At 41.3% G+C, this 288358-nt stretch overlaps 2 protein-coding genes across 15 annotated transcripts; both read left to right on the top strand.

The window, feature by feature from the left end:
* Positions 1-65725: 65725 nt before the first annotated feature.
* Positions 65726-233842, top strand: EPB41L3 (erythrocyte membrane protein band 4.1 like 3). 13 transcript variants are annotated; one of them, XM_069957740.1, is made up of 26 exons: positions 65726-65750; positions 111715-111895; positions 123274-123468; positions 167216-167320; positions 170968-171010; positions 173880-173955; positions 177011-177229; positions 180941-181028; positions 184629-184781; positions 187508-187605; positions 189662-189837; positions 192931-193151; positions 202559-202612; positions 205914-205949; positions 206102-206167; positions 206727-206915; positions 208806-208871; positions 209601-209702; positions 210255-210974; positions 214537-214659; positions 215547-215900; positions 218996-219124; positions 225651-225749; positions 227721-227801; positions 228218-228334; positions 232573-233842. In XM_069957740.1, exons 2-25 carry the CDS (start codon positions 111728-111730, stop codon positions 228326-228328), a joined length of 3672 nt encoding a protein of 1223 aa, XP_069813841.1. In that variant the 5' UTR covers positions 65726-65750; positions 111715-111727; the 3' UTR covers positions 228329-228334; positions 232573-233842. The 13 variants fall into 13 exon arrangements, with proteins under 13 accessions (XP_069813841.1, XP_069813848.1, XP_069813842.1 ...); XM_069957747.1 differs by lacking the exon at positions 65726-65750 and adding an exon at positions 65847-65959 and having other exon boundaries at positions 215547-215624; XM_069957741.1 differs by lacking the exon at positions 65726-65750 and adding an exon at positions 65848-65959 and having other exon boundaries at positions 210255-210971.
* A 15623-nt stretch (positions 233843-249465) lies between these two features.
* Positions 249466-262788, top strand: ZBTB14 (zinc finger and BTB domain containing 14). 2 transcript variants are annotated; one of them, XM_069960091.1, is made up of 3 exons: positions 249466-249533; positions 256993-257044; positions 260185-262788. In XM_069960091.1, exons 2-3 carry the CDS (start codon positions 257042-257044, stop codon positions 261541-261543), a joined length of 1362 nt encoding a protein of 453 aa, XP_069816192.1. In that variant the 5' UTR covers positions 249466-249533; positions 256993-257041; the 3' UTR covers positions 261544-262788. The 2 variants fall into 2 exon arrangements, with proteins under 2 accessions (XP_069816192.1, XP_069816190.1); XM_069960089.1 differs by lacking the exon at positions 249466-249533 and adding an exon at positions 249617-249942.
* The last annotated feature ends 25570 nt before the right edge of the window (positions 262789-288358 follow it).

Here is a 288358-nt window from a genome sequence, read left to right as displayed (position 1 = left end):
TGCTTCCGGCTGCTGCAGCCGGAAGCAACTGAATGCCGAGCCGGGATCAGCGCCATTACGGCGCAGACCCGGCCGAGTGATGACACAGGGATCGTTCTTCCAGGACAACAACCCAGGGGGGGCGATCTCTGCCACTAGACACCAAGGAATAGCTGCATCAGGTAATCGGATGCAACTGTCATCTTTGACAGCTGCATCTGATTATCTAATTAGCGGGCACGGCGATCGGACCGCGCCCGCTAATAACTGCAGTCCTGGGCCACATGCGGCACCCGGGACAGCGGCGGCTCTGAACACCTGTGGGTGGCCCTGGCCTAAGGGTTAATAGAAATAATTTACAAATCTGTATAACTTTCTGATACCAGCTGATTTAAAAACATTTTCTCAGAATGCCATGTTTACACATCTTTTTACGTGTTCTTATTCTTAATAAGCTCATCCAACACATCAAGTGAATCTATTAGCAGGTTAGATGGATTTAGCCTGCTGTTATATTTTAAGAGGGCAGAAGAGAGGGAATATGGCAATACCTTTATTTAGAAGGCCTGCTGCCCGGTTTGGTGCGCTGGGGTAGTCCTTGTAGCCCTCTGCCTGCCACCATCTGAAGCACCCCTCATAAATATTCAAAATAGCTCTCAATAGTGATGCCACTCTTCACTGTTGACTCTCTATTCACTTGCCATTTTTCTTCTCTATCTGAAATTTACATTTCTATGCCAAAACAATAACCCTATAAACCTATATTGGATAGTATAAGTAGGCTGCTATTGTTCAGACAAATGCTAAGTAATCCTTTTGGCATATTTAGTAACAGTATGGCGCTATGCACGTGTAGAACACAAAACCACAAGAAAAAATATAAATATTTATTTTTGTCAATGGGAGTCAATGGGATGTATAGATGAGACATTACATGTCAACTATGTGGCCCAACAACCACTTTTTTTTTTTAAATAACAGACACCTAAGTGATAAGGGTAGGTGGTCTTTCCTTTGCCAAAACTTAGAATATGGTTCAGTAGTTTATAGTTTAGAAGCAGAAATGCTGTTAACTTGCCAATAGCTATAAACAGTTGAGACTATAATTGGAAAAGCGATTATGTCAATTTCATAGAAGGAGCAGAAAATTAGTAGATGCACTAAAATGGATTTAATTTGTCTAACATAACACCTCTACATTGCCACAGTGTGGGAAGTGGAATATGAATTCCATTTCCCCACAGACAAACCTGGCAGTTTATAGTCATGTCTCATCATTCATCATATACCTTATTATTCAGACTGATAGAGAAATAATAAAACTGTCCAGACAAATTTGACTTGGGTTGAGAGACACTAAGCAAATGAAAAGGTACATCTCTGGTGATTTCTACAGTCCATGCGATTACAGCCCAAAAGCTGAATCCATAGGCAATTTTACATCAGGGAGCATAACAACATGACCCTTTAATATATCAGATTCTGACCTGTAGACATTCTCCATTAAAGAGCCATCATTGAGAGTATTCATTTGGTATGTCAATCGTAAAGGGATTGTCCAGGGTTTTGAAAAACATTGCTGCCTTCTTCCGCTCTTCTCCTCAGTTTGTGTCTGGTATCAGAGCTCAGTTCCATTAAAGTGAATGGAGCTGAGTTGTAATATCAGGACAGATGCCTTTCAATTTTTGAAAAAAGCAGCCATGTTTTTGTAATTCTAGATAATCCCTTTAAAGGAGTCCGGCAAAACTGAAACTCTTCCAGCAGGCAGGTAAAGGGGGGAAAATAATAAACAAGCACTAGTTACCTCTCTCTGTGCCTCTGAAGAGATGCGTCACAGGCTCCCAGATCCCTGCCGGAACTCATTTTCCCCTCAATTCCGATGTAGTCATGACTCACAAAAATACCTGACCCGGCTGATAGATTGCCCGCTCAGCCAATCTGTGACTGGCTTTGACATGCTGAGTTGGCAATCCATAAGCCAAGTTGTGACGTAGGAGATCCAGAAGCCTGGAAGGTGTCCTGGAGCAGTAAAGGCCATATTACACCAAGGGATTATTGGCCGTATTCAGCCGATACCGACCATTATGGCCGTTAATCGCTTTGTCGGCTTTGTTGTCTTTCGACAGGTTGAAAAATCAACACTCACGATAGCAGCAATCTGCTGCCATCGCTCTGTGAAATAGGAGCGGAGGCAGCAGACCGCCACTATCTTCTATGGGCTGCCCAAAGGATCAATCGATCACCTGGGCAGCCCCTTCCCCCCGACCCACCCGCTCGCTGCCAACGTGTGTAATAGCGCCGGCAGCAAGCAGGGAACATGGAGCAAGTGAGTGCTTACCTGACAGGTCGGCGCTCACTTGCTCCCTCTCGTCGCTTCGTGTAATAGGGCTTTAGTCAGCGCTGTGGGGGCACGGGGAGGGGTAAGTAGCACTTGTTTATTATGTTCCTCCCTGTCTGCTGGAAACATTTCCATTTCACCGGACTTCTTTAAATGTTCCTTAGTAAAGACAGGCCATGTACTTGGCTACATATATTGTCAGGTGTATTCTTGTAGAATACTCATGCATTATCCTGCCTCTCTATACAAGTTAGAAATCTTCCTAGGTTTTCCAAATGGCAGCCAAAGGACACTTGCTAAAGGTGGCCTAAAAACATTTCACTATACTTTTTCACTATAAGTAACTGATATAGGATCCCTCAGAGAAAGATATCCCTCCTTACAATTTCTCGGCTACTAAATATTTTAGCTGTTTTTCTGTAGTAATCTAATGTGGCTGAGTAACGTCATGATATAACTCACACTCTCTGACCTTGATGGTTGGCAATGAAAGGATATTGGAGTCGACAGGGAGACATAAGTTGAAGTGATTTCCAGTATAGAAAAATGTTATTTAGAGCAGGAGGAGGCGATTTGAGCACCATTAAAGCTGTCCGCTCTTTTTATAGTGTAAATAATAACCGTAGTACTTGGGGGCTGTAATAATTATGCACTGTTGATGTAGAGTGGTGTATGTAAAATGAAGTAATATATAAATCAGGAGCCTTGGGGCCAACGCCAACATGTAAAGATAAAATTTAGCATTGTTTACTTGTCATTTTTAGCTATGTGCATACTTAAGTTCAATAATCCATTATTCATTTTAATGTATTTGCAAGTAAGGGGATACATTATGTGTATCTGCCAACACAATTTTCTGTGATTACTACTAATGCAGTAATTCCTGGCATACATAGTAAGGTTACTTCAAGGTCAGCATTATGTTACCTACACAGTGCAATGAAATTATATGCTACAACTAGGAGATAGCCCGTCCCAGGACGGTGACTGTGATAGAAAATTCATCCACTTAAAGGCAGAATTCTTGTCTCTGGACAATGATCTTGTTCACAACCTGGGCGCTTTACTGTACAGTCCTAGTGCTAATCTGCTGTGTGCAAACAAAACAGTTGACAGCCCTTCCTCCACATTGCAATACAGTACTTGTAGGCCTGTTTGCTACTGCTTTGGACAGTTCCTGTCACAGACAGAGATGGCAGCAGAGAGCACCATTTAAGACTGAAAAGAATAAACCACTTCCTGCAGTTCCTGCAGGACATACAGCAGCTGATTAGTTTAGCATGGAGGAAGAAAGATGGAAGATGCCTGATTACAGGAAAAGGAAGGCATATACTTGGTCTATTGATCTATGCAAAGTTTATTGAAACAACAGGGCCTATTTGAGAACCAGCTCATTGGACCCCCAATGGACCCCCATTTACCCAACTAAGGCTAAAGTCTACTGCTTCCCAGCAAAATCAGCACATCAGTAGTTAGTATGCATTTTGATTAACATGCATAAAGCCACAAACCACTCTTGATTCATGTGGATCCCTAACCTTAATGGGGGTGCACCGGGCAGGGTGGACCATCTCCACCACACCAGCGACCATAGAGGGAGCGATCCAGTGGTCCAGCAAAACCACTGCTGCCAGACCAAGCCCCCTGCTTCTAAACCACAGCACCCTACAGACACAGTGTGGCAGCAACAATGGTCACCACACATCACCACACCAGTGTGAACTGATGGATAAGCCTACCATGTGCTCACAGCTGGCAGATTGTTGCAAGCAAGGTACCGACCTCAAGCAGTCTCCTGCTGTATAATGATAGACACAGCACAAGTGAAAGCAGTGTACATATAAATAAGATTTGAAATTGAAAGAAACAGTGATGTCATTCACGTCTAACTACTGTGCAAAAAACTTTAAGGATTAAAAAAGGAAGGAGTTACAAAGGGCAGTGATAAGATTTAGTTCGGTCATCTGTCTAGACAGGGGGATGCATAGCCTGGTTTGACTTGCAGATTATCCCATATAAATACAGAAGCCTAGAGAGAATACAAATAATATTATGTTTATGGATAATATAATGCATGCTTTCCATACTAACCACTAACATATTCTTAAAGAGTATCTGTCGTTATAACTTTCAAAATCTAAATCAACAGTAGATGTGATATAAAGCAAGTTTGCAATATACATTCATAATTTTTTTGTTATCAAAGCTGAACTTACAAGAAATCCAGGTCCAGTCTCCTGAAGGCAGATTTTCTGACTTTCCTGGTTGAAAAAAAACAGACTAAACAGAGGAATTCCGGCCAGTACAGAGAGTCACAGCTCAATATATCCATCAATCACATGACTGCCTTCTCTCTGTGAGCACTCAGATGGCCTGGGATACACAGGACTTCCTGTTTGCAGACTGTTTCCTGTTTTTTGAGTCAGAAAACAGGAAGTGCCGTGTTCTCCATGATAACTAAAAAAAAAATAATGGATGTAAATTACAAACTTGCTTTATATCACATCTACTGTTGATTTAGAAAGTTATAATGACAGTGACACTTTAGGTGCTAGTTAGAAATTATATTACAATTGTAGAATAGTAGCTTTGTGTGTTCACAAGTATTAATAATTTATTAACCCTATGATTGGATAGGAAAATGTCCTGCTGAAATCCATATTTTGCAGAGGTTTACTAATATATAACATCACACCCATCAGTCCTTGTCTTTTATGGGTCTCATACTTTCCTTATCTTAAGTTAAATGGCAACTGATTGTTGTTTGTTTTTTGGAGGAAACGGGTTTTACTGGGATTTTTTCTTCCATCCCCTGCTGCAGGTTTGCTCTGTTATTGTTGTCACTTTAACAAGATAACTTTATCACAGGGGAACAGTTGTCTAAGCAATGTTGGCTCTTTCAAATGTTTATCTAATCTTGCAAAAGACTTTGTATAAATCAATAGTGCATGCAAATATTAGGTACTTTCTATATTTAGAGAAAAATACCTTTTTCTCAACTTATCATGCTCTGTTCCTCCCTTTCAGCCCTAAACTCATTATTCATTCTAAATAACTCCTAAAAATCCATACGTTCACAAAGGGATCAGGGTACTGTCACAGACAGGAAAAAAGTATTCCTACAGTATGTTTTCTTTTTGCTTTTTTTTTTTTACATGGGACAACTAGGTGGCATCCATCATAAGCTAAGTTTACATCTACAGTAAAGGCTCCATTCAGGTTCTCTGTCACATGTTACATTCAGTGTGCTAGTAAGCACTGTTTTTTGTCTGGTTAAATCCAGTAAGTTGATGGAACCCAATAAACTCAGTAGGATCCATCTGGTTCTGTTGGTGTTTGTCCTGCAGAGGATCTACAAGGCTCCATTTATTTTTTGTTGACTTTCAGACATAGAAAGTTGTTGGCAGAAAAAGACCACTGGGTCCATCTAGTCTGCCCTTTTAGTATTTCCCTTAATATTATCTTAGGATAGATATATGTTTATCACCAACCACATCTGCTGGAAGTTTGTTCCAAGCATCTACTACTCTTTCAATAAAGTAAAATTTTCATGATCTTATGATCTTTTCCCCAACTAACCTCTCACTGTATCTTCTTGTTCTAAAGTTCAGTTTTTCTTCTAAAAACACTTTCCTCCTTAACCTTATTTAGTCCTTTTACATATTTAAAGGTTTCAATCATTTACCCTTTTCCTTCTTTTCTCCACATGATACAGATTCAAATCCTTGAGTCATTCCTGGTATGTTTTATGCTTCGCACTATCCACCATTATTGTAGCCCATCTTTGGACCCGTTCTATTTTATCAATCTCCTTGTTTAGGTGAGGTGTCCAGAACTGTACACAGTATTCCAGATGTGGTCTCACTAGAGCTCTATATAGCAGGATCACAATCTCCCTCTTCCTACTGGTTATACCATTAGCTATACAGCCCAGCATACGATTTGCTTTTGCTACTGTCTGGTTGCACTGGTAACTCATTTTAAGGATCAGAATTCACTAACCCTAAATCCTTCTGTCCTGAAGTCTTCGCCAACACAGAACTGCTGATAGAGGTTTGGACCACTTATCTAGAAAAGCTAAATCATTTTCCATATTATTGACACCTCCAGGTATATCAACCCTATTGTACACTTTTGTGTCTGAGTGGGAGAGAGGCAGAGAGACACCCATGACTGTGGTTCAGGCAGCATAAAAGTAATGACATTGTGAAAGTGATCATTTAGCCTGCACAGATCATCCATTCTTAGTCTAAATCTTGATAATAATTGTAAATTATTATTAGTAATTTTTTTCTTTAGTTCTTGACCACAGTAATATGGCAATTTAATCATCCCAGGATTTTTATAAGCCTGTAACTCTATAGGTTGTGTGAGCTTAATGAGCACTGTGACCTTCAATAGAGAATGGAGCAGGTGTACTCTGAAAGTCACATGGCATGTTTTCTAGTCACATGGCATGTTTTCTATCATGAACAGTTGATCCATGCATATGTATGTAAAAATAATGTGTATTTATGAATGGTTGTTTATGCATGTATGTAGGCTTTTTATGTATGTATGTATGGTTTGTAAACTCAGTGTATGTATTTTGTCAAGATTAAGAAAGCATTTGGATGCGAGTGGCTCTTAAGGGGTGGGGGTAAAAATTAAAAGTTTATCCTAGTGGGGATAGCATTAAAACAGCCAAAATCATAGTAGCTACAATACTAGGACCATTACAGAAGGGCAAATTTATTAAAGCATGTTGTTGTAAAAGTGTCAGAAATCGGAAAAACACAATTAAAAAAAAAGTCAATCATCGAGTCAATCATTCAATTAACGGAATATCCGGCCTAATATATATACTGCCCCCTCTGGTGCCATGACTACTGTGGAAGATCTTGCTACCCGGGTGGAGGGGGTGTCAGGCCTGGTGGTCCAACTGGCAAACCAAATAACACAGTTATTGGATTTAAACCTGGTGGCTAAGATGGAGGCGTTGTCCTGCCTGGTTGGTGACCTTGCTAAACAGGTTCAAGTTTTGTCTGACAACCAGAATAATGATGTGGTAGTACCCCCAGTGGTGGAACATCCTAGAAAACCGGTCATGTTGCTTCCTGATAGATTTTCTGGTGATATCGAGAAGTTTGAGTCCTTTAGGGGTGCTTGCATGTTGTTTTTTCGGATCAATCACTTCCCTTCTGAGCAGGAAAAGGTCGGTATTGTAGTCTCACTACTTCAGGGAGATCCTCAGGCTTGGGCTCTCAAAATCCCTCCTGAGGCAGAGGAATGGAGTAGCTTGGAGAAATTCTTTTTGTCCCTGGGTACTATATATGCTCAACCAGATCACATGGCATTGGCAGAGAATAAGCTACTCTCTCTCCGTCAGGGTAAGCGACCAGCAGAGGAATATTGTTCTGAATTTAGAAAATTTTGTGTGGTGACTGCTTGGTGTGAACCAGCTTTAAAGGCTTTATTTAAGCAAGGATTGGAAGAGGGCATTAAGGATGCCTGGGTAGGTCACCCCGATCCACCAACCCTTAAAGAGACCATGGCCTTGGCCATTAGTATTGACCGCAGACTTCGTGACAGAAAGAGGGCAAAAGCTAACTCTGACCTCTTCAAACCTTCCGCTTCTTTTCCTGCTGAAAAACCTTTATCCTCCCCTGACGTCTCAGAGGAGGAACCTATGCAGCTGGGAGTATTGAATGTCAGAACCAGACAAGAATTCCGGAGACACAATAGCCTGTGCTTTTACTGCGGGAACATTGGTCACTACATCAGCCATTGCCCCATCCGTCCCCAGCGATCAGAACATAATCAGCATCCAGATGACTACCAGGAAGGTCATCTGGGCGCACAGGTAACCTTTGGTGAAATGGGCATACATTGTTCCTCTGATAAACCTGCCATACCTGTGCCTGATGTGAATGAAAATCGTGGTGATGATAACTCTGTCTGTAACTCATCTGTCTCTATCTCAGAGTCCTCCGCTGACGAGTGGGAGACGGATAGCGATATTGCTAGTGACATTCAAACCTGTGTGGTGAGAGGTAATTTTCCGCCTACACCTGATTTACCAAGTGAGGGTCCGGACGCCCCTCATAAAAAGGGGGGTACTGTCATGAATGTGCCTGTGCCGAACTCCGTGCGCCCCTTGGCTCGTGCTGCGCGCCTGAGATGGCGCTGATATTCAGTGTTTTTGTATGTTTGTGCAGTGTCCTGGGCCTTGTCTGATCACTGGCCTATTTCCTTCTGTGTTTGTTCAGCCACACCCACTTTGCCTGAGATACTCCTGGCCACTCCGGAGTTAATTCTGATGCTGGTTAGCTTGTCTGGTCAGGTTGCTCTTGCCCCAGGTGTTCTGAGGAGATTAGGGGTCTGGTCCAATCAGCTCCTGCACTGGACCTCTGGTCTCCTATATAGTGTGTGCCAGCCTGCCTCTCACGGCCTGATATTGAGCTTGTCTTTGCCTGGTTCTGTTTCTCTTGCTCTGTTTATTCTGACTCTTCTGCTTTGTATTTCTGACCATCCCTGCTAGCTGCCTGCCCTGACCATATTGCCTGTTTATTGACCTTGCTTCTTGGATTGTGATTTTGTACTTTTCTGCCCGATTGTTGTGACCCGGACTGTCGACTATTCTTTATTGTGTTTTGTCTGTCTGTCTTGTCTTTTTGTCCCACCAAGCCAGTACAGGGACCGCCGGCCAGTTGCTGCCCTAGGGTTTAGCCTAGGGGGGCAAGTAGGTAGAGTCAGTGGGCGGGGCTGAGCTTAGGCTGCACTGTCTTTGTCCGCCATTTTGTCTCTCTTAGTGACTAGTCCTGACAGCTATCCTGCTCTCTCCTCCACGCACAGCCGATTGGCCCCCTCCGGTAACGAACCGCAATATATAGAGGGTGATGTTGAAGTGCTGACATTACAGAGGGGCCTGCAGCTGATTGGATGGGCGGTAGGGATAATGGTTAATCCCTTTCTCCTGCCCAGTGACGCTCTAGGCAGCATGTGCAGAATTTACTTTTGGGGCTCGTTACGAGTACAGCAGTGGGGGGGCGCTGATCTTGGCCCAGTAGGCCGAGGCATGGATGGGTAAGTAGATTAACTGGTGGCCCGATTAAGTCTGGTGGCCCGTGTCCTGTGCGACCAGTTGCACATAGATAAGGCCAGCCCTGGGTGAAATCCAGGACAAAATCTACAGGAACACATGCAGTTTTTTTCACAGGAATCATTAGCAGAAATTAATTGCCACGTCTAGACCCAGCCTAAAGTAGGAAAGTATAACAGGTCCAAAAAAAAAAAAAGAAAGGTAAAAAACTTAGTCTACGAGTATGTGTAACAAGCTGTGTTCATCTATACATACCTCGTTTCATATAAATGTCACGCTCAAGGTGCCAGGCTGATACAATGGCCATGTTGTGATTATATTTTCATATATTTTATTCATTTACTTTTTCAATTTATTTAATTAATTCATCAATTAGTAATTAGGTTTTGAGCCTTGGCTTGTACAGCCAAATCACAGACATAATGTCCTGTCCAAACCTTGAGATAATTATTTAACATCTATTCCCTCTCTGGCTGCTCCCCCCTACGCAGTGTGCAGATTTTGACAGGTGGCGTATAGTATTTCTCTACTTATTAAAGAAATATCTTGGGACAGTCTACATTATTAATATAATGGCTAATACAATTTTCTGCTGCCATAGATTAATTCTGCCGTGCCATACTTTTAATCATTGGAGTCGACTGGAAATGATTACTGAGATGTCGTACTTAATGTCATTTGTTATTAAAGTTCTAAAGTGTTCTCACAATAATTGTTTAAACAATAAATGTGTTGATTCTGCTCTCTTCCAATTATCTTCTGCTTTATGTTGGCCCTGTAATTAGCAATTGTTTGATCGTCTTCACGGCTTCAATCTTATAATGGGTTCAGTCTATAGAAACAAATAGCATAAAATGGCTAAAAACAGAAACGAGGAGGAAAGATGTAAATATGTTCAAACATTGTGGAGTTTAGTATTTAATTAGTGGCAATGACAGATGGTAGAGAATACTACTGATCAAGCTAGGGAGACTGTTTAGAGAGTTACATTTTGGTTTTGCTGCCCAAAGTAGCATTATGTCTTAAAGGGTTGTCTGCCCACTGAAAAAAAAACAAAAAAACATTTTTTTTTATGAAGAAACTCTGTATAAAGCTCCAATTCTTTTCTTACTTTGGCTATGTTCACACAATGTTTGTTTTGTGCCAATCTTTTTGGACAGCTGTTGTTTGATAATTATGTCCGCAAATAATGACGGCCATTTTTTGATGTCAAAATCTTCTGATGTTCCCATTTCATTAAAATATCGGGGAAGGTGGCTGTCTTGTAACATAAATGACCGCTAATAAGGATTATTATTAGCAGCAGTCTATTTAACAAGACTTAGCCTTATGGTCCTTTCTTGCTCGTCTCTTGATCGTTCGCTGTGTTTACACGAGACGATTATCGCTGAAATGCGATCGTTATGTCAATCGTTCACCGATAATTGCTTAGCCTAAAAGCACCATTAGGGTGAGTCAGTGGCAATTTTTCAAAAGTGCAGCGCATGTTTTTTTCCGTATCTTACCGATCCCACATTATTTCCTTTCTAAAACTTTCTGGGTCGCCAATGGTCTATACTTCCTGGTCCCTCTCTCCACTGACCACTAATCGCTGGTTATAATGGGTCACTGTTGCAACTATTGATTGCCTGGAGCAGTCATATATCTGTGTTGAGGAGGAACAGAAAGTACAGAGACCAAAGGGGAACTGAAGTCAAAACAAGTTGCAGGGGATCAGTAGAGTATTCATTATTTTGACACCATTCTGAACATTTTTAGTGGTTGGACAACCCCTTTAAAGGGGAACTCCAGGTAGAGGTTAAAAAAAATTAAACATTACTTACCTATCTATTCCAGTTTTGAAACTACCAAAAATCCATTTTTTTGGGGGGGTTTGTTCTGTTTTGTGTTTCTGCACTTCCTGGTTTATCAGTTATACACAGTACTACAGGTTCCAGAATGCAATGCTTTCCTTCAGCTGTTCATCACAGTCCTCCATCTGCCTATTCCCTGCCCAAAGCTGTTGCAGAACATCTAGGCTGTGTTCATACTTTGCAGTCTCATTGTGTTACTGAATTATTTGCAGTAATTTATGATTTAATTGTGGTCCCACCCACACAACACGATGTATTCTCTACCTGTAACACCACACAGCACACTGTATTCTCTACCTGTAACACCACACAGCACGCTGTATTCTCTACCTGTAACACCACACAGCACGCTGTATTCTCTACCTGTAACACCACACAGCACGCTGTATTCTCTACCTGTAACACCACACAGCACACTGTATTCTCTACCTGTAACACTGATATTGGAATAAAGTAAAGAACTTTTTGAATTTTTATTTTTCTTTTCATTTCCACGCACATATTATGATCAACCATCTGTTATCTTTAAAGTTGAGCCCCACAATAAGGCTCTGATCCTCTCTGCCGTTTAGCATAATTTACTTGTGTTACTGCATCATTTATGTAAATACGCTGCAGTACTGAAATGACACTCCAATATGTGTGAACACAGCCCTAATTTCACTGCACACTTCTGCACAATTAGAGAAATTAGTGCAACACCTGCTTCTGGCCATTCAGAGATGGTGGATCACTCAGGGGATTGGGGGATCCAGCCAAGCCTCCTGGAACATCATGCCCTGCCCCCTGTCTGCATCATCAGCCTGTGCTCAGCAAACACACACAATGTGAGACAGGGGCATGGAAGATTTGTCTCCTATGGGGGGATAGCAGTGGGAGCAGGAGACAATGTGAATTTGCACAGGGGCCATTTTTTTCCACTTCCTGGATTTCTATCAGCTACCAGTGTAGCAGAACCGTACAGGTACGGTAATACATTGTATAGACACATATATTTAACCTTTAATGTATTTTTAATAGAAAACAAGTGTTTTTTATCCGGAGTTCCCTTTTAAGGGTGGGTTCACACATTAGCATTTTTCCATAAAAAGAACAGAATCTGTGGACAGATTTTAACTGGAAGTCAAAAAGAGAATAAAAAATATTATACCTACAGTGTTTTTTTTGTCACTGTCAGTTTAAAAAAAAATGCAGCATATAGCACTGTTTTTTGTGGCATTCTTCTCCCACAAACTTCCATGTTTTTTCAATTTCTTGTGGGTATTTTTCACATTCTTCAGAAGAAATCCTTGAATCACAAAAAGAACCACGTGATTAGTAATAGGAAAAAATGCAACAGAAAAAACACTGCTTACAAAATGTATAAATACTAGTATGTAAATTTACTACAAAAAAAATGCCTGAAGCACAATGTGAAATGCTGCAGTTTTTCCAATAAATAAAATAATTTGTTTACAAGATAGGTATGAATGGGTTACTAAAACCAACGTCAATTCTGTGTACTTTAATCAATTAGCGAGTCAGTAAATGGTAGAGGGAGGTCCACTTAAAGGTGCACTCTGGGATAAATGGACTTCGCATCTGGTAAAACACCTGCTTACACCATCTGCTAGCCCTAGCTAATGTAACAAAATGGGACGTGGAAATCAAATGTTATAATGGAATAGCAAGCGTGAGCTTTGTTATTCTCGTTTTTGTTTTTTTTAATCTCTTTTGTAGGAGGAGACTGAGTATCTAGGCTGTGAGGCTAAATAGTTACGACGATTACACCTACTACATTGAATGTTTTGACTTGATTTTATCAAAATTGTTTATTGTATTTATGAGCTAATCATGTCTAGAGATGATGTTACTGTACATTAGTGGATGGCTAAAATTCGCTCTGTTTTCACGTCTAGCAATCAGCGTTACATAGAGCCTTTCCCATGTCAGCCAGTTTCGGCCTTTATTATGGCAATATTTTTTGTCCTATCTTCTTAGAGTCATATCTTATTTATTTTTTCATTGATGGAGCCATATGAGGACTTGTTTTTTTGGGACGAGTTGCATTGTTTTGTTTGATTTTTTATATGGAGTGACAGTTTTAAATGTTAGGTCACAAGGGCTATTTGAGTGTTTTTTGTTTTGTTTAGTTTTTTTTTCCATTTTTGTAACATTTTATAAATTCTAAGTTTCTAATTTTCTGCTTATATTTTAAAATTCGGAAATCTTGCAGTTTTCATTCTGACCACTAAATTTAAAACTAAGCTGAGACTTGGTCTGTCTGTGATGATAAGTGATTTAAATTATGGTAAAAGGTGACACCTGATTATAAAACTATAGGAGCTCAGCCCCCTCTCCCCTATAGAATAAAGATGTTCATTTTGTCTTTGTCCATGGGGCTTGCTGTAAAGCATATTGCTTTATGCTGTTAAAAGTTCAGGCAATTTGACTGCCCCCATAATAATATACTAAAAATAAAATTAAAACGATTACAATAAAAAAAAATAAAAAAAATAGAAAATGTACGATAACCACGATAACCCACTGGAATCCCATAATTGTATGGGGGAGGGAAGTTTCCAATGGACTGAGAGAGAAAACCCCTTCCCTCTGTCCGGCCACTAAAAGGCCTTTTACATGGGCCAATTAAGTGGCCAATGCTTGACTATGCTTAAAGTTCGCTCATCTCTATTCAGCACACATCTCTCTGGGATGTTTAATATTGACTGGAAGCACATGATTGAGTAGAACTCATTCATAGGATATATATCAAAATTGATGTCTAAAATGCCATTCTTAAACTGCAGTTTGATTGAAATGTGACAAATTTATTAAGCGATGCACATCTCTTCATCTTCACATTCATCTGCATCAGGGATTAGCATAAGGATGGAATTAATAGAGAGAAATCTGTTTGAAACTTGTTGACTCCATCCTCACTTAGTCGACCCAAGTCTTATCTACTTCATAGTCATATTTACCTAATAGTGTGCTACAATTTACCACTTTTTTCCCTGAATTTGGGGCTTTTATGTCAAATTACTGGTGCAAAACTATTGATAATTCTCTCTTTGACTTCTATGGGCATGATCTGTGACATTTTCAGATGTCACTGAGCTTATTTTGAGTATCAGTAGCCAATGTAAAACAAAATTGTAAGATTTTTTAAATATACAAATCAACATGGAAAGTAAGAAAACCTACCAAAAATATGTTTAGCAGTTACCTGAGTCTTGGAAGTTAACTTGTTATGGTGCTGACCATACCACATACTAAAGGCGGACATGATCCCATTGGTCAATAAATGAGGTATACCAGCATGCACTGAGGTGCATTGTTCATTGGATATGTCGACTTTTACAGTTTTTTTTGTTTAGCATAGCTCATACCTCCGGCCCTATCAGTGAACTATTGACCAAACGCACGCCGGGCATCTGAGATTGACTACTCAGGAACAGACCCCTACTAGGATCTGAGCCCATCATGGGAACAATGGTAATCACCTGTTCTAATGATACACAAAGGCAATTGCCAACTTACTAATAGCGCACTTACCTGTTAGTTATACTGTTATACATATGTATATGAAAAAAATTGTAAAAGTTTTTCTTATGTTGCTTTATATCTCTGAAATTTCTATTAATAAAATACAGGATTGAAAAAAAAAAATGTTACCTGAGTCTTTTGACATGTCCCTGACCCTTTTGACATATTTTGATCGGTTGGAGCCTAGTTGTTCAGCCCACAACCAATTGCCAGAACTAGTTGGACAAAGCTCATGACTGAGTGCTGTTTCTCCATGCTCTCTATGTACCCAACCCAAGACCCATAGACTAACATTATGAGGTCATCTTGGTCACATAGCATAAAGCCAGGAAAGAACATACTTATCACTGACTTCTCCCAGATCATTCTCAAATTCTCCTATGGAACAAAACTTCATAGGACATGTCAAAAGTTTTTTGAAAACTCAGTGATTCTTCTACTTCTGCAAATCAGTTTTATGCATCTGAGTGGGATAGTCCTGCAGCATGTACATAGATTCCTCCAAGCCACAGTGACATGAATAGCGCAGTGATAGGAATTCCTGCAACAAATAGACCACTTAAATCCTGTACGTTTAATTTATTTCATTCTTTATCTCAATTCTTTATGAATTACAAAGGAGTTTATCTTAATAATTTTAGACTATTGTCCCAAACGATAATATTAAAATGCCTGAAAAGCTAAATATAATGTGAAACATCTTCAAGCGTTTGTTTTACATTGTTTTAGATATTTAGTGATAATGTTGTGTACTGTTACTAAACATATATCCTAATGTGCAATATCCCAATGGGTTTATCCACATAGCTCTGGTGAGGTCTAATACTGTATTTCTGAACATTAAGGCTATGTTCACACACAGTATTTTTGCTCAGTATTTTGGTCAGCATTTTAAACCAGGAGTGGATTGATAACCTAGACAGGCTATGTTTACACATTTAACAGCAAATAACGACCGTTATTTCAAAACAACAACCATTGTTTTAAAATAACAGCAATTGTTTGCCATTAAATAGTGGCAATCCACTAAATTTCAACAGTGTCTGAACATAGTCTTTCTGGGTTTTTAATCCACTCCTGGTTTTGGTTGAAAAATACTGAGCAAAAATACTGTGACAACATAGCCTTAGGCTAGATTCACACATAACAGATCTGCAGCAGATTTCACGCTGCAAATTTGCAGCGAAATCCGCTGCAAGTCCCTTAAGTATCCCTTAAGTATCCCGGTGTATACATCACCTGGTCTGCGCTCCTACCTCCACCTGTGGCTCCCTGCATCCTGACGTCCCACTTACCCAATCATCAGCTGTGGCCAGGCAGCGCATTGGGGGCCGGTGTTTACATACTCGCAGCTGTGAGTATGTAATCCTTTCTAGAATGAAACTTTAGGGGTTCACAGCGGAACTCGCCTAAGGGTGCGTTCACACATACAGGATCCACAGCAGATCTGTAGCAGATTTGATGGCCCAGATTTGATTTAATTTGCTTTGAATCTGTGACTTCAAATCTGCGCCATCAAATCTGCTGCAGATCTGCTACGGATCCTGTACGTTTGAATGCACCGTAAGGCCATGTTCACACAACATATGTGTTGTATAAATCATGACATAGTTTTTCCTGCTCCCGGCCGGAGCGTATACTGACACGTCATTTTTCTGCGGCCACTATTCATTGAATAGCAACCGCAGAGAACCTGTCAGTTCACACAATGGAGCGTGCGGTCCCAGCCACACGCTCCATTGTGTGCAGAGGGGAAGTCATCAGAAATGAAGATCATCCAGTACCGGCCGGGATGATCTTCTCTGACATCGGCAATTCTGTGACCTGGTCGGGTCACAGTACGGCCGGTGTCTTACGCCATGTGAACATAGCCTGCGGGGGTATTTACTAACTAACACCGTCTGATTCTTACATAGGTCAATACTACAAATTTATCACAGTGGCTCAGGTTGTTTGATAAATCTGGTGCATCTGTAGACTGTCCAATCCAAGTTTGGACCCTTAACTTAGTGCATTTTAAGCCACTCCCTCTTGCATCCATAGCTCCCCCTTTGATAAGTCACACCTGCTTGCTGGACTTTGCACAATTTACTCGTTTTTTTTGGCCATTTTGCATAATAACTGCCACATTTGATGTATGCCACCATTTTGAAGCCAATATTCTGGTGCAAGAGCCATAATAAATCTGAGCATATATGTCTTGATATGTAGTATGATAGTGCCTTCATTTCAGTATATGCTCTTCCTCATGTTATATGCAGAGAAATATCCCCCCCCCCCTATTTTCTCAATCTGTGTCTGTTTTTTATCTCAGACAGCAACCAATCGCAGCTCAGCTTTTGTTCTTGCAAATGAGCGGTGATTGGTTGATATTTGTCGGAGACAAAAAGTAATAGATTTCTGTGGTTTGCCTAATCTTCCATAACTTTACTAGTTGCCAAATTCATGAGCAGTGTAGTGACAGAGGATACCTAGAAAATGTATGAAAAAAATAGTGCAATGGAGCCCAAAGATATACACTCATTTAATAAATCAACATCTGTAAATTTAAGAAAATTGTCAACCTAGAGGCCGGCAGCTCCTATCCTTATATCAGCAGGATGGGACTTGCCAATGTCATCTTAAATTAACAGTTTTTGACGTATTGCAAACCTGATATTTTAACATTGTGGAGATCTGCTCAAATTGCTGTCAGTTTAGAAGCCAATCATCTCATTTTTTACAGTACATCTATAGGCTATGTTCACACATTTTTTCAGCTCCGTTTAAAATGGCGTCCGTTATTTTGAGTCTAAAATACCGGACGTCATTTAGCAGCCTTGCAATTACGGCTGTTGGTACATTATTCTAGTTTGGGGTTACTAATTGGCCTTCAGGTGTGGCTTAATTAAAAAGTCCATTGAATTTAATAGCCGCGGCAAAAACGTCGGTTATTAAATACACTGTGTGCACTGGACGTCTGTCTTCCCATTGACTTCAATGTATTGCCATTGCAGTCAGTTAAATCTTGGCAAAAATGGAAGTTTTTTTTAAATATGAAAATCGGCCGCCTTTTCAATATTTTTGACGTTGTGTGAACATAACCATAGACAACTGTTAGGAATAGCTCTGATGTGTCCACAAACAGATCTGCCAAAATGAGCAACCTAGGATGTACAACATTATTACTGTCTCTTTTATGTATACTGTAATTCTGCAAATTCTCTCATAATCTGTGTTACTATGTACATATATCATCATTTACTGTGGTAATACTGTGGAGATACTGTACTTTATGCTTACCCTTGTCAAAATGCCGAAAATTTCAATAAAAATGTTTGCGGGGAAAAAACATTATTACTGTACACTAGATGTAGAAAACCCCCACAAGAAAAGTCCACACGGTAAAATATTTATTTGAAATGTTTGTTGTGAAAATCGAAGCACAGTTTATACAAACCAAGGCACTTAGACAGGATTGATAAGGTTGTCTGTATTCTAGACCAGGTGGTGCTCAGCAGCACATGGAAAATAGGTGACAACCAGTAGGTGGTGGTAGAGAGTTTTCATCCATAGATATTTGAGATATTTTGCATCTTTTTCCCAGGAAGCAATAGTGATGTCTCCCATACTGGCTGGATCTCCACAAGGAGAGGCAGTATCTTCTGACTGGTAGATACACTAATGTACTGCAATACAGGCTATCAACCTCACAAATGATTCAGCTAAAAATATACTTGTGGAATAGCAGGATGCAGACTTGGCACATCTCAGAAAGCACGTACTACTGGCAAATGCTTCTGATTTACTGTAATAGCTTGTATGGCAGAATGATTGTTTATTCTGCGAGTAGCATGACCCAGTGGCTGCTTTCCGAACATAAGCTACTTTTGGTTTATCTAGTACATCCGTTAACTTGTCAAGAGCAGCGGCTCTGTTTAACGCAATGTTTTCTTGCTTCAAACAACCGCTTTTCATGTTGGTTTAGCCCTGATTAGTACATATGACATTTCATTTTGACATAAATGTTATCTAAAGCTTCAGATATTCCTGGTTAAAGCTTCAGCTATTGCTTTGATATTTTTGTGTTATGCCAGGTGTTTGCATAAAAAAAAACATGCAATAATACAAGATACAAGGCTTAGCATTGGGCCAATTTTCTTTCGAGTTCACTCCACCACTCAGACTGGGATTTGGGTTCTTTCTCCATTAGACTTTTTTATTTTGCTGTATTTGTGCTGTTTGAACCAAAAATCTTATGTCGTATACAGAAAACATATCCGTAGACTCCAATCACCAAACATGTAATTTTATTGTCCTTGGTTTCTGTCAGGGTTTGCGTTTTTCTGCTGGAAGAAATAGCACAGACACTTGCACTGTTCCATAGAATAAAAACAGAATACAATATACATATAGTACACAGTATAAATTGTTTTATTAGCATGGGAAACTATGTATGACGGATGCCTCAAAGTGGCTATTTTCATAGTTAATTGTTGGGGAGTCCCCTGATCAACATCCCCACCAAACCACAAATGCTGTGTGAAAATGTGTATGCCGAATGGTTAACATGGCTGAAGATGGAAGAGCATGTGACCATGCCCCTCCCTCTGTGTCCTCCACTGAGCCTGTAAATGCCTATGGAGGACACAAAGGGAAGGGCATGGTCACATGATCCTTTTTACTCAGCCATCTTACAGACATGATCTACGTTCAGCTTACGTAGATCTTGGGAAGAGGCGTCATCCGGGAGGAGTAGATCCAGAGCACGCTTCTGTGGTGCGTTCACTGGGCCGGAGTGCGTTTCTGGTGGTCCGGGGCGGTGCTCCAGTCTCAGACAACACAGGAGCGTGACCAGGAAAGAACAATGCAATGCGGCAAATATTGTTACCGGTCACAAGTATAGGACAGTTATGAAGACTAATGCATGAGATGTGAATATTTTTTGCGCAGAAAGAACCGAGCAAAGGGTTAGGGAGCATTTTTATTGCCTGAAGTTAACACAAATTAAACATCAAATAAGTAAAAAAAAAAAAAAAAGGAGGTTGTCTGAAAAAAACTCCTAAATAAAATCTTTTGTTCATTTCATCACATTAAAACCAGCGGAATAACAAAGTGCGTTTAAAAAAACAGCAGGCAAATGTTGGGTTCTGCCTGAGCCTTGCTTCAATGGTCAGTAAACAAGTGTCAGGCCGACCCGAAACACGTCTGAGGTTTTTCCTTATATTTTAAGTAAGGTATGTTTTTACCTTGTACGACATACTTAAAATTGAGTCAACATTTTATGTACCAGAATACCTCCTTTTTAGATAAAAGCCAGCCCTTTGTCCAGTGTCTGGAATTACATTTCCCCTGCAGTGGCTGATGTCTGGAAAATGTAATATTGTGTTCTGGCCATTCAAATGGTCAATGATGTGATACATGCATAGGTTATGTCTGAGTGGGAGCTGCTTTCTGCTCTGGCTCATATAGGGGAGCCCCAAGTGTCCATGACTATGACATCCATATACCTTAACAGAGAAAACATATGGAAAATCTGTTGTCCTCATGAGACTAGCCCTTTAAATACAGTTAGCCTAAGTTAACTACAGAACCAGTGGCGTAGCTACAGGGGTCGCAACGGTCGCAGTTGCGACCCGGCCCGCCAGCCAGGGGGGCCCGGCTGGGCCCCCCATGCCACCTTGCTGTGTCCCCGAAGCTGCTTGCAGTGGCGTGAGGCCCCCCCTTGCCACTGCACTGCTCCCCTCCCACTCCCTCTTGTGACCGCAAGCAATGTTTTGCCTGCGATCACAAGAGGCAGGCTGGGACGGGGCCGGCTGACGTGCGGGGCTGGGAGCATCAGGTAGGCAAAAAGACAGGTCCCGCGAAGCTCCGCCCCCTCCGCGGGAAGCCCCGCCCCCGCCGCGAGAAGCCCGCCAGCGCGCGTGACTAGAAGACTAGAGGAACCATTCAGGTGAGTAAAGATTTTTTTGTTTTAAAGGACATGATGGGGGTGTAGTAGTATGATGGTGGAACAAGAGGATGATGGGGGGTATAATGGTATGATGAAGGAACAAGAGGATGATGGGGGGTGTAGTGGTATGGTGGTGGAACAAGAGGATGATGGGGGTGTAGTGGTATGATGATGGAACAAGAGGATGATGGGGGTGTAGTGGTATGATGATGGAACAAGAGGATGATGGGGGTGTAGTGGTATGGTGGTGGAACAAGAGGATGATGGGGGTGTAGTGGTATGATGATGGAACAAGAGGATGATGAGGGGTGTAGTGGTATGGTGGTGGAACAAGAGGATGATGGGGGTGTAGTGGTATGATGATGGAACAAGAGGATGATGGGGGTGTAGTGGTATGATGAAGGAACAAGAGGATGATGGGGGTGTAGTGGTATGATGGTGGAACAAGAGAATGATGGGGGTGTAGTGGTATGGTGGTGGAACAAGAGGATGATGGGGGTGTAGTGGTATGATGAAGGAACAAGAGGATGATGGGGGTGTAGTGGTATGATGAAGGAACAAGAGGATGATGGGGGTGTAGTGGTATGATGAGGATGGAAAAGGAGGATGATGGGGGTGTAGTGGTATGATGAAGGAACAAAAGGATGATGGGGGGTGTAGTGGTATGATGATGAAACAAGAAGATGATGGGGGTGTAGTTGTATGATCATGGAACAAGAGGATGATGAGGGGTGTAGTGGTATGATGATGGGGGTGTAGTGGTATGATCATGGAACAAGAGGATGATGAGGGGTGTAGTGGTATGATGATGGGGGTGTAGTGGTATGATCATGGAACAAGAGGATGATGAGGGGTATAGTGGTATGATGATGGGGGTGTAGTGGTATGATCATAGAACAAGAGGATGATGAGGGGTGTAGTGGTATGATGATGAAACAAGAGGATGATGAGGGGTGTAGTGGTATGATGATGAAACAAGAGGATGATGGGGGTGTAGTGGTATGATGATGATGGAACAAGAGGATGATGGGGGGTGTAGTGGTATGATGATGATGATGAAACAAGAGGATGATGGGGGGTGTAGTGGTATGATGATGAAACAAGAGGATGATGGGGGTGTAGTGGTATGATGATGAAACAAGAGGATGATGGGGGTGTAGTGGTATGATGATGAAACAAGAGGATGATGGGGGTGTAGTGGTGTGATGATGATGGAACAAGAGGATGATGGGGGGTGTAGTGGTATGATGATGATGGAACAAGAGGATGATGGGGGTGTAGTGGTATGATGATGAAACAAAAGATGATGGGGGTGTAGTGGTATGATTATGATGGAACAAGAAGATGATGAGGGGTGTAGTGGTATGATGATGATGGAACAAGAGGATGATGGGGGGTGTAGTGGTATGATGATGAAGGAACAAGAGGATGATGAAGGGTGTAGTGGTATGATGATGGAGGGCAGGAGGATGAAAGGGGTAGTAGTATGGTGATGAAGGGGCAGGAGGAGGGGACAACATGGGGGGCATCTGTAAGGGGGATAAAATGGGGGGCCATCTATATGGGGGATAACATGGGGGGCATCTATATGGGGGATAACATGGGGGGGCATCTATAAGGGGGAAACATTGGGGGGCCATCTATAAGGTGGACTACATGGGGGGTGTATACAATAGGGCATGCACAGAGGGGGATATGTACTATAAGGGGATCACATAGTGTCAGGGCTAGCTACTAAATGAGGGTGTAAAGGGGCCAATACAGATGTGCAGTGTGTTTAGAGATGAGGATGGTGTCAGTGTGAGGAGACTAATATGTCTGTCTGGCAGATTCTGTGGATTCGTGGCTCAGACGTTCTCATAATGGCCCAGGGCAGATGGAGAAGAAGATGAAAAGGGAAGAACTCCGATCAGAGAAGACGTCCCCTGTGAGTCACTTGATATAACTGCACTGTAATGTATATGGTGTATAGAGCCTGTGTGGAGCTGCATCCACCTCTATATGACTGGATGAGGTGATATTGGTCTATGTACAGAAGATTATATTCAGTAGCAGTGGTGGTGTTAGTCAGTATGTGGTGGTATTAGTCAGTAGCAGCAGTGGTGTTAGTCAGTATGTGGTGGTATTAGTCAGTAGCAGCAGTGGTGTTAGTCAGTATGTGGTGGTATTATTTGTTGTTATCTGGTACTGTGTTTTATTGGATTTAGTATACTGGGTTTGGTCAGTAACAATATGGTGGTGATGGTTGTGGTGTGGCAGTAATATTTCCCCTTGTGTACTGGTAATATGGGTCTCAGTAAACAGGATTTGTTTAGTAACAGTATGGCGGTAATATGTACGGTGATAATATTTCCTGTATACTGGTATTATTGGTAATATCAGTCTTGAGATATATATCTACCAATAGCATTGAGAAAGGGGGGGGGGGGGCCCAAGTTGACCTCTTGCACCAGGGCCCAAGAGACATTAGCTACGCCCCTGTACAGAACCTATGTATGGATTTATCTGTAAAAACAGAAACTTGAAATTATTTGCAGGGGAATAAACAACTTAGCAAATGGCTTGAGCAGATACAATCATTCTCTTCCAGAGGAGATTGAAGGCTTTCTTGCAGCAAAATGACATAAATACTTATGTAAATACATAAAAATACTCATCTCCAGGCAAAGTCAGGAAAACAAGCTTATGTTGCTGATAAGGTTGTTTGCCTTTCTATAGATCCTGTCTTTCCCCTTTCTTCCACTCAATCTCCCTCCTCTTCTTGAACTGCACATATGTTTTCTTCCTGCATCATGTGACCATGTGCTGTGCAACCTGTCCATCATCATAGAATGAGAAAAACATAATTTAGCATGGATGACAGCACAAGCTTTACAGAAAATTGCAATTAGGAAACCAGGGCAAAGTAACAGTAACAGGAAAGCACATTATTGGTAAATATTACCATTTCTTGTGCATATAAACATACAGATTTACATATACAGTAAATATAAAGATACCATGGATTAGGATGCTTAATCCTTAGGCCGCCCTGGATGTACCCGTACGTCCAGGGCTGCCTCCATGCGTCCAGAGCGGGGCCGTGCGGCGGCTGCGCTCTGAACCGCCGCAGTCCCGGGTGCTACTCGTAGCCGGGGACCGCGGCTATTAGTGGGCACGGCTCCGATCGCCGTGCCCGCTAATAAAATAATCGGATGCATCTGTCAAAGTTGACAGCTGCATCCGATTACTTGATGCAGCTGTTCCCTGGTGTCTAGTGTGGTGGATCGCTCCTCCGGGACGTTGTCCCGGATAAGCGATCCATACATGCTTCTCTGCCAGGGCTCAGCGCCGTAATGGCGCTGATCCCGGCTTGGCACTCGATTGCTTCCGGCTACAGCAGCCGGAAGCAATCAATGTGCCTATCTTATCGATCTATGCTGCATATCTCTGCAGCATAGATCTCAATGAGAGATCAGAGTACTTATACTAGAAGTCCCCCAGGAGGGCTTCTAGTATAAGTGTAAAAAAAAAAGAAAGTGTTATTATCAATAAAAAGACCCCTCCCCTAATAAAAGTCAGAATCACCCCCCTTTTCCCATGTTTTAAATAAAAATAAATAAATAAACATATTTGGTATCGTCGCGTGCGTAATCGCCCGAACTATTAATCACATTCCTGATCTCGCACGGTAAATGGGGTAAGTGCAAAAAAATCCCAAAGTGCAAAATTGCGCATTTTTGGTCGCATCAAATGCAGAAAAATTGTTATAAAAAGCGATCAAAAAATCGCATATGTGCAATCAAGGTTCTGATAGAAAGAACACATCATGGTGCAAAAAAATGACACCTGACACAGCCCCATAGACCAAAGGATAAAAGCGCTATAAGCCTGGGAATGGAGCGATTTTAAGGAACATATATTTGTTAAAAATGGTTTGATTTTTTTAAAAGCCATCAGATACAATAAAAGTTTTACATGTTATATATCGTTGTAATTATAACAACTTGAGGAACATATATAACAAGTCAGTTTTACCCCAGGGCAAATGGCGTAAAAAGAAAAACCCCCAAATAAAAGAAATGTGTTGTTTTTTTTTCGAATTCACCACACATTGAATTTTTTTCTGGTTTCGCAGTGTACTTTATGAAAAAATTCAGCCTGTCATTGCAAAGTACAATTAGTGGTGCAAAAAATAAGAGCTCATGTGGGTCTCTACGTGAAAAAATGCAAGTGCTATGGCTTTTTAAGCACAAGGAGGAAAAAACGAAAACGCAAAAATTGTCAAGTGTCAAGGAGGATAAAAGAAATAACATGCTCTCACCTCCCTGGCTGAATACCGCGGATACCATCCCGGGCAGCTTTATGGTCTGAGTGGTGATTCAGGTTGTAATATAGGAAAAGAAAATGGAGGGCGGGCACCACAATGGATCAAGAAAGATTATAACGACGGGTGCTACTGTGTACCCTATAACTTAGAACATATGATAAGAAAGTAGTGACAGAGAAATATAGGGTATAAACACACAGTGCACACAAATATAAAGTTAAAATAGCTTTATTAAACTGGCTACACAAAAAACATTAAAAACATTTAAAAATCTATATTCGGCATCAGCCTATAATGCAGGCTGTGCTCACACTGCTAACCCTCCTGCTGAATGCAGGGCTTATCCCGGGGGGGACTACTAAGCAGAGAATTGTATGCAGTTATATGGCAATGATAACTGTATCCCAATTCATCATGAAAAAACTGAAAAATAAGCATAAATAATGAAAACATATGCTACAAAACAAGTACCACCTGCCAATCCTGGTCCACAGATAGCAGTGGAGAGGAAACTCCACGCGTATCGCCACTGCATCGTGGCTTCCTCAGGGATGATCTTTGCAGAGACCGGTCGTTCTGTGACCCAGCCGGGTCACGGAACGGCCGTTCTCTTACGTAGTGTGAACATAGCCTAACACTGTATATCCAATGCATATATCAATATTGATGGAAAAGTTGCTGCAATGCCGAATTCTCCTTCCATTCCTTTGTCTTTTTAATAAACAAAGCCTGGGACAGACAGATGTCTAGGCATTATCTGGATCGGCTTTTTATATTCTAGTACAAGACGGCCGTGCTTGCTGTCAATCTCTCTACGGATTTTGGCATCAATAAGATTTCAGCATTTTGTGCATAAACTATTTACAAATTTTTCAGTTTGGTGCCGTCGCCTACGACTACATTAACTTCACTCTAATCAAAAATCTACATAATCATCTAGAAGTAAGGCAAACTATTTTATTGCCATGATGTCTATGAAAAAAAGAGCCCGGGCAATCCCAGCCAGGATTCTACTAACAGCATAGTAGTGGTGAACATGAAATGAAGCCCTTCATCCTATCTTTTCTATTGGTTTACAAGCCTCCATCTGCTTTTTCTAATATTCCTGTGAATAAATATGTAATTACTATAAATACTATTACACATAATATGAATATGCTTACAGTGACTGCCCCCTGCTGCACGGTCTGAATATTATCACATAAAGGAGACTTGAAAGTGGCTGCAGGCGTTTCATATAATTTCCAATTTTTTTTTTTTTTTTAATTAAGCTTATATTTAAGCCATTCTAATACCAGTAATGCACATAGTAAAAATAAAAGATACGTTTTCTTTGTCAGGTTCTGTAACAGATTTCTTCTAGTGCTTATATATGGGTGCAATGTGCTTGCATCACTAAAGCTTTTTTACTGTGAACCTAAATCAATAGCACTTTTACACACTAATTAAAGCAAATTTATAGTACCGTCTAAGTGTAATATTAATCGCTATGTGAGCAGTAAGTGATATATTTGTGATGACTCTGGTCATTAGAGGCTTTGTTGGCGATGTCTGCTTGATGTAGCTTCTGCACAGAGATGATGTATAATCGTGTGTTACATAGTAATGAATCTATTGATTTAGACATCACACAGGCACACTATTGTATAAGGCAGCACGATTTAGGGTCTACCCTATGGGATTTGTCACTTAAAGGTTTTTTTTTTACATAAATATATGCTAAATAAGCACATCACATTCAGTGCACTGCTTTTGTATTGTGTCACCTGTCTAATACTAGATATCTTGGGCACATTTAGAAGGATATGTTTTTGTAAAGGATGTAGGCACAAAATGTTGTGTGTGAAAGCAATTAAAGGGGTACTCAGGGCAAGGATCTTTTTTTAATATATGCCCAGGGATCGGTCATTTAAAAATAATAAAGTACACTTACCTTCCTGGCTTTCACGGTGCCGCCATTATCTTACTGATCTGTCCTGCTGATCAGCCACTTATGTGACCTGGCGTCGTAATGTTGAAGGCGGTATACAACCTCTATCGCAGATTGGCTGGGTGGGTGTGCAACGTCATGGCCACCGGCCAAACAATGGGAGAGATTGGTATTGGCCGCAGGAGCCAGGGAGGTAAGTGTACCCTTCCCTGGGTATATATTAAAAAAGGCTCCCCTTTTAGGTATCCCTTTAAATGTAATAGGTAATAATATCCAAGATCTTTTCGACGGGATTGCTCTGACATATGTGGTATATTATATAACTAGTGTACAGTATGGTGCTTTACTAATTTATGGTTAGTTCAGTTAACCTATAGATCTACTATAAGGCCACGTTCACACAACCTAAGTTTGCATTCAGGTTTGCAACAACAGCCGTTATTTACCTACAGCGGTCGATTGCATTGAATTCTTTGGAATCCTGGACGGAGTATATACACACTATATACACTCTGGCTGGGATTCCAAGCATAGTGTGAACCCGGCCTAATGATGTTGTGCAGTGCAGTTTAAGGTTATGTTTCTAATAACAATTGGTGATGAGTATTTAATCCCAGGTATGTTAAGGTCAGCATTCATTTCATGCATCAACAATAGAGGAATAATTTCAGTACATCTGCCTGTTCTTGCAGTCTGAAAACTGCAAATAATTAAAATTACTAGGTTTAAAGGCTAACCCCTGTCTATGCTGAGTATGACCTAACACATAATAACCATTATTGGCTAGCATGAATTACCAACTTGTTGCACCCTGTAATCTCAATCACAGTTCAATCATAGAAACCACACATTAAAATGTTCCGGATATAAACCATTGAGAAAAATACAATATTCATGATTAATCTTGTTTGGTAAAATGTGAATTATTACATGGTCCTTGCAGACACTTTAATAGTTCACCAACATACATATGCATATATCCCGTGGGAGCTTATTTTTCAACAAAATACATAGTGAAGCTCCTGCTGTATTTTTTAAAGGAGTATACTCATGTGGGTCACTTAAAGGGGTTATCCCTTTAAGTGACCCACAAACAATATTCTAAATGATCCCCCTTCTCAATACCACCCTTTGTCTAATGTATAACCTATCTTGCACTCTTTTCCTGTTTTTTTCTCATACTTACCCACTCTGGATGTCTAATATCATCTTCTCTGTGCCCACTCTGACAACATGCTGCTCCCTCTTCCCCCCTCCGTTTGTAGATGCAGGACATGTGATCTCGGCTCTAGGGGCTGGGTTAGTTGTCTATTGACTGCTAGTGAAAGGGCTGCTTCCATAGACTTACATGTACCTAGGTTTCTGTACTATGAAAAGTTTTAGTTCTATCTCTGCTTGCTGTCAGTGATTGCACACACATGTACCCATCTTTATGTCACAGCTCTGTATATTGTAAGTGTTATGGATGTTCTTAGAGTTTGGATGGAACTAGAAGATTTTCATTCACAGTCAGCAAGCAGAGATCTAAACCTGCACTATATCCCCCATCCCCAGTAAACAGATGCCCATTATGCAGCACAAAGCTACACCATGCGCGTCAGCTGTACTCCATCATCAGCTTGTATGGAATGCATACTGGGGTGACGTGATGCAAAATCAGTGATAAAAACAGTCCTGTGTTTACTGTGCAATAGTAATGACAGCTGTGGGCAGGAATGAAAGCTAAGGGAGCGAGTACACAAACGCATCAATCAGGGAGATGCATGATGGGAAATGTAGTTTCCTGGCCGGCACCATCTTTGTAACTTGTAACTGGAATAGCAGCAGCTAGAAAGACAGCTCAAAATACTCAGGGGAACTTGGTGAGTAAGACCCTTTAAGATGTAGCTACAGAATATGCCATAAGCGTCCTCTAGGTGCAGGTCATCTATTTTATAGATTGAGGGCTCTTCGGCTCCATCTAGCCTGTTTGCAAATGTCAGGTGTAGTCAGAAAGCCAAAAACAGGTGAAGCTGGCGAGTTATGCACTTTGATACCACAATTCCACCTGGACACATATAACAATGTTGAGGTTAAGGTAACCAATTACATCCAGGGACCCTTATCCTACATCTCAGCCTTGACAATGAAGTTATACAACAAAAAATAAGTCTAGTTACCATTAAAAATCTTACTTTATTGATTAAAAAGACATAAAACAATACAACACCAATCTATAGGATAGATAATCCAGACTACAATGAACACAACAGGCGGCAGGGTACAATTAAAATATTAACAAAATATCAGTCATATATCTTTGGCAGTGTGCATTAACCCTCTATTACTCCTATGCTTCCATCATATACATATATAGGGCTGAGCTTACAATTAAGCTAAAGTCACAGCAATAATACAATAGAAAGCATACTATTCACAATGTAACACACACTCACCCATATTGCAGCACTGTTGTTCCACCGCAAGTCCCCCTCAAAGCAAGTTTTGCATTGCCATCGCTTCATCAGGAGGGCGAGTTACACACTTGCTTGACCTTAATCGAAAGTTGTGCATATTGTGTAGCCACCTTGCACACTGCCCTGTTTATGTTACTCCAAAAATCTGAAAATAAGTGCCAGTCCCAGGGAATTGTATATAAAATTAAAAAAATGTCTAAATACATATAAATACATAAAAATTTGTGTTACCATTTAGAAAAATCAGGTTGTAATATTGTACAATGGCAATGAAATACATAAAAACAATTCACCTATAAGATGTTCTTTTTCTAATGACTTACTTAAAAGGTGCTCAACTTGGTGTATACTTGATTTGCCTATATGGCTAAATTATGGACAAAACATATACAAAAATAAATATATGTTTGTCTATATTGCACAACATAGATCTTCAAGGGTCTGTGGGGATTATGTGCCTCCATGCTGAGGCTACCAAGCTGGCATAGGGAATCTTATGATATGTTTACACGGGCATTAATCACATGGTTTTTATTTGGGAACAGCATTAATTGAAAGACATATATAAATTATACTATAAAGTTGCTAGAAAAAAAGTCTTCTCTTAAAGTGATGCCCTAATAATTAATGTATGAAGCCTTTGTGTTACAGTCACACAATGCATTTTGCAGAGGTGATGTAGAAGCAGTGCTATGTGCAATCACCCATGTCAGCAGCGCCATTAATGTAGTATGTATTTGCTGTCAGAGGAGGGCAATAAAAAAATAGAGGTCTGCTTGTTTGTGTTTTTCTGAGCTTTGTGCACAATTGTTTAATACTGATCAATCAGTAGTCAGTGATTTCCCACAGAGCGGTAGACGCTGTCCTGGAGGGAAAATACAGGACTGTTTGGATATCGTTTCTAAAATTGATTTAGCAATTTTGCCTTTCAGCATCTCCAACTTTGTTATTTGAGATTTTAGGAAGATGCCATTTCTGTTGAAGTTATGTGTTTGGTTTTTTTACTTAGTAGTCCAGGATGTGGTTTGTGAGTCAGTCCACTGACATGGTGCCTATAAATTTTATAAATATCCTGTAAATGTCTTTCCTGTTAGTACCTTGTAAAGACTAATAGGTCAGACTAGATGGACCAGGCGATCTTTTTCGGTTGACAATTTTCTATGTTTCTATTTTAGGGTAAAAATTGTTATCAAGGCCTGTGCCATTTCATGTCTTTAAGTTTTGAGCTCCATTATTAAGCTAGTTAAAATTGCAAAGTTATTTTTTTTGCCCAATCTATTGACTTTTTTTTATCCCTATATATATCTATTTTCTATGGAAGTAATATTGGTGTGTATTTCTTATTACTATTATCCATTTAAGTGTTACTGTCACTTAATTTAACTGTAGATATGTAGCAGTGACATTTTAAAAGTTAACCCTTAGGCGACCCTAGACGTACCCGTACGTCCAGGGCCGCCTCACCGCGTTCAGAGCGGGGCCGCGCTCTGAACCGCCGTGGTCCCAGGTGCTGCTTGTAGCCCGGGACCGCAGGTATTAGCGGGCACGGTCCGATTGCCAGAAGCGGTAATACAGTAATCGGATGCAGCTGTCAAAGCCCCCAGGGGGGCTTCTAGTATAAGTTTAAAAGTTAAAATAAAAGTGTTATTATAAGTAAAAATCCCCCTCCCCTAATAAAAGTCAGAATCACCCCCCTTTTCCCATGTTATAAATAAAAATAAACAAATAAATAAATAAACATGTTTGCTATCGCTGCTTGCGTAATCGCCCGAACTTTTAATTAATCACATTCCTGATCTCGCACGGTAAATGGCGTAAGCGCCAAAAAATCCCAAAGTGCAAAATTGCGCATTTTTGGTCGCATCAAATCCCAAAAAATTGTAATAAAAAGCGATCAAAAAGTCGCATATGCGCAATCAAGGTACCGATAGAAAGAACACATCATGGCACAAAAAAATGACACCTCACACAGCCCCATAGACCAAAGGATAAATGCGCTATAATTAGGCTGGGTTCACACTACGTACATTTCAGGCAGTATTTGGTCCGCAAGTCAGGTCCTCATAGCAACCAAAACCAGGAGTGGATTGAAAACACAGAAAGGCTCTGTTCACACAATGTTGAAATTGAGTGGATGGCCGTCATATAACGGTAAATAACTGCCATTATTTCAATATAACAGCCGTTGTTTTAAAATAACAGCAAATATTTGCCATTAAATGACGTCCATCCACTCAATTACAACATTATGTGAACAGAGCCTTTCTGTGTTTTCAATCCACTCCTGGTTTTGGTTGCTATACAGCCTCAAAAATACAGCCTCAAATATACGTAGTGTGAACCCAGTAAGCCTGGGAATGGAGCGATTTTAGGAACATATATATGTTAACAATGGTTTTACAGGCCATCAGATAATATAAAAGTTATATATGTTATATATCATTGTAATTGTATCGACTTGAGGAACATATATAACAAGTCAGTTTTACCCCAGGGCGAACGGCGTAAAAACGAATACCCCCCAAATAAAAGAAATGTGTTTTTTTTTTCAGTTTCACCACACTTTAAATTTTTTTCTGGTTTCGCAGTGTACTTTATAAAAAAATTCAGCCTGTCATTGCAAAGTACAATTAGTGACGCAAAAAATAAGGGCTCATGTGGGTTTCTAGGTGAAAAAATACAAGTGCTATGGCCTTTTAAGCACAAGGAGGGAAAAACAAAAACGCAAAAATTGAAATTGGCCGGTCCTCTAAGGGTTAAAGGGGTTGGCCACTATAGTAAAATTGCTCAGTGTACAGTATTAGTAACTGTACTCACTGCACTTACTGACAGCAGCTCCCCGTGTACCTCATAGAGCTAATATCAGCCCCCCCTCCTCCAGGCTGTGCTGCCCTGCTTTGTGTTAAGTTTTTCCATAAGATTGCCGACGTGGAGAAGCATGTAACCATGCCCCGCCCCCAGTGTCCACCACTGAGTCCGTATATGCCTATGGGGGACACTGGGGGTAGAGCATGGTCACATGCTCCTCCATGTCTGCTATCTTACGGACAGAATCACAACAGAGCAGGGCAGTACAGAAGAGAGAAGTCTGAATTTAGCTCTATGAAGTACACAGGGAGGTGCTATCAATAAGTGCTGTGAGTACTCCTACTAATACTGTACACAGAGCAATTTTGCTATAAAGTGGCCAACCCCTTTAAGATCAGTCAGGGTCTCAGTGCTGAGACTCCCTCTAATCACTAGCTATAGTCTATAGAGCCCACCTCCTGTAATCTGTCAGATTGTTTGCTGATTTAGGGAGTGAAGTGCTCTGCATGCTTCACCTGGCTATAAGTAACGATCAAAAGGGTTCTCAGTACTGAATCCCTGAGCAATCCATTTATAAAAATTTATTACAAATGTGACCCATTGAATTAATCATTGAATTACATAATCTATGGGTCACATGAATTCCACTGGGAAAAATGCCACAGGTAAAAAAAAAAAAAAATGTAATAATGAGAGATGAGCGAACCTCGAACATGCTCGAGTTTATCCAAACCCGATTTTTCGGCATTTGATTAGCGGTGGCTGCTCAACTTTGATAAAGCCCTAAGGCTATGTGGAAAACATGGATATCGTCATTTGCTGTATCCATGTTTTCAGACAACCTTAGAACTTTATCCAACTTCAGCAGCCACTGCTAATCAAATGCTGAATGTTCGGGTTCGGATGGACTCGAGCATGCTCGAGGTTCGCTCTTCTCTAGTAATAATAAACTGGCTTTGTAAAAATGCATAAAAAATAAAAAAAAAATAAAAATAAATAAATACTGGTTACATAAATGTCCTAAAAACATCTCCTTTGTAAAAATGAAAGGGCTAAAGCTTTTGATGGCACTCAAAAAAAAGTCTGAAAAAAAATATTTCCATATGCACATAGGAGGCAAAAAAATTGTTCTAAATGGAGTCGTTATCTAGTTTCAAATGTTTTTCTACCCATTATCGTACATTGTTTTATCTTTGCCGATAAAAGGGAAATACTGTTACATCTGAGGGGGATGAGTGAACAGGAAAAGGAGACAAGCAGCTCTGCTGTTTGGAGACTGTCCGGTCACATAAAAGGCTAAATTCACAGGTCAGAAAGGTCAGTGCTTATCTGGAAACTTGATAAGTTTTCAGGATGATATGCTCTGCAGGGCTTCCTTTTCTCCTCTCTGTGCTCATCCACCCCCCTCAGCCTCTCCCCCTTTCACAGACCATGAGTGGGACTCGAGTGACTCGATACAGCCATGGGCTATGTTAATATACCGTTAAAATGACTGCTGTTTTTATTGGACAGCTATCATTTAATGGCTGTTATTTGTATAATAACAATAAATATGGCCATCATTTTCACAGTGTGTGAACATAGCCATAGGCTGTGTCTGTTTTTTCCAGGACTTCCTAGGGCAGCATTTTACTTTTTCAGCCACCGGTATTCAAATGCAGAGTAATCCAACTCTAGCATGTTAGCATGACTGTCATCTGTACTGGAGGCAGATGACTCAGGATCCACTATCCACTAATTCAGTAACTAGATTCATTAATTAATAATGAACACAGTTCATCTCCATGCTCTGTGACACCTGTGCAGGAGTCATTGTGGAGGGCCACAATGACATCTGCACGGGTGTCACAGAGCATTTCTGGAACACTTTCCTATAGAATCCAATGAAATATCCCATGACAACAGTTTCCTATGCCTATGTGACTGTGGTAAAGCACATCTTTGATCTGCTGTTAAAAAGAGCCGCGGCTCAGGCACAAGATGGCCACCCATATAATGATGTGCAAAGCATATTAAAAAAAAAAGTAAAAAAAATATATATTTGACAGTCTCCCTAAATGTGTTTGTTTCTGTATATTTAACTGGTGATTTTCCTCTACTGATGCTTTTCCACCAGTTTCATAAATAAGTTAGTGCAGTATTTATTTTTAGGCTTTGTTCACACTTATTTTAGTTATTTTTATCAGCTTTTCATTGCTCTTTGACAGCCAGAGTAGCTTAACATGCTGCATTATTCTATCCAGTTAAAGATAAAAAAAATAGAAGTGAAAACCTAATTACAAGTCAAAAGGAGAGAAAAAGCATGAATCAGAACTAATATAACAGGTCAGTTTCATAGATTTATCATGATAATGGCTGCAATGTCAACATATAACAATTCAATAGAATTTTCATTTTTTTTATTAGTTGTTCACACACAGTTTTTCTTTTGTCACCGTTCTTTCTCTGTCTGTTTTTCAATTAAGCCGCAGGGGAGGCAGGGCTGCTAAATGACGTCCGTTATTTTAGACTCAAAATAATGGACTACATTTTAAATAGAGCTGAAAAGACGTTGTGTGAACATAGCCAAAACATGCTACGATTGTGTTTTATTTGTGTATTAGCAAAATAATGGCTGTGCTTGTCAAACAGCTAACAGCTATATAAAAAGCCATATAATATAGGCCACAAGCTCAGCAACATGCTTCACAAAGCCTAAAACATGGAAGTAGATTACACACATCACAATAAGCTTGCTCTTTTATTGATGGCTTTATTTTATGTGCTTATAAGTATTGCTATCGACGTATATCTGGCAATCTTCTCATTACAAAAATTTCTTTAGTCTGTTATGCCCAAACGTGTTATGCAATCTGGCCACAGTAGTGTCAGAAATTGTCTATGCTTCCTATAACAGCCATTGAGATTCCAGTTTAAGGGTGCCTTCACACCTACCGTATCGCAGCAGAAAATCCGCTGCGTATCCGCAGCAGATCCGCAGCAGATTTAACTAAATGAATGAACACAGCATCAAATCCGCACTTACAAATCTGCTGCGGATCCGCAGCGGATTTGACAGTGCGTTTTTAATGCTGTGTTCATTCATCTAGTTAAATCTGCTGCGGATCCGCAGCGGATTTTCTGCTGCGATACGGTAGGTGTGAAGGCACCCTAAAGCATTATTGTCATAAAAAAAAAGATTTGCCATGTTACACAGATAAAGACGGGAGAAATGCGTAGCTGTGTGCTTCACTCTCTGGCTCACTGTTTAATCTCGCGTATTGCTGGAGACGAACTCCATAGATTTATAATGAAGCCTGCCTCTTCCAATAAGTCGGATCGAGTGGCAAGCTGGGGAGTGAAGTCCACAGCAGTATCTAACAACTGGTGATCCTGACTGAGACCCTGACTGATCACTACCTTTTGACAATTCTGTGAAACATGTCAAAAGTTTATTTAAATGACAGTAAGGCTGGGTTCACACTACAATCTTTGCTGGGGGTCTCTGTATCAAAAGTGTAGTGGGTTACACTTTTCAATACAGTTTAATGGGTTTACACTACGTATATTTCAGTCAGTATTGTGGTCCTCATATTGCAACCAAAACCAGGAGTGGATTAAAAACACAGAAAGGATCTGTTCACACAATGTTGAAACTGAGTGTATGGCCGCCATATAACTGTAAATAACTGCCATTATTTCAATATAACAGCCGTTGTTTTAAAATAACAGCAAATACTTGCCATTAAATGGCGGCCATCCACTCAATTTCAACATTGTGTGAACAGATCCTTTCTGTGTTTTCAATCCACTCCTGGTTTGGTTGCAATATAAGGACCAAAATACTGCCTGAAATATACATAGTGTGAACCCAGCCTTAAGGGGTACTTCGGGCGTTCAGTAAAATAATCAAAGGGGGACATTTACTAAGGAGTCTAATGTGTGCGCCTATTCTAATGTAGGTTTTTGTTTATTTTGTTCTAATATATTGTAGGAAATTTATGAAAAAGTCACACTGTCATAGTAAATGTGTCTGGTATTGACAAGACATATTTAAGTCACAAATGATAAATTGGGTGCAAATTCCAGATTATATGAATTTTTGGGTGGATACTCAAAATAGGCAGATTAATACTGTTGAATACCGGTTCATAAATAGAACTTAGACCATAAATGAGAGAAAAATCCAATTATTGTTATTAAATTTCCCCCATAGCGGCCAATCACCAAGGTATCTTTCATACCTTGGTCCTGGAACCCCTTAGACCCTAAAATGCCCATACTGCAAGACCCCTAATAGTACAGTAGTTTTTTTTATTGCTTAATGACTTCCCCACTTCCTGTTCAGCTTGTCCTGGTGTGCTGGTCCTTTCCTGCAACTCCCGGCCTCCCAACACTTCCCCAAAATCTAAGACAGGCCCCCATAACAAGCCATGTGTGCACGGGGGAGGTAGCCTGGAGCCCAAAAACCACCCTGAGAAATGCCCAGATATAAACATATGTGATGCACTGCTGTGATGTCACGTCTCAGAATGGCAGCAGGTAAAGGCAGCGAGATGTAATGGAAGGCTTTTCATTAATGTAGCACTTCCAGTGCCAGGAACAGGGGCAGATATGTGAGTAATGGGTCAGAATCCATAATTTATGCATATCAGAGAATTGTATAACTTCTGTTTTGGGGACAGTTTATGGGAAAAGAGTTTGCCCATAGTATGCCTTTAAATAATATTTCAAGTCAATGAAAAAGTCAAAGTCAATGACCACTTGTGATGTATGCACTAGAAGCATCATCTGTGTACATAACCAACAGAAAACAAAAGCATGATGTGAACAGAGCTTAGCGTAAGACCGTTTTACATGGCATGATTATCACTAATCATTTACCTGTTAATTGGCTTGTGTAAAAGGACCAATGATCAGCCAATGAGCAGGCAAATGCGCACTCGGGTGTTCTTCTGTGCGGCCGGTAAGATCATTGGTATCGGCTGCACATCTCTCTGTCTGAACAGAAGTGTGGCCAATAATGTATTTAAATGGAAACAAACGATACAGTGATCATTCATTTTGTTCGGGCTTTTAATTAGTCATGCTGTCTAAAAGCACTGCAAACAATCACCGATCTCACTGACTGCCGTTTGTTTGCTTGTATAGACAGTGGCATATGGGCAACATGGTCCAGATTCTATCAAACAATCAACGATTTCTCGTTGGTCGTTTAATCGTTGCCTGCTATCACACAAAACGATTATCGTTTAAATTCAAATGATCTTACAATTTTTACAGCCCTTGGCTATAGTTCTTTTTATACTGAAGCTGTTTGTCTGGAAATGCTTGAGAGGTGTCTATTCTGAGATTCCTAAAACAGCAGCTACGAAGTGGACATTTTCTTTGACTCCTGAATCAATAGACATTTGTATGGGTCTGAATATGCAGAATGTGTTTGTTATTGGTAATCCAAGCCAAAAAAAAGAATCTAATTCTTAACACCCAATTTTGGCCTTTTACTGGTTGTCAATCTCCAGTGTAAATAACTGTACATGGTACAATCTCCCATATGTACATGAAAGCTCTAACTCTCTGCAGGCTTTGCCTATATGTGTGCACATATTTGGCATTTGTGTGTTCTGCTGCTTGGAGAATACAAATTGTTGTCCTGATGTATGTGTCTTCAACAAAGAACAAATAACACATCTTGTAACAACAGGGAACTTACTTAGGAAAAAAGTGACAACAAAATAATAGATAATTAAAGGATAATAGTCCCCTGTAACAAAGATATCTATGCCAAGACAAAGCTGCTTTTGCAAACTACATGTTTAGCAAAGTTCAGGCATTCATTTTCCTAGCAGGAGACGGTTATTCTGACACACAGCTCTTCTTTATTGACACAGTTTTCAGCAATAACATAGGACAATAAGATTGTATGTCCAATTAAGAAAAACCTCTCCACAGAATAGCATCTTGCAGATGTAATTGTTACATAAGTGACGTTTACTTTGATGAGATAAAAGCTGCTGCAAGCTGTGGAGATGGAGGGCCCAGACTTATTAAAATAATGCTGATATTCGAATAAAACTAGGCCTTATAGGCTGCTATGACAGTGGGACCTACAACATATTGCACCCCCACGAGATTCTCTGTATGCAACAAGAGATGGTCTGACCTGTGTTTTTAATTTAGTCTATATTAGGGTATGTTCACACTGCGTAAATCAGGCAGCATGTCACCTTTCTGAGCGGAGAGCAGGGGCAGCGGAGGAGCGCACGCTCTCCCATAGACAGGCTATGGCACACTGAGACAGACACGATTCCGCGGTGGAACTCTCCGCCGCGGATTCCCACCTGTCTCAGTGTTACATAGCTGCACCGCGGAATTCCTGATTTACTTAGTATGAATATACCCTTATAGTCTATGGGGGAGATTCATCAAACTGGTGTAAAGTAGAGGTGGTTCAGTTGCCCCTAGCAACCAATCAGATTTCACTTTTCTTTTCTCACAGATGCTTTGGAAAATGAAAGGTGGAATTCGATTGGTTGTTGGGGGCAACTGAGCCAGTTTCACTTTACATCAGTATGATAAGTCTCCACTTATATCTATATATCTATAATATATAGATTTTACAGAGTACATTGGCGGCATATTTCAACCAGGACTGCTGTGAGAATTTGGTAGGAAATAATATGTATGCATATTTCACGTATTTCTTTCAATAAAAATACTATAAAATTGATCCTAATTGTATTCAACTAAATTATCTCTGGACATTCAAAAAGCTGGATGTCTTTTTACTGATTGGAACAGTGGTCCCTTAGATAAACGTCAATTCAATCAGTTTCACTTGTCTGTAAGTTCAGGCAGGAAATAAGCTCTAAAAGATGAATACAGCCCTGTAATGAAATACTGTAAAGTATTCGCTACATAGATGATTAGCTCCTATGAGGCATTTAATACAGCGAGCCACAGTGTTTGCTGCAGCCAGTTCTACAATATCAGAAGTTCAGCTGTAGTTAAGCTTAGGCCCAGTTCACACTGAGCAAAAACGGCGGAATCCCGCCATGCTCAGTGTTCTGCACTGAGTGAATGAGAGGGCGCGTGCGTCCGCTTCCTCCCCTCCCCACTCAAAGAAGTGACATGTCACTTCTTTGAGCAGAGAGCGGTGGAAGTAGACGTGGAAGTGGAGTCAAAGGCTTCCAAAAAAAGAAGCATGACAATCTTTTATCCCACCTTCTAAAGAGCCCTGAACTAAAATTCTGTGGATTTCATGGAGGATCACATACTATGCTAGTGCAGGTAATTATAAAAGCAATTAGGATGAAAGCCTGTGGCCCCATATCTCTTAGGACTGGCATATGAAAGTTAGTGCTCTTTCTAATGTGCCAAAGCTTGAATCTGATACTGTATACAGTAAACTCATCCATGCAGTGCACTTAGGGTCAGACTTTTTTTTAATGATTTTTTAAAACGTCAGACTTTTTTTTTTTAATGATAGTTAATAAAAGTATGATTTTATTCTGATTCTGATTTGGTTGTGGTCATGATTATATATTTTTTAAGTTATAGTGTGTTTCAGGCACATATGCACACACTGTATATACTGTACTGTACACTCACAGACACACATTCAGGCACATATACAGACACAAGCCATGTTCACACAGCATATGTTTAGCATAAATCACAGGCGTTGCCTTACATAACCAATGGCAGGTTCCTTTTAATTTATCTGAGCTTTGTAGTGTAGTGTTGTAGCTACCATGAAAGGGCCCGTGCACTAAGGGGACCCTTAACTGTAAGCGTAAGGGATGAATGCTCACAGTTAAATGCTGCGGTGCTCTGACTGACAGAGCAAGAAGCCACTGGGTTCCTGCCCTGCCAGTGTCCCTGCCGGAGACAGCATTGCACCTCCAGCCCAACCCATACACATACTCACCTGGCCCAACGCAGTCACCCCCGACATTTGTTTTTCCAGCTCCCTGTCACATGAGTGACCAGTACAGTTTTTTGCTATAAGGCCCCTTGAATCCTAGCTATGCCCCTGATTATTCTTTGGGAAAAGCGATGAGATGGTGAAATAAGACACAGCCTTATTTACTACTTCAAAGGTAGGACTGCTGGAACCACAGAGAAATAATAGAACTGTGAAAAAAGGTTGAAGGAAAGAAACCTATATATTTGGATAAACAATAAGAATATGTTGTATGAGAGAAGCAATCAGGCAAATCACTAGGTGGTTGCAATAGTTCAAATGGAATCTATAAGCTTTTAGACGTAGCTGTTTGATATTATAGGGAAGAATCAACAATGACTGTATAGTAACAAAGAAGAAGAAGAAGAATGAAGGCTGACAGCGGAAAACAGTTTGCTCACATACCTAATATTCATCAAGTTGATGGATGTACAACAGGTACTGCACCTGTAACAGATGAATGGAATATAAATTAATTTGGTTTTACAGGCTATGTGTGCTTTTGTTGGCATTTTCTATTGTCCTAATACTGTTTGTAGGTTAGCAAGAAGAGGAGGTAAAGTGCAAATTTACCTGTTTGTATTGCAGAGGTAAAAAAGAATGATAGCAAATGTGCTTACGGTTCGTAGCTGACGGTATAGCTGAATCACATGGACAAGGCTAAGAAGCAGAAAAACATTGACATAAGTGGTGACTGAGTGATCAGCAGTACCTGAGGCATGGCCATGCAAGACAGGGAGATAGCATTACTGCTTAAAGGGGTTGTCCGGCGAAAAAAATTATTCACAGAATAACACACATTACAAAGTTATACAACTTTGTAATGTATGTTATGTCTGTGAATGGCCCCCTTCCCCGTGTCCCACCACCCCCACCCGTGTACCCGGAAGTGTGGTGCGCTATACATTACCTGTCACGTGCCGACCACGGTCTCCGATCCTCAGCAGTGACGTCTTCTTCGGGAGGCCAGCGGATCTTCCCGAGTGCTGGCCGCCCTCTGCAGCGTCATCCGAAGCTCAGCCGCGATTGGCTGAGCATAACTGTGCTCAGCCAATCGCGGCTGAGCAGCTGATGACGTGGCCGCGTCATCAGCCGCTCAGCCGCGATTGGCTGAGCATAACTGTGCTCAGCCAATCGCGGCTGAGCGGCTGATGACGCGGCCACGTCATCAGCTGCTCAGCCGCGATTGGCTGAGCACAGTTATGCTCAGCCAATCGCGGCTGAGCTTCGGATGACGCTGCAGAGGGCGGCCGGCACTCGGGAAGATCCGCCGAACTTACGAAGAAGACGTCACTGCTGACGATCGGAGACCGTGGACGACACGACATGCGGTGAGTATAATGCACCACACTTCCGGGTCTAGCGTGGGTGGGGGGAAACACGGGGAAGGGGGCCATTCACAGACATAACATACATTACAAAGTTGTATAACTTTTTAATGTGTGTTATTCTGTGAATAATTTTTTTCGCCGGACAACCCCTTTAACAAAGCATTGGTGAAGCTCATCAGGAATATGATGTTCATTCTAAGCACTGATTCTTAAAAAGGAGCTGGAAAGGTACAAAGACCAGTAAGAAAACGGTTAGGAGGCATATTAGACCTTAGTTATGAGAACATTTTAAAACAATTAAAACTATTCTTGAGCAGAGACATCTAAGAGGGGACATGATCAACTTGCTGAAGTATATAAAGGACCTTACAAAAAAAATATAGTAAAAAGCTGTATGTAAATCTCAATTGATAAGAGAGCACTTCCTCCATCTGCCGGGAGCAGGGACGATTCTGGGGTCTCCGCCGCCTGAGGCAAACCGCAGGCGGACGCCCCCTCACTAGCATTTGGATGTTACGGCCGATAATCGTCCCGTGGAATAGAGGGCAACGATCAGCCGACATCGTTCATGTCGACTGATCATTGCATCGTTTGTCTTTCAACATGTGGAAAGACAAACGACTCATACAGCAACGATCTGCTGCCCTCGCTCTAGCGATCACCCAGGCAGCCCCCCGCAGCTCCCCGCGACCCCTCCCGGACTCACCCGCTCGCTGCTGCCGCGAAATGAGGAGCAAACAAGCGCTAATAGCGCTTGTTTGCTCCTGTCAGTCAGCCCGTGAAATAGGGCCTTTAGGGTGTGTTTACATGGAGAGATTTATCTGACAGATTATTGAAGCCAAAGCCAGGAACAGACTATAAACAGAGAACAGGTCATAAAGTGGTTTAGTGATTTGCCTATTATACAGGGCTCTAAATGTTATACACTTTTTCGTGCTACTGTTGAAGTTTGGGTTCGGTTCTAATCAAAATTTTTGCTTACGTTTGGTGAACCATTTGAAATGAACTTTTAAAAAGCGTGCCCGCTTCAGAGCTTCCCCCTGCACACTATGGAGCGAGCGGCCGGAGCCGCTCGCTTCATAGCGTGAACTGACAGGGTTTCCTACGCCCGCAATTCATTGAATTGCGGCCGCAGAAAACTGACATGTCAGTTATTTGCGGGGTCGCATGGGATCCCATCCGGAGCATATACGATGAGTATATGCTCCGGACGGGATCCCATTGAAACTAAGGCATTGTTCCACCCTGCAAAAACTACGGCCATTGTTGCCATCGGCAACAACGGCCGTAGTGTTACGTAATGTGAACATAGCCTAAATGTATAAAGAAATTATATTTTATTGAAACACAGAAAATTGTTTAAAAACATTTAAAACATGACAACATATAGCACCCACAAAATTATGGTGTACTATCAACCCAGTCCGCAACAGTAAATATCACCTGCCTATATTCCCTGATAGGAGAAAACTATATACATGCAGATAGATGTATAGGTGCAGATAAATACATAATATAGGTATGCATGATGCATTAACACTGCCACCTCATTCTATATGCATAAATATCCCATGCATAGTACTACAAGTGCTTGCATGACAAAATATACCACCTGTACCATGGGACTTCAAAAGCGGACCGAGAGGAGAACCAGCCCAACGCGTTGCGTCACGCTATGCAACCTGACAAAGTCGTGATATTTACTGTTGCGGACTGGGTTGATAATACACCATAATCTTGTGTGTGCTATATGTTGTCATGTTTTAAGTGTTTTTAAACAATTTTCTGTGTTTCAAAAAAATATGATTTTATACATTTAGGCTATGTTCACGCTACGTATATTTCCGGCTGTAGTGCGAACCGCAAATATACGCCCGTAGTTTTGAGGATGATGCGTACGCTTAGAAGTATACGATTTCCAGCCGCACATTGAACAAGACCATTGTTTGCGGCCAGAACTGTTCCAACTCTAGCCGTGGATTTCCATGTGGTCCCGTACGGAGTACTTATTTCAGCCAAATTTAACTTGATTTTTAGATCCAAAAGGTTCTGTGTGTTTTATTGGGCTGGAGCGAAGATTTCCAAATAAATGACCTGTTTCAAATCGCTTCGAAACAAGCTAGGGAAGCATAACTGTACTACGGCCATATGTTCGCGGTTCGCCCGCATGTTCGCAATCCGGCCACATGTCTATTTTTCCCACGGCCTTAATTTCAGCCGCACATGTCCGGCCGCGTACGAACTACGGCCGGACATATATGTAGTGTGAACATAGCCTCAAGGTGTGCTTGTATATAGTGCTTTCTTTTTTTTGTCTATATTGTGATCTACCTTGGCACTAGAGCACCCTGCTTGAGACTATTGTGTGGTGGCCTCCCAAAATTCAATATTACATCTCTATTCCTTATTATAACTGTAAATCTGTGGAATAGTCTACCTCAGAAGCTAAAAACAGGCAGGTGGTTAAAAGGGTTGGCCACTTTATAGTAAAATTGCTCAGTGTACAGTATTAGTAAGTGTATTCACTGTATATACTGACACCAGCTCCCTGTGTACCTCATAGAGCTAAAATCACACTCCCCTCCTCCAGGCTGCACTGTGGTGAGTCTGTCCATAAGATGCCCCACATGGAGGAACATATGACCCCCCCCCCCAGTGTCCACCACTGAGCCTGTATATGCCTATGGAGGACACTGGGTGCGGGGCATGGTCACATGCTCCTCCATGCTCAGCCATCTTATGGACATAATCACCACAAAGTAGGGCAGCTCAGCCAGGAGGAGGGGAGTGTTATTTTAGCTCTATGGTGTACACAGGGAGCTGCTGGATGAACAAAAGGGAAACAAAGTTTATAAATTACCCATACCCCCCGCCCCCCTTCATTCACATGTCTACTTTCTCCCAAGCAGGGGCATATCTAGGATTCATGGGGCCCCATAGCAACAGATTTTAAGGGTCCCCTCCCCTATGCACAACACAAAGCACTGCATATATATATATATATATATATATATATATATATATATATATATATATATATATATGCTTTACTGCTTTTGCACAGATAACCCCTGACCTCTGCAGGGAGCTCTACACAATTTCCTTTCCTACTTGACTGCCAGCTGGAGAACAGAGGTCATAAGTGCAGTGAAACAGAGATGTCTGTCTTCTGCTTGTTAACCCTTTTTGTGTTTCAGCATGTAAATAAACATTGGGTCACTTACACACTGCAGTACATAAGGGGTTAAGCAGAAGGACAGATGCTCTTGCCTTCTCCCCCAGGCCCCCCTCCTGCACTGGCCCCATAGCAACTGCCTACCCTGCCTCTATGATAGCTACACCACTGCTCCCACGACTCTTGGTTGAACTTGACAGACATTTGTATTTTTTACAGAGTCACTGCTTTTGTATGCATACAATTCAGTGGATTGTTTGACTAGCATGTCCATTTCTACAAGTTCCATTCTAAGAAATGGAACAGTAGCATAACTTTCTGCAACAAATTTGTGAATATATCCTTATTAGGATGAAAATGAATTGAGGATTAGTAGCTACTTTACAATGAACACCCAGCACTCGGTAGGCTACTCGCAAACCACATTTGTTGACAAATTCTGCAAGCTGCCTTATCCTATTTTGGCTCCTCACAGAAAGTTTGGGGTCAATTTATTTAAGAAAACCAGATAGGGGTCTGAATTTGAATTTATTTCTCAAGAGACAAACAAGGCAGCTGCAGCTTCAAGCTGATTTGTCATATTTCTCATCTTTATTCGCAGAATTTTCAGAGGTGTTTCATTACGTACAGTTAATAGACTGAGAGCTGTATGCAAGAGGATGTGTCAGAGAATAAAAAAGAATCCGTATGTGTGAGTGCCTCATGTCTGACATGTAAAGCAGGACCCAGAGGCAGCCCTCTAGTATTTCTTCTAAGACTCTGAGCTTTGATAAGGAGGCATCTAAAGCTATCTTTGCTATTGGCAAAACTCTAAGATAACTTTGGGAGCAGTACTAATTTCTTCTGGTGCTATCTCACTCCCAAGTGATATTAAATTATATAAGCACATCTTGCTGCAAAATGTCATTTATACTTTGATGGTCGCAGTTAACCATTAGTTAGGATGTTCTCTACAAGGGTTGTATTATCAGATTGTACCACAAAAGCCACAGTTGGGATATTAACTCTTCTCCTAATATATATTTTTTTTCTTTATATACTGGTAAAAATACCAACTGTGAGACAAATAATATCATGACTTACTCCAACCCATGCCATTTATCATGAGTATTTTCCCATAGAAACATTGTGATTGGTCAGACTATGATCAATATTGTGTTAATAATTGTCCACAGTATTGTAACATTTATTAAATATTGTAGCAAAAAACACTGTGTAACTACACTTCATAAGTGCAAAATTCATTTATTACAAAAGACTAAATCATGTGACAGACACAAGTACAAAGTACGAACATACATAAATATATACAAGTTGATCTATAGTATCCCTGCCTGTGCTAGTTTAGGTGCCCCTGGTATGGGCGTCCCCAGAGTCCAGGTGCAGAGAGACTGTCCCTGCACTATACCAATAAGACATATATAGTTATATGATACATAGGTCCGAAAATAAATTAGATAACAGTGTTTACAGGCAATTGGTCATAGTAGCATGAAAACAATATTTTGATGTGTACTAGCATTTGCAGGCATAGATAACTAAAGTATTGCACTGAGTCGCAAACATGGCTCTTATGGTTTAACTAATATAAATTACGTCAAACCTAAACTGTCATAAGCCGTCATGAGAAATAGACGTCACACTTCTTCCAACGCGTTTCCCCCTGCTGTTACAAGTTAGGCGGGTTCATCAGGGAAATGTGTGGGTCACGTGTAAAGGTATCAGTATAACTGTGGATAAATGGTCAAAGAGTCAGTGCCAGTATAGGGTAATAGATGCCCAGTGCCTAAAATATATATGATGAGTGCCCAGTAGCATAGACATAGTTAAGGTGTGGGGTACCTTGATTTGATCGTCAGAGTAGATGTCCTGACAGTAGAGATATAGTGTATTTCGGATGGTACCTGATAGAGAAATATAAGTTGTTAGGTATCCTATAAGTGATGGTGATGGGACTGCTCTTGAGGTATATAGGCAATTACCTAGTCTGTTGAGCCTAGGAGACAGCGAGGATGCAGGGTATTCCAGACACTTGTGTAGACACTTGTGTGGTCAGGTGTATTCAAGATAATATCTAGAAGGATATACCTTATGAGAAAGGTGTATGTAAAAACACTCAATGTAGGTCAAAATGGCCAATGTGGTCCGGGACTTACATATTGGCAACCAGGGTTTCTGGGATGCCGTGACGTAGTTAAGAGTTAATTCATTAGGATAACCATAAAATGATGTTGATATGTAGGGATAATTGTCCGAGTGTCTGTATGCTGTGGGTAAGGCACACAATAATAATAAATAACCAGCCTTTAACGTTGGGAAGGTTAAACCTATCAAGAGGGGCAACTTACATGGCGGCGTCTGCGGATAGCAAAAAGGTACTATGCGATGCAGCTATACCCAGATATAGTTTTATGCTGTAAATAAAGCATAAAAGAAAAAAGAATCATAGGTCACCAACCTTCTGGAGTGCGGTGGTCAATTGTGTCAGTTGTATCTAAGTATAAAACTTACGTCTCGGCGTCCCTGGTGTCTGGTTTGTCCTGTTAGTGCATATCCAAGATGCGGTAGCACGTGTCTAGAGCGTTACGTGGCCCTGTATAAAAACGTCAGTGGGACGGACTTGTGGGTGGGAGGCACGTCCTGGAGGCCAATAGATGGAGAGGTAGGCGTGTACCAGGTAGTTACTATGAGTGGAGGAATCGGCGTGACAGCTCAGTCATTATCATAATGTGTGCGCGTCATATGACGTCATCACGCCGCGCGCGCGTACTCCCGGTTGCTAGGTGATTCGTGGGCGTCCTCCTAGATTGCTGAGATGTGTGCGCGTCATATGATGTCATCACGCCGCGCGCGCGTACTACCGGTTGCTAGGTGATTCGTGGGCGTCCTCCTAGATTGCTGAGATGTTGTGCTATTCGGATCACGTGAGCATGACTCCCGGTCATGTGACGCTGTCAAGGCCAGATGGTGAATTGCATTCCGTGGGTTGTAATGAGGATTGTTATGTACCTAGATCCTCCGTAATGTGATACCCCGTTGTCCCGTGTACCTCAGGGATGGAGAGAGAGGAAAATTCGGAGAAAAGATTACTACCTAAATAGCTTCCTATATAAAGGTATAGAGATAAAGTACATGGTGTAAGATGGATGTACCTAACACAAAAATAAAAATAAAAATAAAGTACAAAATATATAAAGGATCTACCTAACACGGTATGGCGATAGAGTGAAAAAGTCTTATGGTAGATGAACCTAACTTGGTCTGGACTACTATATGGTACTGGGCTAAAATAACTTGGTCTATACAGAAAGGTCCGATACAGGAAGATAGAGTGATAGTGCCCATAATATATATAAATACGGGCCTGATATGTAGCTTGGAGGGCAGGTGGAAGATGAAAAATATATCTTAAGTTGGGCTGGGCCTAATATGGCCAGGTTTAAGTGACAAAGTGACAAAGTCGCGCAGGGTTGGTAAGGTAAGAGTAAGTTAAAGTGGGGGTTTGTCCAAATAGATGGTTTTTGTAGTGGGTTATTGTGGGGGCTTAGTAGGGGATAAATTAGATGAAGCTTGTAAAGGAGAGTTGGTCATTGAGGCCATTGGGCTCAAGGGTTTTGAGATGGAATATCCACCTTGCTTCTTTTTGTAGCAAGATGGTGTCTATGTCCCCTTTCCTGGCATTCATTTTAACCACTTCCAGTACTTGAAATTTGATCAGATACGGATCCGTGTCATGTTTTGCCCGCATGTGAATAGCCAGAGGTTTCGACCGGCTATGTCTAATGTCCCCAATATGCTCCAAAATGCGACGTCTAAGTTCACGTTTGGTCTTCCCCACATATGATAAAGGACAAGGGCAAGTGGCCATGTATATAACTGCAGCAGTTTTGCAGTTGGCAAATGTTCTGTTCTGGAAACTCCGAGGGATATGTGCCACCTTGAATGAATCAGATACATGTATGTAGGGGCATGCCTTGCAATCTCCGCATCTGTATGTGCCGGCGTGTTTCAGCTTTTCAATCCATGTCCGTGTCTTTACCGGGGGAGGTATGTAGTGACTCTGAGTGAGATCATCCCCCAGATTTCTCCCTCGGCGATAAGTTATTTGTGGCTTATCTGGAAGGTAGTCACTGATCTCTTTGTCCATCTTAAGAACTGGCCAGTATTTTTCCACAATTGTACGGACATGTGTGGCTGCATTGTCATAGGTACCTATAATTCTCGAGGTGGTATCTTCGTGTACTTTAATGGATTGGGGGGCCAGCAAATGTCTCCTGTCTTGCTGGAGTGCATGGTGATATGCATCCCTAAGTGTTCTGTTCGGATAGCCTCTGTCCTTGAAACGGTTTTGCAATTTTTTGGCTTCCATTTTAAAGGTGTCTAGGGAGGAACAATTCCTGCGTATTCGCAGGTATTGTCCCTTTGGAATGCCCCGTTTAAGGGGGTTCGGGTGATGACTTTCCCACCTCAGCAGGTTGTTCCCTGCTGTTGGTTTGCGATAGGCTTCCGTGGAAATCTGTCCATTTCTTCCCCTCTTTATGAGGATGTCCAGAAAGCATAATTCGTTGGCATGTAGTTCAGAGGTGAACCTGAGTCCCACTTCATTGTCATTCAATGTTCCAACGAATTCCACAAATCGTTGTTGGGGTCCTGACCAGATGATCAGGACATCATCTATATATCTGCCCCAGTATGTAATGTAGTCCAAGTATGGGGCATGTCTCTCATTAAAGACAATAGTGTCCTCCCACCAGCCCAGGAACAGATTGGCATACGTGGGGGCTACAGGGCTCCCCATAGCCGTGCCCCTGAGCTGGTGGTAAATCTTCTGATTAAAGAGGAAAAAATTATGCGTGAGGACAAATTCCAGGGCCTCTAAAACAAATTCATTGTGCTTTCTATGATGGGTACTACGGGATCCCAAATAGTGGTTCACAGCTCGGAGACCACAATCATGTGGGATGGAACTATAGAGGGACTCCACATCGATGCTACATAGAAATGATTCTTCTTCAATGATAATGTCCTCTAGTTTCAGCAGTAAATCCATGGTATCCCGCAGGTAAGAGGGGAGGCTCGTTACAAAAGGTCTCAATACTTTATCCAGATATACACTGAGATTTTGTGTGACGTTGTCAATTCCCGAGACTATCGGGCGACATTTAAGTGGGTTTGTCCCTTTATGGATTTTAGGAAGGCCATAAAATGTGGCTATCTTTGGATCTTTTGGTAAAATAAACGCATATTCCTTCTGATCCAAAAGATGATTTTCGAGCGCACGGTCTATCATGGTTTTGAGTTGTTTCAGAAACAGTGAAGTAGGATCTATAGCCAGGACTCGATAGCCCTCTCTATCTGCTAGGGCTTTATTACACATGTTCTGATAGTCCAAGTGATTTAAGATGACTAGATTACCGCCCTTGTCTGCTGATTTGATAACCAGAGTTGGGTCTTCCTTAAGAGTTTTGATGGCTTGTCGTTCCTTGTAAGTAAGATTATATGTTACGGGAGGTGGGCGTTTAGACAGGTCCTCTAATTCGTTGGTTACCAGTCTGAGAAAGACATCAATGTTATCGTTGTCATTGATTGGTGGCATCTTCTTGGATTTAAGTTGGCAGTCCGTAAATGGTCCTTGTCCTCCTTCCCGAATGTTTTCTTCCAGCAGAGAGGTGAGAGTATCTATGCCTACAAGATCATTTGGGTCAACATCCAGTTCTGCACATCTTCTTCTATCGTGTAGTTTGAAGAACTTTCTCCATTTGAGTTTACGAGTAAATAAATTGAGGTCTTTAACCCAGGAGAATAAGTCAAACCGATTCGTCGGAATAAAGGATAAGCCTTTCTTTAACAGGGATGCTTCCTCACTGGTAAGTTTGTGATTAGACAGGTTGATGATTTGATTATGATCTAGTACAGTGTTATTCGTGGTTATGTGTCCGCAGTATTGTTGATGCCCTGTTGCAAAAAAGATGCTTGTGAAGAGGAGGAATTGGAAGCCGATGTACTTGGTTGTGTTTGTTTCCCTGTCCATTCCTGTGTGTTGTATTGTTGTCCTCTTCTGCCGCCACCTCCTCTTCTTGGGTATTGTCCTCTGGGTGGTGCCCATCCTCCCCTACCTCTATATCTAGTTGAATACGGTGACCTATTGGTATATTTCTGATTTCTTTGTTGTCTAGTTCCTCTTGATCTTTCTGAACTTGACGTATCAGTGTCAGAGGATGAAATATCTGTTTCTGACTCTGGGTAGGTTTGTGTTGTCAAGTGTGTATAGGCCCTTTTTTCTTTGAAATCGTTAAGGTCCCTAATAAACTGTTTGTGCTTACGTTCCTTAATTTGGCTTTTGTATCTCTCCACTTGGTCCTTTAATTCTGTCTCCTTCCTACTAAAGTCAGGGTTCTCCTTAAGTGTAAGAGCTTTGGTTATCGTGTCTTCTAGTTTTTTAGTGGTGTCCGTAAGGGTCAGTCTTTCTTCGTCTAGCAATAATTGCATGAAGCGTACCGATGAATTTGTAGCCTCTTGCTCCCACTTGCCCATTAATCGTGTATTTCTGGATCTTTCTGCCGGGACTATGCCTATCCTGAGACCTTTGGGAACTATTTTGTTACTGATGTAATTCTCCAAAGATTTTGTTTCCCAGAACGACTTAATGTTCTCCTTATAGGAGAAATATAAGTCCTTGAAAATAGAACTCAGTGTAAATGTGTTAATAGGGGTTTGTGTAAGTTCCTGTTCGGAAAAAACTTCCCTGGCTTCTTCCGCCCATCTGTCAGTGTTTAGTCCATCAGCCAAAAAACTTGCCATGCCCTCCCAGGACAAATAAATTATTCAGTCAAGTATGACCAGAAACGGGGCTACCCCGAAAATCAAGAGGACTGTGATTGGTCAGACTATGATCAATATTGTGTTAATAATTGTCCACAGTATTGTAACATTTATTAAATATTGTAGCAAAAAACACTGTGTAACTACACTTCATAAGTGCAAAATTCATTTATTACAAAAGACTAAATCATGTGACAGACACAAGTACAAAGTACGAACATACATAAATATATACAAGTTGATCTATAGTATCCCTGCCTGTGCTAGTTTAGGTGCCCCTGGTATGGGCGTCCCCAGAGTCCAGGTGCAGAGAGACTGTCCCTGCACTATACCAATAAGACATATATAGTTATATGATACATAGGTCCGAAAATAAATTAGATAACAGTGTTTACAGGCAATTGGTCATAGTAGCATGAAAACAATATTTTGATGTGTACTAGCATTTGCAGGCATAGATAACTAAAGTATTGCACTGAGTCGCAAACATGGCTCTTATGGTTTAACTAATATAAATTACGTCAAACCTAAACTGTCATAAGCCGTCATGAGAAATAGACGTCACACTTCTTCCAACGCGTTTCCCCCTGCTGTTACAAGTTAGGCGGGTTCATCAGGGAAATGTGTGGGTCACGTGTAAAGGTATCAGTATAACTGTGGATAAATGGTCAAAGAGTCAGTGCCAGTATAGGGTAATAGATGCCCAGTGCCTAAAATATATATGATGAGTGCCCAGTAGCATAGACATAGTTAAGGTGTGGGGTACCTTGATTTGATCGTCAGAGTAGATGTCCTGACAGTAGAGATATAGTGTATTTCGGATGGTACCTGATAGAGAAATATAAGTTGTTAGGTATCCTATAAGTGATGGTGATGGGACTGCTCTTGAGGTATATAGGCAATTACCTAGTCTGTTGAGCCTAGGAGACAGCGAGGATGCAGGGTATTCCAGACACTTGTGTAGACACTTGTGTGGTCAGGTGTATTCAAGATAATATCTAGAAGGATATACCTTATGAGAAAGGTGTATGTAAAAACACTCAATGTAGGTCAAAATGGCCAATGTGGTCCGGGACTTACATATTGGCAACCAGGGTTTCTGGGATGCCGTGACGTAGTTAAGAGTTAATTCATTAGGATAACCATAAAATGATGTTGATATGTAGGGATAATTGTCCGAGTGTCTGTATGCTGTGGGTAAGGCACACAATAATAATAAATAACCAGCCTTTAACGTTGGGAAGGTTAAACCTATCAAGAGGGGCAACTTACATGGCGGCGTCTGCGGATAGCAAAAAGGTACTATGCGATGCAGCTATACCCAGATATAGTTTTATGCTGTAAATAAAGCATAAAAGAAAAAAGAATCATAGGTCACCAACCTTCTGGAGTGCGGTGGTCAATTGTGTCAGTTGTATCTAAGTATAAAACTTACGTCTCGGCGTCCCTGGTGTCTGGTTTGTCCTGTTAGTGCATATCCAAGATGCGGTAGCACGTGTCTAGAGCGTTACGTGGCCCTGTATAAAAACGTCAGTGGGACGGACTTGTGGGTGGGAGGCACGTCCTGGAGGCCAATAGATGGAGAGGTAGGCGTGTACCAGGTAGTTACTATGAGTGGAGGAATCGGCGTGACAGCTCAGTCATTATCATAATGTGTGCGCGTCATATGACGTCATCACGCCGCGCGCGCGTACTCCCGGTTGCTAGGTGATTCGTGGGCGTCCTCCTAGATTGCTGAGATGTGTGCGCGTCATATGATGTCATCACGCCGCGCGCGCGTACTACCGGTTGCTAGGTGATTCGTGGGCGTCCTCCTAGATTGCTGAGATGTTGTGCTATTCGGATCACGTGAGCATGACTCCCGGTCATGTGACGCTGTCAAGGCCAGATGGTGAATTGCATTCCGTGGGTTGTAATGAGGATTGTTATGTACCTAGATCCTCCGTAATGTGATACCCCGTTGTCCCGTGTACCTCAGGGATGGAGAGAGAGGAAAATTCGGAGAAAAGATTACTACCTAAATAGCTTCCTATATAAAGGTATAGAGATAAAGTACATGGTGTAAGATGGATGTACCTAACACAAAAATAAAAATAAAAATAAAGTACAAAATATATAAAGGATCTACCTAACACGGTATGGCGATAGAGTGAAAAAGTCTTATGGTAGATGAACCTAACTTGGTCTGGACTACTATATGGTACTGGGCTAAAATAACTTGGTCTATACAGAAAGGTCCGATACAGGAAGATAGAGTGATAGTGCCCATAATATATATAAATACGGGCCTGATATGTAGCTTGGAGGGCAGGTGGAAGATGAAAAATATATCTTAAGTTGGGCTGGGCCTAATATGGCCAGGTTTAAGTGACAAAGTGACAAAGTCGCGCAGGGTTGGTAAGGTAAGAGTAAGTTAAAGTGGGGGTTTGTCCAAATAGATGGTTTTTGTAGTGGGTTATTGTGGGGGCTTAGTAGGGGATAAATTAGATGAAGCTTGTAAAGGAGAGTTGGTCATTGAGGCCATTGGGCTCAAGGGTTTTGAGATGGAATATCCACCTTGCTTCTTTTTGTAGCAAGATGGTGTCTATGTCCCCTTTCCTGGCATTCATTTTAACCACTTCCAGTACTTGAAATTTGATCAGATACGGATCCGTGTCATGTTTTGCCCGCATGTGAATAGCCAGAGGTTTCGACCGGCCAGGACCCCAACAACGATTTGTGGAATTCGTTGGAACATTGAATGACAATGAAGTGGGACTCAGGTTCACCTCTGAACTACATGCCAACGAATTATGCTTTCTGGACATCCTCATAAAGAGGGGAAGAAATGGACAGATTTCCACGGAAGCCTATCGCAAACCAACAGCAGGGAACAACCTGCTGAGGTGGGAAAGTCATCTCTGGAAAGATCATCCCAGCCGGTACTGCAGTACCGGCTGGATGATCTTTCCTGCCGCAGAGTTCTGATGTGTGCGCATCCGTGCTCGCCTGCATCAGAACTCTCCACTGCACTCTATGGAGCATGCGGCTGCAGTCGCTTGCTCAATAGTGTGCACTGACATGGTTTTCTACAGCTGCTATTCACTGAATAGCGGCCGCAGAAAACTTACATGTCAGTTCTTTGCGCCGCCGCAAGGGATCCCGGCCGAAGTGTATACTATGTGTATACGCTCTGGCCAGGATCCCATAGACGGCTATGTAATGTATATCTCCATAATAATCACGGCCATTGTACAAGGGGGTGTGGTTTTACGAAAATATACGTTGTGTGAATATACTGTAGCCTCACAATTTATAAAGCAAGCATATTGTTCTGTCCAAAGGTTTTAGGTAGGTGTGGGAAAATGCTGCAAAGTAAAAATACTTTAAAAATTAGAAGTGTTAATAGTCTATAATATATATACTGTATATATATATATATATATATATATATATATATATATATATATATATAGTCTTTACTCTTACTTATTAGTGCACAAAACACCTAAAAGTGCAGGACGATCACCGGACGTTTTTCACGCTTGACAAAGGAGGTGTTTCCCCCTGAAACGTTGCGTGATAACACAGCACAAGGCAAATCCTCTCATCAACTGTGTAAACTGTGGCTATAGGACATCGGCTCTCGAGTCTTTAAGGGGAAACGCCATGACAGAGTCCAGTACACTTTTGGGTGTAAAGATGTTCTATCGAGTTATTGTTGGATAAGAATCTGAGAATATTTGGCAAGCATTTGGGAAAGAAAGCGTGTGACCTTGTCTTTTTACTGCCGATAAGGAAATATGTAGGGAACAGTGAACTCTAAAGGAAACTACACCTAAAGTGTATATATGTGGTGGTTCTTTTGATTATATGACTTAAAATAGTTTATTTTTATCAATTATAAATTGCAAAGTGAATGAACAGAGGAGAATGTAAATCAAATCAGTATTTGGTGTGACCGCACTTTGCCTTCATAACAGCATTAATTCTTCTACGTAACTTGCGCAGTTTTTGATGGAACTCGTCAGAGAGGTTGTTTCAAGATTCTTACAGAACTAACCACAGATTTGTGGATATAGACTTGCCGAAATCTTTCAGTTTTTTTTCATGTAATCCCAGACAATTCCAGAGTCAATGATGATCATCAGGGCTCTGTGAGGGACATATCATTACTTCCAGGGCTCCCTGTTCTGTTACCCTAAAAATGGTTCTTAGTGACATTGGCTGCAAAGTTTTATCCTTCAAATCAAACAACTTCAAATATACAGCCAATCAGATGCTCCCCTGATGGTTGGTGTCATGCTTTGTAGCATTTTTCTCCACCCATCTACAACTTTTGCACAGTACTATAGGTTTGCATAGTATAAACTGTAACGGTAACACATACAGTTGGCATACAAATACACCATAAGGGGGTGACCCTTGTACTTACAGATTTCTGCTTCTGTATCCTGTAATCCTGCAGTGTTTTGTACTTCTAAAATAAATAACGCCAATTTTAATGTGATGTAAAACACATATATCAAATCCTTACTTGGTGACATTTTAGGTAAATTACTGTACAAATGCTGTATAATTTTATTTGCTTTATCCTCGATCAAGAGTTATTATCAGCGCTGGTTGCAGGAGCACATATTTCTATTACATTGCAGAGACCTTATCAGCATTTTGCACAAACCTCTTTATCATATGCCTAAAACCCATTACACAAAAAATGTTCCATTTGCATCATTAAAGACCATTTCCTCCAAAAAACGAAATTACCTGTGTAGTTTATATTCAGCCATTTTGAGATTATCAGTAGTGCAGGTTCCTATGTCATTGAGAGTTATTAGAAATGTTGGTGATGACCCCTTTGGGAACTGGAAAGGCTGCTGTCAACCTGGATGGGTATAGGATCAAATAAATAAGGACAATTTCAGGACAAAATATGACTTCATGTGGGCATTGTGTGTGCTGCTGTATGATGCCACTGTATTACAGAGGTATTAGAGGAGTCTACCCTATTAATACAAGATGGAATATGAAATCATGGATATAGAGGTACACAATGGGCCCATATATTTTGGTAGCTGCTGTATTATGGCTACATACAATTTAGAGCTCTTATAAAACCACAATATGCCCATGCCCATGAGTCCTAAGATAATTTGCCATAATATGTTACTAGGAAACATGAATATGCATATGTTTCTCTACTGTTGCTCTACTAGGCATTGCTCCCACCTAGCCAGAATCCTGCTCCAGGAGGGGCAACACCCCAAAACAGCTGTATGTGGATGGATACCTGGTCTTGGTTTTTCCCTTGTCATTACATTGACTTATAGGGCCACTTAATATAGTGGTTTTGGTGGTTTCCTTACAGGAGCCACCCCTTGGCTGGGTCCTTCCTGGAGGGATATCTAGTCCTGTGTTTCGAGACTCTTCAATGAGGCTCCACTGGCTCTTCTTTTGCATATTCATGTTACTAGGAAGAAACTTGTAAAATTGTAGTTGAATACCTTTTTTCTTCCATATAGTATCACATCACTTTTTCATTTAGTTCACAATCCATGCCACACCTTTGAGCATGAGCTTAGTAACTTCAAATAAGTTTGGCCATATCTCCCAGCTGGATAGTGGTCCCAACTTCCTTGAAGCCGAGCCTAGATGACACTGTCCACAGATGAAATGAAGCAAGTAAATATCGAATGTCCAGCATCTAAGCTTGTGGATGGTGTGGAGAACCACACATTGAGTAAGAGGGGGGGGGGGATTTAAGCCTCATCATTGTATATTGAAAGACAATGCTTTGTAATGTACTTTGAGGTAAACTGATACCTTGTAAAAACACTCAGTTGTGTTTATAGGAACTGGTTTCATGTGTTGAAAGTAAACTAAAATCTTTCCAGGCTGTCACCATAGACCTGCTCAGCCACTCACTGTCCGGAGTGATGACCTGCCTCAGTCATTGATTGGCTTCCAGGAAAACCTCTGTAATGAAGCTAATATTGGGAGTAATAGTTCTACCAGTTATGGGGTGGTATAGAATAATGTCCTGTTTATCATTGACATACCGTGCTAGATATCCAAATTTGTTATGTTAATCTCAGTGCTATAAGATCATCATGTGGAGAAGGCAGACGCCCCCCTTCCTCCTATTAATCCTTTTTGTCTGTAAAAATCATCATGTGTTTATGTCTTTACTCTCACAGGACAGTTCTTTCCAGTGGTTATGATGAAAGGTTTCGGATAAAACTAACACAATAGTGCAGGAAGAGTAAGGTCAGCAACGTTCAGTCAGTGCACACAAAGTGAGCAGGAAAAGATAAGCTAAATACAAGACTTACGACAAATTCAGATCTCTAATATGTAATGTTTAGTGGTTTCTGGAATAAAATATTTGCCATTTAGGGGTCTTTGATATTTGATGAAAATTTTAACATGGTATAGTGACATCAAATATTTGATCGGTTGGAGGCTGAAGCATCACTGGGTGGGAGAAAGGGATTAGCCATCTTGTCCAATCAGCTGCAGGCCCCTCTGTGATGTCAGCACCCCACTTGCTCTCACCTTCTATATAAAATGGTTTGTTTATGGAGGTGGCCAGTCGGCTGTGTGTAGAGCAGAGTGCAGGATCGCAGCAGGCAGTTACAGCAGAGCAGTGGTCGCATTCCACTCCTGTCCTGAGGAAAAAAACGATATTACGCTGCTGATCCACCAAGGTCCACTGCTGTCCATGGCAGAAATTGGATGATTGACTCGCTGATTGACATTTTATTTTAAATTGTGATTTTCCAATTTTAGGCACTTTTACAACAACAAGCTTTAACAAATTCGCCCTTCTGTAATAGTCCCAGTATTATAGCTACTTTAGTTTGGCTGTTCTAATGAAATTCATTAAGATATGATTCGCAGATCTTAACCTGTTTTACCCAAAATTTGCGAAGCTCACAAAACAAATTTCCAGCTTCAATCCCGCATCAATCAAAATATCTGAGATATCTCTGTAACATACTCATTGATGTGATAAAGCATTCTGCAGCTTTACCTACCATATAAGATGATTATCTGCTGTTGTCTCTATCTTCCCGAAAACTTAGTTTTATTCCTCCTGTTCTGTATGCAAATCAGCACTAACTAGTCATGTGGGCGGCGTCTCTCCCTAAAGTAGTCATGGCTCCTGGTCTGTAGTCACTCCCCCCCTGTGATGTAATTCAGGATTACATTGCAGAGGAGAGTGACTAGAGCCCGGGAGCTGTGACTAATTCAGGAAAAGACGTCGCCCACATGACTAGTAGGCACTGATTTGCATACATAGTGGGAAGGAGTAAAACTCAGAGTTTTCAGAGAGACAATGGCAATCAATGGGTTTATATAGTAGGGAACACTGCAGAATGCTTTATAAGGTCATTATTTTACCTCAGGGCACTAAATCATAGTGATTGGTTCCCTTTAGTGCCTCAACTAAAGACAGTGTATGATAGTGCTTTTTACCATAGAGTCCATAGGTGCAATCCAGTACTCCGGCATTACAAATAATATGCAAATTAGGCTATAAAGTTTACAGACTGCAAAAGCCCGGCACGGTTTGGCCCCTTCACTCTAAACGGAAGGCCCTATTCCACGGAACGATTATCGTCCGTATTCAGCCGCTACGGACGATAATCGTCCCGTGGAATAGAGTGCAACGATCAGCCGGCATCGTTCATGTTGGCTGATCGTTGCAGTCGCTTGTTTTTCAACATGTCGAAAAACAAGCGATCTGCTGCTGTCGCTCCGTTGAATAGGAGCGTCGGCAGCAGACGCTGCTATATCCTATGGGCTGCCCGGACGATCAGTGATCACCCGGGCAGCCCCCCCGCAGCTCCCCGCCGCCCCCTTCCACACTCACCCGCTCGCTGCAGCCGCGTTGAATAGCGGCAGCAGCGAGCGGGGAACGAGGAGCAAACGAGCGCTGAGAGCGCTCGTTTGCTCCTCTTAACGACCCGTGTAATAGGCCCTTAATAATGCCCTCAGTATATGTCCACAGACATAAGACTGACAGGCGGAAACCTGCACTTTTTAAGCCTGGCAATGTTCTCTGACCTGCTGTTCCCATGGCGGCCTCAAACTTTGATCTTCGCTTTCACTGCAGGTCTTCACTAGCCAGGAGAACTCGCTCTATGCATGTGCTCTCCTTGCAACAAAACTGCACATTGTGAACACAGCCTGTGGGTTTCAAAGATGGCCACATGTGTAAAACCATACAGTAATGTGAATAGCTGCCTGACATGAGTTCTGTATCCAGGACAAACCAATAGAGCAAAAAGCTAGGACTGTGTGAACAAGGCTCTACACCACCTCAGCAGTCTGGGTAATAGACATAAATGCCATCCTCTATCCTGCACTGCTGCTAAACAGATATAATGTACATTACAGAGGTTACAGGGTTAGTACTGTCTGGGCTATATTCCCCTATCCCTGTCTAATAACTAAATAAATGTCCATTACACATCATCATTGTATTGGCATTCCATTTATGAAGCTATCCGGCTGTGAAATATCTCATTCATCTCTATTGTACAAAGTTCTGGCTGACATTTCTCTGGGACTGCTAAGGTAATCTGACTAAGGTCACTCACAATTACCAGAAAAAGAAGAAAACCTTCATAGAGAAAATGATATTGGTAATAGAAAGATAATGGCTTGTGAAAGAAGGGGGAAATGTTGATCATTAGATCTGATGTGACGGGCAGGTTTTATTTCTATGTCAGACTTTCCGGCTACATTTACAATGTGTGACCTCATCACTGCAATTGTATTAACTTTATGGCAGTGTAAAAAATAAAGCGCTAAAGAGGGTAAGTAATGTATCTGTGCAAGACAATGACTAGACAACTTATTCTGCAGATATTTGATCTGTGAATCTATTATAGTAGATGTATACCCTTTATGGGTTTGCCCACAACTTGCATATTACTGTGGACAATTTGTACCTCACACAAGAGGCGGGTGTGACAAGTGCTGTTATCTATGATACACATTGATGGACATCATACACGTATGTGTAAAGGGAAGGAGTCACTACTAATCTATAGCGTTGGATATTGACATAACTATTAAAAGAGAAGCCTTTGCAGTAGTCTGGGAGCTTACATCACTGTCTTCCATGGCAGAGAGCATTAGTATCCCTGACATGTTTGCATTGCACAGCACATTTGCATTCACTGTAATGCTTGTGCTTGTGAATGAACAGTAATGGAGAGGGGAGGTGGGTGGTGAATAGTGTGCACAGTACCACTATATACATCACCTCCTTGCTGTCGGTTGCTAAGCAGCTATTGCTGGAATTTTAGGATGATGGGAATGTTCCCACGGTATACTGACGCTTTCCACAATGCAGTTTCCTTATATATAACATATAGGCTTATGTTACTAAGCCATTTTTAGTTATTGCACTTTGCTTGTACAAGTATCGGTGAATCTTTTCACAACTGTATCATGTTTTTTTTTTTCAACAGAGCAAAAGAAAACATTGAATTCCATGTTTATTTTCCACCATAGGAGCAGGAAACATTTAAAGGGGGTATTCTCATTATCAGAAGTGATTCTGTATCCACTATGATTAGCAGATCGGGCGGGATCTGACTACTGTGACCCCCAACCCCCATTCATTTTTGGTATGGTAGGAGGTTCCAGTGATCAGCGATCTGCGCACTAACCTTTTTATAATGTGACTATCCCTTTAGGCTATGTTCACACAACGTATCAGACCGGCCGTTCCGTGACCGGATTATCGCGGCCGGTACTTAAGTACCGGCCGGATGATCCGTACAGCCGCAGAGCTCTGATGCGGGCGCATCAGCACGCGCCTGCATCAGAGCTTCCCATAGCACACAGTGAAGCGAGCGGCCAGAGCCGCTGACAGGTCTTTCTGCGGCCGGAATTCACTGAATTCCGGCCGCAGAAAACTGACATGTCAGTTATTTGCGGCCCCGTATGGGATCCCGGACGGAGCATATACGATGTGTATACACTCCGGCCGGGATCCCATATCAGATAAGGTTATGTTGCGCTCCGCAAAAAGTACGGCCGTTGTTGCCGATGGCAACAACGGCCGTACTTTTACGTAGTGTGAAAATAGCCTCAAGCTGTAACAGATCTATGAGGATAGCCCCATTATTGACCTCTTTTGCGTATGTCTGGGATTGTTTTGGACTGGATAGTACTGCTTCCTGTGCTAGTCTCCCTATGAGTATGAAAGAATCAGTGCTGGGGGCTCAGGATGCAGGAACACAGTCCTATAATGTGGTGAGTTTCTATTTTTCTTCTTACCCTAGAAAGGTATTGAGAAATGTGAGCAGAGTCCTGGTAACCTGCAGAACAGGCCAGACGGGCACAGGGCACAGCTCCCTATGATAGGGCACAGGGCACAGCTCCCTATGAGAGGCACAGGGCACAGCTCCCTATGAGAGGCACAACTACCTATGACAGGCACAGCTCCCTATGATAGGCACAGGGCACAGCTCCCTATGACAGGCACAGGGCACAGCTCCCTATGAGAGGCACAGGGTACAGCTCCCTATGAGAGGCACAGGGCACAGCTCCCTATGAGAGGCACAACTACCTATGAGAGGCACAGCTCCCTATGATAGGCACAGGGCACAGCTCCCTATGACAGGCACAGGGCACAGCTCCCTATGACTGGCACAGCTCCTTATGACTGGCACAGGGCACAGCTACCTATGACAGGCACAGGGTACAGCTCCCTATGACAGGCACAGCTCCCTATGACAGGTTCAAGGCACATCTCCCTATGACTGGCACAGGGCACAGCTCCCTATGACAGGCACAGGGCACAGCTACCTATGACAGGCACAGGGCACAGCTCCCTATGACAGGCACAACTCCCTATGAGAGGCACAGGGCACAGCTCCCTATGACAGGCACAACTCCCTATGAGAGGCACAGGGCACAGCTCCCTATGACAGGCACAGGGCACAGCTCCCTATGACAGGCACAGGGCACAGCTCCCAATGACAGGCACAGGGCACAGCTCCCAATGACAGGCACAGGGTACAGCTCCCTATGAGAGGCACAGGGCACAGCTCCCTATGACAGGCACAGGGCACAGCTCCCTATGAGAGGCACAGGGCACAGCTCCCTATGACAGGCACAGGGCACAGCTCCCTATGAGAGGCACAGGGCACAGCTCCCTATGACAGGCACAGGGCACAGCTCTCTATGACAGGCACAGCTCCCTATGAGAGGCACAGGGCACAGCTCCCTATGAGAGGCACAGGGTACAGCTCCCTATGAGAGGCACAGGGCACAGCTCCCTATGAGAGGCACAGGGCACAGCTCCCAATGACAGGCACAGGGCACAGCTCCCTATGACAGGCACAGGGCACAGCTCCCTATGACAGGCACAGGGCACAGCTCCCTATGAGAGGCACAGGGCACAGCTCCCTATGACAGGCACAGGGCACAGCTCTCTATGACAGGCACAGCTCCCTATGAGAGGCACAGGGCACAGCTCCCTATGAGAGGCACAGGGCACAGCTCCCTATGACAGGCACAGGGTACAGCTCCCTATGAGAGGCACAGGGTACAGCTCCCTATGAGAGGCACAGGGCACAGCTCCCTATGACAGGCACAGGGCACAGCTCCCTATGACAGGCACAGGGCACAGCTCCCTATGAGAGGCACAGGGCACAGCTCCCTATGACAGGCACAGGGCACAGCTCCCTATGACAGGCACAGGGCACAGCTCCCTATGAGAGGCACAGGGCACAGCTCCCTATGAGAGGCACAGGGCAGAGCTCCCTATGACAGGCACAGCTCCCTATGACAGGCACAGGGCACAGCTCCCTATGAGAGGCACAGGGCACAGCTCTCTATGACAGGCACAGCTCCCTATGAGAGGCACAGGGCACAGCTCCCTATGACAGGCACAGGGTACAGCTCCCTATGAGAGGCACAGGGTACAGCTCCCTATGAGAGGCACAGGGCACAGCTCCCTATGACAGGCACAGGGCACAGCTCCCTATGACAGGCACAGGGCACAGCTCCCTATGAGAGGCACAGGGCACAGCTCTCTATGACAGGCACAGCTCCCTATGAGAGGCACAGGGCACAGCTCCCTATGAGAGGCACAGGGCACAGCTCCCTATGAGAGGCACAGGGTACAGCTCCCTATGACAGGCACAGGGTACAGCTCCCTATGACAGGCACAGCTCCCTATGACAGGCACAGGGCACAGCTCCCTATGAGAGGCACAGGGCACAGCTCTCTATGACAGGCACAGCTCCCTATGAGAGGCACAGGGCACAGCTCCCTATGAGAGGCACAGGGCACAGCTCCCTATGAGAGGCACAGGGTACAGCTCCCTATGAGAGGCACAGGGCACAGCTCCCTATGACAGGCACAGGGCACAGCTCCCTATGAGAGGCAGAGGGCACAGCTCCCTATGAGAGGCACAGGGTACAGCTCCCTATGAGAGGCACAGGGCACAGCTCCCTATGACAGGCACAGCTCCCTATGACAGGCACAGGGCACAGCTCCCTATGAGAGGCACAGGGCACAGCTCTCTATGACAGGCACAGCTCCCTATGAGAGGCACAGGGCACAGCTCCCTATGAGAGGCACAGCTCCCTATGACAGGCACAGGGCACAGCTCCCTATGAGAGGCACAGGGCACAGCTCTCTATGACAGGCACAGCTCCCTATGAGAGGCACAGGGCACAGCTCCCTATGAGAGGCACAGGGCACAGCTCCCTATGAGAGGCACAGGGTACAGCTCCCTATGAGAGGCACAGGGCACAGCTCCCTATGACAGGCACAGGGCACAGCTCCCTATGACAGGCACAGGGCACAGCTCCCTATGAGAGGCACAGGGCACAGCTCTCTATGACAGGCACAGCTCCCTATGAGAGGCACAGGGCACAGCTCCCTATGAGAGGCACAGGGCACAGCTCCCTATGAGAGGCACAGGGTACAGCTCCCTATGACAGGCACAGGGTACAGCTCCCTATGACAGGCACAGCTCCCTATGACAGGCACAGGGCACAGCTCCCTATGAGAGGCACAGGGCACAGCTCTCTATGACAGGCACAGCTCCCTATGAGAGGCACAGGGCACAGCTCCCTATGAGAGGCACAGGGCACAGCTCCCTATGAGAGGCACAGGGCACAGCTCCCTATGAGAGGCACAGGGCACAGCTCCCTATGAGACGCACAGGGCACAGCTCCCTATGAGAGGCACAGGGTACAGCTCCCTATGAGAGGCACAGGGCACAGCTCCCTATGACAGGCACAGGGCACAGCTCCCTATGAGAGGCACAGGGCACAGCTCCCTATGACAGGCACAGGGCACAGCTCCCTATGAGAGGCACAGCTCCCTATGAGAGGCACAGGGTACAGCTCCCTATGAGAGGCACAGAGCACAGCTCCCTATGACAGGCACAGGGCACAGCTCCCTATGAGAGGCACAGGGTACAGCTCCCTATGAGAGGCACAGGGCACAGCTCCCTATGATAGGCACAGGGCACAGCTCCCTATGAGAGGCACAGGGCACAGCTCCCTATGAGAGGCACAGGGCACAGCTCCCTATGACAGGCACAGGGTACAGCTCCCTATGAGAGGCACAGCTCCCTATGACAGGCACAGCTCCCTATGACAGGCACAGGGCACAGCTCCCTATGGCAGGCACAGGGCACAGCTCCCTATGACAGGCACAGGGCACAGCTCCCTATGAGAGGCACAGGGCACAGCTCCCTATGACAGGCACAGGGCACAGCTCCCTATGACAGGCACAGGGCACAGCTCCCTATGAGAGGCACAGGGCACAGCTCCCTATGAGAGGCACAGGGCACAGCTCCCTATGACAGGCACAGGGCACAGCTCCCTATTGAGGGGACCTGTCAGTGCCCATTCATCTCACCATGAGAATCAGGTTGTACAATAAGGAAGCATTTCTGCCTCGCTGCCCCCATCATGCCCCGGGTCAGCTCCTTGTTGCCATGCTGCTGTGGTCGCCATGGGCATGCAGCTCAGCCTCCTCCTCACTGCAGCCAGATGCTGTGTAGCAGGAGGAGGCGGAGTTGCCGGGAGCAGGACAGGGATGCATAGGATGCTGTGTAGAGCAGTACAGGGTGAGGGCATTGCTGGGCAGACCCCCCTCCAGCCCGCCATAACTGCCCCTCTCTGAGGAGAGTCACCGGCGGCTTCTTTGTCCCCCGCCGGTCAGGGCCCCTGCTGCCCCATAGCTGAGCGCCCGTCATCTGCAGGGACAGCTCGTCTCCTGGCTCCTTGTCATTGCGGTAATTGGTGGGCTTCCCGTCAGGTGGGCGGGGCCGGCTGCGCTGTGCGGGCTCCCATTGGCTGCGGCGAGCAGTAGAGGGGGCGCGCGGTGTGCGGAGGGGACCCGCCGCTGCTGCAGCTGCTGCTGTGCTGTGTGCTGGGCCGGGCAGCGGACGCGTGGCTGCTCTCTGCGCTCACCCCATTCCAGAGAGAGACCCCGGGATAAGAGGTATGTGCTGTGCCCTCTCCTCCTGTGCTGTGCCCGCTCCTCCTGTGCTGTGCCCGCTCCTCCTGTGCTGTGCCCTCTCCTCCTGTGCCATGCCGCTGCCCGGGCTGCTGCGGGGACACTGGCCGTGGAGTGGGCTCTTCCTGAGGCACCATGTTTGACTTTGTGCAGGGTAATGTGAGGTGAGGGGCCGCTGGATAACGGCACAGGCGGGGGAGCACGATGCGCCTAACATCTGCTGCTCTCACTTTACAGCAGTGATGTTATCGGGTTACCTCCCGGCTGCAGAGAAATCACATCAGGCAGAGAGCGGAGGCTGCTGTGCGCAGTGCTGTGGGGGGCCGTGTGGGGGGCACTCACCTGCCCTGCCGGGGGAGGGGCCCTGCTGCTGCTGCTGCTGCACCCCCATATGGATGGAGTCCTGCTGGTCACTGAGCCCCATCCAGCTGCTGCTCGTCCCCAGCACTGGCAGCCCGGGCAGCCTTCTGCAATGCGGTGGGTGTGGTGATATAGTAACGTGGAGCTGTGGACCTCTGCAGTGCCAGGCTGCCTCACTAGGAAGCCCCTCGCAGTGTCTGGCGGCGCCCCTCCTCGCAGGGAGTGCGGGACATATGGCTTTCATTATGCACAGCTGGACGAGGAGCAATGGAGGAGGCTGCAGTGTGAGCTGTGTCCTGTGTGCGGATCAGCAACTTCCCCCAGCACTGCTAGAGAGGAGGGTCTATATACTGTGTGTGTGTGTGTGTGTGTGTGTGTATATATATATATATATATATATATATATATATATATATGTGTGTGTATAGAGATTTGACCATTGTTCCAGTCTGTATATTCATGGATGGTGACTCCCATTGTTCTGGGCTCCATCATACTCTTGATGATCTTATTCTAGAGTTGGTCCTTCCATCTCATTGTAGTGGATAGATGATGCTGTGGTACTTTTAGTTCACCCAGCAGCCTATAGGGTTCGGTTTGCTCCCTGGTGTTACCCTATGGCATGATATGGCATAATGCTCTATTGGCCTGTACAGATCCTTGGAGCATACCCTCATTTGTGTTGACCTTTGCAGCCCCTCCCCGGCTCCTCTGCTCTCCTGAGAACACTAGACCCCCTTTAACTCCTTCAGCACTGCCTGGCTATATAGGAACCATTGGCTTGAATGTAAACCACATACTTTACTGTGAGCCGCTTTTAGAAAGGTCTTAATGTATCTTGCTCATTGTAGCTTTGCTATTATTAGATTATTCCCTTACAATGCTAACACGGTCCTTATAACAAAGTAAATATACTAATGCAAATATGTATCCTATGTATACTAATGCTTACTGTCTATCTATTATGTATATCTATCTACTATGTATACTAATGCCTTCTATCTACAGTACCTCTCTGTCTCCTGTATTAGTGTATCATCTTAGTACTTATACATGACTTTTTTCTAGTTATACATTATAGAATCATGTAATTTGTATTGTTTACGCCTGCCTGTATTGAGATTTTTTAAGATCATGTCACTTCTCTGAAACTTTAGCACATCTCAGCAGACATTATTATTATGGCTGCAGGTTGGGATGGTCCAATTGCCACACCCTGTGTACAGTGTCCCAAGGTTTTATGGGTTCCTTTTATTGAGTCTTAATTTTCTTACATGTTAATTATGTAACACACAAGGTATAAGCATTATATTATCAAGTGACTCGGCACAATGTATGCCGACAGGGTGCGTTGCTATTGTACTGGTAGTAGTGCGGGCTATGCTTGACCGTGTAGTGTGACATCATTACAGCACTGGGAGTAAAGGGTGGGGCACCTAGTGACTGTCTGGATCTTCTGTATGATTTCACATCTCTAATTGAGTGACTATGACTGGTCCCATAGCGGGCAGTGCAGGGAAGGGTTTTATACAGAAGATGGCATCTTTTCTGCATGAGTGAATAAACTGCTGGAATTGCAGTCAGTGTGTCTCCAAAGTCATATGCTATTCTGACGTATTTGGAAATGATTTATTTATTCTTTTGCCAGCATTTTATACATTGTATGTGACACGATAATATTTAGAATAGTTTTCATTTCCAAATTATTTGTCTCATTGCAATATTAAACACGGAACAGGAAACACCAACCGTTCCACCTACAAGCACATAGTCACCTGTGTACAGAAGTCCTTGATTTGCTCTTGGGAGAAGTTACTAAATCCATCCCTTACACCAATGCTGCAGCATGAATAGGTTGATATACCATTAAGTGATCTGTGAAAGCCCCAGTATCATCCGTAATGGCGGCTTTTGAGAAACCGCAATAAATAAAAAAAAATTAATAAACTCTTATATTAAACTAGAATTTTTCATCCATGATATTTTATTGCTTTACCCCTAGCTAAAAAACAAACGAAAAAAGCTATGTCTTAATATACCCTTATTTCTTCTTCCTCCAGTATCCCGTAAGTCTGTATTTAGTCTTTTATCATCTTCCTCTATATTTATTGAAGCATTTGATATTGTGTTATTGTGCACATACACTGGTCTTGTAGCTACTGTTACTAGTTTGTGATCCTATTGTGTAGTTCATTTGGCACTGTGTACATAACAGATAACAATATATATATATATATATATATATATATATATATATATATATATATATATATATATATGGTTGATTAATGTACAATAAGAGACCTTTTACCAGCAAGTTAATTAACAGTAGACTTTAGATGGGTCAGATGTGTGTCACCCTTTATGCAGTATGAGTAAGCAGAACGTCGCCTGTAATAGTTTTATCTCTTGTATATATGGCAGATTGTTGATGGCCACCAGTCACAGATCGTTGATAGCCTCGGGCACCATCCAATGTTTTGACAGATTTTCAGACAGAACAAAGTGTAACATTCAGCGCTATTGACCTATAAAAAAAAAATCAATGAAGAAATGGCCCCTGTCTAAAGCCCCTATTCCACGGGTCGTTTAAAGGAGCAATATCGTTCGTATTCGGCCGATATCGGCTGCTACGAACGATATTCGGCCCGTGGAATAGAGTGCAACGATCAGCCGACATCGTTCATGTCGGCTGATCGTTGCAGTCGCTTGTTTTTCAACATGTTTAAAAACAAGCGACTGATATAGCAGCGATCTTATGCCGTCGCTCCGTTGAATAGGAGCGTCGGCAGCAGATGCTGCTATATCCTATGGGCTGCCCGGACGATCAGCGATCCTCCGAGCAGCCCCTCCCGCACTCACCCGCTCGCTGCAGCCGCGTTGAATAGCGCCGGCAGCGAGCGGGGAACGAGGAGCAAACGAGCGCTAATAGCGCTCGTTTGCTCCTCCAAACGACTCGTGGAATAGGGGCATAAGGATAAAACAAGGGGACAGATGCATGCGGGGAATGTTCTAATGGAAGGATGGGGCGGTCTCATCCATACGTGTAAGAAACTGTATACAAATTACAATTATGAGACATGGAGAGTTGGTAGGGATTTGCGGACAGTACTGATTTTATGAGTAATGTATTACATAGTGTTTCTGAATATTAAGGAGTATTTATCAAAGAGAACCTGTAAGTGCTTCTGACCTGCGATGTACCTATCCGTGGTTCATAAGGGCATGTCCTACATTTTACAGTCAGTGCTTCCAATGAGGGAGCCCATGCATGCAGCGTTAGTGGCCGTGGTTAGTACTTGCGATCGTGATGAATACAAGTGGGACCTAAGACCTAATTATTGGTAAATTGCAAGTGCTAGTGTGGTATGTAGTAGTCCCCTGAGTGTGTCAAGACGTACCTTATTGACAAAGCAGTTGGTAACACTTACCATGTTTCTCCGAAAATAAGACCTTATATTATTTTTGGAATACTGCTTATAATTTAAGCCTATTTAAAAAACCCTGCAAAATCAAGCTAGGGCTTATTTTTGGAATAGGGCTTATTTTTGAAGAAACAGGGTAGTTGTTAAAGCAAATGTGCGGCAAGATTAATTAAAGATTTTGATACTATCTAATCAGCTCTGCAACGCAGATTCTATTCCTTATACTGCCGCCCACTTCCAAGATTTTCTCCGTTTTGTATATATGCAGATGTCTGGTTTGGTGCACCAGAGGCAAGCCCAGCGCCCCCATTGCGCTGATTTCTCCTCCTCTCGGTGATGCGCCAGGCTGGGGACAGACTTCATTCTGTGAAGAACTCCGGAACAGGGCAGGGCCTGAGGAATAGATGGCACTGCTAGAATAGAAGACCATATATTTTAATGCCTTTAGGGTTTGTTCACACTGAGCAAAATTGTCGGAATTTCTCAGCGGAGAATCCTGCCTGCCTCATTGTCAAACAGTGTGTCTATGGGAGGGCATGCGTGCCTCAGCTCTCCACGGCTCTCTGCTCAAAGAATTGACATGTCAATTCTTTGAGCAGAGAGAGGAGGTGTGGGAACCCTCCCATAGACACACTTTTTGAAACTAAGGCAGGCGGGATTCTGCAGTGGAGAATTTCTGCCGCTGAATTCAACCAATTTTGCTCATTGTGAACATACCCTTACATTAGAAATTTGATAGAAGATTCGGATTTCCCCCATTGTGTCTTATTCTATTGCTCAGAGCAGATCTCAGCGATGGTGGATACAGGCAGACTACTAGGTGCCCATGTAACCACTGCTATGCCTACAGCCATTATCTCCCAAATCCTATTGGCACAATTAATATACATTATATAGAATTAATTGTGGTAACGCAGAGGCTACAGGTTTCCCATCCTATAAACTTCAGAATTGCCATTAGTGTATTTTTCTATAGCTCTGTTAGTCTTATAAAAATGACGTGGGTACAAGATAGATGCAAACATTACTTCCCTTTGATGGAATTCAGATATTGCCCATGTATTCATTTGTAATCTGCTGTAGTCTCTTTTCAGTATACTCCATGAACCTTTGTATATACTGTATGTTTAGCATTCAGCTCCAGACTTCATGGTGTGACCCTTTAGACTTGGTAACAATGCATCTGTGTTTTAGGTTTAATGAACAAATACAAGTCAAAGAGTAGAAAGGAAATACCAAGTGCTATACCCAACCAGTTTATGAATGCAGGATTTGAAGTGTCACTTAGTATTAGTAAGTGTGCGTGTAACATTGCAAGTGACACCCGTGCTCAGTGAACACAATGGACTACATTTCTTTCTCCTTTTCTCGACAGTAATCACGGACTTAGTATTCCACTCCAATGTAAGTTTCGTTGTCCTTTGTACAGAATTTGCTGGAAAAAAAAAACAATTCATTGCAAATGATCTCTGCTACGGATCCGTTACAGTACTTGGTTTAACAACCATTGTGAGACAAAGAGTTGCTCCAAGGCGTTCTCTGAGCCATTAGGGAGAAAAGTTGAGCTTTCCAGCAACAAATAAAAGGCTTGGAACACGACTGCACCATTAAAATCGTGACATGAAATCTGATCGCTTGTGGCTTTTTCAATTTGGCTGTCGCCAGTATATGGTAAAAGCAACTACTATGCTGTATCTTTACTAGAGGGGAGGAACAGCAAACTTTAAGTTCATTGGGGGTAGGAGAGGTCATCTGTCAGATGCGGCATGAAAAATGTGTCTTCTGGATACAACATTAAAACAGAGAGGCCACATGATGATGACTGGATGAGAGTGTGTTTGTTATGCTGCCTACTGCAGTCACATGAATGGGGACAGTAAGGTCACAGCTTATGTATTGCATGATATGGATTTCTCTAATATATTGCTGTAATGTTCAGGTCCTTGGAATGAAGGACTCGTAGTTCTTGCAGGGCTGAGTTCCAGTCCTGTATACTTTGAATCTGTCATTTTTCAATGTATTTAACCTATAAAGAATCGGTTATTGTATGCAGCATATGAAGCAGGCAGTCATAAAACAGAACAAGAATGCCAAGCAGAAAATGAGACTGCAAACCAAACATCACTCTATAAAAGTGGCTGAATTTGCTGTATAATCACCTAATTAAACATGGCGCTTATTGTCAATTGTGATCTGCACTTTTTCATATCTAAATCTTTGTCTCTCTGTCATTTGTTTCACTTTCGATTGCATTTCATTTTATTTTATTGTTCAGTAGTTGCTTTTACAAGGTTCTTGCTGTAACTTCTGCCCCATCCAAACCTGCGCTGTAGAAAAGGATGTGTATATTTACCACAATATGCTTGTTCTAGTTCTAGAGACGTGCCAAGATTTTTCCTTCTTTCAGGTACTGGACAGTACTTGTGAGTGTGACTGACACATTAAAGGTGTTATCCAGCGCTACAAAAACATGGTCACTTTCCCTCTACTGTTGTCTCCTGTTTGGGTGGGGTTTTAAAACTCAGTTCCATTGAAGTAAATGGAGCTTAATTGCAAACTGCACCTGAACTGGAGACAACAGTAGGGGGAAAAGTGGCCATGTTTTTGTAGCGCTGGATAACCCCTTTAAGCCATTCACAGGTATTTGTGCCTTCTATCTGCTCTCCTCTCTTTTTCCAGCCTGTATAAGTTGTTTTCCATAGTGGTGTATAACTCACCCTCTCTTCCTGCTGTTATGTTACACAGAAAGTCTGACCTTTTGTAAATCCGGATGGGAAAAATGGGGTGAGGCTCTGTTTAAGACTGGCTCATAAATGTCCCTCACTGTGTTCGGTTCCCCTGCTGGCTGCTGCTTCTGCAATGTCTCAGCAGTGACGTCCCACCTATTGACGGCCAATCATTAACTGAGGCTGGACATCTCTGCAGTATGTTCTTTTCTGTTCTCAGTGCATCACCATCAGTGTTAAGAAAATAATGTTCTCCGGAATCCCCTGGATACTTCTGCTATCAATCCATAGAGCATACTATTTTTTTTCTGTTTTTTATTATTTTGAAGAACTCCATAATAATAGCAGCTTTTTCATTGTGTGTCCCCTTTAACAATTTTCATTTGTAATAATCAGTTACATAAGTAGGCTGAATTTCTGTGGGAATTGATGTAAGATATTGTTTCTGCTGCTCACTGTCTTTATACATTCAGCGCCCACAACATGATGAAATGCAATTTTAATGGTAAATTATTTGAATTAATAATTTTCTTTAAACCCTGCACATAGTACGCATGTATTATCTTTCATACAGTGCACACCTACTGCTTTATGTTTTTGTAGAATGAGTATATGAAGTCTTGCATAGGCTATGACTAACGGAGAAAAGTAAAACGTTCTTCATATCTTTTATGTATTTTTGATTGCCTCACCAGGGTTCTATTAGTGGAAACAAAGATTTCTACCAAGTACATCAAGACTTGTCATTCCAATAGAATACACAATAATACAACATTAAATTCACAAGCCATAGTTGATGACATCCATGTGTATTGCATCAGAGATTTTTTTTTTTTAGATTCCTGTTTTTTGAGCCTGCACCGAGAAGAGAGCAATAAAATGCCTCTGTGGACATAAAGTGGATTTGGGCTTTATATATCTGTGCTGTAGCAGCCCATTCTCTAGGGATGTTGAAGGCCGGAGATGCATTGTGTACTTAGCTTCTCTATTGGTTTTCATTATTTTGTTGAGATGGTTCAGAAACCCTATTGTAGTTAACAGTTGTTTTATTAGTAATCTCCTGTGAAATGGTGGCTAAAACGCTGAAACATAATACAGGATATCAGTCTCCAGATAAACCCTCTTATTTATTTTACCGTCATCTGTACAATGCCTTAATGAGGAGGATAAAACGTGGGAAATGCGTTTCAATTGGATCGTGTTTGCCCAAAACATAATCTCAAAAAATGGAGTTTCTGACATTTGTGCAAACTTTTGACGCGTTGTCTAGACAGAAGCAAAAGTCCAGCAGTACCCGTGATGTAAAATCCAAGTAGTAGATAATGTAGGGTATGGATGCACGCCAGTAGATCAGCATTCCCAGAGGCTGATACGATGGCATCAATTAAAGGCAGGGTCTGATAGCATCCCAACAGAGATTTACAAGACTTTTTTAAAGGGGCACCCTGGCAATTTTTTTTTGTTTCGAATCAGCTGGCATCAGAAAGTTATATAGATTTTTAATTTTCTTTTATTTAAAAATCTCAATTAGTCCAGTACTTATGAGCTGCTGTATGCCCTGCAGGAAGTGGTGTATTCTTTCCAGTCTGACACAGTGCTCTCTGCTGCCACCTTTGTCCGTGACAAGAACTGTGCAGAGCAGAGAAGGTTTTCTATGGGGATTTGCTACTGCTCTGGACAGTTTCTCTCTCGGACATAGGTGGCAGCAGAGAGCACTGTGTCAGACTGGAAAGAATACACCACTTCCTGCAGGACATACAGCAGCGGATAAGTATTGGAAGACTTGGGATTTTTAAATAGAAGTAAATTAAAATTTGAGTTCTCCTCTAACGTATGCAGGTACAGATAACAAGCAATGTTTTGACTGGTGTGGTCTTTATCAAGCAAACATACAACTGAGCTTTATGTAAGTATAAATTTAAGTCTAAATTCTAGGTAACATAAAAAATGTGGGGAAAAAGTCCAGAATACACATCTAGGTAACCTAACATGTAGTATGGCATGAGCACCCATTCAGGACAATATACAAGAATACCAGGTAATATATAGGCTTAGTAGTCATAAACACATGATGAAACCTGTATTACAGTCCAAGATTTACTAGCTGCAAATTGTGGGCAAACCTGTTCTAGATGCACAATTTGGGGCCAGCCATGGAAGGCAGCAAGTGCCATGCGGTGTAGATGCCAGCTGAGAACCACTCAGAAATCCAGAATGGGAGTGCAGGGGCGCCGCATGACACCGTAATTGATGTATTGCAAACAACACATCCAGGCCAGAAGTCGGCTCAATACGCGTTGAAATGGAGATAGAGCCTAACAACAACAAAGGTCCGTCATCAGACTGATGATATTTCCTTGTTGTAAGGGAAGCGAAACACATATGAATGGCAAATAGGTAAGTATGAAGAAGAGCAGAGAAGGACCAGACATTAAACTCTATTGTGTACCTCTACAGTGCTTGAGCTATGTCGGCACCCGACTCGTGGACAAACCCTACTGGGTATATGATGGTCTGTATAAAGACTATAATCCTAAGCAGTGTATTAAAAGGAGCTTGTAGAGGCTACTATACTACATTATAGCGAGTTACGTAAGTAAACCAATCTGGTAAGGGATGACAATATAAAGGATAAAAATAGATAAGATTAATCAAAGGGAACCTACTGCCACCTACACTTATATGAAGAACGTACATTTGGTCTCATAAGGGGACCCCCACTAGGTAGCTACCCAACGTGGGTTACTGGTGGTCTGTGTGTGGTGCTGGTCAGGAGTGTCTCATAAATACGCCACAACCAGTAGTCACCTCCAACTTTGTAGACCCCCAAAATAGGGCCACAGTTAGGAGGGTGCTGACTGAGTGATATTTATGCCATCCATATTGGATAGCAAATCCACATTCAAACTCTGTATAGGTATACTAAGGCTTATACATGGTAGCTTTCTGCCACCGTACTGTGTGAAGTAGCCCCCTTAGCCACTGGGCGGCATATTAGAACATGGGCAAACATAAGTTAACTTCCAAGCTAAGTAAGAACATAGGTAAGATACAAAAGAGTCTGCACAATGCACATTTATTAGAGGTTATAAATCAGCCATAGTTGTCATAGTTCTGAAAGAAAACGAAGGCTTGAAGGCAACATAGCAAGTAGAGGTAGTTGATCATCTTCCACCTGAAATCGTGTGTCCCAGGTGTGGGTAGGTTGGAGGAGACAGTGTGCGCATTCTATGAGAAGACTGTGTATATTTAATAAGAAAGAAGAGAACACATTAGTATATGTCCAGGGTGGAAGGATGCATAAATGTGACACAGTTAGAAACATATGTACAGTACTCTCTACACCAAGAGCTAAGCAAAAAACGTTGACTGGCAATACATAGTAGGCAATAAAACTTGTTCACACTATGGAAAACAGGTGGAAATTCCGAGCAGAACCCCCGCCTGCGGACTCCGCTCGGGATCCCGCCTGCTATCTGTTTCAATAAGATTCCTCATGCGCCTCCGCTCTTTGCCCCTCTCCGCTCAAAGAATTGACGTGTCATTGAGTGCTTTGAGCTTCCTTTGTGTATTCATTAAGAAAACTCCAATAAGGCTGTGCTTCAATTTATTTTCGGAATTTGTTATTTGTTATTAATATTTGGAAACACAACCCATGCTGGGTGCCATAGTCCAAGCACATGGACTTTTTCAAGTTCCATTCAGATCAATGGGACAGTCACAGGAAACTGTGCAACAGATCACCATTCTCCCAACCCGAATGTTTGGCATTTGACTTCTGGTGGCTGGAAAAGTTGGATGCCGCCCTTATGATTCCTGGAAAGCATGTCATCCTGACAGCCCTAGGGCGGCATCCAATATCTCCAGCCACCGGGAGTCACGCTGACAGTTTGGGTTCGGAGAACACTACCGAACACAGTTTGGCAAGTCGCCTCAATACTAGTAGACACTATCATAAATACATGATAATTTGCAATAAATTAACTCTGTGCTAACCCTGACTTAAAGTAAGTCATTATTTTATTTCATGTGACAGAATAAAGCAGCTGTAATTCGTTGCTGTAGCTGAAGGGGAAGAGATTGTAATTAGAAATGTGCCAGTGTTAATGTTTCGTATAACAGGTATTTACCTACGCATTCACTTTGTATTGTACACTAATGGTGCAGGCAAAACATCCCCAAGGGGGAGGTTATCTAAGATGCTGTTTCAGGCAACTTCTTTCATGAAATCTGCTTTTCTTTAGGCTACATTTACACCCTGCTTTTCTTACCATGGTGGAAAATTACAGCTGTGACCAGTTTCATTGAGGGCACACTGTTTGTGTTGTTTTTTTGTTTTTTTTTAATTGCACTGCAGATTTGACACAGATTTTTATTAAGTTGTTTTCACTGTCGAAAGCCGCAGCATGAATAGAGCATGGTCTCTGGTTTGCAGTTTTAGGCTATGTTCACACTGTGTACGAGTCCGGCCACATTTCGTACGCCGCCGTACATGTGCGGCTGAAACTACGGGCGTGGGAAAAATAGACATGCGGCCGGATGCGTACGAACCGCGAACATACGCCCGTAGTACAGTTATGCTTCCCTAGCTTGTTTCGAAGCGATCTGAGGCAGGTCATTTACTTGAAAATCTTCGCCCAGCCCCGTAAACCACACAGACCTTTTGGATTGAAAAATCAAGTTCAATTTGGCTGAAATAAGTACTCCGTACAGGACAGCATGGAAATCCACGGCCGTGAGTTTCAACATTTCCGTCCTCAAACAATGGTCTTATACGATCCGGCCGTAAGCTCATACGTAGTGTGCATTGTGAGGGCATATATCGTATACTTTCAAGCGAACGCATCAACCTTAAAACTATGTGCGTATATATTCGCGGTTTGCACTACGGGCGGAAACATACACAGTGTGAACATAGCCTAAAGAAGAAGTCCAGTATTGTATTGCCCCCCCAAAAGTTATACAAATTACCAATATACACTTATTACGGGAAATGCCTATAAAGTGCTTTTTTCCTTGCACTTACTACTGCATCAAGGCTTCACTTCCTGGATAAAATGGTGATATTACGACCCAACTCCCAGAGCTGTGCGGGCTGTGGCTGCTGGAGAGGATGATGGCAGAGGGATGCTCAGTGTCCCTCCAGTGCCCTATGTCCCTCAGTGTCCCCCTGCCATCATCCTCTCCAGCAGCCACAGCCCGCACAGCTCTGGGAGTCTGGTTGTGACATCACCATTTTATCCAGGAAGTGCCATCACCATGTTAGGGCTCGTTCACACAGAGCAAAAGCAGCTGAATTTCTGCGCTGAATCAGCACTGAAATTTCAGCCGTTAAAATAGCTGCAGAGCTAATTTCCATTATGTTGAATGGAAATTCTGCTCTGCAGTTCACACGGTGTAATTTCCGCACTGAACGAATCCGCTTTCCGCCAGAAGAATGAACATGTTCATTCATCCGCTAGCGGAAGCCTATACAAACCAATGCGGCTCTGATTTTCTGTTTCAGCGCGGAATACGCACGTATTCAGCGCGGAATACAAGCGGTAATTACGCGCTGAATCAGCGCGGAAATGGGGAAAAAAGGGGGGAGGAGGATTCTAGTATATATTTTGGTATAGTCTAGTATACTCGCTGAATGCATGCGGATTGCTGAACACTTTCCTAGCGGAATACGCAGGGATTCTGCTTACATTCTGCTTATATTCTGCTCGGAATTCAGCGTCAGTTGATTTCAGGCGGAAATATTTCCTCGCGTAATCCGCCCTATTTGCTCGGTGTGAACGTAGCCTTATCCAGGAAGTGATGCCTTGATGCAGCAGTAAGTGCAGGGAAAAAAGCATTTTATAAGCATTTCCCGTAATAAGTGTATATTTAGGATTTGTATACCTTTTAGGGGGGCAATACAATATACAATACAAAAATGTTTGCTGGACTTCTCCTTTAAGTAACCTTTTCTATAACTTCTTCTTTAGGCCATGTGACATGTTAAAATCTTTGAGAATTATATGTGTGCTTAGTAAGTATTGCGCCAACAGTCCCATAGTAAATCAGATTTTTATTGCAAGGAGACATTGTGCAAGATGCATTATCATCCTGAAAAATGGCTTCATCACCACCAAACCTATTTTTTTTATTGATGAAATGAGAAAAGTGTTCATAATGTCTATATACATCTGTTCACTGAAGAGGTAATGATTGTCATATCCCATCTGACATGCAACCTCATATCATCAAGAAGTGAAATGTAATTGTTTTCTTTAGACAGTCATCTTTATCGGTTTCATTAGAAGGACACCAGGCTCCTGGTTAGTGTATATAGGTGAATCATCACTGAAAATCACTTTTATCCAATTCTATACACACACACTTTTTGATTCTCTTTAACCCACTTTAACTTTTTTTTTCTGTTTAGTTGATAGTGAAGGTTTTCATTTGGCTTTTCTATATTCTAATCAGGGTGGATAAAAATCAATGATTTTTTTAAAAAAATCAAAAAAATCGGATTTTTTTGATTTAAATCGGATTTTTTTTATTTAAATCGGATTTTTTTCAATAAACTGCTTTTTGAGGAAAATATTTTACCATCCAAAGGTTCTTCCATCATGAGATAAAGCTGAGTTGTTTAACTCAGTAGAATAAAGGCTGTATATGTTCTCAAATGTTACAACATGAACAGAGTTGAGAAAAAGACCTTAATCCTATTGTTCTACAAACCTATGAATACAGAATCATCCCCTTCAGTACCAAGTCCAAGAAGTTAGACAATATGTTTCTGATTGTTTGGACTATTTTTTTTTTTTTTTTTGTTTAGCCAAATTAGTTAACATGGATGTTTGTTTAAGCAAATAACGTATGCTGTAATGTTGTTATTGTTTCAGTTGAATAAATCCATTTAAATTGTTATTAAGTTCAGGATTATTTTTCTCCTTCCTAAGTACAACAGAACAGTGGTGTCCAAATATGAATGATTAACCCATTAAACTGGGGAGAAAAAAGTAATATAAAAAGTGATTCTAAAAATCTTCATCTACTTGCATGTTAAAGTAGCAAGAACTAGTTTAGGTAGAAACTTTGATTTAAATCACTGATTTAAATCAAGCCTTCCGGACTAGTGATTTAAATCGTGATTTAAATCGTGATTTAAATCAGTTTGATTTAAAACAAATCCACCCTGATTCTAATCCTTTTTCCCAGTTTCCCACAGTTCTGTCCCCAACGTTAACTTTTCTTTTCACTCATTTGTTTTTCAGTAGCTTTGTTGTGCATTACCTATTTTCTATCCCTATGCTTTTATGTGTGATGTGGTCAGCCCTTATATTTTTCATTTATAACGCTCCCATTTTGGTTATATGTGCACCAAATTTTCCACATGGCTGACAGGGAACAACCAAGATCTTTGCCATGCTCTATGTTGGATTTCCATTTTTAACAAGGTTTTTAGTCCTTTTCATTGTTTCACTTGACAGCTCTCTTGTTGTGGCCATGTTTTCTTTTAATTAGCCAAGTCCACAGCTCGGAAAGATGTGTAAGCGCTTTCCCATTTAACTGCATTTGAATTGCATTTTTAGACTTGTGGGTTTATTTGTTTTTAGATTTGCAAAATACAAGATGATTGCATATTTTTTTCCCTCAACATTGAATAACTCCATAATTTCCTTCCGCTACTTGATCTGGAAAAACATATGTTATTAATTTAAAATAATTTAGTTTAGAAAGTCAGAATGTTCAACTATCAGATGCTACAAAGAAATTTGAGTGAACATTCTGTTAGTGTGGCAATTCCATAAGTTTTGCCAGGGTTGTAAATGGTTTGGCTACTCGGCTGGGCCTTTCGAACTTCATTTGGTTTTGGTGCCTGATTGTGCGTTTACACAGACAGATTTATCTGACAGATTTCTGAAGCCAAAACCAGGAACAGACTATAAACAGAGAACAGGTCATAAAGGAAAGACTGATTTCTCCTCTTTTTAGATCCATTCCTGGCTTTGGTTTCAAGAATCTGTCAGATAAATCTGTCTGTGTAAATGCACCATTATGCTACGTTTACACGGAACGATAATTCGGCCGATCGTACGATTAACGATTTCGAAGTAACGATTTTTTTTCATAATGATCAGCGTTTAGACGGTACGATATATCGTACAGAAAATTCGTTTTGCAATCGTTTTGCAATCGCTTAAGCCTATCTCATACATTGGTTAAATCGGCGTACCACTGTTCACACGGAACGATCTGCAAATTTTTTGCGAACAATTAACAACGATTTGAGAACATGTTCAAAGATCAAAATGAATGATTTCTCGCTCGTTGTTTGATCGTTCGCTACGTTTACATGTACGATTATCGTTCGAATTAGATTTTTATCGCGCAACTTCGCACGATAATCGTGACGTGTAAACGCAGCATTAGACTCCTCTATTTCAGTTCAACTAGGGGCCTGCATAGGTGTCAAACTCAGGCCCTTCAGCTGTTAGAAAACTACAATTCCTACCATGCCTACACAGCCAAAGCTTTAGCTGATAATTGTAGTTTTGTAATATCTGGAGGGCCTGAGTTTTACACCCATGAACTAGGGCATAGTGTGAAACCTGTGGCCCTCCAGATGTTGCAGAACTAAGCATTGGCTGTGCAGGCATGATGGGAATTGTAGTTTTGTAACAGCCAGAGAGCCACAAGTTTGGAACTAATTAGAATTTTTTTATTTTTTTTTACCAAATTCAGAAATGTATACCCTCTTTCTTGGTAAATGCACATTTTTTTTGACTGTGTGCTTATGAAAGTGGAAATAAGTTTAGTAACACTGTCATTCAAGATTGGACAAGTGTTAATTGTGTCTATGCTACGATTAGGCCATAAATAATAATAAAAATAATAGTAATATTAGGTATCTTGGGATAAATGATCATTGGAACATTCGCCCATGCAGCATGCATCAGGTATAAAGGGCCTTTTAACCCCTAGACGACCCAGGGCGTATAGTTACGCCATGGAAGTCTGTCCCCAGACGACCTAGGGCGTAACTGTACGCCCTGGGTGTTTCTCCCGCTATGAAGCGTGCTCCGGAGCGGAGCGCGCTTCATAGCAGGTGGGGGCCGGCTGCAATCAGCAGCCGGGACCTCACCGGTAATGACACGCTGCAGCGATCGCGCTGCCGCGTGTCATTAACTCTTTAAACGCCGCGATCGCGGCGCGACCGCGGCGTTTAAGTGTAAGTGACAGGGGGAGTCCCCTGTCACTTACCGATCGGGACCCCCGCAGTGTGACTGCGGGGGTCCCGATCGGTAAAACGGACTGCCGGAGGTCTCTCACCTGCCTCCGTGCGGTCCGATCGGCGATCTGCTACACTGAGCCTGCACAGTCAGGCTCAATGAGCAGATCGCCGATAACACTGATCAATGCTATGCCTATGGCATAGCATTCATCAGTGTACAAATCAAACTAGTGAATGTAAAAGTCCCCCAAAGGGACTTCAAATGTGTAAAAAAAAAACAGTTAAAAACACTAACACACTACCCCAAAACCCCTCCCCCAATAAAAGTTGAAATCACCCCCCTTTCCCATTATATAAATAAAACATATAAAAATAAATAAATAGATAAACATATAATATACCGTAGCGTGCGTAATTGTCCGATCTATTAAAATATAACAAGCGTCATTGCGAACGGTAAACGGCGTACACGAAAAGAGGGAAAAAAGTGCGCGGATTACCGATTTTATGTTACATTATATATATAAAAAAATTAATAAAAAGTGATCAAAACGTCCGATCTTCACAAATATGGTATTAATAAAAACTAGAGATCATGGCGGAAAAAATGACACCCCATACAGCCCCGTAGGTGAAAAACTAAAACCGTTATAAGCGTCACAATAGTCCCATTTTATTTATAATTAATTGCCAAAAAAAAGGATTTCATTTAAACAAAATATATAACATTAGAGAATTTGCGTAAACCTGCATATGGTTGTGTTCGGACTGACCTATAGAGTAATGGTATCATGTCGCTTTTACCATATAGTGCATTACGTAGACACAGGAACCCCCCAAACGTTACCATATTGCATTCTTTTTTTGCGATTTCACCAATTTATATCTTCATAAATAATATATTTGGGATTCTCTCATACATGTTATGGTAAAATGAATGACGCCATTACAAAGTACAACTATTCCTGTAACAAATAAGCCCTTACATGGCCTGTAGATAAAAAACTGAAAGTGCTGGAGCTCTTAGAAGGGGAGGAGGGAAAAACGGAAACACTAAGATCAAAATTTGCGCGGTCCACTGGGTCATTTTGGGCCTGGTCCTCAAAGGGTTAAGCAGGAACCTATTGATTTTCAACATAGTCGATTGGCGCTTGTATTGGGCTATTATCTGCCCACATAGGAGGACCTTCAGTGATTGATTACTTACTGTAGGACATATTAATACCTATGGGACTAGCTGCTTTGATGGCTGACTATTATACATCTGTCCATGTTGTAAAATTGGAAAACTGATTAACCGTGGTAAATCCTGCTTAATAAATACATAAAGCTGCTGTAGCATAGGTCTTAAATTATATGAAACCACTGAGTTCCTCTTGGCAAATGATTACTTTCAGGTTTAACGATTGACTGACAGAATCCGATCAGTAATTGTATGTACAGTAAATACCTCCTACCTTGCTGAGAAGAGATAAAATGGAAGAATTAGTCTGCAAACATTGCTTTGGTTTTATATCCTTTATTTACAAAATTATTGGGTAGTCTGTGTGTTATTATTTGTGTTATTACATAGTTGTGATTTTAAACATGTCATAAGGATTATGGCCAGCCTAGTCTTGTTTGCTTAGCATGTACACTGGAAACAATCCTGATGTATACGCTGGGTTTCCTTAGGGTTTTATTATACAAATGGATCCTTTTGGCTTTTGTTGCGCCAATACCTTGGTATATGTCCCAGAAAAGGTATGAATCATTGTAAGGCCTTATTCACACATCCCGTAATCTAGTATTAGTATCTAGATTAGTATTAGTATCTAGAGCAGTCTTGTCAAGCTTTGGCCCATGGTGCCATTATTTTTGGCCCGCCATGATTTTTCATTGCTGTGTTAAATTTTAGCCCACCTGACGTTGCAGCAGATTATAATATGGGTGGTCCGTAGAGCTGCTTGGACCACCCATATTATAATCTCGTAGGCCGCAGGCAGTTTTTAGCCCGTGGCCTAGAAGTATCTCAGTAGTGCCACAACACTGGCAATGTGGTGAAGTCATCGCGCGCATCCTCCAACAGGCGCCTCCTGTAGCCTCTGGAGTCGCAGAACAGGTGAGTCCAAGCTAAGGGGGCAGTCATGAACAACTACAGTAGGGGCTGGCTTCTATTTTAGAGACTATTCTTGAGGACTGGCTTCTACATAAGAGACTGTTGGGGAGGGCTGGCTACTATATTAGACTACTGGAGAGGGCTGACTACTAAAAAAAACCTATTGGGGTGGGCTGGCTGCTATATAAGAGACTATTTTAGGGACAGGCTTCTATATAAGACACAATTGGGGAGGGCTGGCTACTATATAAGAGACTACGGGGGAGGGCTGGCTACTATATAAGACACTATTGGAAGGACTGGCTACTATATTGGGCACTTAGGAAGGCTGGCTTCTATAGAAAACACTATTGGGAGGGCTGGCTACTATATAAGACACTATTGGGAGGGCTGGCTACTATATTGGGCACTTAGGAGGGCTGGTTACTATATTGGGCACTTAGGAGGGCTGCTACTATATGAGAAACTATTGGGGGGATGGCTACTATATAAGACTATTGGGAGGGCTGGCTACTATATAAGACACTATTGGGGGCTGGCTACTATATAAGACACTATTGGGAGGGATGGCTACTATATAAGACACTATTGGGAGGGATGGCTACTATATAAGACACTATTGGGGGAGGGCTGGCTACTATATAAGACACTATTGGGAGGGCTGGTTACTATATAAGACACTATTGGGAGGGCTGGCTACTATATAAGACACTATTGGGAGGGCTGGCTACTATATAAGACACTATTGGGAGGGCTGGCTACTATATAAGACACTATTGGGAGGGCTGGCTATATAAGACACTTTTGGGGGCTGGCTACTATATAAGACACTATTGGGAGGGCTGGCTACTATATAAGACACTATTGGGAGGGATGGCTACTATATAAGACACTATTGGGAGGGATGGCTACTATATAAGACACTATTGGGAGGGCTGGTTACTAAATGGGACATTATCGGGAGGGCTGGCTACTGTGTAGGTCTCTAATAGTAGGCCTGGCTAGTATGTGGGGCACTATATGGGGTGGCTGCTACATGGGGCATAATTATGGGATTACCTACTGCTTGAGGGATATAATAGGTAACTTTCCTGTTGGGAAAATTACTTTAGGATAGGCAGTGCCAGGAACGCTGCACGCTGCTCTGACAGTGCCAGAAACGCTGCATGCAATCTTCATTAAATATCGTGCCCACTGTGTATTTGAGTTTGACACCCCTGATCTAGAGTATCTAGATTAGTATTTCCGTATTCGAGTTAGTGCACATTGTTGTCTGTTGGGCTTTTCACACGATCAGCAGATTACAAGGGAGCAAACCAATGCTGAAAAAACGGACATGTCCTAGTGCGGACCCAGATTTTTTTTTAAGGATCCTCTCATAGAAATCAATGGGATATGCTATTTTTTACGGATTGTAACTTGTTTGACATCCGTATTTCTGTAAAAAAAAGTTATAATTAACATGGTGAAAAAAAAGGCTTTACCGAAATACAGATGCACTACATATGCCCAATACGTAATTTTTAGTGGATTGTGCTGAGCATATGCATAAGGCCTAAGAGAGTAAGTTATTCCATAGAACAGGTACCCTGCAAAAATGTATACCATCTATTTATATGTATATGTGATAGTATGTTTTGGTTTATTACAGTGGAACTCTGTGTTCAATACAATGCTATGCAATATGAGATGATGCATACATCTTTGATAGGTAACGCTGGGAGCTTTTTCCAGTATACTAATGGAGGCCATTATTGTGATGTGCACAGGGCTTTAGTAAACATTGTAGTAAAAATAGCTGCCAAGGAGCTCATTGTAGGGGAGAAGTGAGTCAGGGAGATTGTATATCTATGTTCTGGGTCCTGGGGTCAGATACTGTTGGTGGTATGTGCATTAGATGCCGCAGAGCATTCCATGTCTTAGATGCTTTCTCTTAAAGTGATAAGCAGGTGTTTATGCATCGTCCTTTGCCGGTCATGTTTCTAGATTTAACTCTTTCGCTTTCATTACTTGACAGGGTTAAAACTAGGAGACATACATTATCAGGGCAGCAGCTGGAAAGTTTAATTATAGGGTCGGAGGCCTTGTAGGGATTAAGAGTAGTGATCGCAGAAGGGGTGAATCTCGGTGACAGCTGTGAGCCACAGACATGTAGGAAATTGCATCTGAAAGCATTAATAAAGTTAAAATATAGGGTTCTCTGGAGAGCATGCATTATATTTCAACCGAGACGTTACCCAGGCCATTAGGCTATCAAAATACATTTTGCTCAGTATTCAGTGCTTATTATATTGCGGTTATTTTCCATGATTTTTAGATTAGATTAGATGTCTGGATCACTAGTCATTATTGGCCATTTACACAAACAAATGTATGAGGGTGTGAAAAATTCTGATTGCAAAATGGTCTCCCTTCATTTCTCATCCTAATAAATTAAAGTTCTCCCAGTCCGATATTGATTACCATTTACACCAGTGGTGATTGCACTTGGACGTTTACAGGACCTCAGATGTGGCCCTTGACTCCATTACAGTTAGTGTTCCGTTTCCCCCGATCTGCAGTAGGAAGGTGGCTGCACATATGCAGTCATTCTCTATGATCTATAAAACCAGCAGCTATGGCGGAACCTATCAATATTCTAATAGAGGAGGAGAAGGATTGTGGTCCTAGTACTTCAGAGATAAAATTTCAAAACTTTATTTCATATATATAAATTGTTTAAAACAGAGGTCATGTAGAGGCTGCCAAAAGAACCAACGCGATTCCTGCGCATGCGTGCTTAATCTTGATTATGCGCGCATGCGCACAAAACACGTTGGTTCTTTTGGCAGCCTCTACATGACCTCTGTTTTTACCTATTTTTTTTTTATATGAAATAAAGTTTTGAAATTTTTATCTCCGGAGTACTTGGACTCCTCCTATTGCTATTGCTGAATAGGCAATAGGCAAACGCTGGACCTGTGCACCCTCTATCATTGACTAAGATCCCTTCAATTCCTGGAGGTGAGCTGACTTTCATCGTTTCAATATTCAAATAGGTTCTGCCATAGCTCCTGTTTTTATAGATCATAGAGAGTGACTGCATATATCAATATTCTAATATTTATTCTAATTTAAAAGTAATCAGTTACGATCTTGTAATTTTTATGTAAATCATTCATTAGTTTGATTGACTTTACAGGCAAACATTGACATTTAGGTTGTTTGCGAGCTATCAGCGTAATATTAAGATGGTAAGTGTATTTGAGATAAGTGTAATTAATAGCACATATTGCAGGTGTTACTAAATTTACATAGAATAGTGTAGATTCATCACACTTGTTATATTGCTTCGAAGTCAGCCATCATTTCTGATGCCATTCCATTTAAGTCTCTTAGTATCATTATTATGTGCATCACACTGGGTTTATATAGCTTTTCAACTTCTCACTGAGCACAGTGTGGCAGATTTACTATTACAAATGAGCCAGAATTTGGGGTCATTTGTGCCAGAAAACTGACTTGCATGATTTGGGATGTGCCATTGGTAAAATGACGCATGGTTGAACATGGTGGAACATTTGTTACCAAATTGAGTTTTGACACAGTTTAACCCCTTAACGACATCGGGCGTAAACTTACACCCTCGCGCCCTGGTACTTGGCGCATCAGGGCGTAAATTTACGCCCGATGTTTCCCCGATCGCTGTGTGCGAACACGCCTGCTAAATCATAGCAGGCCATCATAGCTTCTCGGCACGGGGGGTGGTTAATACCCCCAGTGCTTACGATCGCCGCTATAGGCTGATCAATTCAGATCAGCCAATAGCGGCGATCGGAACCTTTCCGGGTCATCGGTGACTCGATGACCCGGAAAAAAATGGCGGTCGGTGCTGTCCGAGGACGGCACCGACCGCCATTACTGTAAAAAGTAATAGTGGTCACCGTGCCACCGGCCCGATCGCCGTGAACGGCCGGCCGTTCACGGCGATCGGGCCGGTGGCACGGCGATCAGAGTCCCACAAAATAATAAATACCTGCTCTGGACCCCTCCGCTACCTAGCTGAGGGGTCCAGGGCAGGTATTTGTACATTACTCACCTGTCCCGGGGTCCTGATCGGCGTCTTCCGGGTTCGCGGCGTCCTCCGTCATTCCGTTCGGTCTTCGGGTCTTTCTGGCGGTCCCCGTCGTCTTCTTTCGGCTATTTTCGGCTCCAGCCTCGTCATTTTCCGGATTTTGCGCTCTGCTGCCCTCTAGCGGCTGATATGTGTAATACACTTATCAACAGCTACAGGGATGTTCAGAATGTAGAAAAAGTTTTTTTTTTTTCCAAATTTTTTTTTTTCTATTTTCCGCACCCTATCGACGCTGAGTGTTGATCAGCATCACACGAAAGTGCGCTGCTAATCAGCAACTCCTCCTTTTTGGCGTAGGGTGTTTTTTTTCTATATTCTACTGCCACGGTCTGCTGATAAGTGCCGCACATAAGTGCGGCATTTATCAGCAACTCCTTTGTTGGCGTAGGTTTTTTTTTTTATACTTACTGTAAGAAAAACACGTAAAAAACACTACATTACACCACACTACATTGAATAAAGTTTGAGACTACACCACTACATACCCCATATACCAATCCCCGTATAAAGATGGCCCCCAGGGTGTTTTCGGCGTCAGAGGGATACGTTATTATTGCCTCCGACACCGAAACAGCCAGTGAGGATGAATGGGGGGGGATCCTTCTTTCCTCCATTCATCCTCATCATCCAGTGACGTGTCTGGGGGTAGCGTAGCGTACACTGCCCCCCAGACACGTCTTTTCCGCCAGTACCGTCCCAATAAGAGATGACGGTATGGCGTAAAATTCTACAAACTCTGTGAGCGTACCTCAGGGTGCTCTTACAGATTTAGGGTACGTGCACACTGCAGAATGGCGAAGGATAACCCTTTGTGCATTCCGCAGCTGGCACCCGCCGGCGGACTGATGCGGGCGCATGTCTCTACCCGTGTCATAGACTCCATTCTATGCACGGGCGGATTCCGTCGTCCATCCAAAGAATGAATACGTTGGACGGAGAGCGGAATCCGCCCGTGCATAGAATGGAGTCTATGACACGGACGGAGACGTGCGCCTGCATCAGTCAGCCGGCGGGTGCCAACTGCGGAATGCACAAAGGGTTATCTGTCGCGATTCCGCAGTGTGCACGTACCCTTAGAGTGTATGTAGGAAGGGACACCTGAATCCAGCCCCCAGATGCCCCCTCCCCCCCCCCATCCTCGGAACAAGTGGAAAGATCGTCCGGGAACTGATCTTCCCACTGCTGGATAAAGGTCACCACCTGTACGGGGATAACTTTTATACCAGCACCCCCTCTTCCGGTCCCTCGCTGCCCTGTAGCTTGCGGCACGATACGAAAATATCAGAAGCCGTAATAGAGCCCTAATATTTAGCAGCCATGGAGCGGACCCAGCGCTTCTGGATATGAAGGACCCCGTATCGCACCAGGACAACATTTTCCAGGTGACGTCCCCCACACTGGAAAACAGGAGACCCCAGAAGAAGTGCAGAGTGTGGCGTAACAGGGGGATCAGGAAGGACGCCATTTTCCAGTGTGACACCTGTCCTGATCACCCCGGCCTCTGCATACTGGATCGCTCCAAGGCGCACCACACGTCATTGGGGTTCTACATTATCTAAATTCTGTCCCTTATTCCTATTTCAGGGGTCACGTTGATCCAGGGATTATTCTGATCGCCAATATGGAGTCGGGAAGGAATTTTTCCCCTGTGATGAGGCTACTATCGTCTGCCTTATGAGGGTTTTTTGCCTTCCTCTGGATCAACACAGATTGAGTTTGATAAACACCTGTCATTTTAAACCTTATAAACCAATAATTGGCCTAATACCCCCAAATAAATTAGAATGGTCCCTTTTCCCCAGCTAAGTAGGTATGGCCGCCAGTCCCATTAGAGGATGCCATGATGCAATTACAAAGCCTCTGTGCGGCCAGGACAGTAGAAACCCCCCACAAGTGACCCCATTCTGGAAACTACACCCCATAAGGAATCTAACAAGGGGGGCAGCGGGGATATGGCCCCCTGGTGACGGCCACATTTGGGACGTGAAAATGAAAAAAATGGTATTTTTTATTTTCTCTGCACATGTTCTACGTAAGTGACTGTCACCAGTGGGGTCCATATCCTCACTGCACCCCTTGTTAGATTCCTTATGGGGTGTAGTTTCCAGAATGGGGTCACTTGTCGGGGGTTTCTACTGACCTGGCAGCACAGGAGCTTTGTAATTGCGACATGGCCTCCATCCTCCATTCCAGCCTCTAAATGGCGCTCTGTCCCTTTGGTGGCTTGCCCTGTGCTCATATGGCACATTATGTCCACATGTGGGGTATTTTCGTACTCAGGGGAAACTACCCTACACGTTTTGTGTTAATTTTCTTTTTTAACCCCTTGTGGAAATGGAAAAAATCAAGGCTAGACCAACATTTAGTGTAATTTTTGTAAAATTTTTACTCTAAATCATTAATCTTGTCATGATTTTTTCATTTTCACAAGGGGCTAAAAGATAAAAAAAAAACAATAAATGTGTAGAGCAATTTCCCCTGAGTACGGAAATACCCCACATGTGGACATAAAGCGCCATGCGGGTGCAGGGTAAGCCTCCGAAGGGAAGGAGCACCATTTCGTTTTTGAAGGCTGGATTTGGATGGAATGGATTTCGAGGGGCCATGTTGCATTCAAAAGGCCTCTGTGTTGCCAAGACAGTTGAAACCCCCCACAAATTTCCCCCGAGTCCGTAAATACCCCACATGTGGACATAAAGCACCATGTGGGCGCAGGGCAAGCCTCCAAAGGGAAGGAGCGCCATTTGGATTTTGGAGGTTGGATTTGGCTAGAATGGATGATGAACGCCATGTCGCATTTACAGAGCCCTCATGCTGCCAAAACACTGGAAACCCCCCACAAGTGACCCCATTCTGGAAACTGCACCCCTCAAGGAATCTAACAAGGGGTGCAGTGAGGATATGGACCCCTTGATGACGGGCACATTTGTGCCATGAAAGTGAAAAAATGAAATTTTTTACTTTTACGTCACATTGTTCCACATTTGTGCCCGTCACCAGTGGGGTCCATATGCTCACTGTGCCCCTTTTTAGATTCCTTGAGGGGTGTAGTTTCCAGAATGGAGTCACTTGTGGGGGGTTTCCAGTGTCTTGGCAGCACGAGGGCTCTGTAAATGCGACATGGCCCTTGAAATCCTTTCCAGTGAAATTCAGCTTCCAAAAGCCAATTGGCGCTCCTTCCCTTTGGAGGCTCGTCCTGCGCCCCCTTGGCACTTTATCGCCGCATGTGGGGTATTTCCGTACTCGGGAGAAACTGCTCTACACATTTTGTGTCTTTTTTTTCCTCTTATCCCTTTAGGAAAATGAAAAATTGAAGGCTAGAACAACGTTTTAGTGTAAAAAATAAATTTTTCTTTTTTCACGCCATATTGTTCGGAAAATCTGTGAAGCACCTGTGGGGTCCAAATGCTCATTGCACCCCTTGTTACATTCCTTGAGGGGTGTAGTTTTCTAAATGGTGTCCCTTTAGGGGTGTTTTTTAGGTTTTGGCACCCCAGAGCCTCTGCCAACCTGAAGTGGTACAGTCAGAAATGACCAAATATAACGGAGGCGTTGAAATTCACTAGGCGCTCCTTTGTATCTGAGGCTTGTGGTTGCGTCAAATAGCGCAATAGGGCCACATATGGGGTATTTCTATAAACTGCAGAAACGGGGCAATAATTATTGGGGTGCATTTCTCTGGTAATAGGTTTATAATTATGAAAAATATTGGATTACAATAAAATCTCTGCACAGAAAATTAAAATTTTCAAATTTCTTACACACTTAGCTTTTATTTCTGTGACTCCCCTAAAGGGTTAAAACACTTTCTGGATATGCTTTTGCAGAGTGTGGGGGGTGCAGTTTCTGAAATGGGGTGCTTTGTGGGGCTTTCTAACATACAGGCCCCTCAAATACACTTTAAACCTGAACAGGTCCCTAAAAATATCTGATTTTGAAATTTTACTGAAAATTTGGAAATTTGCTGCTAATGTTTTAAGCTCCCTATTGTCTAAAAAAAATGAAAGATCGTTTAATAAATGCTGCCAACATAAAGTAGACATGTTGCTAATGCTATTTAATATATAATTTATGTGGTATAACCACTTTCTGTATACTCAAAAAAGTTTCAAAGTTGGAAAAATGCATTTTTTCAAATTTTTTCACATTATTTGGGGTTTTTTCATAAAGATTCGTTATGAGTATCGACTCCAATTTACCAGAAATGTAAAGTACAATATGTCACGAGAAAACAATCTCAGAATCAGCCGGATAGGTAAAAGCATCCCGAAGTTATTAATGAATAAAGTGACACTGGTCATATTCATAAAATTTGTCTCTGTCATTAAGGCCATTTCAGGCTCTGTCCTTAAGGGGTTAAAGGGGTTGTCCAGGATAAAAAAAATATATAGCTGACTTCTAGAAACGGCACCTCATCTGTCCTCAGATTGTGTGTGGTATTACAAACTAGCACAATTCACTTCAATAGAAGGGAACTGCAAAATCGTACTCAGAGACTGATGCTGTTTCTGAAAGGAAGTAGCTGTTTTGTTTTTTTTATAATTCTAAATAACCTTTTTCCACAATCTTACCCCCCCAGAAAAACCCACTTGTACCTTTGGATAGTTGCTTTTAAGATCTGTCCTGGGGTCCATTTGGCAGGTGATGCAGTTATTGTCCTAAAAAACAACTTTTAAAGTTGCAGCCTGTGCCAAACAGGAGTATCTGTGCTCTAACTTTGCACCACCCCTCCGTCCCTCCTCCTCACCCTCACCCATCATTAGGAATGGCACTGGAACATTTTCTCCATGCTGAACATTGCACAGGTGCTTAACGATCCATCCCATGTGCCTGGCTGACACAGGTGGGGAATAGGAGACAATCTGCCTGGAGCATTCCTAATGATGAGGAGGGTGGGGAGGGGTGGTGCAAAGTTAGGGCACAGATACTCCTGTTTGGCATGGGCTGCAAGTTTAAAAGTTGTTTTTTTAGGACAATAACTGCATTTCCTGCCGAACGGGCCCAAGGACAGATTTTGGATTAAAAGCAGCTATTCAAAGGTACAATTGGTTTGGGGAGTCAGATTGTGGGTACAGAGTCGCTTTAAAGGGGTTATCCAGTGCTACAAAAACATGGCCACTTTCTTTCAGAGACACGACTCTTGTCTCCAGTTCAGGTGCAGTTTGCAATTAAGCTCCATTCACTTCAATGGAACTGAGCAGCAAAACCCTGCCCAAGCTGAATTCTCTGGAAGAAAGTGGCCATGTTTTTGTAGCACTGGATAACCCCTTTAAGCCAGTTAATGGTTAGTGTAAACTTAAGGCCCTATTACACTAAGCGATAATTGCTTCTTGTAGTAGTAATGTTAAAAGGCAACGTTCAGCCGACATGCACAATGTTGGCTGATCGTTGCCTTTCAACAAGTTTAAACAGCAATGATGCAGATAGCAACAATCTGCTGCCACTCCATGTAATAGGAGCGACGACAGAAGACCGTCGCTATATGTTATGGGCTGCCCAAGCATCTAACTCTCACTGTCGGCGGGTGTAATAGGGCCGGTGGTGACCGCAGAACGAGGAGCAGTTAGGCACTAATCTGACTAATCAGGTTGGTGCTCCACTTTTTTGGTGGATTTATCATGTGTGAATATTTTTATTTTTGAACAAAAAAAATTGTGCAGCAGTACTCGACTGCTACCCTAGGGTACTTGTTCAGCCAAGCTGTTTTAGGCAAACATAGTGCAAGAATTATCAATGACTTATAAAGAGTTTGCAGCGTATTTCACGGTGTAATTATGCTGCGTTTACACAGACAGATTTATCTGACTGATTTTTTTAAGCCAAAACCAGGGACAGACTATAAAAAGAGAACAGGCCATGAAGGAAAGATTGAGATTTCTCCTCTTTTCAAATCCATTCCTGGCTTTGGCTTCAAATCTTTGGCAGATAATCTGTCAGATAATCTTTCTGTCTAAATGGACCCTACGTTTTGCAGAAATTCTGCTGCGATACTCTGTATCATTATAGTCTATGGCCCTGTATTCTCACAGAGGATATTCTTTCATGTAGTGACAGACATATTTAACTAATTATCTGCTGGTAAAAATAATAAACAGCAAAAATTTGCTGCGTCATGAATGGGTTAAAATTTTCTAGCTACTAAAAAAGTGACTTTTGTGGCCATTCTGTTGTGGTCTATAGCAGCATGTCAACCCCTGGCAATAAGAGGTTGTTGTAGTTGTGGCAGCACAAGGACGTGATATGAATGTGTTTAATATTGCATAGACATGGCTATGCATACAGCGTGGAATGAATTATGTGCCAACATGTTTTGTTGCCTTTATGCTCCCATTAATGCGTAGATAGGATTCATGTTCATGCTTTTTTAACTTGCTGGCATTATAAAGTGTTAGAATTTTATTATGTTGATTTCCGTGCTCCTCCAGGTTTGTTTTCATGGTGCTCATCATAGACTGTTGTCAATATCTTATAGATTCAATTTGGCTGATGTGATTTGTTATATTTTTGTGTCGCTGATATAGGAGTGTAATTTGACCTGCTGGTAATGTTGTTCCCTTGTAATGTTGTTCATTAGCCTTCTGTTCACAAAGGAAATGAGCTGGAATGTGCTGTAAATGAGCATTTAACTGCAGATTTTACAGCAGCAGTTTTCCATAAAACTTTGCCAAAGTTACTTGATTACTTTCCAATATTAATAATAAGGATTCTGCTTTACGGTGTGTTTTAGATCTTTAGATCTTTGCAATGTATATGTTGTGTGGAAATGAAGAGTATACCTGAAGCCTGCACCGCGTGGCCCCAACAATCTGAATGGACGATGACTCTGTAGCTCCCCAGTTTGATCCGTACATTATTGTTCTTGTAAACATGGAAAGCAGATTGTTGTATAAATGTTTGTAGACTGCCGGTTACCAATAAAATATAATCCACCAGCTCACAAGATGAGCAGAGAACAACACAGATGTTCATTTTGTGTAATAGTAGAATTAGGTTATGTTGGTACATTGCAAATTAATGTATAATAAGCCATTCAAGCCATTCCAGCACTGCTAGATGAGGGAGTAATTGGAGTGCTTTGAAGATCTGTCGTCTTTTGGCTTTAGTCCCGCGGCTCTTTGGGTTGCCTACCCATGACATAGAACAATAATGGCAATGGCGGAACATTTTTGTTGACGGAGACAGTTTTTCAGCATTTCCAATTAGTTTGTTGTTGATGGTCTTCCATGAGAATTCCTAAAAGCCTGACATAGTTACACACAATGTTTTGGTTATTTCAACAATAAAGCCTACCTGGCATAATTCTATGCTCAAAAATTAAATAATTAGCTCTGTGTACGGTTCACAGGTGTATTTCCAGCCTCCATAAAGGGAATATATTGCCTAGATTTTTTTTTTACCGATTAGAGAGAGATACTTAAACATGCTCTTTTTTTCCTATTTTGTTTCTATTTTCTGATTTGTATATATTTTTTTTTATTTCAACTTTTGTACATTTAGTGACATGTTTTACGGCAAGCCTCGTGGACACAGACAATAATAGACATACCCTGTCCTCTTGAGATGTATGTAAAACATTACTGAGTATGCTCTGTGACCTTTGAAGATTTCTTTCCACAGGTTACTGCTATATTCTTATTCTGGTGCTATTTATCTACTAGTATCACCTGTCGCTGTAATGCTGTACAGATCACTTTACAGCAGCCTCTTCTTATCACCACACACAGCGCAGGAAGTCCTAGCTAAAGGTCCCCATACATTCTATACTTTATAGTTGGCCATAATTGCTGCTTATGCTGGGTTTGGCCATCCCCCTGCCGCCTCCTGAAATGGGGTCGGGCATGTCTGTCATTGAAGGTGTATAGGGATTTAGTTTTAGACCTAGTGGTGAGATTAAAAACTGAAAGATTTCATGATTTTATAATATAGACAGTAAAATGAGAAATTAGAAAAAACACAAAAAAATTATGTTTTACATAAAAATGGATTTAAACAATAGGTCTGGTAATTTTTTCAGATAAAAGCATAAAAGTGTGTGTTCCTTCTCCAACCCATTATCTGATATCTCAGTTGTCAGCACTGAATGTAGATTTAATTCACCCAGAAAATAGCAGGGTTGCAGTTTATGGAGTAATATTAAACACAGTACTATGGAAGTATAAATGTCAGTGGCTGACTTATCCTCCCCACAGCTTGTAGGTTGCAGCCAATGCTATGTCTGTTTGTTATGCTTTTTGTATATTATCCCTGTGTGCATTCATCAGTCCATACTTTGGAATGGTGTGCATCATGCTGGTGTTACTGACATGCAGTGCAGTAGTAGATCACTCAGCTTTAGGCCGGGTTTACATATGTCCGGCGGTGCGGCGGCGTTTCCCTCCGGCGCAGGAGAAAAGCGCCGGAGGGAAACGCATCTTTGAACTGATCCCATTGTTTTCAATGGGATCGTTCAAAATGTGCGGCGGGAAATAGTGGCCGCCGCATCGCCGGACCGTCGGTGCGTTAGGACGCATCTTGCAGCGTCCTGGCGGACCGCCGCTCCGGTGATGCGGCGCCGCACCAATACAATGGAATAGAGCGCCGGATGCCTCGCCGGGCAGGACGCATGCCGTTCGGCTCTGGCATCCGGCGTTCAGTCAAATAGTACACAAAATAAACATATATCTCCCCCTGTGTGCTCTCCCCCTCCCCTATAGTCCCCCCTTGGTCCCCCAGTAGTATATCACCCCCCCTGTTTCTCCTCCAGTAGTATATAGCCCCCCTGTTGCCCCCCCAGTAATATTTAGCTTCCCTGTGTGCTCTCCCCCAATTAGTATACAGCATTGCTGTGCGCTCTCCCCCAATAGTATATAGCCCCCCATGTGCGCTCTCCCCCTCCCATATAGCCTCCCTGTGCACTCTCCCCCTCCCATATAGCCCCCCTGTGCACTCTCCCCCTCCCATATAGCCCCCCTGTGCGCTCTCCCCTTGTAGTATATAGCCCCCCTGTGAGCTCCCCCAATTTAGTATATAGCCCCCGTGCGCTCCCCCGCAAATCCCATTGAAAATGACAGGAAAACATACTGGGGAAAAAAATGTCAACTGATGAGCGCAACTTGTGACAACTGATGACAACTGATGGAAACTGATGGCAACTGATGGTTTTTAATGAAAAGACGGATAGAAAAACTGATGACAACTGATGCATTTTTGGCATCAGTTGTGACATCAGTTGTGGTCAGTTTTTAGGCAAAAAACGCAACTGATGCCAACTTATATATGTAAACCCAGCCTTACAACCATGCGCAAATAATGTACCATGTCAGTTTATTTGTAAGGCCAAGTGTGTGTGTCCCATTGATAAAGCAGTCATAAAGCCATACAAGTTATTGTACATTTTGGATTTACAGACATATCAAAGACAAAAAAGTCATGTCTTTGTGGCCTTGCAGACACTGGGCTAATGACCTATTTAAATTTGGGGACATGGACCCCCAACAATCTAATATTGATGGCCTATCCTGAATTTGGGCCATCATCATTGTATAGGGCTGGATAATTGCCTCATGTTTAAAGGGAACCAGTCAGACCAATTGGGTTTCCTGGAGCACTGTATAAAGCTCTTGTGCAGCTTGAGGCCTGCATCGGCCGCAGCAGCAGCTTTATACCCGAGAAAATGAAGTTCAATCCCCCCTCAGGCACGGCCTCTTGCTTGTCACTCATCCGACGGGGAGCCACCCAGATGACTACCTGCCGCATCTCTCCCTGTCACACGCTGGGGTATTAAACTTAATTTTTTCGGGTATAAAGCTGCTTCTGTGGCCGATATGTCCTGTGAGCTGCACAGGAGTTTTATACAGTACTCTAGGGAACTTGGACTAATTGGGGCCCTTTAAGTCTTAATTCTGCATTCTGTAGACAAGTTAAAGAAAGTGGCAAGAATAGCTAGCTAAACTCAGTGTTCAGTCCTGAAGCATCACAGTGTTTTCTCTCTGACTTGCATTCATTATGAGCAGACTTCACTTCCTTTCCCGTCAGGTTTGGTTGCAGGCTACAAATGTTAATCACTGTAAATGCAATTGCGGTATTGTAATTAAAATGGATTGCGCTTACCATAGGAAAACTGTTTTCTACACAATAAAGATCAAGACTTTAAAGGGAACCTGTCACCCCCCGTGCCGGGGTGACAGGCTCCCGACCCCCCGTTAGAGCCCCCTATACTTACCTAATCCCGCCGGGTCCCGCTTCTGGAGATGGTTGGGTGAAGAAGATCTCAGGCGCTGCAGCCCGGCGGGCACGCTGAGAGATGAGTCCAACGCTCATAGAGAATGACGGAGCGCTGGACTCTCCTGTCATTCTCTATGGGTGTTGGACTCACCTCTCAGCGCGCGCGCCGGGCTGCAGCGGCTGAGATCTTCATCACCCGACCACCTCCAGAAGCGGGACCCGGCGGGATTAGGTAAGTATAGGGGGCTCTAACGGGGGGTCGGGAGCCTGTCACCCCGGCACGGGGGGTGACAGGTTCCCTTTAATGAGAAATCTAGGGTACAATTTTTTCATGATAACTTTTTGTAATAAAAAAGGTGTTGGAAAACCTGTTCCTACACCATAAGGCTGGGTTCACACTACATATATTTCAGTCAGTATTGTGGTCCTCATATTGCAACCAAAACCAGGAGTGGATTAAAAACACAGAAAGGATCTGTTCACACAATGTTGAAATTGAGTGGATGGCCGCCATTTAATGGCAAATATTTGCTGTTATTTTAAAACAACGGCTGTTACATTGAAATAATGGCAGTTATTTACTGTTATATGGCGGCCATCCACTCAATTTCAACATTGTGTGAACAGATCCTTTCTGTGTTTTTAATCCACTCCTGGTTTTGGTTGCAATATGAGGACCACAATACTTACTGAAATATACGTAGTGTGAACCCAGCCTTATTGTGTATATTGCTGCACTATATTGTGTCCAAAAGAAACAAATTGTAATTTTTTGTGCAAAGTATATGCTGATCTGTCTGTATTAGATGGTGGTATTAGTTAAAAGGGTTTTGCCATCATGGACACATACGGTATAGCCTATCCACATGGGGGAGAAGATTTATCAGGATGCGCCCCTGCCGTACGCCACGGAAAAGGTGCAGATTCACCCCTGAGGCATATGCCGAATATGCCGTATTCCCTGCTCTCTTATGGGCGGGCAGGGTGCGCGGCAAGGCATGGCCTCCTCCCATGCCAGATTTATCATGATTTACACCTAATCGCAGGTTTAAATCCTAATACAAAACTATACCTGCTTCCAAGATTTGTCCAGGTGCTGGGATGTTAGTTTCCCTGCAGCCCAGGGAGTTTATTAATCAACCCCTAAATGCCTGGGAAAAAAAACAACCCTTTAAGAGTTTTTTTTTTTTTTTATTTCAATTATAGTAACCATCATATGTTCAGTTCTGGTCACCTTTGAGATAATCATCCTCCTAGAAGACCACTGATCAGTGCAATTTAGGTGGTCATCTCAAAAAGTCTTTTAGTTTTATTTTCATGCAGTTTACAATTCTTAAAGGGTTATTTCAGTCTACAACATTAAAATGAGTGGTCTGGTTATGCTCTCTGGTCCCTGCTCTCGAAATTGCAAAAGGTCCTAGCAGTCAGACCCATACATTCATAAACAGTAACAGTAAACGGTGGGCCTCCTCCCCTCCTGCCCACTATGCATATTCATAACTGCATAGTGGGCTGTACACACTGCGGCTGTGCAGGGAAACAGTCCCGCTGGAGACAGGCTGCTTCCCGCGCATTCGTGAATCCACCGGGCCGCTGCCGATCCTCCCGGAGGTTCCTCAGGATGTAAAAGATAGACTTTATACTTACATCCTGAGGGGCCTCTGGGAGGATCGCTGGCGGCACGGGGGTCCACACATGCGCGGGAAGCAGCCCGTCTCCGGCGGAACTGCTTCCCTGCGCAGTCACAGTGTATACAGCCCAATATGCAGTTATGAATATGCATAGTGGGCAGGACAGGAGGGGGCCGGCTGGGCGGGCCGCGGCGATGCTCTCTGGCCCGGAGCAACGCCCTAAATGCTTTTATGCTAGTATTTGCATAAGAGCATTTAGTGATTTTACAAACTAAGCGGGGCAGGACAGGGGTTAAAGTAACGGCTATCTAATACTGAGGGACCCAGCTACTGCGGCATATCAGCAGGTTCTCTGGGAAGAACCGCTTTAAGGAGTTATGGATGAAGTGTATATACTGTGAAAATGGCATTTCTTCTTTGTCAGCAGGTTTTTAAGGTACATCATCTGATCTCTAGGATTCCAAGCTCAGCAATACTCAGATATGTTACAACCACTTTAAAATGAGACCTCTAGAGTAAGAAGTGTATGCAGATATCAATATTTCAGGTATTCTGCTTAATAGATGTTATTTTGCAATCAATGTATGCAAAAAATTGTTCTATGAAGAAATAGCTGTCAGTACCTGAACTATTTGGCTCTGTTCACATGGATACAGCAGATTTCACTTTTTTTTTTACAGAAGCACATGGTACATGATGTTCAGAATAAGTAAATATTTGCCATACCGTATCTGGAATTTCCATCATGCATCAAATTACAAACCTATCCACAAATAATGATTTAATTAAAATTCCAGCATCTAAATTTAAATTTAAATATATTTCTGTCCTCTTGTATGTTTCTCATCTTGCATAGTAGAGATGGATTTGGTCTTAAGTAAGATCTGCTTCTTTAAAGCTTAAAGTGGTAGACTTGTAAATAAAAACTGTCTACGAAATTTTGTTTCCAGTTTTGCAATCAAAGTTGGCCTAGTGCCAAGACTGAAAACTGCAAGATTTCAGGATTAATTTGTAATAAAGGTAGTGAAACATCATCAAAATTCTGAAAAAATAAAAATAAAAAAAATACATAAAAACTTGACCCAAAGTTGTTACCCAGCGTTTAAAAAGTTTTTGTATGTTGCTGTACCCGACTCCCACTGGTAATGTGCAGTGTCCCCTCTGAGCAGGGCCCCAATTGAAAAAACAAACAAACCATCAACTTGCCTGTTTCTGGCAGCTCCTCTGTCCTGGCAGTTGCATGTCTCCTCTGCCATCCTTCTGGCGCAGGCAGTGTGCTACAGAGACACTGCCTGTGCCGGAAGTCCCTGCAGCCTCTGTTATTAGCCTGCAGGGACTTCTGGCACAGGCAGTGTTTCTGTACCACACTGCCTGTGCCGAGAAGATGACAGAGATGATGTGCCAAGAGAAAGGAGCTGCCGGGAATGGGTAACAGGTGAGTTGATGTGTTTTTTTTTTTTGTTTCCTGCAGGAGAAGGGGGTTGCGGGGCAGGCATAGGCGCTAATAGTAGTTGCCGCAGACAGTGGGGCCGTTTTTGAGTTCCCCCACGTATGCAGCAACTATACCAGGCGTATAAGTTGACCCACGACTTTTGGACAGAATTTTCAAGGTTAAAAAGTCGTCTTATAAGCTGGAAAACACAGTACATTCCTACTCATGGTCTAAGACTCCTAGTTGGAGTGAGACACAGACTTTAAAGGAAACTAGCCAGAGAAGGTGGTGTGAGAGTAGCCTTGTGTATCCTTTCTTCCTAGAAGTTCAAGTGGAGCATCAATGGTCTGTTAGTCTCCATAGGTCTTTATGAAGTTCTCCTTAAGCAGAAACTTAATCTCTTTGGTCCCATTCAAATAATAAAAGTTTACAATCTAAATGCTATAAAATGGTAATAAAACACACATGCAAACACAATGTAGATACTTTCTTAAAACTGTAAAGCTTTTTCTCATCCATCGACTTCTATGAATGCTGCCTTTACAAACAGATCTCTATTTTACCCATGTAGAAGTAGGTTTTGCTGTACCTGGCTGCATTTTGTATTTATGTACATTATCAATTTGTGTTCTATACCAGGGCTTCTCAAACTTTTTCTACTGGAGCCTCACCCAACAGGCCAAGGCAATGTCGGGCCTCACCAGATTGACCAAGATGGTGCCTGGACCTCACCATTTGTAGTGAAAGTCCATTTAAAAGCTGAAAATACTGCTAGGGCTACCTTTCACCCATCTCCCCACCTCTATATACTAATAAAACAAGTACAAAAAAGTTAATAATGTTGCTAAAATTTCAATTTTTGCAAACAGCAAAAGGTCTGTGCAGATAAAAGTCACTTTTGTGAAAACTGGCTCCTCAGCTGGGCCTCACCAACAACTAGGGGGCGCCTCACGGTTTGAGAAGCACTGTTCTATACTGTATAAAGTATGTTGCGCTATATATTTAGCATGCAGACAGCAACAGTAAAGCAATTACTGCGGTTAGATCCAGGCCAGGCTGATTGTAAATCAATCTGCTTTTGTGCATCGGAGTACTTGGAGACCCACTTTACACTTAATGCTGTATAATGTGAAGTGAACCACTGTCATAATTGACAGAACAAGTGGTTGGTTAAATACAGTTGGCCTATGGTAATAATAGCAGCCATCTAGACTACTGTGATTCTCCACAGTTAACATTTTTGTTGCAGTAAAATCAAGTCCACCACTGAATCAGAACCTCTCTTTTAGAAGAGGGTGTTTGATGGTACTGAGCAATGTCCCTCATGGTATACAGGGTTCTAGAATGTCTGATGATTACTGACACTGATGACTAAAATTCTATTCTAAATAAACACGGTTACATCAGACAAGTGAGGCGGAAGGGAAGCTGTTTACTCTTCCACCTTTTGTGCTGCACAATGGGGTTGAAGCAGGCTTTTGAGATTTAATTTGTTTTGTAGATGTCACATCCCAGAGTACTGACTAATGCGTTTTCCCAGGCGAGAGCTGAGAAGAGTGCTTATCTCTGCAGTATTTCATTCTGATACCAATTGCAGGCTCCATTTCTGTTGCAAAGCACACAAGCACACAGCAGAGTGGATTAATACCACAGATTGTTGATGTGACAGTTCTGCTAGAAAAATCTACCTGTTTCACATAATAAACCAGCTGATCTGATATTTGCTTGAAAAAAGTTAACACTTTTTATTACACGCTAGATGTCAGTTATGGTAAATCACTGTTCTAGATCTCAGTAGAATTTGTTGCTCACGACTTAACAATTGGTTCCGATTAAAAGTTTTCTTATCAAGAACTCCATTAGAATTGAGGTTGTGAATCTGAAAAGGGTGGTACGTGAAGGTCCCATGTAATAGGTTTCTGAAGAATAGAATTCATATCTACACATATACCACATGTGTCTCCTCGGTGGCTCTTTTAGCTATACACCACTCCTCAAGCACCATTATATAGTTATCTGTCACATCTTGTTGATGTATAATGGCTTAATGGCTGGATGGATTATGTTAGAAATCCACCAAGAGAAAAGGAGAGGGAGGAGTATTTTTTAAAATTTTGTTAGTACTTTGTATTTTGTATTTGCACTGTGCTCTTTATCAAAAACTTTAATGAAAGTACTATACATGTATATCTATATTACTATTATATTACTATACCTCACTATTATTATAGAGATAATATAACTGAGCTATTATAGGGAATGTACATCTGACATCTTTTTGGCACTGGTTTATTAAATGTAGAGGCCATCAGACATTACCACTTTCATTTGCAATAATAATAATAATAATAATAATAACAACCATAATATTAAAAACAGTAATGTCTTGTCAGGTGGACAGCACCTGTAAAAATTATATAGACATAATTTTCTGTAGATCTCCATTGTATCTTCTTTCTTTGTATTGGTAGCCTGACAGCTGCATCTCCCAGGGCAGTCAGCTAGCGGGAGTGTTGTCTTGCCGCTGTATGTGTGGTCATCAGTACGCAGCTTGAGGAGAACTCTGCTGTGAAAAGTGGTGGAAACTCATGATTCAACTCCTTCAAATAGCTACCAGTCCTTGATGCACATCCCACTATGCTGTACATGGCTAAATCCTGTAATGAATGGCTGCCAGATGTAATAACAGAGCTCACTTCATGTTGTATACTGATGAGCACATGAAAACCATGGCAGGCCATCACTGCTGCAATGTGATTGATGGCTCTGGTTAAAGTTCCTGCTGCATAGGTCCTGCACTGAACACTCAACTCAATGCTACTGGAATTATAAGACATACAGTGCTGACCTAGAATTTAAAACAACAAATGATAAAGTATATGTGCATAGCATCAAATGAGGTTTCTTCCCACATTCTCTTTTTGGATCTTGGTCCCGATCCCACAGCCAGGGAAATCGTAAGGTGGAAGGCAGCAGCCCTTCTTATACACCTACAAGCCTACATTAGAGTTGTGCCCAATGCGTTCGACCTAACCAGGTGAGAGTGCATTGTGTGAATTTGCACATACACATCTCACAGGGTTAATCTGCCTGCACATGCAGCGCCACTGTCTTTCATTTTTTTTCTTTTCATGTACCACATTCTCTAAGGGGCCTTTTAAGCTTATGGTTGATATGTGTTTAATTGTAGTGGGACCAAGACCAAGAAGCATTACTGCTGTAGTGAAAGGTGTCAATGTTGCTGTTCTTTATTTCTGGTCCTGAAGAACATTGATACTATAATATTACAAAAATGAACTTTAGCTCTGTTTGACAGGATAAGTAAAAGGCCTCATTTATACATCTGTAATGCAGCCCATAATGAGCCCATTGCGGACTCATACATTTCAGTGGCCCCGTTCACACATCTGTACATGTTATGGGGCCGTGATCCTAGAACAGACCCACAATTGCAGCACGGTTTACTATCTAAGGCTATGTTCACACAATGTATCTTTTCGTAAAAGTACGGCCGTTGTTGCATTTGGGAACAACGGCCGTACTTTTTATGAAAAGATAAGTTGCCTTGTCTTCTATGGAATCCCGTCCAGAGCGTATACACATAGTATACGCTCCGGCCGGGATCTCTCACGGCACCATAGAAAACTGACATGTCAGTTTTCTGTGGCTGCTATTCAGTGAATAGCGGCCGCAGAAAACCCTGTCAGTGCATACTATGGAGCAAGCGGCTCCAGTCGTACTACAGGCTGGGTCACGGAACTACTGGTCTCTTACGATGTGTGAACATAGCCTAACTATGTGTAGGTCTGTGCACAACTATGGAGGCCTAATACTGTGAATCTTATATGCTGCTATGTTTGCAATTATACTTCTCATAGTGTATGCCACATATAACTTACTTTTGAAGCCTTTCTAGGGACTGAGAATCTTTGGTGGTAGCAGTGGTAACATTTTATTATATTTTTTTCTTAAGAAAATAGCAAAGTAAATTATTGCTACAGATGAGAGAACTTATAGTAAGCTCCATCCTTCTTCTCCAGGCGGTGTGATTCAAGTGCAGAGATTTCTGGTTTGCACAAACTCAAACTTACTATAAGTTCACTCATTTCTAAATACTACATTGAATAAATCATGTGCTCCTGCCTAGATTTATTTAAAAAAATAATGCTAATTATTGCTAGGATTATTATTATTATTATTCTATTATTCGTAGTATTGCTTTGAAATTCCTCTCTGGACAATTTTAAAAGTCCATTTACAGAGAAAGATTAAGGGAATCATCCCAGCTCCTTGTAAACCTCTCAACTCATACAGATTTGTATAAAGTGATGAGAGGAAAAGTCAGGTTCTGTTGAGGACAATCTGTCACAAAGAAAACTACACAGAGGAAAGAGGAATGTGTTAAAATATAACACAGAAGAGCGGATGTGTGAGACAGCCTATGTTTTTCTATTTACACCTGACAGCATTTCCAATGAAAAGCTCACAAAATACATATCAAACCCAGAAGACTGAGGCCTACTTTGAAATGTTTATGTTTTTTTTTTAATTATAGGAATGCAGCCCCTGGCAAAAAATTATAGAATGGATGCACAGTTTGAGGATTTTTACCCAGGTTCTTGACTTCATAGCAAATACACAAACCATGAAAACCAATGTTTAAAGGGAACCAATTAGCACGATTATGTGCTCATATAGCTCCCAGCTGCAGCAAATAGAGCTCCTACACATCTGTGGTGTCTTCATCTGTAAGGGTTCCTTTACACAGAGAGATTTATCTGACAGATTTTTGAAGCCAAAACCAGGAATGGATTTGAAAAGAGTGGCCTCATTGCAGCGCCTCTCTCTTTTTGCTGCCTTTCTTCTTATTACCTAAGTCCATGGGGGGGGGAGGGGAGAGTCGGAGGCTCCTACGAATTTCTTTAAAGGGGTACTCCGGTGGGGGGGCTATTTTGGGATCTGGCCGGGGAGGAGGTGGCTGAGGGAAACAACGTCCACTCACCTCCCTGGTTCCAGCGGTGGGTCCCATATCGCAGCGCTCCGTGCCCGGGTGCCTGGCCGCTTCTTGATCCCGCCTCTGTCACTGACTGGCTGAGCGGACTTGAGACGTCATGTCTCGAGCCCATGTCAGACACCAGGAAACGGCCGGGGACCGGAGCACTGCGATGCGGGACCCACCACTGGAACCGGGGAGGTAAGTGGACGTTGTTTCCCTCAGCCACCTCCTCCCCTGCCAGATCCCAAAATAGCCCCCCGCCGGAGTACCCCTTTAATAGCTGAACACTCTGGTTTAATGACATGTCTTTAATAAATGACAATAAATTATTATCAAAGGGGTACTCCGGACGGGGCGTCTTTTTTCAGTGTTCACTGTCACTTTTCAGTGTCACCTTCCAGGCCCCAGTGCTGGGACCCACATCATGCTGCTCTGGTGGGGCTTCCATACGGGTTAATGTGATCGGCCTCTGTGATTAAACAAGGGCCATTGCTGCAAACATGTTAAACTGTGTGAACGAGGCCTTAATGTCCTAACCCTTTAATTCCCCTTTAGTGCCCCCCCCCACCTTCATGAATCCACTTAACAGTAGAAGGAATTGTGTAGGGAGGTTAATATCGTGGTAAATAATTGTGATCACAGTATTTTAGGAGTGATACCTTTTGTTGACCAACAAAAAATTGTTAGAACTGTGAGCTTTCAGGATTTAAAAGAATCACAAAGTTCACAAAAGGGGGGTTAAATATTTCTACGTTGTAACAGGGTAGGGTTCCAGTGTGGGGTAACTTTGTTTAGGGTCATCACTTCACAGGGTCATCACTCCACATGCCAAGAGGCTTTTTGAGTGCCGTTTATCATTCTATTTAATAGCGTCATTTATTACCCTTCCTCTACCCCCTACATATAACACTTGGTATACTATTGGAGCATTGTCCTGAATAGGTCCCCAACCTTGGGGTACACAGTCTCCTATGATAAACAATCTCCCTGTGAAAGTGGCTAATTGACTGAACGTGTATTGTTTTGCTCTAGTGGTTTGGGTCTTTCAGAACTATTAAAAGTTATGTTTTAACTAGCAATTCCCTTCATCTTGATCCATAGTGAAGAATTATGCAGCTTTCATTTCGACAGAAGTTGTAGACTTTTTGTTAGTGAATGGAAACATTTATTGCATCTCTCCGTTTAATGAATTTCCGCTCCGTGGAAGCAAAGCTGCAGTAACCTTACATGACCACTACACAATTTATGGAGCTGTCTGCTTCCAAATCTGTTCTCTGTATATCCAGCACTAGCACCTCTGATGAGTGGGGTACCAGGAAGAAATTAAAAGCTTACGATACCAAGGTACAGCACTGCCAACAATAAAACTCTGTATTTCAGATTTTTGAGAGCAACTGCCTTTTAAGCAATTTGCTGCTGAAATGTGGAGTTTGGGATCATATGTTTTTTATTTTTCCTGGTATTCTAATATCCAGGCCCAACTATACTTTGGGAGTATTCCAGACATTGATCGTGACGACTGGCTGCCTTTCCTGGACCACTGTACCCCATTCATTTGGGGAAATATGCACAAAGCCCAAGTGAGAGGCCTAATATACCTATAGGACATGTTATCTACTATATCACATGAGGCGCCATCCTCCGCTTATCGTTTTTGTACCCTTCTTTTCTGCAGATCAGTGGGGGTGTCTAAACCCTCGCCAATCGGATATTGATGGCCCATCAATATCTATTGAGGACATTATCTATTGAGGACAAGCCAATAATAAAAAATGTGCTGGAGAAACCCTGTGTCCATCCCAGGCTAAACTATATATTACTTACATTTAAAATACACTTTATACAATTGTAAGCAGAGGAATAAGCGTACATGTATAAAAGGTTATGTCTTTTACTCCTAATGGCAGAAGCTTTTCTTTGATAATGTTGGAGATTTTACATATCAAGAAGAGCATTCTGAAGTCCTAATGGGAGAAGCGAAGACATCCTTCAGTACTAAACTAAATATGCGCTTGCAGTTATGCTAGTTATCTTAGAATCTGAAATGAATGCTCAAAACACATTTCTACAGAAAAGGCTTCTGGCGGCATTGAGCAGCACAGGCTCTTAGAGAAGAGTTAAAATCTTCAAAAAGATTTTTTGTATCAACACTGATTGCCTGATTGAAAGTCCATTTGGGAATACTTTCATGGTTACAATCAGTTTTAGATATTCTTTTTCTGTCATTATACCTTTTTGGTATGCTTATTTATTTTTCTTTTCATAACCGAAAAAAAAAAAAAGTTTTAATTCACATTTCTGCTTTTCCCCTTTTTATGCATTAGATTTTTGTTGATTTATCCTAACTTTTTTTTATTTGTCTTTGATATGGCCATCCTAAGGGTTTTTTTTTTGTGTGACTAGTTTTAATTCTTAATGATCCTTAGTTTTCCATATAAAGTTAATTTAAAAAAAAAAAAATATTTGCTGGATTGGAAAATAACCCACATTTTTATTTTTAAAGCTTTTGATAGGGCAGATTTTATTATGTGTTTGCCCCTAGACCATGTCATATAATGCCCCAATGCCATCTTTTTAAAAAAACAAAAACAAAAAACATTTTTATATATTTTAGGCAATTTTTTGTCTCAAGCGACAAGGGGGCAATGCTTAAAGGGAAAGAGAGCAACAAAAAAGAGCATGGCAGTAAGGCTGGGTTCACACTACGTTTTTGAAATCTGTGTTTTGCAAAAAACTGATGAAAAACAGATGGAAAAAACGGATGCAACTGTGTGCATCCGTTTTTCCATTGACTTCAATTATAAAAAAAAACAAAAACGGATCTGTTTCTGTTGACGGACACAAAAACGTGGTCTACCACGTTTTTGTCTGTCAAAAAAAACAAACAGATCCGCTTTGTTCCTTTTTTTTTTTTTTTTTATAATGGAAGTCAATGAAAAAACGGATGCACACAGTTGCATCCGTTTTTTCTATCCGTTTTTCATCTGTTTTTTTTTTTCTTCAAAAAACGGATTGCAAAAACGTAGTGTGAACCCAGCCTAAAATACACAAACATCTTGCTGTAGAAAATTAGCTCAAAGTAAGACAACCATTGGTTCAAATCAGCTGAATTTATCATACATCATGAGCCCATGAGAAAAATATACATTGTGCAATCCATTTTTTTAATTTTATATTGACAATGCTTTGTGAAGCCTTGTTCTTTTGCAGAGTGAGTTGTAGTTTTTCTTGGTACTTTTTTGGAGTACATATTTTTTTAAATCATTCCTTGTATTATTTTAGCCTACTTAGTGAGCACTATGCAGACCTTCATTAGGCACAGCTTAGATAAATTTACTAGGGATGGTCCGAACCTGCTTCGGTTCGGGTTCGTACGAACCCGAACTTTCGGAAATGATTCCTGCTGTTTGCCCGCTCCGAGGAGAGGGTGGATACAGCGGGAGGACCATAGGCTGTATCCCAGTTTTCCAGGCGGTCCTCCCGCTGTATCCACCCGCTGCACGGAGCGGGCAGACAGCGGGAATCTGATGCCGAGCGTTCGGGTTCATACGAACCCGAACCTCGGTAGGTTCAGACCATCCCTAAAATTTACCCCCATACACCATATTCTATGACTGCTCTGGAGCATATGCTGTGTTGGATAGTCGGAGCCTATTCCTGTATTGTGCTCATTTCACCGCTGTCATTTTCACATTGTGGGAACATAGCCTAAAAGGGCGTAAAAGGCATATTTATTAATTTATTACTTATCTTGTACCTTGACATTTGATTAATACTTTGTAAACTTTTTTTTAATCATATGCATTTTGTGTTTTTTCTATATTATTTTACCAATACTACCTGGGACTTCCACCACATTTTATGTTTTAGACAACATTTTTTAGACACATGTGACAAGGAGTGACTTCACTGAAAAGGCACCCAACTTAACTGCGTGATAAATGCGGCACATTATGGCGCACATATTTCTGCATATAAGTGAACCAGTGGTGGAGAAACAGGCTACATAATGTGCCAGATTTCCAAACAGCATAAGTAAGTGTTAATAATCTGCTCCATAGGCTAGTCTACATTTACACTGCTTGATCGCATAGTTTTGGATTATTTCACCCACTTTTCTCTTACTCTTTAAGGCTGGGTTCACACTACGTATATTTCAGTCAGTATTGCAACCAAAACCAGAAGTGGATTAAAAACACAGAAAGGATCTGTTCACACAATGTTGAAATTGAGTGGATGGCCGCCATTTAATGGCAAATATTTGCTGTTATTTTAAAACAACGGCTGTTATATTGAAATAATGGCAGTTATTTACTGTTATATGGCGGCCATCCACTCAATTTCAACATTGTGTGAACAGATCCTTTCTGTGTTTTTAATCCACTCCTGGTTTTGGTTGCAATACTGACTGAAATATACTGACTGAAATATACATATACTGACTGAAATATACGTAGTGTGAACGCAGCCTAAAGGAGACTGGGGTGTTTTTTGGCAGTGTCGGGGAGGATGAAAGAAGGAACATGCCTTCTCCTCCCCCACTCCAGCGCTGATGCTGGTATGCCGCAACTCCAACTCCCTCTGGTCCCAGCCGCTTCTTGGTAAGAGAGGGGACCGGGGATGTGAAATGCCAGGCCCGCTCAGCCAGTCAGCAGGCCTTGTGGCATCCTGCCTTGGCCGCTGGCTGACTGAGCAGACCTGACACATCACGTCCCAGGTCCCCACTCAGACCCAGAAGCATCCGGGACCCGAAGTCCGGAGCTGTGGGATATCGGCATCAGTGCTGGAGTAGGGGAGGTGAAAGCATGTTACTACTTTCATCCTCCTCACCACTCTGCCAAAAATCACCCCAGCCCAGAATTTTTCTTTAAGTTAAATCTACACATTGAATGGCAAATCCACAATATAAATCAATGTTTTCCATATGAGAAATAATTATATAAACATCCGTAACTAAATTTGTGCACTCTTAAAGAAACTGAGGAGAAGATTACAAGGCATAAAGATAAACTACAAATATTGCCACTCATTGTGGCAGATTTACTAATCCTGTTTATTTCTTAGACAGCATATACTACACAGTCTAATCAATGCACTTAATGTGTCACAGTGGTTCAATGGTTTAATAAATTTGGCGGCAATGTTAGCACAATTGAAGACAAAGTTAGTGCACATATATGTTGGTAAATTAGCCCTATTGTGTCCAGGTCTTCAGTTTTAAGATTAACATTTTTATTATTTAAGGTGTGGTTTTTTTTGTCAGAAAATTAGAATGGATTAAAAGTTTTGTAGCTATTAGATTTTTTTTTATTATTATTAAATATTAAGTCATGCTTAAAGCATAAGCACTCATTTGATGAAATATTTATGGTGATGAGTTCTAAAAGCCTTCTCTGTCTAGCCCTGTTTTAATTATGTATTCAGTTTTTTAAGATTTGTGACCCCCGCCGTGTTTTTTCCAGGTTTCTTTTTCTAGTTTTAACAAATAAGTTATTATTTGTATTTTTTGCTATGTATTTAGCTGAATATCTTCTCTTTCCTCAGAAAATAAAACAACATGACTTTAGAAACGGGCTCCGAATCTGAAGCCAAACAAGACCAGGAGAAAGACCAGAAAGGGTCAGGTGGAACACAACCAGGGCAGCAGCCCGGAGAAGATCATCAAAACGCATTAGAAAATTTCCCAGCTGCAGCTGCACATAGTACACCCTTGAAAAGTGAAAAGGCAAGTGTCATTTACTTTTCCATCTCCTCATACTGCAACCATTACCAGTTCCATTCAACCATTTTTCATTTATTAAAAGTGTTCTTACTTTGAGTGCAAAATCAATATAACCTAATGATTTCCAGTTCACCTTTGAGTGCTATGCTGAGAATAACGGCAAAAAGACTTTTGATGTGTCAGATACCAGCTGCAAAATCCTATTAACCTGTTATGTTGGTCCTAATCTACAAATGTGGAGATGGCTGAATATTTGGGCAGACCTTTTATTCTGTTGGTCTGGTTTACCTAATGAAGTCCGGAGTTTTGACCCTCACCAATCGGATATACATATGTTATCCTAGTTAGTTAAGCCCCTATTACACGGGGCGATGTGGAGAGCAAATGAGCGCCGACCTGTCAGGTTAGTGCTCGCTTGCTCCTTGTTCCCCCGTCCACTGCCGGTGCTATTACACATTGCTAACAGCGAGCAAGGAGGAGCTGGTAAGAGCAGCAGGGGCTGCCTGGGTGATCATCAGATAGCCCATAGGAGACAGCAGCAGTCTGCTGCCACCACTCCTATTGCACGAAGCGACGACAGCAGATCGCTGCCAGGCTGATCGTTGCTCTTTCAGGCTGTTGAAAGACATCAGGCGACATTGTGCATGTCGGCTGATCGTTGTCTTCTATTGCACGAAATGATTATGGGCCATAACGGATGCAGATTAGAGAAGCAATTATGTATGGCGAGGCTGTCCCCAAGATAATGATCAGACAGAAGTGCCGATGTAAGCATTGGCCACCCTTAAGAACTAAAGCTGCTGTTTTCTTTGGTGGTATGGGGCTACTTTGAAATCCTTCACCTTTTTGTTCTATTTTGGACATTTTTGTTACTTTTGTCTAGTTGAAACTTTTTTTTCCATCTAAACTAAAATTATGGCAGACAGTTCAAGGTGCAAAAACATAATTTGTGTATGTGCCTATCCCTTTTTATCCAGCTCTGGATAAATGTGAAATACATTGATCAAATAAAGAGCATTAAGGGCCAACACATTATGTTGTGTTGAACATTTTTGGGTTAGATGTTCAATGCAAAGGGATCTTAATACAAATTAGTTATGTTTTGCAAATGGGCTCAATTAAAGTGAACTTGTCAGCAAGAAACCAGGGGTGTAATTAAGAACATGGCTATAGGGCTTTCTTGTCATGATTTTGGGCATATCTTTTTTTCTAATCTCCATGGTCCTTTTCAGTGTCAATTTATAAAGCTTTTTGTTAAAATGTAAATGAGGCTCCAAAGCTCAGGGGGTGTACTGCAGCCTGGCAAGAGCCCAGGTCCATGTTTGATTTACACTACCCAACCTTGCTTTTTGTTCTAAGCGAGATAAGAAGCCACCGGAGCAATCTGTTTTGCTTCTCTCCATTGAGAACACTTGGCTGAGCTTAACATGATCATGTATATGTGGGAAAGAGATAGCTTTTGGATAAATGAATTATGTATTGGCTTTATTTATTTTTTAGGTAACAGGTAAGCTACCGGTATTATGTTTAATTTCACAGTTTGATACCAGACATTATGATACAGATGAGCTGTGTGTCCCCAGCTGGTCCAGTGTTCTCCTTTTCCTACAGGACACAAATAGCACTTTTATTATGTAAGCTCTTCCCATACAATTAACAAATAATGGTTGTTATGACAGCCTTTTTCAAACAAGTGAGTCTATAATGAATGCTAGGCACAAGCCCACACCTGAGTCACATTCTATTGCCTTAACAGTAAATTGGAGGAAAACTTGAAGGAAGCATTAACCACAAATGGCAGTCTGTTCATTTTAGAAAGTACATAGTAATCTTCATAAAAAGCGACAAGTGTCTTAATTTTGGGTGATTAATAGCCTAACAGCGCTTCCCCATTTATATCAGCTGGGTCCAAATGATTGCTTATCAGCATGACCATCACTCTAGCTTACTGCCTGCTGCCATGTAATCATGTTGGATGGCTATAAGAGATTAATTTCTTTTACGGAATGCAAAAGCAGATGAGAAACTTGCCAATTCAGGTATTTTTATGTGATTTTTGACAGTAAATTAGGTTTTCTAGATATGTGGTCAAAAAGAAATCTCAATTGGTTAAAGGGGTAGTGCGGCGGTAAAAAATTATTCACAGAATAACACACATTACAAAGTTATACAACTTTGTAATGTATGTTATGTCTGCGAATGGCCCCCTTCCCCGTGTCCCACCACCCCCACCCGTGTACCCAGAAGTGTAGTGCATTATACATACCTGATCCGTGCCGACACACGTCCGCCATCTTGTGCCAAACGTCATCTTCGGGCCGGCCGGCCCGAACACCTTCGATCTTCCCGAGTGCCGGCCGCGTCATCAGCTGCTCAGTCACTTCCGGGTACACGGGTGGGGGTGGTGGAACACGGGGAAGGGGGCCATTCACAGACATAACATACATTACAAAGTTGTATAACTTTCTAATGTGTGTTATTCTGTGAATAATTTTTTACTGCCGCACTACCCCTTTAAGTAACAAAATCAAAATGAGTAGCAAAACTTTCCATGAGTAATTGAGCTCAAAACATTTAATAGCATAGAATATAAATTCCATCCATAAATTATTATAGAGCTTTACAACGCTGTGACCTGCAGAGTGCAGCTGAGGTGTATCAATTGTGAAGGAGAAGGAGTAGTCAGAGCCTTTACTCCCTATAATGCTCCTTACAATAGAACTTGGAAAACACCCAAGACCGTTGTTACTTCTCAGTAATGCTGTCGTTTTCGTTTAGTTGTTTACAAGAGACGAAAAAGTACAAGATATAGGAACCAAGGAATGAATATGTTATTTGTTAATGGCTGTGCATGATATAGTTAGAGAAGTACTAACATTTCTTTATTAAAGGGCGTATATCGCCTACATATATGTTTTTTACTGATTAGAGTATATAGCGAGAGATACTGAAACATGTTTTTTTTTTTTTTCTAAATGTAATTTTTTTTTATATCATTTTTGGTTTATTGTTTTGGGGATCAGCCATCTTGCCTGATATGGTTTTAACAGCATTTGGCTCGTGTTCATACAACAATTTTCAACAACCGTTATTTGATACTTAAAATAATAGCCGTGTTTAACATACTTTGGCGGTCATCATTGCAGTGACGGACATTGGTGCATTATTTAAGTTTAGGTTAAATCATGGCTGCTTTCAACACCCTTTTGGGTGTCGCTGTTATTAAATGTGCATTGAACTTTGTTGAAAAGACGGTGAAAGGAAGGGCAACCCCCACCCTCCCCCCAAAAAAACTGGTTTGAACAACTTAAAATGACATCCGTTGATTGCTAAATAACGGCTACCAGTAAAGGTCTTGCATGCTAATTTGATGGCTGCTGTGAACAATCGTTATTCTATGCGTTGTGTGAACTAACGTCGGTTGTTTCCAGTGGAAATCATTAAAGACTAAAAATCACAATCGTTAATTTGAGTATTATATAACGGCCATTATTTTACTAAAAAGAGAGTGTGTGAACATGGCCTTTAGTGAGATGCTTCACAGCAAGCCTGATGAGCATGGGCAACAGCGCATAGGAACTGTCCCATTATGACAGGGAGGCTAGTGGGATTCTTCGCCGTAGAATTATGCCAGTTTTGCTTCGTATGAACTGTACAGATCACTTTTCAGCAGCTTTCTCCTTACCATCTCAGACAATTCAGGAAGGCTCAGCTTTGTTTTACGACCAGTGACCAAACTTAAAAATTAAGGGCGCTTTATAAATAAATAATAATAATAACATCTTAAAAATTGCTACATTTCAGGACTATTTTAAAATATACATAGTCAAACTGTAAACAGAGTCCTCACTTGTGCATGTTTGTTTGGGGAAACCTTTGCTGATGATCACCAGCTTCAGATAGTTCTGTGCTAAAAATAGCCAGTTCTGTTTTTCCAGCAATGACATAAAGTCATTGTGGGCTATTTAACATGTAATTTGATCACAATTTTGGACCAGCTTGCTAATGTATACTCTTAACAGCCTTTGGGGAGGGCAGGATTACACTTAAGTTATTTTGGGATACAAACGCTTAGCCCTGGTTGTGATGCTGAAACCATCCAAGTGTGACGTGCTTTGAAAAGTATTGTAAGGAAACACATGAATACTAGTCTTGGATAAATAAGTTAATGAATTATGTTACAACCCTAACCCGCTCAGGACCAGGCTAATATTTGTCTTAATGACCAAGGCCCATTTTGTCCTATCTCTTTATGTGGTCATTACTTTACGCTTTTACTTATCTAAGTAATTCTGAGGGTTTTTTTGTTATGCACTATCCTCTATGTCTGTGTTACATTGTAGTTGATACATACATGGCATTTGTCAGTAAAAACCCCAAACTTTTGTAAAAAATTTAGAAAAATTTGTATTTTTTTAAATTTATATGTCTCTGCTTGTAAGAACTGCATAAAAGTTATGCAATATCATAATATACATATTGTTAACCATACTAACTTGAGGAACATGTATAACATGTCAGTTTTACCCTAGGGCGAACAAACCCCTTCACCCCCCAAATAAAAAAAAATGTTTTCATTTTCAATTTCACCATACATATAATTAGTTTTTTCTGGTTTTACGCCATATTTTATATATTTCTGCCATTGCAAAGTACAATTAGAAGCGCAAAATATAAGGGCTTATCTAGGTCTTTAGGTGAAAAAATGCATGCGCTATGGCCTTATATATATGAGGGGGGGAAAAAAATCGCAAACATGAAAATTGGCCTGGTCTTCTAAGGGTTAAAGGGAAGTCCATGTTTTTATTACTATGTTGCTTTCGGTCCAATATTCCAAGCGGTTCAAAGCTCATCCTTTCCAATTCAGTGCTTCAACTCTGAGGTTAATACTTAGTTTTAAATCATGAATCCCGGCAGTGCTCTGGGCTAAATGATCTTTGGAAACACCATAGAGTATGAATAGGGCACTGGTTGCACTTATGCAGTACCTTTAGGGGACAGTTTTCCTCCATTCTTGTGATCAGTGGGGGTCCAAGTGGTTAGACCCCAACCCGTCCCTAGCTAGAGATAAACGTACTTTGTACCAGGCAGAAGCATTGGCTTTTGAATCCCTCTGTTTGCCTGCTCCATGGAGAAGACAGTAGACCACATGGAAAACATGAATAAAGCCCTGGAAAACATGGATACAGCTTATGGCTGTATTCATGTTTTCTAGGTGCTTCTCCGTCTGTCTCCGCCTTCTCCACAGAGCTTCTGCTACGTACGAAACTAGAGATAAAGCAATGCACAAACCATTCCAAAATCATTTGTATCCCTCCCCATGTGACGGTCAAGCCTTGTAATAAGCTCTGTAAACAAGTACATTTACATTGCATCAGTGCATGTAATAGGGCCCTGAAACCACTGAGAAAGAAAATAATGTATGTGCAGGTTTTCAGCCACCCTCTAATAAAAAAAATCAGTGTGTAAATTCTCAGTGTCTGCTGAAAAGAAACCTTTCCTTTCCTAAAAGCTGCTGTACTGAACATGAACAATAGTTCAATGGAGTGGAAAAGGCAAGTGGGGGAGTAGAGCAAAAGAGCACAAGAGATAAGGGGAGTAGGAGATGTAAAAGTTCACAAGGGTTATATCAATTCTCAAGGGTTTGTAAAGCACAATTCCATGATGTTACAGTACTGAAGCCACTGATCCGGGATACACCTCCTCCATGAGGTAGTCTTAGTGAACAAACTAGGTAGAATAGACTAAAATTGTCGGCCAGGGTTGACTATTGTATTTGTGATATAATTCTGCGTTACAGGATCATGTGATTGTTTAAGGACCCTATGCCCATTCAAAAAAAATGTTTGTCATGCCGGATATCTTAAATTGGTGTGTTTCCTTTTATCTAGGGATGGTCCGAACCTGCCGAGGTTCGGGTTCGTATGAACCCGAACGCTCGGCAGCAGATTCCCGCTGTCTGCCCGTTCCGTGGAGCGGGCGGATACAGCGGGAGGAACGCCTGGAAAACTGGGATACAGCCTATGGCTATGGCTGTATCCCAGTTTTCCAGGCGGTCCTCCCGCGGGAATCATAACCTCGGGTTCGGACCATCTACTTCGGATCGAGAACTCGGTTCGGACCATCTACTTTTATTTTATTTCATTCTTTATTATGGGTGCACAAGTTAGCTAGGAACGCCTTTCTATTTGTTCCATGCTGTCCCATATACAAATCACTGATAACAGTAACAACAATTAGGTGTGAGCGGATTTGTTAAACTGTTTGGGTTCGCCAACATTCTCTGAACCTGAATGCTCAGAATTTGACTCCCGATGGCTGGAGAAGTTGAATGCAGCCCTAGTGAGTCCTAAAAAAACATGGATAGAGACATGTATACATGTTTTTCCTTGCAGCCCTTGAACAGCATCCAACTTTTCCAGCCACGGGGAGTCAAATGGCAAGTGATCAGGTTGGGAGGATGATGCTGAACCCAAACAGTTTGGCAAGTCCGCTCAACACTAGTAACTAGGGATGGTCCGAAACTGCCGAGGTTCGGGTTCGTATGAACCCGAACGCTCGGCATCAGATTCCCGCTGTCTGCCCGCTCCGTGCAGCGGGTGGATACAGCGGGAGGACCGCCTGGAAAACTTGGATACAGCCTATGGCTATGGCTGTATCCCAGTTTTCCAGGCGGTCCTCCCGCTGTATCCACCCTCTCCACGGAGAGGGCAGACAGCGGGAATCATTGCCGAGAGTTGCCGAGAGAACTCGGTTCGGACCATCCCTACTAGTAACAATCCATTAGATCACTGTTACCAGTGACCTGTATAGACAAGCAAGGAGAGAAGAGGCAGGTTGCATCTTCTCTGCATGCCTTTAAGCCTCCCTAGCAACTGCCCAAATGCAGAAGCAGAGCACTCGACTTGAGTTCTATGCTGGTGGGCTTTTAGTCTTGGTACCGATTATGTCATTTCCCTGTCATAGTACAGGATCGGGCTGTCAGTGTGACATCCCAGTACTGCAAACAGTGCTGAATACAGGGTTGTAAAATTTGCACACATTAATGGGTCACAGGCACAAGGACCAGCTCTAAAGCCTGTTAGTTAACGTTAAGTGGTCACTAGAGATGACCCCAAACATTCAGCATTTGGTTACCAGTGGATGAAGAAGTTGGATGCAGCTTTAAAGGGGTTTCCTGGATTTTTCAATAAACTAGCATTGCACTGACTTCTGTGGGTGTTGCATATTCTACATACACTTCTATTTTTCATTTAGAGCGCTTACTGTGTTCTCAGACTCAGTCACATGACCACTCTGCCTGTGTTTTCTTTACTTCCTGTGAAGTCACGTTCCCTTTCTGTTTCCTGTTCCTGCCAGTGAGGGAACAGAAAGTCATCAGGTGGGTGGGGCATGCATCCACATTTCTTTAGTTCCACCCCTTTAGGAGGCGCTAATATCTGAGCCCAGTAGAATCTGCAGCAGTAAGGGCAGCATGACATGGAGGAGTCCAGGAGCTGATAGTCTAGTTGTGGGCGGCACAGAAGTTAGCCGTGTTGTGAGTGGCACAGAGGCTAGCCATGTTGTGGGGGGCACAGAGATTAGCCATGTTGTGGGGGGCACAGAGGCTAGCCATATTGTGGGGGGCATGGAGACTAGCCATGTTGTGGGGGTCACAGAGGCTAGCCATGTTGTGGGGGTCATAGAAGTTAGCCATGTTGCTTTGTAGCGTTGGGGTCCTAGAATAACAGCTGCATGTATGCATGTTTCATTTTTATTAAAAAATAGGCCTTTTTATAAAAAATAAAAAAGCAACCTGATTAGTTGCTATGGGCAACAATTCCACTGTTTCTCTGCTATAGGCTTTGCTAAAGCTTCCCCTATATTGTTACTATTGTAATGCACAGTGTTAGGGCAGTGCTGCCACTGTGTGTGTAATATGGAGAGGAGAGTCAGTCACCATTCTATCTATAGCTTACTGAGAACAGTAACAGAACAGTAACAAAATCCTGGTTCATTGAGACTCCACCCACCTGTAGGATGGCTCCTGTAGTGTATATGTAATCCAGGACTAGAGATGAGCGATTATCGAGCATATTCGAGTTCGTCCAAACCCAAGCGTTCGGCATTTGATTAGCGGTGGCTGCTGAAGTTAGATAAAGCCCTAAGGCTATCTGAAAAACATGAATATAGTCATCATAGGCTGTATCCATGTTTTCCAGACAACCTTAGGGCTTTATTCAAATTCAGCAGCCACCGCTAATCAAATGCCGAACGTTCGGGTTTGGGCAAACTCGAGCATGCTCGATATCTCTATTCAGGACTACAACTCCTAACATGTACATGTACGGCCAGTGTTATACATAGTGTGAACGTGGCCTTGAGGGTGCCTTCACACGTACCCTATCCAGGGCCGTATTTACCACTAGGCACCCGTGGTCCGTTGCCTAGGGCAGCACCTTGCAGGGGGGCAGCACCAGGGAGCAGGGGGACAGAAATTTTTAATTTTTATTTTTTTATTTTTTTTAGTTTCCCTCCTCCCTTTCAGACTTGCCAGTAAATCTGGTGTCTTTTCCAGGGGGGTGGGGGGTATGGTGGTATTGGTCAGGTCTGGTATCGTGTAGATGGGGCGTCTTCAGGTTTAGTGCCTAGGGCAGCAGCAGCTGTTAATACAGCCCTGACCATATCGCTGAGTTTTTAACGCAGCAATAAAAACGCAGCGATACGGTACGTGTGAAGCTACCCTAAAAGTGATATGTGCCGAATTGGGTTATGTTCCTACTCTATAAGACACTGGCCCTTCCGTGACCCAGCCAGGTCACGGAACGGCCATTGTCAGAAAAGATAATGTTTACTGCTGCTGAATTCGCATGTGAGCGCATCCGTGCACGCCCGCATCCGAACTCCTCGCTGCTCACAATGGAGCGTGTGGCTAGAGCTGCACGCTTCATTGTGTGAACTGACAGGGTTTTGACATGTTAGTTTTTTGAATCGCCGCTAGGGATGTGTAAACACTCCGTCCGGCATTCTTTAGAAGGCAGCACAATGTAAGTTCCGTAGTAATCACGGCCGTTGTTACCACGACCTTGATTACTACAGAACTTGCGTAGTGGGAACATGGCCTTAAAGTGAAAGGTGACACCAGCATATAGAAAAAGAAGTAGCAGCCCGCCCCTCCCTTTCTAAAGATCACAGAGTATGTCCAGTAATGTTTCCCTTTCATTTCAATAGGTTAATAAATCTGGGCTACAATTACTACATGCAGTGATGAAGTTATTGCAGTCCTGTGTTAGTTTTATCTGGAATTACAATGCAATTGACTGGTATTTTCTATTACAACATCTACTAAAAGAAATAGCACAATGTCATCGATATCACTGAAGAGCGAGGTCTGATTTTGTTAAGATTGCTAGTGATTGCTGTAGGACACAATTTGTAATGATAAACATGCCCTTATTCCAGTTGCTCAAGGTCTATTAAATGAAATTAGTAACACCTGCTAGAGAAATTGTGGCTGAACCCCAAGCCAAGTCCGTGAATGGTTCCTGCTCTGGCTAATTAAACCTCTCCGAGAGGGCAAAAAGAGAAAAGTCTAGTGTTCAGACAGAATGGAACACTTGTCTCCCATGTTTTACAAGTCCCTCCAGCAGAGAAAACCATCTTTTCATGAGTTTTGACAGGTACAGATCTACACATTTGAATTTGGGTAAAGTAAGGGAAAACTAGAACAGCTAAATAAAAGGAGACTTGGTAAGAATCGAAGCCTGACAACGGCTCATCTGCAAGATGTTCATTGTCAGGGAAGATTCTGAAATGAAGTTATTTACTATAGCAGTTTTGGTAAACTGGCAGGTTCTTGAATGTCCTTGACTGTTTCTATCACAAATGGAAAACAGATGTTTGAAAATCTAACATTTCCCATAGCAGTTCAAAACAATACCTGTAGAGCGTGATACAGTAATGAGAAGCAGATCCAGGGGAACGCTCTGCCAGTTGTCCACTGCTGCTCCTGAAATCTAAATGAGAGCAGCACTCACAACTGAATAAAATAGTCATTATTTTGAATAAAAGGAAAACTGTCAGCTAGAGCAGACGTCCCAAACTGCTTACATGGCTACATACTGTGTAACACAGGGCCTTATATTATTTTAGGGCTTATTTTTGCGTTGAACAACAGTAACATTATGCTCAATTCCTTTTTAATATTCAATTAAATGGCTTTTTCTTTTGGAACTACAGTAACTATATAGCCTTTTCAAGCTTGAAAAAGACTGTAGCTGACTCAAAACATTGCACATGAAGGGTAATTAAACAAGTCATTTGTTTCATTACAAGCTTAGAGTGCCGCCTGTTTCTTCAAATGCTATATCTTTACTGTAGTTGTTCGAAGCTGCAATCCCCCCCCCCCAAAAAAAATAAAAAATGCTTTTTTATCAACACTCTAAAGTCTCGTAGAGGTGTGGTAAGGACACCTAAGTGCCCTGCCTTTATGACACTTTTTAGGTGATTGTAGCCCTGGACAATTACAATAAAGGTATAGAAAGTCCCCCTGCTTATATTCCTATGTAGCCATGTAAGCAGTTTAGGATATATTTACTAGCTAATACTTTCACTTCAATGAAACACATTATTAAAAGGGAAAAAAAAACTGCTTCGTCTAATGCTTATTATTGCCAGTTTTTGTTCTCTTTTCAAACTGTATTTTTTCCTTTTTAGTGTGCATATTATTGTTTTGGTTACTGAACTCACATGTCTGCAAGTTAATGAAATTTATGAAATCTATGAATCTTCCCCCCCCCCAGCTTTATCTTGGGATTGCAGAGGGTCTCAGGAGTAAGACTTGCCGGGATCAATAATTTTTGACATGTTTCATAATGTGTCAAAAGTTACTTTAAATGACAGTAATGCTTTAGGCTGAACACTTCTTAAACATAACTACAAACCTCAAAGTAAACTCGCTCTGCAAGATTAAAGGTACATTCGCTTTAACATAGATCGGCGCCAGCGCAGGGAAGCCGGAGCCGCGGTCCATTTTTTGAACCATGGCCCTGTTAACGTGTAAGTGCCGTTCTATCCACGGATACTGGGCCGGGGCTAAAGCCCCTCTATCGTGCGGCTCAGTTAGAATCAATAGAGCCGCATCATAGAGGGGCGGGGGATTTTAACATATATCTGGGCCCTCAGGTTTTAGTTTCTAGTAGTCTTATTTTTCCTTTAGATATATTTCTCTGTGTTTTAATAGCTGTATATTTAAACTCTTTCATTTTTGTAAGTCTTGGGAATTACAAGTGTGTACTGTCGTTGGTTAAAACGTTAGCAAAGGGTGGTGTCATACACCTGTAGAAGGTTCCTCAATAACACCTTCCGAGCGAAACTTGATCTACTAATTTTTCTTCTTGCAGAACTCGGACAAAGACTGGGACAAAGAGGCTGCTGCAAAACAACTTGAGTATCAACAACTTGAAGACGACAAAATCTCTCAGAAATCAGTTTCTAGCAAGCTTTCTAAATCTCCTCTGAAATCCGCTAAAAGACCTAAAAACATGCAGGCTAAAGTCACACTTCTAGATGGCTCTGAATACTCATGTGATGTGGAGGTAAGACCGGCTTAATTTATGTTTCCATTAGTCACATTAGGTACAGCTCCGGGCCCAACCTGGGTTCTGATGACTTTAAAGGGGTATTCCACGTAAAGGACCACTTCGGTGCTGATAAAAAACAAACAAACAAACAAAATAGTTTTCACACTTACCATCCCTGTCTGTCTCCGTTTGAGTCCTCCCATGATGTACATGCTTGGCTTGGTGGACAGCCATTGTTTTGAAATAGTGGACGTTATATGCCATTAAATGGCAGCCATCCACTCAGTTTCAAAAGTATGCGAACACAGCCTTTCTGTGTTTTCAATCCACTCCTGGTTTTGAAAAATACTGGTTGGGTGTACACAAAAGCAGCAGGTTTGTTGGTAAAGAAATTTTGTAGCTGTCCCATTGGGTGTACACAAAAGCAGCAGGTTTGTTGGTAAAGAAATTTTGTAGCTGTCCCATTGGGTGTACACAAAAGCAGCAGGTTTGTTGGTAAAGAAATTTTGTAGCTGTCCCATTTATCTGGGGCTTGCTGAAATTCATGTGCTTTCCATCAGAACAGCCCATGTTTGTGAATAGAACTGGAAATAGCCACAAAATCTAAATGTTATCAATGAACATTCTGATGCGGATGGGGGGGTGGTTCAGAGAGGGGTCACCTGGCGACCCTGCTCTGAACCGCCGCAATCCCGGCTGCTATCTGTAGCCAGGGACCGCGGCTATTAGAGAGATCAGTGCTGTGTATATAGAAGTCCCCCCTTCTAAGTATAAAAAATAAAAATAAAGTTTTTTCATTACTAAAAAAATCCCCTCCCCTAATAAAAGTTTAAATCACCCCCCTTTTCCCATAAAAATGAATAAATAAACATATTTGGTATCGCCACATGCAAAATCACCTAAACTATTAAACTATCACATTCCTGATAGCCTAAGGATGGTAATAGAGCAATTTTAAACTTTTCTTTTAAAGGTTTAATTTTTTTAAAAGCAGTCAGATAAAATAAAAGATATATAAATTACATATCGTTTTAATTGCACTGGCTTAAGGAACATATATAACTAGAGATGAGCAAACCTCGAGCATGCTTGAGTCCAACCGAACCTGATCGTTTGGCATTTAATTAGCGGTGGCTGCTAAAGTTGGATAAAGCTCTAAGGTTGTCTGGAAAACATGGATACAGCCAATGACTATATCCATGTTTTCCACATAGCCTTAGGGCTTTATCCAACTTCAGCAGCCACCGCTAATCAAATACCAAACGATCGAGTTCGAAACGACTCGAGCATAAATGAAGTAAACACGAAACCCCCCAAAATGAAGACAAATTCCTTTTTTTTAAATCTTTTAATCAATTTTACTACACAAATTAAGTCTGCGGTTGCAAAGTAGAATTGGAGTCGCAAAAAATATGCAAGCACTATGGCCTTTTAAACTTTGAGAGGAAAAAATTTAAGCGCGAAAATGAATAGTAGCCCAGTCCTAAAGAAGTTACTAGTGGAGTGCTCACATAATTTAATGAACATCTAGCGTGGAAGACATATGTGGGACTAAAGGCTTATTCACACTTCCCGTAAATTACGGGCCCTATGGACAGGGAAGCCCTGTAATTGAATGTTTCCCCACCCAGCATGATATATCGATGTACTACAGTGCCGCAGAGATTCAAAGAGTTTTCCCGCTCCTGGCCTAATATTGATATATCATGCTGGGCGGGGAAACATTCCACTCCAGGGCTTCCCCGTCTGTTGGTCCCGTAATTTACATAACGTCTGAATAAGGCCTAAAGGGGTTGTAGTTTGCAGAAATGTCTCTGATTAGCTTTTGTCTTTATATTAATAAGCTGGAAACACTAAATTTTTTTCCTGAAAGAGGAGTCCTGCTTACATTTTGCATCTAGGAAAAAATGTACATTTTTTCATTCATATATTTATTTATTTATTTGTATAGATTGGTATAACTGAAGCAAAAAGTCATAATTTTTGCTGTCCATTTTCTGCCCTGAAAAATCACCAGCTAAAATAAAGATGTTGCATACATTTCTGTGGCCAAATGAATCTAATCACTATATATTTGAGAGTAGGTGTGCCCCTTGTTAAAGTAATCCATAGGGAAAATGGTACTATGGTGGTCTTCATATTGGTTCCTTCAGCGTACCTGCCTGTTCAGTTCTTGAGCATTAGTTGCTGTGAGTTGCTCAGGAAGCTGTACAGATAATAATTGTGCATGTTACTTTTCATCTTTTCCCTAGAGGATTGCTTTAAACTAGAAACTTCTTGTATTTTCTCTGCACAAATGACTGCATTCCATTTTTGTGCTGTGGGTTGTTCACAGCAGTAAGATGACTCAGTTCTCAATTATAAGGTATGAGACTGCAGCTGAATTGATTAAATGGAAATTATCACCTTTACTGCAAGTTCTGCTTTTAAATAAAGATGCTATGAAAATTAGTGTGACATGCTAGAGGTGGAACTGATGTCTCATTTGGGCCTCTAGGTGCCATATGCATTTGTTTTAGAAATTAAAGCTATTCTCTAGAGCTGTTAATAGGTTTGCCCTAGTGTGCTGACTCACTATCTATCTATCTATCTATGTATCTATCTATCTATCTATCTTCACTTGCAATTAGGGATGGTCCAAACCTGGTTCCGAACCCTCGGAAATGATTCTCGCTGTCTGCCCGCTCCGTGGAGAGGGTGGATATAGCGGGAGGACCGCCTGGAAAACTGGGATACAGCCATAACCATAGGCTGTATCCCAGTTTTCCAGGCGGTCCTCCCGCTGTATCCACCCGCTGCACGGAGCGGGCAGACAGCGGGAATCTGATCTCATACGAACCCGAACCTCGGCAGGTTCGGACCATCCCTACTTGCAATCTATTTGGAAAACTATTCTTACTATATAAGATGAAGAAGCTGCAGCACTGGGGTCCTGGGTTCCGATCCCACCAAGGGCTGTAAAAAGTTTCCTTCGGATACTCTGGTTTCCTCCCACACACAAGAAAAAACATACAGACAGGTGAATTTAGAGTGTGAGGGGACAGGGACCAAAATTGACAAAATATGTAAATCAGTTGGCGCTATACAAATAAACACAATAATGGAAGTAATACAGCTTCATTATAGCAACATAATGGATCAGCAATTGTTCTATGTTTTTCTCATCATTACTCTTTATGGCTACAAACACACACGGCTTATACGCTGCGTATTTACTGCTGCGATACGCAGCAGATACGCAGCAGATTAGATCTAAATAACTGAACACAGCATCAAATCTGCTGCGTATCTGCTGCGTGTGTTTGTACCCTATGTCCCCGTTGACACTGAGCAAAAACAGCGGAATTCTGCAGTTTTTGCTCAGTGTGAAAGGGACTATTGCTGCAAACAACTAGACAAGCGAACTTACAATATAACGAGACAAGCGAACTTACAGTAAACATTCTGCAATTGAATCCCGCTGCCTGGAAAAGATGTATGCAGCTCCAGGCAGTGGAATTCAAATGCCAAGTGCTGGGGTACGCACAAACCTGATGCAGACGCCACTTTAAATTCTGCCTGTCACATTGTTTCTATGGGAGTTCTTTCAATCTTTTGGGCAGAGAGTGGAGGCGCGCAAGAAATCCTATTGAATCGATGGGACAGGTAGAATTTCAAGCTTGGAATTCCGCCATTTTTGCTCAGTGTGAACAGGCCCTTATGGTGCCTTTAGACAGAGAGATTTATCTGACAGATTTTTGAAGCCAAAGCCAGAAACAGACTATGAACAGGGAACAGATCATAAAGAAAAGACTAAGATTTCTCATCTCCTCAAATCCATTCCTGGCTTTGGCTTCAAAAATCTGTCAGATACATTTTTCTGTGTAAAGGCACCCTAACAGTGTTAATTCTCCAAAGAACGCTTAACACTAAAGCCAAATTCCTAACAATCATTGTGTCCTACAAATATGTCCATCTAATAAAATAATGTTACCATGTCCTGTTTTATCTGTATATTCATATTTATATTTTTTGAGCACATTGCAGTCTATATTAGAAAGAATAATATCTTATATGTTACTTGGCATGCATAAAGTTTATTAAAGCCACTCTGTACCCACAATCTGACTCCCCCCCCCCCAAACCACTTGTACCTTCGGATAGCTGCTTTTAATTCAAGATCTGTCCTGGGGTCCGTTCGGCAGGTGATGCAGTTATTGTCCTAAAAAACAACTTTTAAACTTGCAGCCCTGTGCCCAACGGCCATTGCTTGGAGTATCTGTGCCCTAACTTTGCACCATCCCTTTTCTCCGCCCTCTTCAACATTTTTCCTATTCCTCTGCAGTGAAAACTACACAGGTGCCTTAACGATTCAGCCCATGTGCGGAATAGTAGACAATCTGCCTGGAGCATTCCTAATGATAAAGAGGGCAGGGAGGAGGGACAGAGAGGGTGTGCCAGCCTAATGCATACACAATCTAGGCCACAACCGTTGGGCACAGGACTGCAGGTTGAAAAGTTGTTTTTTAGGAAAATAACTGCATCACCTGCCGAACGGACCCCAGGACAGATCTTGAATTAAAAGCAGCTATCTGAAGGTACAAGCGGTTTGGGGGGGGGGGGGGGGGTCGGATTGTGGGTACAGAGTCACTTTAAGTACACAGTTGTTTTTTTGGGAGTAGGGGTGGGGGTGCATATGGTAATAAAAGAAACAGAATTGCAGGAAAGATGAACATAGTATGCCTCTGGGCATAATCTTGACAATGAGAGTAGAAATGTTTATTGCTCACTTGTCTCTAACTATGTAAAATAAAAATAAGATTTATGTTAAAAAGTAACTGCTTTATGTATTTCATGACTGGATGGCTTTAGGCCTCATGTCATGGTCATGTGCACAGAGTCTGTAAAGCAGCACACAAAGTCCCTGTGGCTTAGTACTAAAGAGCTGTTGGCATAGCCCTCTACATAGCACATTATTCGGGGGGATATCTTATGCTAGAATTAATGTTCCTATGGAAAAATACCTCTGCAGTATGACATCTAATACAACATGGCACATTGTATTTTTCTTCCGAGGCATGCAGAGATAAAGTATAGTGCTTAGACTTCAGTTGGTTCGGTATTATGGCTGGAGCCTGTTACAGCTACATGTAAAAGTACAGGGGGAGATTTATCAAACATGGTGTAAAGTGAAACTGGCCCAGTTGCCCCTAGCAACCAATCAGATTCCACTATTCATTCCTCACAGACTCTTTGGAAAATGAAAGGTGGAATCTGATTGGTTGTTGGGGCAACTAAGCCAGTTTCACTTTAGACAATGTTTGATAAATCACCCCAAATATTTGTTTTAGTTTTGCAAATATCTAAAGGCCCCTTCACTCCCCTCATTGCTGGCCTGGAGCAGAAGCTCTGGAGCTGCTGACTGAATATGTGGAGCTCTAAAATTTACTTGCATAAAAAATAAGTGTCTGTGAGTATATATGTGTTTGTATAGTGCTTCAGGGGTCCACACATTCAGTCAGCAGCTCCAATGCTTCTGCTCCAGGCCAGCAATGAAGGGAGGGGCCTTTAGCTATTTGCAAAAAACCTGATGATTCTTCGGGCGGATGGCAGAATCTGACTGACCATAGAATGGAGTCTATGGCACAGGCGGAGAGTGAAGTCCTCTGCATGTTTTCCTCGGTGTGCACAAACCCTAATGGTCCTTTTAGACAGAGCGATAATTCGCCTGATCGCACGATTAACGATTTTGAATGAACTATGTGTTTTTTATAACAATCAGCGTTAAGATGGTACGATATATCGTACGGAAAAATCGTTTTGCAATCGCTTAAGCCTATCTCACACATAGGTGAGATCATTAAAAGACTGTTTACACGGAACAATCTGCAAATTTTTTGCGAATGATCAATGACGATTTGAGAACATGTTGAAAGATCAAAATGAACGATTTGTCGCTCGTCGCTTGATCGTTCGCTGTGTTTACACGGAACGATTATCGCTCAAATGTGATCATTATCGTGCAAATTCGAACGATAATCGTTCCGTCTAAAAGGACCATAACATCAGATGCATTCACCTTTTCCTTGTGACCTTTGTGAAGCATAGAGAGAGAATAGTTGGACTTTCTGTAGTCTTTTGTCTCAGTGTAGTTCTGTCTGTTTCAAATGCCCCCCTGATTATAACCTCACTTCTGTCAAGGGATATACAGTGTGGATTGTGACTCACTCCAGAATAAAACATAACCTATAAAAGAGCCATTCCTATTTATCCCATCTCTGAAATGTGTCTCATTTGTGTTCTATTTGTATTTTCTGCATGTTGTACTGTGATGGTTCTACGTATAAGCTGATGCTTATTAGACATTCCAGCCATGATGAGTCACTTGTACATGACCTCATTCCTGAGGCTTCTGCTCGGTTCTGTCAGCTGCATATGTACTTTACACAAATGTCATGCCGTCTGTCTATACACTTGGAATAATCATCTGACAAAATATTAGTAGATTGTAAGTTTCACGGTATCAAAGTATTTTGGAAATTGCATTAATGATCCCAGCTAATGTTCTAGTGTAATAATTAGGTTTGACATCCCCCTTTTGTCCTTACTCTTTTCATCATCTGCATGCGTGCACTGACTGTGCTTAGAGTGCTCTGAGCCGAGCCACACTATGGCAGATAATCCTGCATTCACATGCACTGTCTCTAGTTGTATGTCCAGATAAGAGTTCTATATTTAGCATTCATAATTGCTCTGTTGTGCTTGCAGCATAATATTTGAAGCACCAAATGCTAGAGATGTTATGCAACAACCATTCGCCATATTGGGCACTACATTTAATTTTTTTTTTTTTTCTGTTGATCTTGCAATCCAAAAAAGCTAGTGCTAATCTAAAAATAAATAAATAAATTGGTTAGTTAAATCCTTTTAAGAAGATTGTTGACCTAGTGCTGCTTTTGGATGCAAATCAAATCACTGTTTGCTTCTGAACTAGAGCTCAGAGAAAATAAAATGGCTTTTCTCTGTGACCTGATTTGGCTGTGTATCATAGAAGGAGGGGTTCTCTTACAGTTTTCCATAGGTTACCCTTCAGGGTATAAACCCACACACCGTATATGCAGCGTATTTACTACTGCGATACGCAGAAAATACGCAGCAAATACGCAGCAGATTAGATCTAAATAACTGAACAGCATCAAATCTTCACCATCACATCTGCTGCGTATTTGCTGCGTATTTGCTGCGTATACGGTGTGTGGGTTTATACCCTCAGGGTACAAACACACACACCGTATATGCAGCAGATACGTAGCAGATTTGATGGTGAAGACTTGATGCTGTGTTCAGTTATTTAGATCTAATCTGCTGCGTATCTGCTGCGTATTTGCTGCGTATCGCAGCAGTAAATACGCAGCGTATACGGTGTGTGTGTTTGTACCCTCAAAGTGTGTTTTGTAAGAAGCCACAGAATGCTGTATTTTGTTAATAAGCAGTTGTTTTGATCAGATGTATCATTAGGGTATAAACCCACACACCGTATATGCAGCGTATTTACTGCTGTGATACGCAGCAAACACGCAGCAAATACGCAGCAGATTAGATCTAAATAACTGAACACAGCATCAAATCTGCACCAACAAATCTGCTGCGTATTTGCTGCATATTTGTTGCGTATCTGCTGTGTATACGGTGTGTGGGTTTGTACCCTTATGCTAATAGAACTGTCATCTTTACCCATTTTCTGACCAGTGATGTACATGTGAAGCCTCCATATAAAGGGATCGTTCAGGTTATGATATTTATTTTAATATATTTATTTATGGAATGCTAAATCATAGTTTTCTAATATACATGTGTTTAAAATTCTGTTCACATGACTACTAGTGCAGTATACATATATGAATGATATAGCCTACTGTGTAATGCATGGGTCTCCAAACTGCGGCCCTCCAGCTGTTGTAAAACTACAACTCCCATCATGCCTTGACAGCTAAACCTTTGGATTTGGCTGTCCAGGCATGATGGGAAATGTAGTTTTGCAACAGCTGGAGGGCCACAGTTTGGAGACCCATGGTGTAATGCATTCATAGGCTAAGGGTACAAACACACACACCGTATATGCAGCAGATACGCAGCAGATTTGATGGTGCAGATTTGATGCTGTGTTTAGCTATTTAGATCCAATCTGCTGCGTATCTGCTGCGTATTTGCTGCGTATCGCAGCAGTAAATACGCTGCGTATACGGTGTGTGTGTGTTTGTACCCTTACTGAGTAGAACTAAACATGGCATCAGTCATGTGAAACTCCACCAGTGGACATAAAGGGTGTATGGAGCAGGCTCAGGAGCAGAGCTAGATTCTTAGACAACAGGTGTCAGCTGCTTTCTGCAGTAGACACCCACAGCTAATGACTGAAATCAGCGATCACACTAATGTTGGTCATTTAACCATTTAAATGCCTTTGTCAAAAATGTCACACATCATTAGTGGTATAGGATTCACATTGGCTTCCCATGACAAGATCACAGCGAGCTGATATGTTGTCAAGGTAGCCCAAGGATTTCTAAAGGCCTCTATGGCTGCCATGATTGATGATGCTTATACAGTCTGCTACGGATTAAATAAGTAGTTGAATGATTGATTTTAGAGAAAACCCTCCCTAATATGTACCTGAAATCATAACATTTTTCAAAAAAAAAAAAAAAATGGTAACCACTTTTAGAGGTCAAGCACATGGTCCGTGGAAGGTCCGTTTATTCAGATAGTATGCTACAGAGCGGAATAAATAATGATGGTGTGAACTCTGAAGTCTGTTCCATAGCACATCGTCCATACATATGGACCATGTATGGAACGTGTGTATGACTCCTAGGGTACCTTCACATGCTACCATATTGCAGCCAATTCCACTCTGCAAGTTTCTTGCAGTGAAATCCACAGCACTGTCAAATATGTGATATTATGTAATCTACAGGATGACAATCTACTTTAGGGCATGTTAACACATATTTGTTCAAATAGCGATCTGAACACTGTGAAAACCAAGTCCCCTGTACTCCCCCCCACACAATCTTACTGATAATGTTCTCCAGCTATTGGGGACATGGGAAGGCTGTTTTTTCACAGTATGTGAATCACAATCTGAGTCCATATGTGGAAAATTCAGGAACTGGCTACATCAGATCTAGAGTTAGTTAGAATTTTTTTTAGTAGCATGGTAATAGGTTGTTTTTTTAATAATGTCTTTGATTTTCCTAAGGGTGGGTTCACACTTATCGCTTGAAATCTGCTGCAATTCCCGTTACTGACTATTTTATATGAGTTTACATACAGTGTAACACACTGCTCAGAACTAAAAAAAAGCAAAAAATTATAGTCCGTTGTCCATTTGCTATTCTTTTCTTAATACATGTTTTTATTCTACTGCAAGAATAGAGTGCCATAATATTGTAAAATCTAAGATAGAGTGCTGCTTTTATAGTAAAAGACAATAACCTGTCTGCGCTCCCCCAATGACCTCCAGTGCTGTCTCTGGGTCCCCACTCAGTGATGGCCTGAGACAGGACAGCACAATGATTGGCCGAGCAGGCTATCTCTGAGCAGGGGATGCGGAGGTGGCACCGGAGGGTGTGGGGGAGTGCGGGCAGGTAAGAATGGCTGCTTTATTGTTTTTTACTATTACAACATCACTAGATCTTAGGTTTTACAATGCTATGGAACTCTATTCTCACAGTGGAGCAAAAATCTGCTGCGAGAATGACGTAGTCTTTAAAGGGGTTATCTAGCGCTGCAAAAACATGGCCACTTTGCTCCAGAGACAGCCCCTCTCTTGTCTCTAGCTTGGGCGGGGTTTTGTAATTCAGTTCCATTGAAGTAAATGGAGCCTAATTGCAAATTACACCTGAATTGGAGACAACAGTTGTGTTGTCCCTGGAAGAAAGTAGCCATGTTTTTGTGGCGCTGGATAACCCCTTTAATAGCCATCAGTATCGCAGAGGATTTCACTGCAAGAAACTTGCAGTGTTAAATCTGCTGCAATACGATATGTTTGAACATACCCTTAAAGGACAAGTGCCATGAAAAACTTTTTCCCAGTAATTGAAGCACATTACAAAGTTATATAACTCTGTAATGTGCTTCAATCACCTATCTGCCTCCCTTCCCTGTCTTTTCCCCCCTCCACCCCCCACCAGGAAGTGTCCTGACTCACACAGACCTGATTACTGTCGTCACCGTCACCAGGCAGCTCCTTCTTGTGAGTCATCAGCAGGAGGGCTGCTCTAGGTCCTGTTACACCAGCCCCCCCTCCTTGTCAGGTGACTCTGCTTGCTCAGCTTATCTTCTCTAGTGACATGACTCCTTCACTGAGTCCATGGCAGCAGGAGAGAGGGTATGAGGGGAGGGGGAGAGAGGCTATGAGGGGAGGGGGGAGCTGCCTATGTGCCCAGTCAGTCTGAGGGAAGATATGCAAGTGAGATGTGACAAGTGATGGCTTGCAGTTGTTCAGCCAATCGGAGGTGAGCAAGCCTGTCACCTGACAAGTCAGGGGAGGGGGAGGCTAGTGTAACAGGAGAAGGAGCTGAGAGAAGAGCTTGGTGATGGTGACGACAGTAATCAGGTCTGTGTGAGTCAGGACACTTCCTGGTGGGGGGGTGGAGGGGTGAAAAGACAGGGAAGGGAGGCAGATAGGTGATTGAAGCATATTACAGAGTTATATAACTTTGTAATGTGCTTCAATTACTGGGAAAAAGTTTTTCATGGCACTTGTCCTTTAAGGAAAAACTGCGCTGATAGCTTCAGAGCCCGGATTAGAAATGAATACCAAATGGAAAACTAAATATCAATCTTGCATTTCCTATTTCTGAGCAGTGTATTGTAAGTAATGGTATCATGGGAAAAAGAACAGATAAGAGCAGATTAGATGATGGTTCTACAAATCTCACTAGTCAATGTGCCTACAAATCAGCTCCAGGCAGATCAAGCTTCTAGGTTGTTTTCTATTGATGTCTATGAAGTTACTTATTACTTTGCTATAAAAATATCTAACCAACTCAAGGTGTTTCCACACGTGCATTCAGATTGCAATCCACACATGGGGGAAACAATCCCCCCAACCCCCCCCCCCCCCCCATCTCCCCCTAAAGCTACAGAACATTATCAGCGACATAATGTGGCTATTGGGGGAGGACAGGGGACTTAGTTGGCACAGATTTCAGATTGCAGTTTGAACGTATATGTGGAAACATACCCTTAAAGAGTCACTGTCGTATTTTTTTTTTTTGCAGAAATCAATAGTCCAGGCGATTTTAAGAAACTTTGTAATTGGGTTTATTAGCCAAATCTGCCATTATCTGCATGTAAAAAGCCTTTTCCCAGGTCCCCCCCTCCTTCCTCTTTTTCATCCACTCTGAAAAATCTGAAAATTGTGACTTGTTGCAGGAGACGTCCCCTGTCTGCTCTAGGGAGAGGGGAGGGGGGAGGAGGAAGGAGGGAGTTAGCCGGCAGCAGAAAGCAGATAACAGAGGATTACAGGCACGGAGCTGGGTGACAGCTGTAATCCCAGCTCAGACAGGTCACTGGTGATGGTCAGAAGAGATATCCCGTGAGGGATTTGTAGATTAACTCTTTGTTGTCCTGTTTTGGTCTTTTCTTTAGCTCTCTCCATAGGAGAACAATGAAGACAGGGGGGAGAGCTTCAAACTGCTTTTTCATGATAAAAATGCATTTTTCGGATAATAAACCCAATTACAAAGTTTCTTAAAATCGCCTGGACTATTGATTTCTGCAAAAAAAAAATTCACGACAGTGACACTTTAAGTATATTGTCAGTCTCTAGATTACATTATATTAAATAATGGACTGAAACTGTTGCCTACAGATCACTAACAACAATTAATGATAAACTAAAAATACTTAACAGGATTACCCTTGAGCCAGCTGCATTATGAAGTGCAGTGCCATTTAATTGTACAGCTTTTATAATATATGATGCTTAAAAGGAGCAATAAATCTAAGGGATTTTTTTTACACAGGTCGATGCTGTGTCATATGCGAGTGGTGCAGTTTTTGTGCCAAAACCACAAGACAATCCAACAGGAAGGAGAAGTACAAGTCCTCCCTTTATGTTTTTTATTAAATTTGAATCCACTTCTGGCTTTGGCACAAAAACTGCAGTGGAATTTTTCCAAAAAATCTGCCATGTGTGAACCCAGATATACAAGGCAAAGCATATGCCTTACAGCCAGAGAGAGGTCTGATTTGCAGTTTGTGAAAAGCAGAGTGATCCCCTGGGATGCATATTGAAGAATTCTCAGCGCTTTTTGATTACGATCTGGAGCAAGACAAAATCGGAAGAGAAGTGGGTGTTATTAAGAAAGTCATGAGATAGACAAGTGCAAAACCTCAGTGGAATGTTTGCACATATTGTTCCTATTATAAATGAAGGCCTGTGTCTTATTTAAAAAAAAAAAAAAAAAAATGAAATATGCAAAACAGCGTTTTCTGTAGGTGACTCTGAGTAGTTTATAGATCTCTCTTCTAAGGTTTAACCAACACTATGATAGGCTAATCTGTTTTTCACTATATCCATATTTATAAAGATAAAGGCATTATACTCCTTTTTCCATTATGTGTTGAAACATTGAAGCAAAGATTGGGCCTATTTATGTTATTATAATCTTAAAAAGGTCTCAGTGTGAATTTAGTTTGGATTATCTACAATGTGTTTTCAGTGGAGGTGGGAGATCTTGTTCAAATTTATATAGCGTTTGCAGTATTTTAATTTAGTCCATTCCTTTGTTTCAGTCAGAAATTCCCTTATTTTGTATTATTTATGTCTTGTGATTTGATAAAAGAGGATATGTTACCGCTCCGGAAATGTCTTTTTTTAGTATTCTCTATAAAATAATAGAGCCCATTTCTTAGTTTCCTATTCTTCTGTCTGTCACTGTCTAAGCAGGGTTAGGGTCCTATTCCACGGGCCAAGGAGGGCCCGATCAACGATGTAAACGAGCGGCGATCTGCTAGATCGCTGCTTGTTTACTGGGCCTATTCCACATCCCGATGATCGTTGAGCGAGGGCTGCAAGAAGATCGTTACCGATCTCCTTGCAGCCCTTGCAGCAGCAGTAATACATTACCTGTCCAGGCTTCTTCTCTGCGCTGTCTTCATCCCAGGGTCCCGCACGCGCTCTATCTTCTGAATGGCCGGTCAGCTGACAGGCCACACTCAGCCAATCACAGGCCGCGGCGGTCCCGGCCTGTGATTGGCTGAGCGCTCCGTCAGCTGACCGGCCATTCAAAAGATACAGCGCGGAGAAGAAGCCTGGACAGGTAGTGTATGATGATGATGATGATGCTTCTGCTGTCAAATCGGCGGTTGCCCGCCGCGCACCGCTATTCAACCGTAGCGATGCACGGTGGGGGAACGATGATTTTAGGTCTGGCCTAAATGATTTTAGGTCTGCATTAAATGTTGTTTTCTTTTCAGTCTGACACAGTTCTCTCTGCTGCCACCTCTGTCCAAAACAGGAACTGTCCAGAGCAGCAGCAAATCCCCATAGAAAACCTCTCCTGCTCTGGACAGTTCCTGTCTGGAACAGAGGTAGCAGCTGAGAGCACTGTGTATGACTTAAAAGAAAACAACATTTCCTTCAGGACATACAGCAGCTGCTAAGTATTGAAAAACTTGATATTTTTAAATAGAAGTAAACTACAAATCTATATAACTTTCTGAAACCAGTTGATTTAAAGAGAAAAATATTTTCGCTGGAGTACCCCTTTAATTTAAAAGTCTACTGAGTTTAATTGTAAAAATGGTGAAAGGACGGTGAAAAAAGAAAAACTGTGTGTCAACAGCAAAAAAATAATGTCTGCTGTTTGCAATAGATGTTTGCAATAGAAAAAGCAGACTCCTTTTCTCTTTTTTTGACGTGTTAACATAGCCTAAGTATACTATCACATGGAGCGATTTTTAACGACTAACGATAAATGATTGCAATTGCAAATTGTTCACTATATTACACAGGATAATAGTCGTTAGTTACGATCGTTACTACAATCATTATTGCGATTGTTACTTTGATCGTTTACTCCTTCTCATTCCAGCAACACAATGAATAATGTGCAATTACACTGAACAATTAGTGAAAAAATGCCGAACTTGTGCGAATGTATGTGGAATTACAGCGAACGATTAACAATAATTTTAGATTCAGGTCTAAATCAATGATCAGCGACATACTAATGATTTTTCGATTGTTGCCTGCAATTATACAGAACAATTATCGTTTAAATTCGAACAATATACAGGTGGTCCTCGACTTACGATGTTGATCCGTTCTTGCGCGGCGTCGTAAACCGAATTTTGACGTAAGTCGGATCATACATTCATACAGTACTGTACCATAATAACAGTACTGTGCTGTAAACACCTAGCCTATTCTAACACCTACTGTATGCTAACACAGTACCCTACATAAGTATCAATAAACACATAGGTACAGTAAAATGTTGTGCAGTATGTTTAATAATGATAAACAGTAATAAACAGTGTACAGTACTGTAATGAAAAAAACAGTACATACGTACTGTACTGTACTGTAACAAAGAGAACAGTACTGTAAGTACTTTAACAGTAATAAACAGTGTACTGTACTGTAAGAAAAAAAATTCTAAAGAGAGTAGAGGCTTATTGGGAGGAAGCTGCAGAAGGTGCTGGAGATACTGGGGCAGGTAAGTCAAGAGGGGCAGCTGAGGTAGAGGGTACAGGTACAGAATCTGTTGCAGGCCTCTCAGTCGTCTTGAAGTACTGCTGCAGGTTAGTCTGGAAGGAGACCATCTTCTTCTCCTCTAAGATCTCCTTGTAACATCTAAGGGAATCCATGACTTCTCTGGCAACACTACTGTACCTCTCCATGTTGGGATCCTCAGCCTCAAACTTAGACAACCCTTCTTTAATCAGGGCAAACCCTCTTGCCAAGCCCTGCCTTGTGAATCTCTTGGGTTCTGGGTTTGGTATGTCTTCCTCTTCCTCTATGATTTGCTTCTCCAGCTGAATAAGGTCCTCAGCAGATAACTCCTCTCCATGAGATGCCAGTAGCTCTGTGACATCCTCCTCCTCCACCTCCAGATTCATTGTCTTAGGGTACTATTACACGGAACGATAATCGGCCGAATTGGCCCGATTCGGCCGATTATCGCTCCGTGTAATAAATGCAAAGATCAGCCGATGACAACGATCATCGGCTGATCGTTGATATAGGTTAGACCCTATTTTCGTCGGGCGCCGACCGCTACGTGTAATAGCGGTGCGTGGCCGGCGACTAACGATATACATTACCCATCCACGTTCCAGGGCTGCTCCTGCCGTCCGCTTCTCCCGGGGTCCCGCGCGCGCTCTAGCTTCACAGAGGCCTGTCAGCTGATAGGCCGCTCAGCCAATTACAGGCCGTGGCGGTCCCGGCCTGTGATTGGCTGAGCGGCCTACCAGCTGACAGGCCACTGTGAAGCTAGAGCGCGCGCGGGACCCCGGGAGAAGCGGACGGCAGGAGCAGCCCTGGAACGTGGATGGGTAATGTATGCCAGTTTAGCAAGGGCTGCAAGGACATCGGTAACGATGTCCTTGCAGCTCTTGTCAAACGATTATCGGATAGCAGATCGCTGCTCGTTTACAGGTATTATCGGGCCCTGCTCGGCCCGTGTAATACCACCCTTACTCATAGCAACAATGTTCTGTATGACACTAGTCACTGACTCTTGAACCTCTGTGACATCAGTCACAAACTGGGGACACAGTTTTTTCCACACACCATTCATACTGATCTGCTTCACCTCATCCCAGGAATCAGCAATGTTCTGCACAGCATCAAGGATGTTGTATTTTTTCAAAAAGTCCTTTAGAGTCAAGTCCTTATTCTTTTCAGTTGCTTGTAAAGCATTGCCAATGACCCTTCGGAGGTAGTAGGCCTTGAATGTAGCAATGACTCCTTGGTCCATAGGCTGTATTAGAGCAGTTATATTAGGTGGAAGGTAAACCACCTTGACATTAGGGTGAAAGTCATCCACATCAGCAGGGTGTCCAGGGGCATTTCCAGAATGAGCAACACCTTAAAGGGGATATCTTTGGAGGTACAGTACCGCTCCTTGCTTGGCACAAAATAGTTGTTGAACCAGTCCTCAAACACTGCAAGTGTCACCCATGCCTTCCTGTTAGACTTCCAGATGACTGGTAGTTGAGCCTTAGAAATGCGCTTGAGTGCCCTGGGATTCTCAGCCTGATACACCAGCATGGGCTTCAGTTTGTAGTCACCAGCAGCATTGCCTCCAAGAAGCAAAGTCAGTCTCGCCTTGCTGACTTTATGACCTGGTGCTGACTTCTCCTCCTTGGAGATGTACGTGCGGTTAGGCAAGCGTTTCCAGAACAAGCCTGTCTTATCCACATTAAACACTTGTTGGGCACAGTAATCCCCCTCCGCAATTATCTGAGCCAGTGCTTTAGGAAACTCTCTTGCTGCTTTGTCATCACCACTAGCAGCTTCACCTTGCACTTTAATGTTATGGAAATTGGCACGCTCCTTAAACCTCATAAACCAACCTCTACTCGCTACAAACTCCTCACTTTCACTTTCTTCTCCCTTTTCTCTTTTCAGCGCCTCAAACAATTGCCGAGCCTTCTCCTGAATGACCATAAGGCTCACAGGGATACGGCGTTGGTTTTGGTCTTCCAACCACAGCACTAGCAATCTTTCCATCTCAATGATAAGCCCAATGCGCTGCTTTGTTATCACTGTGGCTTTCATAGGAGCAGATCCTTTCACATGTTCAAGGATATGGGGTTTATCCTTGATAATCGTAGCGACAGTCGAACGACTAAGTCCTAATATCCGACCAATGTCTGTCGCTGTTTCCCCCTTATCATATCTCTTAATGATATCTAATTTCACCTCCATGGTGATGGCCTTTCTTTTCTTTGATGCACTGGCATCAGCAGAGTCTGACTTAGGTTTGGGAGCCATAATGCAGGGCGTTATAGCAGCCAGGAGACTCGTTTTTCTCAGTCTGGAACCTGTCACTGTATAGTATAGTACAGTACTGTACTGTATTCTTCCACCACTGCACGTATTCGACTTACGACAGAACCGCGTAGGTCGGAACAAGGCGTCGGAACAAATCGTTGTAACCACGAAACGTCGTAACTCGAGACCGTGGTAACCCGAGGACCACCTGTATTGATTTTTTGCAAGATAATCGTCCCTTGTAATAGGGCCCTAAGGGTGAGGGCACACAGTTTCAACAAAGAGGAATGGTAACACCCACTTGTCAATTACTGCGTTTTTAGAAGGAACAACAGATGTTTAAGGGTTCGTTCACACGTACGGGATCTGCAGCATCAAATCTGCACTGTCAAATCTGCTGCAGATCTGCTGCGGATCCTGTACGTGTGAACGTACCCTAAGAAAAGATGCTTCAGAGTTGTGATTTCCCAGACTGTACATATATATACTTTGAGAGCTCTGTCTGGAGAGTCAACCGATCCTGGTTTATATAAGTTTAATTTCTAGATGTTAGAAAGTTGAAGTTCTGGAAGTGATATGGAAGTAAGTTCACACCGTTTGAAATTTTCAGTATGGTTCTGTCTCACAGTGCAGTTGAAATGAAGAAGTGTGGACTGCCCTGCCATTTCTCTCGTCGTGACCTCAGGTTAAGCAGTGTGTTTAAGTGATATCATACTGTATGAAATGCTGCACGCTGGTTAGCAGTTTGAAAGATATGTAACTCAAAGTGAAATTCCTGCTAGAAGTTCTGTGATGCGTTGACCTAGTTTAGCATTTGTACCACAGTATCTGGGGAATCAAGTTGAAAGAGCGCATCCACTTTGTTGTCAGAGGGTTGTCATGCAGGATTTTCAGTGAAAGAACTTCTCTGCATTTTCATGAACGTAAGATAATTTAATACTAAATGACTCTTGGCTACAAAATATAAGTGTTTTGTTGGATCACTTTCAGATTGGATTTGGGTACTTCACAACTACTTTTATACAGTCTCCTCATTTGCTTTGATGAAAAGAATGTCTATGAAAGTTAATTTACATTTTAAAACAAAATGATAATTTCTTTCTAAAACCCTTTGCTTTATGTCTTGAAGGGTAGGTCACCCTTAATGTGTACCTGTCAGTTCATACAACGTTGCAGAAATCAACAGTGCAAGCAGATATTATAAACTCTGTACTACAGAAACTCGGTTATCTGTATCACTAAGGCAATAAGATGTGCCCATACAAGTCTATGGAGAGGAGAGGGGCAGAGGGCTTTGAGTGAAAAGGAAATGCTTAGAAACAGCCTCAGCTTGCAGGCTTTCTGCCCAGACAAAGCAGATTCAGTGGCTAACAATGAATTATGACTGTGATAGAAAATACTATTGATAATGTTTATTATGGACTTGCAGAACAAAGACCAAAAATTAGAGGTGAAGGTGTATGGGTACAAAAGGCTTATCCCACACCTCCAACTTAACCCTAGTATTTCACAGCCCTGTAGGCAATCTTACAGTGAATGGAAAAGAAAAGGCTGCTAGTGCGCATGCACACAGGCAACCTTTTCATTGGCTGTAGCACATCAGATGGCTTTTAGCTTGCTCAGCCAATCACAACTAAGCAGCATGAGTCATCCAATGATGCTGTAGAGGGGGCTGGCCTGACTGAAGGAGGAAGAGTTAGGCCAGCCTCCATGAGAGTAACACCATCAGAACAAAATGGCACCCAGAGAAGAAAACATGGTCACAGGGTCGACAGTTATTGGGTAAGTATGTATTTATAACACTTATAACTTTGCAATGTGCGGTAATTAGCAATAGAAAAGGTTTTACCGGAGTTGTCCTTTAACTCTTGCAACCATTTTAATAAAACTTATTCTTGCTTATGGATGTGGATAATGATTTGTGATCCCACTTTCTCTTTTTTTTTTGTTCAGGGCTATTTCTTTGGAGCACCGATGCACCCCTTAATTTTGCATTATTTTGACCACTTAGTGGTGCCCACCAAATTACATCACGTTCTTTATCTGTGTCTCCTTTCACTGTAATTTTGCAGGTGCACCCCTTAATCTTGCATTATTTTGACTACTTAGTGGCGCCAAATTGTATTGCATTCTTTATCTATCTGTGTCCCTTTTCACTGTAATGTTGCACTGATCACTTCCCAGCAGCATCCTCCTCATCATCATCACACAAAATAGGAAGCCTCAGCTCAGTACTATATAGGTGGTAAAATAGAAAGTTAGAAAAAAATTCTTAGGATTTTTTTCAACATAAAGGGGAACATTTATTAAGTCCGGCGTTTTTTACGCCGGACTTATAAATGTCCCCGCGTCTCTGGCGCTACGGAGATTTATGTAGAGGCGGACTGCGTGTGTGCGCACAGCCGAAAACCTACGCCACCTGAAAGGTGGAGTAGGTTTTGGGCGTATCTTTTAGTTGAAAAAATGATTAATCGCGCGGACTCTTCCACTATTAATGAGATATCGAGGGGGAAAAAACTTTTTAATTATAGATTTTCCAGCAGATATTTTCTGCTTTGGAAACATTTCCTAAATTCTAGTAATATTTTTCATTTTTATTGATTAAACACTGAGCATAAAGTGTATTTCCTGCTGCTTAGCCGAGACCAAGAGCAGAAACGCTGTAGTCGCAGAGTGGTTCTATAACAGAGCTCTTATTTTATGAAGATCTTAACCCTAGAATGCGTATTGGGGGCCTTTTAGGCCCCCATGCTTACTTTTTTGCTATTATCTGCAAAATTACTTAAGTTAGAATTTTGAAACTCCAGGTAATCCTCAAGTATGTCGTTTTTGGTAATATCCAGTTGTTCATATAATTTTTTTCATAGGCATTTCGGTGTAACAATGCTTTTTTTGTGAAAACCACATCTGTACGTGTTGGGGGCCTTTTAGGCCCCCATGTATATTTTATCATTTTCTCAGTAGTGTTTGTGTCTCAAGTTACTTTATTTGTACTCAGTAATGCTGGTGGGGGGGCCAGGGTGTGGATAATGCCATATGAGGATGTCATGTGATTTTGTGAGGGAGTGGTAAGGCCATGACATCATCTCAGGTCCTTCGGAATACAGTAATGAGCTGTGTATAGAGTAATGACGACAGTATACACTGTGAGCTAATTGTGAAGGACCTGAGATAAGATAAGATGTTGAGAGGAAGACTGATTCAGTTTCAGTTTCTCTGATTCTAAGAAGCCTGCAAATGGTAAAGCTATTGAGCTAAAGACATCCAGAGAATTGTACACCACCTAAAATAAAGTATAAAAGGTAAGAGCTGCTGAGGGTGAGAGGAGGGAGGGGGCACATTACCCTTACAGTGTGTCACACACAAGCAAAGAGTGGACAATCTTGATTGTGTTCATTGTTTTTTTCATAGTTTGCTAACATCTAGTCAGCAATGGCGCAGTCTTCCACCAAGCATCTGACTGACCAAGAGATTGAAGCAATTATGTTTCAAAGTGATGATGAAAGTGAACTATCTTTGTCCGATGACGAGTACCTGCCACCAGAGAATCAAACATCCTCAAGTGATTCTTCTTCTTCTGATGATGAAGAAGTGAATACAGTGGATCCTCAAGAAGTGATAAGTAGAACATCCAAAACGAATATTTTTTGGGACAGTAAACCTACATTAGTCGGACGTACTGCAATCCATAATATTGTGAGACAGGCTCAAGGAGCCGTGGGAAGTCCCAGGTACTTTTCCCCTAAAGACGTATTCTGTACTTTTTTTTCTGACAATATGGCAGAAGAGGTCCTTTTATGTTCAAACCTAGAAGGAAGACGTATTGCTTCTGCAAAAAATAAGTCCTGGAAAAATATCTCAAAAGAGGAACTTTATGCATACATTGGACTTTTACTGCTGGCAGGAAGTCAAAAATCGTATGATGTTCCTATACGAGAATTATTTCTGGACCCACTCTCTGATCCACACTATAAGGCGACAATGTCAGTGGACAGATATGAGGAAATTAGAAGACATATTCGATTTGATGATAAGCGAACACGTGCATTGAGGTTTGAAACAGACAAATTAGCCCCTATCAGTTATATTTGGAACATATTTATCAAAAATTGCACCAAACTTTACAATCCTAGTGCTAATGTTACAGTAGATGAGCAACTTGTACCGTTCAGAGGACGCTACAAGTTCATACAATACATGCCCAGCAAGCCAGCCAAATATGGAATCAAAATCTTCTGGATGTATGATTCGGCATGTTATTATGGCATAAATGGCGTAATCTACTGTGGCAAAGAGGTTGGTGCACCAGCACAGAAGGATCTGGGGTCTGAAATTGTCAAAACTCTTGCTGTTCCAATATTCAGTTCAGGTAGAAACATTACCATGGACAATTATTTCACCAATGTTGAACTAGGCAATTTTCTGCTTCAAAAACATATTACACTTGTTGGTACTATCAAGGCAAACCGCCGAGAAATTCCAGAAGCACTGAAACACAATCGTCAGCGAGCACTTTATGAGAGTGTCTTTGGATTCAATAACAAAGCGACTTTGGTATCTTACAAAGCAAAGAAGGAGAAATCAGTGATTTTACTCAGTACCATGCATCACAATTGCAGTATTGACAGCAATGACAGAAAATTAAAGCCAGAAATCATCCTGTATTACAATAAAACTAAAGGAGGTGTAGACAAAATGGATGAGATGGTGGGAGAATATTCATGCAAGAGGCAAACAAAACGATGGCCTGTAGTACTTTTTTCAAATATGCTTGATGTAGCAGCCCTGAATTCATTCATCATTTATACAGAAAATCATCCAGAATTCCATGCACGGAGGAAGGACAGGAGACGCCTATTTTTGAAGGACCTTTGTCATGAGCTTGTAATGCCTCACATGATACAGCAAAGTGACGTGAAAGGCTTGATAAAGCAAACTAAAGAAGCAATGAAACGGTGTGGCGTACAGTTTCAGATGATTCCAGGGCCAGGAGAAAGAAAAAGAAAGCGCTGTTTCATGTGTCCAAGAAACGTAGAAAGGAAAACTGAGAGATTTTGTTCAATTTGTAAGGAAAATGTCTGCAAAGAACATTCTTCCGAAAAAATAACTTGTCAAAATTGTTTGGAAGACTAATAGAATAGAAAAGAAACATAATAGAAATGTAGCTGCAGCTAGTTTGGTATAGAATTCTATGCGTTTTTTCATATGTTTGTGAGAAATTTGGAAAAAAAATAATTTTTTTGGTTTTATTTGTGAAAAATTAGTAAAATTTTGTTTACTAGTCATATTTTATTTAGCAGTTTTAAAATAAACTTGTAGAAGTTTTATATAAGTGTGTTTTTCCATGTGATTCGCATGGGGGCCTAAAAGGCCCCCAACACGTTAATATGAAGATTTCTGATGTCACGCATTCTAAAGTCACTGCTTTCTTGGAAAGAAAATATGTTATTAAAGGAGAAAAGGTGAAAATTTTTATTAAAGCATTGTATTGCCCCCCAAAAGTTATAAAATCCCCAATATACACTTATTATGGGAAATGCATATAAAGTGCTATTTTTCCTGCACTTACTACTGCATCAAGGCTTCACTTCCTGGATAAAATGGTGATGTCACAACCCGACTCCCAGAACTGTGCAGGCTGTGGCTGCTGGAAAGGGATGATGGCAGAGGGATGTCTAGTGTCCCTCCAGTGCCCTGTGTCCCCCTGACATTATCCTCTCCAGCAGCCACAGCCCGCACAGCTCTGGGAGTCGGGTTGTGACATCACCTTTTTATCCAGGAAGTGAAGTCTTAATGCAGTAGTAAGTGCAGGGAAAAAAGCACTTTATGTACATGTCTTGTAATAAGTGTATATTCGTGATCTGTATAACTTTTGGGGGGCAATACATTACTTTAATAAAAAATTTTGTTGAACTTCTCCTTTAACCTCTTATGGACATATGACGTACTTGTACGTCATATGTCCCCAGGAGGTGTTCAGAGCGGGGCCGCGCAATCCTGGGTGTCGCGTGTAGCCCGGGATCGCGGCTATTAGCGGGCACGGTCTGATCGCCATGCCCGCTAATCAAGTAATCTGAGGCAGCTGAGGCAGCCGTTCCCTGGTGTCTAGTGGGGGAGATCGCTCCTCCGGGATGTTAGATGTTTTAATTAAAGTAAAGTGATGATTAGTACAGAATGCTCTATTGCCGGCAATATGAATTAACGGCTTACTGGAGCTTCCTGTACTAATTAATATTTAATTAATAAAACACATTTTCGTTGTAATAAAATCAGTTTCGTTGTGTAATAATTTAATTTAAACGAATCCATTATTGTGCAATTAAATATACTGTAAAAAAATAAATATATATATAAATATACATTTATTTATTTATATATTTATTTTAACAGTATATTTAATTGCAAAATGATGGATTCGTTTAAATTTAATTATTGAACAATGAAAGGGACTATTACAACGAAAATGTGTTTTATTAATTCAATATATTAACCATGAGAGGCATCGGCATACTGCAGAGGATCGCAAACCCCGGTAATAGCAATTCATGTAAACTGTTTCCCTGCTTTCCCAGATGCATTCCAGAGGTGTTTGCATCACTTTCTTAAGATTTTATTTGTTTTTTTTTAGTTGAACCAGATTTCCAAGTAAATGACCGTATGTTTTCAGCCGCATGTCTATTTTTTTCCCACGGCCGTAGTTTCATCCGCACATTTACAGCCGCATAAAAAATACAGCCTCACACATACATAGTGTGAACATAGCCTAAAGCTGCAAACTTGAATCTATTATCCATTGGTTTCAAAGTAGAGTATACAAGAATAATAATAATAATAATAATAATAATAATAATGCAGCTTTTAAATCATATACGGAAACTGTCTTCACAGATCAGAACTTGGCTTAAAGCGACTCTGTACCTGCAATGTGCCCCTCCAAAACCCCTTGTACTGTTGGATAGCTGCTTTTATGTGTAATCTGATTTTATTGGAAACCATGCAAAAATAACAGATACAGATCAAATAACATGCAGTAAATTGCGACCTGCAAGTCGCATGGCATCCGGATTTCTAATATAATAAAAGAACATAAGTATAGAAGGCTAACAATTATAGCAATATGCCGCTAAAGGTGCCTGACGAACCAGAAGAAGCAATATCAACAACAGCAATGTGGAAATGCAAGCATAAAAACAAAGTAAAAGAAGAACAAAAGAGAGAAGAACCAGAAATAGAGAGGAGAGAGGGAGGCGGATGACAGGGGAAGGGGGGGGGGGGGCGGACACCACAGCCAAGCTGACTCACTAGCCTAAGAGACTCATTCTCCAGATGGTAGAGGCTCACGGATAAGAGTGAGAAACTCCTCTGAATCCATGAACAAACGCCAAGGAAACCACACTTTCTCAAATTTGTCAGACCTATCGTGGGCCTCAGCCACTAGTTCCTCCATTCTACCAAGGTCTCTGAGTTCACCCATCCATTCTGCCAGGGTAGGTACCAGGGAAGTTTTCCAATGCCGGGGGATGACCATGCGGGCGGCTGTCAGAAAGTGCCGCAAGATTCCCTTTTTGGTCTTAGAGAGGGAACCTGGCAATTTAGACAGCAAAGCTAATTGGGGAGAGTTGACGACAGCCTGTCCAGAATATGCATTGTAAATTCCTAAAACCTTATCCCAAAAATTACGAATTCCCGGGCAGGCCCACCAAATGTGTAGCATGTCACCAGCATCCGTCAGGCATCGCCAGCAGCGGTCCGAAGTTTCAGGAAACATCTTGTGCAAAGTGACCGGGCAGTAATACCACCTCGAGATGATTTTATAATTCTTTTCCTTAGCTTTAGCAGCCATGGAGATGCCGTGGGTGAGCTCGCATATCTTCTGGACAGACTGTGCGTCAAAGGAAGTATTAAGGTCTGCTTCCCACTTATCAAAAAAGGAGGCTCTGTCGGGGTTAGCAGTACTGACCAAAATCTGATAGATAACCGAAATGCAATGCGGGATGGCAGAGGCAGAGACAACCAGGTTATCAAAATCTGTGAGCGCCGAGGAGTAGGTGCCCCTTGGGAAGAGAGCCCGGATAAAGGAGACCAACTGACCATGTTCCAGCCAGGAAAACCAACCTCTAGTAGATTGGGCCTGGAGGGAAGCCAAGGAAGATACATTCCCGCCCGTCATGCAGTCTCTAATTCTAGGACAGGCAGATCGGTCCCACAACAGAAACGTGTGTGTCTGCCATCCGGGCTGGAAATTTGGATTCTGAAGTATCGGGGAGAGTGGCCCAGAGACAGCAGACAACCTTTGTTTGGTGACCCATTTGTCCCAAACACAGAGCGTGTGAGACATTAGAAAAGGGAGACTAGAAAGCACATGACGGTCCCCCGGAGGTATCCAGGGAAGGACAGAGGGGCTAACCGGGCTCAAAGAGAACATCAGGTCGACCTATCTCTTCAGACCTCTACAATGTACCCAGTCCAGGACCCCACGCAAAACCGGCGCCTCGTGATAGAAACGCAAGTCAGGGAGACCCATGCCACCCAGGGATCTGGACTGCGTGAGGGTCGTATGTTTAATCCGTGGTTTGCTCTTGCCCCAAACGAAGTTTGAGACAGCACGGCGTAGAGTCCTGAAAAAGGCCACCGGCACAACGATAGGCACAGTCTGGAAGATGTACAACAGTTTAGGAAGGATGTCCATTTTTACAATAGCCATCCGCCCAAACCAGGAAGCTGGTTTCAGGAAATAAGAGGTAATTTCCGAGAGAACCTTGCTCAGCATGGGGGCATAATTCAAAGTGAAGAGAGAGCTAAGCGCAGAAGGGATCCTGATACCCAAATAGACAATAGAATCCTCATGCCACTGAAAGGGGAAGGAGGCCCTGACCGTGCCAAACATCTCCTGCGGAATCGAAATGTTGAGACCCTCAGTTTTAGACAGGTTGACCTTAAAGTTACTGAGGTCACCAAACCGCTGGAATTCCTGAAGAATGGAAGGGAGAGAGGTGATGGGAGAGGATATGTACAGGAGAAGATCATCTGCATAGAGTGCTAGTTTGTGATGGTCCTGCCCAAGTACCGCCCCCTTGACCGCAGGATTCTGCCGTAGGGCCACAGCCAGGTGTTCCATTGTGAGGATATACAGCATGGGAGACAAGGGACAACCCTGACGTGTACCATTGTGGATCTCAAATGGGCTAGAGAGTATGCCATTGGCCCGTACACGGGCTGATGGGCAGGAGTACAATGCCATAATCCTATCCACGAACTGCGGGCCCAGCCCCACGCTCGCCAGGACCGACCGCAGGAACCCCCAGCGCACTCTATCGAAAGCCTTTTCAGCATCCACAGAGAGTAAGCACAAAGGGGATCCCGTGCGGGTAGCCCATGACAGCAGCGAAAGTGTCCTAAGGGTGTTGTCCCGTGCCTCCCTGCCAGGAACGAAACCAACCTGGTCAACGTGAATGATTTGGGGGATGAGGAGACTCAAACGGGTTGCCAACACCTTGGCATAAAGTTTAAGATCACAATTGATAAGGGAGATAGGGCGGTAATTCCTGCAGTATTTGGGGTCTTTACCGGACTTGGGCAGGACCACCACATGTGCCTCCAGGGATTGGCGAGGGAAGGGACATGTTACTGAAACGCTATTGAAGCTCTCGGTCATAAATGGTAATAGTAATTCCTTAAATGTTTTGAAGAATCCAGCGGTAAAGCCATCGGGCCCCGGGCTCTTACCCCCCTTGGCATCCACGATGGCCGCCTGGAACTCCCCTACAGTAAAAGGAGCCTCCAGCTCTTCAGCCGACTCAACAGGGACGGCAGGTAATGCCGTATCGCGCAGATAAGCGGACACCCTAGTCTCCAGTTCCTCAGCCGGCAACTCTGAAAAACGCCCTTTGGTGTTATACAGGGAGGAAAAATAGGAGCGAAAAAGAGCTGTGATCTCTTTAGGATTATATACATCTTTGCCTCGATGGTCCAGGAGACTAGGTATGTGCGTGACCCGCGTTCTCGGATGTATCAAACGAGCCAAGGCTCTGTCACATTTATTGGCATGTTCATATAGAAAGCTACGATACCGTTCCTGCTGGGAAGAGGAAGGTTTAGCCAAAACATCCTTAAGCTGTTCCCTAGCCAGGGTCAGCTCGGTCAGAGTCTCATCAGTGGCATTACGTTTATGAGCCGTAGAAAGTGCCTCAACACGACCAAGTAAAGCAACAATTTTTGCGCTTTTCTCTCGCTTGAGACGGGCCCCATGCTGAATCAAGGTCCCCCTGACAACACACTTAAGAGCTTCCCACTTCAAAGGTAATGGGGTATCGTCAGAAGCATGGTCTTGCAAAAAGTCCTGTATTGTCTGGGACACAGCCTCCCTACACACCAAGTCCCGAAGAAGCGACTCATTCAGCCTCCATGACCATTCCCTGGGTACCAACCCCGGCAACCGCAAGGACAAGAAGATAGGCGCGTGGTCCGACCACAGGGCAGTACCTATACTTGCCGCAGGACTAAATGTCAATGCAAACTGAGCCACCATAAACATATCCAGTCTACCATAAGTGCGGTGCGCGTCAGAATAATGAGTAAAATCTTTATCTGCGGGATGAAGGATTCTCCAAATATCAACTAGATTGTGTAGCCTGAGGACCGATCGCGCCAGCGCACACTCAGAGCGCGGCACAGCGGTCTTGCCGGAGGAGGTATCCAGGGAAGGGTCCATGACCAGGTTAAAGTCACCCCCCAGGATCAGTAGACCGTCAATAAAGGTAGAGGCAGCCCGAAGTATAGCGCGCAATGTGCCACCCTGATTGGAATTGGGAAGATAGATATTGCCAATGGTGTAGACCCGGGTATGTATTTCTACTTTAAGGAAGACATATCGTCCCTTAGGGCAAACCAGAGAGTCTAGCAATTTGTGCGGTAAGGATTTGTGCAGAGCGATAGAGACACCTTTGGACTTGGCAGTGGGATTAGTGCTATGAGACCAAACATTATAATAGTTAAGGCGCAAGCGAGGAACGTGTGAGGTCCTAAAGTGCGTCTCTTGCAGTAACAAGATATGTACTTTTAGTCTATGCATGGAATAGAGGACTTGTGATCGCTTCTGTGGGACGTTAAGGCCCCTGACATTGAGAGACGCCAGTTTTATGTCCATCCCCGCCATCCCCCCGCCCCCAAAAGAAGGCCCCTAGGAGGGGGAGAGAGAGGGAACTAAGGCAGGGAGAAAGAAAAAGAAGAGAGAGAAAGAGAAGAGATAGTTCACAGAGCAGAAGACTGAACCTGCAGTCAGAAATAGAAGGTTCCCCAAGAGGAGGACCTCCGTATCCAGGCAGTAGCTACACTACCAGGAAAAAACCCAAATGGGTGTAATAACGCCTAAGGCGTCTTAATCTAACGAGAGACGGACTAACAGAGGAAGGTCCGTGAGTCCGTGACAGGGCACCAAAAATGAAAAAACTAAAGAAGCAATACACCTTTCAAATAAACATACATAAAATGCAAAATTACCAGAGCAACCCCTGGCGGGCAACCATATACGCCCGCAACCCCCCACCCCCACGCGGAGATAGCACCCGGAGTTGCAAATTAGCTATCTAAAGTGACTACATACTGACAGCAATATAACAATGCAAACACAATAAACATAGTGAAACTGCAAGAAAAGCTGCAAGATGCAGCAACCAGCAGGAAAAAGATACATCTCGGGAAGGGAAGGCAATGCAAGATCTGAAAGCGCAGGGCATGCCCAGCGTCCTCAGTCATCTGGGGCAGCCGCTCCGGATGGGCGGACGGGCCGGCCAGCAGGAAGTGGCAGCATCGGGTCCCAGTCAGGCAAAGCTATCTGAGGGAGATCCAGTGACATCAGGAAAGCCGGTAAATCCTCTGGAGTGTGGAGCTCAAGCCTCTTGCCTTGTCTGCGAACCACTAGTTGGAATGGAAAGCCCCAGGAGTATGGTATATCACGATCACGTAGCAGTTCCAGTAGAGGCTTAAGGGCGCGCCGCTGGGACAAAGTAGCTCTGGACAGATCCTGAAGAAAGATCAATTGGGCTCCATCAAAGTCGACAAAGTCCATGTTGCGTACCGCTTTCATGATCTCATCCTTAATTCTGTAATGATGGAGCCTGCAGATGACATCGCGGGGCCTATTCACATCAGTAGGGACTGGGCCCAACGTGCGGTGGGCTCTGTCAATCTCAAATTCCGCGCCCGGCGGGCGTTTAAGGATGGAAGCAAATAAATCTTGGAGAGACGGGATGAGATCGTTTGCTCTAGTCGCTTCGGGCAAGCCTCGGATACGGATATTATTCTGGCGACTCCGGTTCTCAGCATCGTCATGGAGCCTATAAAGGTGCCGAATCTGTCTCTCCTGAGTAGCAAGTACAGCCTGGACGTCATCAACAGTAGCGACTAGCGAGTGATGATCAGCAGTGACATCAGAGACTTTCGCCTCCAGGGTATGGACTTCAGACTTAAGAGAGTTCAGTTCTTGCTTATAAGAAGTTTCTAAGCGCTCCACAAACTTTTCCATATCCGAGCGCGTAGGCAGCAACTTCATGTATTCTTTCCAATCCCACTCCATGTTGTTATGTGCAGGGTCACTGGATGTGGCAGAGCACGCAGGGTTAATAGATGCAGCAGTGCTCGTAGGGTAACTGGGCGCACCAGCACTCACAGGGTTAATAGATGAAGCAGTGCATACAGGGTTAATGGATGCAGCAGAGCTGGCACAGTTCGACTCACTGCCCCTAGTGGTGGAAAATGGTATTGCAGTAGGGGACAGAGAGGACATGCTGAGACCCGAGGAGGGGGCTCCCTGCAGTGAACGGGCCCCCACAGCACCTGTAACCGGGATGATGATGTCCTCCTCCTGTGTGGCTTCAGCGTCAGGAGCCACAGACTGCACAGGGGACAATAGATGCTGTGCACAACGGGGCTCAGCAAGAGCTGCGGCAGGGAGCTGACAGGAGGCTGCTGCAGCTCCGGTGTGAGTGGAGCAGCTGAAGTCCGGGGCTGCAAGTAAGAGGATCTCCGGAGCCGGTACCCTCACCTCCCCTGCTGTCAGAGCTGGGCCTCCGTCCGGGCTGCAGGGACAGTCAATGCGGCAAGTACGAGCGGCGGCTGCTGCGGCCGCCCTGGTCACGCGAGAGTCGGGAGTTGCGGAGGCTGCAGGCTGGTCAGGTAGGCCTCGAGTCGCGGCGGGGAAATAACGCTCCAGACTACCGCGGGTGGACCGGGGACGGGCGGTACTGGTGCTGGACTTGGACCTGCGCCGGCCACCAACCATTTGGGGTGCGCTTTTGTCCGCTTGGGGTGGTTTTAAGAGGCTGTTTGGTGCCCTGTCTCGGGAGCCCACAGTGCGTGTTCACCCCTCCATAGCCAGGCCACGCCCCCTCGGATAGCTGCTTTTAATCCAAGATCTGTCTTCCGTTCTGCTCGGCAAGTGATGCAATTATTGTACTAAAAAACTTCTTTTAAATTTGTAGCCCTGTGTCAAATTGGCATGGTCTAGAGTGTCTATGCCCTAGAATTGTGACGCCTCTCTGTCCCTCCTCCCCGCCTTCCTTATCTTTAGGAATGCCCCCATGCAAGATTTCTCCTAATCATCACCTGTCTGAACACTGCACAGGTGCCTTAACGATCTGGTACATGTGCAGTGCTCAGACAGGTGATGAATAGGAGAAATTGTTCTAGGGGCATTCCAGCAGTTATCTCTCTAATACATTTTACATGAGCGTTTCAGGGTGGGTCTGCACATGCCCACTATACATTCCAGGTCTGCCAGTACTCAGCCAGTACACCTCCCTAACCTTATGATTATCCACACCGGCCCGCCCCAAGTGGGAGTAAACCCCGCCCCTCTATGACGCGGCTCCATTGATTCTAATGAATCTACCTGTGAATAGAACGTCACCGTACACGGGAATCAGGCCGTGGTTCAAAAAAAGGACTGCGGTGCCGATGCCGTTTTATATATGGGTAATACTTTAAGCGAATGTACCTGATGGTAAATTCGCTTTAAGAAACAGCACTCGACCCTGCTCATGTCATTGCTGATGACCAATACATTGGGGGAGGAGGACCAGCAGACCTAGATCATGTGCTGAATGCTACTCTGAGACTTAAAGGGAACCAATCATCTTCCTGAGGGAGAGTGAGTTGGTCCCAGTACCTTACAGCTGCCGCGCACAGCTCTCTGATGCCTGTCTGGCAGTCTCAGGATTGGCGGCAAATTAAAAACCTTCATCATTAGGCATCCACCAAGACGACCAGTAACTAGACAGGAGGGCAGAGCTGCAGCGGCATGTAGTAATGCTGCCTCCTCCCTCTTCCCAGCCACTCACACGTAATTGGCAGCCTAAGCCATGGTGCTAATAGCAGACAGTTTACTTACTTAAGTAGGCATGTTTATGTGCAGGAACCATAGGGAGACTTGTCACTTATTATATAAGCTGTGACCATCTAGAGTCCTACTTTTATTGGAACAGATATGAAATTAGATGTGGAAGGGTATGAAAAGAATGCTTAGCTGTTTGCTGGGAGTAGAAAGTATGTAATTCCCTGTAGCTTTGTCTGAATTGATAGACTGGTTACAGTCTTTACTGAATACTAAAATATCATTTTCTCTGATGTAAAATATAATTTTCTCAGCTGTCTTATAGCATAAGCGATCAGCCAATTTATGTGGGTTCAAATGTTTCATGACACCAAAAAGCCATAGTATGTAAAGCTTGACAGCACATGCGATTTGCAATGATAATTACTATAATTACAGCATTTATTCTGTGCTGATGGCCTTGTATGAAGGACAAAACCGTTCAATAACCCTAGGAGTCTTGGGTTATTTTTAATGGCCCTACCATCCCCACAGGAAGACTTTCAGGAGTCACCATCCCTTATGTAATTGTCAGCAGATACCCACGATCCGTATTATTGAATAAAGTTTAATGGCTCCTTGCTGTGATAAAAATAGCTAGGGAATTGGAAATCTGGAGAGCAGCACCATTACATAGCGCTTTCTCTTTCTAAAGCAAATTTCCCAGACTCACAGGTAGTTCATAAACTTTGGTAATTGCGGACAGATGGAATTTCATGTGCTAGGTGTACTGCCAACAGGGCCATCCAGTGCCGGTTGCTGAGTAGCTAATTTACAGGACTGTTGCCCCATGGTTTGAAAAGAACTATGTCATGTCAAATCTGATGGTAAGAATAGTGGACAGTGATTGCGGGCTGAAATACCTGAACCGTTAACTACTGGTCATATTCAATTACCCTGCTTTCCGCTATAGGAAAGCTCTTTGATTGCATGCAATTGCAGAGTTGTACTATTGTTTGTTCAGTCCTGAGAGGTGTACAAAACACACAGCTCAATCGAGTGAAGGAAAATTGCCTACATTTTCTGCTTTCAAGTAACTGCAAATTTTAGACTTCCATCAAGCGTACAGGCTTTTTCTTTTTTGTATTTTTTTTTTTAAATGGTGTTGTTAGATATTGCATCCAAGATTATTTATTTAGCCATTTTATATTCTGTAAGTCTTTATGTGAGATGACTGCATAGAGGTGAAACTCAGATAAAATAGTGCATGGATGTTTAACCCTGAAGTGGCAAAACCAGTCATTAAATATGTAGTATATGGGAAAAAATGTTTTTCTATATACAGTAATTATAAAAAAAAGTTGTTTAAAAGGAAGTGAAATTGCTGCAATAGAATATGATTGCAGAAGATTGATATACAGAAACGTTCCAGTATGACTCAAAAATTATTGATTGAAACTCTGCTTCTTTTTTACTTAGGAGTTTGGTGGGTAATCTTACTTAATAACTAGCAGCTTCCCCCATGAGCATGAAGGTGTCAGTCATGATTAGGACCAACCACTGGATTTCTATGACAAGAACAGGAAAAGACTTAAAACGGCAATTTACATAGGATGCATTAAAAGAGGCATAGATGCTAAAGATGAGAACAGTTTTGCCTCTTTATTAGTCACTGGTCGGACCACATATGGAATACTATGTACAGTATTGGGCACCTTATATAAGGACATAGCTGAGCTGGAGTGGGTGCAGAGGAGGGCGACAAAGGTCATTAAGGGAATGGATGGGTTACAGTACCAGGACAGGTTATCAAGCTTGGGGATATTTAGTTTAGAAAAAAAAAAGACGTCTTAGGAGCGACCTGATTACAATGTACAGATATATGAATGGACAGTACGGAGATCTTTGTAGTGGTCTTTTTAGTCCTAGGTCTGTAACCATGACAAGGGCGCATCCTCTACGTCTAGAACAGTGCTTCTCAAACTGTGAGGCGGGCCTCACCAGTGAGGCGCCCCCTAGTTGTTGGTGAGGCCCAGCTAAGGAGCCCATTTTCACAAAATAACTATGATCTGCACAGTCCTTTTGCTGTTTGCAGAAATCTCCATTTTAACAACATTATTAATTTATTTTGTTCTTAATTTATTAGTGTATAGAGCTTGAGAGATGGGTAAAAGGTAGCCCTGGCATTATTCTCAGCTTTTAAATGGACTTTCACCACAGATGGTGAGGCCTAGGCACCCTCTTGGTCAGTCTGGTGAGGCCCAGGCATTGCCTTGGTCTGTTGGGTGAGGCTCCAGTCGAAAAAGTTTGAGAAGCCCTGGTATAGAAGAAAGAAGGTTTCACCACCAGCACAGACAAGGATTCTTATTCTAAGAGCAGTGAGACTATGGAACTCTGCAACATGATGTTGTCATGGCTAACCCATTAAGTATGTTCAAGGGAGGCCTGGGTGCTTTTCTTGAAAAATATAATACAGTGGTACCTTGGTTCTTGAACTTAATTGGTTCCGGAAGGCAGTTGGAGAACCGAGCAGTGTCTTCCCATAGGAAATAATATAAATGTGTTTAATTGGTTCCAGCACCCGCCAATAATCACCTGCAGTACCCATATATTACACTGATAAGAGCCCGGTTTAATCACTACAGTACAGTACCTAACAGGACTATACTGTACAGTACACTACAGAGCAGCACTATACTGTACAGGACATTACAGAGCAGCACTATACTGTACAGGACATTACAGAGCAGCACTATATACTGTACAGGACTTAACAGAGCAGCACTATATACTGTACAGGACATTACAGAGGAGCACTATATACTGTACAGGACATTACAGAGCAGCACTATATACTGTACAGTACATTACAGAGCAGCCCTATATACTGTACAGGACATTACAGAACAGCACTATATACTGTACAGGACTTAACAGAGCAGCTCTATATACTGTACAGGACATTACAGAACAGCACTATATACTGTACAGTACATTACAGAGCAGCACTATACTGTACAGGACATTACAGAGCAGCACTATATACTGTACAGGACTTAACAGAGCAGCTCTATATACTGTACAGGACATTACAGAGGAGCACTATATACTGTACAGGACATTACAGAGGAGCACTATATACTGTACAGGACATTACAGAGCAGCACTATATACTGTACAGTACATTACAGAGCGGCACTATATACTGTACAGGACAGCACTATATACTGTACAGTACATTACAGAGCAGCACTATATACTGTACAGGACATTACAGAGCAGCACTATATACTGTACAGGACATTACAGAACAGCTCTATATACTGTACAGGACATTACAGAACAGCACTATATACTGAACAGGACATTACAGAGCAGCAATATATACTGTACAGGACATAACAGAGCAGCACTATATACTGTACAGGACATTACAGAGCAGCACTATATACTGAACAGGACATTCTAGAACAGCACTATACTGTACAGTACATTACAGAACAGCACTATATACTGTACAGGACATTACAGAGCAGCACTATATACTGTACAAGAGAGCACTATATACTGTACAGTACATTACATAGCCGCACTATATACTGTACAGGACATTACAGAACAGCTCTATATACTGTACAGAACATTACAGAACAGCACTATATACTGAACAGGACATTCTAGAACAGCACTATACTGTACAGGACATTACAGAGCAGCACTATATACTGTACAGGACATTACAGAACAGCTCTATATACTGTACAGGACATTACAGAGCAGCACTATATACTGCACAGGATATTACAGAGCAGCAATATACTGTACAGTACATTACAGAGCAGCACTATATACTGTACAGGACAGCACTATATACTGTACATTACATTACAGAGCAGCACTATATACTGTACAGGACATTACAGAACAGCTCTATATACTGTACAGGACATTACAGAACAGCACTATATACTGAACAGGACATTACAGAGCAGCACTATATACTGTACAGGACATTACAGAGCAGCACTATATACTGAACAGGACATTCTAGAACAGCACTATACTTTACAGTACATTACAGAACAGCACTATATACTGTACAGGATATTACAGAGCAGCACTATATACTGTACAGGACATTACAGAGCAGCACTATATACTGTACAGTACATTACAGAACAGCACTATATACTGTACAGGACATTACAGAGCAGCTCTATATACTGTACAGGACATTACAGAACAGCACTATATTGTACAGTACATTATAGAGCAGCACTATATACTGTACAGGACATTACAGAGCAGCACTATATACTGTACAGGACATTACAGAACAGCACTATATACTATACAGTACATTACAGAGCAGCTCTATACTGTACAGGACATTACAGAGCAGCACTATATACTGTACAGGACATTACAGAGCAGCACTATGTACTGTAGAGGACATTACAGAGCAGCACTATACTGTACAGGACATTACAGAGCAGCGCTATATACTTTACAGGACATTACAGAGCAGCACTATATACTGTACAGAACATTACAGAGCAGTACTATATTGTACAGTACATTACAGAGCAGCACTATATACTGAACAGGACATTACAGAACAGCACTATACTGTACAGGACATTACAGAGCAGCACTGTACTGTACAGTACATTACAGAGCAGCACTATGTAATGTACAGGACATTACAGAGCAGCTCTATATACTGTACAGGACATTACAGGACAGCACTATATTGTACAGTACATTACAAAGCAGCACTATACTGTACAGTACATTACAGAGCAGCACGATATACTGTACAGGACATTACAGAGCAGCACTATACTGTACAGTACATTACAGAACAACACTATATACTGTACAGGACATTACAGAGCAGCACTATTCTGTACAGGACATTACAGAGCAGCTCTATACTGTACAGGACATTACAGAGCAGCACTATTCTGTACAGGACATTACAGAGCAGCTCTGTACCGTACAGTACATTTCAGAGCAGTACTATACTGTACAGTACATTACAGAGCAGCACTATACTGTACAGTACATTACAGAACAGCACTATATACTGTACAGTACATTACAGAACAGCACTATATACTGTACAGTACATTACAGAGCAGCTCTACACTGTACAGTACATTACAGAGCACCTCTATGTACTGTACAGGACATTACAGAGCAGCACTATATACTGTACAGTACATTACAGAGCAGCACTATATACTGTACAGAACATTACAGAGCAGCACTATATACGGTACAGGACATTACAGAGCAGCACTATATACTGTACAGTACATTACAGAGCAGTACTATACTGTACAGGACATTACAGAGCAGCACTATATACTGTACAGTACATTACAGAGCAGCACTATACTGTACAGTACATTACAGAACAGCACTATATACTGTACAGTACATTACAGAGCAGCTCTACACTGTACAGTACATTACAGAGCACCTCTATGTACTGTACAGGACATTACAGAGCAGCACTATATACTGTACAGTACATTACAGAGCAGCACTATATACTGTACAGAACATTACAGAGCAGCACTATATACGGTACAGGACATTACAGAGCAGCACTATATACTGTACAGTACATTACAGAGCAGCACTATACTGTACAGTACATTACAGAGCAGCACTGTACTTTACAGGACATTACAGAGCAGCACTATATACTGTACAGGACATTACAGAACAGCACTATACTGTACAGGACATTACAGAGCAGCACTATATACTGTACAATACATTACAGAGCAGCACTGTATACTGCACAGTACATTACAGAGCAGCACTATATACTGTACAGGACATTACAGAACATCACTATATACTGTACATTACAGAGCAGCACTATACTGTACAGGACATTACAGAGCAGCACTACATTTCAGAGCAGCACTATACTGTACAGTACATTACAGAACAGCACTATATACTGTACAGGACATTACAGAACAGCACTATATACTGTACAGTACATTACAGAGCAGCGCTATACTGTACAGGACATTACAGAGCAGCACTGTACATTTCAGAGCAGCACTATACTGTACAGTACATTACAGAACAGTACTATATACTGTACAGGACATTACAGAACAGCACTATATACTGTACAGTACATTACAGAGCAGCGCTATACTGTACAGGACTTAACAGAGCAGCACTATATACAGTACAGGACATTACAGAGCAGCACTATATACTGTACAGGACATTACAGAGCAGCACTGTACTGTACAGGACATTACAGAACAGCAGTATACAGTACAGTACAGAGCAGCACTATACTGTACAGGACATAACAGAGCAGCACTATATACTGCACAGTACATTACAGAGCAGCACTGTGTAATGTACAGGACAATACAGAGCAGCTCTATATACTGTACAGGACATTACAGAACAGCACTATATATTGTACAGTACATTACAAAGCAGCACTGTATACTGTACAGTACATTACAGAACAGCACTATATTGTACAGGACATTACAGAGCAGCTCTATATACTGTACAGGACATTACAGAGCAGCGCTATACTGTACAGGACATTACAGAGCAGCACTATATACTGTACAGTACATTACAGAGCAGCACTATATTATACAGTACATTACAGAACAGCACTATATACTGTACAGGACATTACAGAGCAGCTCTATATAGTGTACAGGACATTACAGAACAGCACTATATACTGTACAGGACATTACAGAGCAGCACTATATTCTGTACAGGACATTACAGAGCAGCACTATATACTGTACAGTACATTACAGAGCAGCACTATATACTGTACAGGGCATTACAGAGCAGCTCTATACTGTACAGGACATTACAGAGCAGCACTATATACTGTACAGGACATTACAGAGCAGCACTATATTCTGTACAGTACATTACAGAGCAGCACTATATACTGTACAGGACATTACAGAGCAGCACTATATTCTGTACAGGACATTACAGAACAGCACTATATACTGTACAGGACATTACAGAGCAGCACTATATACTGCACAGTACATTACAGAGCAGCACTATATACTGTACAGTACATTACAGAGCAGCTCTATGCTGTACAGTACATTACAGAACATCACTATATACTGTACAGGACATTACAGATCAGCTCTATACCGTACAGTACATTTCAGAGCAGCCCTATGCTGTACAGTACATTACAGAGCAGCACTATATACTGTACAGGACATTACAGAGCAGCACTGTACATTACAGAGCACCTCTATGTACTGTACAGGACATTACAGAGCAGAACTATATACTGTAAGTACATTACAGAGGACTGCTATATACTGTACAGGACATTACAGAGCAGCACTATACTGTACAGTACATTACAGAGCAGCTCTATACTGTACAGTACATTACAGAGCAGCACTATATACTGTACAGTACATTACAGAGCAGCACTATATACTGTACAGGACATTACAGAGCAGCACTATATACTGTACAGGACATTACAGAACAGCACTATACTGTGCAGGACATTACAGAGCAGCGCTATATTGTACAGTACATTACAGAGCAGCACTATATACTGTACAGGACATTACAGAGCAGCACTATATACTGTACAGGACATTACAGAGCAGCACTATATACTGTACAGGACAGCACTATATACTTTACAGTACATTACAGAGCAGCACTATATACTGTACAGTACATTACAGAGCAGCACTATACTGTACAGGACATTACAGAACAGCAGTATACTGTACAGGACATTACAGAACAGCAGTATACAGTACAGGACAGAACAGACCTATACTGTACAGTACATTACAGAGCAGCACTATATACTGTACAGGACATTACAGAGCAGCACTATACTGTACAGTACATTACAGAGCAGCGCTATACTGTACAGGACATTACAGAGCAGCACTATATACTGTACAGGACATTACAGAGCAGCACTATATACTGTACAGGACATTACAGAACAGCACTATACTGTGCAGGACATTACAGAGCAGCACTATATACTGTACAGGACATTACAGAGCAGCACTATATACTGTATAGGACAGTACAGAGCAGCACTATATACTGTACAGGACAGCACTATATACTGTACAGTACATTACAGAGCAGCTCTATATACTGTACAGGACATTACAGAGCAGCTCTATACTGTACAGTACATTACAGAGCAGCACTATACTGTACAGTACATTACAGAGCAGCGCTATACTGTACAGGACATTACAGAGCAGCTCTATACTGTACAGTACATTACAGAGCAGCTCTATATACTGTACAGTACATTACAGAGCAGCTCTATATACTGTACAGTACATTACAGAACAGCGCTTTATACTGTACAGGACATCACAGAACAGCACTATATACTGTACAGTAAATTACAGAGCAGCTCTATACTGTACAGGACACTACAAAGCAGCCCAATATCGTACAGTACATTACAGAGCAGCACTATATACTGTACAGTACAATGCAGTGCAGCTCTATATACTGTACAGTACATTACAAAGCAGCGCAATATCGTACAGGACATTAACCCTTTGAGGACCAGGCCCAAAATGACCCAGTGGACCGCACAAATTTTGATCTTTGCGCTTTCATTTTTCCCTCCTCCCCTTCTAAGAGCTCTAGCACTTTTAGTTTTCTATCTACAAGGCCATGTAAGTGCTTGTTTGTTACAGGAATAGTTGTACTGTGTAATGGCGTCTGTCATTTTACCATAACATGTATGATGGAATTCCAAATATATTATTTATGAAGATATAAAAAGGTGAAATCGTAAAAAAGAATGCAATACGGTAACGTTTGGGGGGTTCCTGTGTCTACGTAATGCACTATATAGTAAAAGCGACATGATACTATTACTCTATAGGTCAGTCCGAACACAACCATATGCAGGTTTACACAGATTTTCTAATGTTATATATTTTTTTTTAATGAAATCCTTTTTTTTGGCAATTAAATATTAATAAAATGGGCCTATTGTGATGCTTATAACGGTTTTATTTTTTTACCTATGGGTCTGTATGGGGTGTCATTTTTTCCACCATGATCTCTAGTTTTTAATAATACCATATTTGTGAAGATTGGACTTTGATCACTTTTTATTATTTTTTTTTTTTATTTATAATGTAACATAAAATCGGTAATCCGCACACTTTTCCCCCTCTTTTCGTGTACGCCGTTCGCCGTTAGCAATGACGTTTGCTATAGTTTAATAGATCGGACAATTACGCACGCTACGGTATATTATATGTTTATCTATTTTTATATGTTTTATTTGTATAATGGAAAATGGGGGGTGATTTAAACTTTTATTGGGGGGAGGGGTTTTGGGGTTGTGTGTTAGTGTTTTTAACTTTTTTTTTTTACACATTTGAAGTCCCTTTGGGGGACTTGTACATAAACTATTTTTATTTCTACACTGATGATTGCTATGCCATAGGCATAGCATTGATCAGTGTTATCGGCGATCTGCTCATTGAGCCTGCCTGTGCAGGCTCAGTGCTGCAGATTGCCGATCGGGCCGCACGGAGGCAGGTAAGAGACCTCCGGCGGTCCATTTCACACTGCGGGGGTCCCGATCGGTAAGTGACAGGGGACTCCCCCTGTCACTTACACTCAAACGCTGGGGCCACGCCGTCATTACCGGTGAAGTCCCGGCTGCTGATTGCAGCCGGCCCCCACCTGCTATGAAGCGCGCTCCGCTTCGAAGCGCGCTTCATAGCTCAGGACGTACCGGTACGTCCAGGGTCGTCTAGGGACAGACTTCCAGGACGTACCGGTAAGTCCTAGGTTGCCTAGGGGTTAAAGAGCAGCACTCTACTGTACAGTACATTACAGAGCATCTCTATATACTGTACAGGACATTATACACAAGAAACATTCAACAAATCCAGCAATTATAGTACAGTAGTCACCAACTCTTCACTCATCCTTAACTGTATAGTTCCCCCCCACCCCAGCACGGTAATGTATGGGAGATTGTGGTGCACTGATTGTACTACTAATGTACTGTATATGCACTCCAGCAGTATTATACAGTACTGTACAGGATGGGAGATGGTGGTGCACTGATTGTACTACTAATGTACTGTATATGCACTCCAGCAGTCTTATACAGTACTGTACTTTATGTGAAGCCTCATCAGTGCTAAACTCACCAGGTACAACCCACCATCCACGCTCGCAAAAGCGTTCAGATACCAAATACTTTAAGACTGGGTGCCCCGAAAAGTGTTTGAGAACCAAACCTTGAAAATACAGTTTGCGTTCCAAGCAGTTTGAGAACCGAGGTACCACTGTATTACAAGTTATGGGCACTGGATTTCTGGTGATACATTCATCTGTGGATTATTGTGATATTGACTGTTGGGAAGGAATTTTTTCCCTGTGATGGGACAATTGTCATCTGCCTCATCAGGGTTTTTGCCTTCCTCTGGGTCAGCACAATAGGGTTTCTGTAGGTTCAACTTGATGGACTCTTGTTTTCTTTCAACCTTATTTACTGTGTTACATGTCATACTCATTTGTTCAACACAAAACTATGTATCAGTCTTTTCTGATCCTGTTAAGTAACATACAGTACATTAGTGTATGTGTTATGGTCATCATACTTTATATAAGTCAATAAAGGAAAATTGTTACAGCATACCTCCAGAGGCAAAAACAAGAACTTGCTCTTTAAGCCTTGTGTATAGTACCCCAGTGGATCCTTTCCACTGAGAGCTCAGCCTGCCTATATGTGTATACATTCATACATGGCCTCAGCTCACAGTGAAAAGGAAGTGAAGGGCTAAATTTATTCAGTTCTTCATTCAAGTTAATTCTGCTAATGAAGAGCACTCACTTTTTAGTTCTAGATTAGAAACTTGAATATGCACACTGCTTACTGCTTACCCTATGAGGTTGTAACTTCAAAGGAGGTATGCTTTAAACCAAACCTGTTATAAGAAAGAAAAAGAAATTAAAAACCTGCATAGTGTGATCAGATTAACCCTTCTGAGTGGTGACATGATGGTAATTTTAGTGCTCTCACTGCTGTTACTGACCCCCTCCATGGTGCACATCTATGTCTTATGAACTACATTTCAAGGGCCAGAACAAGGCTGAGCTGTTTGCCAGTAGTACATACAGAGGTTCTTACTTTCCTTGACTTCTCTATCACATCACCTACTCTTATCTGCAATGTACACTATGCTGGGCTGATGATTTATACTGTACACTACTAGAGATGGCTTGCGGTGGGGGAGAAGAGGATACTGATGTGCTGTGTAAGCATATATAAAATAAACTGAAGTATCAAAGTTCAGTAAACTTTGAAATAATAAACTGAAGTACAGTACTTTAGATGAGGTTACTGATGCACTGGTTTTTCAATGTAAGCTATATAAGCAGAAATAAAATAGCAGCAGCAAAGCAAGAAAAGGGTTACAGCAAGCCCTGCTGCTGCTGCTGCAGATATGTGAGGAAAGCGTTTACCTGGTATGAACAGCCCAGGCTTGCTTTTTCTCTCTAGCTCCTTCCTAGCTGCACATGGTATGCCCCAACCCAACCCGTATTGCTAAAGCTGTTATTAGAGACAGATTTCTCCTGACAACAGGCAGTGGACAGCAAATCGCAGACAGGGGAAACACCTTGTGGTCAAGACTTAAAGGGGTTATCCAGCGCTACAAAAACATGGCCACTTTTCCCCCTACTGTTGTCTTCAGTTAAGGTGCAGTGTGCAAATAAGCTCCATTTACTTCAATGGAACTGAGTTTCAAAACCCACCCAAACTGGAGACAACAGTAGGGGGAAAGTGGCCATGTTTTTGTAGCGCTGGATAACCCCTTTAAGATCTGTTATTCAGGAATAATGAGTAATTTTTGCTGAAATGAAGTGATTTTCAAAAAAGTTAGGAATTGCATAAGCTATCACATCCATGGAAATTGTTTGAAGCATCAGTAACCATTTAATTAAAACATACTAGTACTATGTTTTCCTAGAATTCAAAGCACAATTTCTCTAAATAAAGCTACAGCTCCCTTGCTTCCCTTGCACTGGATTTTGGTGCCTGCAGCTAACACCACAAGAGGCTGAGCATGTATATATAAAAATCTCCCAGAACTCCCTGTGATCCAATGACTAATTAAGTGCATTCAGCCATGATATTGGCATATACAAGTCAATATGAGGAGTAAAGAAAGAAAAAAGATGTCAATTAATGTGTAGTTATAGCAAAGAAACAGTCGTTTTGCCAAAAGCATGTGTTATTTTGTGTTTTCTGTCTTTTAGCAGTACCTAAGCCTACTTAAAAGTTTCTGTGTTATTTTAGTATTACTTTGAATTACAGGGTACGGAAATGTTTGAGAGTTTGTATTGATGTAAACTATATATTTTTTTTCTTTTTTTTACAGAAACGATCGAAAGGTCAAGTTTTGTTCGATAAAGTGTGCGAACATTTAAACCTACTGGAGAAAGACTATTTTGGCTTAGTGTACAGAGATTTGGAGAATCAAAAGGTACAAATGTCTATGATCAGAGAGCTTTTAGATGGGTCTGTAAGATAAAAATAACTTCAATTACTTGTCTGTGCCACCTAATAATACAAGTCTCCAGCTATGTGACCAAAGCGCGAGGATAAAACTACACACAAACTTAGGTATAAGTCTAGCTTGTATTTATCAGTCCAAACATTCATAAAATATGTATGCTAGGCAGTAAAATACAAGGTGTCCCCAGTCACCTGTAATCATCATAGATTACATAGAGAAATCATTCTCCCTTGTAAAGATGAGATGTAATTATTTCTATTGCAGACTGTACAAGTACTGTGATTGACATTATTTATATAATTACTTATAGGACAGAGGTTATTATTACATAAAAACTCTTTTGTGCTTTAGTGGTTTCAGCCTTATTTGCCTCATTTAACTTACATTCAGCTATTACATCTGTTTAATCCCTGTAACCATTCCACATAAATGCAAGTAGCCAATACCTGATCCATAAAGGTGGCCATACACATCCGGTAGAAGTAGGTTGATGGTTAAACATCCTCTGAATGAACAATCACCTGGTGAATAACAGTTTTGTAGACATGGCATATATTCCCAGTTTTTTAGCAGTTTTTTTGGACCCTTAAAAAGAGGCTGAAATGGACCACAGCCATTTGGTCTATGGCTCAAGAAACTGCTTGTCGCCATAGCTCCAGTGACATACATCCTGGATAAGTTTCTGTGACTGCAGGGTTAGAACCGTACTCACTTCTATGACTCACACTTTAAGGGAACCAATCAGCCCAACTGGGCTAATATGGTTCTCTGGAGCACTGTATACAGCTCCTGAGCAGCCCACGGCACATACCGGCTACGGCTGCAGCAGAAGTAACAGGCCTCTGCCTGTCAGTCAACCCGTCCAAACACGCTAACAGGCAGAGAGTGGTGACTAGACACTAGACCTCCCTGCCTTTGCCCAGGTAATAAAACTTCTTTTTCTGACATATATAGCTTCTGCAGCAACCACTACAGGTGAGTGCCGCGGGCTGCTCAGGAGCTTTATACAGTGCCCCAGGAAACCATATTAGCTCAATTGGGCCGATTGGTTCCCTTTAAACTCATAACACCACATGACTAGGAGCCTCAGAAGCTAAGGACATGTTTTCAATTTTTTTTAAACTATTAGTATATTTTGTTCTCTGAAGACCAAGGGAAATTTCAGATTAGAGCGGCGTATGATATGCTGCTCTTGATAAATTTCTCCTATAGATTTTTTTGGGAGATCTTTACAATTTGGGATAAAATTTATTAAGCAGGGAGCTTAATTTTGCCTGTTTACAAAGATATATAATGCACTTGTAGTTGTCTCTGAAAATCTGTTGTGTGTGTATCACATGAAATGCACCTGAGTTATTAGCTACCACGAGCTTGACGTGCTGGTAATCTGCAGGCTGGCCATGTACCTTTCATCTTCCGTAAGTGATTAGAAGAGAACAGAGCCTAAGGCGAGCTGTAGTAGCTGGCAGGTGCATACATAATTGCCAAATAATTATAAGCTGGCCTTTGTTGTTCAAATCTCAGCAAGGCACTCCAGCATTCAAGCTGATATTAGGTATTCATTCATATAGTGAGAACACCTTGTTACTAATTGCATTAACATATGTATGAACCAATAAATTGGGATTTTTTTTTTTTTTTTTACAAATTTACTTTAAAGGACAAAAAATCCTTTTGAGATATTTAGTTCCAGTGCTGTAACTCTGCTTCTAGGACTCTGCTTCTAGGACATCTGTTGCACTTTGGTTTAAACATGTTACAAAAAAACAAGCAAAATGAAGTGATATTGCTGTTATAATTTTGCTGCCAATTTTGTTTGAGGACAGCTTCAAGCTAAAGTGATATTGTCACCCCCCCCCCTTACTCTGTGTGCGGTTCTCTGCACCATCCACAAACTTAGATGCTGCTTATTCGATATATATACCTGCATAAAACATGCCTTTATGCTCTTAAATAGCTTAATTTCATCAGTTGACAGTGTCACCTAGGTGGGTTTTTGAGCCCCCTTTCCCAAAAGAGAGGGATAGCCCAACTGCCGTGACGCCCGTCTAGGTAACACTGGTGTGAGAGCCACACATAGAGTAAGGGGGTGACAATATCTCTTTAAATGTCACATCACATAAAAATATTTTGTAATGTCTTTTGATGTACCAAGCATTGGTTATGTAAAGACTTTTTTTTTTTACTTATTGACACTTGAATTTTTCTTCCAATCCTTTTTAGCCCATACATCTTCTAAAGTTGGTAGATGACAGTGTATATAGACAAGTTTAGGCTTGCCAAAACATCTTAGCCTTCATACGGAGCAGGAAAAAGAGGTCATAAAGCAGAGTGAGAGTAAACAAAGTCGAACACAAGGCAGTTAGGAGACTAGTATCTAGAGAAGCTTTCCCAGTTATGGGGAGTGAAAAAAGTCTGGTCTTAACTGGCTTTTGACAGGAGTGGATTGAAAACACAGAAAGGCTCTGTTCACACACTGCTGAAACTGAGGGGATGGCCATTTAATGGCAAATATTTGGGATGACCGTTGTTTTGAAATAACAGCCATTTGTTGTTAAGTGATGGCAATTGATTAAATTTCAACAGTGTGTGTGTGAACATAGCCTTTCTGTGTTTTCAATCTTTTCCTGGTTTTGGTTAAAAAATACTGACCAAAATTCTGTGTGGGAATATATCCTCAGACTGCAGTCCAAAGGCCATGTAAGGCCTTGTAAACTGCAACCCCCAGTTCCCCCCAAAAGCAGTGTGATGGGTGTGGTTTCCAGAAGAACATATTTAGTTTTAGGTAAGGTTCACACAGTATGGAAAAAGCAAAAAAAAACAGCAGTAAAATAGGTATAAAAAGTGTCCATCAGTGCACACATTATATTAAAAAAAACAACTTGGGAATTACTGATGGCCACATTATTATATAAAAATTAATGCTTTTTATACTTATTTATGTTATTATTTTCAGCACCAAAATCTGTTTCCCTTTAGTTTCTGTACTGGTCCAGTGGGAGGAGTTGCACAGATATTTTGCACAGTGCATTTCCGGGAAAATGATATCATGTGGTGTGGCACTGCTGCCTGCCCACAGAACAGGATTGGACCAGAGCAGAAATCCGTCATTATTAGTTATACAATACTGACAGGATTAGTTTTGAAGTAGAAATTTGTTTGTCATCACAACTTTTCTTTTTTTTATAACTGTAATTTTTATTGAAAAGTTTTTTCATATTTTTAACATATACAAACAATGCGTACATAGTGTTACGCAAAAGAAAAAAAAGGGGGCATTGGCAGCATAAAACATGTCAGGCAGGGACATGTCATCACAACTTTTCATCAGAGAAATGTTGTAATCTGTAGCAAACATCCTAGGCATATGCCACAGTTGTGCAGCATCTTTCAGCAGATTTAGCTTTGGTTTGGTTTGCTTTGGTTTGGTCTGCAGGTTAGATTCATTCAAGTAAAAATGTGTCCATTGTATTATTGATTTATATAATGAAAAATTGGTTTCACAATTCGTGTTAAGGGATATATTATGATTCCTTTAATAAACATGTGCATTTTAGTTTATATTGTCACTGTTGCATGCTCAGTAATTTTGCTCATTCTGTCATCTCCTATAGAACTGGTTGGATCCCGCTAAAGAAATCAAGAAACAAACACGAAGTAAGTTATAATAGTTGCAACTTTCTGGAATGTTCAATACTAGTTTCTGTAGCATATAAGTGTGCCACCTATTAAACCTATTGGAAATTGCTATAAATAAGACTAAGTGGGTAGCAGTGAGTAGAACGCTTACCCAGGCAGAAGCGAAAGAAATTGAATTTGTTTTAGGAGTGACTGCACAGATCTGGCAATCACGGCCACATAAAAAGGTAAAGTGCCCTTAAATGTGTATTCTTGACTAGAATATCTTCAAGTCATCCTTGAGTACCTAATGTTTTATATTTGAAGCCATTCAAGTAATTTAATATACTTGGTCAAATAAAAGCCTTTATTCGGGGAACAACAGTTTCCTAAGTGACTTCCATAATGGGATAAAATTAATGACACTCAAATGCGCACAACACATTAACAGTTTCAGGTCATGAGATTATAAGACGGTAAGTGAAATCTGTTTTACCAATATATGACTGTTATTCCTGTAGTGCATCAGAAATAAAGTCATTTCTCTAAATCAGACTGAAGTAAAATTGATCAACTTACTGTACGGTTTTGTTAGGAGTGCTTAGGAATAAAAGGGATTAAACATTGTTAAAAATATATTTTAGAGAAAAAAAACTGATTAATAATTCACAGTGTGGCATGGTTTGACCGATGTCTGACCTAGCAAGGAATGTTGGGAGATTTGAAACACAAACCTACCAAAGTATAAATGTAGCTGTGAACTATAAGCATAAGTTCACGTGGGATAGAAAGGTAGCATATTTTCCCTGTGGTATGTACAGGTAAAAACATTTTTACATAGAAATAATATATAGAACCTGGATTAATACAAGCAGCTATTTCTAGTACTAAATACAAGACCTAAAAGAATTAGAAATCTTTCCTTTAACAGGGACATTAATCATCAGCACAGTTTGTTTTGCGCCAGTGCCCTTTTTACATGCGGCGCATTATACTCTCTGGTTCATGGGCATAATTTATCATTAGGCACACAGGCCTTGATAAGTCGGGCACAATTTTTGCATGCTTTTTCTGGCTTATACAGCTTGACTAAAACTATGCCAGGGTCTGGATGGAGTACTGCTTTTTGCACAAAAATAAAAAAATCACACATCATAAATCTGGCTAATAAAGAAGTTAACATGAAACCACGCCTTCCATGAAAAAAGACTCAGTCAACGTAAACTGCTAAAAAATAGCGCTAAAGCCTTGATGTGTGTTGCTTAAATTAGCCAAAATAATAGCGCAAAGGCAGTGATAAATGTACTCCTAAATCTCTAAAGTGTGCCTGTCATTATAAAAAAATCTTTTGACACGTCATAGAGACATGTCAAAAGTTTTGATCGGTCCAGGTCTGAGTATTCAGACCTGTACTGATTGGGAGCTAGAGCAGGGAGAGGACGCGCTGCAGTGTGTCCACTCTCTGCTCTGAATTTAAAAAGTGTGCTACTTATAATGGCCTCCTATGGAGCTCGACACCACTGTGGTCCCTGTTGTGTGTCCGCTTGCAGGTGCAGGGACATAGCGGGAAAGCTCAGTTGTTCACTGGGATTAATCAGAATTCTTCTCCATCTTTCAACTGTAGAGAGGGTTTTTGCCCCAAAACTCAGAAAAGTCTCTTGATGGGTTTCATGTCTCCTTCTGATAAATGTACTTGGGGACTGACATGACACACCAATAGTGCACAGAAATTGGCGGAATTGTCATGTTTGCATGGCTGTAACATGGACAAACATCTATGCAATGAACATGCACCCCCACTGTACTTATTCTCGGTCAGTAGGCGGCGCAATGAGCCACTTACTATGAGGCAGTTACACTCATGTATAACTGTCTGTATAGTTAAGGGCCAATCTCTTTGATTGGCGGACAGCAAGCTCCACTGACAGGGTGGGGGAAGAAAGTAGGTGGTCATTCGGCTCTGAAGAACAGGGGCAAAGGAACTACATACATCTTGAGTGGTAGATTGCATGGTATATTATTGTGTTTACAAAAAGATACATACAAATGTACTTATAAAGCATTAAGGAAAGAGGTACTAGAGACAGCCAAGTGACTGTACTGTTAGGCTGGGTTCTTACATATAATTTTCATTAGTATTTGACCTTTTTCACTATTTTACATCCATTACAAGTTTTAGGTAAAAATACTAAACAACTGACCAAATACTGAGCATACTACCTATGCTCCCAGCTTTGGGTCAATAAAATTAACCAGGGTGACAGGGAGCCATATCTCCAGATGTCACATATCAAAGGATAGTAGACTAAGATTCAAATAATGTACATAATCCATCATTAGGCACCTATATTCAGTGTTGAGAAGCACAGAAAAAGGAAAGAAAGAAGAAAAAAAACCTTCGATCCTCCCCACTGTCTTGTTATCAGGTTAATGTACATCCTGTAATGAGTACACATTCATTGAAATGTCATGCATTTTTGTATTTTCCTCTTCTCCTGCCCCCTGGACCTATGCACTGGCACAATTATAATAATGCTGCTGCGCTGTGTCATATTATGTCTTTTATTTTTAGCAGAAATGTGCCCGTATGTCTCGCACTCTCTGCATCCTTCCCAGCAGCACTCTCACCCATCACTTTTATTTCCACTCAGACTTGATTTTACTGCTTTTCTATACAGCATAATGACCTTGCATCTTCTAGCATATCCCGGCCGCAGTCCAGATGAAAGTAGTTTCGCGACATGCTGGGTCTCAAATGATATAATACTTGCCAAAGTCTGGTGTCTGCAGACATCACAGTATTCAGCTTCTTATACAGAAATGGGCACATTGCTTGTTACATCAGGGTTTTCAGGTAATGTTCTAATAAAAATAAGTGTCAACTTATTTATTGTCTCTTTTATTTCAGATGGTTCTTGGCAGTTTTCCTTTAATGTGAAATTCTACCCACCCGATCCTTCCCAGCTTTCAGAAGATATAACCAGGTATTTATATTTTCTAAGTGCTTTCTGCTTGAGCTTTTTGTTCACTTTCAGACAGTGCATATGAGATATTTAAATTGCTGTAAAATTGGCTTTTATTTTGCTTTTTTCAAATATAAAACCTTAGAAAAGTGGATCGTAATGACCATGGAACAGAACTCTTGTCTACACAGCTGGCTATTTCTAAGGATGTACACATGATAACGGTTCTTCTAATGAGTAGCTCTAGCAAAGCACTAAATCCTTATGCCCATTAGTGGTGTACCACTGGTGCTTTAATGAAACTTTCATCTCTACCAAACTTACACAAGTGCAGTATGTCATTACAGGCCATCAGCTTAAAGAATCTTACTGTAATCTCTGACTGTTCCCAAAACTCAGATTTATTATTGTACATTTTCATACCTTATTTTAGATCATACTTCATGGTGCTTGTCCCAGTAAAAAGTGATCTTTTATCATCTGTCAATTGTGCTACCTGGGTGGGGCTTCACTACGAAGCACCACTTAGTCACGCTGACATCGCCACCATTGTATGGGCCGACTGAGAGGGGGTGGGGCCTATACTTTTAGGCTGGCCTGATCCAATGGACGTTGCGGGGGCGGGGTCTATGTGGTGATGCCGTTGTGGGAACGGAGCCCATGGTGGCGGTGTGGGTGGGGCTAAGTGGCACCTCGGCTGTGAAGCCCCGCACAGGTAGCAATCAGATGATAAAAGATCACTTTTTACTGGAACAAGCATCATGGCGTATGATATGAAATAAGGTATAAAAACTGCTAAATTTACCCTTTACATCTGTGTAGAGATGTCATGATGCAAAAAGGGGGTGACAGTGTCACTTTCACATTAAATTGTGATCATAGTGAATTGACTGATTCATTCAAGTGAATTACCTAACATCCTTGTTGTTCATACCATGTGATTCAGTTTATTTAGTCTAGTAAACATATGATGGTACAGGATGAATAACATTTAACATCAAGCATTTTTTCATTTTTTTTTTTTAAGAAATGTTGCATCTGATGGTTTTTGCTTTTTTCCCTGTTTCCCTGTTCACTGTTTTCAGCTGTGCAAAGCTACACTAAGGGTGCATTTACACAGATTTATCTGACAGATTTTTTAAAGCCAGGAACAGACTAGAAACAAAGAGAACAGGTCATAAAGCAAAGACTGAGATTTCTCATCCCTGGCTTTGGCTTAAAAAAATCTGACAGATAAATCTCACTGTGTAAAGACACCATTACACACTGTCAAAATGACAGCCATTTTTATTGAACAGCCGCTATTTAATGATAAATAATGGCCTTTATTTAATAACCTAATGGCCTTTTGTCGCATATCAATGGACATTATTATAAAATATCAGCCATTATTTACTCTTAAATGACGCTTGTCAAAATAAAAAAAAGCAAAACATAATTTTGACGGTGTGCAGACTATGGGGGAGATTTATCAAACATGGTGTAAAGTGAAACTGGCTCAGTTGCCCCTAGCAACCAATCAGATTCCATCTATCATTTTCCAGAGAGTCTGTGAGGAATGAAAGGTGGAATCTGATTGGTTGCTAGGGGCAACTGAACCAGTTTCACTTTACACCATGTTTGATAAATCTCCCCCATTGTCCTCAAATTTGTGCACCCCATTTTTGCACCCCAAAAATGCCAGCTTTAATTTAAAAAGTCCCCAGGTAATTTAATCTGCTAGGTGTTTGGGTTTTTCCAGGGAAATGTTGGGTCTCTAGTGTTCTGACACAAAGGGTTGTGTGCCAAAGAAATTGGCGCAAAACTCCACAGAAAGAACCAGGAAAAGTTTTTTTTTTATTAAGTTTTTTACTTCTATTCTTCTACTTTGTCATTAAGCTCACTAGTTATTTTCTGTAGATGCAGTACACATTCTATCACTGCCTTTCTATTGAGCAGTATGTGTCACCATGGAAAGAAAATGTAGTGCTGCAGAGGATCAGGTTAACAGGTTGTGAATTTAGATAATGTTCATTATGACTTATTTAGTAAAATACTGTAGACAAGATAATTGTGCTGTTGTGAAAAGCACCCAAATCTGTCCCTGCATTAAATGTTCAGTGCTGGGAATAGCTTGTTGCTGATAAAATACACTATTGCTGCTGAAGGAACTGCTGACAACTTATTTTCCCTTTGCATCCTTCCAATGTATGTGCCAAACATATAGTCCAGTGTATGTCAGCACACATTTACTCATATCATTTTGATGCGTGATGGCCCTTTATTGAAAACTATAGTGTGTCCCTGAAAATAAGACAGTGTCTTATATAAATTTTTAGCTCCCTACAATGCGTTATGTCTTATTTTCAGAGGATGTCTTATTTTTCTGTGGAGAATTCACTTATTGTTAAGCAAAAAAAAAAAAAAAAAAAAGAATATTTATTATATACTGTACAATAGTTGTCATCACAAACCAGCACAGTGAGGGAACACTGCACAGTGAGGGAATCACGGACGATCACTGGATGGCTTCAATCGTTCATAACCTGCACATCCCCTATTACACAGGGTGATATCTATCTGTTTTTCCGATAACTGCCCCGTGTGATATTATGCTGGTTTAAGCCTATAAACACTACTTGCTGTATAGTACCTAAGACTATAATTCACACCAATGAGCAAATATATTTTTTTATAGTTTCCTTTTTATTGAATTGGATAGTAAGTTATTGAAAAATCTGCCCCACACTTTGTTAAAAGCACTGCTGCTTTAGCTCTTCCCACTGAGCCATGTTCACTTGGCTGCAGCAATAATGTGTCCCTACACCGACATCACCACGGCAGCTCATACAACATGAGATTTCTGTAGCAGTGAAGTATGTACAGTATATGGGCACTCAGTCACTGCAGCCAAGTAAATAAAGTCTGGCAAGGAGGACCAGAGCAGCAGCAGTAGATGTGGAGAGGATTTAACTGGTTAGTATATGTTTGTTTTTCATTCTTAACACAACTTTGAAAACCAGTTTAATTCTAGCATGTTATATGGTGATCATTTTATAGTATACGGGTATGTGACTTGAGCTTTATCCCCATACAGGTACTATCTGTGCTTGCAGTTAAGGGATGACATAGTATCTGGGCGTCTCCCATGTTCCTTTGTCACATTGGCTCTCCTGGGATCTTACACAGTGCAGTCAGAACTCGGAGACTATGACCCTGATGAATATGGTAGTGACTATGTCAGTGAATTTCGCTTTGCACCAAACCAGACAAAAGAACTGGAAGACAAAGTTGTTGAACTGCATAAAAGTTATAGGTGAGATGATAATGGTAATATCAATGCAAAAATCAACTTTTTTTATTTCAGTCAAAATCACATTGTAAGGTGAATCATGATAACAGATATACACTGTTAAACACTGTAAGCCATCTTTTTCCTCAGGCATATCTCTACCGTAGCTCCAGGATAATGTTACACCATACCAGTCTGTATCTAATACTTTTACCTGATCCTCCATTCAGGCGCTGCCATCTTGGTGATGTCACTGCGTTCCAGCGGTGCGTTCCAGCGCTAGAATGCAGTGATGTCACCAAGATGATAGCATGGATCAGGTAAAGTATTAGATACAGACTGCAAAGGCACAGTAATACACAGCTGGATAGCGCAAGATCACTGTGTATTGACAGAGCAGCGGGCAAAGGATCATGGGATCCCATCCCGCTGCTCAGCATGCCAGGAAGTATGGGGGTTCGTGCCGAGTTTTTTTAAAAGAGTCAGCACGAGCCCATAAAAAGTAATAGAAATAAATACAAAAAACGTTGGTGCAAAAATAATGAGTTATATTTAGAAAAATAAAAAACTTTTTCCCCAGTAATTGAAGCACATTACAAAGTTATATAACTCTGTAATATGCTTCAATCAACTATCTGCCCCCCTTCCCTTTCTTTCCCCCCCCTCAAACCCCCACCAGGAAGTGTAGGAAACTCACACATACCTAATTACTGTCGTCACCAGGCTGCTCTCTCAGCTCCTTCTTGTGACGATGAGTAATCAGCAGGAGGGCTGGTCTAGCTCCTGTTACACCAGCCTCCCCCTCCCCTGCCTTGTCAGGTGACTCAGCTTGCTCAGCTCCCATTGGCAAGCCATCTGATTCATGTCACTTGCTTATCTTACCTCGTGACGGACTCCCGACACATAGGCAGCTCCCCCCTCCCCTCATACTCTCTCCTGCTGCCGAGTGGACTCAGTGAGTGAATGAGTCATGTCACTAGGGAAGATAAGCAAGTGACATGGACTCAGATGGCTTGCAGTTGCTCAGCCAATGGGAGCTGAGAGAAGAGCCTGGTGACGACAGTAATTAGGTATGTGTGAGTTTAGTGGAGGGGGGAAAAGACAGGGATGGGAGGCAGATAGGTGATTGAAGCACATTACAGAGTTATATAACTTTGTAATGTGCTTCAATTACTGGGAAAAAGTTTTTCATGGGAGTTGTCCTTTAAAAAAAGCCTCTGATTTGTTCTCTTTAAGAGATTAGATGGTCTCCATCTGCTGTGGAAATTTTTTGGTAAATGATAACTGAATGCCACCTATATTCAACATCCATATGGATACGAACTCAATAAAAGCTCTCAACAAAAGGTAATTTAGGTGGCAGAACTAGGTGCGAACCACAGGGAAAAGAAGAATCAGGCTGCAACTAAAAAACTAGAAAAGGATGATAAACAATGTAATTGATTTTTAGAATACAAAAAACTTCAAATCTATAATCTGCTAAAAATAGCATCCTTTGTCCGAGAAATTCCCTTTGGTAGGCAGAATATTACTATACAGAAATTTACAGTGAAGAGGCTTATAACCTCTTAACAGGCTATAGTTTTAGCTTTTTATTTTTATTATTATGCATGTTACATACACATAACATGCATATAAGGCTGATTGATTCATTTAGCAAACTTGCCTTGATCACTACCCAAAACACAAGCCCTACTGGTGTGTGTATATATATATATATATATATGTACAATATATAAGTATATATATATAAGTACTTGTACACAGATTTATCAAACATGGTGTAAACTGAAACTAGCTCAGATTACACATTTCATTTTTCAAAGAGTCTGTGAGGAATGAAAAGTGGAATCTGATTGGTTGCTAGGGGCAACTGAGCCAGTTTCACTTTTCACCATGTTTGATAAATTTCTCCCTTACTTTCTATATATCTACATTATAGCTATACATATGGCAGCCAGACCACTGCATTTAGAGCAGAGTGGTGGTCAGTAACCTAGACAATGAGCTGTCAATAATGGGAGGGAAAGAATAGACATATCAGGAGAGGTAGACAAGTTTGCGAAATGACTTTATTTGCAAAATATATTTAACTTGACAAGTTTTTACAGGTATAACATTATTAGTTGAAATGGGAATACCCCTTCAAGTCGATACTGTCTATAGACACACTGATTTCTTCTTTCTCTGTATGTATGTACTGTATAAAGAAAGAGCAAACAAGAAGAAAGCAGGAACAGTCATATGAAAAACAGAAAGGAAGCAAGCCACAGATGAGATGTGCAAATTGCTTATGCAGACAAAGCAAAGCAATTGGCTTGATCTGCGCTCTGCTCATCAGCACTGCTACGCTTTCTGCTACTCCACCCCAGGTGTCAGGGAAAAGCTGGATCCAATCCTGGGAAACTGGGAAAAGTTTTCCAGGATTGGATCCAGCTTTTCTGGCATCTTTGGAGGAGTGGCAGGGAGCAGAGGCGCGGTGAAGGCCGGGAGCTTGATAAGCGGAGCGCTGATCAAATGAGGAGCTTCGCTTAGATGAACGATTTGCTTATGTATACAAAGAAACCCCAATTCCACATCCTCTTTTAATCTACCAGTAGTTTGTACTTACCAAGCATGGTGCAAGAAAGGACAGCCAGAGAACTGGTGATACCATTGATGTGTCTGGGGAGTGACACTTAGCCTATATGATCCAATTCAACAAGAGCTGGAGTTGCAGAAATTGCTGAAAAAGTTACTGCTGACTATAATATAAAGCCCCACTTGCCTGCTGGGTGAGCAGGTTGTGTGGCAAGGCAGGGAGGAAGCATGGCCTTTTCAGGTGCCTGATTTATTTTGATTTATGTCTGCTAGCAAAAGTTTTCACCTGCTCCAAAGGGATGCCGGTGCCGTGGTTCTTTTTTTTGAATTGTGGCCTGGTTCCCGCGTACGGTACCATTCTATTCCTGGGCACCAGCCATGGCACCGGCATCCCTCTGCCGAATCTATCCATGTAAATATCCGAAAAGCAGTGTACTGGTGGTACATTCGCTTTAAAGTATTGGGCACTAACATTGTGGTGCCTGATTCCACAGATTAGATGAGTGGTTCTGTAGAGTCCATGCCTTGCTTGATATGAGAGGGTTTAATCTAAATTTGTACTTCATTTTATAAGTAAAGTTATAATAAATAATTCATATTTTAATCAGATGCATTATTTTCTCTCTTTTTCTTTTGTTATTTTGAACCACCTTTATAGCACATAGTATATACTCCCACACACTAACACCTTGGAAAATTACAGCAAATTGCACTGTTTTATGGCCTTTTATTTGTTTTCATGCTTTTTTTACAGGAATCCTTAAATGTGAGAGTGTCTCTTATTTTAAGGCATTTATTTAAAGCTGGATACATGTATTTTTTATTTTCTGTAGCTTGGTTGTGAAGATGCTGTTGACATTTTCTTGATATGAGTGCTGTCATTTAATCTTATAGTTTAGATAGCAGCTTATGTTTAGACGGTACAACCACTACGTCTTCACCAAATGTTATTTGCAGAGTAAGCCATCCAAATGCTCAGGGATGTTTCTGCATGTTTTAGCATGATTGACAAATTCTAGATATCATTTCTTTGCTCAGATGCCTTATTGTGAAGAACATGAGTTGAGTTAATGATGCAGTCTGAACTTGCTGCAATCGTCTCGGCAGTAACAATATATTTTGAAATGTATTACCAAATCTGTATTTATTTTGCAGAGGAATGACTCCTGCTGAAGCTGAGATGCACTTCCTGGAAAATGCCAAAAAATTGTCAATGTATGGGGTTGATCTACATCATGCTAAGGTATTGCGTCTGATTTTTACATTTGAGGGTTTTTTTTGTTTATTTTTCTGATTATATATTTTGATGAAAAACAATGCCATTTATGTCGGTCTGTGTTAGTCTATTGTCTATAGTGTGTACTGTAAAGCATGTCTCTAAATGCTGTTAAAAACAGCTAAAGCTGTGTTTATTTTATTTTCACCAATAGTGTGAATGTATGAACAAGAAAAAAAAAACATGAATGGTGACAGTGGATAGCCGTATTATTTCTTCTAATGGTATTTAAATTTTCAGCTCTTTGGTTTATAGTTGACTCAAAGCCAAATCAGCTTTAGTGAACTAAGTAGAGCTGACAGGTTCTCAAATTGCTTAAACTGGCTCATGATGGGACGCCTTTAAACTATTACAGCTTAGTAGCTATTCAGTAAATCTTAGCCTCAGCTTGCCAATGTAGTATTTCATAATGGCCTGCCTTCTCACAGACACTAATGTATAATTTGCAAACGACCATCTCACACTATGTTGTACTTCTTTTATTTAGATGTACATAGTTGGCTGCTATCAGTCCCATGACTTATTGAAACATGGCAAACACATTCAATTATAATCTATCTTGTTTCTTGATAAAAGGCTTTTAAAACATTGTCTAGGATTTCTTGTTATTTACCGAGTTACACAAGGTATATATCGAACTGATAGGAAATTGCTGTTTTAAGACGAAAAAGCTAAAATGGATGAGCATGTTAATAATCAGGGCTAGCTGTATTATTATATTGTGGTATTGATCAGCTATGGATGATGCAGTCTTACAGTGCTTTCTGTATACCACAGGGAGGGTGATAAGTGAGAGTTATTGTACAGCCATGGCTCCTACTCTCAGACAGCATTTTAGACTTACAGCTGCACAACCCATTGCCATGGAAAATCACTAAAAGGCCGAATCTCTAAAGATTAATTAAGTAGTTCTTGTTTTATTACGTTATCTTAATCATTCAGAGTGAACCTCTAAATTAACTGTGGAAGAGAAATGCTGCCGGGGAAAAGAGTATTACTTTCATTAAATGTAATGTTTTGTCACTGTCAACTCTCTTTTAATGGTTTTTTAATTTTATTTTGTTAAATTCGAAAGTAAAGGAAAATTTTATAAACTTAACTTAATTTTATTTATTTGTTTTAAAAACTAGCAAAAGTGAGCACAATTCACACCAGGTTTTTGCCTGCACATTTAGTATATGTGCCCTTTCAGAAGAGTGTTCTTTTGCCATAGATTTTGCCTGTGTATGTCGGTTTATCTTCTGTAGAATTGATTAAGCTTGAAAAGAAAACTGTATGTGGAAAATATTGAAGCTGTATACTTTCTTTCTAGCTATACACACTGTTGAAATTTAGTGGATGGCTGTCACTTAATGGCAAATTATTGCCATTATTTTAAAACAACTGCAATTTTTTGCCATTAAATTACGGCTATCCACTAAATTTCAACAGTGTGTGACATAGCCTTACTGTGTTATAAATCCAATCCTGGTTTTGGTTGAAAAATACTGAGCAAAAATACTGTGTGGGAACATGGCTGTAGGCTGTATTACAGGAGCCCCACTGTAAATGAGTGCCGATCTCCTAGATTGGTGCTTGTTTACAGAGCCTAGTACAAGGGACCAAGATCATGTCGCCAGGGCTGTACAACTTTCCACTGCTAAATAACCTTTATTTGCTAATGCCAGTTTAGTAGAGTAATTTATTTAGACAATATTCAAATTATAAGACATATAAGATGTCTGAAGCTATATAGTGACTGTCAGTAAAACCTTAGCAGAAAACAGTATGGTCAGCATTCCCTTTGCATTGGTTTATCTTGTAAGGCCACTTTGTCGAACTATATTGAGTCTTAAGACAATTATCCAAAAAATTAGTATGTGGTAACCCAAGGGGTGCCAGTTGTTTTTAGCAAGAGCAGGTGTCATACTGCTGTGGCACTTGTCACTGGGCTCAGAGTGGTAGATGCCCTCCCTGGGTCCCAACACATGTCTGTTACATACAAACGAGTGGGTTCACTGCTCAACCAAAATAATGATGCCCGGAATACATGTTGGTTCGTACCTGTGTGTATACGTGTCCTTTTAGGATCCAGGGGGGTGCATACGAACCCAGGAGCTTGCTGGGCTAAAGTCCATAAAGTCCAATGAAAAAGATAATCGCAGCACTCCTACATGTCTGTTACAGGTGAAGGTGGAGTTCCTGGTGTTGCCTGCAGTGTATAGGTGCACTTGAGTAATCACAGAATTCAGGTTACTTAACCAGTTATCGACTTTTATTGGCAGACTTGTTAAAGGAACAGTACACAGTACACTATAACTTTAGAGTATGATTACCAATCCCTTGTTATACTGAAGGTAGTTTTTGGATAGTTTTTACTTGAGTTGCAAAGTCTCTTAGGTAGTTTTAAGTAGAAGACTTTTATAGAAGATAAGGGTGACCTTTGTAATAGTGCAGAAATCAGGGTGACTTCTGTGACTTGACTCTTGATAGAAGAGATCACAGAATGCCAGATCCCGGATCATGGGCCCTAGGGTAGAACATCTGTGTGTACCTAATTCCTTGAGTTTTCCCAAGGCGATCGAGCAATATCAGTGGGGTACTTTGGCTTGCAATCTTTACCAATGCGCTGGGTACAGTTCTGTTCACAAAAAGACTTCCTGAAGATAACTGTGTAGGGAACAGTCACCCTAGACAGGACATGAACCCCCTTAAGGCTATGTTCACACAACGTTTTTTTCAGCTCCATTTAAAATGACGTCCGTTATTTTGAGTCTAAAATAACGGACGTTTTTCGAAGTCTGGAATCCCTTTAGTGCAATGATGGGTATTTGCACCTTATTTTAGTTTGGGGTTACTAATTGCCCTTTGGTTGTGGCTTAATTGAAAAATCCATTGAATTTAATAGTAAAAACAGAGAAAGAACGGCGGTGACAATAGAAGAACTGTGTGTGAACAACTAATAGAAAACGTCCGCTATTTGCAAAAAAACGTCCGGAAATAATGTTCATGTTCATTATTTTGACTTCCGTGGCAAAAACGTCCGTTTTTCAATGCATTATGTGCATAGGACGACCGTTTGCCCATTGACTTATGCTGATTGAAGTCAGTTAAATTGCTGCAAAATATTGAAGTTTTTTTTAAATAGCGAAATCGGACGTTTTTCTCCATTTTTGACATTGTGTGAACATAGCCTAATGGTAGTTGCCCAACTTAGGGCCATACTTCTGTAATTAGTACGTTGAGGAGAAAATAGAAACATAGAAGATCGGCAGAAAAAGACCACTTGGTCCATCTAGTCTGCCCTTTTAGTATTTCCTTCTTTATTATATTAGGATAGATAAAAGTTTATCCCAGGCAGGTTTAAAACTTGTTTAATACAGTTGTTGGCAGGATCAGCACCTGGCCACAAGAGCCAGGTCCTGAGGAAAACTTAACAGAAACTTACCAACTAACCAACCTCCCTCTATGTAAGGGATAAGCCTGGGTTAATCCCTTATTGTTGGGGAAGATCTGAGGCAACTTGACGTCCAATTGGTGGGAACTTTTTTTAAACTATTTTATTTTAGTGTATACTCTCTTTTACAGGATTCTGAAAGTGTTGAAATTATGCTGGGTGTTTGTGCCAGTGGTCTATTGATATATCGAGACAGACTACGGATAAACCGGTTTGCCTGGCCCAAGGTTCTGAAAATTTCTTATAAAAGGAATAATTTTTACATCAAGATCCGCCCAGGGGAGGTATGTAAAAGGATGTCTTTTTTCTTCCTATCCTATCAAAACAATAATGAACTACATTTTACACATTTTGCTGTGTACAGATAAAATTGTACTGCCAGTTAAAGTGATGTTCTCTGCACCATTCTCAAGTTTATATTGTGGACATTTCATGTCTTACCATATAAAAGGTTTCTTTGTGGTCTCCCCCCTCAAAAATGTATGTTATTGTTGGTGGACAATGCCATAGAGGCAGGGCTTAACGGTAGTCCCTGTCTTAGGCCCCCACCCCTCTCTGATGTAATCAGCATCTAGGCCCCACCCCTCCACAGCCATTGGAATGGGCTGACCTAGAGGGGGAAGGTCCTAGGCCTCTAGATTGGCCCTTTCCAATGACTGCAAAGGGGGCAGGATCTGCGTGAAGGAGAAAGGATGATGTTATGTGGCAAGTCACATGTCTGGGAGGATTCAAACAAAGGATCACAAGAGCAACAATGCTATTTATATGTGTGCAGCAGAACTGTGTGTATGTGTGTAGCATAGCTGTGTGTACATTTGAGTATTGTAAAGCTGTGTGTGTGTAGTAGAGTTGCATATATATAGTAAGCCAGTGTTCCCCACATTGCGGGTCTCCAGTTACAAAAACTATAACTAAACCTTTTAGCTCCCAGGGAATCATGGGGATTGTAGTGTTGCGACAGCAGGAGAGCTACAGATAAAAAAAATAAAGTACTCAGTATCTCGGAAATACACACACACACGCACAAAACCTAAACATGCATTACAAGGCCGTAGACCTGAAACTGGCTGTATCATAGGTATCTATTATAGGGATCTATGATGCTGTCAGTTTGAGCCATTACATCTGCAGCTAGGCCAGACAGGACCTAAGGCTATAATAAATACTCAGAAATGTCCTTGTATTACACTTGTGTGAGACTGGCTAAGTTACCTTAATGTAAAAGATGACACACTGAGCTCACAGCATCTGACTTACCCCAATGATCCTTGCATTGCCTTAGCATACCAGGGAAGTGTTTAATTAGTCAAAAATATTTCTTCCTATTGTGTTTAAACCATGGGTTGTGTCTTATAGTCAGGTGTGTCTTATAGTCTGAAAAATACAATATACTCTTTTTCTAAAACTTGTCAGGCATGTAAAAACATAATTTTTGAACAATCTGAAGTTGGACTACCGCCTATACACATAATGAAGGCATATTCTAGGAATGACACAATTAAGTAACCTAAATAGGACTACTAGTAACTAGAGATGAGCGAATCGGGTTCGGGTTCGATTCCATCCGAACCCGATCGTTCAGCATTTGATTAGCTGGGGCTGCTGAACTTGGATAAAGCTCTAAGGTTGTCTGGAAAACATGGATACAGCCAATGACTATATCCATGTTTTCCACATAGCCTTAGGGCTTTATCCAACTTCAGCAGCCACCGCTAATCAAATGCCGAAAGCTCGGGTTCGGATTGACTTGAGCATGCCCGAGGTTCGCTTATCTGTAACTGATGTCCATATACATCAAACAATATATAAATCCTACAACCAAAAAAGATGCTGGACAATACTCTTAAATTATTAAATCAAATCAAAGCTTTATTGTTACATACAAAAAAACATGTTTTAAAACCATACTAAAAAAAGGGGGAAGTATAAAATGATACAGTACATACGTTCGATGGCTTACAGGGCAAAAAATAGATGAATAATGTATGCTCTATATACTAAATTAAGTTGATGGTATATCACTCAGTCCCAGGAGGTATAAAAGTGCACAAATGCAAGTAAACAAGGAACTCCAACAGTGCTTAAATAAGTTAAATGTCTAGATATATATACTGCAAGTGCAAGTTTAGAACAAAGTAATATAAACAAAGTAAGGTAATGAAAAAATGTGTTAGAAGATATATACAAAGAGAAGTATACTTGAACCTCCGGGTATGAATGTATTCTGCCTGGTAAGACCACTCACCCAACGCTGCGTTTCGCTATACAAGCTTTGTCAAGGGTGAACCCCCCCCCAGCGCAGAAATATAGGTGTTTTACTATTTGACTCTCTGCACTGAATTGGGGTGTGTATGCTAGACTGAGTAGGTGTAATTAGGAAGCTGAGGCGGTTCATGTTCAGGGGAGTGTGTGTTATAAAACCTATAATCACACCCCCCAGCCTGGCATTCACACCCCATTCTGCAATAAGGTTCTCATCTATCTGGGTATTCAGTTTGTCAACAGACAATTGACACTTATCGATCTAACATGTGACAGTCGGTCATCAGATTCTGAGAAGATAATCTGGTGTTGATAACTGATTTTGCTTTGTTTCCTTCTCTACCACTTTTGCAAAAATGACCTCCTCTGTTCTATGTTCCCATGATGAGATTTTATCAGGAAAAGGCTGCCGTCTATTAAAAATGAGGGTCGAAAATAATGATCCTGATCTTTATTTGTGCTCATTATTAATAGGCTTCCCCCTTTTCCCAATAAATGCGTCCTGTTCCTGTAGTGGGAACATAGCCTTACCTATGCCATTGAAAAATGGCTATATATTTATAATTGATAAACATAAGTACAAAGCTTTAACTAGTCATTTGATTTCTGATTTACGGGTGTATGGCAAGCAGTGTGCTCTTAGTAGTCCTCTTACTACTTGGAAACATGCTGCTAGATCAGGTTCTTTACAAACTGAACCTTATCAATGCATATTTATCTGACTGTAAAACATTTGTTTTCTTTTCAGTTTGAACAATTTGAAAGCACCATTGGTTTCAAGTTGCCAAACCATCGGGCCGCCAAACGCTTATGGAAAGTATGTGTGGAACATCATACTTTCTTTAGGTATACAAATTTGTTTATTTTGCATGGTGCATAAGTTTGTCTTTTCCTAGAATAGGATACTTTGCAGGTTCACAATTAATTTTTTTTTCCTGAAATTTTCAAATTCTAACATGGAGCAGTGGTTCAAACTTGTATACATTATGCATCAGATGCTGATTACCAGGAATAAATATAAAGTAATTATATTAAATGACATTGTGCCAACCAGACCATAACTCTCATTGGGACTATACTTTGCATTGATGAACCACATATGAGCACAAAGTCTTATCATTCATTAATCATGATGTGCACATTGACCTTGCCTGACTCTTCTGATCCAAGACAGAACTTACCTTGCACTGTACCAATAGATATACTGTGTATCCAATCCAGTAACTACAAAAGTCACTCACAAATTAGATTTTGCAAATAACACAATTTTATTTATTCCATCACAAAAAGAACAACAATTAAAATACAAGACCTTGGAGGTGGGAGACCCCACTACTGGGACTATCGTAGCTATGTATAGATCCAAAGTGCATGTGCATATTTGTAAACATCATAACAAACCCATTCAGCATCAGTGCATATTATAAATAAAGTGCCAGTGCTCTATTGCCTTGATATGCTGAACAAGAAAAAAATACAAAATATAATATTGCACATGTCACCAAGTTACCCCAAACGTATATTGTCCCAGTCTGCTGGCCTCCCACCTCACTCCAACGTCGTTTCTCACCGCTTCTTCAGGGAGTAATGAGGGGGAGAACCAGAGGACCTTATATATATGCTACATTGTCAGGGATTGGACAGCTGGACTCAACACACCTGTATGTGCCTGTATTGTGATCAAGCCAAACGCCTCTGTAATTACCCATGATTTTTTTTGCACATTTTTACTTATTTTCTGCACTACTAGGGGCATATTTCAAGTTCACATTATGTTTTTTATACAATCTATTTATGTTTGGAATAATATAGAGCTAATGATGGTCTTCATGTGATTAAAATAACATTGGTAGAATGATTTTGCGGTGCAGTCCTATATTTGAGCCTCCAGTACTCTTGCCCCTCTCCAAGATGGCACCTGTGTTGTGTGCGGTCTGCTGCGCATGACCCTGCGGCGATGGCGTGATGACATGACACCGGGATTGACTGATGGCGCTTGGCGCTGGACGTCACTTCCTGTCTCGCGCATCGGGCTATCGCCTGCGGGCGACTGCGGAGGCGGACCGCCACATAATAGACAGCACAAGCAGGTATAGTCGGGCCACCTGGGGCGGTGACGTAATGACGCGAACGGGTGATGGCCGACGGCACTACGTGCCTGACGTCACTTCCGGTTCTGCGGATTACGGCACCGCTCGTGGGTAATTACAGAGGCGTTTGGCTTGATCACAATACAGGCACATACAGGTGTGTTGAGTCCAGCTGTCCAATCCCTGACAATGTAGCATATATATATAAGGTCCTCTGGCTCTCCCCCTCATTACTCCCTGAAGAAGTGGTGCGAAACGACGTTGGAGTGAGGTGGGAGGCCAGCGGACTGGGACAATATATGTTTGGGGTAACTTGGTGACATGTGCAATATTATATTTTGTATTTTTTTCTTGTTTCTTGTTCAGCATATCAAGGCAATAGAGCACTGGCACTTTATTTATAATATGCACTGATGCTGAATGGGTTTGTTATGATGTTTACAAATATGCACATGCACTTTGGATCTATACATAGCTACGATAGTCCCAGTAGTGGGGTCTCCCACCTCCAAGGTCTTGTATTTTAATTGTTGTTCTTTTTGTGATGGAATAAATAAAATTGTGTTATTTGCAAAATCTCATTTGTGAGTGACTTTTGTAGTTACTGGATTGGATACACAGTATATCTATTGGTGTTAGGTGCTTGAATCGATACTGAGTATCAGTAAAATATAGGTTGTTTATTTATGCAATTTTCTAGGAATATAGGTGTTTGTTACCTTGCACTGTGATTAGACACATTTGTCCAATGAAAAAGAAAACATTCTTATTTACCTCTGTTTTATCCCATGTGCTGCCATCCATGCTTTTAGGCTGCTGTTACCAGAGGCACCTCCCAAAAAATTCCTTACCTTAGGGTCGAAGTTCCGCTACAGTGGGAGGACGCAAGCTCAGACGAGAAGAGCCAGCGCACTGATTGATAGACCAGCACCCTATTTTGAACGTTCTTCTAGCAAACGTTATACAATGTCCCGAAGCTTAGATGGGGGTAAGAAGCATGTACTTCTCTTACATATGTAATAAGGAGTTTAATGATCATCTAGGAGCAGAACATTTTCTGTTATACAGTTTAATTAGAATTGGAAATTTAGCAGCTGTTAACATTTTCTTACCCTGTGTGACAGTATCACAATTAAATGAACAAAGGACACCCACACATGACTCCTACACTCCACACCTTTATAGAATATCTCCATACTTTTCCTTTAGTTTAAATAGAATTGTCAGAATACACCCATAAAAAGGGTGTGCGTCCTGACTCCATCATTATATCATTTCCGCCGTCTGCATTGTTTTTATCAGCCATGCATACAGTTCATTCATAAATACAGTATGTGTCTATATGTATTTAGCATTATCTAGATAATGATGGGGTATTTTACACTGAAGATCATTTGCCTAGAGCAGTGCAATGAGAATGGGGAATTTAAAATGCCTCCGAAAAATAAAGGGGCTTTAGTTAGGATGATATTTGCTGGCCAAATGGGAGACATGCACATCTAATATGTGTTACTCCATGTAATTACAGACCTCAGCTGTCTCCCCTCTGGAGATCTGGCAAATCCATGGATAAACATTGTTCATTGTTCTCGAATACCATTGCCCCAGTACATTGTGTTTTACATGTTCTTGATCTATAGCTTCTGCCAATACCAGTCCCTGTTGTAGAGCTGTCCCTAGTGTCATGCATCTTGCAATAAAGACATTTATTGTTGAAACCTCGATGGCTGTGATAACGAATACCCACCCTATCCAGCCTGCTGTGCTGTAGTCCCTACACTTGTTTTTATTTCAATAGACATTTACTGTCATTATTTGCATTATTTATAGCAGCATTAAGACATTGCTGTGTTTGTGCATACTCACTGTATTCATGGTGTAAGAGCTTTATATAACTTTGCCCTGCATACACACAATAGTCAGTTTCGCCTTCTACCAAACAGCAAGATATATCTTGAGCCAGTAATAGAGTGACTGATGATTGATGCTCAACCACTTTCAGCTGTAATTTCAGTTGAAAATTGCTGGAAACCAAAGGAGTGAATAGCCTGTAGCCCGATGCTGACACCTTCCTTGTGTATACCGTGCATTGTTGGGATGTTGCAATTTGGGCATCTCTCTCTGTGTATAGGAAATGGTTGCCTAGTAAGAAGGTCTAGTTTCTGGCCACTGTAGTGCCCTTGAGCTTATGTTTTACTAATAGTCTATATATTTGTTTTGTTTCTTTGACGCATTAATGTCAGCCATTATTAATCTTTGCACCACACATATATTGTGATCATTACCATCATTGTTCCTGAAAGCAACTGAATCTCTTCCATTTAGCCTACTTTCCCCACTCAACATTTATTTGTTATATTTCCCACTGATCAGGTATCTTATCATTCTCCAAATGTAATAAGGAGCCAAAGTAAACTATCACCTAGATGTAACTTGTGAGTTTTATTTGCTACCAAATATTACAGATTTTGCTTAGGTATGTGTTAAAAATGTACATGCTGCCTGTTAAAACACATCTTTACATTTTCCTTTTTATTATCACCCACCTTTATCTACAAATATATTATAGAAACTCAGAAGATTGTCCTCAGAAAGAGACAACCACTGGTCCGTCGAGTCTGCCCTTATGTTACATCTCTTTTACTTTTATCTTAAGATATATTTTTATACCAGGCATGATTAAAAAGGTCATCCAGGATTAGAAAAAGCACAGCTACTTTTTTGCAGAAACAGCACCAACCCTATCGCCAGGTTGTGTGGGGTATTGCAAGTCAGCTCCATTCACTTTAATGAAACTGATTTGCATACCCACACCCAAACTGGTGCTGTTTCTTGAATAAAGTGGTTATTTATTACTATGCCTAGTTAACGCCTTTACCTACCAACCACATCTGCTGGAAGTTTGTTCCAAGCATCTACTACTCTTTCAGTAAATCCTTGTGTACTTTATGTCCATAATCATGGTATTGATGTCTCACACCAGTTTTAAAGCGAATACACCGCTGGTACATCACTTTTTTATTTCTTGCTTAAATAGACCAGCGCTGGGATGCCAGTGCAGCAGTTCCTTTTTTGAGCCGGTCTATTACAGAAAATGGGCATGAAGCACTAGAGGAGGGCCGGCCAACCCCCAGTATGATGAAACCCCTCCCTTCTGTGACGCGGCTTCGATAGAATCAATGAAACCGCGTCACAGAAGGGAGGGCAGGGCCGGCCGGCCCTCCTCCAGTGCTTCATGGCTGGAAGGTGCTCTGTAAAAGAAGGCTACATGCTGATGTTTTGCACATAATAAACAAGCATAACTCTACTAGGTGAGTGCCAGGATTCTCTTTATTGGTAAAAGACCAGCGCCACACACGATAACTGGACAGCGGTTGAAAAAAAAAAGGACTGCGGCACTGGCACCCTGCGCCGGTATAGTCACGTAAAAAAATATAACAATGTACCGGTGGTACATTCACTTTAATATAAACATGTGCCAGATTTACTACAGGCACTGAAGGAGCAGAAGATTTTGCAATCTACTGTGTATTTCTGGCATAAAGTATGTTAAATCTGACAGACTGTCGGAGGCTATGCCCTTTTCACTGTGCTCCACTGTGCATGTGTTAAAAAGTGAACAAAATGTGATAATAAATCCCCCAACAGTTTTTTTTTTTACAGTGGTTATGCTTTTTTATTATAAATCTAAAAACCACCTAAACCTTGTGCCCATGTACAAGACATACACATTATTGTTCAAAAACTGCTTGCTTCATTGTTCAGTTTAGTCTTACAAAGTGTTGAGTTGCATTTAAGTTATTCTTGCTCACCTCATCAACTAACAGATCTGCAGCTTTCCTCCTCCTAACATTTATACTGTATAGTGTGTGTATATATATATATATGAGTAAAATGATCAGATTGGCTATTTACATTCATACATATTGGATAGTCAATCGTCATATGTACAACTTTAATTATTGTGAACAGTTTGTCATTTATATCTCAATCTGCACATATTCAGCACTTTTTGGTTGCTTGCTTTAGACAGACCATCCCATACTCAGTTATTTTTCCCAAATATCATATTTGCTTTTAGCATCAGTGAATGAAAACCATGACTTGTATATGAAGGATTCTGTGTCTGCCACAGAGGTGGGCACCGGCCCATACATCACCGCAAAGGGTGTATCCCAAACCAACTTGATTGCATCAGTCACCCCCCAGAAAAAGGTTGAGGAAGAGAAAAAGGAGGAGGAAGAGAAAGGCAAGAAAGTGGAAGTTGTCACTACTGTTACTACAATACGTCATGATACTAAGGTACTTACAATTTCTTATGAATAAATGTTTCTGCTTAGGATTTCTACTGTACAATGTGGTTTACACTATTGCCTGAGCTTTTTTTTTTATTAGTTTGTTGATGATTCTTAGGCACATACTAAAGGGGCTGTAGAGAATTAAGCAAGTGTGCCTACTTTACTATTACCTGTATTTTATTAGAAACAATTCATAGACAGGTAAGGTGTGTGGTCCATGCCTTTATTAATGCTGCAAAGCAGATTTAAATATGAAAGGGTAGTGCCTGTTGTCTTTTTTTCTGACTTTTAATTACATTAGATAATGTTTCTGAATATATAGTCAGGAAAGTCATCAAGTCATGATCAGTGTCTAAAATAAAAGTATTGTATGTACAAGTCCTCCAAAGGGACTTAAAATGTATAAAAAAAAAAAAGTTAAAAACACCAACACACAACCCCAAAACCCCTCCCCCAATAAAAGTTTAAATCACCCCCCCATTTTCCATTATATAAATAAAACATATAAAAATAAATAAATAAACATATAATATACCGTAGCGTGCATAATTGTCAGATCTATTAAAATATTACAAGCATCATTGTGAATGGTGAACGGCGTACACGAAAAGAGCGGATTACTGATTTTATGTTACATTATATATAAATAAAAATTTATAAAAAGTGATCAAAACGTCCGATCTTCACAAATATGGTATTATAAAAAACTAGAGATCATGGCGGAAAAAATGACACCCCATACAGCCCCATAGGTAAAAAACTAAAACCGTTATAAGCGTCACAATAGGCCCATTTTATTAATATTTAATTGCCCAAAAAAAAGGATTTCATTTAAAAAAAATATATAACATTAGAGAATCTGCGTAAACCTGCATATGGTTGTGTTCGGACTGACCTATAGAGTAATAGTATAATGTCGCTTTTACCATATAGTTGATTACGTAGACACAGGAACTCCCCAAACGTTACCATATTGCATTCTTTTTTACGATTTCACCTATTTATATCTTCATAAATAATATATTTGGGGTTCCATCATACATGTTATGGTAAATTGAAAGACGCCATTACAAAGTACAACTATTCCTGTAACAAATAGCCATTACATGTCCTGTAGATAGAATATTGAAAGTGCTAGCGCTCTTAGAAGGTTAAGAGGAAAAAACGAAAGCGCAAAGATCAAAATTTGCACGGTCCACTGGGTCATTTTGGGCCTGGTCCTCAAAGGGTTAATATTGATGGTTATGGCATACAGCCAAGGAAAACCCACAATTCGTTATCTAAGAAAATTAGAATAATTGACCCAAAACACTTGCAGAGGCTTCCTAAGCATTTGAAAAGGTCAGCTGATCGTTGCCTTTAAACACCTATTATACCAAACAATAATCAGCCGGAATAGCAGGTAATCGGCCAATTGTGGCTGATATTTGCTTGGTGTAATAGGGCCCTTACAGTACAGAAGTTGCAGATACTGAGCACCTGTAAACAATAAAATGAGTGGGTGAGTGCTGCACCCTCTTCAGTCAGCTGATCAATGGGCTTGCTGAGAGTCAGGCCCCCAACAAACTCATATTGATGATGTGCCAGCAATTATGTAGAGCTGGATAGCCCCTTTAAGGTTTGCTTTGATACACAGGGATCCATAAACCATGTGTCCTTTTACTTGCAAGACACTTTAATATTATTCTGCAGATACTTTTTATGAAATCAGCAAGGTTTATTTGCAAGAGTTTCATCTTCTTGATGTACACTATATGAAAAAGAATTGGGGAAAAATTTGTGATGAAACAAAAAGGGACCTCTGAGAAGAACAGAATGTCTCTTGCTGCTTTAAAGAATTTTCTTCATAGACCCAAAAATGTGTTTGCTGTAAACTAACTCATAACAGCTTGCCCATTGATCTGCAATTAGTGTTTTCATTAATGTTTTCTTTTATTGTATATCACTGGGAAGACAGGATAGTAATTAATTTTCTTCCCTATCCTATTTTATATTTACCTTGAGCTGCCTCTTGTTTAGCTGAGGCATCAGTAGTCATTGCACATTATGAAGAGAACACTAGCTGAACATTCTTAATCTACCCGAGATACACTCAGTATTGAATCATGTATCACAATGATGACTGGCAACACAACCGTTTTCAATTGATCAGGTTTAATATATAGTATTGCAATATTACTACTTGCAAGTTTACCAAGTAACATAATCATAAACTAGCCACCAATATTGATAAAAGAATATAAATTGTATTATTTTTTTTTTTTAGTTCCTTATAATTTAAAGTGAATCTGTCAACTCCAAACCATGTATGGAGCTGCATATCCCGACAGTTATGTGCTAGGGGAATACATTTACTATACATCTAGTTTCAAAAGTAAAGTTATAAAAGTTACATATAGGTTATAAAAGTGCCTTGTTTTTTTCTTAGCAGCTGAAGAATCAAACTGGTGGTGTTGAGCTGCAGCACATTCCGCCCTACTTGTACTGATAGACACATAGTGGAAGATTTATCAAACATGGTGTAAAGTGAAACTGGCCCAGTTGCCCCTAGCAACCAATCAGATTCCACTTTTCATTCCTCACAGACTTTTTGGAAAATGAAAGGTGGAATCTGATTGGTTGCTTGGGGTTTCACTTTACACCTTGTTTGATAAATCTCCCCCATAGAGCTGGAAGAAGCTGAGCCCTGTACATCAGTCATGCAGTTTGACTCTTCGGCTGCTAACAGGAAAAGACAATTTTATAAGTTTACAAACAGCAATCAGCAAAACTAATGGTGTGGTTAATTTTATCCCCCCTGGCATCAGACTGCCAGCATCTTCTGTTCTGTACCTGCTGTCGAGCTGACAGATTCCCTTTAAAAACAAAAAGGTCATACTACTTACACTAAGTACACCTTTAAATACAGCTAGCCCTACCCGAAAAAAAATAGGTTAATTGTAACAACTTGAATGCATACTTCCCTTTGTTGTATATGATCAAATAATGAATGTATATACATGGAAAGGAAATAACTATTTACCAAGCTATAAACCAATGAACTGATACTTTCTGCCTTGCATTCCATGATAAATGCTTTTGAGAAGTATAAAAATTAAAATAAAATTAATGTTTGGTGGATCTTATTGTAGATAAGATCCAGTCTTCATATAACCATATTCAAACTGGATGTTCTTCTTCAATGTCTTTACCTTCTTCTAGGTCATTTTACCTTGATGTGTTACAGAATGTTTGTGCTTATTGTTTTGACTTGATTATTTTAGTTTGGAGGAGCATAATACAGTTCAGTGTAGCCAAGCACCACATTTATAGACATTTATATAGATTTGTCAAGCTGGCCTTCAGTAATATTCTCTTCATTGTCCATAGCAACTAAACAGAGCTCAGCATTTTACAGAGCAATATGAGAAACAAAAGCCGAGCTCTGAATGATTGTATGGGAATAATCAGAATGGTACTATAAGGCAGCTTGATAAATTCACTAAAAAGAACCCACGTTAATTAGAGATGAGCGAACCGTGTTCGGGTTCGAGTTGATCCGAACCTGAATGATCGGCATTTGATTATCACTGGCCAACAAATTTTCATAAGTTGTTTGGTTCCGAAATAAAATTAGCCATTTCTTAATTATTTTTATGTGCTGAATTCAAATATCACAAGGAAAAATGTTAATTGGCTCTAGTTACTATGATATCGAAGAGTTCTCATGTTACTGTTTTGTGAATTGTATAGAATACAGTATAATAGCCGACATATTTATTACTTCTGCAATCACAAGGAAGCAAGTTTACTGTTCATAAACTTTTGAAATATATTCATAGGAAACTTAGTTCTATCTGAAATCATATACAATTTACAGGCATATCTAAGAATTTTTACGAATTAATTATGTTTATTGAACTCTGGAATGTACTGTAGGTCCTTATTCAATGGCTACTCAGTGCACTTCCACGTCTTTTGTCTTCATACATGGGATTGTCTCTGATAACTGTCCAACAGTAATCTGTAAGCATTGATGGGTTCCATTGAGGCTAGGTCCACACTGCGTTTTTGCCATCCACTTTTTTCATCCGTTTTTTGCAAAAAACGGATGAAAAAAATGGATGCATTTGTGTGCATCTGTTTTGATCCATTTTTTCCATTGACTTCCATTGTAAAAATAAAAACTGATCCATTTTTTTAACGGACACAAAAACGTAGCCGACACTACTTTTGTGTCCATCAAAAAAACTGATCCGTTTTGATCCGTTTTTTTTTTTAATAATGGAAGTCAATGGAAGAATGGATGCACACAAATGCATACGTTTTTTTCATACGTTTTTTGCAAAAAAAAAAAAAAACGGATTTCAAAAACGCAGTGTGAACCTAGCCTTACCCTGATACCTTTTTTCCATATTGGTCATTCTAAGATGATGCAATATACCAGTTGATGATGCAATACTGATGATGCAAACTTTTCCTAGTATTGTATCACAGGCTGTGAGAAATATAGAAAGTATGTCTATATCTTGAAAATTAGAGCCAATTTCAAAATTTGAACATCATTTTCGATTTCAGCACCCCAAAATTAGTTAAGATCAACTGTTTTCATGACGGAACCTTTTTGGCCGTTGACCAGTGTTAGCGGGGGCTGCTGAACTTGGATAAAGCTCTAAGGTTGTCTTGAAAACATGGATACAGCCAATGATACAGCCTATATCCATGTTTTCCACATAGCCTTAGGGCTTTATCCAAGTTCAGCAGCGGATTCGGTTCGGATCGACTCGAGCATGCTCGAGGTTCGCTCATCTCTAATGTTAATCAATAGAGATTTTTTAGATTAAAGATAACCAATGTGTATGTCTAGTTTAAGGTCAATATTCAGTATCCCTTACTTCATTGATTTTCCCTTCCTGCTTCTGCAATGGCATTCATACCATAGTCTCAGTAGTGTCATGATCAGGTCAACTATCCGTATTTGTATGAAAAGTTGAGCATATGGACTATGACAGCACTCCATGTAGATGCTGAAGCTTTGATTTTGTGAAGGAAGCAAATAGAAGGAACCCTTTAGATTTGTGTATTGTTGGATCTCAGTTAAATAAGTTGTTTGGCTGGAATCAAAGTTATGGGAAAAATTTGAGTTTTCCTTCTATGACTCCTTGGAAAGTTGCAGTGGAGTAGTTTATTGTATGTCCTACAATGTACCACGAAAACAGGATACGTTTCAGGTTTGTGCCTTACTCAACTGTCTCAACACTAAGCCGAAACGCGTCCTGTTTTTGTGCGTTATGCTGTTGGACATGCAATAAACCAATTCACTGAAACTATTTGGTGAGTTCTGTGAATCTTCTATTCCATTTACTTCTATGACTTTATTTAATACATTTTCCATGTGATGTTGTGCAAAGTGATTGCCTGTTATTAGCATATAGAGGGGTTGTCTCGATCTGAGACGATCCTCCTCACCAGTGCTGCACTGTTACTGCTGCTGAATGTATAGACTGAGCACCCGTGAGTTCAATAAAAATGTGATAAACTAAATAAAAGAAAAATCATTCAGCGCAAGCTAGGTAACCTATGACTAATTGGATAGTTAGTCCAGGAGATACAGTCAAAGTACTTAGGCAATGAAGGTACCTGATAGAATTGTCTGCTATCGTCCGTCTGCCGATATTCACAAAGAAAGCTTTACTGTCTGGCCGCACTTTACTGTCCAGTGGCACTACTCCTCTGTGAATCCGATAGTTCAATCAATTTATCTGATTCACAGAAGAATAGTGCCGCCGGCCGGGGCCCTGCCAGAATGGACTGAGCCACATCACCACATGGTGATTACCCAGTGAATCCACTCACCACAGTAAAGCTTCCTTTGTTAATGATAGAATTGTCTGCTATCAGGTACCTTTATTCCCTAAGTACTTTGACTGTATCTTCTGGACTAACTATCCAATTAGTCATCGAATATAGGTTACTTAGCTTGCGCTGAATGATTTTTCTTTTATTTTGATTTCCTGTTATGTTTCCGATGTATTGATTAAGATTGTTAATGCCATTAACCATACTAAACAATAAAAATCTGAATGAACAATGTGAATTTATAAGTTGTGTAAGAAGACAGTATATTCACCAGATTGAAGGAAATGTTATGCTTGTTACTAAAGTTTATAAAGAATACCATTTAACTAATCGCAGTTTTCTTTTTGTCCTTTTGATCTTACACCTTGTTTGCTGCTCTCTGCCTTCAGCCATCTTGTTTTGCAACTGATTCATTTCACTCCCCTCCACTTCCACCTTCTAGCCCCTCCACATCATCAGCCAATTTGCGTAGGAGATATAAGGAGAATGCTCATACATCTGTGGCATGTAAGCCAAGTGCAGACACAGTTCAGGTGTCTAATGAGTCTGAATGGGAGCCAGAGCAAAAAACAATGCTGTACTCCAATGAAGAAGAGTTAGCCATGAGCTATAAACAGCAAGCTGGCAAAGGGGGGACACTGTTTTCCTTCTCCTTGCATCTTCCAGATTCATTCCCTTCTGTTTTGGATGATGATGGCTACCTTTCCTTCCCCAACATTTCCGAAGCCAATTTCCTGCCTGAAAGTTTACAGCATTATCTTCCAATTCAATCTCCTTCACTTGTCCCATGCTTCCTCTTCATCTTTTTCTTTCTGCTTTCCGCCTCCTTCTCTGTGCCATACGCCCTCACGCTCTCTTTTCCTTTGGCTATGTGCCTCTGCTACCTGGAGCCCAAGGCGGTCTCCTTGAGTGCCTCTCTTGACAATGACCTGAGTGACAGTTCAGATGATGAGGTGTGTACCTCGGCATAGAACACATCTTATTTTGTGTTCAGTGTTAGTCCTAAACAGTGCTAGAATGCTACCATACTGGTCCAACTTTCAGAGCCTCATTTATGTCTGCTTGCTACTACTTGGAAGTTTTGTCCATAGGCTACAAGGGTTAGGCACAACACTTTCAAACAGTTCTGTACTTGTACAGTATACATAATTAAGATAATGGTTAGGAGCAAATTAAAATCTACAATGTACAAATAAATTTTGATAAATTTTTAGCCGTTAGTACTGTAAATTGATTCTCTAGTAGACTTTATTTTTTGATTTTACATGTCCTATAGATGCGAAACACAAAAATTCTCAGAATAACAAAGATAATAAGATGTCATCTTATTTGATAACAGCAGTAGTTACTTGTACAATAACAACCGTTATTATAACATAATAGCCATTATTTGAGCTCAAAGTGACGGCCGAAAAAAGGTGGTATGTGAACATAACCAAAAGGGTCTGTTATAATAGTGTACCTAGTTTAGTATTACATGTGGTACATTTTAAAAGGGAAGTTGCTGGAAAGTAAAAATATTCATGCTTCTTCTCGCAGTTAAAGGGAATCTGTTAGGTCAGTACCTTGTATGGAGGTGTAGGCACCCACAGCTAGTTCATACTAAGCTAAAACTAACTGCACCTATCTCTCGTGTGATTTATTAAGTTAATCACATTTATTAGGTTATAAAAGTATACTTTTCATGCTTAAAGGCTGTATTACGTGGCCCAGTGTTCCGGGGAAAGTGAGCACCAACCTGTCAGCTCAGTGCTCGCTTCCTCAAAGGGAGTGGGAGGCAGCGGGAGGGGCCACCTGAATGATCATTAGATCGTTCAGACGTACCATTGAAGTCTGCAGCAGTCTCCAGTCGCAGCAGACCGTTGCTGCACACATTGAAAGACCACGATCAGCCGACATTGTGCATGTGCTAGTACACTAAATGATTATCCCCCTGATCAGACAGTAATCGGCCAAGTGAGGCCGATAATTGTTCAGCTTAATAGGGCCTGCCAGCAGCTTAAAGGCAGTGTGCTATAGGTCTTCTTACCCTGAATCTGTATTGCAATCAAAACTGTTAAAGATCATTTGTCAATTAGGTGATAAAGCCCGCAGGATGTTTCCCTGAGCTGCAAAAGCCAAGCACAGTTTAGCCCCTTCATTTTTAAGGCACCCCCAGCTCTCCATACACATCTACTGACTTTAGGTTCATGGGCAGAAACTTGTACTTTCAGCCTGGCCCAGCTGGTAAGTAATTAGTTTAGAGTGAAGAGGCTGAACAATGCTGGGCTTTTGCAGCCATGGAGGATGTCCTGTGGGCTTTATCCCCGATTTTGCATATTTCTAATTTTTATATCTCAGTGCTTAAGGCCTACTGTACACTGCCTTTAGTTTAGGCATTAAAAAGCTGATGATAGGTCTGCTTTAGAAGTCAAAGAGGTGGCACCAAGCTGTAGCAGCACACATCCTCCTCCCTTTGCCCTGATTTTTAGTGTTATTTCCAGACAGTAATGATAGACTCATTATAACCGGTATGGTATATAGAGATTTTTTATTTTTTCATTTTGGTACAAAAGCTATCCACATTCTCAACAAACCCCCTCAAGCAAGTCAAATTCAGTAATGAAAGTCCAGTGCAATATTATTAAGTCTTCTTATCAGTATGAGGTACAAAATATTATATTATTCACAACAGAATAGCCCTAAGAGACAGAACAGTGAATTATGATATAGAAATGACAGTTAAGTTTCTGCATAAAAATAGCTTGTGCCTGATCCTTTCTATCCATTGTGTATTACATACTGCATGTTCTGTGTCTGACATGTCTGCATTACATTTGGCTATATACATTGTCAAAGCCAAAAGTGTTGTGTAAATCATTTTGTAATCCCAGAGCAGTTTCTGCATGACGAGCCGTGCCAAGCTTGTTATTAGAAAGATAATAGAAATGAAAGGAGGCGAGGCGATTGAAATACACAGCTATTTAAATCATGTGCACATTATTGTGACCGATCACCGGTAATGGTGCAATTGATTAAGTTTTCCAGTGTTGGAAACAACATGATTTCAGAACTCACTCAGAGTCATTTAGCCTGTTCCCATTTTTCTTTAATAGATTTATTTTTGTTTTGCCTTTTTGGTAATGCAGACAGATCGGGCAGCTAGACACAAATCTGCAATTACAAATGAGGAGCTGAAAGTCAGGAGGCTGTTATAGTAGTCTCATTCCAGTATTTTACACCAAAAAACTAAAGACATCTCTGAGAACAGATTAATTTTACATGAGGAATATAATATATCTAGCTGAGACGATTAGAATACATATAGCTAGCATATAGTAATGTACACAAAACTATGAATGATCTCACAGAATGTATATGCCTTGCGTATTCCTCAGAATCTGTTCTGTTTGTGTTGTTATGCTTTTCTCTTATTTTGTCTCCTTTTTTTTTGCTTCTTCTTCTTTTTTTTCTTTTTTTTTCTTACAAATGGCAAAATGGTTTTGGGGTAAACATCATTACAGTTTCACAACATGGATTTATTCTTTGTTTTCCGCTTTCATTTTGGAATCCATATCTTGTAAAACTAAATAGACTGACAGTGAACAGACGGATACAGCAGCTGATGGTGAAACCACTGCCACTGAGGTGTGTAAAATGCAGAGTTTATTCCCTTATGTAGTATTTCACTCTGTTTTTAGTGAAGTCTACCCAGAGGCTTCATTCTGTCGATGCTGTATAAGCTTCTGTCTTGTGCTTAACCCATGTCTATGATGATATTGTCATTTAGCTACTCTTTATGAAAATGTTTTACAAACATTTATTGTAATTTTCCACAGTATTGAAAACTATTTTGTTTTTCTTCTTAAAGGGGCTGGACACTTCTTTGTCACTTTAACCAAACTTGCATTAAAGTGACAGTGTAACCCCATTTTATGTCTGCTTATTTGCATAAAAATGCTTTTATTTTGGCTGTGAATAGTGTCAAGGAGGCGGGGTCAATTATTTCCTAGCCCCTGTATTCATGTCCTTTTGCATAATCATGGACGAGCACTGTGCATATGGCTTGGTGAGGCATAACGGTGCTAGGGCCCAGGGAATCATAGGCCCTGCCTCCTTGACACTAATTCGCAGCCTGAAAAAAAAAAAAAAAAAAACAGACAGCCTAAATGGGTATATGTTCTGAATGCTTTTCCTAAATGTATCCAAAGGTGCTGCCTGCACGGTAGGCAGTCAGGGGGCGACATCATCATTGAAGTGGCACTGTCATTTTACTTACATCCTGTCCTATAAAAACTTCTGGCTCATTTTGGGTAATGAGGGCTCTCTGTCTTCGTTGGTCCTCACTCGTCCGTAACATGGCATCCTACAGAGGAGCATGCGACCATTATGTTTTACAGCCCCCTTTATAGGAATGTTCTGTGTGCAAGAAACATCTATATTAGCTTCAACAAGTCAGAACTTTACTACAAGACAGGACCTAGGGAAAATAACATTATCAATTATACAAGTTTTAATAAAGTGACATGGAATTGATTAACACATTTAAATATTCGGTCATGTATAGATGGTGCAGATAAAAATGGTGGTGAATCGCATTACAACTACTCAGATCATGATCTTTTTTGGCTTTGATTTTGCATGTGGTCAACACCATTTCTATTATTTGCTGTTTTTATACATGGACTCTTGCTTGTGTTTTTGTAATTTTAAAACAACCATACTCATGATGTGGATTTTCCCAAATTACAAAACTGCCAAGTCACAAAATCTCATAATGTATTTTTTTTAGTGACTAATAAAAGGACAGATGTCTTTACAGGAATCTTGTTACTGATCCCTTTAGTAAAGAGTTTTCATAAGATGTTCTTTATTGTTTGAATTACTGCGAGATTCTGGGGGTCCGCATTACAAAAAACAGTTAATATTTCAACATGTCAATTTTTTTTTTGTGGCGCGGATTGAGGCCCCATATACACGTATGGATGTGTGAACGGGGCCATTAAATATCATTGGTTTTATGGTCTGTCCGCAATTGCGTGACCACTATTGCGGACAGAACAACGGACGTGTGGATGTAGTCTTTAGGCCCTTTTATACTGGCCAATTATGGTTAATGAACAATTCTAGGAACACTCATTGACTCGATAATTATCTGCCTGCGTAAAAGGGCCAGTGATCAGCCAATAAATGTGCAGCAAACACCCTCTAATCAGGTAATTTGATTTTATGTGCGTCTGGTAAAATAATTGTCATTGACTGCACATGTCTTTGTCTGAACAGGAGATGTGCGGCCAATAACAAAGCATTTTAATGGTTGCACGAACAATTCAGTAATCGTTCATGCAGCCTGACCACACAACTAATCATGCCTTGTTAAGACACGGCATGCAAGTTCAGATGTCGCTGATCGGCACTGTTTAGGAGGTGTACACGGCTGTATGTCGAGCAAGGGCTCTTAATTGGAGATAAGCAAGCCAGGGCTGAGGTTTGGGTTTATACAGACTTTTGAATCCCGCTGTCTTCCCTGTGTATGGGAAAGGTGGAGACAGCCAGAGTCCCACCTATGTGACCTAGGCTGTATCGATGTTTTTTAGGTGGGACTCGGGCTGTCTCCACCTTTCCCACAGAACAGACAGCGGGATTCAAAGCTGATGGTTCAGATTCGTATGAACCTGAACCTCGGCCCAGCTCGCTAATCTTGCCTTTTAATCCATACACCAAACTTACTAGGTGAGCAGTCTGGGAAACAAAGAAATGGCTTGTTTCATTCCTTTCACTAGCTTTTACAGTGTAAGGCTGTGTTCACATAACGTCTCTTGGTTATGATTTAGAAACAACATTTTAGCACAATTTCACAAACTGCGGCAAAAACACAACATATGAGCACTGCCTAAGGGTGCGTTTACACAGAAAGATTTATCTGACAGATTTTGGAAGCCAAAGCCAAAAATGGATTTGAAAAGAGGATAGATCCCAGTCTTTCCTTTATGACCTGTTCTGTTTATAGTCTGTTCCTGGTTTTGGCTTCAAAGATCTGTCAGATAAATCTGTCTGTGTAAACGCACCATAAAGGTTAAGAATAATAATTTGTAAATTACCAATTAGCAGTTTGAACATTTTGCCATTTAGTGTTTCTGAATTCTGCTCAACAGTGCCACCTAGTGGAAAATCATTAGTAAAATGCTTGGAAGAAAAATGTCATATTAGAATCAATGTTTAAAGAATAAATTTAGTAAAATGTGTTATAACTAATACCACTAATATTCATTACCATTACTTACTTTAAAAGGTTGCTGTTTGGGTAGTTTATACAGCGCTGGAAGGTGTAGCAGAAATCAGCATTGTATATTTGACTTTAACTTTTATATTTATTCTTAAGTCCCTATGTAACTAGCTTAGGGTGTGTTCAAACATGCAGTAATGCAATAAAGATGCAATGTGAATGCATCACTTCATTGCAGTTATTATTAAATTGATGTCCAGCTGTCCTTCTTTGCGCTAACACAATGAAGCTCCATTTATGAACATACCCTTAGCGCAGAAAGCAATGCTGGAGTAACCCTATTTAAAAGTTTTGTGATCACATATTGGGCATAAATCCCTAGGATTCCTTATATGTTTAATAAGAATTAGAAATATGCAGAATATGACATCATTGCAAATAAATACAAAGAACAGAACTTGTTATTTTATGTGATATAGCTTGATAGGGGGTTATGTAAGGTTCTCATTTTTCAGTTGTCAGTGTCTTTCAATACAATTAAAGTACCTAAGATCAAGAAAGGAATAGGGGCACCAGGCCTTTGTTGTGTGGACATACCATGACCCTGGTGTACTTCTGACCAGCACATTCTCTGCAAACAGTGGTTACTTACAGCTTTGTAGAAACAATGAAATACAAAGTTACCAATATACTGTAATATTTGTTATCTTACAATGCTTCCAGTCGGATCAAGAAGAAGATGCAGATGTAAAAACTCAGGTAAAAACCCTTTAGATCTAGACTTCTATGGTTGTGTTTTTTTTTAATGTTGTTTAGTGCCTGTCTGGTATCTGTGGATCATGAGAGCAAAATCATCATCATTGTCCAGCGTTTCGTATGTATCTTAATGTTCCCTCTCTTCACTTTTTCAGAATAGTCTCATTAAGCGAATAAAGGGTGAAAATGTTTATGTCAAACATAGTAATCTTATGTTAGAGGTTGGTATTGGTACATACCACTGCATGCACTTGTGTGTTGGATTTTTGGCATGGACTGAGTGCCCCCCCACCTCCTAGTGAACCAAGTGGATTTTCAGTGTTCTTTATTTTAATGCCTAGACAATGTGCAGTTGTATTTATTTTATTTATTGTTTAATAAATATCGTCAAACCTTAATAATAAAAATGTAGAGTTATATTTTGATGTAATTTTGTTAGAATTCACATATAGGATCACATCTCACTATGGTAACCCCCTTCAAACTCTCACTCTTCACCAAGTTGTGTTGTAGCTTTGTGGTAATAGTAACAGCCAGTTCTTTCTGGTAAGCCTGATACTAACCTATCTACTTTTTTCCTTTTACATCTTGTTCCATGGCTGGAAAAACAAGCAACTAAAATATAATTTCCTTTATGATTTCTATAAAACTGTGGTAAAGCAGGCTTCACAATGGATTATTTGTGAATAAAGTTTCTGTTACATGGTTTTCCAGCTATGTTTGTTAGATTTTGCGTATTTTTTTATGTTTTTGTTGTTTCTTTTATTTTTTTTTATATAGGAGTTTGATAGAAATCAGGAAGAATTAATGAAACATCAGACGAACATTAGTGAGCTGAAAAGGACATTTTTGGAAACTTCAACAGAAACAGCAGCCAGTGAGTGGGAGAAACGGCTGTCTACTTCTCCAGTCCGACTTGCTGTGAGACAGGAAGAAGCTCCTATGATTGAACCACTTGTGCCTGAAGAGGTCAGTTACCATGTATCTGAATCATGCATTTTATTTTATCTTTAGTTTACTTGCAGTCAGTGGCGAAGCTACCATAGAGGAAGGGTAGGCAGTTGCTATGGGGCCGGTGCAGGAGGGGGGCCTGGGATGCACAGGGGAGATAAGTCTCCTGTGTCCTTCTGCTTAACCCCTTATGTACTGTAGTGTGTAAATGACCCAGTGTTCACTTACATGCTGCATCATAAAAAGGGTTAATTATGCAGAGGACAAGGAGATCTCTGCTTCACTGCTCTGATAAACCCTGACCTCTATTCTCCAGATGCTGCAATCAAGTAGGAAAATGTGCCAGAGGTCAGGGGTTATCAGTGCACGAGCAACGAAGCATAGATCTCTTTTTCTTCCTTTTTAACTCTTTTTTTTTTGTGTTGCAGCATGTAAGAGAACATTGGCTTACTTACACACTGCAGTACATAAGGGGTTAAGTTGAAGGTAGTCCGCTACTGCACATATGTATTTAACCATAAGGGCTCCTAATGGGCCCTTATAGTTAAATACAGTGGACTGTCATAGCAAGCAGCCATTGTCTCTCTGCTCTGCAGTCACTTTTGTAGCTGCTTCTGCCTGTAGTCACAAGAGATTTGAGTTTTTGGCCACATCACCGATTGTGTGTGTATATATATATATATATATATATATATATATATATATATATATATATATATATATATATGTACACACACAGTGCTTTGTGGTGTGCATAGGGGAGGGGGGCCCCGTACAGTTTTTTTGCTATGGGGCCCCATGAATACTAGCTATGCCCCTGCTTGCAGTGGTCCATGCAGTACTATATTGCATGCATCTGTAGATAATAGAGCCTGGGAGCAAACTATTTCAAGTACACACCTGTGTATTATTATTTAATTTGCATCTTTGTATTCTCAGACTGTATATATGAATCTGCCAGAGGAATTATAACTAGCCTTCTAGCATAAAGAGTCCTTGTGTAGTGCATAAAAGCCACTAACTGACTGTTGACTAAATAACTTCAGAGTTCCAAACCTGATCTGGCGTTACAATCAGCACAAAAAAGTTTGGTTGAGCAGGGATAATGTTATCAGGCTTATTTTACAGGGGCCTACTCTCCTTGGTTCAAGTGAGAGGAATTCTTAATTTTTTCCACATACCAAGACATTTTGGGCAAATGTATGCTTCTGACTTTGCGAGAACAGTTTGGGGAAAACATTTTTCTATTCTAGCTTGACTGTGTCTAAGTGCACAAAGCAAGATCCATAATGGCATGGTTTGGGGGAGTTTGATGTGATCTTGATCAGCCTGCAGATAGCCCTGACCTCAGGCTTATAACGCACCTTTGGGATAATCTATAACGAAGATTGCAACGTATGCTGCTCCTTTGGATGAGTTGGCAAAGGTTTCCACAAACACACTGAAATGTCATACTAAGTCTTCCCAACATAATCAAAGCTGTTATAAATACCTAGAATTTAGTATCTCATGTCCTAAAAGCTTCTGTGGATGTAACCTGTAGACATCCCAATACTGTTGTACCATATAGTGAAATAGTCCCTTCACCAGTGGTACAGTTCTTAAGGAAATACACAGTATGGATTTTGTCCAGGAAGACCTGCAAGCTCTAATACATCAGTGAAGGTTAAATGACCAACATTCAAAATGGCTTATGCATTGGAGGTGACGTCTAGAAGCATTAATGTGCATCTTCTCAATCTGAATTATCAATGTTTTACAAGGTTAAATGCCCAAGAGCATTTCTGCAGTTTAGCACGTATTCTGACCCTGCAAGTAATGACATGAGTAATTAATGTTCTTTTTTTGGATGTATGAAGGGAAAGGATATCTGATATCAGTGATAATGTAATCTGTCTTCCAATTCAGACCAAAGAAGAAGTAGAAAGGCGGGTTTCTTTGGAAAGGACAAGCTATTCAATGTTAGAATCTCAGGTAAAAAGTTAAAAGCATCCACTTACTGTAAAATTTACACCTTAATTTTTACTGGTCACCGTCTCTTTTTATTTTCAGGTTGGTAGATTATTTGTATATGCTGGGAATCAGTAGCTAATGCCATACTTTTATAGAAGATCATGCTGACTGAGGGAGTTGGCTCAGTCTCTCCATGGCATACCACATCTCTTTTAGTTATCAGGTCAAATGCAAGTGCACTGGAGGGTGTCGCTTACATAGAGCTGAGCTACTGTTTATGGTTTATAGTGTTTAAGAATTAACATGTACATACACCCTTTCTTACTGGGGGCATTATTGGAATTTATGCATTACAGGCAGTACATGGCCTCTATGGTGCTTTTGTATAGTTGCCCTTACTGAATATGAATATGTGATAAGTTTAGGATCTATGAAAGTAGCACTCTTTTCCAGTATTTAGTGCCCTCAATGACCAGTTGAAGGTTTTGTGAATTAGTAGATATCTAAAAAATTAGATACATTTTAATGGTAAAATCAATTTTTATATGGTCATTTGCAGAGCCACACTTTCTTCATTGTTTAATGCAATGAGTTATTACCATCACTGTCTTTGTCCTGAGTGGAAAGATTTTGAGTTCCTAATGTAGACCTATATTTTTGTTGAGAGTTGCACTGTTAACACAAATGTATTTTAACTGAAACCTGAAATTCTTCTGATTCTTGGATTCTTATTGGTTTTTCTTCCGCTAGCCAGGGGACATAGTGAAGAAACTTCGGGAAGCAAGAGCCACGAGCCCTGTGGCTACTTCTCATCAAATCATTATGCAGAAAACTATCCCATCATCCCCAGAGGTTATTTTTTATTCGTTTAATCTAGATCTAATCCTCCACTTAAAATATAAATCAGGTCCATGAGCTATGCTGGATTGCCATAAACGGCAGCTGAACAATGTTTTAAAGAGGATTAGTCAGCTGCTTAAAGTGTCCTGAGTGTAAGCTACTGTAGGACAGAATATATCACACACTCTGTTTATTGCATATTTAACACTGAACAGTGTGACATTTGATAAAGCAGATAATAGGGGGCACATTTATCAAACAATATGTGCCAGAAAAGTCATGTAAGTGCCTGATGCTTAATCATGTTCTGCGACATTGGGCAGAATAAAAGAAAAGGTTGTGACAAATGTCTCACTATGAGCAGCCCTATTTTAGGTACAATATTTTGCAGTACATGACATGTGACAGCCATGAGGTGCTGTAAAGAAGAGATGTAGCTCTGGTCTATGGACTCGTCACGTTCTTACAACACACTTGATAAATCTGCCCCTGTATTCTACTGCAGTTCCATAAAAATAAACTAAAGGGTGACCAATTCTAATTTAGATTTTATATCTCACTTAGGGCACTGAGGATTGGGTTATTGTAGACAAAGTACCCACTAAGGTAGTTGATGGTGAAACAAAAAGCATTATGACTTACAAGGTGACAACTATGAGCAGTGAAAAACCATCTCGAACATTTAAAACCAGCCCTATTGGAACTCAGAGTCTGGATGCCTTGAAAATGGAAATTAGAGCAAAAGAAGAGGAAAACAGGCAAAGAATGTATGCATTAGGAAAAACCTATGACACTGTATCTGGTAAAATTGTAACAATGACAAGTAAAGGTAAAGAAGGTGACAAGGTGTCACAGCCTTCTTCTCTTGAAGTCTTTCAACAAGTAGAGAAAGACATTTCTGAAACTGTGAAACAGCTTCCAGTTGCAGGTGAATTTGAGATCTTAGAACCCATTAGCGATGACAAGGGTAGGAAAACCCAGGAGGGACTGACCATAAAGCGAAGAGTGTCAGAGTCACTGACTCCCATTAAAGAGTCAGACTCTCAACTGGCAAGTCCAATGGAAGAAGCTCTAACAAAGGTACAGGATGGAGAAACAGGAATGAAGATAATTGAAAGTGTGGTCACCGAGAAGACTGTAGGATTTCCTGAATATGAAGTCATTAAAACAGAGGCTCCAGCTTGGAAAGATAAGAAGCTGTCTGAATGGAGATACACAAGAGACCAACCATTTACCATTGCTACTGCTCACTATGTCACAGAATCTTCAGCATCCAAAGTGGTGGTAACATGTGGCAATAACTTTATGCCCCATCCTAATGATCACAAGCATGAATTGCAGACATCCCCTGCTTCACAATCCCCTTCTGATCACTTGCAGCTTTACTTTATTTTGGCAGGCGACATTTATTAGTTTTTTTTTTTGTTTTGTTTTTTTTATAAGCTCTGCAACCAAAGTAGGCATCGTAAAGCTTTATAACCAGACATGAATAAATAACTGAACGTCTAGTAATGATGCAGCTTGCCATTTCTATATGTGTGTGCTTCAGCAGTTTCTCAGATCTAACAAGTATGGGCCCTATTCAGCAAAGTCTCACAAAGAGTTGTGCATACAAGAAGACCATAAACACACTGGTATGGAAACACATTTTATCTACCCAGTAAAAAGAACATCTGGGTTCACAATCTAAGCGGGTTGCATCCTGTCCTTAACTGTGGCATATTTCTTTTTATCTTTACTTGTGTAATTTAGCTATTCCTATACTTACATATCTAGCCATTAGGCTTAGGGCCCTATTCCACTGGACGATTATCGTTCGCATAATCGTTAACGATTAACGATCTAAAAAAAACACTATTGCGAAAGACCTGAAAACATTCACTCATTTTCATGGAACAATAATCGTTACTTATGATTGTATTTGCGATAGTTTTTTCTTCGCTATTGCGTTCGTATCCACTGCGAACGACCTAATGACGTCTTATTCAATGCGAACGATTTGCGAACGAGCAACGATAAAAATAGGTCCAGGTCTTATAAAGCGATTAACGATTTCTCGTTCGGTCGTTAATCGTTAACTGCATTTCAACTGAACGTTTATCGTTTAGATTCGAACGATTTAACGATAATCTGAACGATAATCGTCCGGTGGAATAGTGTTGTGTACATTTTGTACACATTCTGTTTATTTTTCTATCTTGCTTATATTAATATAGACAGATGCTTAGAATGTGAAGCCTCATCAACTATGAGGAAAAATACAGATGTATCTCTGAAGAGGCTGCATCCCTTATTTTAATATATCATGAGGACCGGTCAGACATCCACTCCATCTATCAAGTTAAGAACTTTCACTGGATCATTTTTGCAGTCCACAGCCTTTTTTTTTTTTTTACTTACATTACAGTCGGTAGCACATCCTCTGTTTACACAGGGTGATGTTTGGTTCACCAGCGATATTCCTTAGTGCCACATAATCCTAGCCATCACATTCCTATGATATAGATACCTAATGAAAAGCAACCAGTCCATTGGATACCACATTCAGGCCTTTTACTATACAAAAATATTTTTTATTCATTCAGGTTGTTGAATAGGGCCCTCTGCTTTCCAGCATTTCTTACAGGCAATAAAGATGAATGCTACTTTTATGTTCCTCGGTTCTGCCACGTCCTTAACCTTCATGGCTTCTTCTTTCCCAGATCTCCTTGTATCTTTATCCTGCTAATGTTTATATCTGTGTGATTTCATTTTCTTATACACATGCCATTGTTTCCTTTTTTACTTGCAACCTTTGACTAAAATATATATTTTATGATCCCTCAGAGGCTGGCAAAACTTAAGATCCAACCTCTGTTTTGAGACATATGTAAATTAATTACAGCAGTAGTTGTTCCATGCTCCCATAGCCATTAGAAATATGAAATTGTATCTTAACTCAAAACTTGAACATTTAGATGTGGCTACAATGAATAACCGTAATACCCTACTCCTTCATATGTTATGTTAATGGAGTTATAGGAGGCTTAGCAGTTGTTGGTGGTGTCCTCTTATTAGGTAGCCTATTGCTGCGTTTACACAGAGCAATAATTCGCCCAATCGATCGTTTAACGATTTTGAAGCAACGATTTGGTTTTTAGAACCATCAGCATTTAGATGAATAAATCGTAAGAAAAATCGTTATTGCGATCATTTTTAAGATCGCTTAAAACCATCTTTTACATAGGGTAAATTAGTGAAAGACTGTTTACACAAAGCATTCTGCGAATTTTCAGCAAGAGAAGAACGATTAAAGAACATGTTGACAGATCAAAATGAACGATTTCTCGCTCGTCGCTTGATCGCTGTGTTTACACGGTACGATTATCACTCAAATGCGATCCTTATTGCGAAAATTCGAACGATAATCGTTCCGTGTAAACGCAGCATATATCAGCGGTATAGATAGCAAAATATGGTCTCTGTAGGGTCACAGAGGTATTGGAGAAAAAATAGGGAAAAAAAAAAACACTCACCGTTTTACTTTCTCCGCTGCTACTCTGGACTCCCTGTGCGTGCCCTGATGTTGTCCATGTACACCTAGCACAGGACGCTGTAGTCACTTCTGCCCTTGCCAGCTCCTTTGTTATTTTGGAAAAGGAAAATCCCTTAAAGGGTGTCTTTACGCGTACAGGATCCGCAGCGAATTTCACGCTGCGAGTTTGCAGCGAAATCCACTGCTGATCCTGTAGTATGAAGCTGAATGGGTCCTATACACACAGCGGATCCGCTGCGTGTATGGGATCCCGGCCTCTTTAACCACCCTACCACCACCCGCCCACAGCCCCGAGCATACATTACCTGCTCTGCACCGCGGCTGTGTGTGACGCCCCCGGCTCCCCTCACTGCCCATGAGCCAATCAGGCAGCAATGATTGGCTGATGAGGAGCGAGGGGAGCCGGGAGCGTCACACACAGCCGCAGCGCCAAGCAGGGTTAAAGGATCCGGATCCACTGCGTGTATGGGGCCCATTCAGCTTCACACTACACGATCCGCAGCGGATTTTGCTGCAAACTCGCAGTGTCATATCCGCTGTGCATCCGGTACGTGTGAAGCTACCCTAACAAGTAATTATTGCTTTTTTTGGGGTACCTTGCAGTTAGTATTTTGTCAGAGGAAGAAAATCACTGAAGTGATTTGTGAGATGTGAGAACTCCACAAACAACTCCCCATATTTTAGCCTCCTGAGCTTTTTTGGGCATGACTTTGATTGTGAGATTGTGGTTTATGAGAAGTTAATGTTTCAAGTTTAGAGTTAAGTTAAAGGGGTTGACTGCCTTTCATCTTTATTAAAATTAAGAGCAGTGATAAAATTGGAGTCACTTACACTCTGTTAGGACCCCATTTAGTAGCTCTGCCCCCTTCCTGGTCCCTGTTGTCCAGCCACACATCGCATCCTATGGAGGAGCATGTGTTGTCACTGTGCTTTCTCAACTATGTCTGCGCTCCTTACTTGAGCGCAGTCTATTGCTATGAAGGAGGCATAGTGACGAGTATCAGTCACATGTTTCTCCATGAGACGTAATGTTTGGATGGAGGTGCCACAGGAGGACAAGAACCGGAAAGGGGTAAAGATCCTGAACGGGGCTGAGGCCAAGAATAAGTGACTCATTCATTTAAATAGCCGCTGTATTAAAACTGCTGAGAGTTACTTAAATCTGGTCAAAGCTATCTATAAGGGCTATGTTTTTTTGCCCCACAATGACACATTTTCTACTTTGTCACAATCTGTGTCTCTGTCTGTCTGTCCTTTCACCCTTATGTTTCTATCCCCCCTATATGACATTTCATTTCTTTGTCTGTTTAGACCAAACAGTCCTCTGGTGACAAACTCATGGATGGTTCTGATATCTACAGTTTGTTAGAGTCTACAAGAAAGCCATCTGAGTTCATAGGAGAGGTTACAACTACTTCACAAAACTGGGCTCAGGTGGCTGCTTATTGGATGTGTTTTATTAGTTATATTATACAACTTTTGATTGTACTTATGCTTTTAAACATTAATGTTGAGTGAAATAGGTATTATGAGACTTATGTTTCTGTAACGGTCGTGACACAATGGGCTACAATCACTGCTACGCTTAGAATCATTAAGATAATACTCTGAAAATGATACAGATAAAATGCATCTAGAAAAGTGTATATGCCGAATATAGCTTGGAGGACAAAATGAAAGAACTTTCTGGCCATTTGTGCCAAGTAATGGAAATTCTATTGCCAAGCAGTTTGCATTTAATGGGACATAAAGTGAAGAGTAAGAAAGAAAGAAAGAAAATATTTATATATGACAAGCAAGCTTAAGTGCTCTTTTATTATAGCCTGGAAACAGGCTCCAAACGTATAAAATGTAAATAAATTCACTTTCACTAAAACACTTAATTTGGTGGCCCATTAGGTATACTGAAAACACAGAAGGTGCTTTATATTAGGCTAGTGATGTGCACTTAATTGTGTTAGATCGAATAGCTCAGTGATCTCATTTATAAATAACGATTATATCATATACAAAAGTTATAAAAATATAAATTTTAAAAATCATATTTACATATTTACCTATAGTTATATATTTTAGCTATGCCAAAAAAGTTCAAATTAAAAACAGGCAGAATTATATTCTTTCAGTACATCTAATTATTCTCTTGTGAAAGTGTCTCCAGAAGTTTGTAATGGCTTAACTTTTATGTTTTTGGAAGGTTCTTTAAATAATTTAGTAGTTTTTGTTTCTATTGACAATTTAAAAAAATAAAAGTGTAATGGTTTCTCCCAGTTATTATTATTATTATTTGCTTACCTAACAAGTTGTTATTCTCCTTGCAGAAAACTGAAACAAATACAGAATGGGAGAGTGATATAAAAACTGAAAAGGAGGACATCGATCACAGAACAAAAGAGAAGGTTGTGCAGGGAATAATCAGTGTGGAGGAAACGGGGGATATGCATGCAAGTGGGGATGCTGCCCATCTGACTGCAGAGCAGGTGGATGGTGCAGGGCAGGAAAGCACAATCATTGCTTCTGGCTTGAAAGGGAGTGAGGGTGCTGCATTATCAGAGGAAGCTGCTAAAGAGGAAGATGTGGCTGCTGATGCTTCTGCTGCTAGCTATGCTCAAGAGGAGCAACATGGCAAAATGACTCATGACGCAGAGTTGTTGGATGGCAAGCCTCTTGAGGAGGTAACTGGCTGATGTAATGTGTTTTACTGTATTGTGTGTTTGTGTGTACAGTCTGCCTATGCTGTTTGGAGCTTTGCACATTAAGCATTCCATTATTTTTCCTTTTGCTAATTGTCAAGGGGTTTGCTACTTGTGATGCTGGTCAAAATGTCTTTGTTTTTATCACCCTATTTTTTCCCACTGGCAGTTTAGCTCTATGCAACCCTCCATCCTGCACTCACTTCCTGTTTGGTGGGGAGGGGGGAAATGCAGTATTCAAACATCATTAAAGTTCAGGCCAGCAGGGCAGTGTTGGAGCCTTTATAACGGCTGTGCAGCTTTTCTGTGCGTCCAGTAAGCATAAATCACTGCTGGCTCCAGGGCTTGTTACTGAGCCTGTTGCTGTCAGTGATGAGATTTGCCGTCACAGAAGGTAGCAGGGCAGGCTACACGCTGCCGTGATCCAGTCCACCCAACCCTCTCCTGTTTTGCATTGAGAGAGATTAAATTCATCAACCCATTCACTGCTCTGGTCGATAACCTAGACAATGAGCCGTTAACAAGGGAACAGAGGATCTGGCACATAATGAAAAGTAGGAAAGTTAGTTAAAAGTATAAACAAGTTTTAACTTTATATAATCTACTACCAGTATGGAAGATGGGAATAAGCCTTTAAGACATATGACAGGACACTTCTAAATGAGGCAAAAGGCAGGAATGTTCAAACCTCTTTCATTATAGTGTTAACAGGGTTTATAATGTGTGCTCTTACTATCCACCAGGTCACTCTTCCTAGATATTATGTAGAAGTCAAGTGTGTCTGTCTCCAATGCATTTTATTGGAGACATCAATAAGATCCCAAGGTATTTTATAAATTCCTTTGTTAGTAACACCAAATATAGCACCAAAGTAAAAAGGAAAATAACGCAAAAAAACAAAATGTATTCAGCGCAATAAAATTAATTTTCCAATTTTACCGAAGCCATTAAAAAATTCATGCCAAAAACAAATCTATAAAAAGTCCACACAGAAAAAGGGAAGATGGTGGTTATACAGAGTGCTTAGCAAATAAAACATGTCAGTGTGCCCCATATAAATAATGCACCATGTCTCACATGAATAGTGCATAACAATATACGTCTAATAAACAATGTTAGAAAGTAGGTAAGTGAATACTTTTGATAATGTGGGTATTCTTTCCTTTTGAAGAGATGTTTGGCATATCATATATTCCTAGTCATGCTCTAAAACTCCTAGTGAGAGAGAAACACTAACTTAAGGAGAAATCTACTTTGAAAAGGTGGTGCCAGAGAACTACTGCATATCTGTTCTTCCCATACATATTCAATAAATGTACATGGAACCAAAAAGGGTATATCCCCAAATCAAAACAAGACCACATGGTGCTGCCTGATGGGAGGCATAGCTGTAAAACAGTGCATGAGGTAATGGCTAATGGTCCGTTTACACAAAGTGATAATTCGCCCAATCAATCGTTTAACAATTTCGAAGCAACAATTTTTTTTTTATAACAATCAGCGTTTAGACGAATAAATCGTTCGAAAAATCACTAATGCAATAGTTTTTAAGATCGCTTAAGTCCATCTCACACATGTGGAGAATCTTTGAAAGACTGTTTACACGAAGCGATCTGCGAATTTTTAGTGAACGACCAACGACGATTTGAGAACATGTTGAGTGATCACTATGAACGATTTTTCGCTCGTCCTTTGATCGTTCGCTGTTTACACGAGCCAATTATCGCTCAAATGTGATCGTTATAGCGAAAATTTGAACGATAATTGTTCTGTGTAAGCGCACCATAATTCTTATTCATGCACGCAGGGACACACATCTGTAGACTGTTCTGAGGTTCTGCCTGTTTGTCAATGTAAAGTAGGGTTCTGCCTATACTTGCAGAGAGCATTGCCCTTAAAGCGACTCTGTACCCACAATCTGACCCCCCCCCCCCCCCCAAACCACTTGTACCTTCGAAGATCTGTCCTGCAGTCTGTTTGGCAGGTGATGCAGTTGTAGTCCTAAAAAAAAATACTTTAAAACTTGAAGCCCATGCCAAACGGGAGTATCTGTGCCCTAACTTTGCTCAACCTCTCTGTCCCTCCTCCCCACCCTCTTCATCATTAGGAATGCTCCAGGCAGATTGCTTCCTATTCCCCACCTGTGGCAGCCAGGCACATGGGCTGGATCGTTAAGGCACCTGTGCAATTTTCAGCATGGAGAAAATGTTTCAGTGGCATTCCTAATGATGAAGAGGGTGGGGAGGAGGGACGGAGGGGTGGTGCAAGGTTAGGGCACAGATACTTCCGTTTGGCACGGGCTTCAAATTTAAAAGTATTTTTTTAGGACCACAACTGTATCACCTACCGAACGGACCACAGGACAGATCTTGGATTATAAGCAGCTATCTGAAGGTACAAGTGGTTTAGGGCGGACAGATTGTGGGTACAGAGTCACTTTATAACTCCTTACTATAGGATCTCTGCATTTGAGACCTTTTGAGATGTAAAAGTGGAGAGAAGGGTTGGGTGGGTTGGATTTTTACCCTATTGTTCTTGGAGAGATAAGGTGTTGCCAGAGCAGTTTGGCTGTGGCTTACCTTTACCCTCCTCATAGCCTATGGCTATATCCCAGTTTTCCAGGCTGTCCTCCCGCTGGATCCGCCGGCTCCACGGAGCAGGCAGACAGCGGGAATCATTACTGAGGGTTCGGGTTTGTACGGACCCGAACCGAACTCGGTTCGGACCATCCCTACTCCTAATACCCCAAATCATTGCATGCATAACATGCCCATCAGTATAAGTATGGTTACTTGGGAAAAAACCGATATGTAATGTAAATTCAGCAATTTATGATAATTTTTAACGTCTAAACAACCAAATTTCATCAATGGTCATGTTATTGTTGATTGTCTTATGCATTTTTACTGGGCAATTATCGTTACGATCACTAAGACTTATTTTAATGTTACCTGTTATTGTTAGGTGTAGATAGGCCTTTAATGAAACTGCTGTAGATTTTCTTCTTCGTTGAATATTATGTTATCATTTGTTTTTTAAAGGAACATTATTAAAATATGTCCTTTCTCCGCTCTCAGTCTCCCCTTGTGAAAACAGAGATCATCACTTTTGGCACCATTGCAGAAGGAGAAAAGCCTGAGATTTCTACAAAGGATGTACCTGTAGTACATACAGAAACAAAAACCATTACATATGAATCCTCAGAGGTAAAAAAAACAAAACTTTGAAGAATTAAAACAGGTCTTATAATTTCAAACTCCTTCCTGGTTTCAGTTGCTCCTCTTTACTATCAGTACTATATTGTGTGTACAGTAATGATATATGATTTTTAAATACTGTTTGAAAAAAAAAAAATAAGAAAAGTTAAATCGTAGACCTGCATATGAGTAAAGGCCGTAATACACTGCAAGATAGTAAGGGGGAAGCGAGTGCCGACCTCAGCAGGGGCTGCCCAGGCAATACTTACTTCGTCCGGGCTGCCCATTGAAGCCAGCAGTGTTTTGCTGCCACCACTGGTATTACACAAAGCGACGAGCAGCAGACCGTCCCTGACATGATGAGAAATTTTCAACATGTTGAAAGACCACGATCAGCCGACATTGTTGCATGTCAGCTTATCGTGGTCTTTTAACATGTCCTTTTACACCAAACATTTATCAGCCAGTAATTGGCTAAATGCAGCCGATAATTTTTTTGTGTAATAGGGCTTTTTGTCTCCATTGGTGTGTTGGTTGTACCCAAACTAACAATGGTTAGCTGTCTTACTCTGATAATCTGATTGTTGACTTTGGAAAGGGTGGAATTGCAAAGCTTTGACTGAGTTCCATCTGTTTTTGACTCTCCGCCTCAGCTCCATTCCTATGTTCTGTTTGGGAACAGAGAAAAAATTTTTCATCCAGTCTGTTTTCTTCCCATCCAAAAATGGGTCACAAACAAAGAGTACACATCCATTTGTTTGTTTTTTAATTAGGTAAATTATGACTGATGCAAACAGAAGGGCCTTTTATTTATGTCAGTCTTCAAGTCATCATCTGTTTAGTTCCTTTTCTGTTGCCTAGAAGAGAGATTCAATCACAGATGTGAACCTAGCCTTAAAGGGGTACTCGTGCCTGGGGGTATTTTTCAGTTATGGCCGGGGATGGGGTGGTTATGGACTGCGGAGGTCACTTACCTACCCCGTTCCAGTGGCGGGTCCCGGATCGCGCCGCTAGGTACACCCACCCCGTTGCGCTTCCTGGTGTGAACTGCCGCATGAGACGTGACGTCTCAAGGCAGCTCAGCCATTCTGCGGCCGTAGCAAAGTCCCGCCTCGGCTGCTGAATGGCCGATAAAAATGTTAGACATGTTTCCAGCAGCTGCCGTTCCTGAGAAAAAGTTTTTTCTAAAAGCCATCTATTTCCAAGATGTGCTGGCCAGGAGACTACATTTCTTAGCATGCAGTGCTTTTCACTGCTTGCTGGAACCTGTAGTTCTACAGAAGCTCTTTGACTTGATATATTGTGATGTGGATGGATAGCAGCTTGCTGGAACCTGTAATTCTATAGAAGTTCTGTGACCTGATATATTGTGTAGAACTACAGGTCCCAGCAAGCTGCTATCCATCCACACCACAATACTGTATATCAGGTGACAGAGCTTCTGATGGATAGCAGGATCAGGGGAATCGGCCGGGACGGGGCTGACAGATATCCGTGCTGCCCGCCAGCATCAGTCTCCTTTTCCCTGGTATACTCTGCCGGCAATCACCCCCCAACCCCGCACTGAGAAAATCCCTCCCCAGCCCCGCTGTCAGCCCTGTCCCAGCCCGCTCCAAAGCGGGCTGGTACGGGGCTGACAGCGGGGGTTTCTTGGTGCGGGGTGATTGCCGGCAGAGTATACCCAGGGGAAGACTGATGCAGGCGGGCAACACAGATAAGAGGAGCGGGCTGGGCTGAGACAGACAGTGGGGTTGGGGTGGGCGATCAATCGCCAGCAGAGTATACCTAGGGGAAGGGGGACCGACGTGGGTGGCAGCAGCAGCAGACTGGGGCGGGGCTTACATCGGGTGCAATCGCCCTGGGGCTGATGGACTGGTATGGACAGTGCTGACAACGGGTTTGTGCTGGCAAAATAATATATTATGGGGGGGTTTCCGGCAGTGTAGCACAGCTTAGAGACTGTCATCCCTCTCTTCAGTGGGCAAGTTTATAATCGCTAACCTTGCCCATTGAAGATACGGAGGACACGTGATGCGGACACGGAGGGTGGGGGCCAGGAACAGAGAGTGGCGTCGGACAGGACTGAGATTTGATGATTTTATGCGACCAGATGGAGTAAGTGCACCGTAAAAAATGTATATTGGAAAAATGGAAAGCTAGGGGTGGGCAATTTATTAAAGCAAATATAATTTTGCGGGGAGTACCCCTTTAACTGCTTGCTGCTGGTTCAGAACCCCATTGTATGGCAAAGATACACACTTTCTGGTTCAAACAGTGCAGTTCCAATGCCAGATTAGTGTGTGTGTCTGTATTTTTTTTTCAATCGAATCCCAGTTTTAGCCTAAAACAATAAACACAGTGGTAACAGGGTCATTCACACATTATTGCAGTTTGGCTGCCATGGTAATTGACAGCAGCTGTCAGATGTTACATTTAGAAAACTTTTAATTACACAATGTGGCCAAAAGCCTTAAATTGTATTTTATTATTATTATGGCACAGTCACAATCACCCTGCAGGTTCACCCATGCACTATTTGCAACACAATTTTATTTTCTAATTTCTTTAATTAAGTTATTATTAAGATCTATGAAGACCGGTCTTAAATTATGCCCTGTCCCCATTCCCTGGCTTACAGCAGGTGTAGATTTAAATCATGATACATATGGCGCAGAAGGAGGCCATGTCTCCTCCCCGTCTTACCACGCCAGCGCCGCACCCCCCCAGTTTCCCCTGTCCGCTCATCGGACGAGGGACACAGAAGGCGTACGCCAGAGAGAAGGGGCGAATCTGGGCCTTTTCCCTGGCATACTCCCCTGCCGGAACATTGATAGATGTCCCCTTTTGTTTTTACATTTTTACAGTAGCAGCAGTAAGAAGCGATCAGGCCCCTCTGCTTCCACCAGTGGCTGTGTCAGGAACTGCAATGCTGTTCCAGCCCTTGTCCTGGCACAGATACTGAGCGTCCTCTTATGATGATGTTTATCTATACCAGGGGTGCCAAACTCAAATACACAGTGGGCCAAAATTAAAAAATTGGACAAAGTTGAGAGCCAACCTTGATAATTATTGAAGTGCGAATGTGGCGGTCCTAGCACTGTCAGAGTAGCGTGCAATGTTCCTAACATTGTCAATGGTGTGAATCTCCCAGCACTGTGCACTATGATAAATGACAAGATAAATTGCTATAATATGATTAAACCCAAACCCATGTAATAGCCAAACCCTCCCCCCAATATTGCCTCTTGTTGTAGCCAACCCAAACAAAATTGCCCCACATATTAGCCAGCCCTCTCAATAGTGCCTTAGTAGTAGTCAACCCCCCAAATGTCCCATATAGTAGCCAACCCTACCCAATAGTATCATATAGTAGCCAGTCCTCCCTCATAGTCTCATAGTAACCAGCCCTCTCCAGTAGTCTCCTAAAGTAACCAGTCCTCCCCATATTCTCTTATAAAGTAGCCAGCCCTCCCCCATAGTCTCTTATATAGTAGCCAGCCCCCCCAATAGTCTTTTATAGTAGCCAGCCCACCCTGTATTCTCATATAGTAGCCAGCCTTTCCAATAGTGCCCAAATAGTAGCCAGCCCCCCAAGTGTCCCATATAGTATCCAGCCCTCCCCTGTAGTCTCACATATTAGCCAACCCCCCAAGTGTTCCATATAATAGCCAGCCCTCCCCAATAGTCTCTTTTATATTAGCCAGCCCACCCCTGTTGTCTCATATAGTAGCCATCCCTCCCCAATAGCCTCATATAGTAGCCAGCCCTCCCTAGTAGTCTCATATAGTAGGCAGCCCTCCCCATAATCTTTTATATAGTAGCCATGGTGGGCCAAATGAAATTCAAACTCTGAATTGCCTGGCAGGCCAAAAATAATGGCACCATGGGCCAGATTTGGCCAGAGTTTAACTTGACTGATCCATACCCTCTTGACTACACTGTACCATGGCTGCAGCGCTACTGACACAGACAGCTACCCCAAGTCTAATTCTAATGCCAACACGCATTACAATGGACATAAGAAGAGGCTAAGGGTGGTATTACACGGGCCGATGGGGGCCCGATAATACCTGTAAACGAGCAGCGATCTGCTAGATCGTTGCTCGTTTATTTGGCCTATTACACGGCCCGATAATCGTTAAACAAGGGCTGCAGGGACATTGTTACGATGTCCTTGCAGCCTTTGTTTAAACTGTATACATACCTAATCCATGGTTCCTCTTCTTCTTAACTTCTCCCCGGGTCCGCGCACTTCAGCTTCACAGCGGCTTGTCTCTGCTGACAGGCCGCTCAGCCAATCACTGGCTGCGGCGGTTCCGGCCTGTGATTGGCCAAGGGGCCTGTCAGCTGACACAGGCCGCTTAGAAGCCGGAGCGCACGGGACCCGGTAAGAAGCTCTGAGGAAGAGGAACCCTGGACCATGGATTAGGTATGTATTCTTCTTTGCTAATCGTCAGCGTCGGCCACGCACCGCTATTACACGTAGCGGTGCACGTTTGGCGCCCGACGATTATAGGTCTGAACTTATATCAACGATCAGCCCATGACAACGATCATCGGCTGATCGTTGTCTTTAGTACACGGAACGATAATCGGCCGAATCGGGCCGATTATCGTTCCGTGTAATAGTACCCTTAGTATCTCTAGCGCTGCAAGCAATTATGATAATAACTGTGTCAGCACTAGGGCTGGAGAAGCCCTGCAGTTCCTGGCACAGCTGTTTGTGGCAGCAGAGGGGCCGTGTCACCCCATACTGCTGCTTCTCGATGTAAAAATTAAAAAAATATTAATTTTCTTTCATAACATTTTATTTTAAAATTCTAAGAAATGTAAAAAAAAACAAAAGTTTGTACCAGAACACCCCTTTATTTTCAGTGCCGATTCCCCTGGCTATAACAGCACACTGAATGAAGTTGAGTCTTTACATCTCTAAGGGGGAGAGGGTTCACGTACAGCATTTTTCATTTTGTTTTTTGTTTTTTTAACTAAAACCAGGCGTGGATTCAAAGGAATGAGAAATATAAAAGAAAGACTTAGGGGGCCTCTGCATAAATTTAGCATTCCCGTGCAAGAAAAGCCTGGTATTATAGACAGCTGTTACTTTTTACATAAATTTAAGTAAGTTTTCAACTTGTATCGAAAAGTCTTAACTACTATGCATTATCCAAAGCGCCGTTTCATGCTTTTTATGTGGCACATTCATTACCCCAATGTTATCATGTCATGGAGATTGTCTTGAGTATAAAGATCGATACTAAGCCTTTGCATATAGTTATTCATAAAGTATGATTTTCATAATACACATCTTTAGGATTGATCATGACTGCAAAACAGACGCTTTGGTAGCTGATGTCAGCAGAGACATTTCATTGTACACCCAAGTCCTCCGTTTAGTCCTGCCTCAGCTTCTCGGTCGTTTTGGCAGGAAAAAAAAATTAGGAAAACTGTTCTTCAACTGATGTTGAAATATTTTACTTTACTGCAAAATTTAGGCATTTATGTCTGGCTACACCATGCAGTAAAAAATATAACGTTACATTACTGCAAAAACATTTAAAAATATCTGAATGAAATGGTTTGTGCAGATGCAAGTCATTACCTTGTGTACATTATCATTGCCATTTGAATACAACAATAGAGTCCACACACTGAAACTGCATTTATCATCTGACTTGACATAATGGTCATTAACTTAAATCAGCTTTAAAATTTACGTAAACAGATGGCTATTATCATTATAACACGTAGGTTCATTTAAAATTTTGCTTTACATTCTGCTTTTGTTCTATGAAATATGGATTTTGTTACATAGGGAAGAGGCCTGGTACCGATCATAGGCAGAATAACCTCTTAAGACTCCTGCAGGTACATAGGCTGCTCCTAAAGCGAGTGATGTACAGAACTGTCAGAAGAACTTTTGGCAGCATTGTAAGTGTATGACAATGCGGTCTTTGGCACTTCCAACAGTTCTGTAAAACGCTTGCATTAAAAATGGATTATGTACCTGCTGGAGTTTTGAGAGGGTATCCTGCCATGTAAGCAGAATGATCGGTACCCTTTACAAGAAAACACTGGCTGTGTACAGAAAGAATAGGCGCTTACTGCATACTGTTTATATTGATTTCAATAGGAAAGCAGTATGCAGTTAGCTCCTGAGCGCCCTGTAGTGGTGACTGCAGGCAGCTAAGGTGTTGATTTTGAAATCTATGTCTTTCCTGTTAATTTACAGCTGTGTATCAGAAAAAACAAAGTGATATTACTAATGGCAAACAGTAAACTTTCAATTGAAACTGCCTTCAGTAACTACCTTAGTAATGTTCTCAGTAATATTCCCATATACACTTTTCAGGCTGTAAATCTGGAGACCGACCAACTTTCTGTGGCTAGGTGCCACTGCTTCTATTGTGATACATGAGTACATGTGCATTTGTGAATATTAATCTTCTAGAATCCAGAATATACCCCTGAGTGCAGAGGTCCAAAATACATTTTATGTTGCTATTAAACCCAAGTCCTTGCATCACTTTGTTTTTAGATGGTATCCCGTCCTGATACAGATCCTGGTGTATTAATGAGCGCTCAGACAATTACTTCAGAAACTTTTGGCACTACAACTACTACACACATTACCAAAGTAAGTTCTTACTGTGTATTTATGTCTGTTCACACCTGGTAAGGAATAAGCACTTTTAAAAGAAATTATAGGGGAGATTTATGTAACATGGTGTAAAGTGAAGCTGGCTCAGTTGCCCCTAGCAACCAATCAGATTCCACTTTTCATTTTCCAAAGAGTCTATGAGAAATGAAAGGTGAAATCTGATTGGTTGCTAGGGGCAACTGAGCCAGTTTCACTTTCCACCATGTTTGATAACTCCCTCCCCATGTGTCCAGTGAAAATTTTGCCTTTCCACAAAGCAGAAAACCTAAATAAGTGTAACGTAACGTAATACGTTCCAGCTCATTACAAACATTTATAGAGCAAAGCAGAATCCGCCTATTATAAATAAAAAAAAAACCTAAACAATATAATGATATCTAGCAGTTTTACCCAAAGCTTGAGTTTGCTTCTAGTCAGTAATTCCTAACCAGCCGATGCAATTTTATTCACTCCACTGTATCCAGATACAAAATTGATAAGACATATCATATCTATGACTGCAATTCCCACCACCTGTCCATAAGTGTCAGTACATGCCTCAGGCCATATATTTATCTAGCATTACCTCTCACTATTTTGGTAATAAAAGACCCCAACTGAGAAAAAATGAGTATGTTACTGATTAAGTTAATCACCGAGCTATATGTATGTCATTCCACCATGATTCAGAACAAGTGCTCATATCAGATTGCTTATAACATGCTTCTATAGGTCACCATTCATGCTCTTCATATTGCAAATGTAGAATAGTTGATTCTTATAATTGTGTATATTATTAGGTGAATAAACTTCATTGTCTAATTATGCTTATTCTATTTACTCATGTTTCCTGTAAAATCTGTTTTGTTTTTGTTGTTTTTTTTTCTCCCCTTTTACGTGATTTGTGCAAAAAAAAATAATTACGTGCAAAAAAAAAAAAAAAGTACTTGCAGTTCCAGGGACATTTATATAGCTTGCTAAATGAGGTATTGGTGCAGTTATCTGATTCTAGAAAACTGAAGCCTTCCAGTGCGTATCAGCTGCTGTATGCCCTGCAGGATGGGGTGAATTGTTTCCAGTCTGACACACTGGTCTCTGCTGTCACCTTAGTCTGTGTGAGGAACAGTTCAGCGGTGGAACAAACCTCTCCTGCTGTATACACTGTTATGCTACATAAATTGCAGTAGTATAAATAGACATTGATAATATATCATGCTAATTGTACAATAATGCAGCTGTGCTAGAAATAGCAGTCTTACTAGATATGTACATACTTTTTGCCTAAAACAATGTGCATGTTACTTCAACAGAAGTGCTGCTGCCAAGTACTAGGAGGCCACATATCTCCAGAGGATACGGTCACACTGTGAAAATCAACCCTGTCTGATCTCTATTTCCTCCCAAAACAGCCATGGGATCTGGCAGCTCCAGTCGATATGGCCATGTTTCTTCTCAATTAGTATTTACAAGATAGAATAGGAACGCTGAATGATAAGGCAATTGTTAGCATAACTATTAGTTAAGAGTCTGTAGAATGTATTTAGAAAGGCAATGCTGGAATACAATATAACCAATTATAATAAGGACAATAACAGTAAGCAGAACTGAGATGCTGCTAATGTTCTATTTAAGCAGTCTACATGTAGTACATATAGTATATTGTTTTGGGACTTGGAGGTTTCTTAGCTGTAACCATGTGCTTCTTCAAGTGGGAAGCTAATTTAGACCCAGTGCAGGTAAGCTGCACAAGCCCTGGGGAGATTACATAAAGACTCGATTCAATTACCTTGCTTAGGTGCATTGCACACGCCATGTTTCTTATCTGTACCTGCACAGTGTGTGTCTGAGGGTGGAACATCAGGCCCAGCTACCATGAACTAATGGTCAACCCTGATAAGAGAAGAAAAAGTTCTTGCATGAACACATTTTTGATACTTGAATTTTTTGATTATTTTCATTTCTGCGTAGACTGTGAAAGGAGGCATTTCAGAGACCAGAATTGAAAAGCGGATAGTGATTACAGGAGATGCTGACATTGACCATGATCAGGTAAAGTAGCCTGTGAGGAAACATTCTATATATATATACTAGGGTGCTGCAGTAACTTGATGTGAGTGATTCATCAGCAGAAAGCGGTAACCAGAGGTCATACTTAACCCATTCACCTTTAACTATTACCACTAATAACTTCTTGCAGGGTCGGGACATGTTTATGTTGTGTTCTGTTTCCACTGCTACCTTATTCAACAGGAGGAGTTTAATTGACACTGCATGTGATAAATGAAAGAATGGGCTAAGTGTAAACTCTAGTGTGCCACACACATGGAATTTACAAATAATTCATATTTAATTGTGTCTCCTCATCTGTAAGTGGTGTAATTTTCTCATGAATATCCACCTTCCCACTGATCATGCATGTTCCACCTCCTTTTGTTTCCGTCCCCTTTTGGTTCTTCTTGTGTTAGGCGCTGGCTCAGGCAATTAAAGAGGCCAAAGAGCAGCACCCTGACATGTCAGTGACCAAAGTAGTGGTACATAAAGAAACAGAGATCTCACCTGAAGATGGGGAGGACTGACCAAAGGTAAGATGCATCCGTCGCTTTCCTGGACAAAGCGGGCTGGCATGTGCAAAAGGCATCTTCCCCTTTGCTTACTATTGGCAAGTTTTTTTTATGCATGATAAAAACACATTTATACATATATTTAGTTTTCAATGGATTTTCTGCATGCTGATCATTGAATGCTGTCTATGGCTGAAGGGTAAATATTCAATGTCTCTGAATGCAATAGCTTTAAAGAGGCAGTTCACAAATACTTGAATACAGTAATTTTAGTGAAATCCCTTCAGTGACTCCTAAGGCCCTTTTACACAGGCCAATTATCAGATAAAGGAGATATTGTAGGAACCCTTGTTCCCCATAATCAGCCAAATAATAAGAAAATAGTAATTTGTCGGCTTATTGCATCTTATGTGCTGCCAATACAATAGGGCATGTATCGGCGATGATGGTAAAGTTAATGGGCACGTAAACAAGTGATAGTTTGTGTGGCCTGGCCACTCGATTAATCCAGCTGTGTAAAGGCTCTGCAGACGAGTACCCATTACAGGGATCGGTGCTGGTCGTCTGGAGCCCATCAGCCTATATAAGAGGGCTGTTAGGCTATGTTCACGCAACGTTTTTTCGGCTCAGTTTAAAATTACGTCTGTTATTTTGAGTCTAAAATAACGGACGTCATTTAGCTGTCTGGCCTCCCCTCAATGATATGACTGGTGTTTGTACATTATTCTAGTTTGGGATTACTTATTGGCCTTTGAGTGTGGCTTAATTGAAAAGTCTATTGAATTTAATAGTAAAAACGGAGAAAGAACTGTGACAAAAGAAAAACTGTGTGTGAACTACTAATAAAAAAACGGCCGCTGTTTGCAAAAGACGTCCGAAAATAATGATCATTTTCATTATTTTGACATCCGCGGCAAAAATGTCCATTATTCAATAGACACTGTGCATTGGACGTCTGTCTTTCCATTGACTTCAATGCATTGCCATTACTTAAATTTAAACTTTTTGAATATGAAAATCGCCCGCCTTTTCAATATTTTTGACGTTGTGTTAGCATAGCCTCACTCTCTGTACCACACAGTTTACTATTTGCAAGCAATAGAAAGTGAACTTGCCTCTTTAAAAGATGTTACTTCATACAGTGTTTACTGCTTTGACATATCCATGAGCATAGCATCCTGTCACATTGTCTGTTTATGTATAAGGAAAAGTATCACTAATAAAGTAACACATTATGGCATATTTTACCATTAATTAACTTTCAAGGTATATTATGGTGATTGGTCTCCCCACATCATTGCAGTAAAGTCAGAGATAAGAATGAATCCCAGCAGAGAAAACAAGGAAAACATGCCCTAAAGTGAATACATTAATGTTCTTAAAGACATATATAACTGAAAGACATCCTCATAGATAATTCCATATTAACTTAAGACAAAAGTGGGTTAAAAACTTTGACATGGTGCACCACATTCACTACATTCTTAAAGTAAATGTCCACCCATAAATAATATAGTTTCTATCTGGAGAAGTCCAAAATTCTGCACTAATTCATTTTGATCTTTGTAACGTTACAAACTCTAAATGCCCCGTGTAGACATAAATTTAACCCTTGTTTAGAGTGGGCAGGAGTCCTCAGAGGACTGGTGCTGTACTACTATGGTGCCCTGGCACTGTCATTGCACCTCCACTTTCAGCAGCAGCAATATTTAAATAGTCTTTATTAAAAAAATAATAATACTGTACCATTTAGTTGCTGCTCAATAACAGATAAGTAAAAGGTGTCAGAATTTCTGCTCTCTAAATGCTAGAGATAGCAGAAAAGAGGGAATTAGACACCAGCTCAGATTATGAACAGAAGGAAGGGCTGCCTCGGAGGGCATGTCACATAAGCTGGCGATAGAGAAGAAAGCAGATACAATGCAGTTTGCAGGGAATAATATGGGCTGTGTAAAGGCAAAAGAAAACTAATACAGCATACTGTATAAGTGAGATTTAGCATAGTGGGTTTTTTTGGTACCATAAAAAGTATGAAACAAGTATTTAAAAATGTTTTACAAAGGTGTTTATAGCCTTTATCCCCTTAGATGTCGTGGTTGCTTTTGGTCAAGGCATCTAAGTGATTTGACTTTGTTAGGCTGGATAGGCTTTCTTTGTTTAACATCAAAGCCCAGGTCCACCATAGGTTGTTAGCTTGACATTTATATGCAATAAAGTATTGGTACACCAAGTATAGCATTAGCATAATAGCAACAATCAAAAGATGGGATAGTGAAGTCCCATAGAGAGACTGAAAAATTTACTTTTTTAATGTGCACGGTAAAAACTAAAAATTAGTTTTATTAGGCTAGGTTCACACTGCGTTTTCAGCATCCGTTTTTTGGAAAAAAACGCATGAAAAACGGATTGCAAAAAACGGATTCATTTGTGTGCATCCGTTTTTCCATTGACTTTCATTATAAAAAAAACGGATCCGTTTTTTTTTTTTGGCGGACCAAAAAACGTTGCTGACCCTATTTTTCTGGACGTAAAAAAAAAACGGATCCGTTAAACGGATGCTGAAAACGCAGTGTGAACCTAGCCTTAGCCGTCATCTCAAAAACCCTAACAACATTATTGTAATTGCATTGTGAACATGTAAATCTACTGCATAATTGTTTTTCCCATCCCCTTTCCAAAAAGATAAGTAATATTTTATATGTACCCCAAAACAGATCAAATAAAAATTACAACGCATTGCACAAAAAACAAGCCCACATGTGGCTACATTAATGAAAAGCTTAAAGGAAAAAAAAAAGATAAGGCTAAAAGAATGCAGCTATACACACATATCTGTCAAGTAAAATAATTTTTAGGCTATGTTCACACAACATAAAAAACATAAATGCCTATAACCTCTCAAAGGTAGGGGTTATCTACCCCCTGCTACAGTCCAATCTATTTAGTGTTCTAGCTGAGCACAAGTGAAACACTTGCTGCTTTTCTACTCTGCGCAAAAAGCACAAGTGGTCAGATTGCTCCCACTTACAATAACCATAAAGAATATATCAGAATTATTTTAATGCCTTCCCAGCAATTACTTATTGTCACACAGATTTGTAAATTACTTCTATTTAAAAATCTCAAGTCTTCCAGTACATATCAGCTGATGTATGTCCTGCAGGGAGGGGAGTTGTCTTTCCAGTTTAACAAAGTGCTCTCTGCTGCCACCTCTGTCTGTGTAAGGAACTGTACAGAGCAGGAGCAAATCCCCATAAAAACTCTCCTACTCTGCACAGTTCCTTTCACAGACAGGTGGCAACAGAGAGCACTGTGTCAGAAAGAATATACCACTTCCTTTAGGGCATACAGCAGCTGATAAGAACTGGAAGACTTGATTTTTAAATAGAAGTAATTTACAAATCTATATTTTTAACTCATATACAGCAAGAGATTTCACATTTCTTGCAGCCCTCTAATGAGCAGCTTTACGTGCTGCAGTGTTGACTGTTTCTGACAGTCTCATTCACAGTACATTCTGCTCCAAAATATCATCTCAACATCAAAAAAAAAGTTGGAGGAAATTATATTAAAAACTTGTCAATTACAAGTTAGAGATCAGAAGATTACAGGAAAAACTAAACTGGAGTCTTTACTTGGTGCTTCTTGTCTTCACCGATTTGAGTCTGCTATAGAAGCTCCAGGTACAAAAGGAAATGACTCTGTTAGCGCTGACAGCCAGGCACCATACCTGCACCCGATTCTCTATTCTAGCTGCATCCCAGAAATAAACCTCTAACTGCAAAATATAAAACCATGTAGAGGTAGTTGTTAAAGGGGGTCAAAAAGGGGCTATTTTACAAGTGTTCAGTGATGGAGTAGGCTCTTTTATAAGTGTTAACAGAGTCTGCATATCTCATACACGTAACAACATGCTATCTAAACCACTTATTGCAATGTGTGCTGGGTGCTGAATGACCTAAAGTCGCTGCAGTTTGGCTTTTTCTTGCTGTGCTATGTGCATTTGATACCATTGTGAACGTATAATAAAAGAAAATGTATTATTTTTGGTTTCACAACCAGTTTCTATTTGCAAAAGACACAGTTTGAAAGCTGTGTCATTATTGAAATTGTTTTGGCACTGGAAGCTTGTCAGTCCTCTCGATAAAGATCATCTGAGATGCTAGATGTGTGTTCTCCCACTGTGATTTATCTAGAGCACGTACAGTATGCTGGTTTCCTACTGCGCCTTTATAACTGTGCCTTTCTCTTGCCTGCAGGAATAATGGAGCTTGAAAACAAGCTCAGTCATGTACACCATTAGGAATATGAGCACCTCTGCGGAGCAACAGACAGAACCTGGCTGACTTCTGTCTGGGGAAATTACAGCCCTGAAGGATTTAGCTTGACCATTTACAAAGTCATCGGCAGACATATCTTCCCATTTAAAGCAATGCAATTCAGCATATTTAAATCAGTATTGCATGAAGCAAATATTAACAGGCAGCATTTTGTTTTCTTTTCCATGTATAAGTTTCCAGTTATATCTGCACGTACACACTCACAACAATATTAGACTATGTGAACTTAATGTACTATATATATAGTCCATGCCTTCTTCAGAACAAAGTATCTTTTGTTAGGTGGTAAGCTTTTGTTTACAGAAAGAAAAAAGAATTACCACGAGACCCTAGCAACTGTATAGTATTACGTTTGACCACACCTTATACGTGCCAATAACACAACTTTCAGTACACCACTTGAATATTACATTTCGTTTACTTGGTTTTATTACTATGCCCGTTTAAAAAGGAGACTCCTTGAACCTTGTGAGACTATTTAACTGCTGATGATGTGTGCTTTTCATATCCCATCTAATTACACATGGGGTAGTCATTTCTTTTAGAGTTTTAACTTGAAATCAAGATTTTTTTTTTTTTTCATGTTGTCAACGTTGGTATTGAGTTGAACCCTGCTGATCAGCAATCAGCATTGACATTCTTTATGTGTACTTTCTCGAGAGAACATGTGTGTCCTTAGTTTAATTACACAATCATTTGACATCACTTTGTTTTCTTTGTATTTTTATTGTTGATTTTTCTTTCCATTATCACTGAAAACTGCTTCATTGACTCTGCTTCTGATACCTAGTAGAGAGCTAAGCCTTAACCTGTACAGAGTCCCCACCGTATATATATTGTTCCAAACCCTGCAAATAATTCCATTTTGCCGTCTGCTGTGTCACAACACTTGTTGAATGTTTGTTAGAGTGAAATAAAAATGTATTGGCCTTGTTAAGAAAACAAAATAATCTGCTTTTCTAATTTGCACCAGCCATGGTTTACAGCCAGAGTATATTACACAATGAAGTAGGAAATCTCTTGGAAATCTATTAAAAATCAGTTTTGCCGCTAATAAAATTAAAGAACTTTTATTGTGCTCTTATGTTTGTTGATCTTATGATTGCTTCTGAACCTTCACCACTTCTGTTTCCTTTTTTTTTTTATTATTTTGTTTTGCCAATAAACGCTGTACATCACACACCTTGAACTGTGTCTGTGGTTAAATCTCAATACAGTTTATGAATCTTCAATGCAAACTTTCAAAGACAGGAGAAGATTTTTTTTAGAACAAAGCTATGTAACCCTTATCTGTATTCCACAGAATTTTAAGATTGCGTTCTCACTATGGCTATGTTCACACTATATTTAACAGCATCCGTTACATAGCAACAGATGCTGTTAAACTGCCGTCCGCCAGTCTCCATTCAGGACATTCTGCACCCGATACCTCTGTATCGGCTGCAGGAATGTTCTTTTTTTTTTTTTTTTTTTTTTTACAATCGACTTGCGGGTACCTAAGGGTGTGCCCACAAATCAATTAGCCATTCAGTTTAATGTAATGTACGGCTGCCGTCGCAAATTACATTGAACAGCTGTTATTTCTGAACACTGTTCACTGAACAGCGTCCATAAATAGTAGGCAGGTGCATTAGTTTAGTGCTGTTCTAAACAATGGGCATTAACATAACGCTGTGTGAACACAGCGGGCGACATTGCATTGACTTCAATGTAATGCCGCCCTTGTAGTAAAGAACGGACGCTGATTCCATTGCAATCAACATCCATTATTTACTCAAAAATAGCGTTGTAGGAACATCGCCCAATACTGTACTTTACAGTTGGAGTCACATGTTTTTTGTTTGTTTGTTTTTAAGAGCAAAGACGTTATTGAACGTCCTCGTGCCGCTATGGGAGTTCAGAGGGGGGTCGCCGCGCGACCCCCCTCTGAACTGCCGCGATCCCGGGTGCCGCATGTAGCCCGGGCTCGCGGCTATTAGCGGGCACGGTCCGATCGCCGTGCCCGCTAATTAAGTACTTAGAAGCAGCTGTCAAAGTTGACAGCTGCTTCTAAATACTTGCTGTTATACATCCCTGGTGGTCTAGTGGGGGGATCGCCCCCCTGCGGCGCGATTGCGGGGGGGCGATCCCTCCATCCATACCGGGCCGGGGTCTGCTCCGTAATGGCGCTGATCCCGGCTCGGCATTCTATTACTTTTGGCTGCAGCAGCCAAAAGTAATAGAACACCGATCTCATGGATTCATGCAGTATAACTATACTGCATGGATCTCTATGAGAGATCAGAGTGCATATACTAGAAGTCCCCCAGGGGGGCTTCTAGTATATGTGTAAAGTAAAAGAAAAATGTATTTTTAATAACACAAAATCCCCTCCCCTAATAAAAGTCTGAATCACCCCCCTTTCCCCATTTTATAAATAAAAATAAATTAATAAACAAACATGTTTGCTATCGCCGCGTGCGTAATCGCCCGAACTATTAATTAATCACATTCCTGATCTCACACGGTAAACGGCGTCAGCGCAAAAAAATCCCAACGTGCAAAATTGCGCATTTTTGGTCGCATCAAATCCAGAATAATTGTAATAAAAAGCGATCAAAAAGTCATATATGCGCAATCAAGGTACCGATAGAAAGATCACATCATGGCGCAAAAAATGACACCTGACACAGACCCATAGACCAAAGGATAAAAGCGCTATAAGCCTGGGAATGGAGCGATTTTAAGGAACATATATTTTCTTTAAAAGGTTTTAATTTTTTACAAGCCATCAAATAAAAAAAAAGTTATACATGTTACATATCGTTGTAATCGTAACAACTTAAGGAACATATATAACGAGTCAGTTTTACCTCAGGGCGAACATAGTAAAAACCACCCCCCCCCCCCCCCAAATAAAAAAAAAACATTTTTTTTTTCAATTTCACCACACAATTTTTTTCTGGTTTCCCGGCACATTTTAGGCAAAAATTACATCTGCCATAGCCAAGTACAATTAGTTGCGCAAAAAATAAGGGCTCATTTGGGTCTCTAGGTGGAAAAATGCAGGCGCTATGGCCTTATATACACGAGGAGGGAAAAACGAAAATGCAAAAATGAAAACTGGCTGTGTCCCCTAAGGGTTAATATTTTTTTTTCTCTTTTTATGATTCACCCCAGGCTTTAATGTTAAAAAAGTCATTTGGATATGAATATGAATGTAGTCAATTCCACATTAAATTTTGAGCCTGCAATAAATAAATAGATGTATATATTTTTTTTTTGTGCGCGTGTGTGTGTGTAGCTGACTTTTTCTAATGTGTATGGGTTTCTCTAGACAGATCAATGACTTGAATAGGCAATGTGAAATGCATAGTTTTTCCTGTGGTGGTGTTGCAGGGAAATTGAAAACTACCAGGATTACTGCTAACAAAACAACTTTTTATCAGCTCATAACTAAGTGAAGACTGTTCAAAGTGTAGAACTATTTTTGGGGAAAAAAATTCCCCAGAGAATCTACATAACAATGCTTCATGTAATAATTGAGGCAGCACTCATTCCATATATGCCCTCCAGTTTAATCCACAGAAGACTGCATGCTACATGTGTGGCCTCTACAGAAGACAACAAACACGAAGACTCACCCACTGCATAAGGGTAATGATCTTCAATCTGACCTCATTTTCCAATTACACTCTTGTACCCATTGCATATTGCCATACTTTAGTCTTGCAACATGGTATTCACATCAGTATATGTTATAAGAAGTCAATGAACGTGTACTATCAACACCTGTTAGTTTCAAATACAGCATAATGAACTTAATGATCTTTATACTTATCCTCATTTATCCTTTACCCAGTTGCACTAGACCCTCACTAGCACCTTGCAGGCAGATCTTAGAGATTACCTGCATACAGGTTTGGCTATTCTCATATTGTCTCGTCTTGATTCACGTCTTAATCTCACCACATTGATATATTGGAGGACTATCTGCTGACCTTCACTGCTTTGTAAGACAATTCTCAATAGTTACCTTTGTCACTACTTCTTATAATATCCTGCTTACTGCTGGACTTACTTCAACCTAACCCTGCTCTGGCCACACACCCCTCCACACCAGATCCAAAGTTGTGTATTGTTACATTTTTGCAAAAGAAATAAAAACTTAGAAAAAAAACATGTATAAAGGTTTATTTTAAGTGTAAACAAGCCTTAAGTTTTTTTTTTTTTAGGGTTAAAACTTTTGTGACTATCTCCTATGGTTGTTTCAAAGTCATTATTGTAAAGAAGTCGTGTCATCAATAACATTATTAGCAGCAGGGAACCAGAACATACATTTCTGGCCTCAGGCCTAATGCTTTAGTTGATCGCCACTTTTAACTGCATCCACCCACGTTGTGGTCTCTGCCTATAGAAGCGGGGCTGAAATGTTGGAAAACCCTGCATAAGAATAGAGGTAATCCGGGTTATATCTGGTCTGCCCAATGCCCACTACTGTCTCTCTCTTACTCTCTCCCCGGGGAGTCATCCCATGTCATACGCAGATGGCACTCATTAGGTATTGTAAATATATCTGACCTATTTCATCAACAACAGCTGAAGTGCTTTCAGGACCTGTGTTCTTGTTATCATATCCCGTCGCATGATTTTTTTCTATATCTGCAACTTAGACATCTATTGTCAAAATCGATGAATACGTACGTTAATTGGTGCCATAATATCAATAACCTTTTCTTTTCCAAATTAAAAGGTCTTAAACCACTCTGCGCAATTGTGAGTGGTACAGATGAGATGGGAAAGACTCCTGCTATGTTGGCATGAGAGCATTCTCTGGGATCTACCTACACATTGGCCGAATGGGAGAAAGCGTGTAAACAATCACTTAAAGCAGTTATAAGTACTTCCCAGAGGGAATCAATATTAAAAACACGACTCAAGTGGTATTACACGCCACAGAAACTGCAGCTCATGTACCCATCAGCCAGTTTGTTGTGCTGGAGAGGCTGTGGTAAGGTTCAAACACATCCTATGGAACTGCCCTCTACTGAAGCTCTACTGGTCCCAAATTCAACACATATTAACCACAGTGGCTCATACACCCATTAATCTATCCCCTGCCATGGCACTTCTGTATCTGGGAATGCAGCGGGTACCTCATAAACACCGCACAGTGTTATGCAAGATTATCACAGTGGCCCGTCTGGCGATAACTAGATTATGGAAATCAGCCATTCCACCCATTGCATCCATGATAATTCCTGAAATTAGGCGTATGTACACGTTGGAAAGATATATCGCCTTTGGCAGAGGGACCTTACAGTCTTTCTCAGCTCAGTGGGCCGGTTGGGAGACATTCCCTTATCACATTCCCAATGACCTAGCAGTTCTTCCTTTAAGTCGTACTGACCCCAACCCCCCCCCCCCCCCCCCCCCCCTCTTAGTTGCCCCTCACACACTTGGCTTCTGACCCCCCCCCCCTTCTCTCCCCTTTTTACTACACTTGTGCATTGTGGAGACTCGGTACCCCCTATGGCAGTCATCCTAATTTGAAACATTGCTCTGTTATACTAAGTAATTCATGCCTGCAAGCTGACACTAGTTGAATTCTTCCTTGTTATGTCCCAGTAAAATCGGGACTTGGTTTGTTTTTGTTAACGTGTTACTCTTTGTTTGTTATCTGATACTGTGTACTTGCTTACCGATCACAGCTTGCTGTGAAGGACATATGCATATATGGTCATCTGATTTGCACTACACAATTGTACACAGTCTTTCTACCTTCTGCTTGTATTACTTGTAAAAAACTTGAAAAACTTCTTTAATAAAAACTTCTTTGAACCGTTAACTGCATCCACATTCTCAAGACCCAGATAATGTTGTACCCTATGGTAAAGCAGGGAACCATAGGCTTTTAGTTTGTGCTTCACTGTACCATTTTAACTTTTAGGAATCCTGTCTATAAACCGAAGTCCAGACCTAAAATACATATTTCATATTTGGCTGCAGTAATGTTTTAGTGAAATGGTAATATTATTTCCCTGTCCCATGACAGTGCATGAATCCTTTTTATGTATGGCGATATCTTCCTCGTCTTAGATGCAGCCAATGACATTGTATGCTCTTATATAGGCTCATTCACAGGCCGCATTTCTGTCCGCAAATACAGACAGAAGATAGAATCCGTGTATTTCAGTGGCCCCATTGACACATCCGTAGTTGTGTACAGAGCTGTGATCCTTACCGCATAAAAAGAAAAGAACAGACCCTAGTGCAGACTGAAAAGCCTTTATGGACACACCCATAGAACCCTATATGATCTGCAAAAATTTTAATCCACAAATAGTGCTTACATTATTATTATTAACTACCCTTTTTAATTTTTGCGGATCAGCAAAAAATATGGATGCAATACGGATGGAAATTTGCGGAATGCTAATTTGTGGAGTGAAAAATATACTGACGTGTGAATAGACCCTAAGTCTATCTATAGGTACATCCACATTCGCCAATACAAGTAAGGCTGCATTCCCACGTTCCGTGATTCTGATGGATCACGGACGTGGAATGCATGTACCGGAGTCCCCCCGCGCCCGGACAGCATCTGTAATTAGATGCTGGGAGCGGGGGAGACTGTATTCATAAGCACCGCGCGGCTGATTCATTACAGTGCGGCGCTTATGAATACAGTCTCCCCCGCTCCCAGCATCTAATTACAGATGTTGTCCGGGCGCGGGGGGACTCTGGTACATGCATTCCACATCCGTGATCCGTCAGGATCACGGAACGTGGGAATGCAGTCTAACTCTCCCAGTTGTCCTTCCCCTAATACATATGGCAGCAGGTAGATTTTTTATAAAATAGCAACCTGCTAAGTTTTGACTTTGCTAAGGCCTAAGAGACGTCACCATGAAACTTGTTGACATCAGTAACAAACCACCATTTACTTGTTACAGAAAATATCAGTGACCATCTAATCATACAAATCTGCCTGAAATTGACTTGAAATGACTAGTAAATCTCATAACTGACGTGTGTAAACCTAATGATGAATTTGGCATTGAAAAGTGTGTGCTACTGTTCATCAGCAGCAGTTTGCAGACAAAAAAGATTGAACATTATAGGGAGGGACACAACCATGTAAACCAGGTCTGACAGGTCACTTTATGTGAGAATAACTTTGAAATGCTTTTACTCACACAAGTGATTTGGGGAATGTCTCTTCCTGATACACACAACTGTATGTTAGTGGTAAATTTTGGTGAATACATTAAGGATTTATTTGCAAAAAGGAAAAAATAGAAATTTTCTAAATATTCTTCTTCTGCTTCTAATAGATTAATGCCTCATAAATGAATTTCATAATTAACATTTACGATATGTCAACTCTACGTTGGCATCATTTCGTAATTGTCTTTTTACTTTTTAGGATGTTACAAAGTTCATTAGTTTAGCCACAATTTTACTAATATTTAAGATAAGTTCCAAAACCAATTTTCTCTTATGGAGTGTTCACACATACAGGATCCGCAGCAGAATTCATGGCGCAGATTTGAAATTGCAGATTCAAAGCAAATCTGCAGCTTCAAATCTGTGAATTTAAGAGGACTTTTAGAATCTCCCATAAATCACCCCATTGTGAAAACTGCAACCCTCAAAATATTTTTGAAGTTTGTCAACACTAGGTATAGAAAATGTAAACAATATTGAGTTTAGATCCTAACAAGTAACCATCGAAAGCCTAAGTGATGAATAAATACCATTTAACCCCTTAATGACCGCCAATATGTATTTTAATGTTGGTCACTAATGGGCCTTAATCCAATACATACGCCTTTTAACGGCATTGGAATGCACTAGTGTAACATAAAAAAAAAAAAAGGGCATCAAAACACAATCCACCCCCAGCCCCCCTTATAATAAAAACACATTACATCCCCTATACAAAATTAAACACTACATAAAAATAGATGAAAACCACGAATCCTAAACGTGTTTGGTATCACCACATCAGTAACGACTAGAGATGAGCGAACCTCGAGCATGCTTGAGTCGATCCGAACCCGAACTTTCGGCATTTGATTAGCGGTGGCTGCTGAACTTGGATAAAGCCCTAAGGCTATGTGGAAAACATGGATATAGTCATTGGCTGTATCCAGGTTTTCCAGACAACCTTAGAGCTTTATTCAAGTTCAGCAGCCCCCGCTAATCAAACACCAAACGTTCGGGTTCCGATCGAGTCAAACCCGAACACAGTTCGCTCATCTTTAGTAACGACCCAATCTATAAAACTAGATCATTAATTATATTGCACACTACACGTTTTATAAAACTTTTTTTTTAAAACAAAACAGCACCAGAATTGCTGTATTTCATCATTCCACTTTAGAAAATATGTCATAAAAGAGATCAAAAAGTCATATATATGTAAAACTTGGTATCTATAAAAATGACACATCTTCTTGCAAAAAATGAGTCGAAAGCCAGCTCTGTCGTGCAAAAGATAACACTATGGATCTTGCAATGTGGCGACAGTTTTTGTAGGTTTTTGTTAGAAGATAGTTTCTATTGCGCCAAAGCGGTAATAGTTAAAAAAAAAAAAAACCTATACAAATTTGGTATTGCAGTAACCATAGTGACCTAGAGAATAAATTTTTTGTGTTATTAGTGACCGCTGATATGGCTTTTTACAGCGGTCACTAATGGGATGTAGTGTAAGGCCGCCAGTAAGGCCCGCAGCCCCCAGCGTGTGTAGGGTCCGTCCTGGCCAGCCCCCGCAACAGCGATCGTCGTTTTTAACAGTGTAATGACTTTGGAAATTTCATGAAGCCCTGTAATACCCTAAAAAATTAAAATATGTTTACAAAATGAAGCCAGAATAAAGAAGACATATTGTTAATCTCACTTAGTAACTAATTTGTGATATGACTTTCTTTTTTTTTAGAAGCAGAGAATTTCAATGCTCATAAAGTGCAAATTTTTCATATTTTGATGTTTTTCACAAAAACACACAAGATAGTAAACATATTTTGCCACTAACATAAAGTACATGTTATGAAAAAAACAATCTCAGAATCAATAACATACGTTAAAGCATCATTAAGGGTCATTAAAGGGGAACTCCGGATAAGAAAAACTTGTTTTCTATTAAAAATACATTAACAGTTAAATATATGTGTCTATACAATGTATTACCGTATTTGTACGGTTCTGCCACACTGGTAGATGATAGAAATCCAGGAAGTGAAAAAATGGCCCCTGTGCAAATCCACATTGTCTCCTGCTCCCACTGCTCTCCCACCTTAAGAGACAAATATTCCATGCCTCTGTCTCACATTGTGTGTGTTTGCTGAGATCAGGCTGATGATGCAGACGGGGCAGGGCGTGATGTCACAGGAGGCTTGGCTGGATTCCCCAATCCCCTGAGTGATTTAGCATCACTGAATGCCCAGAAGCAGGTGTTGCACTGATTTCTCTAATTGTGCAGAAGTGTGCAGTGAAATTAGGGCTGTGTTCACACATGTTGGAGTGTCATTGCAGTACTGCAGTGTATTCACAAAAAGTGATTCCGTAACACAAATAAATGATGCTAAATGGCAGAGAGCATCAGAGCCTTAATGTGGGGCTCAACTTCAAAGATAACAGATGCTTGATCATAATATGTGCGTGGAAATGAAAAGAAAAAAAAAAGAAAAAATTTCTTTACTTTATTCCAATATCAGCATTACAGGTAGAGAATACAGTGTGCTGTGTGGCGTTACAGGTAGAGAATACATCATGCTGTGTGCTGTTACAGGTAGAGAATACAGCGTGCTGTGTGGTGTTACAGGTAGAGAATACAGCGTGCTGTGTGGTGATACAGGTAGAGAATACAGCGTGCTGTGTGGTGATACAGGTAGAGAATACAGCGTGCTGTGTGGGACCACAATGAAATCACAAATTACTGCAAATAATTCAGTAACACAATGAAACTGCAATGTGTGAACGCAGCCTAGATGTTCTGCAACAGCTTTGGGCGGGGAATAGGCAGGGTGGGGGACTGTGATGAACAGCTGAGGGAAAGCATTGCATTCTGGAACCTGTAGTACTGTCTACAACTGATAAACCAGGAAGCGTAGAAACACAAAACAGAATAAACCCCCCCAAAACAAATGGATTTGTGGTCGTTTCAAAAATGGAATAGATAGGTAAGTAATGCTTTATGCTTCTGCAGAAGTTTCACTTTTTTTAACCTCTACCTGGAGTTCCCCTTTAAGGCCCAAAAAGGCATAGTCACTAAGGGGTTAAAGAATTTTAGCTTGGAATACTGGTGATGATATTTTGAACAAATAAATCTAACAGGCCTAGTGAGACAACACAAATTATATGAAGGGGCACAGGGAGAAAATGGAATAGAGGGAAGAAAAAAAGACACATAACAGGGAAAGATGTCAATGTAATAAAAAATTCCAGTGAAGGTTACTTATCCCCTAATGGTATCATATTTTTCGTATATTCACTGTATTATAGCATTATACCTCCTACATCTTTTTGATTTTATTAAGGTGTCATTGTTGTTTCAGGTGACTTTTGAGGATAAGCTTCCATGTGTGAGTACATGAGGATTAGCATTTTTAGATTTCTGCTCTGTACCTGTTAGTTCCCCAGAGCTGTTGGGCAGAGGCTAACATTTATGGTGTCAGTACGTACACGTGTACACACACACACACACACACACACACACACACACACACACACACACTGGACTCTTCCAGCTCAGAAACTGAGAAATAGTGACCAACAACTTTTCCTCGACCACCCTTATCTAATAGGGCCAGTGTCCTATTAGAATGTTGCTCATAATATATATTGATGAGCAAAACTTATAAAATTCATATCAAAACTCAATTCCAAATTGTTCTTAGATTTTTTTTTAAAGCTGGAGTCAGTCTCGGTACATTTTTTCAGACTCCAGACAAAACTAGCTCTGACTATGACTCCACGACTCCAACTCCACAGCCCTGCTAAGAACCAGTAGCGGCATGGAAGTCATGATAAAACTTTAGTGAGCAGTCTAAACTGTGTATAAAGCTCTGGGTTGCAAATTATTTCTCCAGGCATTCTCCCTATATAGGGTTATCCTGTTGGTAACTTGATCCCTGTGCTAGCTACAGAGTGGGACTGAGCTGATTAATGAAAGATATTCTATTGGGTAGGGGGCGTTTTTGTCTGATAAGATATAATACAAAGTTTCTTATATTTGCTTATACTATTGATTCATGCACAGATCACAGCACATTTGAAAATCTGCTTAAGTTTAGCAGGTTTCTGTACCAACATCCAGAAGCTTGTAATGCACAGAGGATTTGTGGGTTACGAGAAGGCCCTTGGCCAGTGCTCCACAGATTAGCTTCTTTCCCCAAGCAGCATTTAAGGGTACAGTGTATGTCTACCAGCAAACCTCTAGCAGCAGTGTGTACAACACGGTAAATGTAGCTTTAAAAAAAACTACCCTCACATATGTCACAGAAAGATCAATAAGGTGATTAAAGGGGTTATCCAGTGCTACAAAAACATGACCACTTTCTTTCAGAGACAGCACGACTCTTGTCTCCAGTTCAGGTGCGGTTTGCAGTTAAGCTCCATTCACTTGAATAGAACTAAGCAGCAAAACCCCACCCAAACTGGAGACAAGAGAGGGACTGTCTCTGGAAGAAAATGTCAAGGTTTTTGTAGAGCTGGATAACTCCTTTAAAGTCTGTGTGTCTCATCACCACCTAAGGCTTTGTACACATGGAGTTTCATTGCAGTACTGCAGCGTCATCATAGAAATGTTACAGTACGGCAATAAAATGATGCAGTAGTGCAATGTGCAAACACATAAAGCCAAAGAAAAATGCATTTTAGGGTACAAACACACACACCGTATACGCAGCAAATCTGCAGGTGCAGATTTGATGCTGTGTTCAGTTACTTTGATCTAATCTGCTGCGTATCGCAGCAGTAAATACGCTGCGTATACGGTGTGTGTGTGTTTGTACACTTAAGGAAAAAAGAAAGTACAGCAGAGAAATGCTTTTCTTTTACTTATTTTTTAAAACCTGTATCCTACTTGTTCTTTCAGAAACCAGTCACCAGCATGGATGTTATAAACCCAATAGCAGTGCGTAATGGATGCCTTAATACCTTTCCTACCATATTTTAGTTGTAGGAAGTGAGAAGAGTAGATGCTGATCACAGCGCTGTGCCTGAGGCAGAAGTCTTTAAGCTGTCATGGTAAATAATCAGAATCCTGAAATTGCCTTGTGGGGATTACGGTCATGACCCTGAAAGGGTGCCACAAACGTTATTGAATGCAGCATTGAAGGGTTAAAACAGCAGGAACTGGTCTGAAGGCTGCTCCTGGCTGTTTTACACAGTCATCAACTGCCACATATGGAGCGGGGCTGATGTCCTGAGCCTAATATGTGACTGCATCCGCTGGAAAAAGAGCATATGTGGAGGTTAAAGTGACTCTGTACTCACAATCTGACCCCCCCCCCCCCCCCAAAACCATTTGTACCGTTGGATATCTGCTTTTACTCCAAGATCTGTTCTGGCGTCCGTTCGGCAGGAGATGCAGTTATTGTCCCAAAAAACAACTTTTAAACTTGCAGCCCTGAGTCAAACTGCCGTGGCCTAGATTGTGTATGCATTAGGCTGGCACAACCTCTCTGTCCCTCCTCCCCATCATTAGGAATGCTCCAGGCAGATTGTCTCTTATAAGTCAGCTGTGTCAGCACGGCACATGGGCTGGATCATTAAGGCTATTTAACACAGGGCTGCAAGTTTAAAAGTTGTTTTTTAGGACAATAACTGCATCACCAGCCGAATGGTCCCCAGGGTAGATCTTGGATTAAAAGCAGCTATCTGTAGGTGCAAGTGGTTAGGGGGGGGGGGGGAGGGGGCAGATTGTGGTTACAGAGTCGATTTAACATGTTTGTACCCCCCTCAACAGTATAAAATGCACACATTAACCCTTTCAAGCAAAAGTCACTAAATTTACTGACCTGCTTCAGATGCTCACTGTTTAGACAAACAGTGACCGGAAGCTGCAACTAAACTTTCAGCTGATATCTGACAGTTTAGTGTAACTGCCACTGGGGTCCAGCATCGGCAATTGCTGGCTTTGGTGGATCAGTAACGGTAATTGGTTTTGTAAAAAACACATAGGATTACATTGGAATCTCTGGAAAGAAAATGCAAATTTAAACTTTTCACTCTTACTTTGCAGTTATTCCTGTGAAATGCAGAAAGGGTTAAATAACTGAATGAATGTAAATTTAAATACTTGAAAGAGTGAAGATTTCAAAATGGGTTGAATTGTGGGGGGTTTTAGTATACAGGCCTCTAAAATATACTCCAAAACTGAACTGGTGCCTAAAGAATTTCTGAGTCTGAAATTTTCACGAACATTTTGAAAATTGCTACTAAACATTTACGGCCTCTAACATCACAAAAAAGTAAAAGCATGTTCACCAAATGCTTTTAAAATAAAGTAGACATGTTATAGATATGAATTAATAAATAATGAATGTAGTATTACTATTTTGCTTATTGCAGAGACTTTCAAATGTAGAGAATGCGCTTTTTTTACATTTTTAACAACATTTTGGAGTTATTCACAAAAAAATTCTAAAGCTATCAACTCAAATTTACCACTAACAAAGTAGAATATGTAACAAAAAAACAATCTTGGAATCAGAAGAATTGGTAAAAGCATTCCCAAGTTATTGATGAATAAAGTGACACAGGTCATATTCATAAAATTTGCCTTGGTCCTGAAAGGGTTAAAACAATCAATGTAGGGTGATCCTAACTTTAAAATATGTTGTGTAGGCACTCCAGTCTGCTAAGGGGATTGAGAGAAGAGTCATGCCATGACCCCGCTCTGTATCCCACCGCTCCAGCTGGTATCAGCAGCCAGGGCCCAGGGCTATTAGTGGGCGTGGGCCAATTGCCACACCCACTAATTAGACACTTAAATGTAGCTGTCAAAATTGAAAACTGCACCTAAATGTTCTTAAAACGCATCACAGGTGGTGCAGTGGCAGTGATCAGGCTTTCCCTAATGCGATCAGGAAAGCCTGATCAGTTACCTAGCAAGCCAGGACTTAGCGACGTGGATACCAGCTCGTTGATCGATTTCTATGGGCTCCAGCAGCCCTTAGAATCAATAAGCAGAATAATAGATTCAATGTCGAGCATTAGATACCCTGGAAGCATTCTCGGGGATACCCCCTCTTGAAATTTGGTGTAGATGTAATCTTCCTGGATATATCCCTCTGTTTGGAATAGTTCAAAAGTACTGTTCTTGATCCTATATGATTTTAAACATGAATCTTCTTTTCTATTTAAAATTATAAATAAAGATTGGAAAAAAAAAATAGATTCAAAGTCATGTTTATATTTACACACACACACACATTATATAAACCATTAACTGTAGAATATTTCCCCAAGTAAAGCTTAAAGTAAAAAAAAAAAGTCTTTTCAATAATATTACCCCCGTCTTATAAATAGAAAAATAAAAATGTTTGGTATAGTTAGGTGCAATTGCCCAAACTATTACCGTATTTTCCGGCTTATAAGACGACTCCTGACTTTTAAAGGGATTGTCAGGGGTTAACCTTATACGACGGAAAATGTTAACCCCTGCCTGACCGCAGCCCTGCAGCTAAATTAATTAAACAACAAACAGTTAACTCACCTGGGCCCGTTCCCGGCCTCTGCACGTCTTCTTCTCTGCTCACGTTCCCGGCACAGCCAGTGTGACGTACACTGACTGTGCCAGGGATAACCGAAGCTCTCCCGAGCAGCCAAGCGTCTAATTGGAGACGCTCGGCTGCTCGGGAGAGCTTCGGAAGAATGACAGAGGCTTCAGGAGGCTCTGGAAGTACCCGAAGCCTCTGTCATTCTTCTGAAGCTCTCCCGAGCAGCCGAGTGTCTCCAATTAGACGCTCGGCTGAGCTTCGGGCATCCCCGGCGCAGTCAGTGTACGTCAAACTGGCTGCGTTGGGAACAGAAGCGGAGAAGACGACAAGTGGTGGCCAGGAACGGGCCCAGGTGAGTTAACTGTTTGTTTTATTTAAATGGTCGCCCCATACGGTGGGGATGCAGGCCATTTTTTAACCCCCCCACTGTATGGGGCAACCATACCCGGCTTATAAGACGACCCCCGACTTCTGAAAAGATTTTTCCGGGTTAAAAAGTCAATCTTATACGCCGGAAAATATGGTAAATTATCACATTCCTGATCTTACACAGTAAACAGCATAAGCACAACAAAATGCTCGAGTGCAAAATTGCCCTTTGGCAGTACAAAAAAATTGTAATAAATGATCAAAAAGTTGCATATACACAAGCTTGGTACAAATAGCAAGTACAGATCATGGTGCAGAAAATTACACCTCATACAGCCCCCATAGACCAAAAAATAAATGTGTTATGGGGATGGTAATAGAGCAATTTTAAGAACATTTAGAGTGTTTTTTAAAAGCCATCAAATAAAAGTTTTACAACTGGCATATTGTTGTAATTGTACTGACATGAGGAACATTGATAACGTCAGTTTTACCGTAGTGCGAACAGCGTAAACACAGAACCACCCAAAATGAAAAAAAAAGGGTCTGACCTCTGTACCCAATGCCGATCTCTGTAACGGGTCCCGCTGTCTCTTATGGATAGAGCCGCGGGTCCTGCAAGCATCCTGCGGCTCTATTCATCTTTATGGAGACGGAAAGAACCAAGTATGCCAGAGGAGCGTTGGCTCCATTGGAATGAATAGAGCCACGGGCCACATGCTGGACTATCGTGCGACGACTGTTTACACGGAACGATCGGCGAATTTATTGCTAACGAGGTCTCGTTCGTCGTTTGATCGTTCGCTGCGTTTACACGTACGATTATCGTTCAAATTCGATCGTTATCGCGCAAATTCGCACGATAATCGATACGTGTAAACGCACCATAACTGCATCATTTTTGTGAATACGCTGCAGTACTGCAATGACACGCCAACATGTGTGAACACAGCCCTAATTTCCCTACACACTTCTGCACAATCTGAGAAATCAGTGCAACACCTGCTCCTGGCCGGTCAGAGATGGTGGATCACTAAGGGGATTGGGGGTTTCAGCCAAGCCTCCTGGAATATCACGCCCTGCCACCTGTCTGCATCATCAGCAAACACTCACAATGTGAGACAGAGGCATGGAAGATTTGTCTCCTAAGGGGGGAGAGCAGAAGGAGCAGGAGATGTGGATTGGCACAGAGGCCATTTTTCTTCACTTCCTGGATTTCTATCAGCTACAAGTGTGGTAGAACCGTACAGATACAGTAATACATTGTATAGACATATATATTTAACTTTTAATGTACTTTTAATAGAAAACAAGTTTTTCTTATCCGGAGTTCCCCTTTGAGGGGAAAAGAACTGCAGCTTTTCTGCAAAATAAACACCAACAGAAACCTGACAGACCTCGATAAGTTCAGTGGGGTCCCCTGAGTTCGGTATTGATCTGTTGCTGCAGGTCTGTTTGGTTCAGCTTGTCAGTCAAAGGACAACTAGGAAGAGACTACATACAGCATATGAGACAGTGCGAAGCTAGTCTGGTTATCCTCCAAGGCACTATGGAGCTAGCCTCTGTTTATCCAGGTTATCAGCCTTCTCCAAACAGGCCGGTTGGTCAGATAATCCCATCCCCCTGCCCTGCCTGTGAACTCCCATGATCTGACGGCTACAGCACACAGCAGCCATGGCGGCTGTCCCCTCCGCAGCCACACGAGGGCTCCCACATCCCTGTGCCCGCAGCACTTTCCTCATCACTGAGGCTGGAGACCACAGCCGCCCGCCGCCGCCGCTACCTCACACACCGCACGAGGTCAGGCACGGAGCTGCTCGCGCTGCGCTGACTTCCCGCGGGAGCCCGCGTCTACCGTCCCCGCTCCATTGTGCGCACCTGACTGCGGGCGCCCCGCCCACTTGCGCTGTCGTGTGAGCTCGCCCCTGATAGTTGATGTCGCCGAAATCCATGCAGCGGGCGGCACTAGGCATTTGATGTAACGTGAATAAGCACTGCACATATACACAGCCCTCTGTTATATCCGCCATGTTACTCAGTGTGAGAGGCGTGAATGGCGCCCCCGCCCCGGTGCTGGGCCGTCCTGTGCCTGCGCGGCGCGCCCTCTCCTCACGGCGCATGCACAGGAGCCTCACAAAGACGTGCACAGCTCACGTACCCTGCCCGCTGTAGTTCCCCCGTCATAGAGCGGCTAACGGCCGGCCATAAGGTAAGCGCCCCCGCCGCGCAAAAGCGCCAATCGGCGGAAGCCGGCTGCGCCGCGGACCGAGCTCGGGTGGCTGTGCGCGCTCCCGGTGTTTTCCCGCTCATTAGAAGCGGCTGTCATCAGAGCTCATAATCCTGTGTACTGCTTTACGTTACCGTGAGGAACTCAACTAACGGCAGGGCTGAGAGCACGGGCTCCGCACAAGGGGCTGCTGATGTGAGCATGCGCTGCAGCCATGATGGCGGCCGCCCGCCCGTGTGTGGGGAAGCGCGGGTGCTTGTTGTATCGGTAGGGGCGCGCAGCAGTGCTGGAGAGTGACCCGGAGTGCGAGGACGCCTCACGTTACGGCTCCGCGCCGCCTCCTCACAATGGTGCGGCCTGCTCACCTCCGCAGCCGTGCACGGAGCCTGTGTGTACACTCACTGAGGCGCGTTATATGGTGTGGAGGGCTGTACACGGATCTGCTCCGTTATGAGGAGGATATGGACGCGTGGATGGTCCTGTGTTAATAAACCATATTATAATATGACAATAAAGAAATAAAAGCGTTACAATATACTAGTGAGCTTTTCATAAACACGAAAATGATGAGGTTACTGGGTGTCTGCTCCAATCCCGGGCAGTAATGCTGAGCACACACCTGCCATAGTCTCCTGGTGAGTCCTCGCGCCTCGTTTCCACACTCCGGCCTGAGCTTTGTAAACGCTCATATAGAATTTCTGTAATATAGTGGATTTTAAGAAGGGTTTTTGTTTTTTTTTACCACTGGTGAAAGTGTGTTTAAAGAGGTATAGACAGGATAGGGGAAAGATATTAGATTGCGGGCAGGATCCGATTTCTGTATTTTGAATAGAGCTGCAGGGATGGGACATGACCCGTGGCTCTATTTGTTCCTATGAAGCTGATTGAAAGAGCCGAGTACAGTGCTTTTCCGGCGTACTCCATAGGAATGAATAGAACCGTGGGTCATGTACCGTACCCGTGGTTCTATTAATAGTACAATAGCGGTGGCCTGGTATGGAAGTAAGACCCCTCTCCTGCACAATCCACAGGATAGGGGAAAAGTGGATTTTTCCTGGACACCTCTTTAATAGAGATGAGCGAACCAGGTTCGAGTCCACCGGAACGTTCGGCATTTGATTAGCTGAACTTAGATAAAGCTCTAAGGTTGTCTGGAAAACATGGATACAGCCAATGATTATATCCATGTTTTCCACATAGCCTTAGGGCTTTAACCCCTTAACGACAAAGGGCGTATAGGTACGCCCTATTGCCGGTAAGGGCGTTCAGAGCGGGGCTGCACGGCGACCCCGCTCTGAACCGCGGCGGTCCCGGGTGCCGCGTGTAGCCCGGGACCGTAGGTATTAGCGGGCACGGTCCGATCGCCGTGCACACTAATACAGTAATCAGATGCAGCTGTCAAACAGCTGTCCAGCATCTCCCTGGTGTCTAGTGGCGGAGAGCGCTTCTCCGGGATGTTATCCCGGAGAAGCGATCTCCGTTTCTGAAGCCGGCCGGGGACCGCTCCAAGTTGGCGCCGTCCCCGGCTCAGCACTCGTTTGTTTCCGGCTGCAGCAAACGAGTGCCGATCTCATGGATCTCTGCAGCATATCTATGCTGCAGAGATCTCAATGAGAGATCAAAGTGTATATACTAGAAGTCCCCTAGGGGGGCTTCTAGTATATGTGTAAAAAAAATAAGAAAAGTGTTGTTGTGAATAAAAAGCCCCCTCCCCTAATAAAAGTCTGATTCACCCCCCTTTTCCCAGGTTATAAATAAAAGTAAATAAATAAACAAACATGTTTGCTATCGCCGCGTGCGTAATCGCCCGAGCTATTAATTAATCACATTCCTGATCTCGTACGGTAAACGGCGTAAGCGAAAAAAAATCCCAAAGTGCAAAATTGCGCATTTTTGGTCGCATCAAATCCAGAAAAATTGTAATAAAAAGCGATCAAAAAGTTGTATATGCGCAATCAAGGTACCGATAGAAAGAACACATCATGGCGCAAAGAATGACACCTCACACAGCCCCATAGACCAAAGGATAAAAGCGCTATAAGCCTGGGAATGGAGCCGTTTTAAGTGACGTATATTTGTTGACAATGGTTTGAATTTTTTACAGGCCATCAGATACAATATAAGTTATACATGTTACATATCGTTTTAATCGTAACGACTTGAGGAACGTGCATAACAAGTCAGTTTTACCCCAGGGCGAATGGCGTAAAAACACATTTCCCCCAAATAAACAAATTCCTTTTTTTTTTTTTTCAATTTCACCACACTTTGAATTTTTTTTCTGGTTTCACAGTGTACTTTATGCAAAAATTCAGCCTGTCATTGCAGAGTACAATTAGTGACACAAAAAATAAGGGCTCATGTGGGTTTCTAGGTGGAAAAATGCAACTGCTATGGCCTTTTATGCACAAGGAGGAAAAAACGAAAACGCAAAAATCGAAATTGGCTCTGTCCTTAAGGGGTTAATCAAGTTCAGCAGCCACCGCTAATCAAATGCCGAATGTTCGGGTTCGGATGGACTCGAGCATGCTCGAGGTTCGCTCATCTCTACTCTTTAACAAATGATGCATTTAAAGGGAAACCACCAGCTGCAATTCATGTTTCAAACTTCTGAAACTGTTAGTAGAGAACGAACTTGCCAAAAGTTAGGATTCGCAAGAACCTGAACGATTGGCATTTGAATTGTTCTGCCTGGAGAAATTAGATGCAGCCCGAAGACTGCTATCCATGTTTTCCAGACAGTTCTGGGGCTGCATCCACATTCTTTAGGCAGCTGGATTCAACTGAAGATTGTTCAGATTCTTGCAAACCTAAACCTTGCAAGCTGGAATGTTTTTTGCCCACCTGCCTCTTTGGTTAATTGACACCTGGAAGCTGAGTCCCAATTGGGTCAGGAATGGGAGGGGGTGTAAGGAGGTGTTACAGCTTGCTGCACTTCAGGAGCTGAGAAAATCCTCTTTGACTACGATCTAATAAACAATTTTTCTACGTTCTAGAAGCACAAATGGATATATGGCGGATATTATGTTTATTTGACAAAGGTGTCAGCAGTTTCGAATGTAAATTGTATATGACATTCCATTTAAAGGGCACCGGAGGACAGAGGGAAGAGTCCACCCAACCCCTGGTGGAGCCCCGGATACTTACCTCATCCTGCAAGAAGAAATGAGTCCGACATACATAGGAAATCACTGGAGCAGTGATTTCCTATGGACGTCGGACTCCTCTCTACTCGTTTACATAGCGCGCGCAGAATTTTGGGCGGCGAATTCTCTGCGACAGGAATTGCAGGATGAGGTAAGTATCCGGGGATCCACCAGGGGTCGGGCGGGCTCTTCCCTCTCTCCTCCGGTGACCGGTTCCCTTTAACCCCTTAAGGACTGGGCTAATTTTCATTTTTGCGTTTTCGTTTTCTCCTCCTTTTGTATATAAGGCCATAGCAGTTGCATTTTTACACCTACGGACCCACATAAACCCTTATTTTTTGCATCACTAATTGTACTTTGCAATGACAGGCTCAATTTTTGCATAAAATATGCTGCTAAACCAGAAAAAAATTACATACGCAGTGAAATTGAAAAAAAAATGCAATAATTTTTCTTTGGGGGGGGGCTTTGTTTTTACAGTGTGTCCTATGGAAAAACTGACATATGTTCCTCAAGTCGCTATGATTAAAACGATATGAATAACTTTTATATTAATTGATGGCTCTGAAAAAAATAAAACCTTTTACAGAAAATAAACGTTCCTTAAAATCGCTCTTCCCATGCTTAAACATTTTTTTTTGTTTTCACATACAGTAATAAGAAACCACCTGGGGGACTTCTATATACACAGTACTGATCTCCCATTGGGATCTATGCTGTGTATATAACAGAGCACCGATCCATCAGATCGGTGCTCTATTATAATGGTCTGCTGCAGACCATCTGAATGGATTGCCGAGCCGGGATCAGCGTCATTCCGATCAACAGTATATGTGAAATAAAGCAAGTTTGCAGTATAAGTTTATTTTTTGTTATCCTGTTGTAAAACAAAGCTATAGTGGTGCTTTGGATTATGAGCATATTTCGTTCCGGGACCGTGCTTGTAATCCAAATCTACTCTTAAACCAAAACAAATTTTCCCATAAGAAATCACTGATATACAGACAATTGGTTCCACACCCCAAAAATAATGATTTTTTTATTCTGCGGAGTATAATGTATAGTAAGGACATAAACCTGAAAAAAAAACAGCAGCAGTTTGTAGATACAGAATGGAGATGCAGATCCCAATTAAGCAGTAGCGTAGTACAACAGCCTAGAATTGAGAAGCAGGCTTGCTATCAGAGGTCTGTGTGGTCATATGACAGCAATAGGGGAGGGGTGTGTGTTCAGCACGGACCACGGGCTGAGAGCACGGGCTCCGCACAAGGGGCTGCTGATGTGAGCATGCGCTGCAGCCATGATGGCGGCCGCCCGCCCGCCCGTGTGTGGGGATGTGCGGGTGCTTGTTGTATCGGTAGGGGCGCGCAGCAGTGCTGGAGAGTGACCCGGAGTGCGAGGACGCCTCACGTTACGGCTCCGCGCCGCCTCCTCACAATGGTGCGGCCTGCTCACCTCCGCAGCCGTGCACGGAGCCTGTGTGTACACTCACTGAGGCGCGTTATATGGTGTGGAGGGCTGTACACGGATCTGCTCCGTTATGAGGAGGATATGGACGCGTGGATGGTCCTGTGTTAATAAACCATATTATAATATGACAATAAAGAAATAAAAGCGTTACAATATACTAGTGAGCTTTTCATAAACACGAAAATGATGAGGTTACTGGGTGTCTGCTCCAATCCCGGGCAGTAATGCTGAGCACACACCTGCCATAGTCTCCTGGTGAGTCCTCGCGCCTCGTTTCCACACTCCGGCCTGAGCTTTGTAAACGCTCATATAGAATTTCTGTAATATAGTGGATTTTAAGAAGGGTTTTTGTTTTTTTTTACCACTGGTGAAAGTGTGTTTAAAGAGGTATAGACAGGATAGGGGAAAGATATTAGATTGCGGGCAGGATCCGATTTCTGTATTTTGAATAGAGCTGCAGGGATGGGACATGACCCGTGGCTCTATTTGTTCCTATGAAGCTGATTGAAAGAGCCGAGTACAGTGCTTTTCCGGCGTACTCCATAGGAATGAATAGAACCGTGGGTCATGTACCGTACCCGTGGTTCTATTAATAGTACAATAGCGGTGGCCTGGTATGGAAGTAAGACCCCTCTCCTGCACAATCCACAGGATAGGGGAAAAGTGGATTTTTCCTGGACACCTCTTTAATAGAGATGAGTGAACCAGGTTCGAGTCCACCGGAACGTTCGGCATTTGATTAGCTGAACTTAGATAAAGCTCTAAGGTTGTCTGGAAAACATGGATACAGCCAATGATTATATCCATGTTTTCCACATAGCCTTAGGGCTTTAACCCCTTAACTACAAAGGGCGTATAGGTACGCCCTATTGCCGGTAAGGGCGTTCAGAGCGGGGCTGCACGGCGACCCCGCTCTGAACCGCGGCGGTCCCGGGTGCCGCGTGTAGCCCGGGACCGTAGGTATTAGCGGGCACGGTCCGATCGCCGTGCACACTAATACAGTAATCAGATGCAGCTGTCAAACAGCTGTCCAGCAGATGTGAGCCCCAGCCTGAAGTGGAAGTCTGTGAGGGAGACTTCCTGGGTCAGAATACAGTGCTGTAGATCCCACTATGCAGACCATGCCCCTTCCCCACTCGCGCTCCCACCCAGTACAAGGAGCTCTTAAACCAAGGCAATGCTCTTAAACCAAGTCACAATTTTGAAAAACTGTGAGCTCTTAAACCAAATTGCTCTTAAACCAAGTTACTCTTAAACCAATGTACCACAGTATTTCCTGTTGATTTAGGTTTTAAAAGCTATAACAACAAGCACACTTAAAATAGTGTGTGCAGACATACTAGAACTTATTGCAGACACCCCAGTAGAATAAGCTGGGAGAATTGCCTGGTAGGTTCTCTGCCATCTGAAAACTGTCTAGAAGATAATATAAAGATGACACATTGACACTGTTGTGCAGCGCTGTTCCTTAGGGTACAAACACACAGCAGATACGCAGCAGATTTGATGCTGTGTTCAGTTATTTAGATCTAATCTGCTGTGTATCGCAGCAGTAAATACGCAGCGTATATGCCGTGTGTGTTTGTACCCTTAGTGTGAGTTTGAAGCTTTGATCTGGCATTTAAAAACTGTGATTCTCTACTTATGCATCAGGGTAACTAGTGCGTATGCTTAGTTCATTGAACAGCATTGGGTCAGTGCAAATTTCATTCTACAGCAGGTTCTTTGCATGTCAGTCATGGCTGGAGGGGCATGATTACAGACAAAGAGAAATCACCTGGGGCCCATATGGATATAGTGCTGCTAGGTTTTAGAAGAACATGGAACTTTTATAACAATGAGCAATTAAGCAGTGGGAGCTTTTTCATAAGTAGTGTTAGGGTATAAACCCACGCAGCGTATTTACTGCTGCGATACGCAGCAAATACGCAGCAGATTAGATCTAAATAACTGAACACAGCATCAAATCTGCACCACCAAATCTGCTGCATATTTGTTGTGTATCTGCTGCATATACAGTGTGTGGGTTTGTACCCTTAAGCAAACTTTGAGTATGCTCTGGTTTGTCAAAACCCAAGCATGTAACATTTGATTAGTGGTTGCTGGTGAAGTTGGATGCAGCCCCAGGAAGCCCTGGAAAACATTGACACAACCATAGGCTTGAAGTTTGCTCAACTCTATTCATAAGCAAAACCTACCTTTACGGTGCGTTCACACCTACAGGATCTGCAGCTGATTTTCTGCAGCAGATTTAATTTAAATAACTGAACACAGCATCAAATCTGCTGCAGATCTGCTGCAGATCCTGTAGGTGTGAACACACCATTAAACTAGGAAACATTTTCAGTCTTGCATATATACTTCATCATGTTTATATAAATTATTACTAATTATACTTTCTCTTTATTTCATATAGGTTAATTTATACTTTGAATTGGCAGCCTCCAGGAAGGACATCTTTGTTCATGGTATGAATTTTGTTTCAAAATTGAAAAAAAAAAATTGGAGAGATACACACTGGCCCAGTTTACTAAAACTTTCTATGTGGAAACTTGAGTAGACAGTCTTAGGCTGGGTTCACACACTGTATACTTCAGGCAGTATTTGGTCCTCAAGTCAGGTCCTCATAGCAACCAAAACCAGGAGTGGATTGAAAACACAGAAAGGCTCTGTTCACACAATGTTGAAATTGAGTGGATGGCCGTCATATAACGGTAAATAACTGCCATTATTTCAATATAACAGCCGTTGTTTTAAAATAACAGCAAAAATTTGCCATTAAATGACGGCCATCCACTCAATTACAACATTATGTGAACATAGCCTTTCTGTGTTTTCAATCCACTCCTGGTTTTGGTTGCTATACAGCCTCACAAATACAGCCTCAAATATACATAGTGTGAACCCAGCCTAAAAGCGTAACTGTCATTTCAGGGTCATTTTTCTGAAAACATTAAATATCAACAGTACAAGCGATTTTAAGAATCTCTGTAATAGGTTTTATGTACTAAAAGAGTTTCCTTCTGTACTGAAAAAGCAATCTCCCAGCCTCCCCCCTCACATCAGAAGAAGCAGGATTTCTGTCTCCATTATGTGGCTATGGAGAGGGGAGGGGCTGTTAGGAGTGACTGAGCACGGAGCAGTCCTGCAAAGCACAACACCCTGCAATCTTCTCTCAGTAAGTTCATAGATAAGCACTGACCTTTTTGACACCTGAATTTAGCGTTTTAGGTGCCCAGACAGTCTACAAACAGCTGACCTTCATGTCACCTCTTCCTGCTCCCTCATCTCCCTCAGCCCCTCCCCCCTTCATAGGCTTACAATGGAGAGAGCAGAACCCGTCCTCACTGGCTTCTCTGTAATGAAGACGTGTTTGCCTGATAATGCACAGATAAGAAGTCAGGGGGGGAGGCTGGGAGATTGCTTCTTGAGTACAGAAGGAGGCTTTTTTTGCTGATGAAACCTATTACAGAGTTTCTTAAAATCGCTTATACTACTGATTTCTGCAGTAAAAAAAAACATGACAGTTACGCTTTAAGGCTATGTTCACATATGGTATTTTTAGCGTTAATTATGCATTTTTGATGCTATTTTGCCGGAAATTGCGCAATCACCACGATTGCAAAATTTCGCTGCATAAACCCATAATAGACACACATAAGCCAATTACATATAAGCAATTTGTGAACAAAACCTTAAAATACGCGAGAATTATCAATAAAATGCAGGTTGTTTAAAGAATATACTTTTTTGGTTCTAAGTTTAGAACAAAAATTACTTAAACACCTTAGTGACTGAGGTTTTTCCCCTTTGTTTTATTAAAAGGCCATAGAACTTTCATTTTATTACCTACAGACTCATATGAGGTCTTATTTTTTGCAACATCAATTGTATTTTATAATGACACACAGAATTTTTCCATAAAATATGCTGCAAAAATTCAAAAATAATAAATAAATTATATATATTTGCATAGTGAAGTTGTCTTCATCTTTACACCATTTGTCGTGGTAAAACTGAGATGTTAGCTGTGTTCTCCAATTCAGAACAATTATGATGATACCCAATTTATATAACTTATTTTAATACTTTTTTAAAAAGGAAACCAATCATGCAAAAATCGCTATTTCATCTGTGAATAAGCTCCTATATGCCCCCAGCACTGAAAAAGTACTTTTTAAAACAGGTGATCCGTAGCTCCAAACTAGGCACAGCTGGCAGTAAATCTTCTTATACACTGATGCTCCCAGGTAGGTGTGAATGCTGGCGAGATATCCTACCATACGTTACTAGGTAGGATCTCCGGACCACCAACATGCCCAGATGAGTTTAAAAGAGGACCTGTCACCCCCCATGCCGGAGTGACAGGCTCCCGACCCCCCGCTAGAGCCCCCTATACTTACCTAATCGCGCCGGGTCCCTCTTTTTGATCTGTTCCGGTGACAGAGATTTCAGCTCCCGAAGCCCAGCGCGCACGCTCCTGAGATGAGTCCGGCGCTCACTTTTTCTGTATCTGATCGGTACCACACTTGTGTATGTGTCACTTTTTCTTACATTTTTTTTCAGGGATGTGATATGAGCAAAATCAACAATTTTGTACTTTTGCTGTCTTTTGCACTTACCGCATGAGATCAGAAATGGGATAATGGGAAAAGAGGGTGATTTAAGTATGGAACCCCCCCAAAAAAGAAAAGAAGAAGTGTACCTGAAAAAAGATGATTCACTCTCATACATAGAAATATGTTTATTGGGTATAAACACAGATCGGACAAACAATTAAAACCAATTAAAATCCATAGAAACCATCAAGGGAAGGAGGGACACCCTTAATCCCAAGACCTCAACAATTTCCTAAAAATAAGTAGCAAGCACTGTAACACAATAGAAATATATAAACATTCAGTACAGAGCATAAAGATATTGCAGCTGCTGTGTACAAAGTGCATCTTCCAAGAATGTGATAGATACAGATAGAATAAATTATCAATTGAAAAAGCAAAAAATAAAAATTGACAGCAAACCGACAGTGTGCAAGGAGAAGGAAGTCAATGCATTACCACGTGTTCTGTTCCATCCATTACTTCATAGGAGGTAATAACTATTGGCCGCACATCTCACTGTGTAAATGAGATGTGTGGCTGATAGCGAAACATTTAAATGGCCGCACGAACGAAGCAGGTGTCGTGCTCTCTACAGACATTGCAAACGCGTGCCGATAGACTAGTCATAGAAATCTGTGGGTCATGTATAGCAGGAGCATTTCTCACCATATACAATGATTGTGTAATGTGAACATAGCTTAAAAAATAAGCAGGCCAAATTAGACCCTAACAGTATGAATCGAAAACCCAAAAATCATAAACCACATTGGTTAAAAAAAAAAAAAAAAAAAAAAGCCCACTTACCACTCAAATGACCCTTGGTATAGGTTGAGCTCGACTCTCACCGCTTTAATCACACTCAAACTTTTCTTCTTTTTGGTACTAAATTGCTTAATTTTAACTTTTATGGGAAACTGGACATATTAAATAAAGTTGATACACAGAGGAAATTATATATGTTGACTGTCACTTTTGTTCTTTTTTTTTTTTTTTTTTTTTTTTTTTAGGATTTTTTTATAAGCATGTCTGAAACACTGAAATATAATGATGATGATCATAAGACTGTATTTTTAAAGACTCTCAATGAGCAACGACTTGAAGGTGAATTTTGTGATATTGCCATTGTTGTTGAAGATGTAAAGTTTAGGGCACATAGATGTGTACTTGCAGCTTGTAGTACATACTTTAAGAAACTTTTCAAGAAACTCGAAGTTGATAGTTCGTCTGTCATTGAAATTGATTTTCTTCGGTCTGATATATTTGAAGAGGTTCTTAACTATATGTATACATCAAAAATTGCTGTGAAGAAGGAAGATGTGAATTTGATGATGTCTTCTGGTCAGATACTTGGCATCAGATTTTTGGATAAGCTATGCTCTCAGAAACGTGATGTTTCTGCAAGTGATGACAATCCTTCATCTCCAAAAAATAAATATACTTATGAAACAAGCCTGAAAATAAGTCGTCAAGTTGGAGAGCCTAATGAGAATCAAGATGATGAAGTAGAAGAGATTGGAGATCATGATGATAGTCCTTCAGATGACACGGTTGAAGGCGCTGCTCAGGTCCATGAAGAGGAAAAGTTACCTGCATCAACACTGCGAGTTCAGGAAGCAATACTCAAAGAGTTAGGCAGTGAAGAAGTGCGCAAAGTTAATTGCTATGGTCAGGAAGTTGAAACAATGGAGACAACTGAACCGAAAGAGTTGGTACCACAAACCCCACAAGCCCTGACTTTTAATGAGAGCATTAATGAAGTGAAAGATGAGCAAGCACCAGCCTGGACCACAGCAACAGGAGATATGAAATTTGAATATTTGCTGTATGGTCATAGGGAACAGTTTGCATGTCAAGCATGTGGTAAAACATTTACTGATGAAGCTCGTTTGCGAAAGCATGAGAAATTGCACACAGCCGATAGACCGTTTGTATGTGAAATGTGTGCCAAAGCTTTCACTACACAGGCTCACCTAAAAGAACACCTAAAAATACATACTGGTTATAAGCCATACAGTTGTGAAGTGTGTGCCAAATCCTTTATCCGAGCCCCAGATCTTAAAAAGCATGAAAGGGTGCATAGTAACGAGAGGCCATTTGCATGCCACCATTGTGATAAAGCTTTTAAACACAAATCTCATCTTAAAGATCATGAAAGAAGACACCGTGGAGAAAAACCATTTATTTGTGCTTCATGCACAAAAGCATTTGCCAAGGCATCAGATCTGAAGCGCCATGAAAATAATATGCACAGCGAACAACGTAAACAAGTGACAACCAGTGCCATACAGAGTGAGACTGAGCAATTACAGGCCGCAGCAATGGCTGCTGAAGCAGAACAACAACTAGAAACCATAGCTTGTAGTTAGATGGTAATTAAATGGTTTGTGATGCTCTATTGCTATGTTTACATTACACTGTTAAGGTGCAGATGTGTCTGTTTCCTGTTTTTAGCAAAGTGTTACATAGGACCGGGCAGAGTAGAGAAGTAAAAGAGTACCTGTCACTAAGTACGCAGAACCCAGAGCGGCATGCATTCCATTTGTCGCATGAAGTTTGGGTATTCATGGAGACAATCACACCGACTTGGTGCTGCGCGTTACCCACGTTCTGATCCAATTAGGGTTGTGTGCTTCACATATCTTTGGTGGTCTTCCCCGTAGGTACCCAAACTTCCTGCGCCATATGGAATGTATGCCACGCCAGGTCCAGCCCACTTTGTGACAGGTACCATTTAATAACTATATTTGTATATATTTTTTATAATTGATTTTTATGTATTTTAGCATAGATAGATGAAACTAAAGTACGTTCATATATAATTTCCCAATCTCTTCCCTTCCAACTCCTCCTACTTTTTATTTTTGAACAAGAAACAAAAATGATCATGTACAAACAGTGTAATGTGTGTATAGTGAATTGTTGTTTTTTTATGGTCTAACCAATTAAGAATTTCAATGTGAATACCAAAATGTTGGGGCTTACTGTGTAAACAAGAACCATAGTGTTAGAATATGCATCCTAATATTATGATTAGTTTTGTACATTTATTGATTGGTACTAAATTTAGATGAAATGTGTTTAAACTATAAGAAAAATAAAGAACATAAATAAAAAGACAAAAAAGCATGTAAAAGTAAGTGCTATATAGTAATATTCGGTAATTTATACATTTGGCAGAAACGTTGTTGGTGAGACGGTTGCAGTTTTATGTGCTTTATATTTTATTTACATCATATTGTAACTTTCAAGGTACATGCATAAACTTCCATTCAGTTTTACGCTACAATTCAGATATGTTGGTATAAATGTTAAACTGTGGCTGAAAGTTTGTTATTAGAGATGAGTACGTTCGAGTTCACGCGAACCTGATTGCTGAGAATTTGAGTCACGCAGCTGTATTTGTTTTCCATGCAGCCCTAGGGCTGCATCCATCTTCTCTAGGCTGTAGGATTCAAATGCCAAATGATTGGGTTGTGAACCCAAAATTAGTGTAAGTTTGCTCATTTCTATTTATTATTCTGTTATACAGGAAATATTTAAAGCGTAACTGTCATTTTAGGGTCATTTTTCTGAAAACATTAAATATCAACAGTACAAGCGATTTTAAGAAACTCTGTAATAGGTTTTATAAACCAAAAGAGTTTCCTTCTGTAGTAAAAAAGCAATCTCCCAGCCTTCCCCCTCACATCAGATGAAGCAGGATTTCTGTCTCCATTATGTGGCTATGGAGAGGGGAGGGGCTGTTAGGAGTGACTGAGCACGGAGGATTTCTGCACAGCACAACACCCTGCAATCTTCTCTCAGAAAGTTCATAGATAAGCACTGACCTTTTTGACACCTGAATTTAGCGTTTTAGGTGCCCAGACAGTCTACAAACAGCTGACCTTCATGTCACCTCTTCCTGCTCCCTCATCTCCCTCGGCCCCTCCCCCCTCCATAAGGATAGAATGGAGAGAGCAGAGCCCGTCTTCACTGGCTTCTCTGTAATGAAGACGTGTTTGCCTGATAATGCACAGATAAGAAGTCAGGGGGGGAGGCTGGGAGATTGCTTCTTGAGTACAGAAGGAGGCTTTTTTGGCTGATGAAACCTATTACAGAGTTTCTTAAAATCGCTTATACTACTGATTTCTGCAATAAAAAAAAAACATGACAGTTACGCTTTTATATCAAAACAATGCTTCTTATAATAACTACAGTATATAAGCATGCTGAAAATGTTTTTAGGTTACTTATGCCCTTCACATCAGTTCTCCTGGTCACCCAGCTGGCCAGAGAAATACAGCCAGCCCCATTTATTTGAAAAAGGGAAAAATGGTGAAGGGGACACAGCACTAAAGTGCACCTGTAAAGATTTTAGGGGTATAGGTAAGCCCATGGCCACCTGCTTCTAGCTGCCTTCCACCATTTGATTGACAGTCCTTCCACCATTAATTGTCGTCCTATCATTCTCACCTCTTTAGACTGTGTTGCTGCGCATGTGAGTGGCTATCAATCAAGTAAATGTGGGCATAGAGAAAATGGTTATAAGTACATGGGCTGGACTTGCCTGGGATCTTGCTATGCAGGGAAACACCCCCTGGGCATTTAAGTTTATTTTGCATAACTGCAAAATGGTTACCTCAGCACTGAAGGGGACAATAAAATATTAGGAAAGAATAAAGATATGCATATATTAATGTTAAAAAGCCCTTTGGAGCATTAGGTTTAGTGATACCTCTAAAATCCTACTCATATGTCTGCTCTTAACCACCACTGCTGCCCTATCATTCTTAGAATTGTAGGGGTCCCAGAGAACTCCACAGATCATAAAGTGATAGAATATTGTAGCTATATGGCCTCACTTTGTAAATTGGGAGTAACATTTCCATAAACATAGCTGATATTATTGTAGTGGCTAGTTTCTGTAAATGCTCTCTAATTCCTAGTCTCTACAAAGCTGTGGAAGGATTATAATGTATAATTGTATTGGATAATAATCATAACAATAAAAATCTAACATTTATTTATAATCTGTCCCATGTGCTTATAAAATTTATCCGACACCCTTAAAAGTTTCTGTCTGGTACAGTCGTAATTGTTGTGCGGAAGAAGTGATATAACAAATGACAGATTCAACTACTAGGAAAAATATTTTAATTTTCTCCAGATTTGTGTGTGAAATTGCCAATGCTTCTGTTTGGCATTGAGCTGTGTGCTAGGTTTTTTTAATGTAAGTTCTGGTCCTAGCAGATTTTTTTGGTGGTACTGCTGGCATTTGTGGTTAGTCATGCACAAAAAAAAAAAAATTCCCAGTCTTTCCTCTATACATATTCTCTATTTATATGGAACGATGGGGGCCCGACCAATAACGTAAACGAGCTCCGATCTGCTAGATTGGCGCTCTTCACTGGGCCTATTACACGCCACGATAATCATTTAGCAAGAACATTGTTACTGATGTCCTTGCAGCCCTTGCTTAAACAGTAGACATTACCTATCCACGCTCCATGGCTCCTCCTGCGGTCTGCTTCTTCCTGGGTCCGGCGTAGCGGCAGCTTCAGAGCGGCCTGTCTGAGCTGACAGTCCACTCAGCTATTCACTGGGCCTAAAGCAACGATCAGCTGATGATCGGCTCATCGGCTGATCGTTGTCTCTTACAACGATATGGCCTATTATCACTCCGTGTGATAGGGCCCTTAGGCTGCATTCATACATTTGTGATATATGGTGTATAAGCTGACTGTATATCATGGAGTGAACTGTTCAAATCCTACGGAACTCCCTGCATCATAATTCATTATGATGCTGTGAGCTCCGAAACAGCCAAAACTCTTGGCTACTGGACCGACTGTGTCCGGCTACAGCAGTGTAGATATTTAACGGTTTCAGAGCTTACTGCATCATAATGAATTATGGTGCAGGGAGTTCATCAGGAGTTGAATCAGTTCAGTTAATGATATACAGTCCGTTTACGGACTGTATATCATAATTGTGTGAATGCAGCCTTAGGCCTTATTCACACGCTCTGTACGGCGATCCCACCAGAGGAGGACCGCGGCACAGATCCCCCAAGAGGAGTGCAGCCCCCTGCCACCCAGAGCAGAGATGACAGAAGCGCAGAGGATAACTACTGGCCAAGGCTAGTAGGGGGGGGGGGGGGGGGGGGGGGCGTTTGAACGGCTGCATTAATTTGAATGGTCCCTAAAATTGTCCTTGTTCACGGATCAGCAACCACGGCCAATTTTATTGGATGTGTGAATGCAGCTTTAGGCTATGTTTCCACACCGTATTTTAACCTAAACAAAGAGGTCCTGGAAGTTCCCTACACTACATACTTGCTGCGGTCTAAACGACCGCAGCGAGTATGTAATTGTACCGCCCTTAACCCCTTCTGCTCCCCCGCTGTGTATATACTTTACCTGTCCTCGCTGCACGGGTCCGGCGTCCTGCTCTCCTGTCCGGCCAATTAGTGTGTTGCCCAGCCGCAGCCACTGATTGGCCGGGCGGGAGAGCAGGACGCCGGACCCGTGCAGCGAGGACAGGTAAAGTATATACACAGCCGGGGAGCTGAAGGGGTTAAGGGCGGTATAATTACATACTCGCTGCGGTCGTTTAGACCGCAGCAAGTATGTAATGTATGGGAACTGCCAGGACCTGCCGGGCTCGCAGCGAGAATCACGCTGCGAGCCCGTCCGTGTGAATATACCCTTATTGTGATATCTGTTTACAGTAAACAAGGGAAATTTTGATCTTTTCTATGCTGAACATACTGTATGTTTTTCCATGTTCTTCCTCCAATAAATGGTGCTTAGCAGATGATTTAAAAAAATTTAACTGTGAACATCTTATATTTTATCTCTAACTTTAGTGATTTTACATAGCACAAGTACATATTTAATGCAAATCTACATTGAGCTAAAAACAAGTTTATTTTGTATTTTTTTTGTAACTAAGAGGTTTTAATGTTGTGTTTTGTTTTTTTTGTTTGTTTTTTACGTTCTCTTTGTGCATGAACTAATGTATAGAATGCCAGTCATCAAAATTAATTTGTATACCTGGTTTAACTGGTGGTTATCATTTCTTTTAAAGAACAGATATTCAAGCAATTAGCATTTACTGCTAAGTGGTTTCAGAGGCTGATTATGATTTAAAACTGCTATTAACAATAACAGATCGGTGTCAGATTATAATTTTCTTTTCGTTATCGGGTAATTATAGAATTTGCTTTACATGTAGTGGTAGAAAATCAGTATCAAGTTGGTGTCACATAGTGTTTTTTTTTTCCTTTTAAAATTCCACTGCAGGTCTTGAGCCAAAGGGGGATTCCAAAGGAATGGGAAGTATATAGGGAGGACCTATACCTCTATCTACTTCCATGCTGCATACACTTCTGGCTTTGGCATAAAACTGCAATGTGTGACACCAGCCTCATGACTATTTATGATTCAATAGTCAAATAATTGGTTAATATGACCAGTCTTCCAAAACAAGGGCCAAGGTATCAAGTGTTTGGGCTGCTGATATAAAGAATGCTTTGCTTTAAAGTACTTTGCCCATCAAAATAATGTTTCCTATGACTGGTTACAAAAAGGGTAGTATATAAACTGCCAGTACAGATCGTAAGTCATATGAATTTGTGTGATTATATGTTTGCATTTTTTTAATTGGTCATTGTACTTTAGTTCATAGTTTGTGCATAAACATTCATATTGTCTACAAGTCTCACAACTAATTAGGAATGCTTCTGCAGAATTCTGTAGAATTCTGTTCTGTAATTTTCAAATATAGCTGCAGTAAATTCATGAATTCCCTTATTTTCAAATAAAATAAAATGGTTTACAGGTTTTTTTTTCCATTCATTTATTGTGTCTATTGAATAAATACTTGTATAATTCACAAAATCTATAGAAGAATATTATACAGTGGTCCCTCAAGTTATTTCCTGACCATTGTAACCGGAGACCAAACTCGACATGCTACAGACAGTCCGTATCTCCTGCAAATGTGAACAACTAGATAATCAACCAATAAAAGTGGCCTTTTTACTTGTAAGACTAGTATTACTGAAGTGCACGCAGTGTTTGGCTGTCTAGTAGTACCTCTCTACAGTACAGTGTGATACTACATGTTCTGGACTGCTCCTTACTAGAGATGAGTGAGTAGTAATATTCGAAATTCGATTAGAATAGACCGCGGTGCTCGAAATTTGGATTGAATATTAAAACCCATTGAAGTCAAAGAATAATGCTTTTTTCTTGGAAACCTAAATTCGACAACTTGGAGGTCACCAAGTCCACAATGACACCTTAGACATTGATGCAAACACCTCTGGAATGCAACTGGGACAGCAGGGAAAGTATGCCTGGGTGCATCTAACACGCGCAAGTCGCAGTATTAAGCCAGTATCACAGGCTCTCAACAGTACACTCCAAACAACAAAACCTCCCTTTAAAGTGGAAAAATACAAGAAAACCTTCTTTCCTCTACATTAGCATGGACAGAAAGCCAAATTGTAATTAAAAGAAAAATTTTCTTTTACCCCTTTAAATTACATTGCCTATGCCATCTGTGGTTGTCATAGGCAACGTAATTAAAGGGGTAAAAGAAAATTTTAAAACAGCACCCCCCCCCCTCCACCGCTAACTGTCATTATGGGATGTGGTTACTTATTACACATAAAGGGGGGTGAGTCTCATGGAAATCATGTAAAAATTTAATTTGAGGCTCTTGAGGTGATCTTTATGTATGGCCGCAGGTGATACGTAACATATTCATTTTTTAGTTAAACCTTGCGCAGAGCGCGATAAACTGTCCTGTGACATTTTGTATGTACCAGGAGCTCAACTAAGCCAACAGTGGCATATATAGTATGCCTGTAAAGATTTACATATGGTGGCAGGGGATAAGTAACATGTAGTGTAGAGCCAAATAAAGTGTTCTGCGACAATTTAAATGTAAAAAATAGGCTAATAAAGGAGAATTATAAACTGCCTGTCTGTCTAAGCAGCTGATGTTCTGGTAGTCTATGCACTGTAAGGAGGGAGCTATATGCTGTGTTGTGTAGTAGCCCTAACAAGGTTTTTTGGTGTCTTGCCTGTCTAAAATCTGTGAAAATACTTACTGTCCCTATTCCAGGATCTCTCCCTCAACTTGTCCTGCAGTGAAGCCTATTCTTCACAATAAACAGCAGCTGCCTGTCTGTCTGTGAGAATAAGCAGCTGATATGCTGGTAGCTAGCCTGTTCACTGTCTATTAAGAGCTATATGCTGTGCTCTGTGTTGTTGTAGCCCTAACATGGGCTTGCCTGCCTGCTATCAGGTAAAATCCTCACTGTCCCTACTCCAGGATCTCTCCCTCACTAGGTTCAAGACTGCACCTGAAGATGAGCAGCTGGAGCTAAATTCTTATAGTTTGAGGTCACATGAGTAAGCCATCCAATGTGTGTAGATGCTGTTCTTGCGATGCCTGCGTTGTCCTAGAGCCTGTCACACTGTCCCTGCATAGTTATTGGCTAGAATGAAGTGCCAAGCATGATGGGAGAAGTAACAAATTCTTACTGTTTTCTCTTAGATAGTTGATCGAAAATAAATGTATCAAATAGTGTATTATTCAATTGAATCTCTACTTGATTGACTACTTTTCACTCATCTGTACTCCTTACCTGTGCCAGGATGAGTTGCTCCTTTGGGCACCAGGTGAGGGTAGGTTTATTTTTATGTGACCTGTAAAAAAACATTGAAAATACTCCAGTCCTCTACATAGAAAGTTTTTTACAGCTTCCAGTAGCTCTTTTTGACTGCTGTATGTTCCATTAAATCCTTATTTTTGTTTTATTTTGGGATGATGTTATGAAGGCTTTAGAACCAATTACCAGGTTTTCATAGACTTTTGGTCTCAAAAAGTTCTCAACATACAATGGTCGTCCTGGGACCAATATTGTAACTTGAGGGGCCACTGTATATGGCAGGCTGTTGCCTGTACAGGTGTTCCACTAAGTTTTATAACACCTGAGGAAATTATCTCTTTCAGGTATCGATCAAAGGGGAAGAAGGAGATGTACTTACGTGTTTTCCCTATTAGGTGTCACTCTTTCTTGTTTATGTATTAAGCACAGATGAAGGTATTATGGGTTGTTTGTCACTTGTTCTTTTCTGTCCAATTACATTTGCAGATGTTTTCCCTCACTTTTTCCACCTACTACACTTCTCTCTCCTCAGCCCACCAATCACCACACAGCTAAAGCTCTTATTACACGTAGTGATTATGGCTTAAAGATTCGCTATAATGATTGATCGCTAGTGAAAACTAGCGATTTTGTAGCGAATGATTCTGAGGTTATTACATTCACAGATTATTGTTATGAACGATCGTTTTTACGTCATTTAATGGTTGCTAATTGTTCCTCAGGACGATCCACACGTTTTATTGGTGAACGACTTATTACACAAACTGATATGTGAATGATCGGTGAACTACCAATGAAAATTTTTCAATGATTTTTCATTTGTTGTTTAATCAGGGGGTGTTATCACATCGACAGATAATAGCTCATTTTCAATTGTTATTGATTTTTTTTTTTTTAAACGATAATCACTCTGTGTAATAGGGCCTTTAGTTTACGCCTATAAAAGGGAGGTAAGTTTCTGGTGGGAGGTCTTTTGTCAGTAGAGGTGGGGAGGGACTGAGACACTTAAGCAAGCACACTTTCTTCTATGCAAGTAACCTGCTTTAACATGGAGTGATAAACCCTTGGGAGGGTTAGTGTCCTCTGAGAAAACCTTGTACATGCCCATCCCAGAAACTCTCTTAACTTTAGGGCAGTAACCACCACAGATAGGTACTGACCCAGTGGGAGAAATATCAGGAAAGCTAGCATATCCTGTCTGCACAGGTCTTCTGGGAAGTCTTGGAAAGTCTGCTACACCCAGTTGTAAAGGCCTGGGGCTCGTACTACCCAACCTAACACTCACTGAACTGTTTAGGGCAGAAGGCAGTCAGATAGCACACTATCTAAACGTGAGTATGAGTATTCTCTTCTACACACTATCCCGGCAGAGTACACAACTACCTGGACATGGCGCCCAAGATGCATCCCTGCTCTCTACTCTGTACCACTTCTCCTAACTACTACTCACCTGCACCTGCTCTTAAAGTTATACTGCTACTGTATTGTATTGCACTTAAGATTTCAAGTAAACTTCATCTGGTTAGGTGCTGAAATCTGGGTTATCCTCGTCTTCAAATGCAGTGCCGTTTGCCCGGGGGTGGGTTCCAATACCACTCCTGGCCACCATGACAAGTGTCCAAGCGACCCAATACCCACCTAGCTGCTGCAACACCGCATAGCTACCCCAGCATAGGCCAGTAGTGTAAATCCAGAAGTAAAACAGCATCTGGCACTCCACATAACTTATTTTTAAAGGTTCTGCCATACTTCAAATGGGACAGATTTGCATATTTCAGGATAGTTTCCAATACCCAATGCAACAATAATGCAGTGTTCATCATGTATGCCTTAAATGCCCCAAAGTCCCTAATATTTTCCATCTCTTTTTATCACTGGACACAGACTTTAGTGTCACAAAATGTATTGAAATATTTTCAGATTTTATAGTTAACCCCATAGGGGGAATAAAATAAATGATGTAGAACAGAAAAGGTACATAACAGTAGGCTCCTGATGAAAAAACAGTATATAGCAATTTAAAACGAGTTTAAAAAAAAAGTGATAACAGAGTGCCTGTGAGAGGAAGTACTTCAAATAGGGAAGGTTTAGTTTCTAGCAGGGTAGGTGGCTGCATATTCTACCCAAAGTTGCCAGACTTCAGTGTATCTTTCAAGGGTATCTGAAGCTTAATTTTTTACTATAACATTATATTATTATAATTTATTATAACATTACTCTGTGGACAACCGCTTGAATAGAATGGGGATCTTAATTTGGCAGCTATATAAATTCTGGCAGCCATGTGAACGTATTGAAGTAACTTTTGCTGCTTGAAGTTGGTGGAAGGAAACTTGTCCCCCAATCGGAGTACTGATGGCGTTGTTGGAAGGGTTTTTTAAAGCAGGGATTTAAGTATGGCCAGTTTGAAGTCCGAGAAGTTTGAGACCATGGGGAAAGTCAAGTATGCAGTGCATTGCCAATATTTAGACAAAACTAAACTGAATAAAGATATGAGAAACCTGAAGTTTTCTCTCTGGGATAGTTGAATCCTGATTAGGGATGGTCCGAACAAAGTTCGATTCGGGTTCGTATGAACCCGATTTCTCGGCAATGATTCCCGCTGTCTGCCCTCTCCGTGGAGAGGGTGGATACAGCAGGAGGAACGCCTGGAAAACTGGGATACAGCCATAGCCATAGGCTGTATCCCAGTTTTCCAGGCGGTCCTCCCGCTGTATCCACCCACTCCACGGAGCGGCCACACAGCGGGAATCTGATGCCAAGCGTTCGGGTTCATACGAACCCGAACCTCGGCAGTTTCGGACCATCCCTAATCCTGATTTTAAATACAGATTTTCAGACCTTTCTCTTCCTTTAGAATGCTTTTATTCATTAAGTTTTGTTCACACAACATAAGTTCCGCAGGAATCATGGCTGTTGTTACAATGGCCATGATTCCCACGGAACTTAGGTTGTGCTGCCTCCTGAGGGAATCTCGGCTGGAGTGTATACACATAGTATACACTCCAACAGGGATCCCTAGCAGCGCCGTAATTTTCTGCGGCCGCTATTCATTGAATAGCGTCTGCAGAAAACTGAGTCAGTGCACACTATGGAGCGAGCGTGGAGTTCTGCGGCTGAACTCTGCGGCTCCAATGATCATCCGGCCGAGAAGATGGAGCAGTGGGACAAAATCCCTGCTGCAGTGTGTGCAAACTTGGTCAAGAACTACACCAAAAGTCTGACCTAATTGCAAACAGGTTTCTGTACAAAATATTATGTTATGTTTTTCTATTTTATCAAATACTCCTTTCATGAAAAATAATGATTTAAACAATGTGATTTTCTGGAATTGTTTTTATAGATTCTGTCTCTAACAGTTGAACTGTGGCTACGATACAAATTACAGACCTCTCCATTCTTTGTAGATGGGAAAACTTTTTAAATCAGCAGTGTATCAAATACTGTACTTATTTTCCCTACTGTATGTTGTGGATTGGGTGGATGAGCAATCAATCATAGTAGGGGGAGGGTTCACATGGTAAATAAAAAGACACCTGGAATTGTTTACTCACCAGTGCTGTGTGCATAGATTCTTTGTATGTTCCCAGATTCAAATGTACCTGTAGCCCCTGGGATACATGGCAATAAGAGACGTGTTTGGCTGAAAACTATGACTTCTCAGTTATTAAAAGGGAAGTAAAAAAAATCTTCAGTTGTGTATTGCAGTACTTGCTATATGGGCATCCCTAAGAGTCCATTTACACAGAAATATTATCTGACAGATTATCTGCCAAAGATTTGAAGCCAAAGCCAGAAACAGTTTATAAACAGAGATCAGTATGTAAAGGAAAGACTGAGATTTCTCCTCTTTTCAAATCCATTCCTGGCTTTGGCTTCAAATCTTTGGCAGATAATCGTTCTGTGTAAATGGATCCTGGTCACGTCTTAATTAACTGCACTTTAACTAGTGGTGTCTGAATTACCAACTTTACCAATAGATAATGTAAAATTAACAGGGCAGGTGATGTACTATATCTTTGCAATTTTACTTCATGTATTTTTTTTGGCTGTTTTCTATATGTAATACAGTGTTATAGAATTGGCCACTGGATGTCTTACTTTATGGAAAACTGTAGTAGAGTCTCAGTCACTAATACCATTTGGTCTTTAGTACAGCTGAGCGAATTTACAGTAATAACGAAGTGAAGCACTTACCAGCCCGTTGCCGCTTAACTCTCTGCCACTCCACTACATTCATGGTGCTGGAAAAAGCTGGATACAGTCCTGGGAAACTTCTTCCAGTTTCCCAGGACTGGATCCAGCTTTTCCCAGCCCCCAGGGAGGCGTGGTACAGAGCAGCAGTCAAACGGCAACAGACTGATTAGATAATGAAGTGCTTCGCTTTGCTATTACTGTAAATTCGCTCATCACTTAGGGCCCTATTCCACGGGACAATTATCGTTTGCGTAATCATTAACGATAAACGATCCAAACGACCGCAATTACGAAAGATAATCGTTACTTATGATCGTTCTTGCGGTCGTCTTGTTGTCGCTATTGCGGTCGTCACTATTTCGAACGACCAAACGACTTCTTATTCAATGCGAACGAGCAACAATAAAAATAGGTCCAGGTCTTATTAAACGATCAGCGATTTCTCATTTGGTCGTTAGTTGTTAACTGCTGTTCAAACGAACCATTGTCGTTTAGATTCGAACGATTTAACGATACTCTGAACGATAATCGTCCAGTGGAATAGGGCGCTTAGTCTTTAGTAACAAAAAAAAAATAAAAGACACCAAATAAAGAAAGTGATATCAGTCATCCCTCTAGTTATGTTATTTACAATAATGTTAATAGGAAAACTTGTCTGATGAGCGGAGCTTTTTCATATAATGATTATAATAACTATTAAATAAAGTGTTCTCTTTTTCTTTTGTTCATGTGGTGGATTATTTATAAATAAAAAATCTATCTATCTATCTCAAGCTATAAAGATTTTAAAACCGTAAATTTAACAGCACTTTAGCATTCAGCAAAAAATAATTTTTGTTTCTTTTTAAAGCCATCAATTTTGCCCAGTGACTTTTAAATTACTGTTCCTCACTGGGAGAACAAGGAACATATTAAAGCTAGTGAAATATTAATGAAGGCTTATGTCGCTTTTTCATGATGTTACAACCAAGGCCAGAATGTTGGATTTTATAAGATTTGCTCAGTTACTCTAAAATTGGTTTGCTGCTGCTGTATTCTTTAAATTAACAGTCTGTTTCCAGGAGAATTATTTATGAAGTGGAATTGTACCCAGTTTTACATTTCTAGTTCCAAAACAGGGGACACTTTTAATTGAATTCTGTTTTATACATTTTGTTGAATAGTAAAACATTTAAAAAAAAAAAAAAGTATTTCTACATCCTAACCCATCTTAAATTTTAGCTGTCGATTTTTCTCTACTTTTATTATGCAATTTACTAACTTACTGTTAGGAACTTACTGTTCCTGCCAGTAGGGCTGCAGAAAGCGTGTATAGTAATTTCTTTAATCGAGGCAGTGATTGCTTTGGAAAGTTTAGGTTGCTGTGAAAAGAATTGAATATTTTGTTTCATTTGTTTCCATTCCATAAAATGGTCAATTTGTTCAACTGAAATTTCAGGAGATGACTTCTGGAAACAGCTTGCAAGCTGGGATTTTATGTTTAATTTGAAAAAATGTAACCGTGATTGGCACAGGTTAAGTATATAGGAGCTCACAGTTGCGTCATATGAAATGTTGCGCAAAAAATTCTGGTCAGAAAATACGTGGAACAATTCAATATGCTTCCGGAATCACGTATTAAAATATAACTTTTATTAATATATCTAAAAGTGTTGTATAAACAACCTAGCTACAACAGAAAATAAATCTAAAAGGGGCACTTCACAACAATGCTGGAGTGTTGAGCCTCCAAATACCCTGCTATACTCGTGCTAGGTAGCACCGTTACATATACACAGCAGGGTAACCACTTGAGATGTGGTATCTCTATTTCAGTTCCCTGCTTCAACCGTGCCAAATAGCACCAATACAAATATGGGAAGCGGGATAACAGAAAGTTTTTATATCTTATATGTCTCGTTATGTCTCATGTCTCTACGCGTTTCACCCAGGGATCATTCTGGGATCATCAGGAGACTATAAATAACACAATGGTTCCTCATAGAGATTCTCAACAAAACAAACAGAAATTAGTAGATAGTGTAAAGCAGGTTACTATGTATTAAAAACCCAGCCGGGCAAAATACATGTATACACCTGTTCAGGGGATGCGAGACATAAGGCGACAGTGTGGTTCCTGATATCTATTATTGTATGTTGTGCAGTTCCCAAAAACAACACTACACCATCGAGAGCTTGGCCCCCGATAAGCACTTGGAGCGCCTCCTTGAGATGGTGCAGTGATATATAAATGACGCACCAACAATAATATTGTGCAAAGTGTGACACCCACTTAAGGGAGGATGGGTCTCCAAAGTCAAGAAGTGACAGCCTACAGATACTGAGATATCCCTCAGATGAGTATATTAGGGTTTGTGACAATATGTATATCAGTTACCCCGATATCCCAACAGGCTTACTCCACCTCTATTACATTTGAGATTTCCAATCTATTTCATCCACCAAGCAAATAGCGTCATAAACAATAATTGATGTCTGGTGTCACAAAGCACATACAAGCAGTAGCATTATAACCGCACACTCGCCAAAGGAACAGTTACACACATGTCCCCTCGGGGATCACTCACTGCCCCCTGTGAGCCCAAGATGATGATTCCGGCGATATCGGGGGTAACTGATATACATATTGTCACAAACCCTAATATACTCATCTGAGGGATATCTCAGTATCTGTAGGCTGTCACTTCTTGACTTTGGAGACCCATCCTCCCTTAAGTGGGTGTCACACTTTGCACAATATTATTGTTGGTGCGTCATTTATATATCACTGCACCATCTCGAGGAGGCGCTCCAAGTGCTTATTGGGGGCCAACCTCTCGATGGTGTAGTGTTGTTTTTGGGAACTGCACAACATACAATAATAGATATCAGGAACCACACTGTTGCCTTATGTCTCGCATCCCCTGAACAGGTGTATACATGTATATTGCCCGGCTGGGTTTTTAATACATAGTAACCTGCTTTACACTATCTACTAATTTCTGTTTGTTTTGTTGAGAATCTCTATGAGGAACCATTGTGTTATTTATAGTCTCCTGATGATCCCAGAATGATCCCTGGGTGAAACGCGTAGAGACATGAGACATAACGAGACATATAAGATATGAAAACTTTCTGTTATCCCGCTTCCCATATTTGTATTGGTGCTATTTGGCACAGTTGAAGCAGGCAACTGAAATAGAGATACCACATCTCAAGTGGTTAGCCTGCTGTGTATATGTAACGGTGCTACCTAGCACGAGTATAGCAGGGTATTTGGAGGCTCAACACTCCATGGCTACAGTTCTGACATGATTTTCAAAAAATTGATGCTTTTTTACCGCAATTTTGCACAGATCAGGGCATCATGACATTATTTATCTTGTACGACAAACACTACGCTAGTGCTGTCATTGTTAGGGTGGGTTTATACTGAGGAATTCTCGCGGATAAACTCCGCGTGGACATACTGCGGAATTCCGCGGAGATTCCACGAGAATTCTTCGGTATGAACCCACCCTTAGAGTGGGGTGGGGGGGGCCAGGCTTGGTGAACAGCCCGGGGCCTATGGTAAAGTTAATCCGCCCCTTCCTAAACAGCCCAATACGTGTTATGGCGAAAAAAAATGACAATTCTGATGTGATGTACTCTTGTGTTTTACCATGTGTTATCATGTACTAGGAAAATGAACATCCAAAGAAATCGTTAGCAGATGGCACTACTAGCAAAATCCTGTCTTGGTACTGTAACTCATCCATTCCTTTGATGACCTTGGTTGCCGTCCTCTGCACTCGCTCCAGTTCAGCCATGTCCTTCTTATGTACAAGTGCACAAACATTTACACAGTATTTAATATATGGTCTGACCAGTGATTTATAAAGAGGCAAAACTATGTTCTCATCTTTAGAATCTATGCCCCTTTTGATGCATCACATGGACATCAGCTGATGTCTAGCACTTATCACTAAAGTTTAATTTACTGGCTACCAATACCCCCAGGTTCTTTTCGGAAGCAGTTTTACCCAGTGTTTTATTATTTAGCACATAATTGTGCTTGCTATTTCTACTGCTCAAGTGCATAACCTTACATTTATTCACCTTAAAGGGGTACTCCGGGCTGGGGGGCTTTTTACCTATGGCCGGGGAGGAGGTGGATGAGGGCAATGACATCCTCTTACCGTCCTGGTTCCAGCACCGTGTCCTGGATCGCGCCGCTCCCGGTCCGTGCTGCCCGGCCGCTTCCTGCTCCACATGGCTGTGACAAGAAACTTCGGAGGTCGATGCAAGCTGTGAGGAGAAGAGCATCAGACGGTAGCACAGCTGGAGGTGTAACAGGAGAGGTCAGTCAGTGCGCAGACAGTGAGACTGACACTGTGAAAGCAAAGGATAACAAAGACTCGAGGTGTAAACAATTCAGGGGGTAAAATCGAAGGTGCCTTGGATATTCTATCTACCATATGTAGTGGTTTTAGGCCGACCTAGAGACCTCAGTCAGAGAAGCTCCATTGGACATTTCTAGTGACTGTCTATATTTGCCTTTCGGCCCGGCCTAGAAACATGTCTATAGACTCCCATGACTAGAGTAGGGAAATGTTTAAAAACCCACTTGTTAGTGAAGCTCTATGTTGCAGTTGACTACAAACACCTCTCTATACAAACACAATAACCCATCTTAGGCTGCTGGTTATCTTAACACTAAAGGACTGGATTGTGTATGTCAAAGTGCCTGTGTCGTAGTAAGCTATTACCGTTACACCACCTCCATCCTCGTCTGCCTGTTGTCTGGTTTGACATCTGCACTATACCAACATTAAGGGCATCCCTACCATCACCTCAGACAGCAATATCAGGGAGTTGGCCCCAGAGGAACTACAAGGTCCATTCCACCAACCACCGTTTCCACCAAAGACACAGGTGCAGCACCCCTGAAACCTCTACAGTGGACCCCCAAAAGAGAAAGATTTAAGGGAAGCGCCAGAGAGAAAACTGCCCTCCTGTGGAAGCCCTTGGCTCATTGTTAGTGACTACAACCACCATCATCCTCTACTTCATTATTGCCTCTCTCTTGCATATCTGGCTCACTGCAAGGGCCTAAGTGTTAAGTTTATCAAGCTGTCTTATAGTACTATTCCATTTGTTGCCCATTATTTGATTTCTGGTTCCCAGCCGGCTCCTGATCTTATTCTTGACCCCCAGCCTGAATCCTCTATCATACCCAATCCTCAGCATGGCTTCCCATTTTATTCCTGGTCCTTTGCAGGTCTCCCTACTTGTTCCTAGCCACCACAATGGCTCCTGTCTCATCCTAATAGTGAAATATATGTCTCTCCTGATTCATAGACCCTGAGCCAAGCTGCACTCTTTATTTTTTACTCTCACTGCTAACTGTGACACCTCAGTGGCAGTCTGCGGGTTGTCTTGTTAAGCAATTGGGCTTGGAGATCCAAGGATTATAAACTGGGCAATAGGTAATTTATTAGTTCCTTGATTATAACTCACCTTTGCTAATTTTAATTGAAAAGGAAGTTCCTAGGTCATAAGCCCATGTAATTAAATCATTTAATTGGTTTTCAACAAGATAATCGTATAATTAGGATAGCCAGATTATAGAAGCTTTGAAAGACCAATAACTGCCTCTTGAATCCTCATCCGTTACTTTACTGTTCCCCTCCTAACAACAGCACAACTATCCAATGCAATGTGTGAGCCATTAAACAGAACCTGTAGTCAGTCCAAATAAATTATAATTACAGATTTGGATGCTCTCATGTCATTGGTATTTTTATTTTCTTGCTATGTCCCCTAGTTGATAAGAATAAGGGTCCATTTACACAGAAAGATTATCTGACAGATTATCTGCCAAAGATTTGAAGCCAAAGCCAGGAACAGACTATAAACAGAGATCAGGTCATAAATTAAAGCCTGAGATTTTTCCTCTTTTCAAATCCATTCCTGGCTTTGGCTTCAAATCTTTGGCAGATTATCTGTCAGATAATCTTTCTGTGTAAATGGACCCTTAGAAGTGTCACTGTTCCCCCTTAAAAGTAGTTTAATAGTGCCACTGTGCCCCATTTGTAGTTTAATTCTGTCACTGCGACCTTATGCAGATTTATAGTGCCTATGTGCCCCCATATATAGATTGATAGTGCCACTGTGCCCCCAAAGAATTTAATAGTGCCACTGTGCTCCCTATGTAGTTTAGTAATGCCACTGTGGCCCCTAAATAGTTTAATAGTGCCACTTTGGCCCCTATTGTGCCACAATTTGAGGATAAGATCAGTAAAAATGCAGAAATAGGCCATGTTCCCACGGATGATCTTCACTGACACTGAATGCGGATGCAGGCGCATCCGCACATGACGGCATCCGAATTTGCCGCTGCACAAAATCCATTGTGTGCACTAACAGGTTCTCCGCGGCCACTATTCATTGAATAGCGGCCACAGAAAACTGACATGTCAGTTTTTTGCGGCACCGCTAGGGATCCCGGCTGGAGTGTATACTATGTTTATACACTCCGGCCGGGATTTCCTTAGCCTGTAGCACAATGTGGGTAAAGGATTAATCAGGGTCATGTTGCAAATCGGCAACAATGGCGGTGATTAATAATTTACTTACGTTGTGTGAACATAGCCATAAACTGTAAAACCTCAATGTGTAAACATAACCTCAGGGGATCTCATAGAGTTAGCAGATGCAGCAGCATGCACAAAGACCTTTGTGGGGAGGGGACTGTAAGCTGCCTGTAAGGGTTTGATAAGTGATTATGACATCTTATTGTTTAAAGGAAATCAACTGATGCATGACCGACCACTTCCTCTGACACATTAAACACTGTGATTTTTTGTGGGTCAGGCTGGTGATCACATAACCAAGTTAAGGTAAAGAAAGGTATGAATGCAACTGCATTGAAATTAAACACATCCACTCTCTGGGGGCAGGGCAATACTCCAAATAACCTTAGTGGAAAGAGCACTAAATTAAAACTGCCCAGGAACAGCACCGAGGATGAAGGTAAGAGACATATCTTTATCCATAGCATCCCATAATAGGGTTTGATAGATTTGTCTAACCTGCTGATAGTTCCCCTTTAAGACCAGTACTAGAGAAATCCTGTAAATTGTTTGCTGTCCTGCCAGAACTATTAGGAGTGTAATATATCCTAGTAAGTATGCTTTGTAATCATTTTAAGATTGTAGTAAAAAGTGTGGTAAAAACTTAGCACAGTAACATATTACATATAGACAACAGGTAATGCTTCAAAGGTCCAAAGCTCAGTGATTATTTTATATACATTTTACATTCGCATGTATGAAAGTTTTTTTTCAATTTTACAAAATTTGAATAGTTTTAAGAAATAGTAGCTTAGAATTTGCTGTATGTTTATACTAGGGAATGAGATTAAATCCTTTAAATGACCACGTGATTTAAAAAAAAACTATTGAATGGTTTGATCGGTTGGAATCTGAGTGTTCAGACCTCCACCGCTTATTAGAACTGAGAAAAACGTGTAGGTGAGTGTTTTTCTCTCTAGCTTTTTCCTACTGCAGGAGATGGATTCTATAAAGAAAATTTATGGAGCCCATCTCCTGCATCAAAACCTAGATTGCAGCCAGGTGTGGTTAGAAGCACTTAGCCGCATGCTTTTGTCAGCTCGATCAATTAGTTGGGGTCTGAACATGTCAAAAGTGTTTTTGAATGACGACCACTTTAAAACATATCCCTTTTGAATTATTATCATAATTATTGTGATGCAGTTAAATGAAGTATTTACAATATTAACTTAATAGAGAACTTCATGCCGCAACTAGTAATCCACTGCAAGAAGGGAGGTCCCGGAAAATAATAAAGAATGTATACTTACCTGTCCCCAGACCCCGCCGTCTTTCTCTGGCCCCCGATCCTACAACATCATGAACCATGCTCAGGAATGCGTGCTCAGTCAGTCAGTAACTGAGGAGGCATACCTTCTGATCGGCTAAGTGGATACTTTCTCCTGGTTTGTGACGTACCAGGAAACCGGGAGGAAATTAATTCAGCAGCTGTGGGAGTGGTGGTGATGTGGAGCTGTGGGGCCATGAAGACAAGTAAGTATAGACTCTTTATTATGTTCTCCCCCCCCACACACACACACACACACCGCCTGCAGTTATTTTTTAGTTGTGGCCAGAAATCTTCTTTAAGGGACTGATGACAGGGCCTCATTGAGGTAAATAAAATGTAGGGGGAAAAAAGATGTCCTTTAATCTGTCCAAAAGCCAAACTGTCAATTTTGGTTAGCACCTAGATGTTTTTTTCTGTCTCTACATAACCTCTGATAACCGTGTATCTTCAACCTTAATTTTTAGCATTTTTGAAAAGAAGTTAACTGCACACAAGAAAGGCTAATGGAGCCACACTCAGAAACAGTCTAGGTTTTCAGCCCTTATCCTTCTTCAGGATGCAGAAGTTGGACTGTTGGTGTTAAAAGTTATCACAACACTTCTCAGGAATGGTCCCAGTATGGATGGTGACAGGCCCAGTGAAGCTGAAGACATATCTGCAAGGCACTGAAGGGTCAGACAAGGTAAGTTAGGGTCCAGGTGTAGGTCATAGGCAACAGCAAGACAGCACCATCTGAAAAGGGTTGTGACAGGAGACATAGCTTTAGGGTGTTAATACAGCTCACAGGGGTCAAGCAAAAGTGGAGTAAGGAGAAACATGCACAGGTCAGACACAGATATCAAGAATACTGCACACCTTTACAATGGAAACAAAGAACCACAATAGGGATAGGAGGACAGGTTTTGGTTGTGTCCACTGTTCCTTTAACTAGTAGAACAAGTGTATGCATTCTACAGGCTAATGCAGGAACTGCAGTGGAGAAGGAAGCTGCAGTATGGTGGCAGTCCACAGGAGATAGTTGGGGCACAGACTGGGAGTCAGTGGGAGGTAAAGTGACAGAAGACAACCACTGGTGATATAAAAGTCAGAAGAGCTATATTTGACAAGTACACATTAAGGCCAGGTTCACACTACGTAAGACACCGGCCATTCTGTGACCTGGCCATGTCACAGAACGGCCGGTGTCAGTGTAGATAATCCCTTCCGGTACTGCAGTACCAGCCAGATGAACTTAATTTCTGTTGAATTGGGATGTGGGCGCATTAAGGTGCGCCCACATCCCAATTCACCATAGCACACAATGGAAAGTGTGGCCGGAGCTGCACTTTCCACTGTGTGAACTGTGAGTGTTGTGCGGCATGACATGTCAATTTTTTCTGCGACCGCTTGGAATCCCGGATGCAGTGTGTACTATGTGTATACATTAAAGCTGTTATTCCATTGAAACAACGGCCATGATTAATAGAAAAGATACATTGTGTGAACATAGCCTTAAAGGGGTTTTCCGATTTTATTATTAATCGTCCACTATCCATAAGATAAGGGACAGATATGTGATTGTGAGGCGTCTGAACTCTGGGCCCCCTGGAGGAGCTACAAGTTGGCATGTAACCTACAGCTTCATTCATTTTCTATGGAGTTGTGCTGGAGAGCCATGTACAGCACTTAGCTCCCTCCTGCAGCTCCATAGAGAATGGTGAAGGCTGGTCACATGCCAACCCATGGCTCCATTCAAGACAAAGCAGTATTGGTGTCGCTCTAGAGATACCCAGAGGTCGGAACTGATAGGGGACAAGTAATTATAAATCGGAAAACCTCTTTAATAATTCTAGGCAGGGAAGGATAAAATGGACAGTTGTAAAAAACAACAACAAAGACATCTGTGCTCAGGTTTCACTAAGAGGCATGTTATTATAGATCACTTATAAAATTAATCTTGTGTCACTAATTATGTAATTATTCTTGAAATATAAGTAGATACTAAAAGACTAAGCATAATAGCTGTAATAATAAATTACAAATAGGTATGAACAATTACCAAATTCCTCTACGTGTACAGTATATGTTAGTAACTCACATAAGAAAATGTGTGTCTGCACATTAATATTTTTCTAACTGATTATAATGAGTAGATAGATTTTTTCTGCTCACATAATTTCTCTGGTATGGCACGGGTGGTGGTTGTGCTTATCTTTTAAATGCATATGCTGTAATATGTTCAACAATTTGTGCTGTCTTTTTTTGTAAACTGTGGCAATACCAGCAGAGGTTTTTACCAGTTGTTACTGCAGGAGTGCGGCCATACCTTTATTTTGAAGGTCCGCTACTCCATTATTGTTAAAACTTTATTTTTCTTCATATGTAAATAAGGCAGTCTGGTTCACTGATGCTGGTCCTATAGCTATTGGTGCAGTTTTCCATACCTGCCTACAGAAATATATGCTCTGGTAGGCCAGCGTCAACAACATGAACACAGGTAAAGAGAAAGAGCAGAGGAGAGAGTGCAGACTAACGTATGAATCCTCACTTCATCAGTCTGTGGTTTGCACATTGTGGTCAGAGAGGACATAGAAACAGAAGATTGTCGGCAAAAATAGACCACTGGGTCCATCTAGTCCGTCCTTTTATTATTTCCATTCTTATTATCTTAGGATAGATATATGTTTATCCCAAGCATGTTCAAATTCTGTTATTGTAGATTTACCAACCATATCTGCTGGAAGTTTGTTCCAAGCATCTACTACTCTTTCAGTAAAGTAAGATTTTCTCATGTTGCTTCTGATCTTTCCCCCAACTAACCTCTTACTGTGTCCTCTTGTTCTTGAGCTGTTTTTTACTAAAAACACTTCCCTCCTGAACCTGTCAGGACAGGCAGATACAGACAGGACAAGAGACAGTGGGCCCTAAAACTGACTCCACCCACTGGCCCTGCCTACTTGCCTCAATCGACCCTAGACAGTCGCGGACAACCACAAAGACGTTCCCTACGCTACGTAAGAGAAACACGGAACAATACGGGCAGACAAGACACAATAAAGAATAGTGGACAAGTCGGGTCAAACCACACGGGCAACGAAGTACAAAATCAGCAAGCAGAACTGATAGTAACAAGTCAGGCGGTGGTCAGTAACGCAAATAGTCAAGCAGCAGGGATTAGGACGGGAATCGCAGGAGAAGTGACGGGGGAGCTGGGACCAGGAAAACACTTAATAGCCAGCGATCTCACACTGGCTTGACCTAAACTTTATACTGGACCAGGAGCCCGGACCAAAGGCTGATTGGTCCGGCCTCCTGAGTCCAGCCACATTGCAGCTGGTGCACTGCAGGCTGAGTGGCTGGGCGAACTGCCACTCAGCCTGAGTGCAATGCGCCTCAGCTGCATGCCTGCCGGCTAACATTCACGTGAGACCACGGCGTCCCCTGTTGCTAGGGACGCCGTCGGGTCTCCGGGATGTCACTCGGCTTCGGCGGGCGGAGCGACGGCGCGCTCCCGAGCCGGCTGCCAGAGCCGAGCTGGAGACAGACGCCGCTGGACCGAGGCGAGGTAAGTTCCTGACAGAACCTTATTTAGTTCATAGTAGATTTTTAGTAGATTATTTTTTTTAAGTCCTGTTAGAATTATTTATTTTAGTCCTGAAGAAATGTCCCTAGGGGGGTATGCGGGATTTGCCCACAGACTTCTATACATTGAATGCAAAGAATATGGTTATATTTTCCTGTTTTGAAACATGTAAAGTATGTCTCTCCTTACACCGTCTTTGCAGTATATATATACTGTAAACATGAAATGGTTCACTTAATGTCAATCTCTTCTTAGACAGCTGTAGATGTATGATATATAGATGTAGTATAGCCAGAAATGATGTGTCTAAGGCTGGGTTCACACTGCGTTTTTGCAATCGTTTTTTTTCATCCATTTTTTGAAGAAAAAAAAAACGGATTAAAAAACGGATTGCAAAAACGGATGCATTTGTGTGCATCCGTTTTAACCCTTTTTTTTAATTGACTTCCATTATAAAAAAAAGGATCAAAACGGATCAGTTTTTTTTTTACGGAGGCAAAAACGTTGCTGACTCTATTTTTCGGTCCGTTAAAAAAACGGATCCGTTAAACGGATTGCAAAAACGTAGTGTGAACCCACCCTAACCTGCATGTTTTTCCATCTCTTTTCTTCCCTCTGCTGATTTGGCAAATGCCCATTTTTCCCCTCTGCTTGCTGAGTGGGTGGGCTCTTTCTCATAGGATGTCAGTGCTTTGCTGCATGCTTGAAACCAATCATATTCTCATATGATCCCTGTCCTACCTTCAAATTGTAATTCTAACCCGCTCCTTCCTGTCTACTTCCGGTCTACAGGATGCTGGGATGTAAAGAAGATGCCATTTTCTCTTAAAGAATATTATTATATCTATATTATATATTATATATTGCAACTTGTTACATGTTACAACTGATGTTGCTACTGATCATAATAATAGAGGAGTCAAGCTCTTTAACCCCTTAGCGACCCATAACGTATCTGATACGTCATGGTGCCGCGGGGGGTGTTCAGAGCGGGGTCCCGCCGGGCCCCGGCTGACATGTGCAGCCGGGCAGTGCCTCTATTAGCCGGTACGGGTCCCGTTGCTGCGCCGGCTAATTAAGGTTTGACAGCTGGTTTGCCAGGTTTGACAGCTGCACTTAGAGGCTTTGATCCGTGCATACCTGGTGTCTAGTGGGACGGATCTCCCCCCCGCTATACGATCGCGGGGGGGGGGATCCGTTCTTCTGCCCGTGCCGGGCCTCAGCGTCGCAATGACGCTGATCCCGGGTCGGCAATAGATTGCTATGGCCTGCAGCGGGCCATAGCAATCTATCACCGATCTTATCGATCTTTGCTGTGTATATACACAGCATTGATCTCTATGAGAGATCAGTGCTGTGTATATACAAGTCCCCCGGGGGACTTCTAGTTAAAGTAAAAATAAAAGTAGAAATGTTTTTTTATTAATAAAAAATCCCCTTCCCTATTAAGTCCAAATCACCCCTCTTTTCCCATTTTATAAATATAAATAAACAAATAAATAAACATATTTGGTATCGCCGTGCATGTAATCACCCGAACTATTAATTAATCACATTCCTGATCTCGCACGGTAAATGGCGTAAGCGCAAAAAATTTCCAAAGTGCAAAATTGCACATTTTTGGTCGCATCAAATCCAGAAAAAATGTAATAAAAAGTGATCGAAAAGTCGCATATGCGCAATCAAGGTACCGATAGAAAGTACATGTCATGGCGCAAAAAATGACACCTCACACAGCCCCATAGACCAAAGGATAAAAGAGCTATAAACATGGGAATAGAGCGATTTTAAGGAACATATATTTGCTAACAATGGTTTGAATTTTTTACAAGCCATCAGATAATATAAAAGTTATACATGTTACATATCGTTGTAATCGTAACAACTTGAGGAACATGAATAACAAGTCAGTTTTACCATGGGGCGAACGGCGTAAATGCAAAACAAAACAAATTCAAAACAAAATCAAAACAAATTCCTTTTTTTTTTTCAATTTGACAGCGCAAATGATTTTTTTCCTGTTTCTCAGCATATATTATGGAAAAATAATGCCTCTCATTGCAAAGTACAATTGGTTTTGCAAAAAAATAAGGGCTCATGTGGGTCTCTAGGTGAAAAAATGCAAGCGCTATGGACTTTTAAACATAAAGTGGAAAAAGCAAAAGTGCAAAAACGAAAATTGGCTTTGACCTTAAGGGGTTAAAGGACAGGGTACTGCAGTGTTGTCCCATTTAGGTGAACATAACATTGCTACAGTATCTTGCATCATGATTGCTTTTACAAGCCAAAGTAAATTTTGAAGAGGCTTCAGTGTTTGCATGAACACCACCCATTCAAACAGCTGATTATGAGGCCACAAGCTGTATCTCTGTCAATATAATATTGATGCCTATCCTGTGAAAATTATATCTGTAGGAACCTACCTATTTCCTTATCATATCTACGACATATGCACTGTATACAGATACTGAAGTGAAGGAGGAATTCTTCAGGAATGATTTAGATGAGAAAATTATAGGGTACCTTTCAGTGTGATTCAATAGGACTCAGAACCAACACCGCGTAGTGATATCCATTGTTACCTGAGGAGCAACTGCACAATGATCAGGTGAGGGAACATCATCACAGTTATCCTTTAACTAATGACCAACCTACAAGTAATGGGACATTTTACACTTGTATAGAAAGCAAATATAAATTCCCTTATTCAATATTATTTTTAAAATGTATTTTAATAATATAGTGTATTAAAAAAGATTTGGATAGTCACTTCCAGATTCTGTGGGGAAATTTCAAAGGCAAAAGTTTTCATTCCCAAAAAATCAGTAGCACAAGTGAATATACATAAAAACTCAATAGCTATGTTCACACACAGTCTTTTCTTTGCCATTTGATGTCCGTCTTTTTGGAACGGCCGTCATTTTGGGGTGATATAATGACTGTTATTTATTATTATGCCCGTTAGTAGTACAACAGTAACGGTCTTCATTAGGAAATAATGGCCGTTAATTGGCCCCAAAATGACAGCCCTTCTAAAAATGGCCAAAAAAAGACGATGTGTGCACATAGCCTATATCTTCATTTGTAACAGGGCATCTTATACATTTTCAGCAGCTTGTGTTTGCATCTTTCCTACCTGGAAACTCTCTGTACGTTTCCAGAAATCTCAGGATCCAAAATAATTATTTAGTGTAAAAACAGTAAACAGGAGAGAAGGAGAAGGAGGACGCTACCACATAACACACAGCATAAGGGGAGGAGGAGTAACAGGGGAAGACATCTGATTGGCTCTGAGCACTCTACACAGCTCTTATATCACACCAGGAAGAGCACAGACTGCTCAGTCAGCATGCATGGGAAAGGAATAAGCATTCACAGATATCAGCAAACACCCACATTATAAAGGTTACACACATTTCTGGCTACACAACATACAAAACTACTGATTTGTTTGTTGTTTTTTGTTTGTTTTGTTGCCTTTTTTTGGTATAGAGGTATTTTCTAAATTCCAATTTGCTATCATGCCAGCACCATAATGATAATAATTAATAGTAATATATGTTGCTTCTGAAAAATGGTAAAATGCCAACACTACGATACTCTGTTGATTTCAATTTTAGATTAAATTCTGCCAGGCAGCTTAACCTTGCATTTACCCACCTATAATCCATTACTACTGATATCGGTTACATTGAGGAATGGTAGTTTATGAAACTGTCTATTCTGTCTAAAACAGAGCTTTGGTTTAATGACACCACGTTTGCTAAAATAATAGAAAAAGGAAAGATAAAATGCAGAAAAGTATCATATGCGTGTAGATTAATTATACAAGTATGACATTCCAGTTCTTTAGATGACTGCCAGACTAAAGGTCAGTGCACCGCACCCAGTAATT

Source organism: Dendropsophus ebraccatus, chromosome 2 (assembly GCF_027789765.1).
Source record: "Dendropsophus ebraccatus isolate aDenEbr1 chromosome 2, aDenEbr1.pat, whole genome shotgun sequence".
Lineage (NCBI taxonomy): Eukaryota > Metazoa > Chordata > Amphibia > Anura > Hylidae > Dendropsophus > Dendropsophus ebraccatus.
Note: the sequence above shows the minus strand (reverse complement) of the source record. Positions and strands in the feature narration are given on the sequence as shown.

Coding starts and splice junctions, on each gene's coding strand:
- EPB41L3 (XM_069957752.1), top strand. CDS start 111,728: ATGACTTTAGAAACGGGCTCCGAATCTGAAGCCAAACAAGACCAGGAG. Junction 209,703..210,254: donor CTATCCCATCATCCCCAGAG/GTTATTTTTTAT, acceptor TATCTCACTTAG/GGCACTGAGGATTGGGTTAT. Junction 215,901..218,995: donor ATGGCAAGCCTCTTGAGGAG/GTAACTGGCTGA, acceptor CTCCGCTCTCAG/TCTCCCCTTGTGAAAACAGA.